The 223,420-nt window shown below is 48.0% G+C and overlaps 2 protein-coding genes, 1 non-coding gene and 1 pseudogene across 5 annotated transcripts; 1 reads left to right on the top strand and 3 right to left on the bottom strand.

Moving 5' to 3' along the window:
- Positions 1 to 1,406: 1,406 nt before the first annotated feature.
- Positions 1,407 to 5,313, top strand: LOC104662242 (annotated as a pseudogene).
- Positions 5,314 to 48,701: 43,388 nt separating this feature from the next.
- Positions 48,702 to 48,806, bottom strand: LOC115900509. The gene has a single exon (XR_004060193.1). It is a non-coding gene; the product is annotated as a U6 spliceosomal RNA (small nuclear RNA).
- Positions 48,807 to 52,094: 3,288 nt separating this feature from the next.
- Positions 52,095 to 53,720, bottom strand: LOC104662269 (inosine-5'-monophosphate dehydrogenase 1-like). Its single transcript, XM_010363278.2, is given in 3 exon segments — positions 52,095 to 53,400; positions 53,402 to 53,438; positions 53,441 to 53,720. Coding segments are annotated over 3 exon segments (1,623 nt in total).
- Positions 53,721 to 63,111: 9,391 nt separating this feature from the next.
- Positions 63,112 to 199,720, bottom strand: DLG5 (discs large MAGUK scaffold protein 5). Of its 3 annotated transcripts, none has more exons than XM_010363236.2 (32): positions 199,176 to 199,720; positions 142,421 to 142,489; positions 130,142 to 130,304; positions 127,652 to 127,795; positions 126,778 to 126,961; positions 116,554 to 116,813; positions 114,985 to 115,297; positions 108,547 to 108,731; positions 106,724 to 106,849; positions 103,575 to 103,707; positions 103,050 to 103,177; positions 102,209 to 102,384; positions 101,725 to 101,828; positions 97,190 to 97,282; positions 93,860 to 94,879; positions 92,345 to 92,468; positions 91,780 to 91,924; positions 90,293 to 90,405; positions 89,540 to 89,629; positions 89,105 to 89,255; positions 84,493 to 84,655; positions 84,203 to 84,336; positions 83,363 to 83,503; positions 81,842 to 82,025; positions 80,091 to 80,239; positions 79,055 to 79,225; positions 77,965 to 78,161; positions 68,751 to 68,894; positions 68,362 to 68,489; positions 67,156 to 67,265; positions 66,322 to 66,431; positions 63,112 to 64,866 (listed from the first exon to the last, which is right to left on the bottom strand). In XM_010363236.2, exons 1-32 carry the CDS (start codon positions 199,477 to 199,479, stop codon positions 64,763 to 64,765), a joined length of 5,760 nt encoding a protein of 1,919 aa, XP_010361538.2. In that variant the 5' UTR covers positions 199,480 to 199,720; the 3' UTR covers positions 63,112 to 64,762. The 3 variants fall into 3 exon arrangements, with proteins under 3 accessions (XP_010361538.2, XP_010361539.2, XP_030796871.1); XM_010363237.2 differs by having other exon boundaries at positions 127,652 to 127,783; positions 199,176 to 199,610; XM_030941011.1 differs by lacking the exon at positions 93,860 to 94,879 and having other exon boundaries at positions 199,176 to 199,610.
- Positions 199,721 to 223,420: the final 23,700 nt, after the last annotated feature.

Here is a 223,420-nt window from a genome sequence, read left to right as displayed (position 1 = left end):
AGGGGGCTTGCAACTTAGCTCACACCCGACCAATCAGATAGTAAAGACAGCTCACTAAAATGCTAATTAGGCAAAAACAGGAGGTAAAGAAATAACCAATCATCTGTTGCCTGTGAGCACAGTGGGAGGGACAATGGTCGGGATATAAACCCAGGCACTGGCGCCAGCAATGGCTAACCTCTTTGGGTCCCCTCCCTTTGTATGGGAGCTCTGTTTTCACTCTATTATATCTTGCAACTGCACTCTTCTGGTCCCTGTTTGTTATGGGTGGAGCTGAGCTTTCGCTCCCGCCCACCCCTGCTGTTGGCCACAGTTGCAGACCCCCACTGACTTCCATCCCTCTGGATCCAGCAGGGTGCCCGCTGTGCTCCTGATCCAGCAAGGTGCCCATCGCCAATCCCAATCGGGCTAAAGGCTTGCCATTGTTCCTTCATGGCTAAGTGCCTGGGTTCATCCTAATGGAGCTGAACACTAGTCACTGGGTTGCACGATTCTCTTCCGTGACCCACGGCTTCTAATAGAGCTATAACACTCTCCGCATGGCCCAAGATTCCATTCCTTGGAATTAGTGAGGCCAAGAACCCCAGGTCAGAGAACGTGAGGCCTGCCACCATCTTGGAAGTGGCCCACCACCATCTTGGGAGCTCTGGGTGCAAGGACCCCCGGTAACAGGAGGATCAGTTGAAAGCAGGAGGTGGAGGTTGCAGTGAGCCAAGATTGCACTACTGCACTCCAGCTGGGTGACAGAGGGAAACCCTATCGCAAAACAACAACAACAACAAAAACTCTCATTAAAGTATTAGAAAACTAAGATTTTTCAACCTAATAAAGGATATCTATTAAAAACAACAGGCCACCACCTGGGCCCACACCCCCACTGGTAGGCCCCAGCCTAGCAGGCCAGCCGCTGCCGCCACCGCGTGGCCTAGAGCGCGGTGCCCAGGGAGGTGCGGACCCGTCCAGGCTGGTCGCTCCGCAAGGCCCAGTGGCGGCAGGGGCAGCCAGACCGCTCCACCGCACACACACACACACAGACCCCGGCAGCAGGAGCGCAGATGACACGCCCATAACATGGAAATGCCGCCACCACTCCGACAGCAGCAGCAGCCGCCAGCCGCGCAGCGCTGAGCAAAGGTCATCCGGGCTGCCGCCCAGACGCCCGGACTTGACCTCCATGAAGGCCAACCCCAGGAAGAGGGTATGTCCTGTTTTGTGCTTTTTCTTTTAGAAGCTACTAAAGTGTGTTGAGGATGCTTCTGACTACTGTGAAGGCCAAAAGGCCTGTTGACTGGAGCTGTTTTTAACCCTTTCCTATTTGCTGAGAATACAGCCCTGTGACAGTAACTGAACATTGGTCTAAAGTCTTTCCAAAACGTGAAGGTTCGCAAGAACATCTGCTCAAATTCATGACCATGGGGGATATGAAGACCCCAGACTTTGATGACCTCCTGACAGCATTTGACATTCCAGATACAGTTGATCCTAAAGCAGCTATTGAGTCTGGACACGATGACCACGAAAGCCACATGAAGCAGAATGCTCAAGGAGAGGATGACTCCCACGCACCATCATCTTCCGACGTGGGTGTCAGCATTATCGTCAAGAATGTTCGGAACATCGGCTCCTCTGAGGGCAGACAGAAACACGGTCACAACCCCACCGCCGACGGCTGACATAATGGGTTTCTCACAGTGTCCTCCCTTGACAGTTACAGTAAAGATGGAGCGAAGTCCTTGAAAGGAGACATGCCTGCCTCTGAGGTGACTCTGAAAGACTCGACATTCAGCCAGTTTAGTCTGATCTCCAGTGCTGAAGAGTTTGATGACAATGAGAAGATCCCGGTGGATGACCCCCCTGACAAGGAGGACGTGCGATCAAGCTTCAGGTCGAACGTGTTGACGGGATCGGCTCCCCAGCAGGACTACAATAAGCTGAAGGCACTCGGACGAGAAAACTCCAGCAAAACTGGACTCTCTACGTCAGGCAATATGGAGAAAAACAAAGTTGTTAAGAGAGAAGCAGAAGCCAATTCTATAAACCTGAGTGTTCATGAACCTTTTAAAGTCAGAAAAGCAGAGGACACATTGTAGGAAAACTCTGACAAGGTGCTGGGAAACAGAGTCCTGGATGGGAAGCCGAGCTCCTAGAAGAATGACACCGGCCTCCCCGGCGTTGCACCATCAAAGACAAAGTCGTCCTGCAATCTCTCATCCTGCATCGCTGTCATCAGGGTTCTCAGCACTAAAAAGGCGGCTTCAGACTCCTGCAAAGAACCAGAGGCCAATTCGAGAGAATCCTCCCTGTTACCAAAAGAAGTAAACAACAGTCCGAGAGCTGCCGACAAGTCTCCTGAATCCCAGAATCTCATCCACGGGACCAAAAACCCATCCCTAAAGCAAACGGATAGTCCCAGAAGCATCTCAAGTGAGAACAGCAGCAAGGGATCCCCGTCCTCTCCCACAGAGTCCATACCAGCAATCCCTAAAGTCCTCATAAAAACCATTAAGACGTCTTCTGGGGAAATCAAGAGAACAGTGATTAGGGTATTGCCAGAAATGGATCTTGACTCTGGGAAGAAATCTTCTGAGCAAACGGCGTCCGTGATGGCCTCTGTGACATCCCCTCTGTCATCTCTAGCATCAGCCGCCGTCCTTTCCTCTCCCCGCAGGGCACCTCTCCAGTCCGCGGTCATGACCAATGCAGTTTCCCCTGCAGAGCTCACCCCCAAACAGGTCACAACCAAGCCTGTGGCTACTGCTTTCCTCCCAGTGTCTGCTGTGAAGACAACAGGATCCCAAGTCATTAATTTGAAGCTCACTAACAACACCACGGTGAAAGCCACAGTCATATCTGCTGCCTCTGTCCAGAGCGCCAGCAGCACCATCATTAAAGCCGCCAACGTCATCCAGCAGCAAACTGCTATGGTGCCAGCATCCAGCCTGGCCAACGCCAAATTTGTGCCAAAGACTGTGCACCTTGCCAACCTTAACCTTTTGCCTCAGGGTACCCAGGCCACCTCTGAACTCCGCCAAGTGCTAACCAAACCTCAGCAACAACTAAAGCAGGCGATAGTCAATGCAGCAGCCTCGCAACCCCCCAAAAAGGTGTCTTGAGTCCAGGTAGTGTTGTCCTTGCAGAGTTCTGTGGTAGAAGCTTTCAACAAGGTGCTGAGCAGTGTCAATCCAGTCCCTGTTTACATCCCAAACCTCAGTCCTCCCACCAATGCAGGGATCATGTTACCAACGTGTGAATACAAGTGCTTGGAGTGTGGGGACTCCTTTGCACTTGAAAAGAGTCTGACCCAGCACTGCGACAGATGGAGCGTGCGCATCAAAGTAACGTGCAACCGTTGTACAAAGAACCTCGTTTTTTTACAACAAATGCAGCCTCCTTTCCCATGCCTGTGGGCATAAGGAGAAAGGGGTGGTAATGCAATGCTCCCACTTAATTTTAAAGCCAGTCCCAGCAGGTCAAATGATAGTTTCTCCATCAAGCAATACTTCCACTTCAACTTCCATTCCTCAGAGCCCTGTGGGAGCCAGCACACACATTGTCACAAAAATTCAGTCTGGCATAACTGGGACAGCCGTATCAGCTCCTTCAAGTTCCTTCAAGCTCCATCACCCCAGCCATGCCCCTAGATGAAGACCCCTCCAAACTGTGTAGACATAGTCTAAAAGGTTTGGAGTGTAATGAAGTCTTCCAGGACGAGACGTCACTGGCTACACATTTCCAGCAGGCTGCAGATATGAGTGGACAAAAGACTTGCACTGTCTGCCAGATGCTGCTTCCTAACCAGTGCAGTTATGCATCATACCAAAGAATCCATCAGCACAAATCTCCCTACATCTGCCTGAGTGCAGGGCCATCTGCAGGTCAGTGGACTTCCAGACCCATGTCACCAAGAACTGTCTGCACCACACGAGGAGAGTTGGCTTTCGATGTGTGCATCGCAGTGTTGTGTACTCTGATGTGGCTGCTCTGAAGTCTCACATTCAAGGTTCTCACTGTGAAGGCTTCTACAGGTGTCCTATTTGTCCAATGGCGTTTAAGTCTGCCCCAAGCACACATTCCCACGCCTACACACAGCATCCTGGCATCAAGATAGGAGAACCAAAAATCATACAAAAGTGTTTCATGTGCGACACTGTGTTCACCCAGCAAACCTTGCTGTATCAGCACTTTGACCAACACATTGAAAACCAGAAGGTGTCTGTTTTCAAGTGTCCAGACTGTTCTCTTTTATATGCAGAGAAGCAACTTATGATGGATCACATCAAGTCTATGCGTGGAAAAGTATTGAAGGGACTCCAAACTTGGGTAATAACTTGACTTTGAGCATTAAGCCTGCAACTCAAAATTCAGCAGATCAGAACAAAGAGGACACCAAATCCATGAATGGGAAAGAGAAACTGGAAAAGAAATCTCCGTCTCCTGTGAAAAAAAATCAATGGAAACCAAGAAAGTGGCCAGTCCTGGGTGGACGTGTTGGGAGTGTGACTGCCTGTTCATGCAGAGTGATGTGTACATAGCCCACGTGAGGAAGGAGCATGAGAAGCAAATGAAGAAACACCCCTGCTACCAGTGTGACAAGTCTTTCAGCTCGTCCCACTGCCTGTGCCGGCACAACTGGATCAAGCATAAAGGCATCAGGAAAGTGTACGCCTGCTCGCACTGCCCAGACTCCAGACGTACCTTTACCAAATGACTGATGCTGGAGAAGCACGTCCAGCTGATGCACGGCATCAAGGACCCTGACCTGAAAGAAATGACAGACACCACCAACGAGGAGGAAACAGAAATAAAAGAAGACACCAAGGTCCCCAGTCCCGAGCGGAAGTTGGAAGAACCAGTTCTGGAGTTCAGGTCTCCCCGAGGAGCAATCACTCAACCACTGAAAAAGCTGAAAATCAGTGTTTTTAAGGTTCACAAGTGTGCTGTGTGTGGCTTCACCACCAAAAACCTGCTGCAGTTCCATGAACACATCCCTCAGCACAAATTGGATGGTTCTTCCTACCAGCGCCGGGAGTGTGGCCTCTGCTACACATCTCATGTCTCTCTGTCCAGCACCTCTTCATCGTACACAAGTTAAAGGAACTTCAGCCAGTTTCCAAGCAAAACAGGGCTGGGGAAGATGACCAACAGGAGAACAAACCCAGCCACAGGGATGAATCCCCTGATGGTGCCATGTAAGACAGAAAGTGCAGAGTATGCGCAAAAACTTTTGAAACTGAAGCTGCCTTAAATACTCACATGCAGACACACGGCATGGCCTTCATCAAATCCAAAAGGATGAGCTCAGCTGAGAAATAGCCACAGATGGTCCATGAGGAAAATCCCTGTCCACATTGGAATAAAAAAGACATTTTTGTTGCAAAAAGTTTGCAGTATAATAGAGTTAACAGTACTGTCCAGGCTGTTGCAATATATTCTCTTTCAACGTACCTTCTTTCACCTCGTCGTATATATCCTTGATAAGTATTAAAACAGTATTTGAGTTTAAAATAGTTTGTATATATTTAAATGAATAATTTTTTATACTCTTTGTTACACGTTTGTATCAGTATTTAGTGGAAAACGATTTGAGTTGTTTTGGGTTAGAATTTTTTTTTTGTACTGTTTCTTTAAAACAAAGTTCTTAGTGACAGGGGCCGTTCCTAAATTCAAATAAACCATTTTGTATGTTGCTAAAATAATGGCTTTTTTAGTGTTTTTAATTTTTAGAATTCACTACATAAATTGTAAGTAATTGTGGGTCTCGAAAACACTAGGAACGTTTACGTGTCTTAGCACTTCCTGGGTGTGCCTGCCCTGGGGGAGTGAGTTCACATTTGAGACAACACTCCATTGTGGGCGTGCCTTTGTCTTCAGGTCACGCCAAAGGCTGTTTAAAGCAGCCTTGCAGGTCGCTCCTTTCCCAGCATGGATAAAAAACTGAAGCCAGGAATCTAATAAGAAATGCTGATTTCCCCAATTCCATTTTGAGGAATGGGGAAGGCTACTCTAAAGAAAAAAAATGGTACTGGTTTTCTGGGCAGATCTGCAAGGCTGGCTTTAAAAGCACAAGGAGGGAAAGTAATGAAAGGGCTGGACTACTATAAAAGTTACAAATATGTAGTTAGACCAATAGATTTATGTAGTCAGGTTTTTGTCATGTAATTTGTTAACTATTACAGAAACACAACTAAGAATATCAAGTATTTCTCTGGCTCTTGACAGAAAAAAAAATCAGTTTACTTAACCTTTGCTGTCAAAAGAGTTGGTGTTTCCTGTTCTGGGTGCTACTGCCAAATGTTCTGGTACTTAGAGCCGGGATGCACAAGTTCAACCACCGACTTATCAATGCAGCCGCCTGTGTATTGCAATTGGCCGTTACCTTAAGCACTGGGCCACCCGGGTTTAGTTCAGCCATTTCAAGAAGTACATTTAACATCTGCTTTATTAAACTGCAGCAGAGGTACTCTTCTGTCCCTTCCGTTTATAGTTATCTGAGAGAGGTCTATTTTTTGGTTTTGTTTTGTGTTTTCTTTTGCATTTTATATTTTGTATTTATCCCTGAACATGTTTTGTACTTTTTCTTTCAAGAAAAGGAATTATTTTGTGTATATATAGATACTTGGATGATATACTGTAGTCGACGTTAGGTTCCTTGAGAGGCCTTGCTGCTGTCAGGTGTCATGCACTCCATCCATCATAACTGTATGGAACACATTTCATATGTAAATAAACACGGGACATTTGGCCCTTGTGCTTCTGTGAGAGAGTTATTGACAGTGGGTCTCTGATATCTTTGTGAAGTTTGGGAAGTGATTCATTGTTGCAGAATTCTTCCCACTCAGAAAAATGGCATATTCCTTCTCTTTAGTAATCAGCTATTGTGTCGCTTTCTCGTTGACTCCATCAGTACATCAGTACGATCCGAGGGTGTGAATTTCAGCTTGAAATTCCATTGCTGTTACTTGTTATGTTTGTATTGCTCTAAGTTGTATTCATAGTACCTGCATATGTTTCTGCATTTGAACCCTGCAATAAGCCTATGTGGTAGACCACATAGGTCCAAATAACCTGGTTTTACAGTTGAGGAAGCTGAGTTCAGATTCAGTTCTTTGCCAAAGCCCTCATAGCTGGTAAGTGGCTTTGCATATTAGAACCCAAATATTTTGCTCTCTAAATCTAATGCTCGCTCTACGTGGTTATGTACATATTGACAAATAGTCATTTATTCAACAAATAAAAAGTATGTACAAAACATGAAAAAATTTTTTAAAAAATTTAAAAAAACAACAAACTATAGCTTCTGCATCTGAACAGAAAATTAAGCTGATGGAGGAAAGAGAGTTTCTTAAAAATGGCAGAGGAGATTCCAAAAAAAGTAATTGTAGTCACTCAGGAGACCAAAAAACCTCATGATCACAAAGCCACTTATGATACTAAACACTCAAGGTAAGAGGCAAAATTTATAGGTAGAAGTCTTTGTAAAGATCATGAGACACACATATTACAAGCAAAGAACAACAAAGAGTCAAGTGGCAATAAGTTACTTGATACTCTTAATCCACCAGACACACAGATTGAGAAAGAGCAAATTACTGGGCAAGTTGAGAAGAATGCTACCAACCCTAAACCCCAGTTAAGTCACTCCTCTCGACTGTCCCCTGACTTAACTGGAGACACTGATGAAGCTGCTTTTGAGCCAGATTATAATGAAAGTGACAGTGGAAGTAATGTATCTGTAAAAGATGAGGAAACCAGGAAACACTTCTAAGGTCCTGAAAGATAATGGAGAAAGCAAAAGAAAGCCTGGACACAGCACCAGTTGGACAGGTAGGCATAGGAGGAGCCAGAGTCTAAGCAGAAGTCAGAGCCCTTCTGGGAGCCAAACCTAAGGCCACAGTAGTAGGGCCAGTTCTGCAGAAAGTTAGAATAGCAGAAAGAAGAAGAAAAGGTAGGGAAAGAAAAAGCACAAGAAACATTAAGAAAAAAAAAAAAACCCATACATGCAAGTACTGCGGGAGAATTGATAAAAAGCCAAAAAACACAGACATAAGAAAAGGAAGTCAAGGAAGAGCAAAAGATAAAGAAAACGAGAAAGATAACAAAAAGTAAAATCTATCACCATGTAAAAGGACAGATTTTTTAAATGGACTTAATGGCTAAGTCATCTGTATTCAATTTTGTTATTATGTAAAGAGATTCAGGTCTTGTAAATAATGACATGGAAGATTCCGTGCTGCACTTAAAATATTGCTGCTTGATTATTGGATTTTTACATGAGAGGTTGATGCAGTTTGTCCCCACCCCAATCTCATGTTGAAATAAAATCCCCAGTGTTGGAAGTCAGGCCTGGTGGGAGGTGTCTGGGTCATGGAGGTGGATCCCTCGTAGCTTGGTGCTTTCCCTGCAAAATCTAATTGTTTAAAGTGTGTGGCACCTCCCCTACTCTCTCTTGCTTCTACTCCCACCATGTGAGACACCTGCTCCAGCTTCACCTTTCACCATGATTGTAAGCTTCCTGAGACCTCCCCAGAAGCAGATGCCAGTGCTATGCTTCCTGTATAATCTGAAGAACTATGAGCCAATTAAACTGCTTTTCTTTATAAATTAACCAGTCTCAGGTACTTTTATAGAAATATAAGAATGGCTTAATACAGAAAATTGGTACCAAGGAGTGGGACATTGCTATGAGGATAACTGGAAATGTGGAAGCAGCTTTGGAGCTAGGTAATGGGCAGAGGTTGGAAAAGTTTGGAGAGCTTAGAATAAGAGAGAAAGATGAGAGAAAATTTGGAACTTTTTAGAGACTGGTTAAATATTGTAACCAAAATGATGATAGTGATATGAACAGTGAAGTCCAGGCTGATACCTCAGATGGAAATGACAAGCTTATTAGGAAATGGAACAAATGTCACCTTTGTTATGCCTTAGCAAAGAACTTAGCAGTATTGTGTCCATGCCCTAGGGATCTATGGAAGTTCGAATTTCAAAGTGATAATCTATGTTATCTGGCAGAAGAAATTTCTGAACAACAAAGTGTTTAAGGAGTGGCATGGCTGCCTCTAACAACATATGCTCAGATGTGGGAGCAAAGGAATGACTCAAAGTTGGAACTTATATTTAAAGAGGAAGCAGAGCATAATAGTTTGGAAATTTTTCAGCCTAGCCATGTGCCAAAGAAAGGAAAAGCTTTTTCAAGGGAAGAATCCAAGCAGGCTATGGAGCAACCACTTACTAGAGATATTTTCTTTTGGCAACAAGTATTTAACCAGTCTCTATGGAGCAACCACTTGCTAGAGATACTTACATAACCAAAAGGGAGACAAGTGCCAATATCCAAGGCAATGGGGAAAAAGCCTCCAAGACATTTCAGAGACCTTTGAGGCAGGTGGGAATGTAAACTAGTACAACCACTATGGAAAACACTGTGAAGATTCCTTAAAGAGCTAAAAGTAGAACTACCATTTAATTCAGCAATCCCACTACTGGCTGTCTACCCAGAGGAAAAGAAGTCATTATATGAAAAAGATACCTGTACATGTACAAAAGATATAACAGCACAATTTGCAATTGTAAAAACATGGAACCAACCCAAATGCCCATCAATCAATGAGTGGATAAAGAAACCATGGTATATATATACAATGGAATACTACTTGGCCATAAAAAGGAAAGAATTAATGGCATTCACAGTGACCTGGATGAGACTGGAGACTGTTATTCTAAGTGAAGTAACTCAGGAATGGAAAACCAAATATATATGTTCTCACTCATATGTGGAAGTTAAGCTATGAGGATGCAAAAACATAAGAAAGATACAATGTACTTTGGGGACTCAACAGGAAAGGGTGGGAAGGAGGTAAGGGATAAAAGACCACAAATTGGGTACAGTGAATACTGCTTGGGTGATGGGTGCACCAAAATCTCACAGATCACCACTAAAGAACTTATTCATGTAACCAAACACCACCTGTTCCCCAATAACCTATGGAAATAAAAAGATTTAATAAGAAAGGAAGAAAAAAGAGAGCGAGGAAGAAAGAAAGAAGAAAGGAAAAGAAAGAACTAACGAAAGAAAGGGAAGGAGAAACAAACAGATTGGAAAGCGGGAAGTAAAACTATTTTTGCAGAGGACACAATTATATTTGTGTGTAAAAATCCTAAGAAATACACAAAACTACTAAAATAGAAAACTTATAAAAATCATAAATTACAAAGTCAATATACAAAAATCAATTGTATTTTTACATATTGACAATAAACTATTGGGAAATGAAAATGTGAAATATACCATTTACACAATAGCCTCACAAACGTTAAAATAATTAGGACTGTATTTAACAAAATGTGAACAAAAGACCCATATACAAAAAGCTGTAAGCCAGGCATGGTGATATGAGCCTATAATCCCAGCTACTTGGAAGCCTGACGCAGAAGGATTGCTTGAGCAGAGTTTGAGTCCAGCCTGGCCAACATAGAAAGACCCCATCTCTATTTAAAAATTTTTAACACAAAAAACAAAATAAAATCCTGTAAAATATTGCTGAAATAAAATAAAGAAGACTTAAATAAATAGAGGGATATGCCATGTTCATGGATTGAAAGACTCAGTATTGTTAAGACACGAATTTTCTCCACATTGATCTACAGATTCAATGCAATCCCATTCGAATTTCAACAGGGTTTTTTGGTTTTTTTTTTTTTTTTTTTGGTAGAAATTCACAAGCTTATTCTAAAAGCTATATGAAAATACAAAGAATCTACAATAGCCAGAACAATGTTAAAAAGGACAAAGAAGACTTACACTATCTGATTTTAAGACTTTCTATAAAGCTATAGTAATCAAGACAGTAAGGTAGACCCAGGATTTCCATGAGCATGAACCCACTGCTGTACTTTATTTGCTGTAAAATGAATGTCTTGATCAGAAGCAAGGCAGATTGTCATACTACCATGGTGAACAAGGCATTATTTTCATATATGGATAACAGTTCTGGCAGGAGTATTGCAGGCAGAAAAAGCAAAGACTGGCTGGTTCTTCCAGGGAAGATGCCATTGAGGGCTCAGTTGGTCTCTGCTGTTCGAAAGTTGGCCACTTAGCAGTGGTGGTAGGCATTAGACTTTAGTAAGTGGACAGTCCACATCACTCTTGCCTTGGCCACTTTGAGCATGAACACTTTAGGTAGCTGAGGAAAGAGGCTAGCTGATCCAGAGGACAGATAATCTTGCCCACTTGATTATTAAAATCTTCTGCTGCTGTAATTACTCTAGGTGAGTATTCACATGGGATACAGAAATCTTTGCTTTTGTGGCCAATCTGAGAGGTCTGTCCATCCACCTCTTCCTCAGAATGCCTTGTGACCAGTTTTCCAATTGTTCCCTTCCAAACCCAGCCAGCTAAACCATTAGCCATTGCCCATAAATCAGTGTAGATCCATATCTCTGGTAACCTCTTTTTTTAGGGAAATAAACAATCAGGGGTACTGCTTGAAGTTATGCCCAGTAGGAGTATTTTCCTTCACTACTGTCCTTCAGGGCCACACCAAAAAGTCCTCCTGTTTAAATCTCAACACAAACAAACCAACCGTAAAAATTGATGAGGCTGGGCGTGTGGCTCATGCCTGTAATCCCAGCACTTTGGGAGGCCAACGCGGGTGGATCACAAGTTCAGGAGATCGAGACCATCCTGGCTAACACAGTGAAACCCCATCTCTACTAAAAATATAAAAAATTAGCTGGGCGTGGTGGTGGGTGCCTATAGTCCCAGCTACTTGGGAGACTGAGGCAGGAGAATGGCGTGAACCTGGGAGGCGGAGCTTGCAGTGAGCCGAGATCATACCACTGCACTCCAGCCTAGGCGACGGAGCGAGACTCTGTCTCAAAAAGAAAAAAAAAAAAAAAAAAGACATTGATGAGAGATTACAAATGGAATGTGTATTGATAATAGATCTTATTAAGACAACATTATTAATTTGTTGGATGTGATGATAAAGTTGTGGTCATGTAGTTTAATCCTGATTTGTTAGAAAGATATTCTGAAGTATTTGAGGGTAAAAAGATATGATGTATGGGGATTTTCTTTAACATTCTTTCAGGCAGGGGAAAGTCAGGGAATAGATTAAGCAAGAATGGAAGAATGATAATAATTGTTGAAGCTGGGAGATGGGTACATGCAAGTTCATTAAACTGTTTTGTCTATTTTTGTATCTGTTAAAAATTTCACATAACAAAAAGTCTTTTAAAAAACTGATGAAAGCTATAGGCAATCTCCTTTTATAAATCTACCTAAGAGGCCGGGCACCGTGGTTCACGCCTGTAATCCCAACACTTTGGGAGGCCGAGGTGGGTGCATCACGAGGTCAAGAGATCAAGACCATCCTGGCCAACATGGTGAAACTCCAACTCTACTAAAAATACAAAAATTAGCTGGACGTATTGGTGTGTGCCTGTAGTCCCGGCTACTCGGGAGACTGAGGCAGGAGAATCCCTTGAACCCGGGAGGCAGAGGTTGTAGTGAGCTGAGATCGTGCCACAGCACACCAGCCTGGTGACAGAACAAGGCTCCGCCTCAAAAAATAATAATAATATAAATAAATAAATAAAAATAAATCTACCTAAGAATGCATCCTAAATGTTACCTGGCCTCATCGGCTTATGATCTCAAAATACGGTCCTATTTCTATTTAGACCCAGTTTAGAATGACTGTAAGCTTTACCCCCATCTGCCACCTCCCCAAGCAGGGGCATATTCTCACCCTCTCCAGACTCCATTATTCCAAGAAGCCCACAAACGGGTTCTGCATATTAGACCACAAACTAGGCAGAAGCTGACAGCCATCCCTATCATTTTCTGTCCTCTGACTCTCTTAACCCAGCTCCCACTTGTCTACATCTACTGCCTGAGAAGCCACTTAAAGAGGCTTAATCATTGCTGCTGCTGACAAAACGAAAGACGAAGAAAGTCCTAGAAACCATTCCAAATTAAAAGACACTGAGATACAAGACAGCTAAGTGCAATGTGCAATCCTGAGTTGGATTCTTGCTATGATTGAAATGTTTGTGCCCCTGCAACTCCCATCCTTACCATCAAATGTTGAAATCCTAACCCCTAAAGTGATGATATTAGAAGGTAGGGCTTTTAGGAGGTTATTAGGTCATGGAGGTAAGTTCTCATGAACGGCATCAGTGCCCTTATAAAAGAGGCCGAGAGGCCGGGCGCAGTGGCTCAAGCCTGTAATCCCAGCACTTTGGGAGGCCGAGACGGGCGGATCATGAGGTCAGGAGATCGAGACCATCCTGGCTAACACGGTGAAACCCCGTCTCTACTAAAAAATACAAAAAACTAGCCAGGCTAGGTGGCAGGCGCCTGTAGTCCCAGTTACTCGGGAGGCTGAGGCAGGAGAATGGCCTAAACCCGGGAGGCAGAGCTTGCAGTGAGCTGAGATCCAGCCACTGCACTCCAGCCTGGGCAACAGAGCAAGACTCCATCTCAAAAAAAAAAAAAAAAAAGAGGCCGAGAGACCCCTCACCCCTTTACCATGTGAGGATACAGCAAGAAGTCACCATCTCTGAGCCAGAAAGCAAGGCCCTCGCCAGACACTGAATCTGCCAGCACCTTGCTCTTGGACTTGCCAGTGTCTAGAACTGTGAGAAATAAATCTCTGTTGTTCATAAGCCATCCAGTGTATGGTATTTTGTTATAGCAGCCTGAATGAACTGAGACAGTCTTAAACTGGGGGAAAAAATGGCTATAAAGTCATGATTGAGATAACTGAAATTTCAATATGGGCTGTAGATTATAGTATATTCATGTTAAATTTCCAAATTTGGATCATTGCATAGTGGTTATATAAGCGAATGTCCTCACACTTAGAAAATACACACTGATGTATTTAGGTGTATAAATTACCACTGAAAATTCTCCCCCTCAACACTGTTTTTCAGCCACACAATTTCCTTCCCAACAGCCAACAAATGTTATCTCCTTCTTGGATATATCCTCACAGAGGCATTTCATCCTTTTACAACCAATACATGTCCTAACGTCTCTTTTATAACAAAAGTGAAATCATTCTCTATAGTCTATTCTGCATTTGGCTATCTGTCTTTTTTTTTTGTTTTTTTTAGGCAAAGTCTCGCTCTGGCTGGAGTGCAGTGGTGTGGGTCTCAGCTCACTGCAACCTCCACCTCCCGAGTTCAAGCGATTCTCCTGCCTCAGCCTCCCGAGTAGCTGGGACTATAAGCACATGCCACCATATCCAGCTGATTTTTTGTATTTCTAGTAGAGATGGGGTTTGACTGTGTTGGCCAGGATGGTCTCGATCTCCTGACCTCATGATCCACCCGCCTTGGCCTCCCAAAGTGCTGGGATTACAGACGTGAGCCACCACGCCCAGCCTGGTTGTCTTTCTTAATACAGTCATGCATCACTTAATGACAGGGATATGGCCTTAGGCAATTTTGTCTGTTGTTCTGTGAACATCTTAAAGTACTTACACAAACCTAGATGGAACAGCTTACTACTCACCTAGGCTATGTGGTAATGCCTACTGCTCCAATGCTACAAACCTAAACAACATGTTAATTTACAGAACATTGTAGGCAATTGTAACAAAATGGAAAGTATTTATGCATCTAAACATACCTAAACATAGAAAAAGTACAGTAACAATATGGTAGAAAAGATTAAAAATGGTATACCTGTACAGGGCAGCTCTATTATAATCTTATGGGACCACCATTATATATGTGATCCATCACTGACAAAAACATTTGTGAGGCAGGGCATCACTGTAATCTTGAAGATCAATCCACATCAGAACGTGAAGTGCCTCCTCATTATTTTTTACCACTACATAGTATTCCACTGTGAGATGTACCATAATTGAAGCAGTCCCCATTCTATGGTTATTTAGCTTGTTTCCAATCTTTTGCTATCCCTTATTAAGACCTGTAGAATAGCAAACGCCAAGGGACCCAGGAAGATTAGGAACATAAACATATAGTAAAAGTATGACATTAATATGTCATTAATAATTTCATTAGGAATTACATTTTAAATGGCTACTAAGAAATGCAATGTTTTATATTATCAGTCAGGAAACTAGATGTGTGAAGGAATGATTGATGAGTATGAAAAACCAAGAATGTGCCTGTAATCCCAGCACTTTGGGAGGCCGAGGTGGGTAGATCACGAGGTCAAGAGATCGAGACCATCTTGGCCAATGTGGTAAAACCCTGTCTCTACAAAAATACAAAAATTAGCTGGGCATAGTGACATCCGCCTGTAGTCCCAGCTACTTGGGAGGCTGAGGCAGGAGAATCGCTTGAACCCAGGAGGCAGAGGTTGCAGTGAGCCGAAATCGTGCCACTACACTTCAGCCTGGCGAAAGGGCAAGACTGTCTCAAAAAAAAAAAAAAGAAGAAGAAGAAAAACCAAGAATGTGTGTGGGGACGTCAATGTTAACAGCTCTCTGTATTAACTGTTAAATAAACCTTCCTGGAAAAGCCTTTGAATACAATGAGATCTTTTCTTTTTCTTTCTTTTTTTTTTTGAAAACTATTCCAGACACGAAACCCAAATGACAATTAAGAGTACTAGTAAAACAATTGATGGTGGTGTTATTATTGTGCCATTAATGCAAGTACTGACAGGAAAAGGATAGGACTTTGGGTTCATTAATAAAAAATCTTTAAAAAACCATAATGTCCTATAATTAAAACAACAAATAAAGTTACCTTTTACTTCAATCTGCCAAATAAGGCCATTCTGAAAGAGAAAGAGGAACTATTGACCTAAGAGTGAAGACTGGAGTAGAAATGTACATATACATACCTATATATACACTGAGAATATGTATTTGGGGATTATAGGCCTCTTTTGGTTAGTAAAAATTAATTCTGTATCACTTTTATCCTCAATATTTTTCCTTAGGTTCTTGAATTTTGAAAGATAGTAACTTAATTTGACATACACTTAGACAATATCACAAGAGCCCAAAACCACATAGGCAACTTATCCTGACCTAAAGTCCTCTCTTCTTGCAGGAATCAGAGTCCAGTAACTGTCCTCTGCCAACAGACTCAGCACTTTCTCTTCTATTACAATGGCTTTTTGTGGATTTTCACTCCTCGGACTAGACAGTTGGCCCTTTGAAGGTAGAATCCATATCTTAATGATCCAGCTGACAGAATGTATTCGAGCAAGCATGGTGACAGCTCCTACTCTCCAGAAGCAGCCAGCACAGGCTCTGTCCAGTGTCCATTGTCCAGGGCCAGCAGTGATAGTGGTGCAAGTTGCAGCATCTATGCCAGCAGCGATGGCATTAATGTCTTCACCGAAGCAGTCCTAGCCTGTGATTTGAGATGCTGGGCTTGAGCATGAAGCCACCAAGCTTAATTTTCCAGTCTTAATGGCCAGAATAGGCTAGGTCATCCCATGAAACAAATAAATCCCAACATTTCAGCAGTTTTGCTTTCCAATCATACACAGGTGGATGCGGGTTGGACAGCTTGTCTGGGCAATGCATCTCCAGGCGGTGGGTGACTCATGCCCTGGGCTGTTCATAGTGTGGTTCCAGCATCGCAGTTCCTTCTTTTTCACAGGACCGTGAAAGTCAAGGATGTGGCAAGAAATTTCAGGGACAGGCCTGGAAACACTATGCATTAATTTCCCCTTATGCTCCATTGGCCTAACTGAAAGGCAGGCTGAGAAATCTCATCTTCCTATGTGCTTAGGAAGCAGAAATGGGACTGGGGAGGATCCAGCCTGGGTTAACCATCCAAGAAATTTTATTCTCCCAATTTTTATATGTGCTATATGTGAGCATTCTCTAAGAGATTTTATGAGCCACCTCTTATCCTTTCAGAGGTTCATTTTCTGATGACCCCAGCCAAGGTTGGTTTCTATTATCTGCAATTAATGTCCTTGACTGATAGAAAGATGGGAGGTCCAATAGGATGTGCTATGCAGGAGCACATACCTGCACTCAAACTCCAGGCTCTTGCTTTACCACACTTCACACTTTTGGCAAGTGACCAGGCCTCATCTTCCATAAAGTGCAGAGAATAATAGCATCTACCTGATGAAGTTGTTGTGGGGATAGAGTAAATTAATGCGAGGAAAGTGCCTAGCACAGCTGGCCTGCTATAAGTGCCCAGTAAATGGTATCCATTATTTATCCTCTCAAGGTATCCAGACTTCAGAGGCTTCCTGGAGGAGGTACTCACAAAGATTTGAATGATTGTAGAGGACTGGGCAGAAGAAGGGACCTTATAGGAAAATGAGCTTCTCTAGGCATGATAGATGTGCTATCTTTGTTTTGGGTTTTTAGAGTTTGTTTGTTTTAGAGACAGGGTCTTACTCCGTCACCCAGGCTGGAGTGCAATGGTGTGATCATAGCTCACTGCAGCCTCAGAATCTGGGGCTTAAGCGATCCTCCCACCTCAGCTTCCCAAGTAGCTAGGACTATAGGCACACAGAACCATGCCCACCCAGCTAATTTAGATGTGTTATTTTTGAATTAATGGGTGCTGAGCACTGAAGAAAGAGCCCTCCTGAGTATTCCCATCATGTGCTCAAGGGAACCTCCTTGCCTGGGTCCTGTTTATCTTCTCCTTTGAAAGTCAGATTTGGGGGAGTTTGACTCATGGACAAGGTCTGTGTGCAGGCTGCCTTCCACCTCTGGGATGGGGGTGGTGGTAGGCAAGCCCTTCCCGGGTAAGGCAGAGCCTGTGTGACCAGTGCCTGTGTGGAGACAGTAAGGACACCGGCAAGCACACACCAGGCAGGGTTCAGGCTTGAGCTAAGGGTGTCTGGAAGGGGAGTGGCTATTCTGGCACCCCAATTAAGCTGAAGACCTTCCTCAAAACCTCAGGACATCTGGCTCATGGTGGGGACAAGTACAGAGTATTTGTTTCACAGCAGCAATGAGCAGGTCTTCATTTGCTTCTGTGTTTTTCAAGTCACTTGTTGGGGTGTGAAAATCCCATCCCTAGATTCTCCACTAACTTCACCATGAATGCAGAAGCCCCAAAGGAGCCAATTTCGTGTGCCAGAGCCCAACAGGCCTGGGCTCCCATCCTCAGTGTGTTATTATGGAAGACAAGGCAATGGCAAGGAAATGGTCTTTCTTTGGGGACAGTTGTAAAGCCCCTGAGTGATAAGCCCCCTCCACTGGAACGTGGCCTTTCATGTCAAGAATAGCTCCAGGATGCCAGGCGCAGTGGCTAACACCTGTAATCCCAGCACTTTGGGAGGCCGAGGCAGGTGGATCACTTGAGGTTAGGAGTTCAAGACCAGCCTGACCAACATGGTAAAATCCCACCTTTACTAAAAATACAAAATTAGCCAGGCATGGTGGCAGGCACCTGTAATCCCAGCTACTTGGGAGGCTGAAGCAGGAGAATCGCTTGAATCCAGGAGGCAGAGGTTGCAGTGATCCGAGATCGTGCCTTTGCCCTCCAGCCTGGGCAACAAGAGCGAAACTCCGTCTCAAAAAAATAAGAACAGCTCCAGGAAATGAATATAGTGTCAGATTAAATCCTCTTTCTCTAGAGAGGGATTTTTCCAAATATGAAAGAATCAAGGTTCCTATTTTGACTATGTCTTCTCAAAGGACGACAGTCCAAGTTCACACTGAAACAACAGTAGTAGGCAGCAGAAAGACAGTGCAGAGGGAGGGGAAGAAGTAGAGGTATGGACTTAAGGACTGGATGACATGGCCAGGGAAATGGACATTAATACTCAACAGGCTAAGTCAAGGATGTTTGATGTGCCCATCCCACTGCTGGGTTTCAGGGAGCTGAAGGGAGCAATAGGCCAGCGCTGAGGTTGAGATCTGATTTTGTCCTTTACTAGCCATGGAGCCTTGGTCCATGTTAACTGTCTGAGCCTCGGTTTCTTCATTTGTCAACTATAGATAAAATTCCTTGCCCCAACTGCTTCACAGGATTCTCATGATGAACTAAAACACACAGACACACAGACACACAGACACACATACACACACACACACACACACACACACAAAACACTTTATAAAGCTTTATAAACCAGAAGGGGTTGTTTTAAAACAAAGCATCATTATTATAGTTGAAGTTAAGATAAATTCCAGCTCTCCAGGAACCTACAATCCAGTTGTAGAAACAAAATACATGAAATTAAAATACATAAGTAGCAAATAATGGCAATCTGTGCTCAGCACAAAATAGTGTTATCAAACCCACATTCAGTAAGTTTTCTGAGAGTCAGATGTAGAGTGAATCAGGTAGAACAAATTTCATAGAAGTAGTGGTAAGAACTGAAATGGGTCCTAGAAAAAAAGAAGGTTGCAGAAAAATTGCAAGAAGGAAGGAAGGCAATCATGTGTGTGTGTGCATTTTAAGCTGAAAAGTTCAACCAGGACATACACTATTCTAGGCTAGAGACACATACTCTGACTGTGAAAGGTAAGAAATAGGTCTAAAGCAGAGATAGGCAAACTACAGCCCCACGAGCCAGTTTTGGTACAAGTTGCAAGCTAAGAATAATTTTTACACTTAGAAAATGTTATAAGGAAAAAGAAAAAAAAGGAGGAGGAGTGACACAGACTTTATGTGCCCCACAAAGCCTAAAGATTTACTATCTATCCCTATACTGACCAATATGGACATGAAGATTCAATGACAATGAAAATACAATATACTCAAATTTGTGTGGTGCAGCCAAAACAGTGCTGATAGGGAAATTTATAGTACTGAGTGAAATGTTTATATTAGAAAAGAAGAAGCCACAAATTAGTATTATAAGGTCCTATATCAGGAAACTAGAAAAATAAGAACAAACTAAGCAGGGGCTGGGCATGGTGGCTCACACCTGTTTCCCAGCACTTTGGGAGGCCAAGATGGGTGGATCACTTGAGGCCAGGAGTTCAAGACCAGCCTGGCCAACATGGTGAAACCCCATCTTTGTAACCCCAGCTACTTGGAAGGCTGAAGCACAAGAATTGCTTGAGCCTGGGAGGTAGAGGTTGCAGTGAGCCAAGATCGCACTAAATCCTTGAAATCCACACATGCACTCTAGCCTGGGCCACAAAGCAAGATTCTATCTCAAAAAAAAAGAAAAGAAAAGAAACAAAAAGCAAACAGAAGGAAGAAAAAATGATAATAGCAGAAATAAATGAAATTGAAAAAATACATAGTAAATTAATGAAGTAAAAACTGGTTATTTCAAAAGATTTGTGAAATTGACAAACTTCTATCAAGGCGAGTGGATCACTTGGGGCCTGGAGTTCAAGATCAGCCTGGCCAACGTGGTGAAACCCCATCTCTACTAAAAATACAAAGATTAGCCAGGCATGGTGGTGCACGACTGTGGTACCAGCTACTCGTGAGGCTGAAGCACAATAATTGCTTGAACCCAGGAGGCGGAGATTGCAGTGAGCTGAGATCACACCACTGCACTCCAGCCTGGGCAACAGAGTGAGAGTTTGTCGGAAAAAAAAAAAGACTCACAAAGGAAAAGAGAGAAAATACAGTATCAGAAATGAAACTAGAGATATTATTACAGACCCTACAGACATCAAAAGGATAATAAAGGAATACTACAACTTTACACACATAAATCTTGACAATTTTGATAAAATGAACCAAATCCTTGAAACTCACACATGACCACAAGTCAACTAGTTTGAATAGCCATATAACTATTGAGAAAATTAAACCCCTAATTTTAAAACACCTCCCTCAACCAAATCTCCAGGCACAGATGCCTTCACCACTGAATTATGCCAAACTTTTAAAGAAGAATTAACTCCAGTGCTACACAATCTCTTCCAGAATATAGAAAATAAACACATCCCAATTTATTTTGTAAAGTTAATATTACCCTGATGCTAAAACCAGAAAAATACATTATAAAAAAGAGAAAATGACAGATCAACAGTCCTGATGAATATAGATATAATCCTTATTAAAATATAGCAAAGAATTCAATAATATCCAAAAAGAATTATACACCACTGTCAAGTAAGGGTTATTTCAGGAATGCAAAGCTAGTTCAATATTTGAAAATCAATCAAGGTAATCTACCATATTGACATGCTACAGGAAAAAAAATCACATGATTATGTCAATTGATGCAAAAGAAAATTTTACAAAATTTGACACTCATTTATAAGAAAAATTCTCAAAATACTTAAAAGTGAAACTTTCTCAAATTAATAATGAACAACTACAAAATAAATCTACAGATAACATCATGTATAATGGCAAAAGATGGAATACTTTCTTTTTTTTTTTTTTTTTTTTTTTTTTTGAGACAGAGTCTCGCTCTGTCGCCCGGGCTGGAGTGCAGTGGCCAGATCTCAGCTCACTGCAAGCTCCGTCTCCCGGGTTCACGCCATTCTCCTGCCTCAGCCTCCCAAGTAGCTGGGACTACAGGCGCCCGCCACCTCGCCCGGCTAGTTTTTTGTATTTTTTAGTAGAGACGGGGTTTCACCGTGTTAGCCAGGATGGTCTCGATCTCCTGACCTTGTGATCCGCCCGTCTCGGCCTCCCAAAGTGCTGGGATTACAGGCTTGAGCCACCGCGCCCGGCCTGGAATACTTTCTCACTAAGATTAGATACAAGACAAGGAGGTCTTTTATCACTTCTAGTACTAGAAGGGCTAGCCAGTATAACAAAAAAAAAAAAAAAAAAAAAAAAAAAAAAAAAAAAAAAAAAAAAAAAAAAAAAACAAGACTCTGTCTCAAAAAAATAAAAGGAAATAAAATACATAAAAATCAGAAAGAAAAAGTTGTCCTATTAGCAGATCATATGATCATCTATAGAAATCCTCAGGCAATATACCTAAACAAAACAAAACAAACAAAGAAACAAAATCATCCAACTCCTAGGAACTATGGTAAGACTGAAAGATACAAGTTCAACATACAAAAAACACTTGTATTACTATATATCCATGGAAACTGAAATTTAAAATACCATTTATGACTGTAATAAAAATTTCTAATACTGAGGTGTGAATATAGCAAAACCTATACAAGACTGAATGCGAAAAATGACAAAATGCTGATCAAAAAAATTAAAAGCTTAAAATAAATAAAGAGAAATAGAGACATAGCGTGTTCATGGGTTAAAACACCCACCATACTGTTAATATATACTTTTGCTACAATTTCTATAAAAATCCCAGTAAGTTTGTTACAGAGATAAACAAGATTATTTGAAAATGTATTTGGGAAAGTAAAGGAACCTAAAAAGCTAAAACAATTTTGAAAATGAAGACTAACGCAGGAGGGATAATTCAACCCAGTTTTAAGACATTGCATAGCTACAGTGATCAAGACTTTGTGATATTGGTGGAGTAATAGACGCATAGATCAATGGACTAGAGGACCTCAAAATAGCCCTGTACAGGTACCATCTACTGATTTTTTTAAGGTGTAAAAGTTATCAAATGCAGGAAGAATGGACTTTTCAACAAATGGTATTTGACCAAGTAGACGTCCATAGGCAAAAAAATGAACCTCGACCTAAACCTCACAACTTATATGAAAATCAACTTAAAATATTTGCAAGCTACTCATCTGATAGAGGATTAATATCCAAAATATACAAGGAACTCAAACATCTCAACAACAAAAAACAAACAAACGAACAATCCAATTAAAATAGGTTATAAATTTAAATGTAAAACTACAAAACTTCTAGAAGAAAACATAGGAGAAAATCTTTAGGATCTAGGGCTTGGTGAAGAGTTCCTGGTCATGGCATTAAAAACGCAATTTGTAAAAGAAAAAAAAATGGTTAAGTAGTACATCATCAAAATTTAAAACTTTAAAAGAAAGAAGGCCCTAGTAAATGAACTGAACGACAAAAAAATGAGATATCACAAAGGATAGCACAGAAATACAAAGGATCATTAGAGACTATTATGAAAACCTATACGCCAATAAATTTGAAAATCTAGATGAAATAGACAGATTCCTGAACACGTACAACCTACCAAGACTGAACCAAGAAGGAATTAAAAAAAAAAAAAACCTAAATAGAACAATAACAAGTAATGAGATTGAATCAGTAATTAAAAGTCTTCCAACAAAGAAAAGCCCAAGACCAGAGGGCTTCATCATTGAATTATACTGAACTTTTAAAGAAGAATTAGTACTAGTCCTTCTTAAACTATTCCCAAAACTTGAAGCAGAGTGTATACTTGCTAACTCATTCTACAAGGCCAACATAACTCTGATAGCAAAACCAGACAAGAACACAATGAAAAAAGAAAACTTACAGGCCAATATTACCAAAGAACATTAATGCAAAATATCTCAACAAAATACTAGCAAACTTAATTCAACAACATATCAAAAAGAAAATACACCAAGATTAAGTGGGATTTATTCCAGGAATGCAAGGATGTTTCAACATACACAAATCAATAAACTTCATACATCACATCAATAGAACAAAGGACAAAAACCATATGATCATCTCAATAGACACAGAAACAGCTTTTGATAGAATTCAACATCCATTCATGACAAAAAAAAAAAAAAAAAAAAAACTCTTAATTAGGTATAGAAGGAAAGTACCTCAATATAATAATGGCCATATATAACAAACACACAGATAACATTTAACAAAATGGGGAATAGCTGAAAGCTTTTCTTCTAAGAACTGGAACAAGACAAGGATGCCCACTCTTACTGCTCCTATTCAAGGTAATACTGGAAGTACTAACCAGAGCAATTGGACAAGACAAAAGAAATAAAGGACATCCAAATGGGAAAGGAAGTAAAATTGTCCCTGTTTGCAGATAACATGATCTTGTGTATAGAAAAACCTAACTACTCAAAAAAAAAAAACAAACAAACAAAAAACAAAACATAAAACTCTTAAACGATTTCACTAAAGCACTCAAGTCTCAGGATACAAAATTAATATACAAAATTTGTAAGTGTTTGATATATGAACAATGAACTAGCTAAAAAGTAATCAAGAGGGCAATTTCATTTACAATAGCTACCAAATAAATAAAACACATAAAATAAATTTAACCAAGGAGGTGAAAAACCTCAACAAGGAAATCTCCAAAACAGTGATGAAAAAAATTGAAAAAGATGCAAATGGAAAGACATTCCATGCTGATGGATCAGAAGAATTAATATTGTTAAAATGACAATACTACCCAAAGCAATCTGTAGATTCAATGCAATCCCTATCAAAATACAACGACATTCTTCACAGAAATAGGGAAAAGAAACCTAAAAGTTGTATGAAACTACAAAGACTCCAAATAGTCAAAGCAATACTGAGCACAAAGAATGAAGAAAAAAGCTGGAAGTATCATACTACCGGACCTCAAAATATACAACAAACCTCTAATAACCAAAACAGCATGGTACTGGAATAAAAATATGTAGACCAATGCAACAGAATTAAGAACACAGAAATGAATCCACATATCTACAGTCAACTGATTTTTTTTTTTTTTTTTTAGTTTTTTACTTTAAGTTCCAGTATACACGTGCAGTGCAGGCTTGTTGAATACGTAAACGTGTGGCATGGAAGTTTGCTGTACCTATCAACCCATTACCCAGGTATTAAGCCCAGCATGCATTACTGATGCTCTCCCTCCCCCACCCACCCCATAACAGGCTCCAGTGTGTATCAGTGTGTATTGTTCCCCTCCCTGTGTCTATGTGTTCTCATTATTCAGCTCCCACTTATAAGTGAGAACATGTGGTATTTAGTTTTCTCTTCCTGCATCAGTTTGCTGGTTTCTAGCTCCATCCATGTCCCTGCAGAGGACATGATCTCATTCCTTTTTATGGCTGCATAGTAGTCAAAGGTGTATATATACCTTTAGATACTTTCTTTATCCTTTAGTGCTGATGGCATTCGGGTTGATTCCATGTCTTTATTATTGTGAATAGTGTACAGCCAACTGATTTTTGACAAAGGTGCTAACAACACTTTTTGGGAAAAGGACAGTCTCCTCAATAAATGGTGCTAGGAAAATTGGATATCCATATGAAAAAGAATGAAGCTAGACCCTCACCTCTCACCTTTTTTTTTTTTTTTTTTTTTTGACGACATCTCACTCTGTCACCCACGCAACCTCTGCCTCCCAGGTTCAAGCAATTCTCCTGCCTCAGCCTCCTGAGTAGCTGGGACTGCAGGCTCGCGCCACCACACCTGGCTAATTTTTGTATTTTTAGTAGAGACAAGGTTTCACTATGTTGGCCAGACTGGTCTCGAACCCCTGATTTCATGATCTGCCCACCTCGGCCTCCCAAAGTGCTGGGATTACAGGCGTGAGCCACTGTGCCCAGCTACCTCTCATCCTATACAAAAATCAGTTCAAAAGGGATCAAAATCCTAAATATAAGACCAAAAGTGATAAAACTTTTAGAAGAAAACAGGGGAAACACTTCAAGACATTGGTCTGGGAAAATATTTTATGAATAAGACTGTGAGAGCACAGGAAACAAAAGTAAAAATAAAGAAATAGGAGTATATGGTAAAATAAAAATAAATAAGTTTACAAATAGTATATGGTATAAACAAATAGCATATGGTATATGGTATAAACAAATAGTATATGGTCAAGTAAAAATAAACAGGAGTATATGGAACTACAAATCTTCTGCAAAGGAAACAATCAACAAAGTGAAAAGACAACCTGGGATGGGAGAAAATATTTGCAAACTACTCATCTGATAGGAGATTAATATCCAGAATATACAAGGAACCCAAACATCTCAACAGCAAAATAATAATAATCCATTAAAAAAAGGGCAAATGATCTCAACAGATATTTCTCAAAAGAAGACATACAAATGGCCAATAAATACATTAAAAATTCTCAACATCACTAATTATCATGGAAATGCAAATCAAAACCCCCATGAGGTATCATCTCACCCCAGTTAACATGGCTATTATCAATAAATAAACAAATAAATAACAAATGCTGGCAGGGATGCAGAGAAAAGGGAACACTTACACACTACTGATGGAGATGTAAACTAGTACAGCCACTGGGGAGAATAGTATGGAGTTTCCTCAAAAAACTACAACTAGAACTACCATATGACCCAGCAATTCCACTGCTGAGAATTTATCCAAACAAAGGGAAATCATTATTTTGGACAGACATCATACCTCCATCTTTGTCACAGCCCTATTCACAACAGCTAAGATACAGAATCAACCTAGGTGTTCAACAATAACGGATGAATGAAAATGTGGTATGTATACACCATGGAATACTATTCACCCATAAAAAGGAATGAAATCCTGTCATTCATGGCAACATGGATGGAACTGGAGGACATTATGGTAACTGAAATAAGCCAGCAACAGAAAGTTAGATACTAAGTTTTCACTCATATGTGGAAGCTAAAATAATATTTTTAAAAAAGATTTCATAGGGGTAAAAAGTAGAACACAGGATACTAGAGGCTGGGAAAAGCAAGGGAAAGAGAGGGTTAAGAAGAGATCTGCTAAAAGACACAAAATTACAGTCAGTTAGGGGAAATAAGTTCTAGTGTTCTAGAAAGAGACTTCTGGTTCCAAAATGGCAGCATAGAGGCAAGCTGACTTCACTCTACCTGACAGAAAACCAGGAACAAATACACAGCACAGACATTTTCACTAGCAACAACCCCGAATTCAGGTACACAGATGAGTTTCCAGGGCCACAGAGAATTGAAAATACTCCAACCAGACAGGAGGAGAATTAAAAACTTCCCCATCTGCGACGTCCCTCCTCTCATTCTGCCCAGCACCGACCACATAAAAAATCTCCCCTAACTCACAGTTTCAACACTGAAAAAAGTAAAATTGAGGTGGTCGAGCAGGTTCCCTACCTTATTGGGTTCTCTAGTAGAGGCCTGTCCTTGCCTAATTCACGGGAAACATCGTGCTGCCTGAAAGGAGAAATATCCCTGAGGACAGGCAGAGACAAAGGAGGATTGTGGAAGTACCATCCCCAGCCTTGGAAACTGTGCTTTGTAACTTAGCCAAAGCAGGTACCAAATCAAAGAGTGGCTGTTCAGTAGCACCACACTGTAAGAGGTACATTCCACAGCACCCCCGACTCCCCAGCACAAACCCCCAGCCAGCCGTCCCACACTGGACAATTCCTTTGGGACCTCCCTCATTTGACTCTGACCATTTACTAGTGCCAACGCGAACTTGGGCTTTAGGCGCCATCTACAGCCGAAAAGGAAGCAGCGACCTACTAGCAAGGATTTGCTAAGCTGATATATTCAATAAAAAACACAAGTGAATGGAGAAAATTGGAATAAATAATCTTTCGATGCAAAGACGTAGATGGATACTCACAAGAAACAACAACAAACAGGGAACCATGACCTCCCCCAAAAGAGGTCATGAGACAGATAAGTTCTTACTTATCAATAACAGCACTGGAAGTAAATGATCTCGATTCTCTAATTAAAAGGCATAGAGTGGCTGATATAATTGAGTATTTGTCCCCTCCAAATCTCCTGTTGGAATTTGATCTCCAACACTGGATGTGGAGCCTAATGGGAAGTGTTCACATCACAGGGTGGGTCCCTCATGAATGGCTTGGTGTCATCCCCCTGGTGATGAGTGAATTCTCACTGTATTAGTTCATGCAAGAGCTGGTTGTTTAAAAATAATCTGGCACTTCCTCTTTCTCCCTCTCTTGCCATGTGACATGTCTATTCCCTCTTTGCCTTCTGCCATGAATGGAAGCAGTCTGAGGCCTTCACCAGAAGCAGAGGCTAGTGCCGTCCTTCTTGTATAGTCTGTAGAACTGTCAGCCAAATAAACTCCTTTACAAATTACCCAGTCTCAGGTATTTCTTTATATTACAGGGGTGTCCAATCTTTTGCTTCCCTGGGCCACACTGGAAGAAGAACCGTCTTCAGTCACAAATAAAATATACTAACACAAATGATAGCTGATGAACTTTTTTAAATAGCAGAAAAATCTCATAGTGTTTCAAGAAAGTTTGTGAATTTGTGTTGGGCTGCATTCAAAGCTGTCCTGGGATGCATGCTTTATAATAATGCAAAACAGACTAACACAGTGGCTGAATGGATAAAGAAACATGACCCAACTATATGCTACCTTCAAGAAACCCATTGCACCTACAAAGACACACACAGACTGACAGGGAAGGGGTGGAAAAATATATAACATGCAAGTGGAAACCAGAAAAGGCTAGGAATAGCTATAATTATATCAGATAAAATAGACTACAAATCAAAGACTGTAAAAAAAAAGACAAAGAAGGTTACTACATAATAATAAAGGGGTCAGTTCTTCAGAAGCATATCACAATTATAAATAGCTATGCATCTAACATTGAAACTCCCAAGTAAAGCAAATGTTAATAAATCTAAAGGGATAGACTGCAATACAATAATAGTAAGATACTTTAACACCCCACTCTCACTAACAGATAGGGTATCCAGACAGAAAATCAACAACAACAAAAAATAGTGGAGTTAGGGTGGGCATGATGGCTCACACCTGTAATCCCAGCACTCTGGGAGGTCCAGGTGGGCGGATCACCTGAGGTCAGGAGTTCGAGCCCAGCCTGGCCAACATGGTGAAATCCCATCTCTACTAAAAATACAAAAAAAACTTAGCCAGGCGTGGTGGCATGTGCCTGTAATCCCAGCTACTTGGGAGGCTGAGGCAGGAGAACTGCTTGAACCCGGGAGGCAGAGGTTGCAGTGAGCCGAGATCCGGCCACTACACTCCAGCCTGGGTGACAGAGCAAGACTCTATCTCAAAAAAAAAAAAAAAAAAAAAAAAAATGGGAATAGTGGAGTGAAACTACATACTAGCCAGCCTGACCAACATGGTGAAAACCAATCTCTACTATAAATACAAAAAATTAGCCAGGCATGGTTGTGGGTGCTGGTGATCCTAGCTACTTGGGAGGTTGATGCAGGAGAATCACTTGAACCTGGGAAGCAGAGGTTGCAGTGAACTGAGATTGTGCCATTGCACTCCAGCCTGGGTGACAAGAGCAAAACTCCATCTCAAAAATAAATAAAGACAGACAAACAAATAAATGAAACCACATACTAGGGCCTAGCTGACATTTATAGAACATTTCATCAGCTGTTGCAGGATACACATTCTTTTGATCAGCACATGGAATATTCTTCAGATCATATCTCAGGCCAAAAAACAAGTCTGAACAAACTCTAAAAATGGAAATCATATCAAGTATATCTTTCCTGATCACAATGGAACAAAACTAGAAATCAGTAACAAGAGGAACCTCTGAGAACACACAAACCCGTGGAAATTAAACAACATGCTCCTGAATGACCACTGGGTCAGGGAAGGAATATTAAGAAGAAAATTTAAAAACTTTTTAAACAAAGGAAAATGGAAATACAACATACCAAAATCTATGGGATACGGTAAATGCAGTACTAAGAGGAAAGTATTTAGCAATAAGTCTCTATGCCAAAAAAGTAGAAAGACTTCAAATAAACAACCTAACAATGCACCTCAAGGAACAAGAAAGGCAAGAACCACACCCAAAATAAGTAGAAGGAAAGACGTAACTAGGATCAGAGCAGAAATAAATGAAATTGAGACTACAAAATGCACATCAACAAAATGAAAAAGTTTTCTGAAAAGAGAAACAAAATTGACAAGCCTTTAGATAGACTAAGAAGAAAAGACCCAAATAAATAAAATCAGAAATGAAAAAGGAGACATAACAACTGAAATCTCAGAAATGCAAAGAATCATTAGAGGCTATCATGAAAAACTGTGCACCAACACATTAAATCAGGAAGTTAACATAGATTCAATACTATAATGAATCTATAGGCCTTATTCAAATTTCACCAATGCCTCTTTATTTAATGTTATTTTTCTGGCCTAGGATCCAATCAAGGCCCCCACATTGCATTTAGTTGTCACATGTCCCTAGTCTCTTCCAATTTGAGACAGCTCATAATTTTGACACTTTTTTGCAAAACATTATTTTGCACAATGTTTGTCAACTTGCTTATGTCTGATATTTTCTCATCATTAGGTTGTAGTTATACAATTTGGCATGAACACTACAGAAACCACGTTGTGCCCTTCTCAGTGCATCTTATCAAGAGGTACAAGATGCCAATATATCTTATGAATCATTATGTTAATTTTGAGCATTTGGTTAAGGTGATGCTTGTCACATTTATTAACTGTAAAGTTACTATTTCCCCTTTATAATTAGTATCTTCTGGAGACATATTTTGAGACCAGTCAAATCTCTTATTTTACATTCTATTTTTGTCCACTAATTTTAGCATCTATTAACCCTTTTTCTGTTTAGAAAATTAAAAAGTGCAACTCGTTGCCAGCGCTCATTTAATTTTACCTAAACACACTCTTTGAGTTTGGAGCAAATCTGACTGATTTTCAATGTAAAAATAAAATACAGCTGGGTGCCGTGGCTCACGCCTGTAATCCCAGCACTTTGAGAGGCTGAGGCAGGTGGATCACCTGAGGTCAGGAGTTCAAGACCAGCCTGGCCAACATGGTGAAACCCAGTCTCTACTAAAAATGCAAAAATTAGCCAGGCGTGGTGGCGGGCACCTGTAATCCCAGCTACTCGAGAGGCTGAGGCAGGAGAATCTCTTGAACCTGGGAGGCAAAGGTTGCAGTGAGCCGAGATGGCTCCACTGCGCTCCAGCCTAAGTGACAGAGTGAGACTCCGTATCTCAAAAAAGAAAATAGAAAATAGAAAAATTGTTCTTGGAGTTAATTCTAAACAGAACTAACATCAGAATCATCTGAATCATCAGAATCATCTATTTCAGACAAATCAAATTCACCAAATGAATCTTTGGCCAACAACTGTATGATAACAATGTTAACATCACTCATAGACGTTGTGGGGTGGGGGGCAGGCAGGGGAAGGGATAGCATTAGGAGAAACACCTAATGTAAATGATGAGTTAATGGGTGCAGCACACCAACATTGCACATGTGTACCTATGTAACAAACATGCACGTTGTGCACATGTACCCTAGAACTGAAAAGTATAATTTAAAAAAAAAAAAGAAAGAAAAAGAAATGCTACATTTGCCGGGTGCAGTGGCTCATACCTGTAATCCCGGCACTTTGGGAGGCCGAGGCGGGCAGATCGCCTGAGGTCAGGAGTTCGAGACCAGCCTGGCCAACATAGTGAAACCCCCATCTCTATTAAAAATACAAAAATCAGCTGGGCATGGTGGTGGGTGCCTGTAATCTCAGCTACTTGGGAGGTTGAGGCAGGAGAATCACTTGAACCCCGGAGGCGGAGGCTGAAGTGAGCAGAGATCACGCCATTGCACTCCCGCATGGGCAACAAGAGCAAAACTCCATCTGAAAAAAAAAAAAAAAAAAACACCTACATTTTCTAGGATTTGACATTTTTAGCAATTGAGAATTACTATATTTTGTCAATGGAAATATCACTGCTGAAAGCAGAATGCTACAGATAGGATGATGTCTTTTTTTTTTTTTTTTGAGATGGAGTCTCGCTCTGTAGACCAGGCTAGAGTGCAGTGAGGCGGGTCTCAGCTCACTGCAAGCTCCGCCTCCTGGGTTAACGCCATTCTCCTGCCTCAGCCTCCCAAGCAGCTGGGACTACAGGCGCCCGCCACCATGCCAGGCTAATCTGTTTTGTATTTTTAGTAGAGACGGGGTTTCACCGTGTTAGCAAGGATGGTCTCGATCTCCTGACCTCGTGATCCATCCGCCTCGGCCTCCCAAAGTGCTGGATTACAGGCGTGAGCCACCTCACCCAGGATGATGTCTCTGTTTCCAAAGTCGATAAACTAGAGTGATGTGAAAATAATAAGAGTGTGGTCAGAAGCCGTGGCTCACACCTGTAATCCCAGCAATTTGGGAGGCCGAGGTGGGCTGATCACTTGAGGTCAGGAGTTCAAGACCAGCCTGCCCAACATGGTGAAACCCTGTCTCTACTAAAAATACGAAATATTAGACGAGAGTGTTGGCGCATGCCTGTAATCCCAGATACTTGCGAGGCTGAGGCAGGAGAATCACTTGAACCCGGGAGGCAGGGGTTGCAGTGAGCCGAGGTCACACCATTGCACTGCAGCCTGGGCAACAGAGCGAAGACTCCGTCTCAAAAAAAAAAAAAAAAAAAAAAGAATGAAAGTGAGATATTTCATGGTAAAGTTATCTCAGGGTAAACACTGCAGCCGAAAGCGCTGCTGGTGAATATTCTTGAGCAAATGGGAAAGGGTTAAAGATTCTTGCCAGCAATAATTATTACCATGGTGTTGCCCAAATGGCAACTTTTTGGTTCCATAATTTGTTCTACCTTTGTTCATTGGACTTTTAATGAGAGGAAGAGGAATCCTTTCTCCTCTATTTATTTATATCAGTGTGGACTTGTAGATATTTATTTTATTCTATGTGTTATAATTCACTATTATCATCATATTTTCTTGTTTAAATTGTCCTGAACTTGGTCACTGAGTATTCCTTCAAGTTGGCTCTTGTCATGACACCCATCATCTACGTAATTTTTTTCTAATTAGTTTTCTCCTGGTATGCCTATTAAGTTTTCTTGCTGCCTCATATGCCTAGTAATTTTTAATTGGAGGCATAGCATTTGTATATTGTATTTTGCAGTACCATATTGCATTGCATGGCTTTAAAGAGTGTTTGAATTTGTTCTAGCAGGTATTTGAGACATTTTTAAACCTGTTTAGGGCAGGCCTAGATTATCCTGTCCTCTAGGGCTATTTCAGCCATACTATGATTACCCTTCTGGAGTTTCTGCTAAGCCCTCCATGTATTCAACAATGTCTCTCCACTCCGGCTTGTAGGAATTAAAACGATTCCCAGTTTTGTGTGAGTTCTGAGAACTGTTTGGGTTAGAGCTCCCTGGAAATTTTTCTTTCGTTGGTAGTTCTTTTCCAGTCTTCTTGAGTTTTACTCTATGATTGCACAGATTCATACTCAGCCAAAGATTCAAGCATACCCATATGCAGATTTCTTGAGCTCTTTCTTTGTATAACTTTCTTCTCTATAGTACTCTGCCTTGCAAATTCTAACTGCCTTAGACTCCCCATGTAGTGCTACCTTGTTTTGTTCTTAATTTTTATTGTTCTAATGGCTAATGACATTGAGCTTGAGAATTCTTTATGTATTCGAGAGACGAGTCCTTTGTCAGTAATTTCTACTTACTTTCTTCTAGTCTGTAGCTCGCCTTTTCATCTTTGTAAAGAGCAAAAAAGGTTTTTACAGAGCAAAGCCTTTTAATTTTCTTTTAAATTGAGACGGAGTCTTGCTCTCTCACCCAGGCTGAGTGCAGTGGCGCCATCTCTACTCACTGCAACCTCTGCCTCCCTGCCTCAGTCTCCGAGTAGATGGGATTACAGGCATGCGCCACCACACCCAGCTAATTTTTGTATTTTTAATAGACACAAGCTTTCATCATGTTGGCCAGGCTGGTCTTGAACTCCTGACCTCAAATGATCTACCTGCCTCGGCCTCCCAAATTGCTGGGATTACAGGCATGAGCCATTGGGCCCAACCTAAGCCTTTAAATTTTTAAAAAATTTTTCCAGGGTGATCATTTCCTTTCTTTTAATTTGCATTATTTTGAATGGTCATAGAAGCTTTATTCATTTCATTTTTTGATTGACTATCAAAAAATATTCAGGTGCGGTGGGTGGATGCCTGTAATCCCAGCCTCTTTGGAGGCTGAGGCAGGAGAATCACTTGAACCCAGGAGGCAGAGGTTGCAGTGAGCTGAGATAGCGCCATTGCACTCTAGCCTGGGTGACAGGAGTGAAACTCCACTGGAAAAAAAAAAATTGCCTCCAAACGCTAGAGTAACTGTACACAAAATGTAGCTCTGAGTTGCGCAGCCAAAGCAGAGAAGGGAGCAGATGAGTGACATTAGACTCTTTAACTAGTACAAAGATATGTATAAATATATGTATAAATCATAATTGTACATATTCATTGGGGTACATAGTGATGTTTTAATAGATATGTTATCATGATTAGATCAGGGTGATTAGCATATCCATCATCTTAAACACTTATCATTTCTTTGTATTGGGAATATTCACTATCCTCCCTCTAGCTATTTGAAACTATATATTGTTATTAACTATAATCTTCCCACAGTGGTATAGAAGGCTGTAACTTTTTAAAAAATTACCTTTTATTTGTGTATTTTTAATTGAGATAAAATATACATATATAATTTACCATCTGTACCATTTTTAAATGTACAGTTTAGTGGAAATGAAGACATTTATTTATTTATTCCCCCTCCTTCCTCCCCTTCCCAGCCTCTGGTAACCACCAATCTACTGTCTATGAGGTGAAGAGGAAAGGTGTAAGACAGTTTGCACATGTTTTCTTCCATTCTACAGGTTGTCTCTTCACTTTGTTGATTGTTTTCCTTGCTGTGCAGAAGATTTTTAGTTTGATGTAATCCAAAGTATCATTTTGGGGGCCAGGCATGGTGGCTCACACCTGTAATCCCAGCACTTTGGGAGGCTGAGGCGGGCAGATCACATGAGGCCAGGAGTTCAAGACCAGCCTGGCCAATATGGTGAAACCCCATCTCTACTAAAAATACAAAAATTAGCCGGCTATGGTGGTGCGCACTTGTAATCCCAGCTACTTGGAAGGCTGAGGCACGAGAATCGCTTGAACTGGGGAGGCAGAGGTTGCAGTAACCTGAGATTGCACCACTAGACTTGGGTCTGGGTGACACAGTGAGACTGTGTCTCCAAAACAAAAAACAAAAACAAAAAAAGGCCGGGTACTGTGGTTCACACCTGTAATCCCAGCACTTTGAGAGGCTGAAGTAGGCAGATCACCTGAGGTCAGGAGTTTGAGACCAGCCTGGCCAACATGGTGAAATCCCATCTCTACCAAAAATACAAAAATTAGCCAGGTATAATGACAGATGCTTGTAATCCCAGCTACTTTGGAGACTGAGGCAGGAGAATCGTTTGAACTCAGGAGGTGAAGGTTGCAGTGAGCCGAGATCATGCCATTGCACCCCAACCTGGGCAACAAGAGCGAAACTCCACTGAAAAAAAAACAATAATTTTTGCTTTGGTTGCCTCTGCTTTTTATGCCTCACAGAAAAAAAATCTTTGCTCAGGCCAATGTCCTGGAGCATTTTCCCAATGTTTTCTTCTAGTAGCTTTGTAGTTTCAGGTCTTGGATTTAAGTCTCTAATCCATTTTGATTTGATTTTTGTGTATAGTGAGAGACAGGGGCCTAGTTTCATTCTTTCCAGGCCCATCCCCAGGAGATTTGGTAAGGACTGGGGCCTGGGACTCAGCATTTAAAACAAATATCCTAAATGATTCTGATTCAGGTGTCCTGTGACCACACTTTGGAAAACTTGCCCTGGGTGAAGTTTGGCATTAGATTTCTTCCCTGGATCAGAATCAGGCCATGTTTGACCATCTGGTAGGGATCCTGAGATGCCCCCAAGCCTAGCATTTCCAATATAGGGCTGGAGGTGACATTGGAGCCATTGATGACCACAGAGTGTGATGTGGAAGATCACAAATGGATCAGAGAAAAGATACTTGGGTTTTAGTCTCAGCCTAGAAGACTCTGACCAAGCCTTGCCTTGCTTCTGTAAAATACAGTTAAACAGTCACCGCCCCGTCAACCTCAGCAAGCAAGTGAGCACCAACTGAAAGTTCCTGAATAACTGTCATGGGCAGTTGGGAGGCTCAGCCCCACCCATGTTGCCAGGGAAACCAGACCTCCTGAGCTGAGACCAGACTCTCAAACTCAGTGGCCAGTGTGACTGGATCCAGTGAAGAGAGGAAACCTGGAAAAAGATCTACCGAAGAAGCCTGCAAGGGTGCTGCTCCTGGCCCTGAGGCTGGAGAGAGGCTTGAAGATGAGGAGAAAGGGAGAAGGGTAGTCCCTTCAGGGCTTAGGGAAACAGGCCCTAACAGAAGTCCAGTAAATGCAGGTCTTTTTGAAGACCTGAAGCTGTCTTTCAGAAACTGGGTCTGAAGAAGCCTCACAGCTGTTGCCAGGCCTGGGAGAGCTGCCATCAGAGGCCGCTGCGAGGCAGAAAGTCCTTCTGCTCTGTCCTGAAGGAGAGAAGGCCATGTCACCATAGGTCTCCTGCTGAGAGGTGGGCCAGGATTCTCAGCAAGTGGGTAGAAATGACCAGGGCAATGACGAAATGGGGATTCACACTGACCTGTGTAAATATATCAAGATATAGTCGGACCAAAGCTTGTTAACACAGAATAAAACAGGGAAACTGAAAAGTAGTGGAGAGGGAATAGAGAAATACAATCCCAAAGAAACTGCCTCCAAACGCTGGAGTAACCATACACAAAATGTAGCTCTGAGCTGGGCAACCAAAACAGAGGATTCAGCATTCATAGCAAAGGGACGTCTTACCCCAGAGGGAGGCTAGTGAGGGACACCAAATCAAAGAAGACAAGAGTCTATTTAGGTCAGAAGGAAGAACAAGGCTGCAAAGCTAATGACGCTTGGCTTCAGGATTGCACAGTTGCAGGTCCTTCCCTCACATTCTCTCCCCTTTCTCCATCCACCAGGGCAAACTGGTTTTCGCTTTCGTTGACTTTACAAACTCAATTCATGGGTACAGATGGGGATTTAAAAACAAAACAAGGACCTGGAGCAGTGGCATCATATGCCTATCAGTACTTTGGGAGCTGAGGCAGGAGGATGACTGGAGGCCAGGAGTTCGAGACCAGCCTGGGCAACATAGTAAAATTTCATCTCTACAAAAATTTAAAAAATAATAATAACCAGGCATGGTGGCACATGCCTGTAGTCCCTACTCAGGAGGCTGAGGCAGGAGGAGGGTTTGAGCCAAAGAGGTTGATGTTGCAGTGTGCTATGATTGTGCCACTGCAGTCTAGTCTAAGGTGACAGAGCAAGACTTTGCTGTTAAAAAATGTTCAAACACACACAAAGTGAAAGCTGTAAGTGCTCTTCTAAAAGCATTGCATGTTAGAAAATTAGACTAGGAGGTACTTTGACACCTTTTTAGACCACAGATTTCTGAGGAAGCCAGAAAGGAGCTGGGGTGGCAAAACTAGGAGCACAAGGAATGCCTCATTAGCTGTGCTGGGGGGCCAAGGGTGTGGAGAATAAGCCAGGCACCAGGAAAAGGCAGCTGCCGTTCTCTCGCATAGCCGGCACACCTTGCTGGGATGTTGGGATACCATGGGTAAAATGCCAAACCTAGCATCATCTCTTCTTTAACCCCCTACAGTACTTTGTTTGTACTTTTCTTAGGGTACTCATGTTGCCTATCTCCCTTTATAAATGCTTGTATTTAATCCTTCCAAAAACATGTGCCCTGATGCCAAGGGCAAGATCTTTCCCGCCTCTGCATCCAGGAGCTCTGAAGTCTACACGAATGGAAATATATATTCAAAATACATATTTAACATACCCTTGGGGATTTGATCCAAATGGAAATCAAATAAATAGGAGACTCAGTGTGAGCTCTGAGCACGTTTCCAGGCTTACTCAATAAGACACTGCATGTAGCTCTAACCCTGCAGATCAGTTAAACTGCAGCTGAGAGTTGCAGATGATCAGAAGGGGGGGTACAAGTTTATGTGGGGTTGAAGTTCATAATATTGAAAGAACTTATTGAAAAAAAAGAAAAAAAATATATATATATATATAGTTACAAATATAAAACAAGGTCCAAGGCTTGGGGGTGTGAGGCCCTGAAGTTGAAACTTCAAGAACTTCAAGGATAAATAGGTTGTGGTCTTTGCAAGTGGCTGGTGAAGGTGTCAAAGAGAAGGGACTCGCCCTTGACTGAGCCTCGAAGACTGGGCAGAATTTGGAAAGACCACATAAAAAGGGCCATGTGGCAGGATAAACAAGGACATTTAATATTGCCAGAGGCCTGGTTGGGGAGCCCGTGAGCAAACCAGTCCAACTGGACAGAAACGTTGCAAAGTCCAGGTGGAAAGAGGAAGGCTGGAAAGTCAGCTGAAGTCAGTTGTGGGGTGGTGGCGGTGGGCCTTGAGTGTAGGCTGACATCTGAATTATATTTCACTAGTTATAGGAGCCATGGATGTTTATTTTTTAAACGCAGTTCATTTACTTGAAGAAAACAATGTTTTAGGAAGATTAGCCTGGTTTTATTGTATTGTTCAAGGCAATGAAGAAGGATGCACTTACAAAAGTCCAGGCTTGGGTGGTAAGGGCCTAAACTTAGGCTGTTGATGAAACCCAGGTTGTAGCTATGCGAACGAAAAGGAAATACCTAATTCAATGGATTTTGGTGATTTTTAGGGACCAAGAAGAGAAGGATTCCAAGATGATTGAGGTTTCTGCTGAGTATTAGAGAATAATAACTGTATCATTAAGAGATATGAGAAGGTTGAGAGGGTCAGATTTGAAGCAGAAAATAGTGGAGGATTTTAGATATTTCAGACTAGAGATGATAGGAGAACTATGAATTTTGAGATGGTCATAGGGAATTGAGGGCTGGAGACTGATTTGGTAATCAGAAGTACCCATTTATTCATTCATGCCATAAGAATTTGGCTGGTAACCTCTGGAAAAAACCAGCCCTGTGTTGCATGTCAAAAGGGATGTAAAAGATGAAGTGGTCCCTCCCTTCAGTGAATTAAATTTAGGATCTCAAGAGGGCAGAGATGGAGGTGAGATGAGTGAAGCAAGGCAGGGTCTGTTGTGTACAAGAATGAGCGACCTAAATGTGGGGAAAGAGTTGACTGTGGCATCCATCACCTACTGGTTTCCAAAGAGTATTAGACTCAGCTGACTCACCATGTGGTATCCCCCATCCACTGTGTCCCTCCCCAAATGACAGGCTTGTCTGAAGAGAACAATGTCCATAGAGGTTACAACTGTCCTCTGCTCCCTGAGTAAAATGAGTTGTGCAGACAATAAATATGATGCCGTTCATGAAATGGAGAGACAGTTGGAGGAAAACTCCTAGATCCTGGAGGAGGGAGAACTGGATGTGAAGCCGAGATGACTGAGCAGTTTGCATGAGTAAGTGGAGCGGGGTAGAGGCAGCTGCCTTCCAAAAATGGCAGCTACAGAAAAATAGGGAGGATGTTTCCTAGGAGGTGGAGGAGATGTAATCCCATGGGAAACCCAACTGACTTTTCTCATGCTGTTCCCTCTGTTGAGAATGACTGAAGCCAAGAAGCCAGTGTCAGAAACTAAAGGAAGGGAAACAACAAGAGGCGAGGTGGAGGATAAGGGTACAGGATTGAGAGAGGAATGGGTGACAACTCCACGATTTTCAAGTGAAGCTGAACCCCCAACTTCCAACTTCTTGTTTACATAGCAGTGAACTGCCTAGAGCTGTTTTTTTGCAGAATCTTATAGAGTTGACCTCATGTATGTTTGTTTAACTTCAATCACTGAAGTGTGTTTCAATTTCTTTGTTTCATGATACTCTTTCTTAAGCTTACATGAATATGCGTAATACATTTTTAAATGTGACATATGTTAATTTTAGGCATATCAGAGTAAAACAGTCATTATCAAGGGAAATCTGAAATCTGCAGGGTTTGATTTTCCTCTCAATGCTTTGACATCAAACAGTATGTCCCATACTTTTAAGAAAAAACTGTGGTATACCCGCAAACCATGGGAGATCATACGTGTTCCAAAGTTGCTGTTTCTGAAACTACATTACTCTCAAACTCCTTGGCTGTCTTTTTTTGTTTGCTTGTTTTGCCTTTAATAGGAGTTTTCTTTACTTACCTGAATAAAGTGAAGACAGGGAGGACCAGAATAAAGAAAGCAGTCACAGTCAAATTAATTTTGTTACTTATTCCTACTTGGCCACCAAGATACAAAAGATGTTGAGGCTGTGAGTAGGATGAGGGTTTGTAATCATTCCCATAGGTGGTCACACTCCATATTAAAGGACAGATGGTCCATGTGGCAAGAGAGCTGGTTGGTCAATGGAAAAGGACTTGCTGTGCCCAGTGCTGAATAAGCTCACCAGCATCCAGCCCAAGATGTGTGGGGGAAGTCCGGGAGGCTTTGTCTGTCACTTGCAATTACCCAAGATCAACCAAGGTAAGCTTCTTGTCCTGACTGCTGAAACCTCACCCCAAAGAATCCTAGCTTCCCCGATGCAAGATGGAAACTTGCTCAAACACTTAAAGCTATTCTCAATGAGAAACAAAAACAAGGACCATAGATACAAAGTAGGATCCTTTTGTTTATTAGAAACTATTTCCACAAACTGAACAATCTGGAGACTGAGAACCCATACACTGTATATGAAGCTCTAGCAAATCCTATTTTACTCTCCTAGCTCAGATTCCTTTGTAAAAAGTCAGATGCTGCTGATGTTCACGAGGCTTCTCCTCTGGCACCACGGTAGACAAGATAACCTGAAGGGCTTATCTGCAACAAAATGCCTAGAAAATGTTGGGTTACAATTTACAAAACATAATTTTAATATGTAGCTGAGCTTGCAGGAAGGTAATGGAAACCCCCAGGAGTCAGAACGCCAAGGGGACAGAACTCTGGAGAATGAAGCATAAGTGACTGCCGTAGCTGCCTTGAAGGTGGAAGGGTATGGATGGATGGGGCTGTTTTAGGAAACATGGCTTTGAATGCCCACACAGGGAAAAAGTGGCAGAAACCTTTGGCCTTGCCTACGGGTTGTTGGAACTAAGAAACCCCTCACACAGATACATAAATTGGGGATTATCTAGGAGCAACATAGCACCTTGGGAGATTGAGGTGGGAGGACTGCTTGAGGCCAGGAGCTTAAGACCAGCCTGGGCAACATAGCAAAACCCTATCTCTACAAAAGTTTTTTAAAAAAATTAGCCAGGCATGGTGTCACATGATACTTGAGTAGTTCCAGTTACTCAAGAGGTTGAGCTGGGAGGATTAACCAATGTCTAGGACTCACAGGGGTTTTGAAGTTTAAATATACACTACCCTTCTGTTTTGGAAACTCAGAAAATTGTCTCTAAGCCTATACTATCCCTACGGGACCTTGCATAAGCAAATCACAAATGTCTACAGGACCCATCCACAAGCCAGGCCTCACAGGAGTCCCACAGATATAGCCCTGCTAAAGCTTGAGCGCACAGTCCAAGAATTAATCCATTTAAACAATCTACCCCTTGGCCTACGTTTTCTCCCCGCTCTTTCCAGTTACAAGTTACCCTGCCCTGTGATACAAACTGTTCCTCTCATGCAGCAGAATTAGACCTGAAGTACTGTTTTCCCTTCCTGTATCCTATTCCTTGCCTCCTTGACAGCAGTTCCTAAGTTCCTTATAGCTCCCCTGCATTGTTTATACTTAAAATATACTGTGTGCTCCCACAAATAATACATGCTGGTTTGCAACCTCAAGCTCACAGGTGATGGGAATAATGCCCACAATGAAAGCCTGTGAGCCAGCTCACGTCAGAATCAAGATGAGGGTACAAGTCCTCGGGCTCCTGGCTCCTGCTCTTTCCACTTCACTATTTTGCTTCTCTCTATCTTGCAGCCAGTATTGGCAATAGTAAAATGAGTCTCACTTCTCCAGTAACTCACCAACCACGTAGGAGAGAAAGTATCTGAGAAGTCAGTTGAAACAACCACCACAACAAAAACTAATTCCCAAGACAGATGATCCTTGAATGGATAATTGCCACTTGATTGTTTATTAGAGCCATGGCTCTTGAACGGGACTGGTGAGGGCGGGTGTCGGGATTACCTTTCAAAGGGCCATTCAGAGAGGAAAAGCTCCCTGTGCTCAAAAACAACCAATGAGTGTCTCTTGAATCACCAGGAAGCTGAAAAGCCCAGAGAGGGTGGGCACGGTGAAAGGTTGGGGCAGTGGGGCCAATGACATAAATAAAGGACTCTGTGTTTTAGGACTCTAGGAGCTCATCACCTAACAAAGTGCATACTCCACACTCCCTGTAGAGGCTGTGTTGCCGTCTGCTGTGTGCATGAAGGTGACAGCCCATCCTGCTAGCATCAGCACCACCAGATTGCTGTCAGCATCTCGAGGGCAAGGCCCATGTCTGATTCAATAACCTGTATTCTGAGCACTCAGAAGAGAGCTTGGCACACTGTCAGTGCTCCCTAAAGAAGTTAAATGGATGCTGCGTAACCAGGGCAGCCCAGCAGTGTCGGTCCAGAGACAAGGGAGTGACACCTGCTCCCCGACGCAGTATATCCCATACACCACAGCTCTGAATGTCCATGTTCAACTCATGCAGTGGTGAGGAGGAGACGAGAGACACCTGAGACGGGGCGCCTCTGAATGATCCCCCCACAGCCCCCTAGGAGACCCTGGAATGGACTCGCTAACAGCAGCCACCTATCTCATGGCTCACACATCCCTGCCCTTCAGCTTATGTTGCCTCCCTGCTCTTTCCTGCTAAAGTGGCCCCGGCTGAATGCCGCCAGCCACAGGGTCAGGGTCATGCAGCTTCCCTCCTGAGCCTGATCCACTGAGGTTTCCACATGCATAGTCATGGGTTTTGCTATGACTGAGTTGCGGATGCCTTCTTCCCTTTGAGGCCAGAAAGAGCCCACTGGAGCCAACGTGCAGATGGGCAGTGCTGGCTCTTCCCTGTCAATGTGCGGATGGCAGAGGCACAGTCCTGGCTGGTACCTGCTGGCCCTGGGGGGTCACCACAGACCTGTGTCTTCTGTGGTTATCGTGCTTGGCCTGCCACTGAGTCTCTCTGAGGTGATGCACCTGCTGTCGTTGGCTTGGCCCTCCAACCCAGACCGAATACTGTGGCCTCTCAAAGCAATGTCTCCTGATACTCAGGCCAGAAAGAGAAGGGAGGAGAGTGGGGAGGAGACGGGTGGAGGTGATAGCAGAACTTCATTCCAGAGTCTCTATATTCTTCTGTGTTGTTTGAACACAACAATCGTATACCATCTCTGTGATTTAAATTCAAATTTCAATGAGAATTAAAAGTTGAAGCTCAGGCCACACTGCTGTGCGTTTTTTAGCGAGATATGTTTGACTCAAAGTATATCAAGGGGCAGGAAGAATTTTTTGCTGGGCAGTATAACCTAGGGAGAGAAAGGTTTTTGTTTCTAAAAAAAGGCCAGGAGTCGAAACTAGACCCTCCTTCAGCCCCATGGACCTAGCCAGTTAGTTGAGCAGGGGTCCCAGCCCTTCATGCCATGAGGTGCTGGGGAGAGGCAAGGGAGCACTGGTGCTGCTGCCATGCTCCCCAGCTGAATGCAGGACCCAGGAGGAAGGAAGGCCCAGTCCCAGTCGGGGTGAAGCAGCTGCAGACAGACCCTACTCTTCATGGTCAGACCACACTCTGAGACACAGCTCAACCTCTGGACAACTTTCCCTATGAGCCCAACTCAACCCATCCCAGTCCGGCCCAAGAGGTGTCATCATCATCACACTGAGGGCCAGCTGCCCCATCACAGGACAAGCAGCCCCGACCCAGGAGGTAACCAGAAGCAGCTTTGCTCCTCTAGAAACAGACTCCACGCGAGGCTCATTGCCCTCCTAAGGGGTCTCCATGTGTTCCCTTCCCCCATCCCAAGGGAAAGTCTCCAAGCCTTGTCTTTACAGAAGGGAATATTGAGACCCAAAGAACCGGGCTGACTCTGTCCAGGTCACAGAGGCACAGCCAGAACCCTTTCAACACCAACCCCTTTGAAAAGACATTTCTGGCACCTAGAAGGGATTTCTGTGCTCAGAGCCATAACTTCACTCTTCATACAAGAAAGAAATTTCAGTTTACTCAGTACGCACACCCGAAGTGAGGTCAGAATTCCCCCTGATTTCATACCAGTAGTTTATAAAGGAAGCCAGGCCACCAGCTGTCGTTCTGAGGCTCTCAAGAAGGCAGCCTCAGGTAGAAATGCCCCAATCCTTTTCACTGATGTTTCTCCTGCTTTTCAGTAGCCTCATTAAGAAATGAAAATTAATTAGGACCTTATTAAGAAGTCCTTTTAGTTGTCGTGGTTAAGAAGAAGGTGCTCATCAGCTATCCTAGGTGGAGTCCTCAGCCTCCTCCCAGAAGAACTTGTCTTCATGGACCCAAACATACATTCCCAGCAGCCAATGAAGAGAACTTGAACTCTGCCTTCTCCTGGGTTCCCTTCCCAGGAAGGAGTCTTGCCCTGGGGTGGGGCAGGGGTGGGGGCAGCTGGACTGCAAGGCAAAAAAGAGTAGGGGAAGGACCTCACATCCAGGGTGAGGGGCTATCTACCTCGAAAGAGCCAGCAAGGAACATCTGGGGAAGGAGAACAGAGGCTCTTTGTGACTCTCCCAGATTATTTCTGTGTGTAGGTGGAGCTCCAACCTGAAAACCCAGTAAGGAATTGGACTGGGATCAGGGAGGCAGTGGCAGGGAACTGTGACCCAGCCAATTCATGGACCAGCCTTACCCAGCCTGGGGTCTGCTTGCACCACGGAATGTGTGCAGTGGCAGGGAAGCTGTTCTCCATACTGATCAGAAATCTGCCTCCTGGAATGTCTTTCCTTGGGCCTGCTTCTGAAGGCCGTCCAGATATGTAGGGTCCAGCCCTACAGGGCTTAGCAGATATTCTCCCCGTGTGCGGAGATGAGAGATTGTAATAAATATAGGCACATGACAAAGAGATAAAGAGAAAGCAGCTGGGCCTGGGGGACCACTACCATCAAGACGCAGAGATCGTAGTGGCCCAGAACATCTGGGCTCACCGATATTTATTGCATACAAGACAAGGGGGCAGGGTAAGGAGGGTGAATCTTCTAAGTGATTGACAAGGTGATGCAAGTCACGTGATTACAGGATAGTGGGCCCTTCCCTTTTAAGTAGCCGAAGCAGAGAAGTCAGCATACGACAGCATTTTCTTTTCTGCACTTACAAGAAAGATCAAAGACTTTAAGACTTTCACTATTTCTTCCACCGCTATCTACTACAAACTTCAAAGAGGAACCAGGAGTATGGGAGGAGCATGAAAGTGGACAAGGAGTGTGACCACTGAAGCACAGCACCACAGGGAGGGGTTTAGGCCTCCAGATGACTGCGGGCAGGCCTGGATAATATCCAGTCTTCCACGAGAAGCTGGTGGAGCAGAGCATTCCCTGACTCCTCCAAGGAAAGGAGACTGTCTTTCACAGTCTGCTAAGTAACAGACACCGGCATTACCGCTTGACCAAGAAGCCCTCAAGCGGCCCTTATGTGGGTGTGACAGAAGGCTCACCCCTCTTGCCTTCTAGGTCACTTTTCACAATGTCCCTTCAGCACCTGACCCTATACCCACCGGTTATTCCTAGGTTATATTAGTAATGCAACAAAGAGTAATATTAAAAGCTAATTATTAATAATGTTTATAATAGTGATTGATAATTTTTTATGATCATCTCTATATCTAATTTGTATTATGACTATTCTTATTCTAACAATTTTCTTTATTATACTGAAACAGTTTGTGCCTTCAGTCTCTTGCCTCAGCACCTAGGTAATCCTCCACCCACACAGATATTTGAAGCCAGTGACACTGTCCCCCTAAAATATCTCTGGATTTGCCATCAGGGTTTGCCGTAGTCTGAGTTTTGTAACTTAACCTGTGATCTGTCCTCCAAAGGACAGCCTCAGGAACATGGGGAATCTGATCGCCTGTATCCTACCTCTGTGAGCAGAGGAGCTACTTTTTGTGGTCAGGGTGATAATGCATTTTCTATTTCATTTAAATTGACTCTCGGCCTTCTTTCCAGATTAGTAGCAGGCCCAGTGTCTCTCCTGGGAACACCCTAGTCCCCTTGGGTTGTCCCAAGAATCGCTAGAAGTGGCTCAGTCCTGTTTCCCCTGGGGAAAGTCCAAACCTCTCCATTCTCTTGGTGAGAGTTAAGAACCAGCCACAATTGTAAGCTGCCATTGCTTCTGCTGCTTCCATAGGGTGTTGCTGCCAACCCACTGATCCCAAACAAGAACAGACATTCTTGCCCACAAATAGGATGATGTTCTTGATGGTTCATATCCCCACTAAGGTCATGGACACACACCGAGCTGCTCTAATCTCATCTTTTAGGCTCATCTATGGGGCCAGCCAGAGCCCTCGCGGTCATGTCATCTCCCTGGATAACCTTTCTTTGCAGTGGCCCTCGGCTGCAAAAGCCTAAGAACAAATCCAGAGGAAGCTGGCCTCCCAGGAGGAATGCACATGGAACCACCCTGTATCCTGGGAGCTTGGAGTTTTAGTTTTGTCCAAGCTCGCAGGGTAAGGTTGCCCACTCATCTTGCAGAGGGACACAGCTAAGAGGGGCTTCTCTGGAGGTTCTCCTCCAAGCAAAGATCCTGGTTTGGGCGCCGATCTACACACATAAGTAGCAGGACCCTGCAGCTTTGTTGATAAAACATTTGAAAAATGCACCCATGTCACCAGGCCACCTGTCTGTTTCTAGCAATCACTTCTGGTTGAATTCTTTAAAAAAAAAAAAAAAATTCTTGAAAATAAGCCCTTAAAAGGATGTTTAAGAAGTCTACCTCTCTCACAGTCAACAGTACCCACTTAGGAAATGGATCATCTCCCCTTCCTAACTGCCCTGGGAGATGAGGGTAAGGGATGATAGGGCCCCTTGTGAGATGGTATTTGAAATATTTGTGTCATTGTCCTAACAGAACAGATGCCTCTCTGTCTGCAGGACACTTACTGGGCCATAGTCACTCATGCATGCATTCACAGTATGGTTCATGCACACACCCTGTCTGGCCCTTCCCTAATGGCTGCTGCAACCCTGCCAGCCTGCTGGAAGTGGCATTGGCCAGGCTGGCTATCTCAGGCCTCTAGCCATGGCATTAGCCAGTCAGCACAGACACAACCCCCAGGGTCCACATGTCCAGGCAGACACAAGGGGGCTGGAAAGGCAGCTGCCCCTGCCTTGAGAACTGTTAGTCCAAACTGCACCATTCTGTAAACACATCCACCGTATCCCTGCATTTCACAGATCTTGGTTAAAGTAAAACATTCCATGGGAGTTTGGACCATGAGAAACAGCCTGATCAACCACCCGACCTTCTTACATTCTGCCGTAAAAAAGTATAAAGAACATCACATTCGGCCAGAACAAGGGCCAAACCACCTCAACGTGGGAACACATTATCAACATTTTCCCAGGTAACATGCCCCCCAAGATCCCTCCCACCCAGGGCTATAATTGCCCCAGCCTGTAAGCAGCAGTGAACACTGGCATTAAGCTGGTCCCTCACCTCTGCAGGTCTTATGCTGAACGTAGAACCTGCATTTCTGTAGAGCCGCCAACTCACCCTCTTTCTTTAACCCTTGCCTTCCCTTGAAAAAACCTAATGAGGATGTCTCACAGCTAAACCTTAGAAACCACGACCTTCACTGAAACTGGCTGAGTTTAAGCAGAGGCTCTTAGTCATGGTCAGTCTCCCCTCTATTTTCTTTATTATACTGAAACATTTAATAAAACTGTTTCACCTTCCTTGGCCATGCTATGTCCTTTGGGGGATAAGCACACCTGGCTGCTTCTCCAGACACTAGTCCCCTCCCATTACCAGCTCTGGGGTGGGCTGACCACCTTCTTAACCCTCCTGGTCAGCATCCTAGGTTCTATCTCTTACAGCAAGCAACCAGCCTATTTCCTTGAATGTCTCCTTCACTGTTTCTTTGAGGCTAGAGTAATATAATGTTTTTAACAGTAGAAAGACTATAAAAAATGAAGTTATCAATACTCAATAAGTGAGTACATTCTCCCAAATAAATACTATGTGTGTTGCCATAAAAAAGAATGTGGCAGATCCACACATTCTGATGTAGGAAAATTTCCATGGCATTGGGTAGGGAAAAAATCTAGTAAGTGGATTATAATTATGTTTAGGAAAAAATATGAAAGGGGAATATAAGACTATTTTTTGCTCATACAGACATTAAACTGCAACAGTGGTTAATAAGTAGAATTTAAGATAGAGCACAAAAGACCCTTCTCTAAACATGATTATAAAAAGTACAAACATAGACTAGTCTGTTTTTCTGTCATGAAAACCCATGTACTCACCACTTCCATCTAAAACTACATTTTGCCATACTGTATTATACATTTTTTTTTACTGAACCATTTCGGAGGAAATTACTTCAGATGCTGCATCTTTAAAATGTTGAGTTTGCATTGCCTCAACATATTCCCCTACAAGATGCCATTAACACCCTAACACAGTAAGTGATTCCCCAATACTATATAATTGAGTCCATATAAAAATCTCAATTGTTTCCCAAATGTTGTTGCTGATCACCAGGGGCTTGGTCTAGGTCCTGTTGCTCACCACACAGAAAGCCAATCACTGTGGCAACAAGTATTGCCAGGGAAGAAGATTTTATTTGAGTGATGTCAGCTGAAGAAAAGGGAGACCAGCCTCAAATATGTCCCTTCCCACCAACTAAAGTTAAGGGTTTATATAGTAGGGAGGGAAAACAAGAGGGGCAGGGACGAGGAGTTGGTCAATAAGGCAGCAGGTGGTAGTATAAGGGGGTCCAGCATCTCATTGTAACCACATGTAGGAAAACAGGAATGAGGCAGGGATAAGAAGTTGGTCAAGAAGCAGCAGGTGCACCTCATTGTCCAGTGGCAGTGATCTGGAAAATCAGTTCCTGGTATCATTCACGAGGCCCAATGATTGGTTTCCCAAGAAAGGAACTCAGATAAGACAAATGTTAAGTTTTCCAAGCTTCAAGGTTTTTGTTTCTGTTTTTTTTAAATACGGAACACTTCACCAATTTGCATGTCATCCTTACAGGGGCCATGCTAATCTTTTCTGTATTGCTCCAATTTTAGCATGTGTGCTGCTGAAGCGAGCACTTTTCTTTTTCTTTTTCTTTTCTTTTCTTTTTTTTTTTTTTTTTGTGAGACAAGAGTGTCACTCTTTAACCCAGGCTGGAGTGAAGTGGCGCCATCTTGGCTCACTGCACACTTCACCTCCTGGGTTCAAGCGATTCTCCTGCCTCAGCCTCCCAAGCAGCTGGGATTACAGGCGTATGCCACCATGCCTAGCTAATTTTTGTATTTTTAGTAGAGACGGGGTTTTGCCATGTGGGCCAGGCTGGTCTCGAACTCCTGACCTCAGGTGATCCACCCACCTTGGCCTGTAAGTGCTAGAATTACAGGCGTGAGCCACTGCTCCCAGCCCAAGCTTCAGTTTTATGAGAAAATTGGGCCAGTTTCAATGTTTATTTTATTTGGTTATTCAAGTCTCTTAACATTCTTTTAATCTAAAACAGTCCTCCCACCAGCCCTCCTTCCCCAGCCCTTTTTAAACTCATAGCACTGAAGAGACCAGGTCATTGTCTTACAGAATATCCTTCATTTTAGATTTGCCTGATTGTGGCTTCATTCCCTAAGCTTCCTATAAACCAGTAGTTGGATTTAAAGCCTTGATAAGACCCAGGTGGAGGATTTTTGGCAAGAACACATTCCAGTTGACACTGTGTACTTACTTACTTCATGCTGTAACTCATATCTGGTGGTTTCATTATGGGATCTACTAGAATATACAGACAATGGGAAGATCATATACAAAAACAGAACTCTGACCCACAGTCTGCAGCAACCAGTCCAGGAAGCCAAACAACCCCTGTAGCTTTTGGTCCCAAATGGCCAGGACTTGATCAATACCTGCCAGCTTCCCTAATTCTTGCCTCTGCTTTGAAAATCCTTTAGTAGGACCAACCAGAGAAGGCCAAATATGCTTCCCTAACCAATCACATAGGATACCCTGCTTCTAGTTAGCTCACCCACAGCCTCCAGATGCCAACAGCCTTTGATCAGGGCTCACCCGAAGCCTCCCTTTTCCAACCATAAAGCTTTCTCACTCCCCTGACTGCCTTTGAGTGTCTGCAATGGCAAATGACCATGGCTGACTCTCTGGGGATATACCAAGCTGAAAATAAGTAGCTGTTGCTCATTCCCATTTGGGTGGTCTACAATTATTACAGAAGTGAAGCGTGATCACAGTTAAGGTAGTAATAGACCGTTTACACTGTCAATGAACTTCAGACTTTTTACTTCATGCCCCGCTTATACTGCTTGGATGTTTTCCATGTGCCTATATTAATATTTACAATAAAAGCAGGATTTAGATTTTCATGTAGAATTTATCTTAAATAAAGGCATCAAATATGCAATTTTAAGTCAAGTTTTGCATATTTGGCTCAATATATCAAAATAATGTTCTGTGGTTTTAAAATAACAAGGTTTGTTGCTCTTTATATTAGACATGTAGTTAATTACATTGATCTCATAAAAATAAGTTTAATTTTAATTTGAATAAAAGAATGCCACAATGAAATACCATTAAAAAAAAAAAAAAGAATAAAGGACCTTAACCCTGGGCAAACATATAAAAGCATATGAAAGTCACCCAGTATAATGTCTGACACATAGCAGGTATTCTGCAAATACTAGAGCCCTTTCCCACGGTGGTGCACACTGCACAAGACCACAGAGGTCCAGATCTTTTATCTTTCTGGTCCCATCCAGTCATCACGCATAGTGAATCCCAAAGGCAGCATCTCCACCCACAGTGCTGGAGGACCACCGACTCCTCCTAGTCCTCAGGGGAAACCTCCCTGCCATCTTCTTCTTGGTGGCAGCCAATATACATTTCTTTCTTCACTTCCCAGGACGTTTGAAGTACTTGGTGTCCCTTCCTCCAAGCTCCTCCCTTCCTTTCAGGTCTCAAGGTCTCATCCAACACTTCAAGCTCAAAATATTACATAAGCATCAAGGGGGTGAGCCCAGACAGGCACTCTTCCTTGTCCACTTTTGGGAGAAGATCTCTATTCCTTGTGACCCCAGGATATACAATGGCTGTTTTACACTCAGGAATCACTACATGTGATTCCCAGGGCAGGGGCTGCAACTCTTCTGCTAAGAGCCCACATAGCCCCAGGGCTCCCCCACCCCCACCCCATACACACACAGTCTTCTCTTTTTCGAGGGCTCGTTAGCGTTTTGGTAGTACCTTTGCCAGTGAAGCAGGCTCCCCGGGATGCACTTTGAACCTTACCCTACTGACATGGACTTGCGTTCTCCTATCTTTAGGCTCCTCGCCTGGCAGTTCTGCATTTTCAGACTCCCCTCCTCTGACGAGTCCATTTGCCACCACAGCAGTGACTGCAATAGGGTCACGACACCTGTTTTCTGTGTTATGTGGAAAAAAATTATAAGATACTGAACATTTATGTATGCTACCTTCTGGGTGTGAAGGAGGGAGCAGGAATTCACATTTGATTTAGCTGGTATCTGCAGAAAGCAGCAGTAGGGATTAAGAAATGGATAAAAATAGTGTTACTGTTTGGGATGAAGAGTGGCATGAGACTGATATCTATATATCTATATATCTATATATATATATCTATACATAGATATAGATATTTGGAGGTGTTGAAACCTACTTGATTTATTCTGATTATTTAATACACACTGATGCAACTGTGATCCCAAAGTGTGCAAAGTTAAAGCCTTCAACTGCAGCTGAGGAGAGGGCAGGAACTGTACACTTGGGGATGGTGGTGAGTCAGGAATGACAGGCAGGTGGTCATGACCAGGGCAGCCTCCTCCCCAGGGCCAGTGACAGGGGAGTGGCCCGAGGAGCAGGACCCAAGGGTAGCCCAGCGTACTTGGTCTAGGTCAGGAGCTCAGAAGTGCCACATGGCTGAGGGGGCAGTGGCCCTGGAAGGGCCAGAGGCAGGGCCAGGAGAGCACCATTTCCTGGGGGGCTAGGGGCACAGAGGTGTCCTATAGGAGAAGCCAGGAGGGGCTGCCTGCCCCTGGGGTGGGGGCCAGGCTGGAGGAGGCTGCAGCAGGCTGCAGCAAGAAAGACCTGGGGCAGGTGCAGGGCCTGAGAGTCCAGCTGGCCGGGCTGGGGGAGCTCCCAGGGCAGCCTGGCCCAGGGAGCAGTCCTGACTCTGCAGGGGATGCCGAGCAAGAGGCCGCAGACCCCTCAGGACCTCCCCTCCTCTCTCCCTAGAAAGGAGCTGGGGAACCTGTAGTGCAAATCTGTGGATCATTCAGTGATGGAGGGAGACTGTGCCCGAAGGTGGACACTGGGGTGCACCCCCTCCACCACTTCAGCTTCCACTGCTGTCCTCAGTATAGCTGCTTCTCGTAAGAGTGCAGACCATGGACACCACCCTCAATCTGGAATGACATGGTCCGCTTCTCAAACTTGAGGTGTCCTGAGTACATCAGGCTGTGGGCCCTGATATCCTGGCAGCCATGCTGGATGCCCACTATGAGACAGGGCTCGAACTTCTGAATGGACCCTTTGTCCTTGATGGAGCCCAAGACACTCTGTGCGATCTTTACCTTATCCCCCTTGCTGAAGTATTGTTTCTGGCTGCTGCTGCTCTTCTCCATAGCATCCAGTGAGCCCATGCCCTGGTACTTCTTGAGCTGCACCCCGTCTGAGAAGTACTCGCCGGGTGCCTCCATGGTGGTGGCCAGCAGGGAGCCCATGATAACTGCGGAGGCTCCAAGGGCCAGGGCTTTGACCACATGCCCCATGGTCAAGATGCCACCATCGGCTATGATGGGCACACCAAAGCACTGGGCATACTCGGCCACCTTGTACATAGCAGTGCCCTGGGGCCAACTGCAGGCCATCACTTCCTGGGTGATGCAGATGGAGCCGTAGCCCATGCCCAGGCACAGCCCGTCCATACCAGCATCAATCAGGTTCTTGGCCTGGGCTGCTGTCACCACGTTCCCCCTAATCACCTGGAAGTGGGGGTACTTCTGCTTGATGTAATGCACCATGGTGATCTGATACACTGAGTTCCCTTGGGACGAGTCCAAGACTATGACGTTGACGCCCGCTTGGGTGAGCAGGTCCAGGCAGTATTTGTCATCCTCACGGGTGTCCACAGCTGCCCCCCACAGCAGCAGCTTGTGGGAATCCTTGGAGGTCAGAGGGTAGTCTCGATTCTTCTTCAGGTCGGTGCGGGCAATGATGGCCACCAGCTCATCACGATCACTGACGATAGGCAGCTTCCCTTTCTTGCTACACTGCAGGATCTCATTTGCCTCTTTCAACATCATGCCTGCTGGAGCCACCACCAGTTTCATCCTTGGCGTCATTACCTCACTGAGGAAGGTGGTGTGGTCCCTCTCAGCAAGATGTCCCTCGACATCTCGGGAGGTGACGATGCCCACCAGCTTGCTGCCCATGGTGCCCGTCTCAGTGAGGATACCAGAGAAGCCATGCCGCATCTTGGCCTCCAGCACATAACTCACGGTGTGCAAGGGGCTCAGCATCACGGGGTCTGCGATGAAGCCCTGTTCAAACTTCTTGACCTTCCGCACCTCATTGGCCTGGAACTCTGGGGTGCAGTTGTGGTGAATGATACCAATACCTTCCATTAGAGCCATCCTGACTGCCATGTCAGCCTCTGTCAGTGTCCACAGGGAAGGAGATCAGCGGCATCTTCAGCCCTTGTGGGTCAGGGCTGAGGTCAGGTCCACCTCATCAGCTATGAAGTCTATGACTCCTAGGAGAATCAGGAAGTCGTTGTAGGTGAGGCCGTTGGCGTTGGTGAAGAGCTGCTGCACGGTGAGCCTGTCCTTGGACATGCAGCCGGTGCCGCTGCTGATCAGGCAGTCTGCCAGGCTGCCGCGAGACCGGCAACGGACATAAACACCCAAGTAGCCACTTGCACAGCCATGCTGCCACCGCAGGCCAGGCAGGCCAGGCGGGCCGAGGGCAAGGGCTCTCATGTATATCTTTTTTATATCCCTTCTATTTTTGGAAAAAAAAAAAATGCCCCAGGAAGGTCTGATCACCAAATCCTTCCAGAGAGCGGTCTTCCAAGCCAAGGAGGTTTTCAGTCCTACCCACTGAAATCATCCAGTCCTTCATTCACCTATGTCAACCCAGCTCGGAGGTGTGGCCTGCGAGATCCTTCATACAATCAAGAAGTCAGGCCTCCACCTGGTCCTGGGGGTCATCTGAGGCCTGCAGTTTTGGAAGAGGAACTGGCTCCCCACTGTGGGGACATGTACCATGCCCACTGTGGGCCTCTGTTTTTCATCCCTGAATTCACCCACCACAGAATGGTTCAGTTGTCCTATCTAGCTATCTAATAAGCTTGAGGGCACTGTGTCCCCTACGGGATGTCCCCATGTCACAGCCCACATGCTTGACCATGCAGGCTGATGCAGTGACAAGCACAAAGTATTGTGATTATAGTTCCTGCCCTCCTTTCCAGGGCTTTGAGCCCAGCACATGATGTTGTGTGTTTCTTGTTCCACCAACTGGCTGCTGTGGAATGACTAGGAAACCTCTTGGATGAGGGTGGCATCTGGGCACAGGTCAAACTTTCTGTGAGTCTTTTTAACCTCTTTCACTGCAGCCAGGAATGGCTGGATCTCTGCTGCTGCTTGCAGGGACTGTCCCATCCATACACAGGTCTGTGTTGGCTTTTGTCACCTGGGCATGTACGGCCACCATCTTGACTGCTCAGCTAGTTCCATCCCTGGGTTCTAGAATGATGTCATAATGATGCCCATGATGACAGATCAGCCCAAGGCCGCACACTGACCTAATCAATAAACAGGTGGGGCAGAGCTGTGATTAAGAAACTGAGTCAGTCAATTCCCACTTGTGAATAGACAGCATGAAGGCTTTAACCCTCTCTGAACCTGATCAGCATTGGCAATGACCTTCTGCAGATCCAACAACAGCACAGAAGAACGTATCATCAGGAACACATTTGGATATTGACACAACCTCATCCGCAGTCGGCTTGTCATCCTGAGCTCCCTTCCCAGGCAGCGTGGATATTGCACTGGATTTTGCTGACCAGGGAGTTGGGTTATAAGTGGTAACTCTAACCTCTTAATACTAGCAACATTGACAGTACCATATAATCCATCTATTACACCACACAGGAAAATCAAGCCCAGCGGTACAGGACAGAAGAACTGACTCCAGCCAGGATCAAGCATTGCTTTGGCATTGTTCTCCAATACCTGGGCCTTTCTTCTCCAATTGTTGGGGTAACTGGAGTGAGGAGGCTGAGGGGACCCAAAGATGTTCTCCTGGTAGGATTCCCCGCCATAGTCTTCCACATTTGTAGACATTTTGATTGGTTCCATTTCTAAAAGCCAATTACCTGTGCTTTAACGTGAAATAAGGAACCTGCCTTCTGATCTTCAGGAATATGTACATGGACACACACGTTTCAGATTCAACTCTGAGATTTTTGGTTTTAAACAAACAATTGTGTTAATCACAAACGAAGATTCCCTCAGCAGCAGCCTCCTGGAATCACCTGCTGAGTCCAAATCTTGTAACCCTTAAAAATACATTTTTACTAAGTAATAAGTATTTAGGGTGTTATGAAAAATGCAATTCGAAAAAAGTACATTGGTTTTTAAGAACAAGAGGAACTATTTAGAAATTATACAATATATTAACAAAAGTAAATATTTAATATATCTCAAACACAAAAATGTAAAAACCGGTTACCAAACATCAAGAAAAACTTAAACTTGTAAAATGCAAAGGTTAAATGTATTTTATCTTCATTCTATTATTAGCAGATACTCTTAATAAAAATGAGCTGTTATTTACAGCAAAATATCATGTAATTTTAGATTTATCACGTTTTATTTCTATGGAAAAGCGACACCAGCATGCATTGTTGCTGAAAGTGAAGCAGTTTTTTTATTCTGTTCTGTTCCATTCTGTGTTCTGAGATGTGTATCAGACACTGGCTACACACCCTAGATGTGCTCGGGGCAGAGCCTGGCCCCACATAGCACTCTAGTCTGCAGGTGGGCACTTAAGGCCCTGCCATTCCCACTTCTTATTGTCATATTTACTTATTTATCAGCACCTCTATCCATCTTTAAATGACTTAAGTGAGAGTACACTAAAGTAGCTTAGATGTTCCTAAGCTTCCATAGAGCACGTCGTATCTGTGACAGCAATTCAGAAAAAGAACAAACTTTCTTTTATTCTTAATGGTACACAGCATAAGAGAACAGCTTAGGCAGTTTACTGTAACTGATGGTCCTGATGTCCTTATCTATAAACTAAAAACTCCCCACAGAAGCTTCTGTAAGTATAATGTTAAATAAGTCTGTAAACACAAATAAGAATGTAATCCAAATGCTCAGTTATGAGAAACTGGTGAAGAAAGTTACTGGTAAACCCACTGTGATGATGATGATGATGTGTGTGTGTGTACGTGTCAACTTGACTCAGTGACAGTCCTTAGTTATTTAAGCTAGGTGCTGCTGTGAAGGTATTTTGCAGATGTGATGGATATTAAGAGAGTATCCTAGGCTGGGCGTGGTGGCTCACGCCTGTAATCCCAGCACTTTGGGGGACCGAGGCGGGTGGATCACGAGGTCAGGAGATCGAGACTATCCTGGCTAACACGGTGAAACCCTGTCTCTACTGAAAAATACAAAAAATTAGCCGGGCGTGGTGACGGGCACCTGTAGGCCCAGCTACTTGGGAGGCTGAGGCAGGAGAATGGCGTGAACCCAGGAGGCGGAGCTTGCAGTGAGCCGAGATTGCGCCTTTGCACTCCACCCTGGGTGACACAGCGAGACTAGGTCTCAAAAAAAAAAAAAAAAAAAAAGTATCCTGAAAGATCTGGCTGAACCAGATGTAATCAGTTGAAAAGTTTTAAAAGCAGAAGCCTAAAAAGCCCTTAAAAGCTGAAGCTTCCAAAAGAAAAGAAATTCCACCCATGGACAGTGGCGTCTGCCGTACTTGTGCCTGCGGTGTTCCATTCTGCTCATTCTCTTCCCTCTTGACTGACCATAGACAATAGCTGTGGTCTGTGCCCATGACCTCCCTGATTCTGGACTTGCTTAGCCAGCACCCACAATCTTATAAGCCAATTCCTTTAACAAATTTGTGTATATATGAAAAATACTGGTTCTTCCTCTCTAATTAAAGCCTGGCCAACACACCCTAAAATTAGGATGCTGCTGTTAGAAGGAATAAGGTATACATTTTAGGCCTTTCAAGACTCCAATAAATGATAGTAAAATAATAGCAAAGAAAAACCTTACTTTGGGGTTAAAAAATCACAGATTGATACATAAACTTAATTTTGCTCCCCTATTAAAATCCTATTATAAAACAGTAAAAAGAATTTCTTTTAAAAGGACACTAATTTAAGAAATACAGAGAGGCCGGGTGCGGTGGCTCAAACCTGTAATCCCAGCACTTTGGGAGGCCGAGACGGGCGGATCACAAGGTCAGGAGATCGAGACCATCCTGGCTAACACGGTGAAACCCTGTCTCTACTAAAAAATACAAAAAGCTAGCCGGGTGAGGTGGCGGCGCCTGTAGTCCCAGTTACTCGGGAGGCTGAGGCAGGAGAATGGTGGGAACCCGGGAGGCGGAGCTTGCAGTGAGCTGAGATGCAGCCACTGCACTCCAGCCCGGGGGACAGAGCGAGACTCCGTCTCAAAAAAAAAAAAAAAAAAGAAATAGAGAAAACAGAGGGGCAACAACCACAAAATCATTTTAGAAGTTGAAAAGCAGAGACCAGTGGCAAATTCCTTAACAGACCTGATAGTACCACATCCAAAACCAGCAGAAGAAAACGCTAAGAATCTTTAAATACACAGAACTGTGGCATTGTTACCCCACAGAAGTTGGGGTGGAGAGGAGGCTTAAGTACGGAATGGGTAAAAGCTGGGTGAGAAACCGATTCCTAGTTTCCAAGCCACAGAGCTACAGCCTTTTCCTCGACATGGCCGAAGCTAGGTTTATTCTCTAGAGAGTATAAGAGAGGTGGCCGGGCATGGTGGCTCAAGCCTGTAATCCCAGCACCTTGGGAGGCCGAGACGGGCGGATCACGAGGTCAGGAGATCGAGACCATCCTGGCTAACATGGTGAAACCCCACCTCCACTAAAAAAAAAAAATACAAAAAACTAGCCAGGTGAAGCGGCAGGCGTCTGTAGTTCCAGCTACTTGGGAGGCTGAGGCAGGAGAATGGCGTAAAACCCGGGAGGCGGAGCTTGCAGTGAGCCGAGATAGTGCCACTGCATTCCAGCCTGGGCGACAGAGCGAGACTCCGTCTCAAAAAAAAAAAAAAAGAGAGAGTGTAAGAGAGGTTTGCAACTAGGGGATGCCAGCACGGATCCAGAGAATGGCCGCCACACTGAAAACAAAAGGATGAAGTGACCACATGCTGTCATGCTGAATGCTGAGTGTGAGGAGTCCCAGCCTTCTTCCCCTACTGGGCTCAAAGATGCGGCCAGGCCGATCCTTCCTGTCACATAGGAAGGGGCCCCTTGGGGTAATCTGGCAAATCTCTGAAGACCTAAAGAGACCACTGCTGCGCTTTCCCAGTGAATAGCCCAGCTAGACCATCCGACAGTGGAACTCAAAAGACTCAAAAGACCGCACTCTCACCCATTTGATCTAGACTTTTACATTTCCCAGGCTTCATCATTAGTCAACACCCAGTGATTACCTGACACCTGAGGTTAAAGCCTCTCATGTGCAAAACCAAGACCAAGGCAAAAAACAAAACAAAACAAAACAAAAACTTAGAGGAATTGGAATTATGTGGGATGAAGAAAAAAAATACTATCCTCAGATAAGATATTGTATTCATGAAACAAGTACAGGAAGATATAAAAGAGTTCTTGGAAATTAAAAACATGTCAGCAAAACTGAAAAACTCAATAGAAGGGACTGAAGGATGAAAGTTGAGTGCATCTCCACAAAATAAGAGTAAAATGACAAAACGACACTGGAGCAACCAAAAAATGAGGGAGCTGGCCAGACCCAGGGGCTCACACCTGTAATCCCAACACTTTGGGAGGCCAAGGTGGGAGAATCATGAGGCCAGGAGTTTGAGACCAGCCTGGACAACACAGTGAGACCCGTTTCTACAAAAAATTTAAAAACTGGCTGGGCGTGGTGGCATGTACCTGTAGTCCTAGTTCCTTGGGAGGCTGAGGCGGGAGACTCACTTGAGCCCAGGAGTTGCAGGCTACAGTGCGCTATGATCGCACCACTGCACTTCAGCCTGGGTGACAGAATAAGATCCTGTCTTAAAAAAAAAAAAAAAGAAAAGAAAATGAGGGAACTGTCCCGGATCCCCAGGACATAAATAACTGAAGCTCCAGAAAGAAGAGGGAAGCGGTCCGTGGCAGATGCCCACAGCTCTTGCTGTTTTGGCTTTCAGGGTCTGCATGGCCACCCCAGCCTCTGGCCTCCCAACCCAGACATACCAATCCACACACCAGGATGAATAGACTTTGCTAGTTTTTTGTTTGTTTGCTTTTTTGAGATGGAGTCTTGCTCTGTCACCCAGGCTGGAGTGCAGTAGCACCATCTCAGCTCACTGCAAGCTCTGCCTCCTGGGTTCACTCCATTCTCCTGCGTCAGCCTCCTGAGTAGCTGGAACTACAGGCGCCTGCCACCACACCCAGCTAATTTTTTGTATTTTTAGTAGAGACAGGCTTTCATCGTGTTAGCCAGGACAGTCTCGATCTCCTGACCTCGTGATCTGCCTGCCTCGGCCCCTCAAAGTGCTGGGATTACAGGCGTGAGCCACCGCGCCCAGCCACACTTCACTAGTTTTTACTTCGTCCAGCCCTGTTCAAGAAGAAGATGCACAGGAGAAGATAAACCCAGGGACCCTCCTGTGGAGAAAGAATTCAGATCCGTGGCTAAGCCTTTCTCCTCAAGTGTTTCCTCACAGGAAACAGGTTCATCGAAGGAGAGGAGGACGGGAAAATCAAAAGAAGTAGTCAACATTCCCAGGAGATTCTCAGCAAAATAGAGAAGAGGTGTCAAGATGAGAGCTGGCACCAGACCCCGAGGCCAGTGATTCTGGTCTGGAGCAAGGATTCAGGACAGACACGTCAGGAGCCACCGGCACCAAGATCCCTGCGGGCTTCCCGCAACTCAGCTGAAGACAGGTTGCCCAGGTGATCCCATCCACATTCTTTCTACTTGGCTTATCTTGACATGATGGAAAAGCTTCCCGCCCTCCAGATCAGCTGCAGTCCTCAATCCATCCCACAGCAGTGCTCGGCTTTGACTTCCTCCTGAAATCGAAAGGTCAGCTGTAGGGACTGCAAAAACAGAACTCAGCAGCCAGCAACCTCCATCCATGTTCTTGCCAGATGATCAGGATCTGGTCCATGGATAGGGCGGCCCTGACGGTGGCAGCCCTGCTACACCCAGGACTCATTCAAGCCTTGCTGCTCCCTGGCTTCCCCAGAAGGGCCCCTTGTAAATTCTTGGAGAAGCTGAGGTCCACTCTGACCTTGAGATCACATTACGTTCTCCAGCGGACTTCATTCAACTTTGGAAACACTGTTCTTTCCCCACACAGCTAATCTGTGCTTCATGCTCAATGTTTTTAAAACTGAACAATATGTGAAGAGCAAGGAAATTATTAACTACAGGTCAGGCTAGTGCTTACTTCGGTGGAGAGCGTGGGGCATTCAACTGGGTGAAGGCATACGAGTGCTTCTAAGGTAGTGGTAGTGTTCTGCTCCTTAAAGATGGAAACACTATCCATTTTTCTCTTTAAACTATACATTTATGGCCAGGCACAGTGGCTCATGCCTGTAATCCCAGCACTTGGGGAGGCTAAGGTGGGAGAATTGCTTGAGCCCAGGAGTTCAAGACCAGCCTGGGCAACATAGCAAGATCCCATCTCTACTTAAAAGCAAAACTATACACTTAAATATTGGATATGCTCTTCTCTAGGTATGACATCTTTCACAGTTGGGGGGGGGGGAAATATAAAAACACATAGTAATAGGGAGAACTAAAGGGGAACCATCAGGACTCCAGAGACTATATTCTACAAAGGGAGAGCAAATGAAAGAGTATGGACAGACAAGAGAAGGCTGAGGGATCCCACAGGCCAGAAAAGTAGCAGAAGGGGGCAGGACAGAAGGCCCACCTGCCCTGGAGCCCCCATCCGCTGAGAGGTTCACCATTCACACACCAGCATGTGCGCCCTTGTCTGCAGTTTATGTTCACTCTGCATCCCTTCCTGTACTTCACGTTTCTCTTCATCCTTGACATCATGACTCTTGTGCCCCTGTGTCTCATCAACTCCACAGGAGGCGGCAGCTCAGCTTCCTGGAGCAAGGCTCTGGTTAGTCCACTGCTGTTGGGCCTGAAAGCTTTGTCTCTGCTGGAAAGAAAGGCCCGAGGCTTCTGGCTGGTGCTCGACTTCTCCTCCAGAGCCGCTCAGGGTCCACACCTAAGCATGAGGTCTCCTCCTGCCTTGAAGCTGGGGTTTCCCATAACCTCTGCTAGGCCAGGAGCAAAGTCAAGCTCCATTTGATTCCTGTTGCCCACCCGTATCACAGAATCATAGCTGTTAGCATGGGAAGGGGCCGCAGAGGTCATCTCATATTCAATTTCTTGGCCTTATGGCTGGAGTTGAAAATCTGCTCTGCTTTTTCAGAATAATCTGAGCCAGTGTGAGACAGACACCACCTCCAGGAGGCCCATTTGGCTGTGCCCACAATCCTGCCCCCGAGCATGGTCTCCATGTGGTGTAAATAAGCCTCTAACCCACCAGGGTACAAATCCTCTCAGGGCTGCTTGACAGCATGTCTTGGGCTGCCCTGCAAGGCCCGTGTGTCCAGAAAGAGCAATCTTAACTGTTGCTTAAGAGTTAAGAGTTAATCTTAAGAGTGACTTAACTGCCTTCCATTTGAAAAAGACAAAGGATTCCCCCCCACCCTTGTAATTATAAAAGAAAACTAATGTGCCTGTAGAAAATCTGGAAATTACAGAAAAATCTGAAGAAAATAAAACCACAGTGGCAGAAGTGCAACTGTGAAGGTTTGGCGTCACATCTGAGCTAGAAACCAGCCCTAAAACCACTAGCCACTGCCCCAACCCCCACAACCCCATCTGCCCAGCCAGTGATGGTGGTGGCAGTCCACCATCGATGGTGTTAGTTAAAATCGATGGTGTTAGTCCAGGAGCGGTGGCTCACACCTGTAATCCCAGCACTTTGGGAGGCCAAGGCAGGCAGATCACCTGAGGTCAGGAGTTCAAGACCAGCCTGACCAACATGGAGAAACCCTGTCTCTACTAAAAATACAAAATTAGCCGGGCGTGGTGGCACATGCCTGCATTCCCAGCTACTCGGGAGGCTAAGGCAAGAGAATCACTTGAACCCGGGAGGCAGAGGCTGCGGTGAGCCAAGAGCACGCCATTGCACTCCAGCCTGGGCAACAAGAGCGAAACTCCGTCTCAAAAAAGATAAAAAAAAGATCGATGGCGCTGCTGCCCACTCTGAGGATGGCGCTGGGTGTGGGCTGTCAAGGAGGCACAGGCAGGCCTTGTCCCTACAGACACAAGGGCCCACTCCAACTACCAGAGCCCTGCACAGCTCTGTGACACCCCGTACCCACAGGTGAGATCAAGACTACAGGGCCATGGTGGAACTTTACCCAGCAGGAAATGATGAGGGAGGCATCCATACCAGTCTGCCCCCACCAGCCTGGCCACCAGTGCAGTGTGAGTGAGGCTTCTGGAGAACATTCTGCCCCCAAGTCCCTCCAAGAAAAAGGATCAGAGAAGGAGGGCTCTGCTCTGCCCCAGACCTCAGACCTGGCTTCCTGCAGCTAAAGGCCCAGGCTGCAACACGGAGTTCAGGCCCACGTGGCCTGTTTTGGGAGTCTGGCAATGTTGGGTGATCTCCCAGTGTGATGCTGTCAGGTGCCACAAAGCAGCCGCCATGCAGGTGGGGCCGTTCCCAGCCAGGGGCCCCAGATAAGGCCCTGACTGAGAATGCTGCCCAGAGCACTCAGCTCACTCCCTTTTTGCTTTTCCCAAGTCTGCAGAATTGAATGTGAGGGCCAGAGGGCAGGCTCTGAGTCTCACACAGATGGGCAGCCTGGCTGCAGTCACCAGCTCATGCCACACTGGACTGATGGGCGGCAGGGAAGGGGAGGAAGGAGTGTGAGAGAGGCTGACGCAGCAGGTAGCAGGGACCATGGATTGTCATGTGAGCCAAAAAGAAACTACACATCAGCCAACTCCAGCTACGTGCTGCAGAGGAGAGCAGCTGTCTCAAGTTTAGAAATACAGGAAAGCTGACCGACTAGGAAGATTAAAAACTCGCATCTTCAAACACAACCTTACAGAAATTGACCTTTATTTGTTGTACTAAAGCCTGTTTAACTTTTGATACAAAGTAACATTTTAGTACAGAAAATCCCAGTCTGGCAGCTCAGTACCTGTCTGTGCACACTGTACCATCTCAGTCCCACTCTGCCTGCAACTTGGAAAACAGCCCCTACCCCCAGAGGGTCTGTGAGTTAATACCTTGAGAATAGTCTACAGTTTTTCATAGTTTGTCTGAGCTAGAAAACTTGTACCTGTAAAACAAAGGACAGTATTGAGGACTGAAACTTGTCTCTTTTTTGAACAACTGTGCAAGAAAATATATCCCTTTTTAAAAAACATCAGTTATGGCTAAACTACAAGCTAGTGTCTAGAATTATAAAGAATAAAATGAAATCAAAGATTTCTCACTAGTAAAATGAAATGTTAGGAACAGTATTAAAATATAGGTCCCACCCCAATGACACTTACACAGAGCCCAGTACAGTACCTATTATTAACAGGACGCACAGCTTAAGGAGGAACCACATCAAATCTTCAGCCAGACATATCCAGCTTCAGAAGTGCAAAAAAAAAAAAAAAAAAAGCCCAAACGAAGACACCCACATTGAGTAAGGTGCATGCCGTGAGTGCTGTAACCAAGATTAAAAAGACCTCAGTTTTTCTTTTTAGACTGTTGATAGTGACAACAATAACCATTATGCTTCCCCTAAAAGCTCTCAATTCAATGTCTGAAACATGAATGCTTTCATATTAAAAGGAACTGATGTACCTGCCACCCTCTAAAAGGTTTAAGAATTACCCTGCAAACATTGCACTGATGAAGGCTGTCACGACTTACAGAGCCTAAGGAGGACCCAATGGCAGGCATCAGCACAGCTGAACACCACCTGGACCCCACCACGGCCCTGCCCACGCAGCTCTCACAGAGCAGACACAGTGCTCAAGTAATAAGCACAGATGGAGGAGAAACGAGAGGCTGTGGAAGGCAGGAGAGAAAGGCCGAGAGATGAGTTTGTAAGAATACCAAAGTCACCTTCCCCAGTGTGGGAGGAAAATGCCAAAGGCACTGGTTCTGCTGCCACAGGCAGTCTGAGCACCTGCAGTTGTGATGTCCTTCCAGGAGAGGTGCCACCAAGGAGCAGGAGCTTTGTTAAAGCTCTGGTCCCACCAAGAAACTCCCAAAGCAAAGCAGCCCCCATTGAGGTTCCAAGGTCGTTTTGCTGAAGACGGGAACGAAACCAACACCAAAGCGACAGGGGTTGACAGAGGGGGCGGGGCTGGGCACCAGGAACATGGAGCCGTTCAAGTAAACATAAACCACCAAATACTTAGAAAAGGTTTGTAAACGAGTGATCCAAAAGGTTCTCTTTGCAGCATCTCTGATCAGCTGGCTAAAGAAAGGTGGGTGCTGAACCCGTCTTTAGTGTTATCTGTTTTGTGTTAAAGAACACGTGTGACAGGAGCAGAGGGCGCGGGCCTGGGCCTGGATCGCACGCAGCTGTGGCCCTCTGTCTACAAAGGAGGTGCTTCTGGGTCCTGGTTCCGGATCCTTCCCCTGCATGTTCATAGACAGACAGACTTCTACTTTCAGTCGCTAGAAAAGAGCTGAGCCTGGCGTCCCCTCAGGCGGCCAGCTGCAGTCATCCACAGCACAGCATTCTCCTAGAGCGGGCAGGCTGGAATCCACAGGACTTTATTTTGTTCTTGATTGACCATTGCCAAGATCTGAGTGCAAATGCTTGACAGGGCTCCTCCCTGGATGACCCCTGCAAAAGAGACCCCCAGACACATGTCATTCAGCTCAGAGTAAGACCCCAGGTTTGAGGCAAGGCAGTACAGTTTGCACTCTTTCTACTGTGTGGCTGTCTGCTTTGAGCTACTTGGCACTCTGCTCCATCCCCACCTGACTCTCCTTCACCAACAAGAAACTGGGAAAGAAAACTGCCCCTCGTGAATTGATCACTCACATGTAAACTGCCCACCCCAATGCAGTAATACCCTGGGTTGGGTTTGTGATGGTTGGGGGAATCCCAGGACATCAGAAAGAAGTTTGGAGGACATGTAGCGGTGGTCTAATCGTTAGCAGGATTCTGCAGGAAACGACCAGTTTAAGGAGCCAGACAGCTCATGGCCAAGAGGAGAGTCACAGCACGATGATGACTCCAACTCGGGCCAGCTCTGTACTATAGGAGTTTGACGCCGGGGTCTATAGACAGCAGGCCGGGGAACTCCAGTGTGCTCCACAGAACAGCACCTGGACACAAACCAAGCCCCGACTGCAACAAGCCACACTCAGAAATTGACAGTGAGTGTTTAGAAATGGGACGTTTCTAACGGAGTGCTATGGAAACAGGACGTCGTAATTTTGTCTGTTGAATCTAACAAGAAAAAAATGGAGCTTACCTTTTCCAAGTTTTAGAGTTGTAAAATTTTCATATCTCTAGGAATTGTCAGTGTATTTGGCTAAATACCAGTCTGTGAGGAATTGGAAATGAAAGTACACATATGCACACACACACACACACACACAGGCATGCACACCTGCACATGCACATACCTACACACACACGGGCACCAAGTCCAGGTCCCTGGACTAGATCATAACACTCTCCACAATGCAATTAGAATCCCTGTCCCATCCTCTGTGACTGCAAATGCTAATGCCCTGCAAATGACAGACTTTCCTCAAGAGGCTGAAGGCCGGAAGGTGAAATAGAACCACACTTCATTGAGTTTGTTTCACTTTGAAGACCAGAGATGGTAAGGGGGCAGCATTGTTTTTTGTTTTTTTTTTTTTTTTTTTTTGCCAAATCCCATTGCAAAACTGGCCTGGCCTGGAGGGTGCTAGGGACAGATGGGCCCCCTAGCCACTGCTGGCACACCGGGGGCTGCTGCAGTCCCCGCCATGCCTGGGGACACTGTGGCTGCACTAAACGGCACCTGTGCTGTGAGACAGACCCACCACTGCACATGTGAAAATGAGTGGGCAAGCCAGGCAGGACCTGAGGCCAAGATCAGTGAGCTTGACATTCAACCCGTGAGAATCCTGACACTGACCAGGGACTGCCATCTGAACACCTGACTTGTCAGCAACATGTTCATGACAGCACTTGGGAGCATGTAGGCAGCGTGGGCTTCTCCACCGCTAAGAAAACTGTCTTGAGAAGCCTCTGCTTCCTTCCCTGCTGCCTGCTCCCCGCTCCAGGCCCACGCACACCTACCTGTGAAGTACCTGCTGTACTCCTGCTCAACCTTCTGCGCCGCCTCAAACTGCTCTTTGGAATGCCTCTGAGTCACCTTGTCCCTCAGGTAGATGGGGTCTCTCTGCTCCCTGTGGGAACAGCCCGACACCAGGCTGAGCACTGAGCCTCCTCCAGGCCCTCTTTCCTTCCTCTGTCCAGGCTAACAGGGGCCCCATCGAGGCAGGGGTAGGCTGTGGGGGGAGGCCCCACGTGCTCCCCACATAAAGCACAGCAACAGTCTGCAGGCTGCGGGGGAGCTCTGGGCAGAGGGCGGAAGGAGGGCACCCCAGTGCATGCACTTGGAGCAGACGCACCAGCATCCCCAGCACAGGTCCCAGAAGCTCAGCAGCACAGAAAGCCAAAATGGAGCAGGGTCTTGGTGAGCCCTTGGCCCAAGCAGCAAAGGAGCCGAAGCTCAGCGAAGGCAACAGCTGAGTCATGAGCCAGCTCGGGGCTGAGTGGGACTCTGCCCAGGCCACCAGTTCCCCTGCTCCTAAGCAGCACGTAGAGAGGAAAGGGGGCTGGGGCAGGAGGGGAGCTGCACAGACCAAGCTGGCCATGCCCAAGGAACAGTGGCAGCACCCAAATGGCAGACGGGCATGGGGAAGGGGCTGCGCTTGGCTGACACCACCTCTGAGTGGGGGACAGGGCCAAGAGGGAAGGGTCATTTTCTACATGTGCTACCTATTTCAAGACCCATAGGCCCATCTCTCATTCCTCAATGACCCCACCCCAACACACCCTGCTCCCCACTTGGGCTCCCAGCCATAGCTGTGACAAGGCCCCAGTAGAGCCCAGGGGCCAGTCACCTACTTGACGTGCTTGGCGCTCTTGTAGTGGATGAAGATGACAATGGGGTAGATGTGCATGTGGTGCAGCCGCTCGATGGCGTGGGGAGCGATGTCCAGGAGGCAGTGTCGGTTCTGGGGGTAGGGGGTGCAGAGTGAGCCCTGGGGGGCAGGGAGGGGCAGCCAGCTCCCTGTCCTGCCACCAGCAGGACCCACCTCACCTCACAGAGCTCTACCCACAAACAAGGCAGTAAAGCCACAGGGTGCACTGTGGGGAAACCATACCCAGGAAACTCCCAACAAACCCCTTGCTGTGATGAAGGCCGAGGATGGCAGCCAGGGCCGGGGGGGCCCGGTGGGGCGTGGCCAGCCCAACTCCAAACTTCCTTTCCCGCCTTTGCCCAGATACAGGGACCTTCTGAAAGCCCTGCCCCACCCTGGCCTCTGAAGCATTGTTTTTGCCAGACTGAGCGAATGAAGAGCCAGAGTCTGGTGAGCCTTTATGTGGCTGGGACTGAAGTACGTCTGTCGTCCCAGGCCTCCAGGTGGAGTGCAGGCCTGTGCATTCCCCACCCCCAGATGCTCCACCAGGGCGTTCCCCCAACTAGAGCTCGCCCACTTTCAGCAGTGAGAAGTCAACACCTTCATCTCACAGAAAAGGAAAGCAAAGCCCAGTGAGCAAGCTGAGCAGCCTGGAGAAATGCAGCCCAAGGAGCGGCCATGTCCTTGGACTCTGAGTGTTTGCCCCGCCAGCACTCCCCACAGATGTCCCCGCCCTCATGCTGCCTAGGATGTTCGAAGGCAACAAGAGACATAGCCCTTTTAGGGGCAGGGACCCTGAGGGAAGGTACGTTCCTGTCCCCAGAGGGTGCATGTGAAATTGTTCGGCACATGCATTTGGGGACCCCGTTCTGGAATGCCCTGCAAGAGGCCTTTCTGCAGAGCTCAATACTCTCATCAGAGATGAGACTCCCCACCACCCGCCAGAGAGGGAGACAGGCAGCACGCACCCAGGGCAGCTCCTCCACCCCCGCCAAGGGATGTGCCTGCAGAAACACACAGCAGCCATGAGGGCAAGCCCAGGTGCAGGTGAACTCAGACTAACACAACACGGTGGGCTTACTTAAGGTCTGAGAGCCGCTGGGGCAGAGGATCACGGACCAGGGGCCCAGACCTGTGCACAGGGGGTCTAACACTGGATGCCCAACCCTCAGACTGAAGCCCTGGGTACCTTTTCTGTGATCTCCTTTATTGACGCCACAGTGGTCACATCAAAATGGCCGCTTCTCCGCTTATAGTCGACAAACAGGCAATCTTTGACACCCCGCTCAATGGCCTGCTGGGAGGCCTTCATCACCTCTGCAAAACACAGACACAGGAATCAGGGAGTCCCAGGCCCTGCTGAGCCCCAGCAGAGGGAGCAGGGGAAGAATACTGCTCAGCAGCTGTCAGTACCCAGTCCTGCCGTGCATGAATCTGACCCACGTCAGGAGGCTTCTGAAATACTGCGAAATCCGCCACCCAGTGCTGCCGCCCGCTGTGCACAGCTGGGCAGGCAGGCAGACAGGGACGTAGAGACCAAGAACCCAGTAGGCATAAAGGGTGCCCCGTGTCCCTTACCAAGGGGACATCTGCAGAACTTGCCAGGCGCCTCATTCACCAGCATCTCCTTCACCACGTCCAGCAAAGGCCCCAGAATCAGGACAGGCCTCAGAGCGGCAGAGTCCACCTTCTGGACCCGCTGATAGGCCAGGCTCACCGAATCTGAGGGAGAGAGAGCAGCAGCGTCACAGACCCAGCTTGGGGTGGAGGACCTGAGTGGGGCTGGGGTACCCCGCTCCCTGACCTTGCCCACTCTGGTTTGCCTGGGACTCCCCCAGCTTCAGCACTGAAAATCTCATGTCCCAGGTACACCTGGGCATCATCACCTGTGGAGTCCAGCATGAGCACCCCCAGCGCCCTCTGTGAACACCAGAGGCAGCTGGTCTCAACCACTCGTCCCAGAGCTTCCTTCTGCTCTGATTTTTCCTCGTGGGTCCACGCCTGCTTCCCCTGCCCCATCTCCATTCTCCTCTGCTCTCTGGCAAGGCAGCCTCTGGGGTTTGGCAGGAGAGCTCCCACTCCCCAGGAAGGTGTGGACAGTGTAACCCAGACCTGCCCAGTGACAGAGGTGAGGCCTCCCCCATCTGCACGGCTAGAACGGGTAAGTGCTGTGAGCCAGCTCTGGCCATGCAGTTGAGGATAACCCTTAAGAAATGGAAAAGTCACAAGATGGGACCTGGGTCCTGGATGATTCTCAGAACACAACTGCCTCTCCCACATCACCCACAGCTCAGGCTTGTACATGACAGAGAAATAAACTGCCCATCATGCTTAAGCCACTGTTATTTGGTTTCAGTTAAAGCAGTCAAACTAATATCCTAGTTGATATATGCAGTAAACCTCCCCTTGCACCAAATGAATAAAGTCCTTGCAGGGAGAACACGGTCTAAAACCCAGCAAGCATCTTCCTGGCATCTCCCTGGTATAAGTCACTGTGCTGGCATGTCAGAAACATAATAAAGAATAGAACACAGAGTTCCTGCCCTTAAAAAGGGCACACTTTAACTAGAGTCACAACAGAGAAACACATGAACAGCAAGACAGCACGCAAGAGCTGCCTGGCAATTCCAGGAGTGACAGGCTTCAGTAGACACTGTGGCTGGATGACAGGGTGAAGAGACCACTTGGGCAGGCCCAGGAGGCAAGTGGGATGAGAGCGGTGTCTCCAGAAAGAGCAGGGCAAGAGGGTAAGTATGGAGGTGACGGGAAGGGCAGAGCACAAGATGGCAGCAGGCTTGGGAGGAAGGGTCCATGAGAGGCTCGGCCTGGAGGGATCTGTATGCATATGCAGAGCAAGGAGCAACTGCAGAGCAGGCACAGGGACCAGGAGGCAGAAGTCTCAGGAGAACGCAAGCACAGTGCCAGCTGCAGCAGCAGGCTCCATGAAGACCAACCTGTGGGCAAACTCAGGGGGAGTAAGTCAAGTCTCTCCTCTTCCCTTGCCCTGTCCCCGCATGTGTTTTTAGAAGTGATCTCTGCTGGGAGTGGTGGCTCACGTCGGTAATCCCAGCACTTTGGGAGGCTGAGGCATGTGGATGGCTTAAGGTCAGGAGTTTGAGACCAGCCTGGTCAATATGGCAAGACCCCATCTCTACTAAAAATACAAAAATTAGCTAGGTATGGTGGCATGCAGCTGTAGTCCCAGCCACTTGGGAGGCTGAAGCACAACAATCACTTGAACCCAGGAGGCGGAGGTTGCAGCGAGCTGAGACTGTACCACTGTACTCCAGCCTGGGCAACAGAGCAAGACTAGAGCTCAATAAAAATAAATAAATAAATAAATAAATAATAAATTAAAAAACTGATCATTATCCACATACATCCATACAGTCTTTTACACAGCCTTGCCTAACCTGGTGACCAGCAGCTCTGTTGTCTAAAACTGGAGGGTTTGGTGGTCACATTCACCACCTTGGAACCCCATGTGGTTCTGAGTGAAGGCTCCGAGGAGGAGTCAGGGGACAAAGAACTTCCTCCGAGAGGAGTTTACATAAACAAATCCTTTCTGTAACTAATCCGAACCTCATGGATAAGGCCAGCAACTCCTCTCCGATACCCCTTCCCCAACCCCAGTCCCCACCGGCCCCCTTGAAGGTAACCACTATTATAAGCTGGAAGTGTACCCTAGTTCTCATAAACTGACTTTTATATGCTAAAGGAAACCTGAAATATACATTGTTTAAGTGTGTCTGTGGATATTTTGTAACTCGCTCCTTGTCTAGGGCTGTGTTTCTGGGAGGCATCCCTGGTGATTCATGGTGGGCCTCTCTACTTCTTTTGGGCATGCCATGAACACTTTCTCTGCATCGACTTATCCACTTCCTTGCTGATGTACACTATGTCACCGTTCCCTCCATTTACTGGTATAAGAATCATATTCTCAAATTATGGCACAGTCGCTGTAGGGCAGAATTCAATATAGTGCTTAAAATAATGGTTTGGAAGAACATTACTGATATGGGAAGATGCTAACAATATGATAGTGGAAATATCTGGATGAAAATGGTATAATGCAGTGTAATCTCAGTTTTGTGTATTAAGTAAAAAACTGGAAAGAAATACATTAAAATGTTAATGGTTAAAAAAATCATATTCTCCCTTAATGACTATTAACATTCCACATTGTGGGGTACCAATTTAGGAGATTCCTGTTCCTCCCTGACAATCTTCTTTGCCAGAGGTCCTCACAATTGCAGAATCATAAGACTAGACAGCATCTTATGAGTCACTGACTCCAACTGGAGAAGAAAACCAGCGTATCCAAGGTTACAGCTGATCAGGGCACAGCAAAGGCATGGTCTTAGGGGTTCCAACCTTAGACCATACTGCAATGGCTTTCTTCAAAAGGTGCTGTGGACTGAACTGTGTCCCCTCAACATTTATATGCTGAAGCCCTAAGTCCCAAAGTGACTACATTTGGAGGCGGAGTCTTCAGGAGGTAAGTTAAATGAGGTCAGAAGAGTAGGGCCCTAATCTGATGGAACTGTGGCTTTTTAAGAGGAAGAGACACCAGAGATCAATCTCTCTGTCTCCAACATGTGAGGGGACAGCAAGGAGGCAGCCGCGTACAAGGCGGGACGACAGCCCTCACCAGAACCAACCACACTGGCACCCAGGTCTCGGATTTCCCACCTTGAGAACTGGGAGAAAATGAATTCTTGTGATTTAAGTCACCTAGTCTGTGGTATTGGTTTTTTGGGTGTTTTTTTTTTTTGTTTTTGAGATATGATCTTGCTTTGTTGCCAGGCTGAAGTGGGTGGCACAATCACAGCTCATTGTAGCACTGAACTCCTGGGCTTAGGTCATCCTCCAGCCCCAGCCTCCTCAGCAGCTGGGACTACAGGCACACGCCACCACACTTGATTAGTTTTTTAAAGTTTTTGTAGAGATAGGAGTCTTGCCATGTTGCCCAGGCTGGTCTCGAACTCCTGGCCTCAAACAATCCTCTTGCCTCAACCTCCCAAATTGCTGGGATTACAGGTGTGAGCCATCATGCCCGGCCTGTGGTATTTGGTTATGGCAGCCCTAGCAGACTAAGATAAAAGGAAAACCAGTCCTCCATATATTCCTGAGACACTCCCGCACAAGCCCCTAAAGGGGCAAGCATAAAGACACGCAGTGTCCTCTGGGTGGTAGACAGTTGAGTCCACTCAGGAGACCATTGTGGGTGGGTGCACAATCAGCGGGGTGGGGGGTACCAGGGATGCTATGTGGCAGTTGGAAGCAATAAACTACAGCAGGAATTCAAAACCCACTGTGCATTAGAATTACCTGGGGTAACTTTTAAACTACTACATAGGTATTACTACTCCCAGGTATAATGGAACAGCTTGCATCATCCCTTGGAGAACAACTAGAAAATCTGGGTAAAAAATGAGAAATATCTTTCTGAAGGCATCGTAGAGTGGCAGAGACAGACAGGATTTGAGACGCCAAGATCCTAGAGAGAAGGAAATTGGAGTAGTAGAAGCTGACATTCTGCAGGCCTTTCCCCCTTCAGAGCAACTAGAGACTTCTGAAGTGAAAGTGAGGGGGAGAGAACCCAGGCAGAGGGCCGCTGCTGAGGGCTGAGAACCCGGGCAGAGGGCCGCTGCTGACGGCGGAGAACCCGGGCAGAGGACCGCTAAGGACTGAGAACCCACGAAAAGTTTCTGAAAATCTCCAAAGCAGGTGAGATCAAAACGGAGTTCAAGGCTGCCAGGACCTGATGGGTCATGATTCCAGAGGAAGGGAAGGGCAAAGAACTAAGTCTGATATCAGAGGTTTTCCCTTAAAACCATTTGCCAAATTCTTAAGCTGTGAAAAGCAAGAAGCTAAGCATCTAAGAAAGTCACTAAGACACTGAGCAGAGTAAAGTGTTCCATGGCCTCCCAGTGCTGAAGAGCGAGAAACTGGAAGTCAAGGCTCCCTAGCGAGGAGTGGCACTAGAGAACACCCCAGGCTGGGACCACCAGTGGGCCGCCCCCTAGGGTCAGGGTGAACCACCAGCTACACAAAAGCTGCAACCCATCCTGAGGTCAGCTGAGCCTGTGGCTGGATTGAGGTGATCTGCGAGCAGCGGCTATCTCCAGAGCAGAGGGCAGACCCTCTCTGGAGGCCAGCAACATCACTCAGAGCCCCGAAAATCCCCTAAACATCACTTCTGACATCTCAATAAACAATAACCAGGCATATCATGGGGCAGGACCAAGAAAAACAAAGACCACAGAAAGAGACTCAGGGATGACCACACATGACAGTTACCAAACATGGTCTTTAAAAAAATATGACTAAAATATTTAAGAGGACAGATGACAAGAGGGAAAGTCTCAGCAGAGAATTAAAGCCTGGTAAAAAAGAACCAAGTAGAAACTCTAGAGTGAAAAATAAAATACAATTTCTGAAAGTAAGAGCATAATGGATGCAACAGAAGATTGGAATAATGAACATGAAAAAAGGTGACTAGAAAACAACCAGGCTGGCTGAATCATGGAGAGAAAGAAAGAAGTGGAAAATACAGGAGAAAAAGAGCCCAGAAGATAGGAGACAGACATGGTATGGTCGAAGACTGAAAACCCCGAGGAGAGGCGAGGTCAGCACAGAAGCAGTATGAAAGAAACTGCAGCCAGGAATCTCCAAAACCGACCACACCACCAAGCTATAGAGGTAAAAATCGCTAAGAACCTCCTGAGCAGGATAAACACAAAGAAAACCACACGGGGGAAGCATGGTATGGTAAGAAATTAAGAAATTTCTTTCTGAGAAAGAAAGGCAGAGAAAACCCTACCCACACATGGTGGTGGATGGGTGGTGGATGGGTGGTGGCACTGCCTTCAGCACTGAGCCTGCAAGGATGACTTCTCACCTGCAATGAGCATGGCAGGCTGACAAGTGTCCCCCAAAGACTGATTCATGTCCTAAGCCCCAGATCCCATGAGCATTACCTTATGCAACAAAAGAAGCGATGATTCAGTTAAAGGCCTTGGGAGGAGGGGCTTTTCCTGGAGTATTTGGGTAGGTGGGTCCTAAATAAAACCCCATGGGTCCTCTGAGAGGCAGAGGGAGTTGAGAGAGAGACCCACGTGGAACAGGAGGTGACATGAAGACGGAGCAGACGAAATTTGAAGGTGACAGTGATGTGGCCACAGCAAAGGCTTGGTGGCAGCCACCAGAAGCTGGCAGGGGCAAGGAACAGGCTCTCTCCTCAAGCCCCAAGGGAGCAAAGGCTGGCCAACAATTTGACTGACCCAGTGGTCCTGAGTGTGGACTTCTGGCCTCCGGAACTGGGAGGATAAACCCGTGTGTCTGAAGCCACACACAGTCTGCGGTAATTGGGTACAGCAGCCACGGGAAACTACTACACAAAGAGAGCCAGGGACCAGGAAGGGTATCTTTAAAGCACCCAAGTAAAACATCCACCAATCTAAAATTCTATATCCAGTGAAAATCTCCAAAAATGATATTAAAATGGACATTTTCAGATACAAACACTGACAGCATGTGTCACTAACAAACCTGCATTATAAGAAAAACATTTCTGCAAGTTGTTTAGCAGAAAGAAAACAAAATAAGAAAGAAGCACAAAACTGCAGGAAGGAATGAGGAGCAACGGAAATGTGAAAGGCAAAAACTGATGAATAACTGATGTGCAAATGGATAGACTGAGTCGGAGTTAAAGTAGCTGTAGAATTAAAATGAGAAAAGTATGGTCGGGCACAGTGCCTTGTGCCTATAATCCCAGCACTTTGGGAGGCTGAGGTGGGCGGCTCACTGAGGTCAGGAGTTTCAAGACCAGCCTGTCAACATGGTGAAACCCCATCTTTACTAAAAATACAAAAATTAACCACATGTGGTGACAGGTGCCTGTAATCCCAGCCACTTGGCAGGCTGAGGCAGGAAAACTGCTTGAGCCTGGGAGGCAGAGGTTACAGTGAGCCGAGATCTCACCACTGCACTCCAGCCTGGGTGACAGAGCGAGATTCTGCCTCAAAAACTAAAATAAAACTAAAATAAAATGAGAATAGTATCAAAGTTAGAAAAGAGACAAATGGAGTTAGTGGTTTGCTGTTTTACAATTATCAGGGAAGTGGTCAAAGCAACGATTTCTCCTAGCAGTAAGTCAAAAGTACATGCTGTGACATCTAGTTTAACCCCCAAAAGAATAAAATAGAAACAACACTAGTAGATGTGAGAGGATAACAGTAGATGGTATAGGGGCAGAATGAAACAAACACATGATTCATTTTTAAAAAGCAAGAAGGAAGGGACAAACATAAATGAGGTAGAATGAATAGAAAACAGTAAGATGGCAAATGTCTACTTTATGTAATAGGGTAAATACTCTTGATGAAACAATCAAGACTGTCACAAGGGTGTTCAGATTGTGGAAATTCCTCACGCTGCTCACTTTTCTGTAAATGAATGTGCGCATTGCTGTATGTATGTTACACTGGGATAAAATTTTTAAAAAGACAGATTGCCACAGTGGATTTAAAAAGTCCCACATGCTGCTTACAAGGGATATTTAAATAGAAAGTGACAGAAAAGTTTGAAGTAAAAGAAAAAGATAAACTGTGCCAAAGATAACCAAAAGAAAACTGGTAATGTCAATAAAAATATCACATAAAATAGACTTTCAGCAAGAAACATTCCTGGAGATCAAGAAGGGCATTTTATAATGATAAAAAGGTCAATTTACCAAGAAGGTATAACAACGCAAAACGTGTATGTACCTCACGACAACTTCAAGTATGTACTGAAAAAGACCTGAAGAGCTAAAAGGAAGGATAGACAAAGGGCTATTTTTCAAAGACGCTAACACCACTGGACAAATGCCAAATATACCGGAAATGGCGCCTGCAGAGAAAGGAGCAGAGGGCACAAGAGTGGAGACCAGAGAGTGAAGGAAAACCAAAAAGCAAAATAAGAGAGAAATCTTGCCTTGATTAGCAGGTTGGCAATTTTTATTTATTTATTTATTATTTTTATTACTTTATTTTATTTTATTTTTGAGACAGGGTCTCATTCTATTGCCTGGGCTAGAGTGCAGTAGCGTGATCACAGCTCACTGCAGCTTTGACCTCCCAGGCTGAAGCAATCTTCCTGCCTCAGCCTCTTCAGTAGCTGGAACTACAGGCATGAGCCACCACACCAGGCTAATTTTTTTCTCTACTAAGAGATGGGGTTTCACCATGTTGGCTAGGCTGGTCTTGAACTCCCTGCCTCAAGTGATCCACCCACCTCGGCCTCCCAAAGTGCTGGGATAACAGGTGTGTGCCACCATGCCTGGCCTAAACTTTTTCTATAAGGGGCAAGATAGTAAATACTTTAGGCTTTGAAGGCAAAACAGCAAAATTAAGCAACTGTTATCAGCAAAGGGCTAACAGATTTTTTACATCTTACATTTTAAAAAGTGTAAAAACCCATGTTTAGCTCACAGACCATTTAAAAATAGGCAGTGTTCCAGACTCAGTCCATGGCCGATAGTTTGCCAACCCTTGTCCCAGCTGATAGTGACAGTGGGCCATGAACTACAGTGTGATCCACTCAACTCCCTAGGCCTAAGGTCTTCATTGTGAAAAGGGAAGGGAGGGAGGGAGGCAGACAGCTGCCCTACACTCTGCAGCTCACTGCCACCCCCATGGACCTGATTGCCAGGAAGGGTATGTTCTAGGACAGTAGACACACAGCAGGGCCCTGGGTGCCACGTTCCTAAGGACCTCTTGCTTTAAAGGACAAATGCATCCTTGCCACAAGGACCGTTTACCAGGGGATGTCTGATATCTGTTACTCAACTCCAGCCTAGGACTAGCATCTTGCCCCAGAAGTATCATATAAGAGTTGTTAATGAACAGAGGTCTGAGGCCAGAAATGCGGACGTTCTGCAGAAACCGATGGCTCTTGGTCACTACCAAGCAGCTGTAATAACCTAAAAACAAATGGCAAGCAAGGCACTCAGCAGAGATTGCTTTTTGCCTACCCAATAGCCATTCCTCCATTCTTCCTTAGTAACTGAACCTCGTACTGAGGCCAGCAATGCACCCAACTAAAACATGCCTTTTCTTTTTGTTTTAATTATTATTTTTTGAGACAGGATCTTGCTCTGTCACCCAGGCTGAAGTACAATGGAGCGATCTTGGCTCACTGCAACCTCCGCATCCTGGGTTCAGGCGATTTTCCTGCCTCAGCCTCCCAAGTAGCTGGGATTACAGGCACATGTCACCACACCTGGCTAATTTTTGTATTTTTAGTAGAGATGGGGTTTCACCATGTTGGCCAGGCTGGTCTCGAACTCCTGACCTCAGGTGATCCACCCACCTCGGCCTCCCGAAGTGCTGGGATTAAAGGTGTGAGTTACTGCGCCTGGCTAAAACATGCCTTTTTGACCTCTCTTGCACATTCAAGTGGACAATGAGATGTAAGTCGAAGTCACAGGTTAGGGCTTCCAGATAGCTGCTGAAAGAGGCACGCTCAGCTGAGGCACACTTCTGCCTTACCCCTTCCTTCCTCCTGCTTCCTGAAACAGGGATATGCTGGTTGCACTGACAGGCGGTGACCGGGAGGATGGAAGCCACACCCCATAGATGTGGCTCTGAAGATGGCAGCACCCCCCGACCAAGCCGGACACACACCTTCAGACTTGTGCACAAAGCAAAGTAAGCCTCTCTTTTCTTTAAGTCCCAGTTGTGGAGCTCCTGGATCCACAGCAAACCCCATCTGGAGAGCCCACTGGAAAATGAGCTCGGCCACTTGCCTTCAAAGAGTGGAATGGAGTCATTGGAAAAGGCATCCAAGGAGAGCAGGTCTTTCCCATCCTTGGATCCGCTGCGTTTGTGCTTGTGTTTCCTCCGAAAAAAGGACCGGCGTGCAGCCGCCGACAGTGTCTTTGTGGCGCTATTGTCATCTTTGACTTCAGACATGCTGAGCCTCCTGGAGAATTCTTGGTCCATCCTGTGGCACAGGGGACAATGCTGGGCAGGGCTATCGAGACCCTGCTGCCCTACCCTACCCGACCTTCCTGGTGAGAAAAGCAAGGGTAGGCCAGGCACCGGGCTGCCCCCACACTCCTTGGCAGGTCTCAAGGCTACAGCTCCTCCCACGCCCCTGGGACCCCTTGGTACATGCTGTGGGGTGACACGAACACCAGCATCAGGGCAAGCTCTCAGAGCAGGTGATTTTTTCTACTACAGCATATTCAGCTCAGTGTCAAAAGGAACTGCTAGGACAGCCTGCACTTGGTGACGAGTTACACTTCCTGCCATAGAAGGGAAATGATGCAGGGATACAGGCTGCCTTGAAAACATGCTCAGTGACAGGAGCCAGACGAAAGGCCACACTATGCAATCCCATCCACACAGGAGTCCAGACAGGGAGACCTGTGGGTATCAGGAAGTGAAGTAGTGGCTGCCTAGGGCTGAGGACTGGGTGGGAGGACAGTAGGATAAGGGGCTGACAGCTAATGGGTCTGGGGTTTGTTTGAGGTGATGGAAATGCTCTAAAATTAACTGTGGTGGCGGCTGCACACACCTATGAATATGCTGAAAACCACTGAATGGTACACTTTGAGGGAGCGGCAAGGCGTTAAGTATCTCCATAAATCCATTTTTCTAAAACAAGTAATGCCTCCTGACCCACGACTGTGCTCTATGCAGCACTGACTCACACTAGAAGCAGCTTTTTAGACCAGCACTTTTGTCAAAACGTAGAGAGCAGAAGCTAAGATGAGAAGCAGAATCCCTCCTCCTGCAGCCCAGGCCCCAGCCCCCTCCCATGGGACAGCTCCATGGCTGGTGGCCCTCGGTGACCCCTGCCCCACCCCGCCCCAGGGCCCAGAGAACACTTACACATATTTGCTGGGAATCTGCCCACGCTGGATCTTCTGGGCATTCTCGTCCAGCTGCCAAGCCATCCAGGACCCGAACGTGCCCTGGGGCAAGGTGTCATCCACGTAGAGGATGTCGTCCTTCTTAAAGCTCAGCTCATGCTCCACATCTGCCAGCCGGTCGTATAGGGCCCTGGACCACAGCACAGAGGGAACATGATCAGGCAGCTCTGGCCACCGAGGACAAACAAGGTGCCTTCTGTGGCCAGGCCCCTAAGGCTGATATTCTGCTTTGAGCTATCTCCAAACTCGATCAGGAACCGCCGAGGGTGGTGATTCTCAAAGCGGGGAGCCCGGTGTTTTACATAAAGGGACAAAGACTGCCTTTGCTCCCCTAACACTGAGGGCGCATCCCCATCAGAGAAAGAACTCGCCAAGATCTGAGGCCATAACTTCCCTTTCCAGGTGGCCTTTTCCCAGTTGCCTCCCTCCTCGAAGCCCATGCCCCTGGTTCCTACAGACTGGAATCTCTCTAGGATGGAAACATGCCATCTCCTACCCTAGAGACAGGGAGTTGTACCGCATCAGTGTTCTCACGCTTTCTGTGGTCTCGGATCTTAGGAAATGAGAAGAAAGCTCTGAGCTCCTCCTAGAAAGCCTGCTGCCATCCCTAAATGCCCACAGCATTTCATACAGTAGTAAGGGCACTGAAGATGCCTGGGAAGTCCACACACACTGCAGAGGGATCTGCAAACCTGGCTTGGGGGACACCAGAAAAAGAGGAGCACAGCAAACAGGAAAATGGGGCTTGACTGCCTCCAAATTCTCCAGGCCTTAAGCCCTAAAGGAGCCCACCTGGTTCTTTAAGCCCTAAAGGCTGTTCTAAGTCACAATCATCTCACCATAAATAAGTGTGCAGATTTGAGTGTCAAGGAATGATGATCATGGCCCCAGCCTTGGGGGGTAAGAAACAGACAGCCATTCACCAGGAAGACAATCTCCAATGAAAGCCTCTCCTCTGGCCCCAAATCTCCCACTGATTCCCCAGCCACTGGTACCTGATGTAGAAGCTGTCACCAGGCAGGCCCTTGGCCTTCGTGAACTCCTCGGGGCGGTACTGCACCTTCAGGCGGACACCATCCTTGGGCTTCAGCATTTCCACATAGACCTCCTCCACTGTCTTATTCCGCACGTCCAGGCTGCCATACTACCAGGGATGCGGGTGGATATGTCAGAAGGCAGAAGCCAGGGGACAGCATGGGCACTCGAAAGGGGCCAGTGCTGACCATATGGCAGAAATCCAACATCCCTCCTTAACTGAGACTCTGCCTGCCTCCCCTCTGGAGGAAGGGCTGAGTCTTCACGGTCTCCCCAGCCTCCAGCTCCCACGCCTGCTCCCTGGACACCAGGTCCTCTGACAAGTGGCTGCTCTCCCCTTGTCAGCTTATCCAGGAAAAACCCTGTTCTGGTGAGCAGCAAGTCTGGGCTTTTCAGAATAGGGCCCTTCCTCTTGCTGACGCTACCTGTGCTTTTATTTATTTATTTTTTGAAACAGGGTCTCCCCTCTGTCACATAGACTGAGTGCAGTAGTGCAATCATAGCTCACTGTAGCCTAGACCTTCTAAGCTCAAGTGATCCTCCCACCTCAGCCTCCAGAGTAGCTGGGACTATAGGGATACTCCACCACGCCTGGCTAAATTTTGTTTTGTTTTCTGTGAAGATAGGGTCTCACTATGTTGCCCAGGCTGGTCTTGAACTCCTGGGCTCAAGCAATTCTCCCACCTTGGCCTCCTAAAGTTCTGGGATTACAGGTGTGAGTCACCAAGCCCAGCTCAACTTGTGCCTTTATATTCTCACAAACCATCTCCCCCATGAGGCAGGAGACCACAGAGAAAAACCATCCTCTCTCATCAGAACAGAGTCCTGCGGCTACACCACCTGAGGGCAAGCACCTCCTGATGCCCAGGGCCTGAGCCAAGGCTCTGCCCTCAGGTTCCCTCGATGGCCTGCCTGGCTTCACAGGGACCTGCTCAAAGGGGCTTGGCGGGATTCTGGGTTTACAGGGGTTAAAAATCAACCCTGGCCAGGCACAGTGGCTCACGCCTGTAATCCCCATACTTTGGGAGGCCGAGGCAGATGGATCACCTGAGGTCAGGAGTTTGAGACCAGCCTGTCCAATGTGATGAAACCCCATCTCTACTAAAAATACAAAACAAAATTAGCTGGGCGTGTTGGCGTGCACCTGTAATCTCAGCTACTCAGGTGGGTGAGGCAGGAGAATCGCTTGAACCTGGGAGGCAGAAGTTGCAGTGAACCGAGATTGTGCCACTGTACTCCAGCCTGGGCAACAAGAGCAAAACTCTGTCTCAAAAAAATAAAAATCAACCCTGAGGCTGGGCACGGTAGCTCATGCCTGTCATCATAGCACTTTGGAAGGCCAAGGCGGGCAGATCACTTGAGGTCAGGAGTTTGAGATCAGCCTGGGCAACATGGTGAAATCTGGTCTCTACTAAAAATATAAAAATTAGCTTGGTATCGTGGCAGACGCCTGTAGTCCCAGCTACTCGGAAGGCTGAGGCAGAAGAATTGCTTGAACCTGGGAAGCGAAGGTTGCAGTGAGCCGAGATTATGCCAGTGCACTCCAGCCTGAGCAACAGAGCAAGACTCTGCCTCAACAACAGAAGTCAGCCCTGACTGGCTCACCAGATGAGAGGCTGTACTCCTCTGTCTTTGGTGCCACCTGAGATGGCAGCAAGCCACCTGTGGCAGGTAGATGGAGGCCTGGCCTACTCAGCAGCTCAGAACTCACCTCCAGGATGAGGTCCCCTGGCACGAGGCCGTCAGGACCCTTGGCAGGACTGTCATCCTCCACTTCAGCCACAAACACCCCATGCAGGTTCCCACCACACAAGTGCACCCCAAGCTCCAGCTGGGACTTTTTGATGAAGACAACGCGTGGCTCCAGGGTCTTCTTGTTGGTATCTCCCGCAATCCTTTCAGGAAACAAAACAAAGTTCCTCAACTGTGCACAAGGAGGGAGGAGGCACAAAAAGACAAAGCAGTGGCCAGTGTCTTAATCGCTTTCTGCCTGCTTCCTGGGTTCTCAGAACCACAGGGAGCTGAGAGGTGGCCGCCAGTTCTACTGGCTCGGCGTTCAGGGCAGGATACTGAGGTGCACTGGAGATGAAGGCAAGACCCCAGGTCCAAAGTCAGTTGAGTGGGGAGTCAAAACCCAGGCTCCCGGGCCCGGCTATCAATCTCATGCCTTAGAGATCAGGATGGCCTCCCTCTCATGGGGATCACACCCATTTTCCTTAGTTCTTCCTAAGGAAAGGTAAAGTTGGCCTCACTGTCCAGAGCACAGCAACGCATTCAGCAAATGTCTACCAAGCAACTTCTATAGACCAGGAACTGCTAACTCATGAAGAGGGGCCCCTTGCCATCAAGGCACTTACAATCAAGGGAGGGAAGTTCAAAGTAAGCTGCTGAACACATGGAGGGAGAGAGATGGGACAGCGATGGAAACAGATAAAGAGGGCTTCAGGGGAGATGCCAGCCTGGGAGGAAAACCTTGCAGCAGGTAAGTTCCAATGTGACAAACTCTGGTATAGAGAATGCAGAGCTGGCCTCATTCTGTGAGATGCTGCCCAGGGCTTAGTGAAGGCCTCTCAGTGCTGGAGACACAGCTACTCCAGGACTGCAGAGTGATCATGTTGCACCCTGGCCTGGATGGCCCTCCCCACAGCCCCAGGCCAGGCTGGACGCTGTGCAACTCCCACGGGGCTCCTTCCTCCTCCTGAACTCTGCTGCTCCCTCGGCCTGGACTTCCCTTTATGCCCACCCCTGGCTCTTGCCTGTCCTGAACATTTCAATCCAGCTGCCGCCTCCCCTGTCACACTCCAGTGATCTTCCTGCCTGCTCTGCAGTGGCCAGCAGTTTTGACTGTGTTGCACACGCCCGGCACTGGTCTGCCACCTGGTTGAGGGAAGCACTGCTGTGGGTGGCCAGAGCCCAGGGCCTGGCTGGGTGACGACTGTGGGAATGTGTCCAAAGACAGACTCAGAAAGCGAGTGAATGAGAAAAGGAGAAGAGAAAGAGAAGATGCAGGGGAAAGAACAAGTCAACTAGAAAACAGGAGAAAAAGAGAAAGGAAAAGAGAGCAGGGAGGGAAAAAAGGAATGCTGTGCTCCCAGCCCAAGTCCTGAAGACCTGGTGTGTGGCCTGCAGCATATGAGGCCAGCTGCCCAGTGCCCACGCCACTTGGAGAATGTGCTCAGCCCCACCCAGCCGAAGTGGACACAGGGAAGGCTCACAGCACACATCTGCTGACCTGGAGCTGCTCTGCTTGGCTGGGGGGGTGCTAGGCCCCTCGTCCTGCTCCATCAGTGGGTCAATGACAGAGGGATGCTCCGGGGTGGTGGTGCCGCTGCCCTGGAGAGTGGAGTGGGTACCGGCAGGGTCCAGGTGTGAGCTGGAGACGGACAGGAGGGATAAGGAGCAGTATGAAGACACCCAGAGCCACCCCTGCTCCTGTGGCAACTAGGTCTGAGCTATAAATGGGGACTGGGTCACACAGCCCCGCACCCTGTGCCCTGAGCAGAGCAGACACATTAGAAGCCTGGACCCATGACATCCACCCCAAAGGATCCACCTGTCCTCTCCCCTCCACCTGTCCTCAGCTCAGGGGCCCTCTCCAAAGGCATCTGGCCTCGGGGAGCTGTGTGCGTCCTGTCCCTTTTCCTCTGCCTGTGCATCCCACCTCTCCTGCTGAGCTTGTGGCGCAGCACTGCCGGGTGTGCCTCCCCTTCTTTTCTGCCCTTCCACCCACAGATCAGGGGCAGATACAGGCAGGTGTACAGCGTCTGCTCCTGGACAGGGAGCCAAACACTTTGAGTGAGAATCCACCCCCAGGGCCACAGCTCCTGGCTACCACAGGCCCCTGCTGTTCAGGCGACCATAGCCATCTGTTTTCACACCCCATTGCAGGAGAAGACAGCCTCTCTCTATACGCCCCTTTTCCAAAATCCAGGGCTGGTCAACTCTCTCTTTAGCAGCAGTAGGATCCTCAGAACTTGTGGCTGTCACCCTGAGTCTCCCTGCAATGAGCGGAGTGCTGCCGCACCCACCTCTCCACCCCCAGCCCAGACAGCCTGGGGAGGCCCGCGCTCACCTGGACCGGGAGTGGGTGCTGAGCTGGTGCACGTGGGGGTTGTACTGGGCCAGGATGGTGATGGTATCACACTGCTGCCCGATGATGAGCCGCGCCTGCTGCTCCGTGGCGCTCCGCAGGTTTATGCCATTGAACTGGGGAAACATTAGGAGGGGCTCAGTGATGGGGTCGGGGCTGTGGACAGGGAGGTGGCCCCAGGGACTTGGGAGCACTGCAGTTCCCTAGGAGGAGGAGGGGGGAAGAAGGGCAGGTTTCCATGGGCGCCATGCAGGAAGGCAGCTCCCTCTCACCTCCAGTAACTGATCCCCGTACTCCAGGCCAGCCTGGTGAGCGATGCTCCCCACGGTCACCTTGGAGACATAGATGCCACCCTTCTCTCCACTCACGATGGAGATGCCCAGTGGCTCTGAACCCTTCTGCACCTTCACGTGGCGTGGCTCCTCCACATAAGGCCTAAGGAAAAGTCAAAAGTTTCGGGGACTCAGGGTCAAACAAAAGGGTTGGGGAGAGCCTGAGTTCTCCAATCAGGCAGTGCAGAAAGGGCCCCAAGCCTGGATGCTCCCATTGTGACATAGCTACATAGGGACACAGTGGGCCCACTCCTGTGTGACAAAGGACCACATTCCCACAGCCTCACGCAACACGAGCCAGCACACCCAGACACGCAACCACCCAGACCAAAGACACAGAGAACGATCCGTGTCAATTATCAACACTGATACACGCGAATTTTCATTACAGGAGAGGAGCTGCCCCACAATATGCAATTACAAACTCCGGGGGGCTCGAGATGCCCTCTGAGGAAAAGAGATAGCTCCTGGGATGACATTCCATCCTGAGGGGGCAACAGAAAATAGTCCGTTTTTATGTTTACTGGCTACACAGAGTGATGCAAACTGGTCATGGAAATTAAGCCGCTGCAGACTCAAGCCTTTGTAAAAGGAGGAGGCGGCTAGAAGCAAGGCTGCAGTCATGCAATTGCTGTCCTGGGGCTGTCCAGTGTACCCAAGGGCACTGGGGCAGGGGCTCGGTGAGGAACCTCTGGGCAAGCCAACCGCATGGTGGAAGGCCTGGGCCTGGTGGCCACGGGCAACCTCAGAAGAGATCTGTGGTGGCAGAGACATCTGGAAGGTGACAAAGGTTAGAAAGAAGGGACGCTCAGAGGAGAAAGACAATCAGAGACACCTGGAATATAACGGAAAAGACAGTCGAGTGATGCAGAGCCTCCCGTCGGGACTTCACGCCGCCCAGGGCCTCATTCCTCCAGGGTGTGGACACCTGAGCTTTTCCTCACAGGATAAAACCATATAGCCAAAGGCTGAGGGGGCCAGTCCAGGTCCCCTCTACAGCACATGGTTGGGATAGATTCTAGCAGGGAGGCACCTAAACCACCCCACCCCAGCCACCTGGAGGCAGAGCAGCTTCCCGATTGGCACTCTCAGCCTGCGGCCCTGTGGCCCAGCCCTCTTGGGAAGAGGAGATTAAAATTATTCTTGAGTTGTCCCTGCTCTCTCCCACCCTCCAAAGTGTTCCCACTTCCCAAACTTGCCCACTCTAGAAGTCCTCCCTTGACCCTCCAGCTCAGACAGATCCACCCCAGCCTACACCCACAGTGCCTTTCGATGCAACACGGATTAGAGCCCTGTGCTGTGGACAGCTGCAGAGCCCTCAGCACACAGCCACCCCCAGATCACCCTCTTGCTCCAGCCTTAGATGATGAAACAGAGACCCAGAGCAGAAAGAGGTCCACCTCCATACAACAGGTGTATCACAATAAAGGAGCAAGCGACTAAGTCACAGCAATAGCCACACGACAGAACGACGATCTGAAGCAGGTTCTCAGGTTCCAGCGACATGCAAAGATGTAAGGGACGCACCATGGGGTGGGGAGGCCCGATCGGCATCATTTCACTCATATTTATCTGCATCTCCACACACAAGTATGCGTGGATTTATGCACAAGGAGGCTTCTTACGCAGGACATTACCAAGTGTTAACAATGGTGTCTCCAGGTGAGGGGATCCGAGATAATCTTTTTTTATTTTCTTTTTTTTTTTGGAGACGGATTCTCGCTCTGTCACCCAGGGTGGAGTGCAGTGGCATGATCTCAGCTCACTGCAACCTCCACCTCCCAGATTCCAACAATTCGCCTGCCTCAGCCTCCCAAGTAGCTGGGATTACAGGTGTGCACCATCATGCCCAGCTAATTTTTGTTTTCAGTAGAGACGGGGTTTCACCATGTTGGCCAGGCTGGTCTCAAACTCCTGACCTCAGGTGATACGCCCATCTCAACCACCCAAAATGTTGGGATTACAGGCATAAGCTATCTCGCCCAGCCAGAGATAATCTTTACTTTTTAGTCTTCTGAATGATTTGAATTGTTTATAATATGCAAAGTTTTCTCTAAACAATAGCTGCTTCTCAAAAGAAGTTTATAAAGTATACTTAAACTATTATAAATAGCTAAAAACATAACATTAAGGGAGATGTAATTATGTACATAAATACATATACATATATATTTCCAAAGGGTAAAGGCAATTGAATCTCTTGTTGAAGAGATTATCTGTGACATTTTTCTTCTCTCTACTTGTCTGTTTTTTATTTTTTGAGACGGAGTCTTACTCTGTCACTCAGGCTGGAGTGCAGTGGCGCGATCTCAGCTCACTACAACCTCCGCCTCCCGGGTTCAAGCAATTCTCCTGCCTCAGCCTCCCGAGTAGCTGGGACTACAGGCGCCCGCCACCATGCCTGGCTAATTTTTGTATTTTTAGTAGAGACGGGGTTTCACCATGTTGGCCAGGCTGGTCTCGAATTCCTGACCTCAGGTGATCCACCTGCCTCAGCCTCCCAAAGTGCTGGGATTACAGGCTTGAGCCACCGCACTCGGCCTTCTTCCTACTTTTCTGTGTCCCCGATTTTCCATAACAAGCATAAAATACTACACTTCAGAATCTGGGAAACGGGGCTATTTTTAAAAGAAAGCTGTTGCTCAGTCAGGTCACACATGTCAAATTTCATCTCCAATTGGATCCTAACCACCATGAAGGCAGGAGTCACTCACATTTTTCTCCCTTCTGGAGCAGGTCCTGGCTCTCCATGCCCTGCAAGGAGCTAAGGGAATGCCTGACGGTGGGTGGCAAGGCCCTTTCCACAACTGAAGAACCCACTTCACTTGGGGAAAGTCCTGTCCTCTCCGTGGCCAGGGCTGGGGCTGAGTAAAACAGGCCAGCATGCTCCTGCACGTGCCACATGGTAAGAGTTCTGTCAGCACTTCCTATGAGCTACACCCAATTCCCCTATTGGGGCCAGGCCTCTGTGTTTTGGTGTCCTTCCGTTACCCCTCAGGTTCTCTGGTTTGTTGCCTTTTAAGTTCAGATTTTCAAGTCAAATAAAAGATTTTCTCTGGCTGGGCGCGGCGGCTCACGTCTGTAATCCCAACATCTTGGGAGGCCAAGGCCCACGGATCACCTGAGGTCAGGAGTTCAAGACCAGCTTGACCAACATGGTGAAACCCTGTCTCCATCAAAAATACAAAAATTAGCCAGGCGTGGTGGTGGGCGCCTGTAATCCCAGCCAATCGGGAGGCTGAGGCAAGAGAATCACTTGAACTGGGGAGGCGGAGATTGCAGTGAGCCAAGATTGCACCACTGCACTCCAGCCTGGGGGACAAGAGCAAAACTGTCTCAACAACAACAACAACAAAAAGATTTTCTTAATATAGGGCCCACCCATGCTGAGGCTCCTAGCTACAGAGGCCTCAGCTTTCTTCTTTTTTTTTTTTTTGAGATGGAGTCTCGCTCTGTTGCCCGGGCTGGAGTGCAGTGGCCGGATCTCAGCTCACTGCAAGCTCCGCCTCCCGGGTTCACGTCATTCTCCTGCCTCAGCCTCCCGAGTAGCTGGGACTACAGGCGCCCGCCACCTCGCCCGGCTAGTTTTTTGTATTTTTTAGTAGAGACGGGGTTTCACTGTGTTAGCCAGGATGGTCTCGATCTCCTGACCTCGTGATTTGCCCGTCTCGGCCTCCCAAAGTGCTGGGATTACAGGCTTGAGCCACCGCGCCCGGCCGGCCTCAGCTTTCTGGATTCAAATGAACGAGAGTAGCTGTGTTTCTTTTGGTGATTAAATAAAGTTTAATTTTAATCAGAGCTCTTTAAGATCTACAATCTGGACAGAAGCTGTTAAATATAAACACAATCTAGTAAGTTCCATCTAGGGGAACAACAGAGAGGGATGTGTGTGCATAGTACGCAGTGGGGACGGACTCCACAGAGGAGGTGCCTCTGGACAGACAGCAAGCCTACAGTCAACCTGAAACCTAAGATGCACCTGCACTCTAAAATGAACCAGTAAAAAGCTAGGCTGCACATTTATGCTTTATACACTTTCTTCCTGTGTATATTTTATTTCATAACAGAAAGCTTCGAGTGAGAGGGAAAAGCAAAGGGTAAGAATGAGTCCCGGTGCCAGCCGCTAACCACGTGGCCACAGGTCTGTCACTCCAACGTCTGGATCCAGTTTCCTCAACTGTGAAACAGGGATAACAATAATAATGACACTGACAGGGTCCCTGGAAGAATCTCGTCACTTAGCCACATGTAAAGTGCTTGAACAATGGCCCAGGACGGTGTAAACGGTGCCACGATGGCACAATCACCGTTAGGTCGTTTCCAGCATAATCTACTGTGAGCCCACTTGGCTCCCTGCCTTGCCATCCACACATGCCCCACCTCCCTGCATCCAGTGCCCCATGGCATTTACTGGTGATACCGGCAAATGCTGGGACACCCAAGCTACTCCTGCTGCTTCTACTAAGCCCCTTCCCTGCAGAGCCCGTGCCCGCCGCAAGGGTGCACACTGTCCACTGGTTTACCCACGTCACCGATGACTGGCCACACTCACCTGTCCTTTCTCCGCTCCCCGAGGGAGGCGGGGTTGACAGCGATTCTGGGCAATGTGGAGGCTGAGGTCTGGGACTGGCTACAAGAGGACAGGGTGTCGATGTTCAGGGGTGACTGCGGAGGAGTGCTGCATTCAGAATGTGACACTGAACCTGCAGAGAGGAGCAGGTAATGCCGTTGTGAACTCCCATCTCACTTCCCCAACAGCCAAGATCAAGGGGCAGCCTATCCCCACTGCATTGCATAGTCTGGAGTTCGATGCTGGGCTCTGCGTTGCCCCCTACCTCCCACATCACCAAGCCTACTGCTGGGTTCAGTGAATTTTTACTGACTGACTGAGATGACTATGAAGTTCTCAGCTAAGCCCAGAGACTCCACCAAGAGGAATCAGATCACAGGAAAAGCAGGACAGATGGGAGTGTCCAGAAATCCTTACCTCTGTCAGAGCCCACGACAGACCGCGGATATCTTGGTGTCGATGGGATTTTAATGCGTTCTGCCTTGAATTGCAAGTTACTCGAAGAACCTATTGTTCCATATGGGAACAAAACTTCAGGCCTTGTGGTCAAACACCACCCTGTCCTCCCTCTCCACCAGCCTACCAGTCAGGATGATAAACGCAAAGCTGGGCCCTGCTGTTTACTCCCAAGGGAGCCTTGATGTGGAACAGTCAGGAAAAGCAGACATTTAACATTTATCTCAATAAACTGTGCAGGCACAGACTGCTCCACAACAGAGGCACACAAGTCTCACTTTCAGCCACGGAACAGCAGCCTAAGTGACACGGCGGCGGCTCCATCTGCTCCCCCAAGATCGCCAAGGGCTACCTCTGTCTGACTCTCCTCTGGGGTTCACTTTCCATACAAAAATGTATGAAGAGCCATATAAAACAGTCCAGAATGAGGCCAACAACCTCAGGGACAGGGAGCAAGGCTCCTAGCTGAGCGGTCACCTAAATGACCATAAGGGCCCCACAGAAAGCAGAAGGCAAAAACAACGGCTCTGACAGCAGCATGGGCACCGCTGGCCCGTGAAGGAAGCAGCCCTTCCCAGTAGGGAAATGAGCTCAGTCCCAGGAGGTGACAGCAGCTCGTGTGGGGAGCCCACCCGCAGATCTGGACATTAGGATGCAGGCAGAGATGAAAAGCTTGACACCCGCAGCAGCACAAAGTCCAAGTGGTGCAGTTACCGAGGCGGGCGCTGGAGGGCAGTGAGTTGGACCCGTGGGTGGCTCTCATCTCGGAGTAGTCGCTGCAGGCCCTGTGGCTCAGGTCCAGGCTTAGGCGTCCCTGGTGCTGGACACTGCGTAAAAACAAGAGGTGAGGAGTTCCAGAGGAGAAACAGCAACAGATGTGGCCACTGGGGAGAAACACACAGGCCAGCCAAGGCTTCCCAAGCGGGCAGAAGGGAGGCCCAGGAGCCACTGATGATCGGCCGAGGATAGCCTTTAAGCAGTGGAAAAGGCCACACACATGGGGCGGCCAGTGTCATACCCACTCCAGCCATAGGGTCAGGATAAGGCTCACTAGGAGGAAGCAATAAAAAACAGAGGCTCTGGAACCTGGGTGGGCCCGGGGAGGGGGAACCTATTCTCCCAGGAAGTGGGTAAGGAGGGACAAGATGGGCACAGAGGACTTTGGGGAGGGGACCTATGTGCCTCACTTGGGACAGTGTGCCTAGGAAACTGGAGGGCAGAGCAGGGATCGCCCACGTCAGGCTGCCCTGAGGCCAGGCCTCAATGGCGTCTTTTTCGGGCTATGCAATGAGACGACATCTCTTTCCTGCTTAAACTCTCCAGTGGTCTCCACTGTCCTTAGAATAAAATCCAAACTTTTTATCACGGCTGCAGGTCCCTGTGACCTCAAACCTCTTCCTGACTCGCTGTCCCTTTGCCAAGCTCCCACCACTGTGCCCGGGTACCCTGGCCTTGGCACTGATGGCCCGTCTCCCTGGAGGCTCCAGTCCAGGTCTTGTGCAGCTGGCCTCTTTCCTCATTCGGGTCACAGCAGCATCCCCTCTGCCCATAGGGCCCTTTCTGACCACCCACTCTAACTTGCCACCCTCTTCCAAGTCACAGCCCAGCCCGTCACCCTGTTTGACCACCTTCATAGCCTCTCGGCACCATCTGATATCACTTCGTTCATTTTTTTTCTGTCTGCCTCCCACATCTGTAAAACCACACCACATGAGCTGGAAGCTAATCTGGTTAGTTCAGCATTATATTCTCTTATAATTAGGATAGACCAAGGCATGCAGTAGGTGCTCCAAAAAAATCTGTCAAATGAATGAGTAACAGTGGCCTGGAGCCAGCCCACCCTCTTCTGAAGTGTCAGTTTCCTCATCTTGAAGACAGAGACAGTAACAGGACTTAGCCCATGAGGTTGCTGTTGATTTGGTGAAATGATATTCATAAAGGTCTGGGCACAGTGGCTGGGACATAAGCACTCAAATATCAGTTGCTATCACTATCGTGTCCTTCCGGTACCTTTTGAAACCTTGTGCTGATTAATTCAGAAAGCAGCCCTAAGGCTCCTTTCCCTGTGCTGCTCTAGCCAGCCCCTCCCAGCCAGGCAAGGACGTTTCTCCACCAGTGAGCCTCTTTATGCACCAGTGGTTCCATGTCCAGGCGGGCTTGGGCAGCTGGGGTACAGAGAAGCGTAGTGTGCCTTCACATACCTGGGATGCAAACCCTGGGGGCCAGCATCTCGGGCCGCAGGTGGAGAGCTGCAGGGGCCGACTCTGTGGCTACGCACAGTGTAGATGGGGTTCCGCAGGATGGAGCTCACGGTGGTGCTGGGGGTCAAACTCCGGGGAACAGTGCCTAGAAATGCGCTTGGTGAGAAGAGTCGCCCCAAAGGACCCAGCCAGCCCTGGACTTAAACAAGCCTTTTCCCTGTATCCCAGGACGCAGCCACAGTCTTTTGGGAAAAGGACTTGGGAGATGAGTTTTAACCACCAATTCACAATGTGGCTGTGGCTCCTGGCCTGTCTCCATCTGTAAAAAGTGGGGAAGTCTCTTTCATGCTTCCTATTTCCCAGGGGAGAAAGCATTTTGACAAGCTTAGACATGTCATGGCTACAAGACAAACCATCCCAGACAGGGCAGCATTTCCCAGTTCTCTGGACCTCAGGGCTGAAAAGTCATGGTAGCTCTCTGAAATGCTGCCTCCCCTCTCCCTGGAGACTAGGCATCCCGAGTTTACACCGACCCTTAGCCCCAGCCCCTGGCTGGCTGACTCACCCATAGACGGCCTGCTAGGGTATAGCGGGGGGTTGCTATGCCGGCTGGAATGCCCAGGTGAGTAAGGTGCCCACTCCTGGAGCTCCGGGGAGAGTTCTCCACTGGCTGGGACACACTTCTGTTCCTGCGGATTCAAGGGCAAGAGTGTCTGCTAGAAAGAGTGGAGCGTGGCTGGGCACTGTGGCTCACACCTGTAATCCCAGCACTTTGGGAGGCCGAGGCAGGCGGATCACCTGAGGTCAGGAGTTTGAGACCACCCTGGCCAACATGGCGAAACCCCATCTTTACTAAAAATACAAAAATTACCTGGGCATGGTAGTGGGTGCCTGTAATCCCAGCTACTTGGGAGGCTGAGGCAGGAGAATCGCTTGAACTCGGGGGGCAGAAGTTGCAGTGAGCCAGGACTGCACCACTGCACTCAGGCCTGGGTGACAGAGCGAGACTCCATTTTGGGGAAAAACACGAAAACACTGGCCGGGCGCGGTGGCTCAAGCCTGTAATCCCAGCACTTTGGGAGGCCGAGGCGGGCGGATCACGAGGTCAGGAGATCGAGACCATCCTGGCTAACACGGTGAAACCCCGTCTCTACTAAAAAAATACAAAAAACTAGCCGGGCGAGGTGGCGGCGCCTGTAGTCCCAGCTACTCGGGAGGCTGAGGCAGGAGAATGGCGTAAACCCGGGAGGCGGAGCTTGCAGTGAGCTGAGATCCGGCCACTGCACTCCAGCCTGGGCGACAGAGCGAGACTCCGTCTCAAAAAAAACAAACAAACAAACAAAAAAAAAAAAACAAAAAAAAACACGAAAACAGTGGAGCGCTTGGGCAGCTCTGCAAGCCAGTTTCTGTCCCCAGGAACCAGCTCCTCCCACTGGGGCACAGGAGGGGACAGCTGGAGAGAAGTGTTGCCCATTCATGTTGCCTTACACATCTGCAAGGTAGCAGCTTTACTTCAGAAGAAAACCACAGAGAATGAATCTTTCACATAGAGATCATGTAAAAGGTGAGAATGCACACGTGTATCAGGCATGTACAACTCTGATGTGCAGGGCTGTGGGAAGAAGCTCTCTGTCCCCAGTGAGCAGTGTGGACTGGTGCCTGAGATACTTTCCACAGTCCCTAGCAATCTCACCCTCTGGAAACTATGACAGCACACATGATCAGGCCGTCCTGCTGCCCACTCAGCCTCACACGTGCCACCTCATCTCCCTAGCCCTTCAAGACAAGTCCATGCCCTAGGTTTTATTGTTTAAGTTCAAAAGCTTCTTATTAAAAAAGCAAACCAAATGCTATGCCCAAGAAGGTGTTCCCCTCTTGTGTCACACTCCCACTACCACGCATTTCCACTCCACTTACCTACCTCCTAGCTGGGCCACTTCCCACTTGAGTCCAACAGCAAAGGCAAAGGTACCAGGCTAAACAGGTGCCTGGAACACTGGTGTAGGGCCACTCAGCAGCCCTCCTTTGGCCAATTGCCCCCCCGGGCCTCCCCTCCCTGCACCCTGGGGCTCAGCACTACCTCCAGGAACTGAGCAGGAATCACTACTGGAGCAAGCTTAGGCCGAAAACTGGGAGCAGATTTTGGCCGGCGACGCTTCTGCCCCAGCTCGTCCACCTTCTGGGAGGTAAGGTCCTCATCACAGGATTTCTTGGCCGGCAGGTAGGAGGAGTCCCCATCTCCTTCAGGGTAGTAGCTGGAAGCGATGCGGACCCTGGCCTTGCGAGGGGGTGATGCATGCATGGGCTCCCCGGGGTCCACATCGGGGGGCAGGGCACTTGGGGGACTAGTGGATGGGGAGCTGCCCACCAGAGTGGCCTCTGACTCGGAGCTAGTCTCCAGCCTGTGCTGGAACTTAATGGAGTCGCTCCTTCTGGGAGGTTTTGGGGGTGTCAGAGGCCCCGCCCTCTTGGAGGGCTGGGGAGAGTGAGCAGGCCCAGGACCTGGCAGCAGGTAATCTATTTTGGGGGGTGTCTGGGGGCGTTTGAAAGTGTTAGGGTCAAAGATGGACTTTCTTTGCTTTGGCTTCTTATAAACGGAGAGCTTCTCAGGCGCTGCCGTGGAGCTGAGCACGGCCTTGGGCCAGGTCCCGCCGCTGTTGGAGCCTTCAGAGTCCACCTTGTCCAGGGGGGCCTCCCCAACCCCACAGGTGCCCACCTCCGTCTCAAAGGGCAGCAGTGGCCGCCGGCTACGCACGTCCACCAGCCCAAAGCCACGGTCCCCAGAGGCATCTGAGCGGAAGGAGCTCAGGCTACGCTCAGAGGCACTGGGACAGGCCTGGGGGCAGACCTGCAAGGGTCCCCCAGGGAACGGCTTGTGCAGAAAGGAGCTGCTGCCTCCTGGGGGGCCTGGCTCCTTCCTGTCTTCCAGCCTGTCCGTGTAGAAGATATCTGTCTGCGTGGAGTTATTGTGCTGTATCAAATTCCGTTTGTTATGAGCCTGGACCTCTGGGCCATGGGCTCGAAAACTCAGCATCTTATCAGAGTCTTTGATATTTTCAAAAATGTTCTGGCCACTCCACGAGGAGCTCTGAGGGAACACCTAGGCAGGGATTGCAGAGGAGTGAGAGAGAAAGTGAGATGGCAGGACTTGGAGCTGCCACTGAAAACCGTCCCCACAGGTAAAGCAATGGTCAGGAATGGGCCACCTGCCCCTTAAAAAAGAGACAGACAGAGACGCACATACACACAAACACATATGCTTCTTCCTAATAGAGAAGTTTTCTCATGGCCCTGGTCACTCTGAACTCAAAGAAGAGTCAAAGTTTTATTAACTTTGAACACTTTCTCAAATCACCTGGGCTGGGCACAGTGGCTCATGCGGGTAATCCCAGCACTTTGGGAGGCCGAGGCAGGCAGGTCATGAGGTCAGGAGTTCAAGACCAGCCTGACCAATATGGTGAAACTCCGTCTCTACTAAAATTACAAAAATAAGCCAGGCACAGTGGCATGCACCAGTAGTCCCAGCTACTTGGGAGGCTGAGGCAGGAGAATCACTTGAACCCAGGAGATGGAGATTGCAGTGAAGTGAGATCACACCACTGCACTCCAGCCTGGGTGACAGAGCAAGGCTCTGTCTCAAAAAAAAAAAAAAAAAAAAAGGGAATCACCTGCATAATGTCTTGAGTATTTTTTTTTAATATTAAACATAAAAGTAAAAATTCATTGTTAAAAATGTATCTCTTGTGGTACACCCAGACAACAGAATATTAATTAGCACTAAAAAGAACTGAAACGACGTGGAGGAACCTTAAGTGTATATTAGCAAGTGAAGAAGCCATTCTATACACTCTGTGATTCCAACTCTATGGCATTCTGGAAAACACACAAGCATGGAGGCAGTAAAAGGATCAGTTGTTGCCAGGGGCTTAGATAAATATGGGGAGCATAGGGAATTTTTAGAGCAGTGAAACTACTGTGCATGATATTATAATGGTGGTACATGTCATTACCTGCATCAAAACTCACAGAAAATACACCACCAAGACTGAACCTTAATGTAAACTATGCATTATAGTTAATACTAATGCATCCACATTGGCTCGCTAATTGTAACACATGTACTAACTACACTAATGCAAAATGCCAAAATTGGGGAAACTTAGGGACAGGAGTGGGGATGGTCGTGGTGGGGTGGTTGAGAGAGTACTAAGAATTCTGTATCTGCCCAACTTTTCCGTAAACATAAAACTGTTTCCAAAAACAAGTCAATTAATTTGAAAATAGTTAATTTAGAAAACATCTCTTAACAGAAAGTTAGAAAAAAATAGGCCCAGCCATTGCATTAAGAGATGTTTTCTAAATTGGGCCTATTTTTTCTAACTTTCTATTATTAAACTTTTCAAATATGTAGAAAAGTATAATAAATGTCCATAAATGTACCATGTAGATTCAACAATATTTCACTAAATTGTCTTTTTGTCTGTATCTATAATGATACTACAGAACATTGGAAAGCAAGTTACGAATATCATGACATGTCACTTCCCTTCCTTTTTCTCCCTTTTTTTTTTTTTGAGATGGAGTTTTGCTCTTGTTACCCAGGCTGGAGTGCAAAGGCATGATCTCAGCTCACTGCAACCTCTACCTCCTGGGTTCAAGCGATTCTCTTGCCCCAGGCTCCTGAGTAGCTGAGATTACAGGAATGTACCACCACGTCCGGCTATTTTTGTATTTTTAGTAGAGATGGGGTTTCTCCATGTTGGTCAGGCTGGTCTTGAACTCCCGACCTCAGGTGATCCACCCGCCTCCCAAAGTGTTGGGATTACAGGCAGTGAGCCATCACGCCCAGTCCCTTCCTTTCATTTTTGAGACAGGGTCTCACTTTGTCACCCAGGCTGGAGTGCAGTGGCACAATCACGGCTCACTGCCACCTCGACCTCCTGGGCCTTTTGTATCTTCTGTAGAGGCAAGGTCTTGCTGTGTTGCTGGGCTCAAGTGATTCGACTGCCTTGGCCTCCCAAAGTGTTGGGATTACAGGCATGAGCCACCATGCCCGGCCACGACATATCACTTCTAACAACTTTAGTTTGTACCTCCCCCACATAAGGCCATTCTCCTGTATAACAACCCCAGTGTCATCATCAGACCTAGGAAAATTGGCAACAATTCCTTATGGTCATCTAATTATCAGGCCCAGATTCAAATGTACCCAACTGTGCCCAACATGGCCTTGACTGCAGTTTTTTGATTGCAGGCCAGCATCCAGTCAGGGTTCCTGCCCCCACTGCACTTGGTAAATCCCCACCCTGTTCTCAAGGATCCTGTGAGCCTGAGGAGTAGCGTGGCTGTGTGGAGTCAGGGCTTTGCCCATACTCCTGACCATGAGAGCAGAGCCACGTCCAGCCCTTACCTTCAGGAGGGACAGGGTCAGGGAGTCCTGGCAGCTCCGCAGCAGAGATTCACATTCATTCAGAGACTTGTTGTCCAGTGCAATGCCATTGATCTAGAGCAGGACAGAGAGCACGTCAGGCCACAGGCAGAGCGGCCTCAGGCCCACCAAGTTGGGGTCTCTGCCCACCTAACCTCCTGTGCTAGACAGTCACCAAATGCAAGGTGCCAAAGTCAGGAGTTGGCAAAGGATAGAGGTCCTCCTGATGAGGCTCAAGGAGTCCAGCTAAGGGGTTTCTGAGGTAGAGAAACACAAAAGCCTTCACAGCAGGCTGGGGGAGGAACGTGTCCTTCTGGGATCAGAACACCAAGGACCTGGAGGGAACATCTTGGCATGGCTGTGCCCTGCCACGTGGCACGGGACCTCGGCTCAGAACTTCCCAGCCTCTTGCCTCCACAGAGGAAATGGAAGATAAATGCATGCATGTGGCTCGGGAAAGCAGAGGGACTAAAAACACGACCATGGATAGGAAAGGTCTTGTAGAGAAAGTACCACATGAAATGGGGCCCTGTGAGTGTTCACAAAGAACCTCTCAACCCTGCTCCCGGAATCTCTGCCCACATCCCTCACAGCTATGTGCAGACCTTCTTAAGAAGTGTATGTGCAACAGGTGAATGACTAAACTGTGATACACCCACATTGCAGAGCACTGCTCAGCAATGATAAGGAACAAGCGGCCAGCACACGTAGCCTCTTGGGTGGATCTTGCCGGCATGGTGTGGAATGCAAACAGCCCAGCTCCAAAGGTCACATACTATATGATTCCATGTCTGTAACATTCTCAAAAGGACATCACAGAGATGGAGAACAAATCAGCTGCCAGGGGGCAGGGATGGGAGGGAGCAGGGGGTGTTACTACAAATGGGCAGTTGGAGGGAGACCTCAGTGCTGATGGAACAGCTATGCATCTTCATTATGGTGGTAGTTACACAGAACAACATGTGTTAAACCACACACAACCACACACACACACACAGTACCAATGTCAATATGCTAGCTTTGATATTATACTCATGCAATGTGCAACCATGAGGGGAAGCAGGGAGAAGAGTACATAGGACCCCCCTGTACTATCTCTGCAGCTTCCTTTGAATCTATAATCATTTCAAAGTCAAGTTTTTTTTTTGTTTTTTTTGTTTTTTTGTTTTTTTGTTTTTTTTGAGATGGAGTCTCGCTCTGTCCCTCAGGCTGAAGTGCAGAGGCATGATCTCGGCTCGCTGCAACCTCTGCCTCCCAGGTTCAAGCAATTCTCCTATCTCAGCCTCCCGAGTAACTGGGATTGCAGACGCATGCCTCCATGCCCGGCTAATTTTTTTGTATTTTAGTAGAGACAGGGTTTCACTGTGTTGCCCAGGCTGGTCTTGAACTCCTGAACTCAGGCAATCCACCCACCTCGGCCTCCCAAAGTGCTAGGATTACAGGCGTGAGCCACCATGCCTGGCCAAAGTCAAGTTTTCTTTTTAAAATATATGCAGAATGATTATCTTGAAGTAGTAAATTAATTTGTGGTTTTTTTCCTTATAACATATCCACATTTAAAACTTTTTCATAATGGCCGTATAGCTTTTATACTCTGGCTCCCCCAAAAATCTGAAAAACATTGGCAAAGATGTGAGGCAATGAGTTCCCCCACACACTGCAGGGAGGACTGAAAAAGTCATGACCTTTATGGAGCAAAGGGGGAAGATCTCACTGGATGTTAAACATTCATGCCCTCTGACCCAGCAAACCCTCACCCCAGGAATGTACCCCAGGGCACACTCCTGAGTCCCTATGAAGTGGCACGCCAGCGGCCATGCAGCACGATACAGATGTAAGTAAAGGCAGACCAGACTATCCCTTGGGAGGGACTGATCAACAGCTTAGGCTGCTGTCACTAAGGAATGACACGCAGTTACGGAAATAACCAAGGCAGATCTAAAGACGTGACTATGGGCTGGGCATGGTGGTTCACACCTGTAACCCCAGCACTTTGGGAGGCTAAGGGCAGATCATTTGAGGTCAGGAGTTCAAGACCAGCCTGGGCAACATGATGAAACCCCCATCTCTACCAAAAATACAAAAAAATTAGCAGGGCTTGGTGGCACAGGTCTGTAATCCCAGCTGCTTAGGTGGCTGAGGCAGGAGAATCACTTGGACCTGGGAGGCAGAGGTTGCAGTGAGCCAAGATCATGCCACTGCACTCCAGTCTGGGCAATAGAGTGAGACTATCTCAAACAAAAATAAAAATAAAAAGATATGAATATGGAGGGACCTCCAAGACATGCTGCTAAAATCTGGCTGGGTGTGGTGGCTCACATCTGTAATCCCAGCACTTGGAAAGGCCAAGGCAGGAGGATCACCTGAGGTCAGGAGTTCGAGACCAGCCTGGCCAACATGGCGAAACCCTGTCTTTACTAAAAATACAAAAATTAGCTGGGTGTGGTGGCATGTGCCTGTAATCCCAGTTACTCGGGAGGCTGAAGCAGGATAATCACTTGAACCTGGGAGGCGGAGGCTACAGTCAGCCAAGATCACACCATTGTACTCCAGCCTGGGCAACAGAGTGACACTCCATCTTAAAAAATAATAAAAATAATAAAAATAAAAACAAAAAGCAAGATGAGCAATTGAGTATATTATAATCCCATCCAGGTTACCCTAACCCCCCAAAAATGTGTGAGATGTACATGTTTTGAAAGTTTCTGGGACATAATATAATAAATGGTTAACAGTGATTGCCATCGGGGTGGGAAGTAGTACACAAGAGGTCTAGCCAGAGAAAGAGTTGTTGTCACTATTTGCCTTTTGTACTATTGGAATTTTGTATGTATGCCATGAAAAAGTGTATGGCATTTTCAGTTTTTATTTTTTATTTATTAGAGATAGGAGTCTTGCTCTGTCACCCAGGCTAGAGGGCAGTGGTGTGATCTCGGCTCACTGCAACCTCTGCCTCCCAGGTTCAAGTGATTCTCCTGCCTCAGCCTCCCTAGTAGCTGGGATGACAGGCACCCACCACCAAGCCCGGCTAATTTTTGTATTTTTAGTAAAGACAGGGTTTCACCATGTTGCCCAGGCTGGTCCCGAACTCCCGACCTCAGGTGATCCACCCGCCTCAGCCTCCCAAAGTGCTGGGATTACAGGAGTGAGCCACTGCGCCCTGCTGGCATTTTCAATTTTAAAAGGTTAGTTAGAAGTATTAAATTTGCATGTCCTATGACTCAGCAATCTCATTTGTAGCTCAGTCTCAGAGATACCATTAGGTGTCTCCAGAGGGTCTGTGCACACAGGTAAAGTTAAATGCAGGACTGTTTGCAATTGCAGACCCTGCAAACAACTTCTATGTCCATCAGGAGGGGGATAATTTATACTACATATAATCAAACAACAGAATACCATAAGGTGGGTAACATTAGCCAGGCTAGACTTGGAAAGATATCCAAGGTAGGATGCAAATTGCAGATCCCATTATTGTACATAAATAGCAAAACCAAACCAAGAAATCTATCTAGCTATATATAGATTTATAGGGGCACTTATGTGGGCTGGGTACTTATCTTCCAAATGGTGGCAGGGACAATCTCTAGGAGCAGGATTAAAGGGGGAAGGGACTGCCACTTTTCATTTTACATATTTTTGTATTGCTTGGCTGTTTTACAACAAATAGGACTTACTTTGATAACAAAAAATTTAAAAATAGGTTTTACATTTAGTTTTTTTTAAAAAGGGTGGTGTTTAAAAGTCACAACACAATGATGTCAATTTTTTAAACTGTCCTTGATAAACATTCATGAGAATGTTAAATGTAGAGAATTACATTTAAAATGTTAATAAAGCTAGGCGCTGTGGCCCATACCTGTAATCCCAGCACTTTGGGAAGCCAAAGCGGGCAGATCACCTGAGGTCAGAAATTCAAGACCAGCCTGGCCATCATAGTGAAACCCCATCTCTATAAAAGTACAAAAATTAGCCAGGCACGGTGGCACACGCCTGTAATCCCAGCTACTCAGGAGGCTGAGGGCAGGAGAATCACTTGAACACAAGAGTCGGAGGTTGCAGTGAGCCAGGATTGCGCCACTGCACTCCAACCTGGGCGACAGAGCAAGACTCCATATCAAAAAAAAAAAAAAGAAAAGAAAAAAAGTTAATAAAGGTTATCTACAGGTGGTACGAAAGCAAGTGGTTCTTATTTCCCTCTTAGGTCTTTGGAGGTTGCAGTGAGCTGCGACTGTATCTATCACTGCACTCCAGCCTGAGTGACAAAGAGAGATGGAGAAAGGTTATCTACACATGGTAGCAACGCAATTGATTCTTATTTCCCTCCTAGACCTTTTATTTCCTAATTTTCTACAGTAAATAGAAATATACCATCAAGAAACCTATGTTTAAATGTTCACATAGTACAATGCCCAGAACAAGGAAAATATAAAATCTTTGCTCATTACTTCTTGCTCAAACCTCCCAATGTAATCTGTCTATGCACGGCAGATGACCCTGGCTCCAGCCTTGAGACTTACCGCAACAATCCTGTCTCCCACAGCAAGGGACCCTTCTTTGGCGGCAGGGCTTCCAGGCAGCACGGCGGCAGCATACACTCCATTCTCCAGACTGATGCCGCTGTCTGCAAGCCACAGGAGGTCACTGGGTAGCCCCTGGCCTCGCTGCCCAGCCCCGGTCACCCCACCTCATCTTTGTTACCATCTTCCTACAAAAGAGGATGTCAGCAGGCTGCACCCTCTCTACCCCTGCACCCTGCCCCAGTCTCACCAATTGGGGGCTCAGTTACATCTGCCCTTACATCTGCCCGGGTAAATCAAACGCTCAGAAAGCAAGACTCAGGGCCCAGACAACCTCCTGCCAGGAAAGCACATGCGCTACATTTAAATGGCATCGGCCCCTCATCCCTGTGAATGAGGTACTCTAAGGGGCACCCCTGGCACCTGTCCACAAAAAAGGGCCCCAGCCACCTGAGGCACTCTGCCATGTCCACAGGCCTGCTACCTTTCTGTCCACTGAGGTTGATGTGCAGCGGCGTAACCACCTTCCCACCCAGGGACTTCCTCCGCCGCACGACCATGTTGATGGCCCCCTCCCCATTGAGGAGCGCCTTGATGGCCTGCTTCTTGTCCTTGTTGATGAGGTCCACATCGTTGATTCTCAGCAGCCAGTCGTTGACCCTGAGAAGGTGCACAGCCAGTTCAGCACCCACACAGGCTGTGGGACCAGCAGTTAGCCACCCACCACTACCATTCAGGGGGCTGACTGCCAAGGAGTGGGTGCCTCACATACACGTTCAGAAAATCTCCTCTTGCAGGAGTGCACATTGGTGAAATTTGCAGATGCTGAGGTTAGACAGCCTGGGTTTAAATCCTGGCCCTACCACTAACTAGTTGTATGACCCAGCCCCTCCAGGTCTCAGTGTCCTCATATGTAAAATGGGGGCAATAATCACGCCTACCTTGTAGGGTTGTAAAGACTAATCAATTAATTTCTATAAAGTATTTAAACCAGTACTCAGCAAACAGTCAGCACTGTAATAGTGTTAGCTATTTTATCATCATGACTATTTCCCTGAATGAGCATGCCATGTACGTCCTGGGCTCTCACACATACCCCCTGAGCACTTTCCCACCCAAAGGAGCAAAGACAGCACCTGGTAACTAAAGAATAATCAGATTCAGAGGCAACTGAGAAGCACTGTTTCTTTTTGGAGCAGTATCAGGCCTTGGACAGATCTCAGGCTGGGAAATGTTCACCTAAGTGCTACCTGGCTCTCTTCGGGTCCTCCGCACTGGGGAGAAGGGCCCCAACTTGCCTCCAGGTCCTGGGCCTCAACTCTTACCTTAAGCGCCCATCAGCAATGCTTCCTTTGTCCACTTTAGTGACAAATATGCCACAGTCCCCCGGGAAACAAGGCTCATTCACACCTTCTGCCATATCAAACCCCAGTGCCTTCAAGTCAATATCCTCCTGCAAAAACAGCAGCAACAGCAACGCATTTCACAAAGCAGTGACAGAAACATTTGGCTCTTAAGCCCCCAAGCTGCTCACTCCAATGTGGGGGACTGTCCCTTCACCTCATCTGATGAGACACTCCATCCCCAGGATGGAAACCTATGAGTACCTGCAACCTGCCCCTTCTGGCCACTGCAGACAGACATCCCTGTCAGCGTCCCCCCAGGACCCTGCCCTTCCCCAGCTGCAACCCAGCCTGGACAGCTGCTGGGAAAGGATGCTGTCACACTCCTGGGAGGAAAAGGAGAACCTCCAAACTTGGAGTGGTGAAACTGGGAGATACTACAAGAGGGTCACCTTCTCCTCCCTCATCCATCAGAGAAGGAGAGAAGAACCATCAGAAGCAGCTTACCGTCTCCCTCTCAAACTCTACAACTTCCGTTTCCCACTCCATGGAATCCGTGTCAATGGCCGAGTCGTGGGAGCTGTGGGCCATCAGCTGCCGGAACCGGGCCTCCTTTTCCAACTGGGATTCCATCTGTTCCCTATGAAGAGAGAGGGCCATGGTGAAAGCCCCTTGGGAGGTGAAACATCCCACCGCATAACGGCTCTGAACCTCATGAGGCAGGCAGTTCATGAGAGCTAAAATGGGCTCCTTTCCCCCTTGTTTCCCAATAACTCGGAGAGTCAGGTCAAGGCTTCTGGGGTATCTGTGAGTTTTCACAGTGGTTTTTTTAAAAAAGACAAATTCTCCCCAAATTTATCTAGAGGTTTAACACAATTAAAATCAAAATGCCAGCTGGGCACGGTGGTCCATACCTGTAATCCCAGCACTTTGGGAGGCCGAGATGGGCAGATCACCTGAAGTCAGGAGTTCGAGACCAGCCTGACTGACATGGTGAAACCTCGTCTCCACTAAAAACACAAAAGTTAGCCGGGCATGGTGGCATGTGCCTGTAATCTCAGCTACTCGGGAGGCAGGAGAATTACTTGAATCAGGGAGGTAGAGGCTGCAGGGAGTAGAGATCACACCACTGCACTCCAGCCTGGCGACAGAGTGAGACTCCATCTCAAAAAAAATAAAATTTAATTTAAAAAATAAAATCAAAATGCCAACAAGATTTTTTGTAGATACAGACGGCTATTCTAAAATGTATACAACAAGGCATCAGAATTGCTAAAACTATTTTGAAAATGACTAAGTGGGAGGAAACTCTACTCAATTTAAGATTTAGTATACAGCTACAGCAATCAAGACTGTGCTACTGTCAGCGAGACAGACACACAGGTCTGCAGAACAGAATAAGGAACCTAGGAATGCCCCAAGTTACCAAAGGTGCATACATTAACAGAGGAAGGACAGCCTCCAATTAATGATGCTGGAGTGACTACACATCCATGGCCAAAGAAATGAATCTCAACCTAAATCCCTTAACCTCGGATAAAAGTTAACACCAATATATCACAAATTGAAATGAAAACTGACAGAAGAAGCAACAGAAATACCACTTAAATAGTTATATTAGGATGAAGACGTAGTTCTTAACATTTCCTTTAATGCCATTGTTACACTTTTAAAAAATGTTCACTGATGGCCAGGCATGGTGGCTCATGCCTGTAATCCCAACACTTCAGGATGCCGAGGTGGGTGGGTCACTTGAGGCCAGGAGTTCAAGACTAGCCTGGCCAACATGGTGAAATCCCGTCTCTACTAAAAACACAGAAGTTAGGCAGGTGTGGTGACGTGCACCTGTAATCCCAGCTACTCGAGAGGCTGAGGCACAAGAATCACTTGAATCCAGGAAGCAGAGGTTGCAGTGAGCAAAGACTATACCACTGCACTCCAGCCTGGGCAACAGAGTGAAACTGCATCTTAAAAAAAAAAAAAGATAGGTTTGACTTAATCAAAATTTAAAATATTAGTTCTGAGAAAGACCCAGTAACGAGGATGTGAAAGAGAGACTCAGAAGCCTCGTTATATCCTCAGGTGACTGGCCTGTGACACCCTCCCTGAAATCTGGGTCCAGGCTGCCTTGCCAGCTCATGAAAGCTGCCCACTGGGCTCCTGACCTACTTGTGTTTCCTGCTCCAGCAGACAAGCTCCAGGGCCGCACCTCTGCCTAGGCTGTGCTCTCACCAGCCAGCTCTAGAATGCAACTCAGCCTCCAGGACAGAGCTCCAATGCCTTCCAATGCTGCCCCAACCCCTCCCTAGGCCAATGCAGCTGAGCTCAGCATTCAATGCTCACTATACCTGTCTCATCTAGAATTACCAGGGAGTACCTGAGGCTTCCCAGGCAGCAACACAGACCCCCTCACCCACATCCTGCCAGTTAGAGAACTTAGCAGACAGGAAGCACAAACGCAAACATGCTGAATGAACACACAAGCTGAATGCACAAGCTTCAGGCAACTCTGGCCCAAAAGAGAGGCAAAACATCCCATGTTCATGCCCCAGAGGTTCTCGGCTTTCCCTTCAAAGAGAACTCCCTGATTCCATCACATTGCTAGACCCAAGATGGTCCCTGTGAAGAGTCCTGCCTTGCCTCTTAACTCCTAAAATATTCCTGAGAGCACCCAAGCTCCAGAGAGTCTGGGTTTTTACAGAATAAATGGAGCTCTTTGTCTCATTAGGAGTTTTACTGAATGGAAAAGAAGAGAAGCTGTCACTCCCTTCTGAAGGGCATCGCTTGAGTGTGCAAGGTTTGCACACTTGTACTCACACATGAGCTTCTCACTGCCCCCTCACCACACTAACAGCTAGGGAAATGTCACATAATGGATGGAGAGCCACTGCTTTCAAACTAGATTTGGGTTTTAGACCATGGCCTATTGGGCTCTGCCAATTTCTATGCTTAAACCCTGATCTTTGTATTTCAATGCACTACTAAAGGCCACTGAGTGTTTAAATGACACCCTGGGAGGCTGCTGTAACCAAGGGGAAGATGTCTGACACCCCAAACAGTCTTCCAAATGGGCATCCAAATAACACAGGCAGAACAGACTGCTGGATGGGGATTGCAATTGCCTTTAAAACTCTAAATCACAATCTGTCATCATTTTACTCGTTGATGTACTTGTCTCTTTGATGGACCCCATCTTGGTCTGTGTCTCCTCCTGTGCACTGTGAGCCCATGAGGAAAGGGACTTGATATGCTTGTCAGTGCCATTTCTCCAGTGCCTCTAATGGAGGCTGGCCCATACAGAGCAGGTACTTGAAAAATCTCAGCGAGTGAGTGAGTAGGGGAATGAACGAATGGATAACACATGCATGCCTGCCCCAAATGGACTGCTTGGGAACAGGGCCCCCCCTTCCTAGTGCCTCGGCACATGGTGCCTGCACTGTGTCTAAGAATTTCTGGCCTAGGAATTTCTAATTAACCCAACATGGAGATAACATTCAAACCCATTCTACAGACTGACAGAGCAAGACAGAGTGAAGTGAAGGGACAAACAGCCAGGTCGACACAGAAGGACGAGGCCCTGGCCAATGCACTCAGCATTGCCTTGCCCGGAAGGAAGAGGGGCCCCGGGCTCCCAGATGTGAGCCCGGCCAGCCTACTTGAGCTCCTTCAGCTCGCGGCTGACATCATTCTTCTGCTTGCGGGTGTCATCCAGGCTGCGCAGGGCCTCGGCCAGCTCACTCACCGCACGGTCCCGCTCCCGCCTCAGGTTGTCACACAGTGTCCTGGTGGAAGGAACAGCAGACAAGGTCACCTGAAGGGGCACGGGGAAGGGGGCTCCCAGTCTGCAGCAGATGGCCTGGCTGCCTCACTCCAAATACCTGCCGGCACGTGCCCCATCCCCAGATGCACAGGAGTGCTTGGGAATGTGGGGGTAAGACCACCTAGGCCAGCCCCAGTGCATGACAGAGGGAACGTGAAGGACCTGTGCAGGGAAGATATACCCACCCAGTCACCCCGCAACAAGTGTCAGGTTCCCAATGCCCCGTTTCACTTTCAATGTGCCTGGGGTTAAGGACCACCCTCTGCACACACTCACTGTTCTAAGGTCAACTTGGGGGACCGGGAGTGGCTCTTCTCTATATGAAGCACCCCCACCTGCTTGGCAGGCCTGTGCTCCAGCACTACCCCATGTCTCATATCTACCCACAGGCAGAGCTTTCTAGAGCTATCCCTGTACCCTGCAACTGGGATGGGAGACCCTTCGGATAGCAGCCAGTCCTCACGTATCTCTGTCTCTCTTAGCTCTGTACAGGTGCAAAGTACAAGCTTGGCGAGACTCTACGAAAGAGGACCCTAAGGAGGTAGAGACAGATGACCTGGCTGTGGAGGGGCCTGGGCTCTGTGCAACCTCCATAAATGGATATACCCAGAGGACTGTGGTTCCTACCTCTCCACAGCCTCAAATCTCCCCGAACCTCAGTCAGAGCCTGGCTGAGGACCACCCCCTAGAGACACCCGTGGAAGGGGTCCAGGCAGAAGCAGACAGGGAGCAGCCCCTGGGCCTCCCTCCCCTTGCACTGGGCACCTAGCTGTGCTCTCCACTGGCAGGGCCTCACCACCTAGCCATCCTCATCTCCTGACCAGCCCCTAGAGACACTGGTCTCTCCCCTGACCAACCACAAAGAATCTTTTGGAAACCTCCCAAATACCAAGACATTATCTCTCCCCACCCCAAACATCATCACGACCACAGCCTCTCCTGGATCCTCCCCAGCCAGGATCAAGTCCACACTGCTTGGCTTCCCTTTCAAGGCCTCTACACCTGCCCCTGGGAATCTCGCCAGCCTGCCCTCCCCATGACTCACTCATGTCCCTGCCCTGAGCACACTCCACAGGTCCCCTCCGTCTGCAATGCCCTTCCCCCTTTTCTACCTGGAAAAACCCCACTCATGCTTCCAGTTCTAGCTCGAATGCCATGCTCTCTGGGGAGACTTCCCCACACCCCAGAGAGCCCTGCATGCCCCCCACAGCCCTGGAGCTCAGTCACGCATCTTCCTCCCTCACTGCCCTGCCCAACCAAGCCTCTCCCGAAGTCTCTTTGCTCCAGGGATCTAAGACCCTGGCACATAGTAGGCGCCTGGGGAATACTGCTGAAAGGACACATTTCGGATGTGCTCTTCTCATCAGAAGCCCTCAAATAAAAGAGGTCGGCCTCATGTCCCTTCACAGGTGTCTCATGTGGACGTAGTACATACTCAGGACATATAGGGCTGAGTGACACGGGAGGGAGAAACAATGGAAAATTCTAAAACTAAGAGGCAAGGCTGGGGCATCAACTAGGGGTGAGAAAGGAGGAGCCCAGGTCCCTCCCACCTTACCTGGACACACAGCAAACGATTCAGACCCTCCCAACAGACCCTAGCAGGTCCCCGCATCCTGGGGAGATGTGAGCCCACACCAGCTCGAAGGCACCCCGTACCGGATGCTGTCACGCTCTGCTACGATCTTGTCTCGCTCCTGGAAGGCCCAGTCCCGCCGGCACTTGGCCACATCCGCCTCCTGAAGGGCTTCCTTCAGCTCCTGGCACAGAGCCTTGCACTGCTTTCGAAGGATTTCAACCTCCTTGTTGGCTCTCCCAGCGTCCATTGTCACCGTGTCTTTGATCTGGTGGGAGTAAGGGGCAGGGAGAGGGAGAGGTTGCTGAGCCTCATGGACCAGGAGCGCCTCCCACCAGTGCAGGGGTTAAGGCTGAGGCTCTAGGGAGCTGCATGGAAGCACGGAGCCCATCGCAGCACACCCCCTCCACTCATATCCCCACTGACTACACCCCACAGCCACTGTCCTATTAACCAGCCCCCGCCCCCAGCCCCCACCGTGTCTGTGATCCTGGTTTTTATAATCTGGCAAGCTGAGTTATTTTTAAAGACAAAAATACACCGGTATTCCTGCTGGTGAAGTGCTGTGTGTCTCAGTTCGTCTAAAAAGCTGAAATCCGAAGCATTTGTATCTTGGCACATCCCTAGAGAGTTATATGCTCCACTAAAATTTCAAGTCAAACTCTTAGAAGTACTCATATGAAAAGCCCCCTCCACACCTCTATAATCCTTAGAAAACACAGGGTAATGATGGATGACAAAGTGAGTGTTTACTGCAAGAATAACTCCTCCCCTGGCTCAAAGGCTTTCCAAACACGCAAAACAGAAGCATGACAACAGAGGCAGTGATGACACTGGTGTCCCCGCCCCGAGACTCTCCACCCTCAAGTGCTAGGACACAGGAAGACACACACGCACAGGAAGAAAGCTTCCGTTCCCTCTACAGATCATTCTCCAGAGAACAGGAGATGGCAGCCTCTGCAAAAACATGTTCAGAAAGATCTCAGATATAGAAAACAAGAGAAGAGAATGAAGTTGACAAGAAAACACCTAGAGTCAGTTGATAAATCCCCCCATCTCTCAAAACAGAGGCAGAGGAGCTGAAAAACAATTTGCACAAAAAGGACCATCAAAACTCGAGGGTGCCAGTGCAGTGGCTGGCTTTGCTCAGACCTCACAGTTCCTGGGAGTCATTCAAATCATTTCAGTTTTGATTATTTTTTCAGCTTTACATGGTATGCCGTGTTTGTTTAGTTTGCTATTTTCAAAAAAAAAATCCTCCTTAAATTTTCATTTTAAAAAGAATTATTTGGGGGCAGGGTACAGTGGCTCACACCTGTAATCCCAGCACTTTGGGAGGCCAAGGCAGGCAGATCACATGAGATCAGGAGTTCGAGACCAGCCTGGCCAACATGGTGAAACCCCATTTCTACTAAAACTACAAAAATTAGCCAGACGTGGTGGCATGTGCCTGTGGTCCCAGCTCCACGGGAGACTGAGGCAGGAGAATCGCTTGAACTTGGGAGACAGAGGTTGCAGTGAGCCCAGATGGCGCCAACTCACTCCAGCCTGGACAACAGAGCGAGACTCAGTCTAAAAAAAAAAAAAAAAAAAGAAAAAAGTGTATTATTTTAGTCAAGAATTTACGATAAACAATACTTTTCAAAATTTACATTATACTCACTGTTTTACAATATATTTATGGATAGTTTTAGAGCTGACACATGTTACCACGTGGATTCCCTGAAAGGTTTCTCCATGGTGCTCTGGATGAGCATCTAGGGAGGTCCCAGGTGCAGACAGGACGAGAGGCAGCGTAGGAGGTGGGCAGCATCCCCAGCCCACAGCTCCCTTCCTTCCCCTGGGCCCCACGCCATTGCAGGTCTCCAAAATGAATTCATCCCCAAATACTGCTTCCTTATAAGGAATACAAGAAGTACTATACTTAGTTTTAGTGAAGGGGGAAGAGGGGAAAGAGGTACCTTTAAAAAAATGGTTTGGAAGCCCAGCAGACCCCAGTGACCGACTGATTCTGATCACACTGGTGAGGAACCACAGGATCTAGAGGTGACTCGCCAGGGCTCCCCCATCCTGCAGAGCTGACTCATGATCAGTACCGGCTCCTCTACCCCAGGCAGACTCGGCATCAGATGTCAGTCTGAGTCTGCTCTAAAAGCGCCACCTGCAGTCTCTTTCTTCCAGTGCTGGGTGAGCAAAGGCGTGGGAAGAGATGGGCCAGTCTTCACAAGACACTTGCCAGACCCAGGCATGAGGCTGGTGAGAAAGGCCCATGGGCTGCAACCCAGCACCAGAGAGCCAGAGCCCACTCGAGGGTTCCAGGGGAGGATAGGGCCCAAGTGTGGAGTAGTGCCCCCTGAACAGACAGCTCTCAGGTAAGGGCACCTCCCTCTGCTTCCTGGGCAGCTTCTCTTGCTACAACAGCCCTCTGCATCTAAGTTCCGGAAAGGCCAGTGCTGCCTCATCTTGTCCCCTGGCACTGTCCAGTCTGTCCACCACAGCTGAGCTCAGCTCCTCAAGCAGGATCTGTAGCTGGACATGAAACTGCATTCAGGGCAGCAGATGGCAGGAGCGTGGGGGGCTGCCCTTCTACAGACAGGGTTCGGTGAGCAGGGCCCGTCTGGGAAAGTGCGTTGGAACCTGGGAGATCTCTGCAATAGGCAGCAGTGACCTACGGCTTCCAGTGGTGCCAACCTCAACTCCCCAGGCAGTTCCTCCCTCCTCCTGGGAGCAATGAGCCTTCGCTGGACAAGGTCAACTACTGGCCTGAGGCAGGAGGTGGCCTTGGGGGAGCTCCTGAGGATATCTCCCCTCTGGGAGCTGGTAAGGAGGTGAGGGCATAGCCAACCTGTCAAAGACCCTGACAGGCCCCTGGCCTCCCAGTGCTCTTTGCCTCAGCCCACTCAGAAGAACACAGAAGGGAGAGAGGGCATGGAGAAGGAAAAGGGAAAATGGAGCAAGAGGTGCAGATAGAAGACAGGGGCATGCAAGCATGACACCAGAAACTGAAGCCCAGCCCTCGGGCTGAGCAGGATGAAGACGGCTCTGCGGTGAGGGAGCTAGACCTGCCAGAAGGCCCCCCACAGCTGACCCCTGACAGGCAGCAGCCAGTGGGGTGGCGGGGCCAATCCCCCGGGGGCCTCACTGCCCACCCCTCCTGGCCTGCTCTTGCCGGTGGAGAGTGCTCTTATTCATGAAGCCAGACCAACTTGAGAAGGAGCTCTTAGAGCTGATGGGGCAGCAGCGGGGGCTATCTCCTGCCTGCTGACTCGGAACAGGGCCTGGAAAAGATCCCTGTCTCAGCTGACAGCTGCACTTGATGCCCAGCCAATACCCCCTGTGGAGGCTGGAGGCGGGCTCCAGGCTGAAGGGCTCGCCTGAGTGCTGGGAAGGCGACGGCTGCCCCAAGGACATCAGGCCTGGTGGTCTCATTGCTGGATGCCAGCACCGCGGGGAACTCAGGTGTTCTCTGTACATCTCTGTGCTTTCTACATTTCTACAGAGTCTTCACCATTAACTTCGAAGATCTCAAAATTTGGCCAAGCGCAGTGACTCAGGCCTGTAATCCTAGCATGCTGGGAGGCCAAGGTGGGTGGATCACCTGAGGTCAGGAGTTCGAGACCAGCCTGGCCAACATGGCGAAACCCCGTCTCTACTAAAAATACAAAAATTAGCTGGGCGTACTGGCAGGTGTCTATAATCCCAGCTACTCAGGAGGCTGAGACAGGAGGATCGCTGGAACCCAGCAGGTGGAGGTTATAGTGAGTTGAGATCATGCCACTTCACTCCAGCCTGGGCAAAAGAGGGAAACTACGTCAGAAAGGGAAAGGGAAAGGGAAGGGGAAGGGGAAGGGGAAGGGGAAGGGGAAGGGAAGGAAAGGAAAGTAAAGGAAAGAAAAGAAAGGAAAGAAGAAAGACAGAGAGAAAGAAAAAGGAAAGAAGGAAAGGAGGAGGAAAGGAAAGGAAAGGAAAAGGAAAGGAAAAGGAAAGGAAAAGGAAAGGAAAAGGAAAGGAAAAGGAAAGGAAAAGGAAAGGAAAAGGAAAGGAAAGGAAAGGAAAAGGAAAGGAAAAGGAAAGGAAAAGGAAAGGAAAGGAAAGGAAGAAAGAAAAGAAAGAAAGAAAAGAAAGAAAGAAAGAAAATCTCAAAACTCCATCCGCACAGGCTCACTGTCATTCCCCAGGCATGTGTCTGACATTCTGTGACATTTCACACAGCAGTTACTGACTTGGTCATTTTCCAAGTTTCCATCTTCATCATTTTGTTTTCCTTATTTGATATTGACATTTTCCCCCAACAATTATGTGCTCAGATACCAGGATGTGAACATGAGTTCATGGTTTTTCTAGGATGATTACCAAGTTCTAATGCATTATCTTCACTTATTAAAAATGTATTCTAATAGACTTTTCAAAAATTTCATTGCAGTAAATATTCATCTTCACACTGGCTTTTGCCTCAAGGGTCAGCAGAAGTCTTGGTGGTTCCTTGTACGAAATTCCCATTACTTGGTTGGCCCATTTTTACCCAAAGGAACAGTTTAATGAGGTTCACCCTAATCCTAACAGAGTAGTAAGATTCAGATGGGCATAATAATGAATGCCCATCTCAACTCACTGTTGCTTTGTGCAGGCACGATGATGTATTTTCTATATTGAATCATTTGTTCATCACAACCACCATTCCATTGTGCAGATGAAGGAACTGAGGCTGGCTGGGTGCAGGGGCTCACGCCTGTAATCCCAGCACTTTGGGAGGCCGAGGCAGGAGGATCGCTTGAGCCCAGGAGTTTGAGACCAGCCTGGGCAACATAGTGAGACCGCATCACTACAAAAAAATTAAGAATTAGCTGGGTGTGGTGGTCCTTGCCTATAGTCCCAGCTACTTGGGGGGCTGAGGTGGGAGGATCACTTGAGCCCAAGAGGTCGAGATTACAGTGAGCTATGATTGTGCCACCGCACTCCAGCCTGGGGAACAGACAGGCTGTCTCAATAAAAAAGTAAATTAAAAATAGAAACTGAGGCCCAGAGGCCAGGCACAGTGGCTCACTGGGTGGTGAAATTACGCTTGTAATCCCAGTACTTTGGGAGGCTGAGGCGGAAGGATTGCTTGAGTCCAGGAGTTCAAGACCAGCCTGGCCAACATGGCAAAGCCACATCTCTACTAAAAATACAAAAAATTAGCCAGGCGTGGTGGCGCACGCCTGTAACCCCAGCTACTTGGGAAGCTGAGGCATGAGAATTGCTTGAACCCGGGAGGTAGAGGTTGCAGTGAGCCAAGATTGTGCCACTGCACTTCAGCTTGGGCAACAGAACAAGACTCGGTCTCATAAAAAAAAAAAGAAACTGAGGCCTAGAGAGGTTTGAGACCACATGACTGAGGAGGGCCATCTCTCAGCAAGGGGCCTGTGTCTCACGCATTCCCCACATCCCCTACCACTGCCCAGGCATGAAGAGGAGTTGTGTCAGTTGAAAGACATGCTGGTCACCCATCAGGCATCACCTGCCTCACACTTGGTATGGCAGGACTGGGTAGTAATGATCCAATGCAAACCACCCCTGCCAATCTGCCTGACCTTTAACATCTTGCTTTTTGCTTCTCATAAACCACCTTTGAAAGCTGCATTCTAACTGACCTGCACAGAAAGGCAGAAGAATAGAGGGACGTGAATATCTGAGAACTATTCTGATACAAAAAAAAATCTGCTGTGATCAAGTCTAGAAGTTCTAATCAGAGCCACACACAACACAGACTGAAGGGAATTTCCATGGGCCCATCCAGGCCCCAGCAGGGCTCAGCTAGACCTAGGGCAAGGAGCTCCGCGATGAGGAGAGGTTGACAGGTAGGAAGGAGGCAGAAAATCCACACTGGCCACCCAGGAGTTGAGCCAGGTGGCCCAATCCAATGCTATCAAACATCCCAGCCCCCCAACCCTGGAGGTGTGGCCCCCAGACAGCAAGGCTTCAGGAGAAGAACTAGTAGGCTCAGCCTACTAGCACATCTTCCCAGCAGGAGCCTGAAATACTTTTTCAAGAGCAGACTCAATCAGATGCACACTGCTGGTAGAGAAGGGCCCCTGAGGGTACTCTTCCAGATGCAAGAGGCCTATGGCTTTGGGAACTTGGCCTTGGTATCTTGCTTCATAATAAGCAAGTCCTTGAGATATCACTGACTTTCAGCATGAGACTGATCTGCAATTACGTAGCAATGGGTTTGGGTGTGAGAGGATCGGTGCGCATCATCTGACTCTTCCTGGTGTGTAAGCTCCAGGTATCCACGACTATGTCTGGGCCTCCCTCCCCACTTGTCCCCTGTAATCCAGACTAGAGCTGGGCATTGAGCATGAGCTCAGGAGTTACCTGGGTGGTGTCTGATAACCCAGCTTGCACTTAGGCCTCCTATCAGAAGCCCTTTACTCCAATGGGAAGGAGGCTTCTAACCCAGACACCATGCACTCTGCAGCCCCTCTTCCTGGGACGCTGTAGGAGAGGCTGAAAGCCAGCCGCCGGCCCACCCACCTACCTACCTGCCGCAGAGCCTCCATCTCCTCACTGGCCGCCTTCTTCTCAGATGTGCTGCTCTTGAGCTTGGACTCGGCCAGTTCCACCTCGGTCTGCAGCTTGTCCAGCTCAGAGATGACCTGGTCGCGCTCACTCATGATGAGCTTGTACTCGCTGTACACAGCATCCCGCTCCTCCCTGTATTTCTCCGACTCCTTCGCTGTCTTCACCTGCGTGGTTCTCAGCTCGGTCAGCTCTGACTGCAGCAGCTCCATCTCCCACTGCAGGTCCTTGTTCTGCGCTGTGGCCTTGTTCAGCTCATGGTGGATCGCCTCAAACCTGGGGAGAGAGGCGGCGAGACGTGGGAGGGGCGGGGGCCCTGCCCGGTCAGTGGCCGGCTGCGCTGCTGCCTCCCGCCAGCTCTGCTGTGCTGGACAGTCAAGCGTGAAGTTTCAAGTGAAGTCACTCTCTCCACCCCCAAGAGAGAAAAGGCATGGAGTACCAGTGCCCCCAGACCTGGAATTTTTCTCAGCCCTTTATAAATGCCAGGAGTTGAACTGAGGACATCATGCCCTCCGCTCCACTAGAAACAACAGCGTATCTCTCCCACAGTCAAGCCACATTAATTTTAAAAAACAATAAAAACAAAACAATGCCAGGATAACAGCATAAAGAGGCCTTAACGATCATTTAGTCAAACCGCCTCATTTCACAGATACGAACAGTACAGCCCTGTGACAAGGTCATCAAGTTCGCTCGAAGAGCACAGCTCAGTCCTTCCAGGCCGGGGGACATCTTCCACACAGGCAGCCTGCAAATCAGAGCCCATGGCTACAGACCAGCAATTCTCAGTATGGTCCATAGACGCCGGGTCTGCATGGAGCTCCATTACCCAAAAAAAAGTATATTATCTGATGATTTATGTTTGGGAAACTCTGCATCTTGGCTGCCTCTTGGAGAGTCTATCTACTGCACACCACCACACTGAAGGCTCTGAGAAGTCCTGCCGCAGAGACATCTGTCTGGGTTCAACCTGGCAATGCTCAAACCTATTTATCGCCAGAGAGCACTTTTCATGTGAAACTGATAAATGCTCCAGAGAACTGGTGATTCACAGGCACATACTCTACAAAACACTGTTTGAGGGCATATATCACATCTCTAAAGATAACAGAAGACACACGCCCCAGATAATTAACTTTCCTATTTGCTAGGTGGGTGACTGCCACAGAGGGGAGAGGCACATGGCAGGGACCAAAGAAACAGGACGCTTAGAACACACCAGTATTTATTAAGCATTGTGTAGCGCAGTTAATACAGCAGACCTGAAATTTCTACATCCTCAGAAAGGCCCGCTTGCAAGGCTAACCACTGAATGGTGTCTGTGAACCTGAAGGTAAACAGGGATGTTCAGATGGGAGGAGGGAGCCATGATTCCCAAGACAGATACGGTGTCAAAAAAAAAAAAAGTTTCCTGGTCAGAAGCATTTTTTGATTGAAAAAGCACAGTAACTCATGCTTTTCTTATCACCTGGAGGTGGCTGGGAATCTTACAAGACCCATTTGCCCCCAGCCCCCCGTGGCCCGAGCCCTACCTCCTCAGGGAGAGGGCACACTGGTGCTGTAGCTGGATGGCCGTGTCCCTCTGCTGGGTCAGCATCTCCGTCTGCTTCAGCAGCCGCTGGTTCTCCTCCCCAAGCTGCTCCAGGCGGCTCAGGTCTGCATTGTGGATGGCGACTTTCTCACTGTACCTCTTCCGCAGGGCGTCATAGTCCTTCTTGACCACCTCCAACTTGTCCATGGCCGTGTCATACAGCTTGTTGAGAATCTCAGATGACCCGTTGTGCTTCAATACCTGGAGACCAGAGAGTCCCACTTACCAAAGGTCTGGGGGAGGTGGTGGAGGAGACCTCCCACTCTCACTTTTGTCTGTCTGAGGGTGGGACTGATGACAAGGGGGGGTCACCCTAGGGCTTTTGAGAGTCTTGAGGTCCAATTCTCCAGGCCTTGCAGTCACACTGGGCTGATTCATTTAGATTCACTCAGTCACAAGTATTTACTAAGTATTGTGTAGAACAGTTAACACAGCTAACCTGAGATTTCTATATCCTTAGAAAGACCTGCTTGCAAGGTTGACCCTACTGAATGGCGTCTAGGAACCCAAACAGTAAACAGTTCTCTAGGCTGATGTAAAACTTTCTTCCAGTGATATAAGCAGCTCTGGTACTGAGCCTGTACAAACAAAGTGGCTTATGCTGAACACCTGCTTTCTTCTGGGAGTACAGAATCTGCGTACATGCTAGGCAGAGGTACCCACATGACCAGCCCCCAGTAAGACACTTGGGCACTGAGTGTCTAACAGGCCTCTGTGGAGGCCAGCACTTCTCGTGTGTTGTTGGGATTCCATTCTGGAGGAATTCAGTGCATCTGGTGAAACTCCACCAGGAGAGGACTCCTGGAAACTCGAGCCCAGTTTCCTTTGGACTTTGCCTCACGCGCCTTTCCCCTTTGCCAACTTTGCTCTGTGTATGTTTGTTGTAATAAATGTCAGCCATTGAGTATAATTACATACTGAATCTTGTGAGTCCTCCCAGAAAGTCACATAGCCCAGAATCAGGTTTTGTAAATCGGACCTAAAGACTCTCAAAAGCCCTAGGGTGACCCTCCATGGTGTGGGTGACCCTCCATGGTGTGGGTGACCCTCCATGGTGTAGGGTACCCTCGCATCCCATGCAAATACCTAATATGTCTAGCACTGTTCTAGGTGCTGGTGATGCCAGACAGGACAGAAAGAGGCTGTGACCTGTGGGCCTTTTATCCTAATTTGGAGGGTGTGGACACACAGGCCAAATAAAGTAACTTCAGAGCAAGGTAAGAACTATCAAGAAAATAAAAAATAAAACAGTATAATGGGCTGGAGAGAGCCATCTGAGTAGCAGAGCGGAGGACTGTGAGGGAGGCTAAGGCTGAAGAGGCTTCTTGAAGAAGGTGACTTCAGAATTCCGAGGCAAATGAAGAAGAGCACACCGGGCAGAGGGGAGGGCAGGGGCAAAGGCCCAGAGGCAGGGCCTGCAGGCGTGTTCCAGAGATAAAGAGAGGGGAGGGGCAGGGCGGAGTAGCAAGAGCCCAGTGCACAGCAGCAGGTGGATTCAAAGGGGACCTGGAGAAATGGGCATGGGCATGGGGGTGGCCATGGCTGCAGGGCTCACAGTGAAGACGGTCTCCTGAGTGAGACAGGAAGCTGTGGAGGGTTTTAAGCTAGACAGCATTCTACTCTGAATGACAGGCACTAAAGTTCATTTGCGGTGCTGTTATAGAGAAAAAAACAAACCAAGAAGATGAGTTAAGAGGTTGCCAGGGGGCTGCTGGCTTCGGCTAAGCACCTCATGGGATCTGAGCCCTGGGGTGACTCACTCCACCTCTCTGGGTTTCAGCTTCCGGATTCCTCAAATGCCAAGGCTAGACCAGGTAAGTTTGTCTGGCCCTTCCAGCTCCAACAGCCGAGGAATTCCCTGGTTCATTCAGTGGGGGCCTGGGTTATCAAGTGTTTGCAGCCTAGAGAACCAGAACCTGGGACGATGGAATATTCCCTTTGGAGTTAGGGTCAGCCCTCAAAAAACATGAAAAACACAAAAAGCAAAAGAGGGCTTAATTTATAAGTCAGAACCATAGCAACAAGAAAGTAAGCTCCTTCCTCTAAGGCCTAAGCATTAGATCCTAGGACTGTTGACTCTTAAAGAGGAAATCAAGGAAGAGGGAGAAATGGAGGGATGGAGGGAGGGATGGAGGGAGGGATGGAGGGAGGGAGGGAGGGAGGGAGGGAAGAGGGGAAGGAAGGAAGGGGAGGAGAAAGAGAGAAACAGAGGGAAGGAAAGAAGGAAGGGAGGAAGGGAGGAAGGGAGGAAGGAAGGGAGGAAGGGAGGGAGGGAAGGAGGGAGGGAGGGAAGGAGGAAGGGAGGGAGGGAGGGAGGATTGGTTCGTTTCAGGTTCATTCTTTTTCCTTTATTTATTTTTAAAGCGGAGCATTTTCTTTCAAGGTAAATCTCACTAGGACACCAAAATATAGAATTTATTTTAAAAAGCAGTACACAGGTGTTTCAGGTGGTCAAAATCTTCACTGCTTTGTAAAATGGCATCACTGTTGCAAAACAGGAATGCACACTGAGAACCAGAACCTCACTGACAGTGCCCGCTCTACATCTAAAATCTTTAAAAAAAAAAAAAAAAAAAAAAAAGCCGGGCCAGGCACAGTGGCTCATGCCTATAATCCCAGAACTTTGAGAGGCCGAGGTGGGCGGATCACCTGAGATCAGGAGGTTCAGACCAGCCCGACCAACGTGGTGAAACCTTGTCTCTACTAAACATACAAAAATTAGCTGGATGTGGTGGCAGGCACCTGCAATCCTAGCTACTCGGGAGGCTGAGGCAGGAGAATCACTTGAACCCAGGAGGCGGGGATTGCAGTGAGTCGAGATCGCACCACTGCACTCCAGCCTGGGTGACGAGCGCGAGACTTCATCTCAAAAAAAAAAAAAAAAGGAATGGGCTCAACCCATGACCATAATCCGGTCAATAAACTCCTGAAATCTGGTCAACCAACGCCTTCCACCCACGTCTGGAAAGGTCCAGCATTTAAACTGGATTGCCCTGATTGGTGAGCAATACCTCAAAAATGCCAATTAAAAATTACTTCAGGCCGGGCGCAGTGGCTCACGCCTGTAATCCTAGCACTTTGGGAGGCCAAGGTGGGCAGATCACAAGGTTGGGAGTTCGAGACCAGCCTGGCTAACATGGTGAAACCCTCTCTACGAAAAATACAAAAATTAGCTAGGCGTGGTGGTGGGCACCTGGAATCCCTGCTACTCAGGAGGCTGAGGCAGGAAAATTGCTTGAACCCAGGAGGCGTAGGTTGCACTGAGCCAAGATTGTGCCACTGTACCCCAGCCTGGGTGACAGAGCAATACTGTCTCAAAAAAAAAAAAAAAAAAATTACCTCAAATGTTTTACTCTCTAAATATCCCCTAAGCCAAGTGAGAACCCCATTGGCTCCAAATGAGTCTGGTTTGCTGGGGAACAAAGGTGGCTGCCATTGCCTGAGTCCCCCCACAAGGTGGCAGCCGCGCGGAGACGAGCCAATGCTCTCCTGCAGCGGCTTTCCGCCTTCCCAGCTCAGAAACAAACTCGTTCCAAAGGCAGCCTTGAAATGATACAAAGCCGGGTTCTGGGCAGTAGCCCAGCAGAGCCCACCTCCACCAGTGCATGGCAGAATCAGGAGTCTATACCATGGTTCGCCCTCTTTGCAGTCCCCTGAACGGCTATCCTCGAGGGGCCTGGATCCAGGCCTGTGTGACAATCCAAGGACGATTCGGGACCGTGGGAATCAGGCTGCCAGAAAGGGCCATGAGAGTGGGCCACGAATTCCCAGTGCGACAGGGTGGGTCAGGGAAATCCCAGCGCAGACCTCGAGGTCCTTTCTGCTGCTCCCCCCAGCCTTCATAACATGATAGGATAATCGGGTCAGAAGACCGAGAAAGAGCGCGATCAGGCCCCATACTGCTTCCACCACGATAACCGCCACCCTTGGCCTGTTCCACAGGTGAAAGCTCCTTGGGAAAGGGTCGTGCTCACCACCAGCTACTCCGCCTCCCTGCAACTCCTAACCTCCGGTTCTCACTCTAGCCTTGGAGTCAAACAGAATAACCTGTTCCCACAGGGCAGCAACCAGATACTCAAAGAGGCTCTCAGGCCTCCAAACACTTCTCACCCTTTCTCTACAAGCAGGACTCAGTGCCAGGCCTGTGCTACGTAACCAACAGGCTCTGAACAAAGCTGAGGAACCAGGTCACGGTTAACTCAGGAGAATCCGAAAAACTAAATCTATTGGTCTAGAATATTTCCCTCTCAACATTAGAGGATTATGTGCTTGGCAGGTATTTCCACATGTACGTGCACACACACGCGCGTGCGCGCACACACACACACACCTCGAACTACAGTCAAATGTTTAGCTTCCCAGCAAAGGCTAATGAAAGAGAAAACATTTAAATTTGGCCCAGAATTCTAAAATTAAAGTGATCACAGTTCACTGCAACCTCAACCTCCCAGGCTCAAGTGAGCCTCCTGCCTCAGCCTCCCAAGTAGCTGGGATCACAGGCACGCCCCACCACACCTGGCTAATTTTTTATTTTTTGTAGAGATGGAGGTGGGGGGTCTCACCATGTTGCCCAGGCTGGTCTTGAGCTCCTAGACTCAAGTGATGCACCGGCTTCGGCCTCCCAAAGTGCTAAGATTACAGGTGTGAGCCCCTGAGCCTGGCCTGAGAGTCAACTTCTCCCCTCAGGCAGGCAGCAGTCTTTAGAGATGATGCCCCACGGGCCTGAGCACAGGATAGTTGGCCTGTGAGTTTAAGGAGAAGGGGGTGGAAGTTACACTGGGGAGGCACAAAGACAGCCATAGTCTGGGCTGCTCCCTGCAGGGAGGCCAGGAAGAGACCAACCCTCCTACCTGTACCCCACACTGGTCAGAACACTCCTCTGCGGGCTTCTCTGTAAGGGATGCCCTTCAGCAACCAGGAAACCCCTCTCCTCCCTTCTTTCAGGCCCATCAAAGGGCATTCATTCAGGATACCTGGGACAAGAAAATCGACTTTCATGAATTACAAGAGAAAGTATATTTTAAAGACAGGGGAAAGGGCAAGGAGGAGGAGACAGAAGACTCTTGGGGCCTGAGAGGTTTCCCAAATAGATTGGCAGGACCTAGGAGAACATGTGCACTGCCCTGGTCTCAGGAATTCTACCTGTAAGGCTCAAACTTCACAACGTGTGTCCACTGAAACACGGTTTGTAACATGGGAAGATGCTGACCACCAAGACGCTCCACACAGAATGTGATTAACACCTGACAGACAACAAAACAAGCAAGGACCTTTTTGGATGTGCAAATTCACAGAAAATGTAAGGAAATCCATGATATATTGTAGGATATTTGTTTTGAAAGCAGGTTTCAGGGAACAAAAAACAAAACTATATGAGTATTAAATGTGACATTAAAAAAAAAAATCTACAAGGATCCACATCCATCCCAATGGTTTACACAGAGGATGGTCATTTCCACAAAGCTAGGCTGGGTCTGAGGAGGTGGGTGGCTGACTTCCACATTGGTTGAAGACTCTTTTCTATTTTAACCAAAGAATATGCACTATTTTAGTAAAGAAAAAAGATGCAAAAACACCCTCTACTTAGATTCCCCAACCAAGCCTTGTCAGGGTCTCCTGGGCATTCTTGACACAGCCTAGAAGAATGCCCAAACCCAGAGATGGGGATGCCAGGCAGAGGCCCTCCCCAGCAAAACACACATACGGACAAAACACCTGTCTGCTGCTCTCAACCACGGCACCCCCTCCCCCAGGGCTGCCTCATTTCCTCTGAGATAAATCATGCAGAGGGCTGGGAAGCCCCACAAATCCCTCAAGCAAACACGCAAGTCAAACAGCACCATTTACCCTGCAAGGGCCTCTTCAAGTTTACAAGGCGTGGGAGGAACCCAGCAACAAAACTGCCCTTGTCCAGCGAGGTTGACCTTTGCCCTCGGGCCCAGCAGGGAGCAAGCCTGTGGCCATCCCCGTGTCCTCGCTTCCTCTGCTGCTGGCCTACTGCCACCTGGGCATCCACCCCGCGCCTGACAAAGGCAAGAGGGCCCGGGATGCCGGGATAGGGGGCTGGCCGCCCAGCAGCTCTCAGATGCTCCCAGCCCTGCTCCCTGTGGCAGCCAGGCCTCTTCTCCTGGTGGGGTCTGGAGGTGGTGTTTGCTGAGAGGCACTGGTCCAGCTGAACTGACCTGCGGGACCCCAATGACCAGGATGCATCCCCACCCCCACCCCTACTGCCAAGGACCACAGCGGTAGGAAAAGGAGAGCAGGGAATGGGCTGCGGGGTTGGGAAGGAAGACCCTCCCCTGTTAGGCAGATAGGAAAGGGAGAGGGGGATGGGGGTGGGAGGGATGTCTCAGTCTGAATGTCTGTAAAGCTGAGCAGGTGCTCAAGAAAGTCAGAGAACAGGAGACAAGTAAACTTTACGGTTCTTGAGGGCAGAGTGCTCTTTCTAAAAAATAATTTTTTTAATTAAACAATGTTTTGTACAGATAGAGTCTCTCTATGTTGCCCAGGCTGATCTCGGACTCCTCGACCCAAGGGATCCTCCTGCTCCTTCCAAAGTGCTGGGATTACAGGCGTGAGCCACTGTAGCCAGCCTGGATTTCTCTACTTACGACAAGGTGAAATTCTGAGTCTTTTTTTTTCCTCTCTGAGTTATAATTTACATACCACACAAAGTGTGCAATTCAGTGTTTAATATATTCACGAGGTTATGAATCCACAAAGTTGTGAAGCCACTACCACTATCTAATTCCAGAACATTTTTATCACCCCCAAAATAAACCAGTAGCCATCAGCAGTCACTTCCCAAACCCCAAGCCCAAGACAACCACAAATCTGCTTTGTGTCCACAGATTTCCCTGTTGTGGACATTTCATGTACGTGGAATCATAGTTTGTGGTCTTTTGTGGCTGGTTTCTTTCATTGGCTGTCATGTTTTTAAAGTTCATCCATATTATAGCATGGATCAGTACTGCATTCCTTGTTATGCTGAATAATATTCCATTGTACGGATAGATCACATTTTATTTATCTATTCATCAGTCAGTGGACCTTTGGGTTGTTACCAGTTTTGGGCTGCTATGAATATTCACACCTCAAGTTTCTGTGCGGACATATATTTTCAGTTCTCCTGGGTGCACACCTAGGCGTGTCACTGGGAGGTCACCTGTTAGCTCTGTTTAGTTTTTCGAGGAATCACTAGGCTGCCTTTCACAGTGGCTGTATCATTTCTTCCCACCCACAATGTATGCAGGTTCCAATTTCTACACATCCTGGATGAGGCAGATTTAAACCCAGACTTGACAGGATTAGAATAATATCATTAATGACCACAACACTGACTGAGCACCTCATACACATGGGCACACGGCGCCAGTGCCTTTCACGCAGTGTCTTCGTGACAGCCATATAAGACAATTCTGCTACACTGAGATGCTCCAACCTCACACTTTCTAGCAAGGCTGTGGGGCTTCCCGTGGACCGACGTGGAGTCACATACACTTCTGAAATGATGACTCTCTCAAGGAAGAACAGAATCCAAACTAAACCCCAAGGCAAAAGGTTACCTTAGCCAAGTGTAGACCAAGAAGAACAAACTGCTGGCAAAAGAGCAAGAAAACAAAGCACACAGCAGGGTGCAGGTGAAGGCTGGGAGGGGCCGCCTGCCCTCAGGTGGGGGAAGTTACCACACACCCCAGGGCAGAGAAGGGGCTCAAACCCTTAGAGGGCCATCCCCTCAGGCAGCTTCCATCCCCTCGGGCAGCTTCCCGGGAGCTTTGTTTCGACACAGCACCGCCATCCTTACCTGCTTCGCACGCAAGTTTTCTCCAAAGGATTTCTTTTGAGGTTAAAAATACTTTTGCCTTTTTAGAAACTGAAAACCGGGAGGGGGGAGGAGGGAGGGATTGCATTGGGGAGTTATACATGATATAAATGATGAATTGATGGGTGCTGACGAGTTGATGGGTGCAGCACACCAACATGGCATAAGTTTACATATGTAACAAACCTGCACGTTATGCACATGTACCCTAGAACTTAAAGTATAATAAAAAAAAAAAAAAAAAAAAAAAAAAGAAACTGAAAACCTACAGTCTTTAAATCTGTTTGCTCTAGGAAGCTCCACTGACATGCACAAGGAAGGGTCCCTGCAGGGGGAATGGGTTGTGGGCAGTACTAACCAGAGCTAGCAAGGCACCTTCTACTCTCATTTCATCCTCAGAGAAATGCTCCAAGAGCACCACCCCCAACTCCTGAACCTACAAAGGGTGGAAAGGGTGTTGTCGCAGCTTCTCTGAGCCATGCAGCAGGTGCGAGAAGGACAATCTTCCTGTTGCCGGCTTTCCATTACCAAGGCTCAGTCAAGACCTATGGGCTAAACACCAACCTCTGCCCCAGCCACTGGGCCTGACCTCACACAACCAATTCCCCTAATCAGAGGGTACACAAAAAATACTCTAATAGCTCCAAGTATATCCATCTTAGGGTCCCTTGCTGAGCCTGCCCTGGTTACTCCACATAAAACCTCAATCAATACCGGAGAAAGGAAAATAAACAGCAAGTTTTTCAATGGAATACAGTCTCATTGGAATATGGAATATTCCTTTTTTCTAAACAATTAAACCTTAAAGCCATTAGGCAAAGTAGAGCAAGACAGGGACCTACCCTGGGGCAGGTCGCCCCAGAGGGGATATCACAGCTGGCACGGAATGAGGAGGGGGTCCTGGCATCGCATGAGGAGACCAGGCCTAGCAGAGAGAAGGCATGGGGTGGGAGAGCCCACAAAGGGTCAGGAGGGGATGGGAACGGGATGGGGGACTGCAGAGGGCATGGGAGGCAGCTACACATGGGGGATTGACCAAGTAAACAAATTAAGAATAACAGGAATCGGCAGGGCGTGGTGGCTCACGCCTGCAATCCCAGCACTTTGGGAGGCCAAGGTGGGTGGATCATGAGGTCAGGAGATCAAGACCATCCTGGCCAACATGGTGAACCCCGTCTCTACTAAAAACACAAAAATTAGCCAGGTGTGGTGGCAGGCGCCTGTAGTCCCAGCTACTCAGGAGATTGAGGCAGAATAATTGCTTGAACCCAGGAGGCAGAGGTTGCAGTGAGCCAAAATCATACCACTGCACTCCAGCCTGGGCGACAGAGCAAGACTTCGTCTCAAAAACAAAAAAACAAAAACAAAAACACAGGAATTACGTTTGTCACTGTTTGTTTTTTGTTTGATTTTTTTTTTTTTGAGGTGGAGTCTCGCTCTGTCACCCAGACTGGAATGCAGTGGTGCAATCTTGGCTCACTGCACGCTCTGCCTCCCAGGTTCACACCATTCTCCTGCCTCAGCCTCCCGAGTAGCTGGGACTACAGGCGCCCGCCACCACGCCCGGCTAATTTTTTGTATTTTTACTAGAGAAGGGGTTTCACCGTGTTAGTCAGGATGGTCTCGATCTCCTGACCTCATGATCTGCCCACCTCGGCCTCCCAAAGTGCTGGGATTACAGGTGTGAGCCACTGCACCCAGCCTTGTCACTGATGTTTTTAAAGGAAGTTACACAAACAAAAAAGGTAGAAACCACAATGAACCTGTGGTCTTGGATTAGAATTGAAAGTGTCAATGTGAACTCATAGCTTTCAATCTACATGTCTGATACAGAAATACAGATATACATATGTGTATGTATGTATGTGTATGGCCTTTGTGTATGTGTACACTTAGCTACTTCCTACTTCTTTCCACTGAGAGGGCTGGGAAACAGTGCTAACCCAAGCTACAAGCACATCCAGCACTTGGTTGGCTATGTTTTTTTTTTTTAGAGACAGGGTCTCACTCCATCGCCCAGACTGGGGTGCAGTGGCATGATCATAGCTCACTATAACCTCAGACTCCTAGGTTCCAACAATCCTCCTGCCTCAACCTCCTGAGTAGCTAGGACTACAGGTGTGCCACCATGTCCAGCTAATTTTTCTTTTTTTGTAGAGATGGGGTCTTGCCATGTTGCCCAGGTTCATCTCAAGCAATCTCTCACTTTGGTCTCCCAAAGCGCTGCGATCACAGATGTGGGCCAATGTGCCTGACCTGGCATTTACTTCTCAATATTATTCTCCATTAAAAGGAATGAGGACTACTTGGGAGAAATGGCCAGTCTGCAGGGGCTGGACCTACCTGCTGCTGCTGGGCACGGAGGTCACCGATCTCCTTCTGGTCCTCCTCGTGGAGCCGCTTCATGTCCTCCCACGACTGCTGCAGCAGGTTTCGCTCCCGCAGCAGCTGCCCATTCTCCCGCCTCAGCATGTCCACATCATCCTTCAGCCGAGTCTGGTCACTCAGGAGCCGGCTGTGGAGTGTGCTGAAACACCCAGTACATGCTCAGTGAGCCCCAGCCAGCCCCTCACACCCTGCTCCACCCCAGGCCATCACCAGCCTCAGGTCCCAACACTTCCCGTAGATACAGCGGACAGGAGCCAATGGCAGCTAGGTCTGCAGCACTCAGAGGCAAGCCAAAACCTGCTAACAGCCCAATTCCAGAAACATCCAAATCACCACTTACAAACCTGACACCAAAAAGGGCACATGTATCTCCAGGGAAGGGAGACAGGCCCCTCTGGTACAGACCTAGTGCCTCCAAATACTGGGGCCTGGGCAGATATCAGCAGGTGGGCAGGCAAAGACTCTCAGAGGGGTACTGGGAGACCAAAGGGAAACACCCCTTGGGCCTATCCTACAGGAAGAAGCTGCAGTACAGCCCCTGGACAGAGACCCAGAGACCTGCCTGACTCCTGCTGCATGTTCTGAATCACTTTCCTGCCCGCCAGGTCTCTGAAGCTGGCAATAAGATATGAGGGATTAACAGCCTTGTTTTACACTTAGGAAAACTGGGGGCCAAAGGCACAAATACAACTGCTGTAGGCAGACTGCTTGCTGCTTGCACAGGGACAGGACTAGAACCAGAACCCCTGGCTACCAAGTCCACAGAAAAGAAGGGCAAAAGCAGCTATCTGTGGGTGTTGGGGGCCCTGGCCAAGCAGGCCTCACTCACTGGTAGAAGTCAGTCTCCTTGGCCACCTCCTCACACCTCTTCAAGGCGTTGGTGTGCTGGTTCTGCAGGCTCTGCAGGTCCGACATGGCTCGCACGCACTGGATCTTTAGCCTCTCATAGTCAGGATTCAGCCTGTGGTAGGGCCTGGCCCAGAGAGCAAACGGCCCCATGAACACAGGCCCCAGGATTCACACGGACAGGGGAGCCAGGTCCTGGATTAGGCCAGCCCAGTGGTTCCCAAATACTGGTCCCCTATGCACCACACACACCTAAGTGTTTGTTAAACTCAGGTATCCTGGCCTCACTCAGATCCACAGAATCAGAATCCCCAGGATGGAGGGAGCCGTGGTTGCCTGAGCTCCCTGCATGGGCCTGGAGAGCTGAGACGGTGCCAACTTGTTCTGTAGGAGCTCCCAGGAGTCTGTACAACAGTTCTGAGTCCAAAAGAAACCTGTGATGAAATGTCTCTTCTCTGTAGGCTGGGTGTGGTGGCTCACACCTGTAATCCCAGCACTTTGGGAGGCCGAGGCGGGTGGATCACTTGAAGCCAGGGGTTTGAGACCAGCCTGAGCAACATGGTGAAACCCCGCCTCTACAAAAAAATAAAAAAAATTAGCCTGGTGTGGTGGCATGTGCCGGTAGTCCCAGCTATTCAGGAGGCTAAGGTGGGAGGATCACTTGAGCCCAGAAGGTTGAAGATGCAGTGAGTCAAGATCACACCACTGCATTCCAGCCTGGGCAACAGAGAGGATCCTGTCTCAAAAATAATTTAAAAATAAAATAAAATAAAATATTAAATAAAAGAAATCTCTCCTCTCTTTAGAACAGTGACTGTCAATCTTGGGTACACATTAAAATACCAATGCCCAGATCAATTACATTAGCATCTCTGAGGATAAGACCCAAACATGAGAATTTTTAAAAACTCCCCAGGGATTCCAATGTGCAACCAAGGTTAAGAACACTGGGCACCAGCAATGATCTCAGAGTAGGGTTCCCAGACTTGCAGCACAGTATCACCTGGGAACTTGTCACAAATAGACATTCTCAGGCCTAGCCCCAGTCCCAGTCCTCCTGAGTCAGGTGTTCTGAAGGGAGGGAAAGAGAGGCAATGATCTGTGCATTAACAAGCTCTGTGGGTGATTCTGGTGCATGCTCAAGTTTGAGGACCCTTTTTCTAGAGCAGAGGTCAGCAAACTTTTTTTGCGAAAGGCCACATAGTAAATACGTAAGGCTTTGCACACTACATGGTTTCTGTTGCAACCACTCAACTCTGTCTTTGTAGCAGGAAAGCAGTCATAGACACTTTGTAACCAATGAGCATGGCTGTGTTCCAATAAAACTTCATTTATAAAACAGGCAGTGGGCCCGTGGGCCACAGTGAGCCAACTCTCTTGTGCTAGCACATACACGTATTCACTCATCCTGCCTTTGAGCCAAATGACTGAGGGGCAGATCCTCACGAATATAAGCTCAAGGATCAGGCTCTGCAACCCTGGCATAATCCCAGAGGCACAGAGTGCAGAGGCATAGACCCTTGCTCCTGAAGGAAAGAGGTGAAATTGAAGTGTTTACACCAAGCCCTCTTCCCTCCAGACCTCTACCAGCATGGGAGCTAAAGGATAAACCACTCTCTGGCCCTCCTCCTTCCCAGAAAGTCCTCTTAGATCATGCAGGTAGATAAAGACTCTCTCTCTGCCCCACCCTATGGGCCACCCTTCCCTGGTATCTACCTCTAAATCACAATAAAAGAAGCAAAAATTTTCTTCAAAGCAACAAAGACACCAGGTAGAATGTGGTCTGTTTAAAACACATCATGTGGGGCCAGACGCTGTGGTTCACGCCTGTAATTCCAGCACTCTGGGAGGCCAAGGCAGGAGGATCACTGGAGCCTAGAAGCTCAAAACCAGCCTGGGCAACAACAAAAGACCCTGCTGTAGCAAAAAAAATTAAATAAAAAAAAAATAGTTGGGCGTAGTGGCACACACCTATAGTCCCAGCTACTCGGAAGGCTAAGGTGAGAGGTTCACTTGAGCTGGGGAGGTTAAAACAGCTTTGAACCATGATTGTGCCACTGCATTCTAGCCCAGGCAACAAAGCAAGACCCCGTCTCAAAAAACAAAACACGTATGTGGCAGGGAACAATTAATATGTTTACCAAGCACATAAAGCTTCACTCAACTTAGGCAGGTCTAGGAGACATTGGTAGGAACACACACACACACACACACACACACACAGGAGCCGACTTTGCACACAAGCACACCACTACTAAGGGGCCTCGCCACATGTGGGATGGAGACCTGCCCCAGAAGCCTGCGGGTCCTGCCCCTGGGAAGCATTTCTGGACGTGAAGTGGGGAAAAGGGGACACTCAGGCAGTGCAGCCTGGACCCTCAGGTGCTAGGGGTGTCTGGGGGTGACAGCACCAGCATCGGGGTAGTAACCCCAACCATGGGGCCTGGGGAAGGGGAGACAGCACGATTACTACCTCTTGTCGAAGGCCGTGCCATGAGTGGCAAAGGCCAGGCGCTTGCGGAGCTCGTTCCTCTCCCTGGTCATCAGCCGCAGCTGGATGGAGAGGTTCTCCACCTTCTCGTTCACTTGCCGGTCAGTGAGGAGGGGTGGTGGGGACGGCGCCTTCCCGGTAGTGCCTGTGGAAGGGGAATAATAAAGTGAACTTGCATTCATCTGGCATTCACAAGGAGTCCGGTGCTGTTCGGAGCTGTTGTCTTGTGTTAGCTGTTGTCTTGTGTTAGCTGTTGTCTTGTGTTAGCTGTTCATGACACCCCAACAAGTGGGTCCTCTTACCATTCCCCTTTCACAGATAAGAACACTGAGCCAGAGAGGGTAGCAGGTAGAACTGAAAGTGAGTGCAGGGCATCTGGCTCCAGCATCCAAGCACTCAACAATCCCAGTAACCACCCCAGCAAGGCACATGGAACAGGACAGACCAAACTGTGCCCTGAGGAGAGTGAAAGGCACAGCTCGAGGAGGAAAGCACACCTGAAATCCAGTGACGCTACTAAGGACCAGGGCAGCTGGGGCCCAAGGGCCATGTCCCCGCCCTCTTCGACCAGGGCTGGACACTGCACGGCTCCCTTTTTGCAAGCCGTCCACCCGCCTGACAGACCTGCCCAACCAGCCCAGGCGTGCAGGCTAAGAGGAGGGCTGCTGGCTCCCAGCTTAGGTCAGTGTGACGCCATTCAAGTTGGTCCTGATGCCTCCAGGCTACTTAACCCTCACCAGCCCTCATCACCCACCCTAGGACTGAGTGTCCTGCAGGGAGCCCCACACCTTATGCTCCTAGCAGGCAACAGCCACCGCTGCCACCACCACCTCTGACAAGATCCAAATCCATTTCTAGGAAGAAAGCACCTCATCCCAGGAGAAGAGACTAATCCATGGCGCTTTTATATTGAACCCTGTCAATATGTCTACCTGATATCTCAACCAACCCTAGAGACCCTTGGTGAGGTCAGAGGAGCTCACAGCAAACATCCAATTTGTGGATGGGATCTGGCAGGCTGACTCGTGTCAGGGGACACAGTGTTTGTTCTGCAGTGGACCCACAACACACAAAGGGCATAGGACATGACAGGCCTTCTGACTCTCTGTGCCGTCCTGACCACCCATGTCCCACTGATCCTTGTTGGCCAAATGTTCATGCAAACCAAGAGTCCCCCAAGACAAAAGCAGTAGCTTAGGGCCTTCCAGAAGGGCCAGGGAGGACAGGGAGCTCAGCGCCAGGCATGACAAGCCAGACCACTGTGGGAGGGGGAGCCTCAACTCCCAGCGCTGCACTTGTCAGTGTTTTTTGGTTGTAGAACCCCAACCACCTGACTCCACCATCCCCTGAAATGCAGGACAGTCATGTGCCAAATAACGACGTTTCAGTCAATGATGGACCACATGTAGGACAGTGGTCCCATAAGATTATAATAGAGTTAGACACAAAAGAAATAAGTATTTAAAAAAAAAAAAAAAAAAGATTAAACCACATCTCTACAAAAAATACAAAAATCTTAGCCAAGAGTGGTGGCTCACGCCTGTAATCCAAGCACTTTGAGAGGCCGAGGCAGGTGGATCCCTTGAGCTCAGGAGTTTGAGACTAGCCTGGGCAACACGGCGAAACCCCGTCTCTAACAAAAAATACAAAAAAATTAGCTGGGTGTGGTGGCACGTGCCTAGAGTCACAGCTACTTGGGAGGCTGAGGTGGGAGAATCGCCTGAGCCCAGGAGGTCAAGGCTGCAGTGAGCCGAGATCACTCTACTGCATTCCAGCCTGGGTGACAGAGCAAGAACTTGTCTCTAAAAAAAATAAATTAAAAGATTACGATAGAGGTGAAAAATTCCTGTCACCTAATGACGTCTTGCTGATTCTGATCCTCTGTAGCCCTAGGCTAATATATTAATGTATTTGTGTCTTAGTTTTTAACAAAAAAAGTTTTAAAAGTACAAAAATAATTAAAAATTTTTAAAATAGAAAAAGCCTATAAAATAAGGATATAAAGAAAGAAAATATTCAGCTGTACAATGTGTTTGTGTGTATTCTTTTTTTTTTTTGAGACAGGGTCTTGTCGTCACCCAGGCTGGAATACAGTGGCACAATCTCGGCTTACTGCAACCTCTGCCTCCTGGGCTCAAGCAATCCTCCCACTTCAGCCTCCCAAGTAGTCGGGACTACAGGCATGTGCCACCATGCCCAGCTAATTTTTTTGTACAGACAGGGTTTTGCCATGTTGCCCAGGCTGGTCTCAAACTTCTGAGCTCAAGGGATCCGCCTGCCTCAGGCTCCCAAAGTGCTCGGATTACAGGCGTGAGCCACCACACCTGGCCCAATGTGTTTGTGTTTTAAGCTAAGTGTTATTACAAAACAGTCAAAAAGTTAAAAATATATATATAAAGTTTATAAAGTAAAAAAGTTACAGTAAGTTATAATTTACTATTGAAGAAGGAAAAATATTTTCTGTAAGTCGAATATAGCCTAAGTGTACAGTGTTTACAAAGCTTATAGCAGTGTACAGTCATGTCCTATGCCCTCACATTCTCTCCCCACTCACTCACTGACTCACCCAGAACAACTTCAGGTCCTGCAAGCTCCATTCATGTAAGTGCCCTGTACAGCTGGACCATTTTTTATCTTTTATTCTGTACTTTTGCTACACCTTTTCTTTTCTATGTATAGACACACAAATACTTACCATTGTGTTACAACTGCCTACCGTAGCCAGTACAGTACCATGCTGCACAGGTTTGCAGCCTAGGAACAACAGGCCATATCATGTAACCTAGGTATGGGGTAGATACCATCTAAGTTTGTGTAGGCACACTCATGTTTACACAATGACTAAATTACCAAATGACAACACATTTCTCAGAATGTGTCCCTGTCATTAAGCAACACAGACTGTGTTTAAAAGCCACCAGTACCATGACAACCAGGATTTCTGTGCCCCAGGCCACACCTTTGTGGTCAAAATATTCTTTGGAGGTGAGGCCAGGGGTCAGCATCTCCTCTCCCCAAAGGGGTCTCCTCTACAGCTTCAGAAGCCTTCCCACACCTTTCCGCCAAGAGACCCTCAGCTTCACTGCTGCCCCCAGCAGTTTTGAGGGTCAGGTGGGTGATGGTGCTGAGTCACCTGACTGACCATAACCTACCTGACTCTCCAACAAGTGGAGCTTCCTTTCAACGTGCCTGCTACTCAACCTCTAACCAAGCCCAGGGGGAGGTTATGTTCCAAGCATTGATTTCACTGTCGCAACAACCTCACAGGTGTGTACTGATAACATCATCCCCATTTCACAGGTGAGAAACTGAGGCCCAGCAAGGTTAGGTCGTTGACTCAAGTGCCCAGGCAGTCTGGATTCGAAGCACAGGTGCTTCACCCACATGCCTTTCTGCCTCCCAAATAACAACCATCAGCAACATGCACTTCAAGCCTGGCAGGTTTTGTTTTTTGTTGTTGTTGTTGTTGTTGTTTTGTTTTTGTTGTTTTGAGACAGAGTTTCACTCCTGTTGCCCAGGCTGGAGTGCAGTGGTACAATCTCGGCTCACTGCAACCTCCACCTCCTGGGTTCAAGCGATTCTCCTGCCTCAGCCTCCAGAGTAGCTGGGATTACAGGCGTGTGCCACCACGCCCGGCTGATTTTTTGTATTTAGTAGAGATGGAGTTTCACCATGTTGGCCAGGCTGGTCTCAAACTCCTGACTTCAGGTGATCCACCCACCTCAGCCTCCCAAAGTGCTGGGATTACAGTGAGGCACCGCACCTGGCCATGCCTGGCAGTTTTTGAAATGCTTTTCATACATTATCCCGTTCAATCCTCATAAGGTAGATACCACTGTTATCCTCATTTTGCACATCGGGAAACACAGCCTTACCAAGGTTAAACAGTGTGTCCAGGTCACAGAGGTATGGAATATGGACCTCTAAATGATCCTAGAAACCAAGGTATTAACCTCAAAGCTTGCACATTTTTGGATCTTAGGACCGCTATACTTATCTGACACTCCAAAGAGCTTTTGTTCATAGACGTTATGTCTAATAAAATTTACAAGATTAGAAATTAAAACCAAGAAGAATTTTTAAATATTTACTTATTTTTTAAAAAGTCAAAACTCCATTGTATATTCACATAAGATTTTTTATGGGACATTAACCACCCTTTCCATTACAAAACAAAACAATGCGGCAGGAAGAGTGTCATTGCTTTGCATTTTGTTACACAGGCTGTTTAACATCCAGCTTCACAGAGACAGCTGGAGTCTCATCTCTGTGTAATGTCATACACTCAGGATGGAACCTTTTGAAAACTGGACTCTACACTCACGTGAGGATGAGAACATAAAAGACCAGTGATATCCTAGTATCATTATGAAAACAGTCTCACCTCACGAGCCCTCTGAAAGGACCTCAGGGACATTAGGCCACACTTTCAGAATGGCTATTATATGCTATAATCAAGTTCAAGAAATAGTAGAGAAACATCAAATGTCCAGTTTCACAACAGAAAAGCACCATCAGGCCCAGTAACCTGCCTTTGGGAAGAGAAATTTTGAATTTCATCCCGATTTTGTAAATGAGGCAACAGAAAGACGCAGCCCTGACTTTCGAGGAAGCTGGAGAGAGGAGAGGAGGCGGCAGGACAGAAGGAAGGGCTCAGAATCATCCCAATGCTTCCCATCTCTGTCTCCAGACGTCTCAGTCTACAGCCATGATGACCTGGGGGTGGCTGGCCACACAGATAAAGTAGCAATGACATGTGCCAAGCACTGCCCAAGCACTGGGTTCTGTGCTAAAGACACTCCACTTTCAACTCATTAATCTCCGCAGCTCCCTACTGGTGTTGTGCTAGGATCGCTCCTTGAGAATCACGTCCAGAAAGACTACATGGCTAGGAAAATGGGATTCCCATGCAGACTCAGATCTGACATCAGAGCCAACACCTCAACCACCCCCACAATACTGCCTCCTAATAGGAAAGGATTTCTGTTCCATTTCTCCTGGCCCAAAGGCTTGAGCATACAGGACACATACAGAAAGTAAGGTCAACCAGACCCGAGATCCATCACACAGCAGGCTCTCTGACCCAGCAGAAAGTGTAGCCCACGCCTCTGGCCTTTTGTAGTTGGGAGCTGGGGAGGGCCAAGGAGGGCCACAGGGGACCTCATGACCAATCTCAAGACGTGCTATACCCAGAAGTTCCAAAAGAACAGCAAGGGTTGCAGAAAATCCTCTCAATCTCCATTCAACCGAAGTTTTTGTCTTTTTACTTGCATCTAGGGGTTGACAGATATTCTGAAAATGATGCAGCCCTACCATACAAATGGTTGTCAGGATCCCTCAAATGGCCACTAAGACCAAATTCCACAGTGAAGGAGCTCACTACTTCCCAGCAGCACCCATCTTATCTCTCCCCCTAAAATTATGCCCTCTACTGAGTTAATCTGTCTCTGGATATTCCCTCCACTGACCCTTGATCTAACCCCTAAGGGCCACAGGGAACAACTGGATTTCTTGTATGCAATAGACCTGTAAGCATTTGAAGACAACCATGAAGTTCCTTTACCACCATATGCCCATCAGAATGGCTAAAATAAAAAGCAATGCCACCAAATGCTGGCAAGGATACAGCTGGATTCTCAAAACTGGAATTCTCAAACACTGCTGATGGGAATACAAAGTCATGCAGCCACTTCAGAAAACAGTTTGACAGTTTCTTATAAAGCTAAACATGCAATTGCCGTACCACCCAGCAATCCCATGCTTAGATATTTTACCCAGGAGAAATGAGAATTTGTGTGCATACAAAAACCAGCACACAGCTGTTTAGAGCAGCTAGGGAATGAATAAACAACTGTGTTATGTCCTTATGATGGAGTATTACTCAGCAATGAAAAGGGATGAATGATACAACTGCGGATGCACACAGGGTGTGGGGGAAGCTGGAGTGCCCTGCGTTAAGCAAAAGAAGCCCAACTCTAAAAGGTACAGACTACACGACCACTGATATGACATTCTGGGGAGGGCAACACTACAGGGACAGAAAAGAGATGAGTGGCTGCCAGGGACTGAGGGTGGGGAAAAGGGCAGACTGCAAAGGTGCAGAGGGAATTTTTAAGATACAGAAGGAAGTGTTCTGCATCTTAAAAGTAGCAATGGTTGCATGACTACTTGTCAAAACTTGAACTGTATACTTTAAAAAAACACACTTTAGTGTATGTAAATTGTATCTCAATGAACATAACCTTAGCAAAAAAAAATTTTTTTTGAGACAGGGTCTTGCTCTGTCACCCAGGTTGGAGTGCAGTGGCACAATCATGACTCACTGCAACCTTGACCTCCTGGGCTCAAGCAATCCTCCCACCTCAGCCTCCCAAGCAGCTGGAACTACAGGGGTGTGCTACCATGCCTGGCTAATTTTTTTTTTTTTTTTTTTTACTTTTTGTAGCAACAGGGCCCCACTATGTTGCCCAGGCTGGTCCCAAACTCCTGGGCTCAAGCCATCCTCCTACCTTGGCCTCCTGAAGTGCTGGGACTATAGCTGTGAGCAACCACACCTAGCCTCACAACATTTTTTTTTTAAGAAAACCAAACTGTGATGCCCTGAATGAAGCCATCATCCCACGAGTGATGTTGACAGGTAAAGAGATGAGGACCAATCTCCTCTGCTGTCACTATGGTTATTTACAGTAAACTTTTTAAAAACAGGCAAAACAAAAACTAACATCAAGCTGGGTTGTCAACAAAAGCCTCCAAAGTAGCTGTCAACAAAAGCTTCCAATGCAGTTCTAACCTTGTGCAGTTGTTCTTCTGGACTCAAAAGCAAAGCTGTCAACTCTCCCATGACCTCAGGCTTTCCTTACCCAAGTCTGGCAACCACTGGAGAAGGAGGCAGATTTTCCTTTTCCTTTTGTGTTCAGGATCAGATTTCAGAGGTAAAGGATTTGGTTTGGACTAAAATGGCCCAAAACAGGAAGACACCAGACCAGGAGCAGGCTCTGGATGGTGGACAAAGAGCAGCCACCCCTGGGCTACTCTTTTCACCCCCATTTTATAAAGGAGGCAACAGCAAGACGCAGCCCTGGCTCAGGAGGAAGCTGGAGAGAGGAGAGAAGGAAACAGGACAGAAGGAAGGGGCTCAGAGCCATGCCAACACAACCCATCACAGTCTCCAGCCATGAAGACCTCGGGACAGCCAGCCTCCTTCTGACCTGGGTGTAAGGAGGAGGACAGAAGGGAGTGTTCCCATCACAGGAATCCTCAGCTCCTTGTGTCAGTTGCCCTGGCTGCTACTGTCACTACCACCGAGGCTCAGCAAATGGACTGGCGGCTAGGTGGATTTCTCAGCCACCACCATTTGTCCTGGGCTCCCTCACTGTCATGCTCCCACTGACCCTGGAGGCACCTCCTTGGTCTTACAGCTGGGCAGGTCTCATCTTTGCTTCTAGGCCCTGTAGGCCTGTGCTTCCAGGAGCCAGAGAGATGTCCAGGTAAACTTCCTAGCCACTTCCAGGCCCTGGCTACCAGGGAGAGGCAAAGCAGTGGCAGAGCACAGTCATCAGAGCACCAAGTCATCCTCACCTACAACTCAGGACACCCACAGCCGTCCAGGAAAGACCCAGGCCCTGTCTGGGGTGAACGAGTGCTTCTTAAAGCACCTAAGCTTCACTAGAGAACCTGCTAGGCAAAATTTCAGGTCCCACCTGGACCCACTGAATCAGAAACCCTGGCAGTAAGTCCCTGCAGCACTCCGTGTTGTAAAAGCCCTCCGGGAGATTCTGATGCCTGGTACAGTTTGAGAACCTCTGTTCCCAACGAAAGTTGCATTTGCTGGCCAGAATGGACTTATTTCTCCCTTGTTTTACTGGCTATCCAGCAGCCACTGCCTTTAAAGGAATCCCCCGTTGATGTCATCAACAATCAAGGCCAAAGGGAGACACCCCGCCTTAGTCAATGAGTATGTGACTCCAGATCAGTGTTTCCCCAGCCTGGAGTGAAAGGAGCTTAGATTCCAATGCTGCAAGTCCAGGCCCCAGATCTCCAGCCAGATCCAAGACTTGCTTTCGAACCCTTGACTCAGGGTCTGCTTTTCAGAACCCAAACCACCATAAGCAGCCATGGCCAACTACTTCCCAGCTGCGTCTGAGTCCAGAGCACCTTTCCTAGAAGGCCCAATTCAAGGGCCACTTCCTCCAGGAAACTTTCTCTGATTCACCTCATCAGAACTAACTGCTTCTTCCCCTGAGTTACTTCTTTCTTTCTGCTCTACACAGAGCAGAATAGCCAGTTGTGCCAGACAGTACCTGTCTCCCTGGCAGTGTGATAACATTAGGGGCCATGCTCACTGCGATCCCTATGAGTATCAAACACCTGCCCCACGAGGAGGAGGCATTCCCATCTCTGATAAATTGGCTTTGCAAACGGTTATCCCTGATCCAAAAGTCTGGGTCAGGAATGAAGGATCAGAGGTCACAGGGTGTCAGTGGGCAGCCCCCACTTCCCTGATGGCTCACCCCACCTTCCCCTGTCAACCAGAAGAAGCACTTTCAAGGAATCTTCCCTGGGATACGAGGGAAGCCCTCCAGCTCTCTGTCCTGCCAATAAGCCTGGAGACCTCTCCATTTAATAAGAAATCTCCTGCTATTTCAATCTTCATGGAATTTAAAGCTCGCTTTACAAGAGATGCCCAAGAATGTCTCTTCTCCTCCTTAAAACCTCCCCAGTTTTCCAAGATGAGAAATAAAAGGCTACTGAGAAATTAGGTCAGGATGAATGGGGAGGAAAAAAGTATTGATTGCCTGAAACTAGTGCGCAGTCCCCGGCAGATCCACAGGGTAGGGTCGGGGGTAGGTCACAACAGGCGCAGGAGGCAGGGGAGGAGGGCCTCAGGGAAGCTGTGTGTGCTTAGCTGATGAAAACCCATGAAAACTGCCCGAGGAGGCCTTGGCACAAAGACCTGCCGCCCTTAAGGCTGTTGGCAAAGGTGAGTTGAGCAGGGCCAGGATGGAGATCTGAGACCGGACAGACTGCCTGAGAGAATGCTGTCTACACGCCCAAGGCTTCAGCCTCCGATTTCCTCTCATGCTGAATACAACCTGCCATTCTTTTCCCAGCCATTTCCATTTAGGGAGATGTAAATGGGAAAGTGGAGGTGATTTTTTTAATAAAGATCTTGCTCTTGCCTTTCCTCAGGTTCCTAAGATCACCATGTGACCTTACCAGTGGCCCCTCCTGCCAGGGCAATGTATGCTTGTAGACTTCTGCGTCTCATCAGGTGTGGCTGAGCCAGCAGGAACTCCCTGGCAGGTGCTGGAGTGCTCCCAGGGCCAGCCCCACCAGGCATTCCACCCCGAGGGACTGGTGCAAGCCTGGTACAGACATTCTGGTTCCCTTCCCAGGGATGAGGTTGGGCCAGTCCATCTCAAACTGGAGGGTTAGTAAGCTGTAGAAACCCTCAGAGTTTCTGATGCAGCAGGGATGGGAGGAAGCTCAAACCTGCATCTCTAATGCGTGTCCCCGTGGTCCAGGGACCAGGCTTTGTGAGCCACTGGTTTCGGCACGAACAAGCAGCCAACTGTGGTCACTGAGAGGAGGCCATACTGAGGGACTCTGGAACAGGTTCCTTTGCTCATAAAAACCCCACCTTCTTCTGCCACTCACCGCAGATGGCTACAGAGCACTTGGAATGTGGTGGATTTGCCTGAGAAACTAGAAATTTAAATTTCATTTTAATTCATTTAAATTTAAGTAGCCACTTGTGGTTAGTGGCGCCCATACTGGACACCGCAGACCTGGACACTGTCAGGTCTGGATGTGATGGCTGGAGTTGCTGCTACAGACACCCCGCCATGTCTGTGGGAAGACAATGTACAGAGGAGGACAGAGTTGCATCCCCCGGTACTGGCTGACCTCAGCACAGCCTCATATGAGAGCTCATACATTTCCTGATTGGTTAAGGTGGTATGAGTGGGTGTTCCCTGATGCCTGCACCCAAAGGACAACAGCAACCTCAAGCAGAAAAGCAAGAGAAGCAAAACTCGGTACCCTGTGAATTCAAGAGGCTCTGCCCAGAAGGGATGCAACCACTTATTTCAGCATTAAATATCCAGACACAGACAATACAGACCCAGCCTGCTCCAAGAAACACATCAGAGCACTGCCCTCTGCCTGCCTGTGATGCCCAGAAAGAGCATGGGCATACTGTTGACTGCTCCATCGCAAGGACTGAGCCAGCTTCAGGTGAGTGCAGAACCAACTGGTGGGTCACGGCAATGACGCTTCTTCCAGAGTATGCTGGGGTCCAGCTGCCCAAGAAATATCTTCCTACTCAGGCTGGGAATTCCGCCATCAGCAGGAATTGCTATGGGTTAGGCAATACCCCTCTCTAGAATTCCCTTTTAGAATGCACATGTGCCTAGGAAAGGTAACGATTTAACCCTTGAAATACCGATGGGAATGAGTTTGCTGATCGCAATCTGTCAGACAGATACTGGTGAAGGGTGAAAAACTAGACAGGTCAGAGGAGTATGCTCAGGGCTTACCCAGTCCACCTTAAAAAGCCTCGCCTTCCCCATCTACTGATCCTGACTGTCCCACTCCATGCACTTCCTGAAGGGTGAGTCCTACCTTCCAAATTCCAACAATCTCATCATTCCGTTGATGTGTCTCCGGGCACCAAAAGCAGGCAGAACAAAGTAATAGGATACCGTTAGGAGCTTTGAATTGCAGTCTCAGAAGGGCCTGCGCTGAGTCCTAAACAGGATGAGGGTTATGGGGGGAACTGTGTTTTTATGGGTGGAATTGTGGCCCCCCAAAAGATGCTAAAGTCCCAATCCAGTAAATGTGAATGTGAACCTTATTTGGAAAGGTCAAAGCATTACCTTTCCGAGGCACATCTGCATTCTAAAAGGGGAGTCCTGAGAGGCATGCTGCTCAGCCCACGGCAGTTATTGCTGATGGTGAAACAGTCTTTACAGATTATCAATTTAAGATGAGGTCTTGCTGCCGGTAAGGCAGGCTCCTAGGCCAATCTGACCAGTATCCTTATTAAAATGGGAAATTTGGAGACAGACACACACGGAGGGAGAATATCATGTGAACACAAAGGCAGAGATCAGTGTGATGTTGGCAAACCAAGGAGCACCAAGGATTACCAGCAAGCCACACAAAGGGAGGAGAGAGGCCCAGGACAGATCCCTCCCTAGCACCTTCAGCCCACGTGGCCTCACTAACACTTTGATCTTGGGCTTCTGTCCTCCAAAACTGTGAGACAATCAATTTCTGCTGTGTAAGCCACCTGGTCTGTGGCACTTTATTACAGCAGTCCTAGAAAACTAAGATGGAACTCCCCCGCTGGTCACTGTCTTCCCTCTCTTCACACTGCCTTCCCTTACTGTGGCTACTTATTTAACAGTTTCCCACCAAAAGACCCTAACATCCAGGAGTGTGGGGCCCACATCTGCCTAATTTGCCACTACAGCCCAAGCCCACCTCTGGCACACTGGAGGTGTTCAGGATGTGAACTGACATATGAAAGAACCATCCTGACTAGTCCTAGAATCTCAGGCATGTGACTTCCCCTCCCAGAATGTCAGTTTCCCCATCTCTCTGCAGGGGGAAAAGAAAATAGTCAGAGTAGATGACTTCTGTGAGTACTTCAGGCTCAAAAGACGCTGGAACTCCCCACTGAAGGTGTCTGCATCCATCATGGTCAGATCAGGCAATGAGAAACCCCACTACAGGTGCTAAAACAGAGGGAATGGGTCACAGAGGTGTGGGAAGGCTGAGACTACTGCGGCCTTCCTGCTGGACTTCAGTGAACTCAGAAAAGGGCTGGCCTCATTTTATGGGCTTTCTGGAACCCATGTTCAGAGAAACATACCCAATTCAGCGTGGACTGGCAATGCCTATCCCCAAGGAAACTCCAAAACGGGTGAGTCTCCTGGGCAGTGGTCACTGAGTTACTACGAGGCCTTTAGGGTGGAGGTGGAGATAGTGGGACAACAGGCTCCCCTAGAAGCTCTGTGCCCAGACAAAGTGAACAATGGCAAAACATGTGCCTCCCAGCACTCACCTCCCCACCTCCCTTCTAACATCAGAAATGGGTTTTTGCTGATGGAGAAAATGTAAATGAAATCAACAGAAGATGATCCTGTGAGTAATCTGACAAGGGAGAACCAGCTTCCTCTCCCATGAACCCGGCTGTCCCGGCTTCCACCCAGACCCCTGGCCTACCCGGTGTCCTCCCCAGAAGGCAGTACTCACCCACACTGCTGAGGGAGCTGCTGCTTTCTGAGTCTGAAGGCATGGTGGACAGGACGCTGTAGGTAGAACCTGGGGAAAGAGGGGAGACCGTGTTACTAATCCCAAGGGGTCACTCGTCTTCACCCCAAGCCACTGTCAGACCAGTTGATCATCAGTCAATGCCCGGCCATGAGAGTCACATGCACCAGGCACTAGAAATACACATCCAGGGGCCAAGCAGAGGAGGCACGCTCAGCAGATCTGGACTTCGGTGTTTCTGCCAGGCCTCCCACCTCACTTTATACGCCCCTCCTGCTCTGGGCAGGCGGGCAGAGAGGAACTTGGAGTCAGTCAGCTGGCTTCTTGTTGGGACATCTGGGGAAAGGTTTAGCAAGGTAGTGACATGCCCCAGGTAAACATGAGGTGTGAGGGTTTCCTACAGATCTCTATCAATATGATTCTGGCTTCATGCAGGGGGTAACAGAGCAGAAATTACACAACTGAACTATCTGTTCTTTCTCTGACTGCTCTGCTCTTAGGTTCTAACTGTATTCAAGCTCAGTTCTTAAGAAGTCAGTTAGCATCTGCCCCCTTATTAAAAGTTACTCCTAAAATGATAAGCAATTATACCATCACCAAAGTCAGAGGGTAGCACTTTTTTTGTCCACACTTAATTCCTGGTTGTGGACACACAACCACTCTGGTTTGGTTTGAATTCAAATATTTTCAAAACCAGATGTTACCCTCCCAGCACCAGGAAGCCCAGTTTCTGAACCTATCTCTATGTAGGTGCCCATAGCTGGGTCGTGCTGAGCAAGTAGCTTTTGTTTTCTGGAACTCTGTTTCCTGGTCTGCAAAATGAAGGAGTTCAACCAGATGGCTTATAAGGTCCCTCTCCCATCCCATTTCAGCAATTACGTTTCCATGATTAACAGAAACAGAAGGTACGCTTTGCTCATCAAGACTATGGATGACATAAAATTAAAAGGGAGGGCAAACTGACTCAGAGACTAAATTGGGAGTGGACAAAGCATAACACACAGAGATGGCAGGTCAAATAAAACAAGGACGAATCCAGTGTTTTGTTCTTGGAGCCAAAAGAACTATACAATGAAGAGCAGTATGTACCAGGCCAAGTGGGTGAGTTGGAGACGGAATTTTTGCAATAAGGGCTTTGAACAAGCCTTAGGGCACTAGTGTCAGAAAGCTGCCAAGAACTAATGAGATCCTGGGCTCCACAGCCAGAAATGTGGGGACCAAATTTAAGGGCTCCCAGTCGGGCGCAGTGGCTCACGCCTATAATCCCAGTGCTTTGGAAGGCCAAGGTAGGCAGATTGCTTCAGCTCAGGAGTTTGAGACCAGCCTGGGCAACATGGTGAAACTCCATCTCTACAAAAAATACAAAAAATTAGCTGGGCGTGGCAGCACTCACCTCTAGTCCCAGCTACCTGGGAGTCTGAGGTGGGAGGATCACCTGAGCCCAGGGAGGTCAAGGCTGCAGTGGGCCATGATCATGCCACTCACTTCAGCCTGGGCAACGAAGTGAGATCCCATCTCAAAAAAAAAAAAAAAAAAAAAAACACTCTTCCACTGCAATTCTTGACTACCCACCCTACACGCTTCTTTGAACGGGAAAGAGGAGAAATGAAGAAATGGGGGTAAACAGGAGCAGGGGGAGGGAGATGCACAGTAGGTGGGAGGCCCCTGGGGACAGGAGAGACCTTGAGGGGAAAGCAGGGAGACTTTGCTGGGGAGGTGAGGACCATGCAGGAGGGCAGAGAGACAGACTGCAGGCAGGTGAGCTAGCAGGTGTGTCCATCAGAAAAGGAAATGAAGTGGGAGAGAAAAAAGAGACAACCAAGCAAAAAGCAACTTTGGTAATGGCAAGCACTAGGACAGGCGTGACTCGCAATGACCAGTAGCCTCATTATCACATTTTCAGAGACTCTCTGAAGAATCTGAAGGCGTTGAGCATGGGCTGAAGAGGATGACTGGGGAGTGGGTAGATGTCTTGTCCCTCAATACAACTGTCAGAAGGGATTAAATTTGTTCTTGATGGCCTCCTGCAGCCAAACCAGGAGCAGCAGGTGGATGCTGGAGAAAGCTGCATCTCCACACAGGTCTGGATGGCCACAGTCAGCACTGCCAGGTATGAAAAGCCTGGGGGTGAAGGGGTGAGGGAGTGAGGGAGACCCAGCACTCAAGTGGCATGGATGTCATGGGGAAGTCTGCACATCTGAAGGGAGATGAAACCAGAAAACCCAGTTCAGTCTTGAAATTCTATGATCCTGCTAAAAAATGAATAACCCATGCTCCACCTCCCATATTTGAAGTCCAACCCGCACTATTAGTTTTGCTGTACAATCAACATCTCTGCATTTTTGTCTCAACAAAACAATAAGCATCACACCCCCTTTTTTTTTTTTTTTTTTTTTTTTGAGACGGAGTCTTGCACTGTCGCCCGGGCTGGAGTACAATGGCGTGATCTCAGCTCACTGCAACCTCCACCTCCTGGGTTCAAGCAATTCTCCTGCCCCAGCCTCCTGAGTAGCTGGGATTACAGGCGCCCACCACCACGCCCGCCCAATTTCTTCTATTTTTAGTAGAGTGGGGTTTTGCTATGTTGGCCAGGCTGATCTCGAACTCCTGATCTCGGGATCCACCAGGCCTCAGACTCCCAAAGTGCTAGGATTTACAGGCATGAGCCACCACATCTGGCCTGCGTCACACGTTTGTTTAACCCATCACTCTTTCTGTATCATACACTTTACACATTGCTTCAATATCTGTGAAATAAAGTCAAATGCAATTTGGGCAATCCATTGATATCTTGAAAGAACAAGAACCCAACACAATGTCTATTTTCTAAACTCAACTGCCATTTTTTAAATAGTATTTTTTCTTTATGGGGGCAAGGAAGGCTAACCACTGGCAGGTTGGTAGGTTGTTTCTGGAAGACGTCTACTCAGGAAAGCAGGCACAAATAAATTCCCCCACTCTCACCTCCAGAAATCTCTATGCTCAACCCATCCCGGCTTACGACACTGGCAGCCTGCACTCCGGATGCCGCTGCTGGAATGCTCCCCTTTCTTACTGTTGGCATCGGCAGCGCCCCATCTTCCAGTAAACTGCCCCTCCTCTTCAAATCGTCTCTCTCCTCCCCCGTGGCGAGTTTCCACTGTTAATTAAGCTTGGCAGACACCCTTCCCTCTCTCCGCCCACCTACCTCCCTGGCTGGGGGAGTCCGCGGGCCAAGCAACACGTTCTGTTCCTCTTCCCTGTCCCTGCAGCCCTGACTGGCCTCTGGGGCCTAACCAGGGCAGCGTGACATCTTTATGTGCATCTCTGGGCATCACTCCCACCCCCATCCCAGGGAGCTGGCAGGGCTCCTAGGAGCTGGTGGGGGGAGTGGTTAAAATTGGACAGGACCCAGTTTTTACAATGTTCCCAGAGCCTTGGACGTCATTAAGGGGGAAAAAAGGCCCAAAGACGACATTGTCTCAGTTATGCTTTGTCTCTGCGGTTATTGTTGTCCTAAAGGCCTGCGTGGTCAGAACTGTCAGGAAAAGGCAAAAGAAGCCACTATCCCCCAAAGTCACACAGTGTCCTTTCAAGGCCAGTTGCTTCCACGGGGCTGAGGGGCAGGTGTCGGCATCATCTACCTCTGGGGTTTCGCCATCAAATTTGGAGTCAACAGGAGTCCCATCTAGGCCAAGCATACTTTGGTGCTCCTCATCTTCTGCCACAGCCCAATCCAGGAGGAGACAATTTCCCCAGGTTCTCCTGAAGGCACCTCCACCCAACCTGCTCTGAAACCTAGGATGGGCTGCTGTGGCAGGAGAAACAGTGTGGAGGGACATTCTCTACCTCGCAGAGTGCCCAGAGCTAAGGGGAACTGTAGGATCAGCCTCCTGTTGTGTGTGTATGTGTACACGTGCACGTACGCACACACACACGAGAGGAGGGCACCGACCACAAACTCATGCAAGCTACCAAGTACCGTGCAGAGGTGCTGATGAGACCCAGGGAGAGTTGGATGATATGGAAACATTTCCAGAAAAGCGGAGCTTGAGGCCAAGTTTAGATGTGGACATGTGGACCAGAGCATGATATAAGGAGATTCTTTACTATCAAAGGAACTATCTGGGCAATGTAAGCACTTATTCAGCAGACGAGGGTGGGGTTTCAGAATGCATTTCTCACAAGCCCCTAGGGCACATGCTCTACACACTGGCCCAGAGCTGGAGTCCACAGGTGGGATGCACATGGAAGCTGCAGCCAAAACCCTGGGAGAGGTGGAAGAAAGCCACTGGGAGGAAGCCAGCCCGGTGACCCTCTGGGATTGGCCCACAGGCACTGTCTGTGGCCTTTCCAAGAGCCCGGCCCCTGCTAATTCTGTTTACCCTGTGACTCAGCACCACTGGGTCACAAAGACCACTTCAAAAGAACTTCCAGTAAAAATCACCCGAACAATAATGGAATGCATCAGCCCTCCCAGGCCCCCTCCCACAGCCCATGGGGCCCAAGAGAGATGGAAGCACACCCCCAACACACCCCTTCCATTCACCTGGAGCTTGTAAAGGCCCTGGTGACTCACGCTTCCTCTTCGTGAAGCTCACAGTGGCTGAAGGAACTTGTTCCAGCCTTGAACCAGCACACAGAGTTCTCCCTGTCCTCCAGAAGGGCCCAGGCAGGAAGGCAGAGAGCTGACAGCTCGCGGTCACGGGGAGGCCAGCACCCCCTACCTCAATCCCCAGGGAAAGGGGAGGGAGAAAGCAAGCTGCTACTCTCTGGACTCTGGGGTCCCTGAAGACAGAGCAGGAAGTGCTGACTGGGCCCCAGGAGGACAGTCACTTTCAGGGCACCTGCCACATCCTGCCACCCTCCTCCAGTTCACACTGAGGAACCACAGCCTACAGCAGAATGACCGAAGGTGCCCAATCGCTCCCAGACTCGCATGTGTCAGCCAGGTTTCTAACACGTGCCCCCAGCCTAGCATGGCACTGGGCCAGGTTCGGGAGAAAGAATGGCAAGCCAGAGGCTCAAGAGCGTGGAGGCTACTCATCTGCTGTAAGTAACCTTCAGAAGAAGGCCCTTCTCTCTGAGCCAAACAGTAATGACTGCAACACAGCTGGGGCCAACCTGCCTGGAGTCAGCTCCCAGCCCAGCCCCTTATTAGCTGTGTGCCATTAGGGAAGTCACTCTGCCTCTCTGTGCTTCCACATACTTATCAGTAAAATGGGATGATAGAAGTGCTTATCTCTTAGAGCTGTTTGAGGATAAACTGATTTAATGCAGGCTGAGTATCCCTAATCCAAAAATCTGAAATCCAAAAATCTCCAAAATCTGAAACTTTTGGAGTACTAACATGACACCATTGCAGAAAATTCCACACCTGACCTCATGTGATGGGCCAGTCAAAATGCAGGCACAGGATACAGTTTATTCTGCTTCCTCAAAGGAAAAACAAAATTATCTTCACACTGTGTGTATATAAGGTGTATACGAAACGCGAATACATTTCCCATCTCGACTTGGGTCCCACTCCCAAGATATCTCATTATGTATATGCAAATATTCCAAAATCTGGAGAAATCCAAGACCCAAAAACACTTCTGGTTCCAAGGATTTCAGATAAGGGATATTCTACCTGTTTGTGAAAAGTGATTGAAACAGCACCTCAAATAGCTGGTACTCTTAAGTGTTAGCTGCTGTTATTATGCTCAGTCCAGACCTGCAGAGGGCCCTTCCAATCCTGCTGTTCAATTCCTCAATTACCTACATAGAAAGCTGTACTAGAGTGACAAGTCACACAATCCACAAGCAAACCACTGCACTGTATATGGCACTCTCAAGAAAAATAATAGCAGCTAATAGGTACTAAGCACTACTAAATGCTGGGACTGTGCTAAGCACTTTGCATGTATTGCCTCCACTAATTTCCATAACAACCCAGAGGTTGTCATTAGTCCCATTTCACAGAAGAAGAAACTAAGAGTTAGAAAAATTAATTTGCTTGAGGTCGTGCTAGGACTACTAAGAGCGCAAACAGGATACAAACCCAGGCAGTCTACTCCAGCGCCTGTGCTCTCAAATCCTACACACAATACTGCTGCCTGGCTCCACAGGGAAGAGCAGTCAGAGAGGACTTCATGGAGGCAGGGGCCTGGAGCTGGCCCTGGAAGGTGGTGGCCTTGGATAAGCACATGAGAAGCCGGATTGGCTTGCAGGAGACAAGAGGCAGAACCCATTTCTCTGGAAGGGTAAGAAGTCTCAGAGCAGGGCTGGCTTGGGCCACGGCTTCCCAGCCTCTGTTCCCTGGGAATGGGCTCATCTCCTCCCTGCCTACCTCCCCACACCGAGACAGCACTCAACAGGCATTCTGAGCTGAGCCACCTCCACCCAAGTGGGAAGAAAGAGAAGGAGCTGTGGCTTCATAGACCCCATTCCATACCCATGCCTGTGCTGGCTGCAGAGGGAAGTCGGAGGGTGTGGGCAAGCCTGCACTCGAGAGCCACTCAATTCTGTGAACTGCAGAGATGAGGAAGGAGGTGACAGCATGAAAGTTGCAGAGTGCTATCACCTTTGGCAGAGCCCACCTTCTCTGTTTTAAAGACCTCCTGGGATGCTGGGGGAACAGAGGGCTCAGATCCTACTAGTGGGCTACTAGGAAGCCCGCTTACAGAACCATGCTCAGTTCTCAGGTGGGAAGAAAGGTGGCAGAAAACAAAAAACAAAAAACTACATTCAGGGCAGCCCTAGCCCTCCCTAGGGGCTCAGCCTCCTACGCTTTAAAAGCATGGCCCAAGGCTACAGACACTGAAACCCAAACTTGGAAGCAGACAAGGCCCAGTATTTCAGGGAGCTATAGGGTGACCATGGTCCTGGAATGGAGCAGCCACAGACACTGGCATGTCATCAAGGAAGTCCTGCTCATGTGTCTTATATGCCACCTGAGGGTGGGAAAACCCCACTCTCGGTTTGGAAGTTAAGATTTAATATTTGTTTTCCTCAACTGAGATAATGCTACAGTATTCTCCACCAAGTTTTAGAACAAGCAGCATCACTGTGCTAAAAAAAAAAAAAAAAAAATTATACTAATGATGTGGATTCCCCCTATTTCTGTTCATTATAAGAACTGCTCATCCATCTTTAAAACATAAAGATGGCCAGGTGAGGTGGCTCTTTGACTGTAATCCCAGCACTTTGGGAGCTGAAGTGGAAGGATCACTTAGGTCAGGAGTTCAAGACCACCCTGGGCAATATAGCAAGACCCCCATCTTTTTTTTTTTTTTTTTTTTTTTAAACAGAGTCTTGCTCTGTCGCCCAGGCTGGAGTGGAGTGGCGCAATCTCAGCTCACTGTAACCTCTACCTCCCAGGTTCAAGCTATTCTCGAGCCTCAGCCTCCTGAGTAGCTGGGACTACAGGCACGCACCACCTTGCCTGGCTATTTTGTATTTTTTAGTAGAGACGAGGTTTCACCATGTTGGCCAGGCTGGTCTCGAACTCCTGACCTCAACTGATCCACCTGAAAATGTTGGAATTATAGGCATGAGCCACCACACCAGCCGACCCCATATTTTTTTTTCAGAAAGAGGGAGGGAGGGAGGGAGGGAGGGAGGGAGGAAGGAAGGAAGGAAGGAAGCAAGAAAGGAAGGAAAGAAGGAAGGAAGGAAGGAAGGAAAATAGAGAAAAAAAAAGGTAAAGGGGAGGGGGCATTGCCCAGACAATTGGAGATTTAACCTCAGGTATGCAGTGAGATCTGTGTGGAGTGGCAGGAAGGAAGATGATGCTTGCCGAGCTCTCTGTCCATTCTTTTTTTTTTTTTTTTCCAACTTTATATTTTAAAATAAATAGAGGGTCTCTCTTTGTTGCCCAGGCTGGTCTTGAACTTCTGGGCTCAAGCAATCTGCTCACCTCAGCCTCCCAAAGTGCTGGGATTAAGGTTTGCGCCACTGCACCTGGCTTTTGTGTCTATTCCTTAACACGTTCCCTAACCCCTTCCCACTGGACTTTTGAGGCCATTTATAAAATAATGAACTAAATTGCCTGAATCTGAGAAAACTCACACATCAATTTTGCCATCTGTGACTCCCCTCCCTTCCCCACCCAAAATGCCCCAAGGCAAAAATATGAAAAGAGGAAAAACAAAACATGTGCACCCAGAATTAATCATTCAGTACCATGCAAGACCCCTCGGTCGCTAACTACTGGACTGGTTTTGGTCTTTTTCCATACTTTTTTTTTTTTTCCTAAGTGGCAAGTGACAGGGATTTAAAAAAAAAAAAAAAAAAAAAAAAACTGGCACATGAAGGAAAGTTTGTTAAATTTCGAGGGATGAAAAGAGTCCACAGTCGGATAGCCTGCTTGTCCTCATCAGCAAAGCAAAGGCTCCTAGAGGCTTTGGGATGAGCACAAAGCCTGTGTCTGATGAAAGCCACCCTCTTTGTTCTGCCTCCCTTCAGAGCTGCCGGGCTGCAGGCTGGGGATGGGAGCAGGTAGGGAGGGAAAGCAGTGGGGAGACCTAAGACCATCAAACCTGACACCAGGTGGGAACACCTCTCGGTTCTTCCTTTCCATCACCAAAACCAAGCCCTGCTCCCTGCTGTCACTCCTGGCCAGGCTGAGACAGTTCTGCACCAAAAAGGCACAGGAGGAGGCCCAAAGAGGGTCTGATGAACTCGGCAGGAGGAGGACGGGGCCATCATGCTATGCCCTGGAAGGTGTGGGTGGAGGGGAGACAATGAACATAGCCAAGCCTGACAGCACCCGCAAGGCGAGGAGCACAGCTGAAGGAGTGGAGCAGGGCCGGTCGCAGTGCCTCTGCCCCACCACCCTGACAGCACATGCCACACCAAACCCAGACACGAAATCTGAGCAGCACGGGCACCCAAGGGGCAGCCAAGCCTCCATTATGCTCCAGCCGGACATCCCCCGGGGGCCATGTCTGCCCTGGAATAAACTTCCAATAAGCTCCAGAAGTCACGACAGGCAGGAAGCAGCTCTCTGAAAGGCACCAGGCACCCCCGGCTCCCTCCTGCTCTGGCCCGGCACTCAGTTTCCAGTAGTCAGTAAATGGAGAAGAGGCTGCCTCCCTCCCACACTGGATGGAGTGCATACCTTGCAGAATACACTGCCCTCCACCCTCTCAGGGCAACTGTACCAAGGCAGGCTCTGCGTCGGACCGGCTGGCTCAGGCCTGCCACTCACCAGTTATGTGACCTCAAATAAGTTGTTTCTACTTTCTGTGCATCTCCTCATTTACAAACACAGGAAGAATAATAGGTGATGAGAACAGAATGAGCAAAGAGAGGGAAAGCCCTTAGAACAGAGCCAGGTTGGCTGGGCGCGGTGGCTCAAGCCTGTAATCCCAGCACTTTGGGAGGCCGAGGCGGGCGGATCACGAGGTCAGGAGATCAAGACCATCCTGGCTAACACGGTGAAACCCCGTCTCTACTAAAAAAATACAAAAAACTAGCCGGGCGAGGTGGCGGGCGCCTATAGTCCCAGCTACTCGGGAGGCTGAGGCAGGAGAATGGCGTAAACCCGGGAGGCGGAGTTTGCAGTGAGCTGAGATCTGGCCACTGCACTCCAGCCTGGGTGACAGAGCGAGACTCCTTCTCAAAAAAAAAAAAAAAAAAAAAAAAAGAACAGAGCCAGGCACACAGCAAGCGATCCACAAACACCAGCTCTCATTACTGTTATCCTCTCGCAGGCTCCTAAGGAAGGCAGGGCATAGGGTGGCCTCTGCAATGTACACAGACGGCAGATGCTATGGATGGGACCTGGAGGATAGTCACCCAGCCTTCCCTTGACAGAGCCAGGTGCGCAGCAAGCAATCCACAAACACCAGCTCTCGTTACTGTTATCCTCTCGCAGGCTCCTAAGGAAGGCAGGGCATAGGGTGGCCTCTGCAGTGTACACAGATGGCAGATGCTATGGACGGGTCCTGGAGGACAATCACCCAGCCTTCCCCTGACTTCTGGAATGTTTTGCTCGTAGAAGCTCTGCACTGAGTACTCTGTGTACCTCCCATAACCATCTCCCTCAAGAGCTAATACCGCCCCCTCTCGCCAGCCATGAGTGTCACCTCTCAATACCTGAATACAGCCCTATCTATGCCTGTGGATAAGGAGGCTTCCTCTCCCCTCCCACCATTCCACGTGGCCATGGCAATTTCAAGCCACCCCCAGTATGCCTTGTGATTTCCGGTTCTCGGGTTCACAAAGAAGAAACCAGAATGCTCACAGTGTGCCTGGAATCACACCAGGCTTGTACCTCCACTCATCCAGTCCTGGCTCCCACCACCCACACACAGACATCAGTCAGTGCCCTGTAAAAGATGCTACTCATTGGTGGGCATGTCTGTCCCCGGAAACACAAGGCCCATTCATTCACCAAACGCTGGGTGAATGCTGGGCGAAGTACTGGGATGCAGCAGGAAGCCAGATGGACAAATCCCTGCCCTCATGGAGCTCACATGAACAGCGTGACAGGGGTGGGGGAGAAATAAACAAATATAAACTGTATTGGGTAGTAAGCGCTATGAAGAAAAATGTGGCAGAGTTAAATGGTAGGTGGTGGGGGTGGAGAGGAGATGTGGCTATTGTACAGTGATGGCAGGGGTCTCTCTGGGCAGGTCATCTTTCCCCAGAGACCTAGAGGAAGTGTAGAGTGCTAGAGGAAGGAATAGCAAGTGCAAAGGCCCTGGGGCCACCCATGCGGGGAGACCTGTCTGCTGCAGGTGGAGGGACCTGCAGGAAGATGCAGATGAGGTCAGAGGGGCAACGGGACAGCTGCAGGCAGGACCTTATGGGCCACAGAGAGGAAGCAGGGCTTTACTCAGAGTAAGATGGGAAACCTCTGGAAGATTCTGAGTAGAGGAAAGCCATGATCTGACTTACATCTACCTAGGCTCATTAGATGCTTTGTTGAATGTTGTCCGTAAGCAGGGAAGCATAGAAACAACTCAGACAGCAACTCACAAGTCCAGGGGAGCAATGCTGGGGGCTTGGACCAGGGTGACAAGAATGGTGTTGGTGACAAGTAGCTGGATTTGAGGGATATTGTGGAGCTTTTCTTTCTTTCCTACTCCACATTTGGCTTGGAGCAGAGCTGAAAGGATCTGCTCACAGGCCCAATGTGGAATCGGAAAGAAAGAAAAGTCAAGGATGACTCCAGGATTCTTGGCCTGGAAACTGGAAGAATGAAGTTGGTCCTTGCTGAAAGGGGGAAGCCTGCAAGAGGAATGATGGGGAGGGAGTTGGGGAATCACGAGTTCCCGCCGGGCCTGGTCACGCATGAGGTGCCTACAGACACACAAGGGAGGCGTCAGGAAGGCAGATGGATGTACAGGCCTCAAGTTCAGTGACAAGGTCATGACTAGAGATATAATCTGAGAATTGTCAGCATATGCTTAGTATTTCAAGTGATGGGCCTTGATAAAATCACCCAAGGAAGAAGTAGGGACAGAAAGGGCAGTGGAGAGGTCCAAGGAATGAACCTGAGCATCCAGGGGCTAAGCGATGAGAAGAGAAATCAACCAAGAAGACAGAGGAGAAGTGGGTAGTAGTGAGGTGGGAGAGTCGACCACACAAGTAAAGAAACTCAACGCATCCGGGTGCAGTGGCTCACGCCTGTAATCCCAGCACTTTGGGAGGCCAAGGCGGGCGGATCACCCGCGGTCAGGGTTTCAGGACCAGCCTGGTCAACATGGTAAAACTCCGCCTCTACTAAAAATACGAAAATTAGCCGGGCATGGTGGTGCATGCCTGTAATCCCAGCTACTCGGGAGGCTGGAGCAGGAGAACTGCTTGAACCCAGGAGGCGGAGGTTGCAGTAAGCCGAGATTGCACCACTGCACTCCAACGTGGGTGACAGAACGAGACTCCATCTCAAAAAATAAAAATAAATAAACAAACAAACTGAACACAACTGCATGTGGTCAGGGCTCAGAGAGGTGCTCAGATATGCCCACGTTGCTTAATGGTGAAGGTAAGAGAGAGACACAATCCTCCCGACTCCTGATCAAGCTGAATCTGCACTCCACCTACCCCCTGAACTTCCCCAGTTATCAAGGAGGCTGATGGAAATGAGGCAGAGCATTATGGAGAGCCTTCAATGTGTACCAGGCATTCTACATGTCACAGCCCATGTTTTTGTTGAATGTACCAGTACACTCTACTCAAATCAGGTAACGTTCATTGAGCACTTGTTGCAGGAAAGGCACTCTTTGTATGGATTATTTCATTTAATTCTCCTAGCAATCCTACAAGATGGGCCACTATCAACTCACCTTCTAGATGAAATGTAGGCTCAGAGAAGCCAAGTAACTTGCCCAAGGCCACAAAGCTAGTAAGCAGAGGGTCCCAACTCAAGCAGACTCTCATCCACCAACCCTAGACCTCCTTTTTTGTTGTTGTTTTTTGTTTTTTGAGACAGGGTCTCGCTCTGTCACCCAGGCTGGAGTGCATGATTTCGGCTCACTGCAACCTTCATCTCCCGGGTTCAAGTGATTCTCCTGCCTCAGCCTCCTGAGTAGCTGGCGTTACAGGCATGTGCCTCTGTGCCTGGCTAATTTTTGTATTTTAGTAGAGATGGGATTTCACCATGTTGGTCAGGCTAGTCTTGAACTCCTGACCAGACCTCCTCCTTTCTGACAAGATCAGAAAAAATGATACTCACTAGTTCCTTGTCCCACTGGATAGAAAAAGATGCAAGCAGGCACCCCTCGCCCAGTGTCAACACTCAGGGAACAGGAGGTACCTAGTAATCGCTACTGGCAGGTCAGTAACTCTTCTCCAAGCAGGCGTGCTATCTCATGGCCAGCATTCAGCACTGTGGCCAAGGCCATCTTTCCAACAGAAGGAAAAAAGGGAAGCATGAGAAAGAAGGGTTCCAGTCGCCTCTGTCACAGCTCAGCTGCCAGCCTTGTCCTCTGGTCCTGGCTTCAACCTCTCTGGTCTTGTCACTCCTCTGGCTATGGACTTCTCTGATCCCCTCAGAAGAGACCAGTACTGCCTCTGAAACAAGCTAGGTAAGTATCTCCATCCTGGGTCTTTAGAAGGCAGCAGGAAATGGAGTGGGCCAATGGAGTTTCAGGAAGCTGTTTATGATTCTGATGCTTAGACTAAATGCAAAAGAACTGTAAAGGTGTCCCTCCCCCACTGTCCCTTAGTGCCACACCATCCCACAATGGCATGTTCCATTAATCTCAGTTCAAGGTAAGCTGAGTCATCAGCCAGAGAAAATGATGGCTCTGGGAACTGCCCAAGTCTCACGGCATGAACTGGGCATTAGGCAAGGACATGGCATCCCAGGCTTCACAGGTCAGGGACACTCTGTCCACAAAGGCCAAAGAGGGCAACTACAAAGGAAAGGTCTTACCTAAGACATCAGCAAACGGGTGCTGTTTCTGCCCCCTCTTTCTTCAATGCCATCTACACTGCCCTCCTCATCTACTTTGTGGGCTGCTTTGAGAATCACTGACCACCAAGGCAACTCAGCCTGGATCTGTAGTAGCAGCAACTAGGGCTCTGAGGTCATGGAGAACCCCTTGCCCACCACAATATTCCTGCTGAGTTTGAACTCGTCAAGACCTCTGGCATAGCGTGGGAGGCACAAAGCGACCCCATACTGTGGAAAGAACACAGGATCAGGAGCTGGATGGACATAGGCTCCCTCTGCTTTGGCCACCTCCTAATCAGTGACCAGGAGCAAATACTTTTTCTGAGCCTCGGTGTCATTTGTACACTGAGGCTAAAAGTCTTTATATAGTCAGTATTTCATAGGCTGTTTTGCAGAGCAAATGAAGTACTGGATGCTGAAAGCACTTTGTAACTATAAAGGAAATGCTAATAAATGATCCGTTTTTCGCCGCCTCAGGAGGCTCAGGTCTATCTCTGTCCCCAACTCCACTGCAAATCTTTCCCAGTCTTCCTTCATGCTTCTCTCTACTCTCTGCTGTCAACCTCTTCTCTTCCAGAAACTCCTTCTTCCTTCTACTCTTATTCAAAACACAAACAACAAAAACAACAAACATGCATACAAAAGGAAAAGGAATTAAAAAGCAAGAAGGCCAGGTGCAGTGGCTCACGCCTGTAATCCCAGCACTCTGGGAGGCTGAGGCAGGTGGATCACTTGAGGCCAGGAGTTGAAGACCAGCCTGGCCAACATGGTGAAACCTCCTATTAAAAAAAAAAAAAAAAAAAAAAAAATCAGCCAGGTGTGGTGGTACACACCTGTAATCCCAGCTACTCGGGAGGGTGATGAGAACCTGGGATGCAGAGATTGCAGTGAGCCAAGATCAGGAGATCACGCCATTACACTCCAGCCTGGGTGCATTCCAGTGAAACAATGCGTCAAAAAAAAAAAAAAAACAACAAAAAAAACACACACACACCCAAGAGCTTCACCTCCATTTCTCTCCATTAGAGGTGTCCAAAATCTCTGGGCCCTCAGGGTGGACCACATCTCACCTAGTTTCACACAATTTCTACTCTGACTTTCATTACTATGGGTGAAAGCTCCAGCTTCTGGGCCTTGGAGTATAAGAATGCCCAGGGTTTTTGAACACAGGAATCAGCAAGCAGGTATGAGCTTCAGGAACCTATCTCCAGCAACTGTGAACTGGAAGAATGGAAGCAGGGAGAGCCTGGAAGCAGAGAGAACAGTTACAATGTTCCCACAAGAGCTGCCCTTAACTACTGGTCATGGGGTATGGGTGGGGAGAGGGCCCAAGATCACGGGTAGGGAAGAATGGAGGATGGTACTGAGGTTTGTGGTTGGGGCATCCTAGAAGGTAACACAGTTAACAGAGGCAAAGGATTGAAGAAAGAGGAATGAGATCGTTGAAATCCATCAGGTGGAACGCACGAAAGAAAATACCTGTGAAGACAGCCTGCTGACACTCAGAAACTGGAATGTGGCACCACGGAGAAAGTTTCAGGCTAACACAGTCCACTCCAGAGTCACACCACTGAGCCTGCAGGATGTGAGTGACAAGCCCAGAGTCACTAATTGGTAATGGGAAGCCCTTGGGTTAGAAAAAACGTAAGACTCAATTTGAACAACGTCACTGGGAAAGAAAAAGAAAAAACAGAGGAGAGGCCTGGATCTATGGACCTCCTAAACGGTGACTATGAAGTAACATTGTTCTTTTTTTTTTTCTTTGAGAAGAGAGTCTCCCTCTGTTGCCGAGGCTTGAGTGCAGTGGTGCAATCTCAGCTCACTGCAACCTCCGCCTTCTGGGTTCAAGCGGTTCTCCTGACTCAGCCTCTCAAGTAACTGAGATTACAGGTGCCTGCCACCAGGAGCAGCTAATTTTTTGTATTTTTAGGAGAGACAGTGTTTTGCCATGTAGGCCAGGCTGGTCTCAAATTCCTGACCTCAGGGGATCCACCCACCTCAGCCTCCCAAAGTTCAGGGATTACAGGCATAAGCCACCACGCCTGACCTGAAGTTACATTGTTCTAAGTGTATACAGTTCAGAATCTGGGGAAATACTTCCTGTGAAGACAGGAGAAAAAAATGAGTTTCTGGAAGAGACACAGAAAGATCACTCGGAGCAGGGGTAGGAGGAGCAAGAGAATGATGCATCCTAGAAGGCAATGGGGTGGAGAGAGCCTGGAGGGGCTGGTCTGCCACACCAAATGCTAGGGAGGACTCGGAAGCAAAGAAACATCTGATCTGGTCATTTGGAGGTCAAAGATGCTATGCATGGAGTCAGCTAAGTAGGCAACTGATTGGCCCTGTTTCTCCATCTGAGAATTGAAGGGCTTGGATAAGACCAGAAAAGGCATAAGGTGCATCTTGAAAGAGCAGCCATGCATCGCACCCCCTGCCTGAGTACTGTGCCTAAAGCCATACCTCAGCTCATTGGGAAAGGACCCACAATGGATTAGCAACTTCTGCGTTGGGCAAGTCAGGCAAGAGTACCTCATCCCTGGAGCGCAAGGTTTCTACAGGCCGGTCCACCTCCAGAGACATGGTTCACAGTGGTCGGCGCTTAGCAGGCTTCCTGTAATTAATTACTGATTGGAATTAAACTCTGCAATCTAACCTGTGTCTCTGACATCCTTTAAATGACTGTGATTCAAAGAGCACTCGGGGAAAAATAAAAGGGCAATTATCTTTTTTCCATCGACTTCTTTTGAGGCCCCGAGAAACAGAAAGTCTTAGAGTTTGGCTATCAGAGGTTCTCTGGGAGGCCCTGCCTGAAGCAGATGATCCTCCAATCCAAGATGGGCCCTCAGATGTTCCAAACATGCTTCCTCACCGATAAAGAAACACCGTCCAGGAGGGTTCACCCTCATTTTCACAGTACTTGGTGTGGATTTTGGAAACGGTGGCCTTCAGAAGTCCATTGCTGAAACTGCTAGGACTCTTTACAATGTTTTACAGAAAGGACGCTGCACACACTTACGTGCAGACATCCACTGAGGTATCCAAGGTTCACCTTTGTCACACCCAGAGCAGGAATGAGGAGCTTTTAAATAAGACTCTGGGTACTAATACACTCAGGCTGTCACCTCCTATCCCCCCGCAAATAAAGATAAAACAGCACAAGCATTCTTCACCCTAAAACCCCACAGCAAAGCTTTCATCACGACCCATTCCACACCTGTCATCTCAGTACATTCAAGTGCTCACATGGGCCTTCAGCTTGAGCACGAACCCATTCTTAGCTACCTGTGCTCAGAAAACAGGCCCATGCTACTCTTTGTTTAAATGCAGAAACAAGAGCTCCCCCTAAAACACTCCAAGCAAAATCTGGACACACAACGCCTTCAAATTGCCCCAAGTCAACCACAGAAAAGGGAAGAGGAGATCACAGAAGCATTTCAAATGCACAAAAGGATGTAGATTATCTTTCACACATGGGTAACCCTCAGAAAAGTTGATCTTGAGTCACAAGGGAAAATATTTCATTCACCATCTTGTGCAAAGAGAAAAAAACCAAAATCCACATCCATGACTCCGGAGTACAGCATATGGAATCAAAGTGTGCCAGCCCCCAAAGATTTCAGCCTCCTGCAGCTCCTGACCCTCTGGCCATTTGCAGGGAGCTCTGCAGGCAGTCTCATCTCAATGGACTGGGACCCTCCAGCCTGCACCACTATGCCTGCTCTGCTCTACCTACCCGCTGAGCAAGGCAAATGCTTAGTGAAAGCGTGAAGAGTAAGAGTTGAATCTGCATTTTCTAGTCAGACTTCAGCCCTCTCATAGTTTAAGAGGCATCCCCTCTACTGTCCAGCCCTGACATCCTACAGGTGTTCAGAGGGGGCCTGAGTCAGGTCACACAGCAAGCTGATGCCAGTGCCAGGAGTGAAACAAGCTGACAACTCTGATGAGCAGGATGAGAGGAGGAAGCAGATGAAGGAAGTGCCCTCCAGCGAAGGCAAGAGCGCTGGAATCCCCAGGTAAAGAAAGGTCCCCCCAAAACAAGCACCTGGACACCCTGTGCGGGCTGTGAGAGCCACAGGGAGGGACAGTTGGTCAACGGAGCTTCTGGCCAATGGCTCCCAGTCTGGCTGTTCATCAGAATGATCCAAGCTGCTCTTTAAAAATGCTGGAAAAAATAAAAATAAAAACTACAAATGTCTCAGGACCCCTTCCTACCCCCAAGAATCAGCACCTCCAGCATTCCAGGCTTTTAAGATGCTGCTCAGAGTCTCTGATGAGTGGCTCAGTTGGGGAATACCACCAGGGTCTGCACACGCACCCTGGGCATCCTGCCCTCTGAGCTTCCTGAACCCTGCACTCACCCTCAGCCAGAAATGGGCACCGTCGTCACTAGAGAACAGTGTAAGAGTAGTAATGTTGCCTTTTTTTTTTTTTGAGATGGAGTCTCGCTGTGTCACCCAGGCTAGATCTCAGCTCACTGTAACCTCCACCTCCCAGGTTCACCTCAACCTCCCGAGTAGCTGGGATTACAGGTGCATGCCACCAGGCCTGGATAATTTTTTGTAATTTTAGTAGAGATGGGGTTTCACTATGTTGGTCAGTCTGGTCTTGAACTCCCTCAAGTGACCTCAAGTGATCTGCTTGCTTCGGCCTCCCAAAGTGCTGGGATTACAGGCATGAGCCACTGCACCCTGACAGTAATGTTGCTCTTATGGGCTGAAGTGTATTCCCCCAAGATCCATATGTTGAAGCCCTAACCCCTTCTGCAGTTCCTCAACATATGACTGTATTGGAAGATAAAGTCTTTAAAGATGTAATGAAGTCAAAATGAGGCCATGAGGGTGGGTTAATCCAAAATGATTGGCATCCTTATAACAAGAGATCAGGACACAGACATGCACAGAAGGAGAACTGCATGAAGAACTGCATGGAGAACATGGCCATCTGCAAGCTAAGGAAAGAAGCTTCAGAAGAAACCTGCCCATCTGACGCCTTGACCTTGGACTTCCAGCCTCTAGAACTGTGAGATAATCCATGTCTGTTGTTTAAGCCACCTGGTCTGTGATACTCTGTATGGCAGCCTTAGCAAACTAAGACAGTTGCAACCATTTACCCATGCTCTGTGCAGCCCCTTCCAGTACAGACATCACCCACATACACTATCTCACTTAAAACTTCAGCACCCCGGACAAATGTATTGCTGTTAGCCCCATTTTACAGACAAGAACCCTGAGGATCTCCAAGACCAAGGAACTAACCTAAGATCATTCAGCTAGAAAGTAAATGACCAGATGCACCCACCTCCCAGCCCTGTGCCTGTAACTGCTCCTGAGCTGCCTGAGTCCTCAGTCCTCTCTGCCATCCGTCCTGGGTCCACTCAGCAGCTGCAGGCCTACCCCACCCTGGATGAACACTGTCTGAGCCCACTGTGCCTTCTTTCCCAGCCTCAAGCCCCCAGCAGACACTTCAGGGGAACACTGGCTTGCTATCATCTGTAGTTTTTGAAACTTTTTCTTTCTTTTATTTTTTAAATAAGCACTGTTGCTTGGGTAGTCAGAAAATAAAATTAATATTAAGGAGAAAAAAGCTAACATGGTTAAGAGATTCTATTGAATCTGTAGCCTGTGTAGAAAGAAAGAAGTGATCAAAAGGAATATATTTGGAAAGACTACTAAGAATAAAAAGGAAAAATAATACAAGCTGCCCTTGCCAATGTCCCATCAGTTGAGATGAGATAAGAGACTCATGGGGCAGAAGTAAGGCTGCTGAGGCCAGAGATCCCAGCCAGGCCATCTCCAGAAAATATCTATTTTTAAAGTCACGTTCCATTTCATCACATTTCAGAAAAACAAGAGGAGACCTTGAGGGACAGACAAACAGGCTCCAGAGCCACACGCCGTTGAGTGTGCTCATGGCAGCAGCAGTCATGCCTACAGCCAGCCGGCGATTTTCAGCTGAAAAACTCAGATCTCTCATGGCAGACAGAGTTCCACCCCAAGCTGCCATCATTATGCAGCCCAACAAAGCGGCAATTTTCATATTTCCTAGGGCCTGCTGGGCTCCCAACTTCTTAGTTTAAATGGAAACTGTCAGATAGGATTTTGTGCAAACATGCGTTTTCCTCGGGGGCAAACATTCTGAGCCTACAACTTGTTCTTTCATTTTGAGAGCTTTTTGTCCATGGTGACTACATCAAAGATGAGAGAGGCGGGTGGGGAGGGCTGTCAGGGAGCACCAGAGAACAGAGCAAATGCAAAGTGCAGGGAGAGCAGAATGAGTAAGGAGGCAAAGTACAGCAGGAACCTATGTGCCTCGCCTCCTCCTTGGGCAGCAACCTCAGAAGAAAGACCTTGGCAGGTTCCACTCCGCACCTCTCCTGCAGCCCCTGCATAGACAGCCCAGTCTGTGTCAGCACTTCTTCCCTTGGGTGACCTGCAAGGTCCTGGGAAGGAAAATGGTAGCAAAGAATGTGCAAAAAACCATGACGACAGAGGACAGCAGAATTCTCATATGAATAGGATTAGGTAAGAAGGGGTTAAATGTATTAGTATTCATCAGGGGGAGCTTTGCGACATAATTTTAGGTAATGGTACTGACTCTTCTGGAATCATTTTAAAGGGCCACTCGCTTTTTCATTCTAAGTCCATTCACTGGAGCCTCTTAAGATAGTCTCAAAAGACAGATAGGAATGCGCCCAAATCCACCTGCACACCAACACTGTGTGCCAAGCAAATGGAATTCTCAGGCAAGGACACCCGTAAGGACCATCCCAGCCCCCGTTAATAAGTACATGTTCCTCTCAAGCTTTATACATTAAACCTCATTAAACCAAGTCAACTAACATTTTCCAAGCTCTTTTAAGACATGTGGTCCTTTATATGTGGGGTGTGTGTGTGTTTGAAGGGGAGTGACGAAGATACCCCCATCAAGAAAACTGAAGAAGAACTGCCCAAACTGAAACATTCAAATCTCCAAATATCTCCATTCCCCTTAGGTGTTTGCATTTCAGTGGATAAGATGAACACCTGGCCGTGAAGCCCACAGGTAACCTCCCAGGCCTGTGCCAAGCAGAACCAGCGGAGTCTGTCGACACAAGTCACTAAAAAAAAAGTCTCTGCAACTCTGTGCTCCCCATTATCAGAGAAAATGAGGTGTGTTCCGGGCCTCCCGGCTCTGAGCTGGCTGCCCTGGGTGCAGCCTACCCCAGAAACTCTGGGTATCCAGCCCTCACCCATGCTGACAGCGCACTCTGTCCACCAGCTCACCACAAAGGCCACTTGTTTCCCATGAGTGTCCAGAACAGTGGCTGAACCAGTCAGCCCAGTCGGGGACTGTGGTCCTGCTGGATGGGCGGTGACAAGAGCTCACTGTGACCTCAGCAGACAATTACCAAGGCGGTGTCGAGTTACTGAGTTCCAGCAGGTCACTTGCTAGGCTGGGAGAATGGACAGAATGTGGGTTCTAGACCCAAAAAGGGGTTAAGCAGGGATCACAGGCTACTTCATCCGCCTCTGTATCTTTATGCTAAACACTGCACCCTCTGCCAATGGAGGACAAGAAAAGAAAAGGAGTTACAAGGAGGAGGCTAGAACCTGTCCCAGGAGTAACCTGAGAATTCAGCCAGTGGTTGACAACCATCCTAGGGAGTTTTTGGAAATGTGTGGAGACATGATGCGGTGCACACAATGATAGGCAGGGGCACTATGGGTGGGAGCCAGAGATGGTGAGCATCCCCAAAGTGCAGAAGATCCCAAAGCCAAGAGCATCCACTGACATATACTGAAGTCAGTTGCATCTATCCCAGCTGCTCTGACCATACCTGAACCACTGTACTCAGCACAAAGCCACAACAAATGTGGAAGGCAGGGAAGACACCCCCATCAAGATAACTGAAGAAGAACTGCCCAAACTGAAACATTCAAATCTCCAAATATCTCCATTCCCCTTAGGTGTTTGCATTTCAGTGGATAAGATGAACACCTGGCCGTGAAGCCCACAGGTAACCTCCCAGGCCTGTGCCAAGCAGAACCAATGGAGTCTGTTGACACAAGTCAACTGACTGGTTCAGCCACTGTTCTGGACACTCATGGGAAACAAGTGGCCTTCGTGGTGAGCTGGTGGACGGAGTGAGCTGTCAGCATGGGTGAGGGCTGGATACTCAGAGTTGCAAGAAGAAAAAAAATACAACATGCCCAAAGGGTGGTGATGAGGAAAAGGGGGAACTTAGGGGCAGATTGGGGCAAAAACCTATAGACAACAGCTAGCAGGATTTACCAATGAGAATGGCAAGCAGCTTCTCAAAGAGGGATGTCCCTGCCAGCACTAATGCTGAGCTGCAGCAGGAGTCTTCAGCTGGAGGGAGCTCTTGAGCCCATCAGCAGCCAAGGTCTACCTGTCCTACTGCCAAGCCTCTTGTGCTGGTCACTTCCTCTCCACTGCCACGATGTGGCCACACCTCTCACAGCTCAACTATCTCATCCACCCCACGATTCACCTTGGGTTTCTAGGGTCCCAGCTTTGCCATTTAGCACCACGGGCAAGGTACATAATACCTCTCTGCACCTCTGCTTCCTCCTCTATAATGGCACACAGAGGATGAGGTCAATAATTACACTTTATGGCCAGGCGTGATAGTTCACGCCTGTAATCCCAACACTCTGGAAGGCCGAGGCATGTGGACCACCTGAGGTTGGGAGTTCGAGACCAGCCTGACCAACATGGAGAAACCCCGTCTCTACTAAAAAGACAAAATTAGCCAGACATAGTGGCACATACCTGTAAATAATTATGCTTTACACTTGGGCATCTCAAGGTAGCTCTGGAGTAGTTATTCTGAGCTACTGGAATATCAGTATCCAAAGAGAGCTTCTCAGAGCCCGTCCTGCACAATCTCTGAGCTTCTAGGAGTCCTCAGCTCTTCTCTGTAGCCTCAGAATAAAACCTGCCCAGAAGCTGGCACTGGAGGGTCTCCATGGGCCCAGCCTAACCTGTCCATGCCCTCCCAGGGCTCCCCCTTCTACCACCCATACCTCTGGCCAGACTATAGTGCCACGTGCTCATCACACCCAGCCCATTCCCCGGTATTCCCATTCGGTTTTCTGATTCCACCATCACTACTGCCTCTACCAACATCCCAGCCGACCCTTGAAGCCTAGCTCAAATGAGACCTCTCCAAGGAGTTTCCCAGATCCCCCTACTCAGGAATGACCTGCTCCCCTATCTCCCTATGCATGCCCCTCTATGGTTCTAGCTGATGTCTACTAGACCTGGCTTCACCTATGAGGCTGGGACCAGGGTGGTTTCATGGATGTGTGACCTTGTGCAGTCTCACAAGGCCCACAATTGGCTTCACACTCTGCTGCTGCCATCGTGAAATCCTCAATGATTTATGTGGAGAAAGGAGCTCCCAATTTTCATTTTGCGCTGGGCCTGCAAACTGCAGATGCGGTCCTCCTGAGGACTTCTCAAGGATGAGGCTTTGGTTTATCTCTGCATCTCACAGCCTGCAACAGTGATTGGGGCACAGTAAGGACTTAACAAAGGAGGGAAGGTGGTGAGTCTCCATGTTTCTTTGTTCTGTGAGCAGCTGTCACCTCACACAGCTCATTATTCATAGGCTAGTGAGCTCACCTCTGTCCAACACACACACACACACACACACACACACACACGAGAAGAAAGCAACAATTCAGCTCAGCTCATTCCCAAAAGCCACATTCCCTCCCACCCCACTACACATCATTCCATAGGACATCACAAAAAAGGTCCCTGGATCAGATCCTACTGAAAATGCAGCCCCTCGGCATTTCATCTCAAACACTTTCTCCCAGGGCAGGTGGCTGAGGGCTGGTGTGCTGAAAAGCTCACGTCCTGCACGCGGGAACACTAACTCTGGAGTCATCCGGCTCTGCTGCTTGCTGGCTGTATAATCTTGAATGAGTCCCCTAGCACGAGGCCCAGAAAGGGGGAACCTTCAGGGATCTGGCTGTCCCCAGCCCTGCCCCCTCTCAGACTCAACCCTGCCTCTTTCTGCAGGTTGGCTCGGAGACACCTGCCCTCATCATCTGCATTTATGGTCCCCAAAAGTCCCAGACTCAGGAGGACGGACACACCTACAGGCCAAACGAGGCATTAGGAACCAGGGATAGCACAGCTTCCTGGGATACCCCAGCTAATGGAATCGCAGCCAGTCTGGCTCTGATTGCAGTAGCACATCTGACACGTGCCCTCAATCCCTCCCTACCTCGTGAGCCATAAGCAGCCCGCTGGCATGGGCACACGGCCATTAGCCAAGCAACCTGTGAGAAAAACACTGCCTGGTCGTGCAAAACAAATGTAGGTGGCCCATCAGAAAGTGAGGACTTGTTTGTGAAAAGGGAAATGTATGGAATGCAACAGGCTCCTCCCTCTGCATCTGACTTGGGAGCACTTTCATCATAAAATTTTGGTTGACACTAGATGTGTTCTTACTTGTACGAGAGCACTGTTATCAGGTAGAGTCACAGAATGTCAACAGAAGGGACCCCAAAGATAAAGTAGTCCAGTGCCCCATTTGACAGATGGGTAAACTGAGGCCTCTGTGTTCCCAGAGCCCCAGCCTGCTCCCCTTGGACACTGCACCTGTACATATATTGCCACTGACTGTTGACAAGCCACCTCGCACACCAGACGGTGAGTTCCTGGAGGCCACGGTGGTACCTTCATCTCTGCTGCCCTAGCCTCTCTCACAGAGCCAGGCAGCCAGGAGGCACCCAATAAAGGATTGCTGAATTTCAAAACAATACGTGCACATGATAAATATATACAGTATTTGTCCATTTTAAAGGGTAATCAAGTTTTTAAAATGAAAAGAAAGGATTGCTGAATAAATGAACAACCAGAGAGGCGGCCACGCAGCCAAGGACAAACAAAACTGAACCTGGAACACTGGCTTCCTGCTGTCCTCTCAGACTAAATGCAGTAGGTACTGGGTCACTGGGAGAACGGCAAGGCCAGTATGCTGTGTGTGCAGGGACAGGGCACCCCCAGGCTGGGGGCCAAGCCTGGTCCCAGCCCTGCCTCTGGCACTGGCGTTGGTGTACTAGCCATGTGACCACCAGAGCAGCCCCTCTCTGAAACTCAGTTTCCTCTATTCTTGATTGCAGGATAAATAAACCTCGCCTTGCCTACCTGCCAGTGTCTCAGCAAGGAAGGAGAGAGAGGAAGAGGTGAAAGTGCACTGAAGACCTAACACACAATGCATACTTAAGCGGGACTGTCAGAGGACAAAGGTATTCACTGGGGAACCCGAAGTAATGCCGCTGCATTTTCCTTATCCACTAGCTCATTTATTCTTCCATAACCCTGTTAGTTAATGAGAACAGACATCTCAGTCCCACTTTACTGAAGAGAAAACAAGGTTGAAGGAGGCCATTGGCAGCGTCTGTCCTCCAGTGGCCCTGCCAGGCCAAGGGGTTGGGGGCATGGCAAAGGGCTCCAGGAGTCCCTGCCCCCCAACAGACAGACTCGCCAATCTTGTGTCTCAATGGGCAGCAATGCTGGGCTGTGACTTGCCAAGTCCACAGTCAGTCCCTGAATGCCACAGGGAAGCATCTGCTGTGGACTGTCCCGTGCTTGGGGGCAGAATGACAGAAGCTCAAAGAGTTCAAGCTCAAGTAGTTCAGAGACCAGCAAAAAGTAACCAAAACATAGCCACAGCCTGTGGACTAGAAGTCATTGCAGACACCATTACCTGGTTTTCGAATTCTCCCTGGAAGAAACTGCATCAGTGGGAGATGGGGGAAGGGACAGCAGTTTTTGACCCCCTGCTCCCTGCACCTGAACCCTTCCCAGAGCTGAGACCTCTTCTCCACTCCCTACTGTCTCCCTGCCCTGCGTGCAGCCCGTGCGGGGCCGTCCCACCGATGGGCTGATCTTTCTGTCCCTCAGGCAACCAGAGCCAGTGGACAAAACCTCCGTTCCCAAACTCTAAGCCACCAATGGAAGGCCTCGTGTAGGAAGCTGTGGGCAGAAGATGGTGCGTGTCTACTGCCTGGTGGTTTTGGATCTCTATCGCCTACTCAGAATCTGAATCCTAGCCTGTGTGTGTGAAAGGCTGCGTGTGCACATACAAAAACAGCAAGGTATCTACAAGGGGGGTCAGGATTGCAGAGGGGCTACCTGTGTAAGCTCTGGAGCCCAACTGCCTGCCTGGGAATCTCAGCTCACCCACTGACTAGCTGTGTGACTCAGGGCAAGTTCCTTAACCACTCTGTGCCTCTGTCTGCGCCTCACTTTCCTTGCCCCTAAAACAGGGATAAGCAAGGTACCCACCTCCCAGGATTTCTGTGAGGCTAAAATGAGATAACACCTAGCACACTTGCCAGACAAGAGAAGTTCTATTGTTCCCCAGCACAATGTTAACAGGGTTGCCTCTGGGATTTTGTGTGCTTTTCTTTTTCTTCTTAATTAAATTTTCTACATGAATGTGCACGCTTTATTGTCAGCAAAGAATAAAGCTTTTTTTTTTTTTTTTTTTTTTTTTTTTTTTTTTTTAATGGGGTAGGAAGAACAGCTCAGAATCCCAAGTAACCCTTTCCTTTAAACACAGAGGACGGAAGCAGCCCTCTTTCTGCTGGTCTATTTTAGGATCTTCTGGATGGGCAAGGAGTTCTACTGCCCAAAGCAGCCCACCCAACCTTTTCTACTCCCTGATTGCCAACGTACCCCCTTCTCTACCTCTGCCCATCCAGAAAAACTCAAATCTCACCTCCTCCAAGAAGCCCTTGCTGCTGGCTCAGCACCTCTCTTCCTCCTGGGGAACAAGGCCTTTCCTCACCCTGCCCTCCCCTCGCTGGCTCTATCCACTCCAGAGGTCTTGCACCAGCCTCTGACTGTTCCAGGGGCAAGGGGTTTGCCAAGACCCCAGCACAGCGGTCTTGAGACCAGGGCCACCTTCCTTCCTATGTCCTTTCAAAGCACTTGCTCTGCTTTTCTTCTTGGAACTTCGATACAACCTTTGAGAGCTGGACATGGGTTCAAGGAAGAAAAGTGATGAGCAGGTCACACCACTGGACTTCACCCTAGTCTGACCAAGTCCATCAGTGCTCACTCTGCAGCCCCAGACTGCTTCCCATGGGAGGTCCACAGCAGGCACTCAGCTGACAGACCCTCACCCGCAGGGCAGCACTGCCCTGGCCTGTCAACCATCTCTTCTTCCACCCTGTCCCCACCAACGCCGTTTCACTACTCACGCCTTTTCCTTCCTCCCCAGAATTTCCCTTTTCCCCTGGCTGTGCTTTGGTCTGCAGTGGCCCTGGCTGCTGTTCTGAAGGTGTCCAGAGCTAAGGAGGCCAGTGACCCCACACCAAAAGGGGAAAGGAGAGAAAAAGTTTCTGAGCTTTGTAAAAGATGCTACTGGGTTTTCTTTGTTTTATGTCAAATAACCTGTAACACTCCTGGCAATGGTACATTTGAGCCCTGGGTATAGAAAAGAATTTGGCAGGACAGTTTAAAATGTCCAGACTTGAAGGTGTCAGATTTCATAAGTGAAGAAATTCAGAACACAGAAGCAAACCTCAACTCAGAGACGCTGGAAAAGTCCCTCAGCTGTTCAGACCACGGATTCTGTAAAAAGAGGATAGCAGATCTCCCCAGATCTCCCAGTCCCCTCTCAAGTTTCAAGAATTCTAAGGCTATCCTGGGGATATCAGTAGTCAGTGTAGGCCGGGCGCAGTAGCTCACGCCTGTAATCCCAACACTTTGGGAGGTTGAAGCAGGAGGATCACCTGAGGTCAGGAGTTCAAGACCAGCCTGGCCAACACAGTGAAACTCCATCTCTACTAAAAATTCAAAAATTAGCCAGGCGTGGTGATGCACGCCTGTAATCCCAGCTACTAAGGAGGCTGAGGCACAAGAATCGTTTAAACCTGAGAGGCGAAATTTGCAGTGAGCCAAGATCCCACCACAGCACTCCAGCCTGGGCGAAGGAGACTCTGTCTCAAAAAAAGAAAAAAAAAAAAAAGGGTAGTAAGTGTAAATGTCTATATCATAACAATATGTTCTAACAAACATCTGTCAACCATGGATAATCCAGATTATATTTGGCTAGTATAACATTAGCCTAACAACCAGCTGCAACATGTTTCTTCAGAGCCTAGATTTTTAAAATATCTATAAAAAGCAGGTATAGGCACTTTGGGAGGCCGAGGCGGGCGGATCACGAGGTCAGGAGATCGAGACCATCCTGGCTAACACGGTGAAACCCCGTCTCTACCAAAAAAATACAAAAAACTAGCCGGGCGAGGTGGCGGGCGCCTGTAGTCCCAGCTACTCGGGAGGCTGAGGCAGGAGAATGGCGTAAACCCGGGAGGCGGAGTTTGCAGTGAGCTGAGATCTGGCCACTGCACTCCAGCCTGGGTGACAGAGTGAGACTCCTTCTCCAAAAAAAAAAAAAAAAAAAAAAAAGCAGGTATAGGACAATTAGAGAGATTTATGAAGAAATATAGACTAGAGGATATAATTGCATCAGTGTTGAGGTTCTTCGTTCTAATAATGGTGGTATGTCATGTATGAATATGTCCTGGTTTGTGCATGCTTCCACGTTTAGGGGTAAACTGTCCTGATGTCCACAACTTTTTTCCAAATGGATCCGGAAAACAAGTTTTATGTGGATACATCTGCAGAGTGAGAAAGTAAAAAAGCAAATATGGGAGGGCATGGTAGCTCACGCCTGTAATCCCAGCACTTTGGGAGGCCGAGGCAGGTGGATCACTGAGGTCAGGAGTTAGAGACCAGCCTGGCTAATATGGTGAAACCCCATTTCTACTAAAAACACAAAAAAATTAGCCGGGCATGGTGGCACACGCCTGTAATCCCAGCTACTAGGGAGGCTGAGGCAGGAGAATTGCTTGAACCCGGGAGGCAGAGGTTGCAGTGAGCCCAGATCACGCCATTGCACTCCAGTTTGGGCAACAAGAGTGAAATTCCCTCTCAAAAAAAAAAAAAAAAAAAAAATATGGTAAGCTGTTAACCACTGGTGAGTCTAGGTGAACACTAAACAAGTGTTTATTGTACTTTCCCTTCCATTCTTTGGTGGATCTGAACATTTTCAAAACAAAATGTCAGAGAAGAAAAGAGAGTATCATTAAAATGTTCAAAACAAAATTTGAAGAAAAATAATCCCACTGCCCAAATAATTCTATAAAATATTTGTTGCTTACTGCAGGGAAAAAAAAAAAAATAGGCATCAAAAACTTAAAAAGCCAGGCATGGTGGCTTACACCTGTAATCCCAACACTTTGGGAGGCCAAGGCAGGTAGATCACCTGAGGTCAGGAGTTCAAGACAAGCCTGGCCAACATGGCAAAACCCCATCTCTACTAAAAATACAAAAATTAGCTGAACGCGGTGGTGCATGCCTGTAATCCCAGCTACTCGGGAGGCTGAGGCGGGAGAATAACTTGAACCTGGGAGGCGAAGGTCGCGGTGAGTGGAGACTGCGCCACTGCACTCCAGCCTGGGCAACAGAGAGAGACCCCATCTCCAAAAAAAAAAAAAATTAAAACATTTTTGCAATTTAACAATTGAGTTAAAAACAAGTGAGTAATGTTGTGCTACTGCTGCCATGTTTTATATACCCCAAAAGGGAAAATATCCTAAGAGAATCTTTTCTCTTAATAAACTAATATTTAGGCAAACAGATAAAAATAGTACTTAAAGAAAAAATCTGATTGGCTCATGCCTGTAATCCCAGCACTTTGGGAGCCTGAGGTGGGTCAATTACCTAAGCCCAGGAGCTCGAGACCAGCCTGGGCAACATAGTGAGACCCTGTTTCTACAAAGAGAGAAAGACAGGGAGATGGGGAGAGGGGGAAAGGCGGAGAAGGGAAGAGGGGGAGAGAGGAAAGAGACAAAAGAAAGAGAGGAAAAAGGAAAAAAATCTATTGTATCATTTCTTAGTGGTAGAATTAAAGAAAAAAAAAAAAAGGATGAGATTCCCAAAATGGGGGCCTATGCAAACATAGGAGACATGGTGAAGAAGTTTAAAAATATTCTATCCAAATATTCTGGTCCCTTTGCCTCTGTGTCACTGGAGAGTGGTGGAATTTCTAGGCAGGGTCTATCTCCTTTCCCATAGACAACACAGTCCCTGAGGCTCCCCAGAGACCCTCCGAAGTCCTGTGATTGCCCATTCAGGAGTGCAGGACCACCAAAGACTACTCAAGACGAACATGGCTTCAAGGAAGCTTTGGCCTCAGGGTAGCTCCTGCTACAAGCACCTTCCTCCCAGGAGCCAGAACAGCCTTCTCCACCAGCGCAGGTGACCAAGTGGCACATGGCTCACCCGACCACCATGCTGAGGCCAAAGCAGCCCTGCATGTCCCCCATCAACCTGGCCTCCCCAAAGACCTGGATCCTGTTTCCACATCTCCACCCTCTACCACACATGGACTCTGCAGTTCCCTGGGACTTTGCTTGTCTTGGAGAAGAGAGAAAAAGGGAAGCAAATCCTGAATTGCTCGTTAGGATTTAAAAACCTCTCCACAGAGGGGAGCTGGGGACAAGCTAGGGGAGACAGTGGTGGCAGCACAAGCTAAGGATGGGTCCCCTGCCAGCCTCCCGGGCACGCGGGGAGCAAAAGGAGAGGCCCATGGGAGCAGGGCCTGGGAGATGCTGCCTGGCGCAGGCTGTGGGCTTGGCTATTAAAGCCAGAAAAGGCCTGCCTCCTCCTGCCAATAGAGTTATCTTTTAATCCGAACCCCGGATGACACCACCTGGCACCAGTGCAGGAGCAGCTCCTGAGGGCACACGAGTCACGCGGCTGGGCCCCACGTCTATCCCTTCAGGTCAGGGCTTGCCCTGAGTGCTCCTGAGGAAGTGGGCCCCTGCCCCCTCCACAGCCTGGCTCCTGACAGGCCTGTGCATGTCTGAGAGGGGCAGGCAGGCGGTGAGGAAGTGGAGGAAGCTCCGTGCTGTGCAAGGTCATCAAATGCTAGATGCAAAGACCAGAAAGGGAGGGCACTCACCCCAAGTCAGCCACGCCGGGATGGGGCAGCAATCCCAGGATTTTCCTCCTAACCAGATGTAGCAAAGAGATTTGCAGCCCAGGACAGCTGTCTTCAACTAGCCAGTGCTGGAAAACAGCACGTAGCACCCCAGACCTGCCACTCTCCACGTACTTGGACAACTCACAGCCCAGTCTGAAGATAGCTTTCCTCTGAATTCTCCCAGATCTGTGCCCCCCTGCAGGGCTTGGTTTCTGAGGTCCCATCAGCCTTGAGGTTGGCAAGGGTTAGGATACCATGTAACCTGTCTCCCTAGCAAGGATGGCACTGACTCTGCTATGGCAGCACCCAGGCCAGGCAGCCATCCAGGCCCTCCCAGACTGGGGGAGCTCAGCACCTCCAGAGGCAGCCACCTCACCACAGACCAACACTCCTTGCTGTAGCTTTCTGCCTTGTGGGCAATGGAAATCTGCCAGCAGGAACTGGTAGCAGAAAACTCCCCAAAGCCTGCTCCAATTCCCCACCCCAGCACAGTGGGTGTGCCCTCAGGATTCCAACAGCCAAGGGCAAAATCCCGACTCACTGGCTTGGGACTCTGGGCAAGTGACTTACTCTCTCTGTGCTTCATTTCCCTCATCTGTAAAATGGGGAGAGTAGTGGCCTTCATCTTAGAGTTGCTGGGATGAGGGTGGGATGAGATGATCCTTGCAACCTCCCAGGCACACCCAAGTGGTCAACAAATGCTTTCTATGGCTACACTATAACACACAGTTCCGCAGGCTCAGGCCCAGCTTTCTGCCCCTCTGCTAACACTCATCCCACTTTCTCATGACCAGACTTGTGCTCAGCAAGTGTCCAATCCCATAGTTTTGCTCAGGGGTAGCTGGCTCACTGGGGACACATTTTAAACCCTGGTCTCTTCCTCCAAAACTTCATCTCAGAGGCCTGGCAAGCCATCCCCACAGCCCACTGGAGATGACTGACGAGAAATCCAGCAAGAGACCATGAAAGAGGAAGGCTCTTCTCACTCCTTACTCATCCTCGTCTTGGCCCAGTATCCTCCACACAACACCAGCACCCAAGCATAACAGCAAATAGATATAATCTTACCAATTTCGTGCTCCACCACCTTCTCTGGCTCCCTCTGGCCTAAAGTCAGAAAGCCTTACCCCAGCCTTTAAAGGGAGGAGATAAACACTTCGTGAACATCTGACTATGTGTCGAGTTCTCTGCTCTACACTGTATATGTATTATATCATTTAATAACTCCCTCTTAAGTTCGTCTTATTACTTGCATCTTACAGGTGAGGAAGCTGAGGCTCCAAGAGACTAGGCAACTTACCTAAGCCTCACAGCTCAAAAGAAGAAGCAGATTTGGAGGCCAGATCCGGGAGGCCACAAGGCTGGGTCCTCGGCACAGCCTCCGCCTCCTCTCCAGCTCATCTCCTGCACCTCCTCCCTGACCCAGTCACTGTCCAGTCACCATGGTGCCCGTGGTCACCTGGCACACCTGGCTGTGTCCTACATTACTGCATATCCTCACGCTTCTGCTCCTCGTGCCTGGAATGCACCCACCCATCACCTAACGGACTTCTACTAAGCCCAGAAAGCTCCATTCTCAAGTTATCTCCTTCAGGAGATGGACCTTCACCCCAGAGCCCCCTTCCACAAGAGAAAAACAACCCCCTTCACTGGGCATGGTGGCTCACGCCTGTAATCCTAACAGTTTGGGAGGCCAAGGCGGGCAGATGACTTGAGGTCAGGAGTTCAAGACCAGCCTGGCCAACACGGTGAAACCCCGTCTCTACTAAAAATACAAGAATAAAGCCCAGGCGCAGTGGCTTACACCTGTAATCCTAGCACTTCGGGATGCCAAGGCGGGCAGATCACAAGGTCAGGAGTTTGAGACCAGCCTGACCAACATGGTGAAACCCCATCTCTACTAAAAATATAAAAATTAGCCAGGTGTGGTGGCATGTGCCTGTAATCCCAGCTACTCAGGAGGCTGAGGCAGGGGGATCGGTTGAACCTGGGAGGCAGAGGTTGCAGTGAGCCAAGATCGTGCCACTACACTCCAGCCTGGGTGACAGAGTGAAACTTCATCTCAAATAAATAAATAAGCAAGCCGGGCGTGGTAGTGCACGCCTGTAATCCTAGCTGCTTGGGAGGCTGAGGCAGGAGAATGGCTTGAACCTGGGAGGCGAAGGTTGCAGTGAGCCAAGATCACGCCATCGCACTCTAGCCTGGGTGACAGAGCAAGACTCCATCTCAAAAAAAAAAAAAAAGAAAAAGAAAAACAATCCCCTTCCTTGGATGTGTTTCTAAAGCGCCCATAGCAGGGCACAACTTACCAGTCCCCAAGTCAGCTATGCTGCCATCTGCTCCCTAACGTGGATCATTCATCCTGACTCCACCACAGCACCGTACGTTTACTTGAAGAAGTGAATGAATGATGTTCCTTCTGACTTACAGACCAAGAAGCAGGGCCATCAGAGCAGACATGACCTTCACAGGGACAACTAGTAAACAGCCCATCTACAGTAGCATCCTGGAGGTTACACCTGGCAAAGAGTTACCCCTTGGCTGGGTGCACCTGAGCAAACCCATCTGGACTAACTCCGGCATCAGGAAATAGCACATCCACACAGTGCAGCTATGGCCCTCCGAGGAAAGACTGATGCATCGCATCAGAAAGGCAGCATGTGCGACTTCTGTGGCCCATGCTTATGGGTGGGGAGGCACCTTGGGGCCTCCCCTCTGCACTGCGGACATTGGCTGGGAAGCCCACACCCCAGCTTCCTGGCACTCTCACATCTAGGCACAGGATGCAGCAACCAAGGGCAGAAGCAGCTCCTCTTTGCTGACCTGGACATAAGGATACCAGGGCCCACCGTGGGCCTGAGCCAACAGCACCCCGCTCCAAAGGTGGAGCAACCCAAGGTCCCCCTGGGGAAGGGCTGGAAAGACGAGCTCTGTCCTGACCCACTTCTCCCTGCACACTCTTCCCAGATCTGGCCTGGCCCAGCCAGAAAGCCAACCATGAGATCCTTCTCCTTTTATGACATTACTAAGAGAAATACTCACTTGTATGCTGGTATTAGCACATTAGACTCCCCAAGGCCACTCTCACTCTACAGAGGAGCAAAGTGGCACCCAGAGCCAAGTCCCTAAACTGAGCTCCTCTCACTCACTGCCGCCAAGCTGCACTCACACCACAGCTGTCCCTTAGAAGGAACAGACAGGTGTGGTCTCTCTGTCTCCCTTCCAGGGCAGGCTTGGACACTGAGGAGATGCCATGCCTATTTCCCAAAGACCACTGAGTAAAAGGACCCCCTGGGGACCAGCCCACACCCAGGTTCTGATTCACAGACCTAGGGTGAGGCTGAGAGGTTTAATCCTTCACAAGTTTCCCCAGTGGCTCTGAAAAAGCTAATCCGAAGACTGCACCTGGGGAACCCCAAGCGTGAACCCAGGACTGCTGTTTCAGCCTAGCACTTTGTATCGATAGCCATTCGAAGTTCATACCCTTTGACCCAACAGCACCACTTCCAGGAATTCATCCTGAGAAAATAAAGAAGCACACAGAGATCTACGGCATGAGGAGATGCACCGCAGCATTGCGAGTACGGAAAAAAACGGGAAATCTCTGCATCTCCAATCAAGGGGAGCTGGTGACATAAATCCCATAGGGCAAGACTGTGCTCCCATTAAAAATGAGCCATTGAGCATCCCTCATTCAAAAATCCAAAATGCTCCAGAATCCAAAACGCTCCAGAATCCAAAACTTTTACAGCATCAACATGGGATAGTAATACCTTTGCATTCTGATGGCTCAATGTACATACACTTTGTTTCATACACACAGTTCTTTAAAATATTGTATAAAATCACCATTAAGCAGCAAGGCGCAGTGGCTCACGCCTGTAATCCCAGCACTCTGGGAGGCCGAGGCAGGCGGATCACCTGAGGTCAGGAGTTTGAGGCCAGGCTGGCCAACATGGAGAAACCCCGTCTCCACTAAAAATACAAAAATTAGCCGGGCGTTGTGGCATGCGCCTGTAGTCCCAGCTACTCGGGAGGCTGAGGCAGGAGGAGTGCTTGAACCCAGGAGGCGGAGGTTGCAGTGAACTGAGATTGTGCCACTGTACTCCAGCCTGGGTGATAGAGTGAGACTCTCTCTCAAAAAAATAAATAATAAATAAAATTAAAAATACAAATATTAGCAGGGCATGGTGCTGGGCACCTGCAATCCCAACTACTCAGGAAGCTGAGGCAGGAGAACTACTTGATCCTCGGAGGCAGAGATTGCAGTGAGACAAGATCGTGGCACTGCACTTTAGCCTAGGCAAAAGAGTGAGACTCTGTTTTGAAACTCCATCTCAAAAAAATAAATAAATAATAACTTTTAAGCTATGTGTAAAAGGTATATATGAAACATAAATGAATTTCATGTTTAGACTTCAGTCCCATCCCCAAGGTATCTCATTATGTATATGGGAATATTCCAAAATCCAAAATCTGAAATATTTCTGGTCCTAAGCATTTTGGATAAGGGATATCCTGCCAGTTATAGCACCAGACCTAAAACTTGAAGCCCACTTCAATTAGTGCAGGAAGGACTGCAGATGGCATCTACCTCAACCATGAAGATGACAGAACTCCTTCCCTGACATGGCTGAGGTTCTACTTGAATATTCCCAGAAAACAAGAGCTCTCGCAATTCCTTAACAGTGGTTTCTGGCAATTAAAAGGTTGCCCTAAGTCAAGTGTGGTGGTGTGTATCCCAGCTACTCAGGAGGCTGCAGTGAGAGGATAACTTGAGTTCAGGAGTTTGAGGCTGTAGTGCACAATGATCACGCCTATGAATGGCCACTGCCCTTCAGCCTGGGCAATATGGCAAAACCCCCATCTCAACAAAAAGAAAAAGAACATGTTGCTCCTGATCCTCAGCAGAGTTTTACTTTCCTGAAGGTAAAATCTCCTGGCTGCGGCCGGGCACGGTGGCTCACGCCTGTAATCCCAGCTTTGGGAGGCTGAGGCGGGTAGATTGCCTAAGGTCAGAGTTCGAGACCAGCCTGACCAACATGGTGAAACCCCATCTCTACTAAAAACACAAAAATTAGCTGGATGTGGTGGCAGGTGCCTGTAATCCCAGCTACTCAGGAGGCTGAGGAAGGAGAATCACTTGAACCCGGGAGGCACAGGTTGCAGTGAGCCGAGATCGCACCATTGCACTCCAGCAGCCTGGGCGACAAGAGCCAAGACTTTGTCTCAAAAAAAAAAAAAAAAAAAAATCTGCTGGCTCCTTGTCATTTTTTAAAATATTTTCATAGAGATGAGTTCTCACTGTATTGCCCAGGCTGGTCTCAAACTCCTGGGCTCAATCGATCCTCCCACCTCAGCCTCCCAAACTGCTAGGATTACAGACATGAGCCATCTCACCCAGCCCATCTTCCTGTCTTATGTGGTATGTGGTATCATAAGCTCAATAAACACAAGGAATGGAGTGGTTGTTTTTCTAGACCATTCATACTTTTTTCACTATGGACAAGATGAAAACATGGGTTTTTGCAAGCACTGCTGATGCATATTCCCAATGCCATCTTTAAATCAAGTGTTTGCGCACCTCTTCCTTCCACAATCACCTAATCATCCTTGTCCCTACATTAAAAACACCCTTGTCCCTACTGTGTCAACTGTCACATGACCCGAAGTTGTCCCTCCCCACCTGGTGACTTTAACAGCTACATAACAGAATGGTTAACTCTTTACCAAGACCATTTCTGGGTGAACGACCTGCCTGAGGGTGCCAGCTCAGCCAAGGCACAAGGTGCCACAGAACTGAGTGATGGAGCACAGCCGAGGCCCTCCCCTCAAAGACAGCTCCAGGATGGGAAAGAGATGCATTTCTTTCCTCTTCCCTCTCTCATCTTATTTATTTCCTTTTATTCCCATTTCCCTTCCCTCGCCTACAGTCAACCATTCTCTTGTGTTTATCTTTTCGTGTTCTTGCAAGATGGGTATTGTTCTATATCAGCAATCTACATAATAGCACTGCACCATCTATGCTCTATTTCTTACGTTTTCACTGAGCACTGTGCATTTAAATCCATCACACTGCCTGCCACGTGTGCTTCTCACTATCACTGGGAATTGCTGCGAGGAACTATGGACTCATACCCACCCATTATACCCATTTGCTCTGCAGGAATGGACATCCAGCTCTACCTCACCACCACAAGCAACACTGCAGTGAATACCCTGGACCTTCCCCTTAGGACCTGCATGAGAACCTGGGGAATTGACACCCACAAGAGGGGCTTCTGGGTCGGGGCTTTGCTGGTAACCTGCCAGAGGCTCCAGGACAGCTGCATCTGCAAAGGCAAGAGTTCCTGCATCCCCACACCCACTGCTGATAGACAGCATCCAGCTTTCTAGTTCTCACCAGTCTAAGAGGTGAAAAAGGATGAGCTCAAGGTTGTGTTCCAGTATGGATTCTTACCAAACCTGGCTGAACCATACCTGCTAAGGGAATGGTAGGAAAAGCATTTACACAGTAAGCATCACTGGTGTGAAATGGAAACAACTGCTCATTGATAAGTCTCCACTGTGAGGCCTCACTTTCTTGAATCATCAGGGACTGCTGGAACACAAATGTCATGCACTGGCCTGCAAAATGCCATCAATCCCACCTTCTCCCACTGGCTGAGGTTTCTCCCAAGGAAGTCGACTGTTCGGGGTGGGCAGCAACAGTGCTGCACTCCACTTTGTTTTTGTTTTTGTTTTTTGTCTTGAGATGGCGTCTCCCTTGGTTGCTCAGGCTGGAGTGCAGTGGCGCGATCTTGGCTCACTCCAACATCCACAGTCCCAGCTCAAGCGACTCTCCTGTCTCAGCCTCCCGAGTAGCTGGGAGTACAGGCACATACCACCACGCCCAGCTAATTTTTATATTTTTTAGTAGACATGGGGTTTCACTACGTTGGCCTGGTTGGCCTTGAACTCCTGACCTCAGGTGATCCACCCGACTCGGGCTCCTAGAGTGCTGGGATTACAGGCATGAGCCACCGCACCTGACCCAGAGCTCCACTTTTTTATTTGCCATCACATCATCCTTCGATTGATGACTTACCTGCAGCTCACACTACACACCACTCACCAAGTGATCTGACAACACTGAAGCAGTCTATACCTGTTCAATGAGTACCAACAAGGTCAAGCTGCTCTAAAGGTTGCTAAACACTCAATTTCTGTGCATACTTCATCACAGACCAGGAACCAGGAGATTGCAAACCAGCACTGGTCTGCAGACCACACCCTGAGTTGGGAGTAGAGTAGGGAGAAACAAACCAACCAACCCGCCCTGGATGTCATGGCTGGGCTCCTGCCTCCCACGCCACTTAAACAGCCATGGGACTGGGACAGTCATAAGAATAAAAATAACCGGGCCGGTGCGGTGACTCATGCCTTTAATCTCAGCACTTTGGGAGGCCAAGGCAGGCAGATCACTTGAGCCCAGAAGTTCAAGACCAGCCTGGGCAACATGGTGAAACCTCATCTGTATAAAAAATATAAACAGTAGCCAGGCATAGTGGCATGGACCCATAGTTGCAGCTGCTCAGGAGGCTAAGGTAGGATAATCAATTGAGCCTGTGAGGTGGAGGTGGCAATGAGCTGAGATCATGCCACTGCACTCCAGCCTGGGCAACAGAGTGATACCCTGTCTCAAATACACACACAAATATAGGAGCTTATGCTTACACAGTACTTACCATGTGCCACACACTGCTCTCAACACTTAGTAACTTCTTTAATCCTCACAATACAAGGTCCTATTATTATCCCCATTCCATAGATGAGGAAACTAAGGCACAGAGAGAGAAAGTAATTTGGCCAGGGTCACAGCAAGTGGCAGATTCAGGATTTAAATCCAGTATCTTGGCTCAGGTACAGGTTCTTAATTACTCTCCTAAACTGACTCCTGAGTAACCCAGGCTTCCCCACCTGCTTCCTCACTTGTAAGGTCAAGTAAGGACCCCTAAAGGGTTGCTGGTGAGATCAAATGAGAAAATAAATATAAAAATAATAAACAAAGTATCCTATGCAACACAACGCCTACCACCTACACAGCATACAACCACCCATGTGTGGCCATGAACCTGCAGCAGCCATCTACCTTTCACACCAGCCACGTGAGGGCAGTGTAGTCACGGATCCCATCGGAGAGTTAAGGACACGAGGCCTGGAAAGCAGCAGTACCCTCAGCCCCCTCTCTCCTTAGCCATGCTCTTCTCCTCCCCAAAGAGACAGCCACAACACAGGAGCATGTCCCACACTCCCCAGAGGACACATGAACTCGATTTCCAAACATCCCCACTGTAACTCTCAGACTTGAAACTGGGAAGAACGTTGGCTTTCCAATCCTCCTAGCAACTCATAGAAAGCCAGTCAGACACCTCAGGGGATCCTGGGAAGGCCAGCTGGTCTACACCCTCACCTACCCACCTGCGGCCACCGGGTCCTCCTTCACACATCACAGACCACCCATCAGCCTCCCACCCCATGCCAACTCAACCCATTCCTGTCTCCAGCCCCAGCAGCCTCACAAGAGAACCAGCCCAGAGAGAATGACTGGAAGGACAGCAGAGGCTGGTTGGCCTGGCCTCATTGTTCCAGCACCTGCTGAGCGAAGGCTCCAATCAGAAGCCCCGAATTACCGACAGACCCGCCAGTTATAGAATGGATTCTCTCCCAAGTCCTGCTCTGTGCTCTCTCCTCACAAGGCCTGCCTCCCTCCTTCCAGCCGCCTGCCTATGCCCAGCTCACCGTACACCCTCCTTCCTTAGGCACTGAAACTTCAAGCAGCCTCATCTGTCTAGCACAATCTGTACCGCCAGACATAAATTTTCCAAAGAGACAATAAACTCCTGGGGGGAAGGGGGGCAGAAGCCATCTTCTTTGTTGCCCTTCTGAGAATCTGACTGATTTTTAGACACAAAAACACTAGCCATGCTATAAAGCACAAAATGGAAGGTGAGAAGGAGGAAGTCAGTAAGCTAGACTGATATTTTCTAAAAGCTCCACGATAGAGCAATTAAAAAGGAAAACTTCTGAAACACAACAGCAGGATATATATGTTCCAGCTAAAAGAACAAATCCAGGTTGGGATATTGTTCATGGTAGGTATCTTTTCATCTTTGCATGCTCGGCGCTTAGCCAAGCCTGGTAAAGAGCAGTGACCGGGTAGTTGCTGGAGAGATGAACAGATAAACTCTTGTTGGAATCTGGGCTCCACCCTAAAGCTTGTGTTATCTCATGCAAGGAGATGACACTGTGACCAGTTCCACTGAGTTCTCATGAGAAGACTTAAGATGAGGGAGGTCACACAAAACCAAACACCGCATGTTCTCACTCCTAAGTGGGAGCTGAACAATGAGAGCACAAGGACACAGGGAGGGGAACATCACACACCAGGGCCGGTCAGGGGTGGGGGTCCAGGAGAGGAATAGCAATAGGAAAAATACCTAATGTAGATGACAGGTTGATGGGTGCAGCAAACCACCATGGCACGTGTATACCTATATAACAAGCCTGCGTGTTCTGCATATGTACCCCAGAACTTAAAGTATTAAAAAAAAAAAAAATGAGGGAGGCTGAGGACAAAAGATCAAGATTACATGAAATTTCACAACTTCCCACAGAAACAAGGACAGCTGGTCACTGTTTTGTTCTCTCTCCCTGGGCTCACAAAATTGGGGGGAATACGACAAAATACAGAAAGGTGGTTTGCCATTTTCTAGCAAAAATGAGTGGGGGAATACATAGGCATATATATATTCACACCCACAGCCCCTAAACTCTAAACCGCCACGGGTTTAGCTCTGTTTTATTCAGGAGAAGGACTCAAAACGAGCACATTTTGGTTTTGTTTACTTTCCTGTTTTTTCTTGGATCCAGCTCCCACTGAGGTTGGCTCTCAGGGTGGGTCCCAACTCAGTGTCCATGGGGCTTTATTGTCTTATCTTTATAAAAGGCTTTTCTCCCTGGGACAAGAGGCCCAGTGGCCTCATTTTCCTGCCTGAACTCTGCCCTGTGACTAAGCAAGAAGAAGCCACAGCAGTCAGCACCCAGAGTTTCCACTGTGTCATAAAAAGGAGACATGGGTCTCCTGCCAGCATCAGACCCATTCCCTGACTCAGCACTCAATTTAGATATCACGTCCTACGTCTGCATCCAGAAAGCCCCCAGTGTGACAGATGCTCAGAACACGTCTGCTGAATGAATGGACGAATGCTGTGATGATGAGAGGAGAGGTAGGCAAGGCTCAGACCACAGAAATGATCACAGGGTGGCCTGCAGTACTGAGTAAATGCAGTCATTATCAAGAAACTGACAAGGACTCCAGGGCTTGCCTAGCCTCTCAGCAGCGGATGGCCCTGAGCAGGCTGCCAAACTCTACTGGCCAAGTGTGCCCATCTGTAAAAGATAAATATCAATTGCAGAGGCTGAAAAAGACTTTTTTCATTGTTAGGAATGAAAGGCTGTAGCCCAAGTCCAGAAATTGGGATGCTGTGTCACTTGCTCACCCTCACTGTAAAGGCTGGTGCCCATAAAGCCAGGAAAAGGTCAGGAAAAACCAGCCACGGATCTGAGACTTCCTACCCAGCCTGCTCCTGGCAAAGAAGTCTTGGAAGGAACCCCAATCTGGGAAGAGACCTGGATCCTGGATCCAGCTCTGCCAGTGGCATGCGCATGAAATCATGGTCAATTCACTGTGTCTCAGGACTGCTGTTTCTCATTCGTAAAATAAGGAGTTTGGGCAAAGTGGTTTCTAAGATCCCTTCCAGCCATGGCACCCAACAATCGTAGGCTGCTTAAGAAATGTAGGCCGGGCGTGGTGCCTCAGGCCTGTAATCCCAGCACTTTGGGGGGCCAAGGTGGGTGGATCACCTGAAGTCAGGAGTTTGAGATCAGCCTGACTAACATGATGAAACCCCGTCTCTACTAAAAATACCAAAAATGACCTGGGTGTGATGGTACACGCCTGTAATCCCAGCTCCTGAGGAGGCTGAGACACAAGAATCTCTTGAACCCTGAAGGCAGAGGTTGAAGTGAGCCGAGACTGCGCTGCTGCACTCCAGCCTGGAGTGCAGCCTGGGTGACAGAGCGAGATTCTGTCTGAAGGAAAAAAAAAAAAACATAAACAGGAAAAGAAGTTCTGGCCAGATGAGAAGAAAGGTTACTTGGAGTGAGAATAGAGGTTACCATGAATACTGAAAAGGCCACTATATTTTTTTTTTAAAGAATTATTTTATTGAGTGATCGATTGACTGATAGAGACGGGGTCTTACTGTCCACCCAGGTTGGAGGGCAGTGGCCTGATCTCAGTTCATGCAACCTATACCTCCCAGGTTCAAGGGAACCTCCCACCTCAGCCTCCCAAGTAACTGGGACCACAGGCATGCACCACCACGCCCAGCTAATTTTTGAATTTTTTGTAGAGATGGGGTCTCCCTATGTGGCTCAGGCAGGTCTCGAACTCCTGGGCTCAAGCAATTCGCCTGCCTCCCAAAGTGCTGGGATTATAGGTGTGAGCTACCATGCCCAGCCAGAATTAAAGTATTTTAAATTATTACTTCTTACGTTAAAATACGTAAATAGAACTAGATTTTGTTTCCTTTGTTTTGCTCTCACCTTCCTCAATATTGGCTGGAAAGATCTTTACTACATTTCGATAGCAGATTGGCAATGGTCAAATGATGTGCGGATTTAATCTGGGGACTCAGGGGCCATCTTAGAGCCCGGGAGGTACCATTCAGACAAGCAAACTGGCGTGGACTCTGAGGAAGAGGTCTGAGAACTGTCTGAGAGGCATGCCACATCTATAAAAATCCTGTGGGCGGGGAAAACACACCCTGGCTTGAGGCAGCCACCAGGGCAGCAGCTCTGAGTCAGAGGGGGCCATCTCTAATGGCACCACTTTCCACCCAGGCAGCCTTGCAGCTCCCACGGTAGGTTGCATGTTAGCAGGAGCTTGTTTACGCATAAAAACGAATACTTCTCTTATGCAATAGAGGGGTAAGGCAAACTAGTGATAACATTTTCTTTAAAAAAATAAATAAATAAACAGGTTGGGTGTGGCAGCTCATGCCTGTGATCCCAATACTTTAGGAGGCTGAGGAGGGAGGATCACTTAAGGCCAGGAGTTCAAGACCAGCCTGGGCAACACAGCAAGACCCCATCTCCATGAAAAAAATTTTTTAATTAGCTAATCATGATGGTGGGTACCTGTTGTCCTAGCTACTCAGAGAGGCTAAGGCAGGAGGATCACCTGAGCCCAGGAGTTTGAGATTACAATGAGCTAGGATCATGCCATCGATCATGACAGCATGGGCAACAGAGTAAGACCCTGTCTCTTAAAAAAAAAAAAAAAAAAAGATACTTTTTCTATCTATTTATATCTATCTACCTATCAATTTATTTATAGAGATGGGGTGGGGTCTCACTATGTTGCCCAGGCTGGAGTACAGTAGCTATTCAAAGGCATGACCCCACCACTGATCAGCATGAGAGTTTTGACCTGCTCCATTTCTGATCTGCTCCATTTCTGACTTCCTTAGGCAACCTGGTGGTCCCCCGCTCCCAGGAGGTCACCATACTGATGCCGAACCGGCCACCTGATTAGCATAGCAGCATAGCGCACTACAGCCCAGAACTCCTGGGCTCAAGCAATCCTCCCGCCTCAGCCTCCCAAGTAGCTAGGACTACAGGAACATGCCAGCACGCCCACAAGAATAATTTTTCAAAAAAAAAAAGTAACCACTTCTCACTGCAATTGACTTTCTGATGGGATTTTCACTCTGCTCCTCCCCACATCACTGTCCAGAGTAACAGAGAGTGGTTTTTGCTCGCCACAAAGTGGCTATTTGTCTTTTTTAAAAGCACAGTTCATCCCAAGAGGAAACCTACAAAGGAAGCAGGTGAAGACAAGAGTACCCAGTGAAAACACCATTGGCAGCCTCTGGCTCCAGCGGTGGCTCACCACCTCAGCTCAGCTCACACAAAGCAAGGTGAGGCTTTCAGGTGGTGCTTCCCTCTCCCACGTGGGGAGTATCTTAAATCAAAAGCAAGCAGACCAGTGGTTTTCAAACTGTGTTCTGTGGAACTGTGAAGAACCTGAGGGAACCCTGTGAAGGAACCTCAAGAAGGCCACAAGCTCAAGAGACAAGCTCCAAGCCTATACTCCCTCCCCATCAGTGCCTCTCTCATCTGTTTTACAGATCTGGCTTTCTAAGAGTCCAGTTAACAAAAAAGATCTCATGGCTAAAAAAAATAAAATAAAAAACTTAGGTCATAAAGGACATTTACACTTTATATGTGCTATTTCATTTAATTGTTTGCAACAGCCCTGTGAGGAAACCATGGCTAAACAGTTTTAGGATTGCAAGTGGCCACCTAGAACAGTCCATTCCAGAGCTGGATAGCACCAATCATTTTTCAAAGTTCTTCCTGAAACAACCGGCCTGGGCAAGGGAAGCAGCCAGGGATTTTAAAACAGACTTCAAAGACAACATCAACTATATGCAGTGGGAGGCCCTTGCTAAAATCCTGATTTTAACAAGCCACCAATAAAATGAATCTTTGAGACAAGCAAAACTGAGCATCACTCAGGCAACTTGATAACATTAAGAAATTATTATTAATGCCTCATCTTTTAGAGACACATTTTTAAGTATTTATAAGAAAAATGACATGCTGCCTGGGATTTTGTTGGAAGAGATGGGTGATCATTACATTATCCTCTCTGTTCTTCCACATGTGTGAAAGCCTTTTTCATTTTTTACTTTTTTAGAGCTGGGGTCTGGTTCTGTCTCCCAGGCTGGAATGCAGTGGTACACTCATAGCTCACTGCAACCTCAAACTCTTGGGCTCAACCAATCCTCCTGCCTCAGCCTCCCGAATAGCTGGGGCTACAGGTAGTGTCCCCTTGCCCAACTAATTTTTTTTTTAATTTTTGTAGACATGTGGTTTTGCCGTGTTGCCCAGGCTGGTCTCGAACTCCTGGGCTCAAGGGGTCCTCCTGCCTCGGCCTCCTAAAGAGCTGGGATTACAGGTATAAGCCACCTACGCCTAGCTCTTGAAAGTCTTTAATAGAATTTTAAAAGGAAGAAAGACAGGGAGGCAGAATGGTTCTTCCTTAAAATGAACTCAATTCTACCTCCGAGTAACTTCTGGCAATCAGCCCATGTTCAGCTTTCTGGGATCAAAAAGAATCAGGTCTTATCACATGCCCTGCACCATCTGAAAATGGGCAACAACTAAGTCCCTCTAAGTCTCCTTTCCTCAAAAACAAACTCTTCAAGGTCCTTTTGGAACTGAACTCCTCACAGGTCACAGCAATGCCCTCCTTAAAAATGTGGGCTCCAGGACAAAAGGATTGTGAAGGTGCGTTTTGAGCAGCCCAGAGAAGCATGGGCCTCCTCGTCCACTGCAGGCCTCTGCCTTGGGCATCTCTCACTTGAACTCCAAGTATGGCCTATGCCCTGGGATGCCTCCTGATTCCATGCACAGGCTGGGAGTTTGTTCTCTACTCAGGGACAAGCTACCCCCAATTGCTCCAAAGGCGGCAGCAGCGGCTTGCTCCTGTCTCACCTAAATCATCTCCATCCTCACCAAAGCCCTGGGAGAATACTATTAGCCACTCTTCTACAGATGGGGAAGAGAAATCAGGCCCAGGAGGTTAAGCGACTTAAAGTCACACAGCTTAGGAGTAAAGAGCAAAGATTTAAATCCCAGTCTGTGGGGGTCCCCAAGAATACACTCATGACATTCAGATGTCTCTAGTCCTGCAGCCTTGCTCCCTGGCTCCAAACCCACCAATGCCCCCTGGGTCACTCATCCATGTCCTTCTCCTCCCAGGAGTAACATAACACTCTGAAAGCAGAGATCACCTTCCCTGCCTCCCAGCCCAGCACCTTCCAGGGGCTCAGCAAAGACTTGCCCAAAACTTAACCAGTCCCAGACCTGCAGCCGCCAAACCACCAGGATGGCTCTCCACACATCCTTCCAAGGCTCTCCCAGAAACCCCAACTGTGGCCCAAAGCCCAGTTCTCTTCACTCATTTCTAGTCTCTAGAGCAACTCAAAGAACAATAATCACAAAACCAGACTTCGTTATTGGCAAACCCCATAGGGGAAACAGGACCAGAGAAGACACACATCTATAAAACAATGACTACTGGCCCCAGAATCACATGTGACTATTTCAGCTGGTATCAGAATTCAAAAGGCTAGGGGCTGGGCACAGTGGCTCACATCTGTAAACGCAGCACTTTGGGAGGCTGAAGCAGGTGGATCCCAAGGTCAGGAGTTCAAGACCAGCCTGGCCAAGATAGTGAAACCCCATCTCTACTAAAAATACAAAAATTAGCCGGGTGCAGTGGCAGGCACCTGTAATCCCAGCTACTCGGGAGGCTGAGGCAGGAGAATTGCTTGAACCCGGGGAACGAAGGTTGCAGTGAACCGAGATTACACCACTACGCTCCAGCCTGAGCAACGGAGTGAGATGCTGTCTCAAAAAAAAAAAAGGAAAGTTTAGGGTTTTGGTGCTCTGAATGAGAGGGCTAGGGGAAACGTAAAAAAAAAAAAAAAAGATGGTATATGTTGATGTTCCAGTTTCATACATTAATGTTTTAATTTCCCAAAAATGCATTCCTCAGAACACTGATGTCACAAGATGCTCCATGATAAAGGACTCTGTGGTTAAATCAGTTTGGGAAACACTGCCTAATAAAGCCACTCTAGTAGAGCCCCAAAGCACACTGGCTTAGCCCTCTCAAGGGGCCTGCAGAAAAGAACCTAGCACCACCTGGATGCATTTGACCACAGAACCCTTTTAGGACATAGCAGCACCAACATCCCAGCAAACTAGCAGTTAGAAGATGTTTCTTTGGGAAATGCTGATCTAGGCCTTTTGAAAGAAAGTCTCAATAGCCTTGTTATCCCGGATTTGAGACTGAAAAACCAAACCAATTCTGAATGGGATAAGGAGGAAGTATCCACAGAGCAGAAATAACGAACATACTTCAAGGCCTTTAGGGATGAAGATGTAAGTACTGAAAACACAAAGAAAATGTGTGAACATTCCTTGGCTGCCAGATATGAATACCACTAGGATTGTTTGGTTAACGTCCGGCCTTCAAAGAGTCACATGTAGGACAGGTGCGGTAGCTCATGTCAATAATGGATTGTTTGAGGCCAGGAGTTCGAGACCAGCCTGGGCAATATAGTGAGATCTTGTCTCTACTAAAAATAAAAAAAAAATTAGCTGGGCATGGTGGCACATGCCTGTAGTACCAACTACTCAGGAGGCTGAGGCAGGAGGATTGCTTGAGCCCAGGAGGTTGAGGCTGCAGTAAGCCATGATCACGCCACTGCACTCAGCCCAAACAACAAAGCAAGACCCTGTCTCAAAAAGTCAGAGAGTCACAGATAACTACTGAACTGTCCTAAGACTTCCCAAACCATATCTGAAGGAAGAAAAAAACACTTTTTTTTTTTTTTTTTTTGTGAGACAGAGTTTCGCTCTTGCTGCCCAGGCTAGAGTGCAATGGCGCAATCTCAGCTAACTGCAGCCTCTGCCTCATGGATTCAAGCAATTCTCCTGCCTCAGTCTCCCAAGTAGCTGGGATTACAGGCACACACCACCACACCCAGCTATTTTTTGTATTTTTAGTGGAGATAGGGTTTCGTCATGTTGGCCAGGCTGGTCTCAAACTCCTGGCCCCAGGTGATCCACCCGCCTCAGCCTCCCAAAGTGCTGGGATTACAGGCATGAGCCACCGCGCCTGGTCAAAAACAATTTTCAGAAGAAAAAAAGGAAAGAAAATGCTATCCACCCCCATGTCAGGGTGCTGTGAACAATGTGGATTTCCTTAATTAAAACTCAAAGTAAGCAGTACGGTACCTTCTCAAAAAATTGAACATAGAATTACCATATGACCCAGCAAGTTCACTTCTGGGTATAAACCCAAAAGAGAAAGCAGGAACTCAAAGAGATATTTGTACACCCATGGTGTCACAGGCAGCATTATTCACAATGGCCAAAAGGTGAAGACAACTCAAGTATGTCCATCAACAGGTAAAGAAAGAAATAAAATATAGAATATATATATATAGGAATATTATTTGGCCTAAAAAAGGAATTTTGACACACACTACAACATGGATGAACCTTGAGGACTTTATGCTTAGAGAAGTAAGCCAGTCACAAAAAGACAAATCTGTATTGACGTCACTCATAAAAGATATCTAAAGTAGTCAAATTCTTAGAAACAGACAACTTGTGAGGCCAAGGCGGCCAGATCGCTTGAACCCAGGAGTTCAAGACTAGCCTGGGCAACCTGGCAAAGCCCCATCTCTGAAAAGAAAAATACAAAAAATACAAAAACAAAAAATTAGCCGGGCATGGTGGCGGGCGCCTGTAGTCCCAGCTACTCGGAAGGCTGAGGCTGGAGAATGGCGTGAACCCGGGAGGCAGAGCTTGCAGTGAGCCGAGATCGCCCCACTGCACTGCAGCCTGGATAACAGAGCGAGACTCCATCTCAAAAAATAAAAAATAAATACAAAAAGGAGCGGGGTGTGGTGACATGTGCCTGTAGTCCCTGCTACTCAGGAGGCTGAGGTGGGAAGACTGATTGAGCATGTGAGGTTGAGGCTACAGTGAACCATGACTGTACCACTGCACTCCACACACTCCAGCCTGAGCAACAGAGACCCCGTCTCCAAAAAAAAAAAAGGAGAGAGAGAGAGACAGAAAGAAAGAAAGAGAGAGAGAGAGAGACAGAAAGAAAGAAAGAAAAGAAAGAAAGAAAGGGAGAGAAAGAACGAAAGAATGAATATAATGGTGACTGTCAAGGCCTAGGAGGCCATGTAGAGTTATTATTCAAAAGGTAGAGTTTTGATTTTTTTTTTTTTTTTTTTTTTTTTGAGACGGACTCTTGCTCTGTCGCCCGGGCTGGAGTGCAGTGGCTGGATCTCAGCTCACTGCAAGCTCTGCCTCCTGGGTTTACACCATTCTCCCGCCTCAGCCTCCGGAGTAGCTGGGACTACAGGCGCCTAACCACCTCGCCCGGCTAGCTTTTTGTATTCTTTAGTAGAGACGGGGTTTCACTGTGTTAGCCAGGATGGTCTCGATCTCCTGACTTTGTGATCCGCCCGTCTCGGCCTCCCAAAGTGCTGGGATTACAGGCTTGAGCCACCGAGTCCGGCCGAGTTTCGATTTTGCAAGATGAAAAACTTCTAGAGGTGGATGGTGTTGATGTTTGCACAACAGTGTAAAAATACTTAATGCTGGCTGGGCGCAGTGGCTCACACCTGTAATCCCAGCACTTTGGGAGGCCAAGGCAGGCAGATCATTTGAGGTGAAGAGTTCAAGATCAGCCTGGCCAACATGGGGAAACCTTGTCTCTACTAAAAATACAAAAAAATTAGCCAGGCGTGGTGGCGCATGCCTGTAGTCCCAGCCACTCGGGAGGCTGAGGCAGGAGAATTGCTGAAACTGGGGAGGCAAAGGTTGCAGTGAGCCGAGATCACGTCACTGTACTCCAGCCTGGGCGACAGAGCAAGACTCCGTATCAAAAAAAAAAAAAAAAAAAAAAAAAAAGGCTTAAATGGTAAATTTCATGTTATGTAAATTATTATCACAATTTTGTTTAAATCCTCAAAGCAAATGGGTTATGAGTCTTAGTGTGAAATGAACGTCAAGATCAACAGTCAACTAGGAATTGTCCACCAAAGGTTTAGAGGGATAGACTGCCAACATGGGACACTCCAACCATCTCTGTTTGGTTTAAAATGCTTCTGTAGCACTTTTGTGGAATGCAGTCTCAAAAAGATCAATAGAGATATACAGTTCAGAGGTATGCAATCTATCCCAGGTAAAAGGCGAAAAAAAATCCAATTTCCCCCCAGCACAATCCCATTTAAGATTCTTCCCTGCTGAACACACATAGCATCCCTACTGCCCAGGCCAACACGCAGCTCGGCCCTCTTTCTCTACGTCTGCTACTTCTGTGGCTCACATCTTCCCAGGGGTTCAGGAAATAACTGTAGAGCCCCCTCGCATAAGGCAGAACATACAGGTGGTTGGAATGAAGTGGGACCAAAAAAACTGAGACAATGGCCAGGAGCGGTGGCTCATGCCTATAATCCCAGCATTCTGGGAGGCTGAGGCAGGTGGATCATCTGAGGTCAGGAGTTCCAGACGAGCCTGGCCAAGATGGCAAAACCCCGTCTCTACTAAAAATACAAAAATTAGCTGGGGGTGGTGGTGCGCACCTGTAATCCCAGCTACTCAGGAAGCTGAGACAAGAGAATCACTTGAACCTGGGAGGCAGAGGTTTCAGTGAGCTGAGATTGCACCACTGCACTCCCAGCCTGGGTGACAGAGTAAGGCTCCATCTCAAAAAAAAAAAAAAAAAAAAAAAACTGAGACAAAATATTTATCCTACTCTGCTTACTTTTCCAGGAAATGGAAAGCCAGAGTATCAAAAACCACTCAACACTAACATTAAATCAGATTAACAGCAATCCTTATGTAGAGCTGGAAGGGCCCCCAAAATCAAGTCCAACCCAATCACCCAACCTCCTTGGACCAAATGGCACCTGAGAAGTGCTCAAAACTCCACAGGAGTAAGCAAGTCCCCCATCAATGCTCAACCTCTTCTGTTTTGACTGTTGAACTGGGGGAAAAAAAAAAAAAAAAAAAAAAAAAAAACAAGCACCAGGAAGCTAAAAGGCTCTGCCAAGGTCAAGATTTTGCAGTTACGAGCAGATCTCCAGTTCAGGGCTTTTTTTTTTTTTTTAAAGAAAAGTTCCTCAGTATTCTTTTGAGGACATCAAGTTGACATTCAAATTCTATGTGTAGAAAGGGAATGACTCTCTACTCTTACAACAGCCAGGGTGGGTGCGCCACATGGCTCCTGGCAGCCAGCCCCACACCGCCAGTACTTGATGGGCAACCTTGGGGACTTCAGACATCAATGTCACACCACCTGCTTCCATCACAGATATACCGTGGGCGGTGATATCCATGTGTACATCTGGGGCTTGCTCAAGCCTTCCTCCTCTCCCACAGCCTCTGCCACCATGAGGTCACCACTTAGGAATCTGCATGTATATTTGAAGAGGATCTGGACAAGGATACATCATTTACTTTACACACAGCTGACTATTCATTCGTTCAACAAAAAGTTATTGCACACCCATCTGGTACCAGGCTCTATTCTGGGAATGAGGACTATAATAGCAAATTTGGTTCAGGGAGGACAGCTCTGACATCTGCTTGGCATAGTATATAAGGAGCTCCCACAGAACCGAACCCTCAGAAACACCAGGAGATTCCCAGTTTTCTGGCTCTAAGGCTAGTTGCTGTCTACTATTGTCACTGTTGTGCTATATTGCTCAGGGTAACAAAATGCTCTTCCATTTTTCTTACCATGGATTGTCAAACAGCACAGTGAAGGAGTTAGTGTTTTAATTACTTTGTAGAGGAGATAAGCTCAGAAGGATTAAAAACCTTGCTCAAGGTCTAAAACCTTGTAAAGTCTGATCATCACTACCTAGACCCACCATCCCACTCCAGCAATGACCGCTTGTGCTAACTGTATTATCGCACAAAGGTGGCATGCTTGGAGTGAACATTCATCTGCTCTTTTACCTGCGCAACATCGCTCCTGCTTGTCTTCCTTTAGACAACTGCTCTGCCTCACTAAAAAACCCACATAGTATTGGAATGAGCTGCCAATCACAGTAGCCCATCATCTTACCCTGTGGTTCCACTGCTGGGCACAGGGCCAAAGCTGAGCCAGTTTTAGTCCTCTAGCCCTGGCCATAGTCACCGGGCCTCATGCAGACACATAACGCTGGCCAGACCAATCAGAATCCTCCCATGAGGTTTTCCTGGGCTGATTGGATAGAGCTCCCTTTCTTCCCTGGTCAGGTGCTGTGAACACGAACAGAGGGGCCTGAAGTCATGTTCAGACCCGTGGGAAAAGCCCATAGCATCGATCCAAGAGGTCAAATGTACCAAAGGCCAGTTTCCACCATCCATCCAAAGGTTGTGGAATATTCTAAGTCAATACATTTCTCTTTTTCTACCTAAGATGGTCTGAGCTAAGTTTCTGTCATTTTGCAATAAAGGTACCCTGAAATGATACAGATAAAATCTGCCCTTCACTTAGAAACCTCTTCTCAACCATTAATTTCAAATGCCTCTGCCACTTCCTCTCAAATAACACAATTAAAACAACCTAAATTAGCCACGCAGGGTGGCATGCACCTGTAATCTCAGCTACTAAGGAGGCTGAGGCAGGAGGATGGCTTGAGCCCAGGAGTTTGAGGCTGCAGTGAGCTATGATTGCACCATTGCACTCCACTGTGTCTAAAAAAATAAGTAAATAAACAAACAAAAGAACCAAAAGAAAAACTACAACAGCTGGAGCTTTTACGTATGTCCCTTGCCCTGCTGACCCTCCAGGGCAGAGGGGATGAAGAAAAGGTGGCTGGTACCTGAAGGAAGTAGAGAGAGAACAAAAGCCCCAGGCAACCTCTACTGAATAAATAACCCCCACCTGACAATCAGCACCCAACTGCACAAGTCCCACTGGAAAAGCCTGGCAGGGTTATTTCCTTGGGGGGGGGGGGGCGGGGAACTTCCAGTTCTAACTTCTGACAGTGTACAATGCCTAAATTCAAACCCCTCACTCAGCCTAGCCATCAAGGTCCTCCAGATTACCTCTGCATCCCCATCTCCCTTCCACCCAGAGCCAAGGCCAATCCCCTGCTGTGCTCAGGCTGGGTAAACACACAGCTCCTCTCTACAGCTCAGCCTCTGCTGCCCAAACGTCCTCCCTCCATCCCTCCAGGCATTCAGAGCTTCGCTTCAATACCAAGTCCCAGCACATTCGCGAAGCTCTCCTTGGCTTCTCCAGCAGACGCTGCGGGCTCCATTCTCTTAAGTTTGATGAAGCAAGTGAGCCAGTTCACTAAGAAAGTAAAGAGGAGGCACGGGAGGTGTGGGGAGTGGGAACGAGAAGGAAACATTAGGCACTGAGCACGCGAGAGGTCCAGCGGGCACTCACCGAGTTCTGCCATTTCTGCCTCCCAAGAGAGGCCGGGTGGGAATGACTTGAGGAGCCCCACATTTAGACGGTAATGAAAGCCACTAGAGGTGAATGAGAGTATCTGGGGAAAGTATGTAGCATACTGAGTTTTTAATACAAGAAAAAGCCTGTTTGTGCATCTGTATCAGTTGATCCATCTCATAATGTCACTCTCATGAGTGTCCCATTCCCCCAACAAGGTGGCAAGCTACGGGCTAGAATTACATCCTGTGTACCCCCGCCCCTATCTACACCCCAGCCCCACCTGGTGACAGAGGCAGGCAGTGTAGCACCATTAGCCCATCTTACAGATGAAGATACTGAGGCTCACTCCAGGGACATGGAGTTGAGAATCCTCAAGGGAAAAAACCCAGGTGTTTCCCTGAATCAAAGAGAAAAAACAAAGGACTGCATGGGGCTCCAAGTGACCACGCTAGACTCGGTTACTGGGAAAAACAAGAGACCCAACTGGGCCACTCAGAAGTAAACAACAATTCTGTCCTCTCCCTACCACCAGCTGGGGCGAAGGTGTTCACTTGTTCCCTACAGATCTATGTATCAAATCCAGGACAAGAGAAAGCTACATAATTTTAGAGTCCCCCAGTGACTGGAAATGTCCTGAAGTTATAATGGGAAGGCCTAACCAGGGAACAGGAAAAACCACCCCGAGACAAGGAATCAGGAGCACTGGGCTTGGCCTTGACTCCGGCACCTTTCTGCACTGTGACTTCTTGCTTACAGACAGGGCCCTGGAACCAAATGACATGAAGATCGTAAGACACCACTCATCTCCCTGGGGCTGCCACGGAGTCAATGAGATATGAAGATAGGACACAAAATCCTGACCACAACACTGTGTGTCTCCTAGTCGCTCCACACCCCCAGGCCTGAGCATGGTGGGTTATAAATGTCTGGGGATCTAACTCAGCAAGAGTTGCCCCGATGGGTTGGGTTTGCTCACCTGCCCACCAGCACCCAGGCATGTGTCCTCTCCAGTTTCCTTCCAGTTCTAGGCCCCACGTGGTAGGCTGCTGCCAATGCTCACTCCCTCAGCACCCAAGTGCCAGTGGGGGATGGGCACTCTGGACCAGGAGCCCACACAAGGTGTCCATCAAGGAAGCTCCTAGGTGGGTGATGGCATCACCTCCAACAGAGAGACGGTGCCAAAGCAGCACCCCTTGATGCTAAGGATCCTAGGGAGCCAGCTGGTTCCTCTCTCAGGCTCCGCAATGGCCTCGAACTGGGGCCAATTTACACCCAGAGCTGCTGCCCAGAGCACAGAGTGGAAATCACTCAGGAGTGGAAGGAGGCAGGACCAAGTGCTGGGTTTTCCTGACTATGACTTCTCAAGGAAGAAGACTTCCATTCCTTCAGCCAGAGCCACTCTCATGCACTGAGCTTTGACCATAAGAAACACTTCCTGGCTAAAAGAAAAAAAGCGAAAAACTGGAGACCTATAACATAGCAATTCACCCTTCACAAGGGAGCCCCCCCAACCCCCACCCCAGGGGCAGTGGCTCACTCCTGTAATTCCAACACTTTTGGGAGGCAGAGGCAAGCAGATCGCTTGAACTCAGGAGTTCGAGACCATCCTGGACAACATGGAGAAACCCCATCTCTACAAAATATACAAAAATTAGCCAGTATGGTGGCATGTTCCTGTGGTCCCAGCTACTTGGGGGGGCTGAGGCAGGAGGATGGCTTGAGACTGGGAGGCGGAGGCTGCAGTGAGCCGAGACTGTCCCACTGCACTCCAGCCTGGGTGACACAGTGAGACCCTGTTTCAAAAAAAAAAAGCCCCCAACACACCACTATTTGCTGACACACCATGTCACCCTCTCCCCCAGGGGCTTCAGGTGGCATCTTGCCATACCAAATGCTGTCCTAACTTTTTTCTTTCTTTTTCTTGATACAGAGTCTTGCTCTTTTGCCCAGGCTGAAATGCAGTGGCACCATGTCAGCTCACTGCAACCTCCACTTTCCAGAGTCAAGCGATTCTCCTGCTTCAGCCTCCCAAGTAGCTGGGACTACAGGCGCCTGCCACCACGCCCAGCTAATTTTTGTATTTTTAGTAGAAACGGGGTTTCACCATGTTGGCCAGGCTGGTCTCGAACACCTGGCCTTAAGTGATCTGTGCTGGGATTACAGGCATGAGCCACCACATCCAGCCAACTTTTTTCTAATGTATTAAATAAAATGAACTTAACTTCTCCTTGAAAATTATATTTCTAAGGATTTCATGACCCTCTCCAAAGTCACAGAACTCTGCATTGTGGTAAAACTGGGGTCTCAAATCAATGCCTGAGGGGATAAAATCCAAACCCTAATCTCTGCCTTCCTTAGAGGTCACGACTAGCTCCTAGAACTTCAGCCCCATGAGGCCCCACGTTCTCCACCAGGCACGGAAAGGATGAGACCTAATTAATGGCAATTGATCCATCAATCAATCTATTCTCAGAGATTAAGGTGAGCATTGATTCACATGCTTCCCAATGCAGACTTCTCCTCTGTACTCTTAACTTCTGTGCTTCCTAGGAAAGACTTCCAGAAACAGATCTTAACTTCTTCCTTCAGAGATAGATTAGATACATAGATACAATTAAAAAGAAAAAAAATTACTTTGTTGAGATCCCCTCTGTCCTTGTCCTCATGGCCACACCTGACAGTCCCTTCCTAGCATCTCCCAAAACACTATCCCAGGAAAGGATTAGGTTTGCCCAGCAACTCTGACATGACCACAACTGTGGAGAAAGAATGCAGGTTTGACGGACAGAGATGCAAGTCAGAAGCTCAAAGTGGAGACAGGAGGGCCACCAATGAAATGACCTGCTGTGTGGCCAGCAGTTTAGTCTCTCTGCCAGTTTCCTGCAGCTATAAAAAGTGAGGTTAAGATGGCCAATATAAGAGAGCTGTTACCAGGAACGGCTTATAAAATCATTCCCTTAATAAGTGGAGCTTTTAACAGCCAAATAAATGGGTCCCATCAGCCTTTGACCTTCAAGTTGCTAAGGGCAGTTTCTCAGCCCTCTCGGTTCACTTGTTTTTCTTTTACACATATATCTTTATTTATTTTTACTGTACCTATCGATTCACTGTTAAAACAAGGACAAGACCTAGAAAGATGGCACTTTGTTTCCTGGCTCTGAACAAGTTCAAACAATAGGTTATAATTCAAAATTCCTGGTGCCCAATACTTTCTGGGCATTTTAACCACTCCAAGTCAGAGTTTTCTCTCTGGCAAAGCATAACAGAAAGCTCACATAGTGGCAACGACAACTGAACGTGACAAGGCAGAGTGCCTGCCACAATAGTAGATGCCCAATAAACGCTTGTTCTCTTCCTCCCTCAGTGCCATGTCTTCTTCCTCCAGCTGCCTTGTCTGAAAGACTGGTTTCCACACTCCGCGGCCAGATCAGGACAAGCCTACCACTTGTCAGAAACTCCCGCCAGTATCCGTTCTTGCCTCCAAACACACACTTACAAATCAGTCATCCCCAAGACCAAGGACACAGGGGTTCCAAAAGGCACCCCCAAGGGAACCAGTCACCAGCCTTCCTCCTTAAGCAGCTCGGTGCTCTCAGGGAGCGAACTTAGCCCCAGCAACCACTACTAGGATTTTCCCATGGTGCAATGCAACTTCCCCAACTTTTCAGGGCCCACAGTTTCCAAAGAAACCCAGGCAGGCATTGTGCACAATCAGCCACAAGTCCGGGCGAGACTGGGCTCTGAGCAGAGGAAAGGGAGCTGGGACAGCCAGAAAATGAAAAGGCAGCGGTGGCCCCGGCACAGGATGGCAGGGACCAAAATTTAAGAGTATGGCTCCTGGCCCAGGTCCCATTCTTCTAGACGGTATCCTTGGTTAAAGGCTAGCACAGGGTCCCAAAAGACTAGCGGATGGTTAGGAGCCTCAGAAAAGGGACTGATGAACATCCTTCGAGGTACCCCCTACCCGCTACTGGACCTGGTGGCCCCCGGGGACCCTGCCGCCAAGGCACCTGAGGGTGAAGGCCTTCAGCGGGGGGCATTGTTCACAGCGAACGGCGGGACTGGGGAAGGCGGCGGGACTTTGGGGTCCGCGCACCGCCGCCTCCCCAGCTGGGTTAGAGGAACGAGTCCACCAAGGCCATCGCCAGGTGGAGCGGCGGCCCCGGCGAGGTCCCCCTCGGCCAGCAGGAGGGAGAAGCGGAGGGCGCGTTCCAGAGGCGGGGGCCGAGGGTCTGCCACTCACCCGCGCCTTCCGCGGGCTGCGGCGGCCCGACGACGCCGTTCAGGTAGAGAATGGGCAGCAGGTGAGGCTGCGTCTTCTCCAGCGCCGCCCGCAGGTCCTGGAAGTGGTCCCGCTCCTTGGCCAGGAGCAGCTTGAGCAGCAGCTCCGCCTTGGCGCCTCCCGCCTCCTCGTCCAGCTGCCGCCGCTCGCCGGGACTGAGCGCTCCCGCGGCCTCGAGCAGCCCGAGCACGGCTTCCACCTCCGTCATGGCCTGGGCCAGGCTCTGCTGACACTGGGCGAGCAGCTCCCGGCGCTGGGGCTCCATGGTGGCGGGCCGCGCCGCCCCGCCCCGCCGGACGCCTCCCGGGCCCCCCGAGGCCGGCGGGCGGGCGGGCGAGCGCCTCGGCAGCAGCCCTAGCGCGCCGGGAGCCGCGAGGCGGCGGGAGCCATGGGCCGGGGCCGGGGCCTGGGCGGGCTGGGGGCCCGGGGCGGCGGGCGGCGCTCAGCAGCGGCCGCCTCCCGGGCTCCGGAGCGCAGCCATGTTGGCTGCCGCGGCGGCGGGACTGGAAGAGGAGGAGGAGGAGACGCAGGAGGAGAAGGAGGAGGCGGAGGTGGGGACGGCGGCCGGGGCGCGCCCCGAGGCCGGGCTCCAGCCGGGCATGCTCCCCCTCCCCCTCAGCCTCCGCGCGCGCCGCCCGCCCCGCGAGAAAACTCGCCCCGAAAGCCGGGCAGCGCGCCGCCCCCCGAGAGAGACTACAACTCCCGGGAGAAAGTCGCCTGGGCCGTGTTCCCCGGGACCCCGACGGCTCCGACCTGGCTCGGAGGCTGCCTCGGCCCCCGTGCACCCCGGTCCGGCTCACCGGGGCCCCGCAGCCGCCGTCCGCTCCGCCATAGCCCCAGCCCCGCCGCCTCCGGCCGGTCCCTCCTCTCTCCCCTCCCCAGGCCGTCCCTCCGGGAGGTGGCAGCAGCGGAGGAGGGGACGGGCGGAGGGGAGGGGTCCCCGCCCCCGGCCCGCCCGCTAGGCGGGGACGCGGCTCCGGCTGGTTCCCGGTCCCCCGAGGCCCAGGCGCAGCCAGAGGTGGGGGACGCGGAGTCTGGCCAGGCACGTGGCCAGCCCACCAGCTGCTAGAGACCCCCTCATACAAATCTTGCCCCCGATCCAGTGGGTCTTAATCTGAGAACTCCAAAATAAAGCCTGGAGACAAATGGTGGGGAAGGTTTCCCCTAAATTTGGACATCTCCAGATTTACGACCTCCGCCGAATCCATGAGGCTTTTCCTCTCCAAGGAGCTCCTAAGTGGAGAATTTCCCAATAAAATCGCCTAAACTGCGGTAAATAGGCTGTTCCCCGCGCCAGCATTTGAGAAGAGCTGCTCCCAGAATCTAAAGAAGTTGGGATGTTGGCAGGAGGATGTGTCGCTGGATGAGGAAGAGAAAGGTGGGCATCTGCCGTGCAGTCCTTGGTCTTTCTGGCAAGTGAGGCGCTCTCCCCCTAAATATCTCAGAGGGAGACAAATCAGCGGACTACCTTGCTTCCTTTGATGACCTGGAAAGGGTCTGCAGTCCCCCTTAAAGCCCAAGAATGTCTCCTCTTCCACGACAGCCCAGCCGTTTGTGGACACATACTGCTTACCTACCTGACTGCAGGAAAAGGTCCTTCAAAGCTAGAACCCTGACTGCGCTCAGTGACCCCGCAGTGCTCCTCTGTCCATTTCAAACATCTGCGATGGAATGAGTGGATCTCGCTGGGGGTGGGGGCCACTTTGTCTACCCACACTGCCTCCTCTCTTCCCTCAAAAAGCAACGTCTTCTTAGTCTGCTTCTTCAAGGGGAGAAGTCGTTTTTATTTATGGAAACGAACTCACTATATGGTAGAAAGAACAAGAGTATCAGAATTTGCACTTTGGATTTAGACTCCCCTCTGAGCAGCTACACAAGGTGGAACAAAGCAATAACCCTTGCCGATCTGTTTTGTCCTCAGCAGAAATAGTGGAGGGAGAATGTATTAGATGAGGGGTTCTTAGCCTTGGCTTCATGAATAAGCTTAAGGATGTCAATGAAGCTTTTGACATGATCTCAACTTTTTTGTGAACATTTATGTATTTTACTGGGATGGGGTCCATAGAGTTATCAAGTTCTTTAAGGCCTCCAGATGGACCCCAATATGGCAGAACTGAACTATTTAAAGATACCTTCCTGCTCCAGTAGTCTAACCCTCTATGGCTAAGCAAGGTTTTAAGGGAGTGGAAGGCTGGCCATTGCACAGTATCAGGGTTCCAGACAGGCTCCCTGACTCTTCCCTCCCACTCCTGCTCCTGAGATACAGTTCTTCCTTCTGGCTGCCAGTTCCCTTTGGGCAACCCCAGAGCTTAAATCATCTGCAAGGCAGTCACCTTTCAGGCACCTTTCACCTGGCACTTGTATTCTTAGCTGGATGAACCAGAAAGCTAGGCGAAGGAAGGAAGGCGAAAGTGGAGGAAGGGGAAAAGAGGAAAAGTTGGGGACTAATTTGGCTTATGATTAGAAGCATATTTTTTAGCCAGGTGAAGTGGCTCACACCTGTAATCCCAGCACTTTAGGAGGCTGAGGTAGGCTGATTGCCTGCACTCAGGAGTTGGAGACCAGCCTGGCCAACATGGTAAAACCCCGTCTCTACCAAAAATATAAAAATTTAGCCAGGCATGATGGTGCATGCCTGTAATCCCAGCTATTCGGGAGGCTGAGGCATGAGAATTGCTTGAACTCGAGACGTGGAGGTTGCAGTGAGCTGAGACTGCACCACTGCACTCCAGCCTGGGTGACAGAGCAAGACTCCGTCTCAAAAAAAACAAAAACAAAACAACAACAACAAAAAAAAACGTATTTTTTAAGACAGAGTCTCTCTCTTTCGCCCAGGCTGGATTGCAATGAGGCAAACACAGCTCACTTCACTGCAGCCTCAATTTCTTGGGCTCAGGCAACTATCCTGCCTCAGCCTCCCAAGTAGCTGGGACCATAGGTGCTTGACACCACACCTGGCTAATTTTTCTAATATTTTGTAGACACAGGGTCTTGCCACATTGTCCAGGCTGGTCTTGAACTCCTGGGCTCAAGTTATCCTCCCACCTTGGTCCCCCAAAGTTCTGGGATTACAGATGTTAGTCGCCACCTGGACCAATTTTAGGATTCCTTAGCCAATGACCTTGGTGTGACCTTGTACTTCTGCAGCATTTTATACCTTCTGGGGCACACCCTTGTAGTGGGTTGAATTGTGTTCCCCCAAAAGATACATTCAAGTCCTAACTCCCAGTACCTGTGAATGTGACTTATTTAGAAATAGGGTCTTTGCAGATGTAATCAAGTTCGCATAAGGTCATACTGGATTAGGGCAGGTCCTCATCCAGTGATTGGTGTTCTTATTAGAATAGGGAAATTTGGATGCAGAGACACAGAGAAAATGCCATGTGAAGATAGATCAGAGACTGAAATGATGCGGCCGCAAGCCGAGGAATGTGAAGAATGGCCGGCCACCACCAGAAGCTAGGGGAGACGCCAGTACAGATTCTCCCTGAGAGCCTCCAGAAGAAACCAACCTTCCAACACCTGGATTTCAGACTTCTGACCTCCAGAAGTGTGAGCCAATAAAACAACTCAGTGGAGTCAGTGGTTCTTGTTTTAAGCCACCCAGTTTGTGGTCGTTGGTTATGGCAGTCCTAAGAAACTCAAACTCGAATCAGCACAGTGGGGAGGTGAGAAGGACAAAGACTGGGGTCTTTATTTTACAAATCACCCTATCACTTCACTCTTCTGCTGCCTAAGGACATCTCTGTAGATTTACCCACCTTTCCTACTTTCTTCCAGTCTTAGAAAAAGAGAGCTGCTCGTCTTTGAGGAGAGCCCTTCCATGCTCTGGATATAATCTGTGTATCCCTCTCCTCCCCGCAACACATGTGCTCACACACAGTCGGCTTCTGCTTTGGTTTGGGCCCCTTCTCATTTGTCAAAAACAAGTTTGAGTCTCCTCATTCTCAAGGGTCCTCCCTTTCCTCTCATGTCTCCTGCAGAAACAATCATTGCTTGACATTGGGACCTCCACATCTCATAGACTGCTCACTGCTTGGTTGGTGCTTTACAATCAGCTTCTTTTTATTTTATTTTTAATTCTTGCATTTGTTTGCTTTTTTTAAAATTTATTTCATTTGTTTTTCTGGAGACAGAGTCTCACTTTGTCACCCAGGCTGGAGTGCAGTGGCGTGATTTCAGCTCACTGCAACCTCCACCTCCTGGGTTCAAGCGATTCTCCTGCCTCAGCCTCCTGAGTAGCTGGGACTACAGGTGCACGCCACCATGCCCGGCTAATTTTTGTATTTTTAGTAGAGACGGGGTTTCGCCATGTTGGCCAGGCTGGTCTCGAACTCCTGACCTCAGGTGATCCACCCACCTTGGCCTCCCAAAGTGCTGGGATTACAGGCATGAGCCACCGTACCCAGCCTATTTATTTATTTTATTTATTTATTGGAGACAGGGTCTTGCTCTGTCACCCAGGCTGGAGTGCAGTGGGCTCACTGCAACCTCTGCCTCCCAGGCTCAAGTGATTCTCCTGCCTCAGCCTCCTGAGTAGCTGGGATTACAGGTGCGTACGACCACACCTGGCTACTTTTTTTTTTTTTTTTGAGACGGAGTTTCACTCTTGTTGCCCAGGTTGGAGTGCAACGGCATGATCTTGGCTCACTACAACTTCCACCTCCCAGGTTCAAGCAGTTCTCCTGCTTCAGCCTCCTGAGTAGCTGGGATTACAGGCATGAGCCACCACACCCAGCTAATTTTGTAATTTTAGTAGAGACGAGGTTTCTCCATGTTGGTCAGGCTGGTCTTGAACTCCCAACCTCAGGTGATCTGCCCTCCTTAGTCTCCCAAAGTGCTGGGATTATAGGTGTGAGCCACCACTCCCGGCCTTAATTTTTGTATTTTTAGTAGAAACGTGGTTTCACCATGTTGGCCAAGCTGGTCTTGAACTCCTAGCCTCAAGAGATCCACCTCTTGGGCCTCCCACAGTGCTGGATTACAGGCATAAGCCACTGTGCCCCGCCCTATTTATTTATTTTTAGAGATAGATTCTTACTGTGTCTCCCAGGCTGGAATGCAGTGGCACCATCATACCTCTCACTACAGCCTCCAGCTCCTCAAGTGATCGTCCCACCTCAGCCTCCCAAGTAGCTGAGACTGCAGACACCATCATCATACCTAGGTATTTTTTAATTTTTATTTTTATTTATTTATTTATTTATTTATTTATTTATTTATTTTGAGACAGCGTCTCGCTCTGTCGCCCAGGCTGGAGTGCAGTGGCGCAATCTCAGCTCACTGCAAGTTCCATCTCCTGGGTTCACACCATTCTCCTGCCTCAGCCTCCCAAGTAGCTAGGACAACAGGCGCCTGCCACCACGCCCGGCTAATTTTTTGTATTTTTAGTAGAGACGGGGTTTCACCATGTTAGCCAGGATGGTCTCGATCTCCTGACCTCGTGATCCACCTGCCTCGGCCTCCCAAAGTGCTGGGATTACAGGCGTGAGCCACTGTGCTCGGCCTATTTTATTTTTGTAGAGACAGAGTCTTGTTATGTTGCCCAGGCTAGGCTCAAACTCCTGGCCTCAAGCTACCCTCCTGCCTTGGCCTCCCAAAGTGCTGGGATTACAGACATGAGCCACCATGTCCCACCTATAATCAGACTTCTGAGCACAACTCCCCATAGAAAACTGTTGTCTCTCATCTTGATGCCACCTCCAGGCCTTTCCTTCACACCTCCTCTACTGTCAACTCTGCTGGGCTTCATCCACTGGGGACATCTTGTTCCCCCACCTTCCTCTCCCTCCCCGCTGGCTCCTTTCTCTCTAAGGTTGACTCTTCAATCCTCTTCTGTCCCCATGCTCCTTCCCTCCTGCAGGGGAGCTGGACAGAAATGAGCTCAGTGCCCAGCTCTGACACTCACTGGCTATGTGTCCTGGAGCTAGGTACTATACTTCCTGGAGCCTCAATTTCTGCATCTCTAAAGTGGCAATAAATATCACCCTTTGGTAGGGTTATTAGGAGAATTAAATGATAGGACTTATACAAAGCCCTCCACAATGCCTGGTGTCGGGCCGGCATATAAACTCCCTAATGTTAGAGCAGGCAACTCCTGTAGGTCAGAATGCCGATTGAAATGCTGGCTTGGCAACTTACGAGCTGAGTAATGATGGGTAAACCTCCAATTGCCTCGCTTTCCTCCTGTGTGAAATAGGGATGTCAATAATAGTATCAAAGGAACTAGTGCTCAATCCATGGTAAGTACCACTGTTCTTTTGGCTTCCCTCTGAGAAGAAAGGCTCCACAGCATGTAGCAACAGGTTTTGAACAGATGTTTTTAGTTTCATGAATGAATGGTTGTGGACTCTAGCTGAAAGATTTCCATTTAGCATGTCTTCAGATATCGAGGGCAGGGGCCCCCAGGACCTTGTTCTCTGCCGTGTCTCCATAGCACTGTACCAGGCATGTGGTAGGTGCTCAATAGATAGTCTTTTTAATTAACAGGTGAACGCATGAATGAATGAACAAACTAAAGAGCTTTACATTGAGGCCCTACTTCAAAATAATATCAACTAAAAATGGGAAAATGGGGAAGGAAAGTGCCTCAAACAGGAGAAGCGGCTGGGCGCCATGGCTCACACCTGTAATCCCAGCACTTTGGAAGGCTGAGGCGGGATTGCTTGAGCCCAGAAGTTTGACACCAGCCTGAGCAACATAGTGAGACCAGTGTCTACAAAAAAAAATTTAAAAAGAGAAGCATCAGAAGCCAAATGAGAGAAGGTCACAAATTCTCCCTGGTGCCATAGGAAAGGGGTGGCAGGTTGAGAACTTCATGCATGGACCATGAACTCTGCCCACTGCAGAGTGGCCACTGCTGGGATGCTAAGCACCAGGAGCTCCACCCTGTCCTGCTTTGACCTGCTGACAAACTTGGCCTACCAGGCCCCACTGCTCTTCCCAGCTGCTCAGGTGACTGAGGAGGATTACTTGAACCCAAGTTTGAGGCCAAATGGGGTAACACAGTGAGACTCTGCCTCTAAAATATTTTCTTTGGGTAATGAAAAAGAAAAAAGATACCCCTGCTCAGAAATTCAGACCTAAACTGATGGCACCAAGGCAAATATAGCCCTGAGGTCACAGCCCCTCAACCTTCTGCAAGCACAGTGCTGTCTGGGAGCATTAACTCTTTGAGCCCATTCTTCACATTTCAGCTTAGATGTTAACCTGCTTTAGGAAGCCATACGTGCCTTACCAATCTCCTTGAAAAGGGTTTGGTATCTCTGCTACATGCTTTCATTGCAACTTTTTACTCTCTTTATTATTATTATTATTATTATTTTTTTTTTTTTTTTTGAGACGTAGTCTTGCTCTGTCGCCCAGGCTGGAGTGCAGTGGCCGGATCTCAGCTCACTGCAAGCTCCGCCTCCCGGGTTCACGCCATTCTCCTGCCTCAGCCTCCCAAGTAGCTGGAACTACAGGCGCCTGCCACCTCGCCCGGCTAGTTTTTTTTGTATTTTTTTTTAGTAGAGACGGGGTTTCACTGTGTTAGCTAGGATGGTCTCGATCTCCTGACCTCGTGATCCGCCCGTCTCGGCCTCCCAAAGTGCTGGGATTACAGGCTTGAGCCACCGCGCCCGGCCCTACTCTCTTTATTAAGGTTTATCAGCGTGTATTTTTTTTTTTTTAATTTTTGGTTTTTTTTTTTTTTTTTGAAATGGAGTCTCGCTCTTGTTCTGCAGGCTAGAGTGCAATGGCGCCATCTCGGCTCACTGCAACCTCCGCCTCCTGGGTTCAAGCGATTCTCCTGCTTCCTGCCTCAACCTTCCAAGTACCTGGGATTACAGGTGCCCGCCACCACACTCAGCTAATTTTTGTTTTTTTTAGTACAGATGGGGTTTCACCCTGTTAGCCAGGCTAGTCTCAAACTCCTGACCTCAGGTGATCCAGCCACCTCAGCCTCCCAAAAGTGCTGGGATTACAGGTGTGAGCCACTGCGCCCAGCTTATCAGCGTAATCCCAGCTACTCGGGAGGCTGAGGCAGGAGAATCACTTGAACCTGAGAGGAGGAGGTTGCAGTGAGGAGAGATCATATCACTGCACTCCAGCCCGGGCGACAGAGTGAGACTCTGTCTTAAAAGAAAAAAAAAAAATTGTTTGTTTTCTATATTCCTGTGATAAACAGAATATCTCCCCTTCCAAGCTCCCAAAAGACAACCATGCTCCAGTCCCTGGAACCTGTGAAGATGTTTTGTTATATGGCTACAGGGACTTAACAGATGTTATTAAAGTTCTGGACTTTAAAATAGGGAGAGTAGGTCGGGCTCGGTGGCTCACGCCTGTAATCCCAGGCATGAGCCTGGGAGGCTGAAGTAGGTGGATCACCTGACGTCAGGAGTTTAAGACCAGCCTGGCCAACGTGGTGAAACCCCATCTCTACTAAAAATACAAAAATTAGCTGGGCATGGTGGCATGTGCCTGTAATCCCAGCTACTTGGGAGGCTGAGGCAGGAGAATTGCTTGAACCTGGGAGGCAGAGGCTGCAGTGAGCTGAGATCGTACCACTGCACTCCAGCCTGGGTGACAGAGCGAGACTCTGTCTCCAAGGAAAATAAAAATAAAAATAAAATAAAAAAGGGCAAATAGGCTGGGCATGGTGGCTCACACCTGTAATCCTAGCACTTTGGGAGGCTGAGGTGGGTGGATCTCCTGAGGTCAGGAGTTTGAGACCAGCCTGGCCAACATGGAGAAACCCCCGTCTCTACTAAAAATACAAAATTATCCGAGTATGGTGGTGCATGCCAGTAATCCCAACTACTTGGGAGGCTGAGGCAGGAGAATCGCTTGAACCTGGGAGGCGGAGGTTGCAGTGAGCCAAGATCACGCCATTGTTCTCCAGCCTGGTCAATAAAAGTGAAACTCCATCTCAAAAAAAAAAAAAAAAAGAAAGAAAAAAAAGGAAAAAATAAAATAAAATAAAATAGAGAGAGTATCCTCAAGTATCCAGGCAGTCACAATCTAATCTGATCATGTGAGCTCTTAAAAGCAGAGAATTTCCTCCACCTGGAGGCAGTAGAAAGGGAAGTGAGAGAGATTCCAAGCATGAGAAGGATCTGACTGGTCACTCCTGGCTCTGAGATGGAGGGGCCCACGTGCAAGGAGCTAAGAGTGGTCCCCAGCTGACAGCCAGCAAGGAGCCAGGAACCTCACTCTTACAATCACAAGAAACTGGACTCTGGCAACAACTGAATGAGCTTGGAAGTGGATTCTTCCCAGAGCCCTGGGTAAGATCCCAGTGGCTACTACCTTGATATCAGCCCTATGAAAGCCTGAGCAGAGAAACCTGCCAAGCTGACCTGGACCTGTGATCTACAGAGCTGTGAAATACTAAATGTTCTGTTTTTTTGTTTGTTTTTTGAGACGGAGTCTCGCTCTGTCACCCAGGCTGGAGTGCAGTGGCCTGATCTAGGCTCACTGCAAGCTCTGCCTCCCAGGTTCATGCCATTCTCCTGCCTCAGGCTTCCAAGTAGCTAGGAGTATAGGCGCCCACTACCATGCCTGGCTAATTTTTTGTATTTTTTAGTAGAGACAGGGTTTCACCGTGTTAGCCAGGATGGTCTTGATCTCCTGACCTCGTGATCCACCGGCCTCGGCCTCCCAAAGTGTTGGGATTACAGGCATGAGCCACCACACCTGGCCTTAAATGGGTGCTGTTCTAAGGCTCTAAGTTGGTGGGATTTTGTTATGGCATTAGAAGACCAACAATCCCCAATGAGCTAAGCTCTGTGGGAGCAGAAGGGACATTGACTTGTTTATTATGGTACCCTCTGTACCTACCTGCATAGATACTGCCTAGGACACTGCCCTAGGCACTCAAAAACACCCTGTGATAGGAAGAATGGAAATCTACCCTTCCACCAGGCTTTGCTTTTGGAGAAGTTATCTATGTCAGAATCCATTATTCCACTAGTGATTGGAGGGAACATTTTCAAATAAAGACACTGGATACAGGGCTTTCTCTGCAGGCTAAGTGAGCAGAGGTCCCAGGGGCCTGTGGCCTTGGATTTTATGTTCTAATGGATAAGCGACAGCTGTTCCCTGGAGAAACAGATCCTGGCGCTCTGCTCTGAGTGTGCAGCTCCTTTGGAAGTACACAAGGCTGCCAACAAGCACATGTGTACATGTGTGTGCATGTTGGTGCATGCGTGTGCACACCTGAGTGTCCATGCACTCACATTGACAAGAGTGTGAGGGCACTGTGAGCAGGAGAGGAACCATTTCCAGGTGCCTGTGAGTGTCTGTGAGTGCAAACTGCACAAGTATGAGTCTAAACACATGGATGTGTGTGAGCAGAGGAGCAGTACTTTCTAGGACGGTTTCCTGTCCCACGTGGGAAATTGCACGTGGCCCAACATCCGAGATGCAACATTTAAAAGGATTTCCTTGCAGAGTTTCTTAAAAGAACGAACTCCTCCAGGTTGCTGAAAATGGAATTCTATTTAGGAAAATGCCATATTGTACACACCTTTTTAGGAATGCTGTGTCTATGAAATGAACTATGCCTGTTTGTTAAAAATTACCTTCAACTTGGCTCTTGGTAGCTTCTCAAATCAGGAAGACATTTTTCTTCCAGACTGCTTTTGTTCTTAATTCAGTAATGGCCCAGAGGCAAATATCCTAGGATTTTAAAACAGGGAATCTGACCGGGCATGGTGGCTCACGCCTGTAATCCTAGCACTTTGGGAGTCCGAGGCGGTAGGATCACGAGGTCAGGAGATCGAGACCACCCTGGCCAACATAGTGAAACCCCATCTCTACTAAAAATACAAAAATTAGCCGGGCGTGGTGGCGCATGCCTATAATCCCAGCTACTCGGGAGGCTGAGGCAGGAGAATCATTTGAATCAGTAAGTTGGAGGTTGCCGTGAGCCAAGATCGTGCCACAGCACTCTAGCCTGGAGACAGAGCAAGACTCTGTCTCAAAAAAACAGAACAAAACAGGGAATCTGAGTGAGGCCCAGACCTAGTCATGAATCTTGCCCAGATACTGAGGACAAGGCAAGATTCTGAGATGAGAGATTCAAAGCATTTGAGAACCTCAGATTAATCCTTAGAAAGGACTAATGAATTATTAATGATGAAATAAATAAAAATACTATTTATTAATTGCTTACTGTGTGCCAAGTTCTTGGCTAAGCCCTAGGGCTACCTAACCTCACTTTGCAAATGAAGAGCTAAGAAGTTGCTTGCCCAAAACCACACATCATTTATTGTCAAAACTGGAGTGGGAATTCAAGTTTATCACCTAAATTCTTTGTAGCAACCCTGCGAGGCCTATGCCCTAGCTCCTCAGCCGTCATCCTCCTTCCCTGTTAAAACACTCCTACGGTGTGTCTCTTTTACAGGAACCAGTTTGAAGTCACAGCTGGAAAGGATCTGACACTCTGTGATAACATCATCCTGGTTACTTCTCCCAAAGGATTGACAATTTAACCTGAGGCCTGAACAGCCTTCTCGGTGAACGTCAGTGGGCCAAGCAGATTATCTCCTGGTCAGCCTAGTCTTCCAATGCACAATGCCTCATGCGTTGTGGGAGTCACCTCTTCAGAACAACATACCACTCCCTCAACTCCTCAAAAGCCTTCACTAGCTCCCCATTGCCTGCAGGGCATCCAAAACTTGCTGTCTTCTAACTCATCTCCTATTACTTCGCTCAATACTCCAGCTACTGACCCTCTCTGTCCTCCACCAATACAATGTGCACCTTCTCCCCCAGGGCCCACTTCTGCCTCCTCTTTGCCTGTCCAAACTCCTCTCATTCTCTAGGGCCAGGAATCTCCTGCTGACCTTGCCTTTCCCTCCCAGAAGTCCTGATGCCTCTTCCTCTTTGCCATTATCTATTGCCTTGCATCGTTCATAAGTTTGGCCTGGGATGTCTTTGCCTCCCAAACATACTAGGGACAGGGACCTTATGCTGTTATTTTTCTCATATCCCTCACAGTGCATATGACAGAGGAAGGCCTGGAGTAGATGCTTCAGAAATACCTGAAAATTGAAAAAACCAAGGCAAGGGAAAGTGTGCCAAGGGGAGCTCACATCTTTCTGTCCTTTAGGTCTCAGTTTAAAGGTTATTTCTGCATATCCCCACTTTGTTCCCACCTCCCCCACAAATGACCAAAATTGGATTCTATGAGCAGTCATTTTCCTTCCTGGCATTCATCACATTTTATACCTTTTTTTTTTTTTTTCGAGACGGACTTTCGCTCTTGTTGCCCAGGCTGGAGTGCAATGGCATGATCTTGGCTCACTGCAACCTCTGCCTCCTGGGTTCAGGAGATTCTCCTGCCTCAGCCTCCTGAGTAGCTGGGATTACAGGTGCACCCAGCTAATTTTTTTGTATTTTTTTTTAGTAGAGATAGGGTTTCACCATGTTGGCCAGGCTGGTCTCAAACTCCTGACCTCAGGTGATCTGCCTGCCTCAGCCTCCTGAAGTCCTGGGATTATAGGTGTGAGCCATGGTGCCTGGCCACATTTTATACTACTTTTATGTGACTCTGTGTTTGCTGACTGCTTCCTACTAGACTCTAAGCTCCACAGAACACCTGTTCAGTTCACCTCTATATCCCCAGTATCTAGCTTGATACACAATAGGGGCTCAAAACTATTGGTAGAGGCAGGGCATGGTGGCTCACGCCTGTAATCGCAACACTTTGGGAGGCCAAGGAGTGACGGTCACTTGATCCCAGGAGTTTGAGACCAGCCTGGGCAACATAGGGAGACCCTGTCTCTACAAAAAGTAAAAAGAAATTTTGCTGGGCGTGGTCCCAGCTACTTGGGAGGCTGAGATCGGAGAATCACTTGAGCCTGGGAGGTCGAGGTTGCAGCGAACTATGATTGTGCCACTGCACTCCAGCCTGGGTGACAGAGCAAGACCCTGTCTCAAAAAATAAAAACAAACAAACAAAAACTTCACCTACTTGTTGAAAGAATGAATTAGGGAGAGAGAGGAGATTATTTGTTTTGGGTACTTGTAATTGTCCTCAGGAACTCTCCATAAGAACACTTCCATTTTTCAGTCTAGACCAGGGACTCAGGTCTGAGAGGACCAGTATCTCTAGAGTAAATACAACCCCAGCCACAAAGCAAATTGAAGCAGCCCCCTTTCCTGAGCACTAAGTATGTTCCAGGCACTGTACTGAGTGCTTTGCCCACAGGCCCCAGTTAATCTTCACCACATCCATAGGCAGTAAGCATCAGCTCCATCATACGGGTGAGGGATCTGAAGCTGTGCATTGCCACCCCTCCCAGCCCTTCTAGTTGTGTGTGGTTCCCATCTTGCAAGGGAAGAAAATCTCAGGAGTGGCTGAGAAGTCCCAGAACTTTTTGTACATGCATGAAAACTGCTCCTGCCAGGTCGGGTGCAGTGTCTCACACCTGTAATCCCAGCACTTTGGGAGGGGGGGCAGATCACCTGAGGTCAGGAGTTCCAGACCAGCCTGACCAACATGGTAAAACCCCGTCCCTACTAAAAATACAAAATTAGCCAGGCGTAGTGGTGCATGCCTGTAATCCCAGCTACTCGGGAGGCTGAGACAGGATAATCACTTGAACACGGGAGGCGGAGGTTGCAGTGAGCCGAGATCGTGCCATTGTACTCCAGCCTGGGCAACAAGAGTGAAACTCCATCTCAAAACAAAACAAAAAAACAAAAACTGCCCCTGCCTTCCAAGAAAGGAAAACCAGCTCCTGGGGAATAAGCCAGAAATCAACAGTGGCCCTGCCTGCCCTGCCGGTGGGTGCAGGCACGTGGAAACCAGATGCAAAGGGGGCCCATGAGCCCAGTCGGATTCTTGGAGGTGATGAGAATGCCCCAAAGCATTCCACGGCATTCAGAGTCCCTTTCACCCACACCTTCTCTATTGTTCCTCCTCTTCTCTATGTAGCCATAGCAGTACCACCATTCCACAGTGAGGCTCAGAGAAGCAAGTCAGCCTGCTCAGGATCATGAAGCTGGAAAGTGATGAAATCAACCACCTTAAAACAACTCCCCACAGGTGTGGGCAAGGCTGACCCCCTTTAAGCAAACCTCCTTTGTGTCGAAGCAGCAGCTGGAGAAACAACTGCCAGATGGAACACTGGCCTTCAGTTTCCAGCTGGGAGCCATCCAGCTCTATGCAGCTTTACTGGAGGAGTTACTTGGAGGAAAAGTTCCTCCATGGGAGGCCTCGTTTAAGCAAACATGGTCACACGAGGTGTTGCAGCAGCAGCAGCAGGCCACCGCAGAGATAGCTGCTTGGGTGCAGGGCCATGAAGACCTCTGAGACTGAACATACAAATAGGCAATGGCCAGACTATATTTAAAAATAGAACTCCAACCCACAACCTGTAGCAACCAATTCAGAAAGCCAACCCACCACTGGCAACCAAGTCCAGGAAGCCAAACAACCCCTGCAGTAATCAGCCCAAAAAGGCCAGAACCTGACCAACAACATCCTAATTTTTGCCCCAGTGTGCAACTTAGGACCAACTGAAGGAAGCCAGATATGCTCCCCTAACCAGTCACATAGGATGTCCTGCTTCCAATAAGCCCACTGACAGCTCCCCGATGTCAACAGCCTCCAATCAGGGCACACCCAAAGCCTCCCCTTTTCCCACCATAAAGCTTCCCCACTCCCTTGCCCGCCTTTGAGTCCTCTGACAAAGGCAAGTGATGGTAGCTGACTCCCTTGCTATAGCAAGCTCTGAATAAATAGCCTTTGCTCATTTTCATTTGAGTGGGCTTTGTTCATTTCCATACCTCCCAGTTGCCTGTTTTATGACTTGATTTTCTTATCTGTGAAATGGGATGATAATTTTGGACATAAGTCTTTTGGGAGGAAAATGCCTTGAATTGCAGGGGAGCCCCCAATACATCCCCACTCCCTGGGTCACTTCTGATCTCAGTTCAGCTGCCACATAACCCACCTCCCTCTTGTTCTGAGCATAACTGGGCACATCTACATGTCCAGTTCCTTCATTTTTTCAGGGGAGGGCCCTGAATCCAAGCAGGAAAATGCTGACTTACCCGAGGTCTTCTCCTCCAGAGGTTTTTAATGACCCAGTCTTGCTCTCTGGTTTCCTCCCTCCTGACTGCCCAGGAAAGCAAGCACATGAGCCTTTTCAGCAACTCCGCAGGGTCTGACTTCAATCTATGGTAAAACTGAAGAGGCTAAAGGAGGAAAAATGCACACAGGAGTGAGTTACTAGGCACCACAGAAGCTTCCCAACCAGGAAAGGCCAGCTGTGGCCTGCATACGGAGCTCTGCCCTCCATAGGCAGGTTTTTCTTCCTTGGTTTCAGGGAGCATAAGCCCCACCCAGGTTTTCTGAGCCTCTTTTATTCAGGGAGGCTGACTGGCTCTAGAAGAGTCCCTTCTCCCTTCCTGGGGTTGTCTCCACCCAAGCCTGGCTCCACCTTCTCGCTGCAAGACAAAAGCAAAGGGGATCACAAATCACAGTACTCACCATTCTAGTAGTAGTGTGCCATACACGATATTAACTACTTTTCATATATAGACTCTTTCAGTCCTCAGAACAGCCCTCTGATACATATAGGTACCATTATTAGCATGTCCATTTAACAATGGGGAAACTGAGTCAAGGGGGCATCAGATGATGTGCCCAAAGTCACACAAATAGCAAGTCGAAGAACAGGGATTAAAACCCACGTCCAGAGATGAACTCTCAAACACCTTACAGTACCACTTCAGAATGTTTTCAAATGAACACAAATATGAATAATAGGACATGGTCAAGCATAGTGGCTCATGCTTATAATCCCAGCACTTTGGGAGGCCGAGGCAGGAGGATCACTTGAAGCCAGGAGTTGGAGACAAGGCTGGGCAACATAGTGAGACCCTGTCTCTTGAAAAAAATAAAATAAAATAAAATTAGCTAGGCATGGCGGCACACACCTGTAATCCTACAGAGAGGCTGAGGCGCAAGGATCACTTGAGCCTGGGAGTTTGAGGCTGCAGTGTGCTATGATTGTGCCACTGCACTCCAGCCTGGGTGACACAGCCAGGTCCTGTCTCTAAACAATATCAAAAAATCAAATACTAATAGAACAGTATTTTGCATGTTCCAGAGTTGGCAGCAGGATTCATTTACATTTCAGAGAAATGTTAGGTTCTTTCTCATTTATTCTTAGTTCATTTGACTTCCACAAACATTCATTGACCCCCAAGAGAGATATTGAGAGATATGAATAAGGCCTTCTCCACCTCAGACCTAGCACTTTCCTGGGAATAAGGAGACCACTCTGCTAACCCCCAACCCAGTCACTCCAGGGCTTCCCAGATGGTGAAATACAGTTTACACTCAGAAAACAGGAGGACATACATATCACCAGACAACACACACAACACTGTAAGGGCTAGTTTCACATCCAGATTCCTGGGCTTCAACCTAGGACAAGAGTCTGAGACACTTTTTTTTTTTTTTCTGTCACTCAGGCTGGAGTGCAGTGGTGCAGTAATGGCTCACTGCAGCCTCGAATGCCTGGGTTCAAGGGATCCTCCCACGTTACCCTCCTGAGTAGCTAGGACTACAGGCACGCACCACCAAATAGGGCTCATTTTAAAAAAATGTTTGTAGAGGCAGGATCTCGCTTTGCTTTCCAGGTTGGTCTCAAACCCCTGGGCTCAAGTGATCCTCTTGTCTCAGCCTCCCAAAATGCCGGGATTACACATGTGAGCCACTGCACCAGGTCAAACCTAATTTTTTTTTTTTTTGAAACAGAGTTTCGCTCTTGTCCAGACTGGAGTGCAATGGCAAGATCTCGACTCACTGCGACCTCTGCCCCACCCATCCCCACCCCAGGTTCAAGCAATTCTCCTGTCTCAGCCTCCTGAGTAGCTGGGATTACAGGCAGCTGCCACCACGCCCAGCTAATTTTTGTATTTTTTAAATTTATTTTTAGTTTTTTGAGATGGAGTTTTTTGAGGCTGGAGTGCAGTGGTGCAAACTCAGCTCACTGCAACCTCTGTCTCCCAAGTTCAAGCAATTCTCCCGCTTTGGCCTTCCAAGTAGCTGGGATTACAGGCACATGCCACCACACTGGCTAATTTTTATATTTTTAGTAGAGATGGGGTTTCGCCATGTTGGCCAGACTGGTCTGGAACTCCTAACCTCGTGATCTGCTTGCCTTGGCCTCCCAAAGTGCTGGGATTATAGGCATGAAGCCAAACTCTGTCTCCAAAAAAAAAAAATTAGGTTTAGGTTTGGCCTGGTGCAGTGGCTCACACCGTGCCCGGCCATAATTTTTGTGTTTTCAGTAGAGATGAGGTTTCACCATGTTGGCCAGGCTGGTCTTGAACTCCTGACCTCAGGTGATCCACCCACCTCGGCCTCCCAAAGTGCTGGGATTACAGGCGTGAGCCACCGTGCTTGGCAAAACCTGAATTTTTAACTAGCACCCTAGGTGAATTTTATCAGGACAGTGAACCAGGACTCTGAAATCCCTTTCCAGGATAGTCAACTAGGCTTTAGATTTAAACTTGCATTTGAAGCTTGAAGAGACTCACACTGACTTACCCAGGCCCTAACACACACCAGCTGTCTCCATGGTTGTGCCAGGTGGTGAAGGATACAGGGCAGCAGGAAACCAGGCCCGGTTCTCAGGTGGATCCCGCACTTGCACCTCTGTTAGAGCCCAGGCCCTGAGGGCACAGGGCCAAATTGCCACAGAGCTCCAGAGGAATCTGTCTCTCCCATCCCCCACCCCAAGACTGAGCTGCTGGAGGAGAGAGGCCAGGTTTTTTCGCTTTTATTGATTAACTCTCTTCAGTCGCCCCTTTTTCCTGCAGACACCTTGGGGACTTTCAGTAATTGTCAGCTGAATGAATAAATTAATGACAGGGAGACAGACGTGTTAACGGCTAACAGTAATTCAAGCAGCATGGAGTAAGTGCTAAATAGTGGTGGAATGAGTCATGAATGCTGACAGGGAAGGAAGAGGGAAAAAGGCATTCATTCTCTCCCCCTCCACTGTTAAAACAGTGTCTTCACTTTTCCTCCCTCCTTCTCTCTTACAGGCACAAGAGAGCAGAAAATGTATGTGTATAGTTTCAAGAACAGTTTCAAAGCAAACACCCATATAGTCACCCCCATGTGCTGGCCCCCAGTATAAGAAATAGAACCTTACCAGAACCTCAGAAGCCTTTCCTCCTTTCCTGGCCCCCTCCATGACATTATTATTCCCTGCCTCTTGCCTTCATCTAACTTCTAATCTGATTCTGAGGAGAATCATTTTCTTACTTTTTTTTTTCTTTTTTTTTTTTTGAGACAGAGTCTCTCACTCTGTCGCCCAGGCTGGAGTGCAATGGCACGATCTCGGCTCCCCACAACCTCTGCCTCCCGGGTTCAAGGGATTCTCCTGCCTCAGCCTCCCGAGTAGCTGGGATTACAGGCATGCGCCACTATGCTCGGCTAATTTTGTATTTTTTTTTTTCTTTTTTTTTTTTTTGAGACGGAGTCTCACTCTGTCGCCCGGGCTGGAGTGCAGTGGCCGGATCTCAGCTCACTGCAAGCTCCGCCTCCCGGGTTTACACCATTCTCCTGTCTCAGCCTCCCAAGTAGCTGGGACTACAGGCGCCAGCCACCTCGCCCGGCTAGCTTTTTGTATTTTTTAGTAGAGACGGGGTTTCACCATGTTAGCCAGGATGGTCTCGAACTCCTGACCTCGTGATCCGCCCATCTCGGCCTCCCAAAGTGCTGGGATTACGGGCTTGAGCCACCGCACCCGGCCTAATTTTGTATTTTTAGTAGAGATGGGGTTTCTCCATGTTGGTCAGGCTGGTCTTGAACTCTTGACCTCAGGTGATCTGCCCACCTCGGCCTCCCAAAGTGCTGGGATTACAGGAGTGAGCCACCATGCCTGGTTCATTTTTTTACTTTTCTTAATTTTTTTTTTTTTTTTTTTTGAGACAGAGGCTCACTCTGTTGCCCAGGCTGGAGTACAGTGGCATAATCTCGGCTCACTGCAACCTCCACCGCCTGGGCTCAAGCGATCCTCCTGCTTCAGCCTCTCGAGTAGCTGGGATTATAGGCACCCACCACCACACCCAGCTAATTTTTGTCTTTTTTGTAGAGATGGAGTTTCACCATGTTGGCCAGACTGCCTCTGGTCTCGAACTCCTGACCTCAAGTGATCTGCCTACCTTGGCCTCCCAAAGTGTTGGGATTACAGGCGTTACCACTGCATCTGGCCATTTTCTTACCTTTCTTTATAGTTTGACTGTGAATGTCTATGTTACAAGACAAGACGTTGCCTTGTTTTGAATTTATGACCACACGTTTTCTTCTGTGGCTTGCTTCTTTATGCAACATTTTTTGGACTTTTGCCTGTGTCGATGCTTGTGGCTATAGCTATACATTCTCACTGCTGCATAGCCGATTCTATTGTATAAACATACCACAATTTACTTAGCCATTCTTCTGTTGATGGTCATTTGGATTGTGTCCAGTCTTTGGCAATTACTAACAATGCTGCTGTATGTGACTCCTAATGCACACATCTATTTAATACATTTAAGAGGAAGTGCTGGGTCATGGGGTATGTGATTTTCAACTTTCCCAGGTAATGCCTAACTGTTTTCTGAAATGCGTCTGCTTCTAGACTGTCTCATCTGCAGTTCAACTTACTCAGTAATACTAGGGTAGTCTCTCCTCACAGGTAACACCAATTGAGCTCTCTTGGTTTCATCAGGGTAAGAGTTTGGGGAAAGGGGAGAAAAAAACGGTCAGGTGTGGCTGGGTGCGGTAGCTCATGCCTGTAATCCCAGCACTTTGGGAGGCCAAGGCGGGTGGATCACAAGGTCAGGAGATTGAGACCATCCTGGCTAACATGGTGAAACCCCGTCTCTACTAAAACTACAAAAAAATTAGCCAGATGTGGTGGCGGGCGCCTGTAGTCCCAGCTACTCAGGAGGTTGAGGCAGGAGAATGGCGTGAACCCAGGAGGCGGAGCTTACAGTGAGCCGAGATCACGCCATTGCACTGCACTCCAGCCTGGGTGACAGAGCGAGACTCCATTTCAAAAAAAAAAAAAGAAAAAAAAAAAAAGTCAGGTGTGGTGGCTCACACACTAGCACTTTGGGAGGCTAAGGAAGGAGGATCACTTGAGTCCAGGAATTAGAGACTGTAGTGAGCTATGATCATACCCCTGTACGCCAGCCTGTGGGTAACAGAGTGAGTCCCTATCTCAAAAAAAAAAAAAAAAGAAAAGAAAAGGAAAGAAAAATGGTGCATAGACCCCCGATGGGAGTAAGCCCAAGGTTTATTGGCTACTGTGAAAGTCAGTTAAAATTATTTTTTTCTGGCTGGCTACAGTGGCTCATGCCTGTAATCCTGCCTGTAATCCCAAGGTGGGCAGATCACCTGAGTTCAGGAGTTCGAGACAAGCGTGACCAACATTGCAAAATCCCGTCTCTACAAAAATACAAAAATTAGCTAGGCGTGGTGGCAGGCACCTGTAATCCCAAGTACTAGGGAGACTGAGGCAGGAGAATCACTTGAACCCAGGATGCGGAGGTTGCAGTGAGCCAAGGTCACACCACTGCACTTTAGCCTGGGTGACAGAGCAAGACTCCATCTCAAAAAAACAAAAACAAGCAAACAAAACAAACAAAACAAAACCCCAAAACAAAAAAATTATTTTTTTCTGTGAGTAACAGAAATCCCCAAATAACAGCAGATTAAACAAAACAGAAATACATTTCTGTCCCACATAAATGAAGGTCTGAAGTCAGCTATCCAGACTGATATAGTGCTCCATAAGGTAGGTTCCTTTGCTCTTGTTCCACTGTCTCTGCAAATGGCTTGAGCTGCTTGAGCTCCAGCCATCACGTCTATATCCTAGCCAACAAGAAGGAGGAAAGACAAAAAGAATTTTTTGTCCCTTTCCTTTGAATACACTTTCAGAAAGTCATACAGGCACTGCATATATTCCAGTGGCCAGAGCTTAATATCTCAGAAAGAAAGAACTGAAAGTGATACTGGGAAATGTAGTCCTTTGTTCTTGGTGGCTGTGTGCCCAGCTAAAAGCTGGGAATTTCATGATTAAGGAAGGAGGGAGAATGGATTTGCAGGACAACGAACAATCTCTGCTATGGATATCCTTGCTCAGGAAAGCACTTCTGGGTAGGTCTGCCTAATGCCCTTACTACACATACTTACAGATACACATCTCACAAGTCAAAATGGAGAGTAAAATAGGTATTTAGCAATGTCACGTCTTTATTTTATTTTATTTTTTGAACAGAGTTTTGCTCTTGTTGCCCAGGCTGGAGTGTAATGGCGCGATCTCGGCTCACTGCAACCTCTGCTTCTCAGTTCAAGCAATTCTCCTGCTTCAGCCTCCCAAGTAGCTGGAATTACAGGCATGTGTCACCATGCCCAGATAATTTTGTATTACTGGTAGAGACAGGGTTTCACCAGGTTGGCCAGGCTGGTCTCAAACTTCTGACCTCAGGTGATCCGCCCGCCTCAGCCTCCCAAAGTGCTAGAATTACAGGCGTGAGCCACCACACCTGGCAATGCCTTGTCTTTAAATATTACAAGATATACTCTCTGTTCATCTAGGAAACTATGGTGCCCAAATGGTGAGTATTAAAGTAAGTTTCAGCTGGGCGCAGTGGCTCATGCCTGTAATCCTAGCACTTTGGGAGGCGGAGGCAGGTGGATCATGAGGTCAGGAGATTGAGACCACCCTGGCCAACATGGTGAAACCCCGTCTTTTAAAATACAAAAAATTAGCTGGGCGTGGTGGCACGCGCCTGTAGTCCCAGCTATTTGGGAGGCTGAGGCAGGGGAATTGCTTGAACCCAGGAGGCAGAGGTTGAAATGAGCTGTGATCACGCCACTGCACTTCAGCCTGGCAACAGAGCAAGACTCCGTCTCAAAAAAAAAAAAAAAAAGATAAAAAAACCCACCATCACCAACAAAACAGTAAGTTTCTTCCCCTCTTGTTGTAGGCTTGTCATCTTCTTCTCTGAGTCCCCTACTTCTCATTTGTTAAGGCTACAGCCTTTCTCCTGGGCCTTTCCTAAGGAACTGGTACTTATATCCCCTTTGATACATAAACACTGCCCTGAAACCCAGGCGAGATGACCTGGGAACCACATGTCAAGCCCAGTATATATGTAAACTGAACTGCAAGGAAACCCATTTACTTTATTTTAGTTTTTTAATTTTAATTTTTTTTTTTTTTTTTTTTTTGAGATGGAGTCTCTCTCTGTCACCCAGGCTAGAGTGCAATGGCACAATCTTGGCTCACTGCAAACTCCGCCTCCTGGGTTCAAGCTATTCTGCCTCAGCCTCCTGAGTAACTGAGATTACAGGTGCCCACCACTATACCCGGCTAATGTTTGTATTTTTAGTAGAGATGGGTTTTCACCATGTGGGCCAGGCTGGTCTTGAACTCCTGACCTCAAGCGACCCACCTGCCTAGGTCTCCCAAAGTGCTGAGATTACAGACGTGAGCCACTGTGCTCACGTGGCACATGTGTCTAATTCCAGCTACTCAGGAGGCTGAGGCAGGAGAATCACCTGAAGCCTGGAGGTGGAGGTTGCAGTGAGCCTAGATGGTGCCATTGCACTCCAGCCTGGGTGACAAGAGCAAAACTCTGTCTCAAAAAAAAAAAAAAAAAAAAAAGGCCGGGCGCGGTGGCTCAAGCCTGTAATCCCAGCACTTTGGGAGGCCGAGACGGACGGATCACGAGGTCAGGAGATCGAGACCATCCTGGCTAACACGGTGAAACCCCATCTCTACTATAAAAAAATACAAAAAAACTAGCTGGGCGAGGTGGCGGGCGCCTGTAGTCCCAGTTACTCGGGAGGCTGAGGCAGGAGAATGGCGTAAACCTGGGAGGCGGAGCTTGCAGTGAGCTGAGATCCGGGCACTGCACTCCAGCCCGGGCGACAGAGCGAGACTCCGTCTCAAAAAAAAAAAAAAAAAAAAAAAAAAAAAAGAATTAAAAGCAGGGTATCATAGAGTTATTTGGACACCCACCTTCACAGCAGGATTGTTCACAAAAGTCAAAAAGTGGAAGCAACCCAAATGTCCATTGACAGATGAATGGAGCAACAAAATGTGATATGTGCATGCAGTAAGATATTCATTTCAGCCTCAACAAGAAAGGAAATTCTTACATTCTACAATGGATAAACCTTGAGGACATCATGCTAAGTGGAATATGCCAGTCACAAAAAGACAAATACTATGCGATTCCATTTACTTGTGGTACCTAGAATAGTCCAAATCCCAGAGAGAGAAAATAGAAGACGGGTTGCCAGGGGCTGGGAGAGGGGAGAACGGGGAATTGTTGCTTAACAGGTAGGGTACAGAGTTTCAGTTTTGCAACATGAAAAGAGTTCTGGAAATTGGTTGCACAGCAATGTGAATGTAATTAATACTAGTGAACTGTGCCCTTGAAATGATTAAGATGGTTAATTTTATGTTATGTCTATTTTACCATAATTAAAATAATAACACTTTTTAAACTTCTTTTTTTCTTTTTGTTTGAGATGGAGTCTTGCTCTGTCACCCAGGCTAGAGTGTAATGGTGGCATGATCTCAGCTCACTGCAACCTCCGTCTCCTGGGTTCAAGCAATTTTCCTGCCTCAGCCTCCCGAGTAGCTGGGATTACAGGCACCCGTCACTGCGAGTGCCTCATTTTTTTGTATTTTTAGTAGAGACGAGGATTCATCATCTTGGCCACACTGGTCTCGAGCTCCTAACCTCGTGATCCACCCGTCTCAACCTCCCAAAGTGCTGGGATTACAGGCGTGAGCCACCACGCCCGGCCTAAATTTCTTTTAAAAAGACACCAGGCCGGGCGTGGTGGCTCACGTTTGTAATCCCAGTACTTTGAGAGGCTGAGGCTGGTGGATATTATTATCAAAATAATTAGTTATTTTAGGCAAATACTCTGCTGAATCATATGGCAATTTTTTTTTTTTTTTTTTAATTTTTTTTTTTGAGATAGAGTCTCACTCTGTCACCCAGGGTGGAGTGAAGTGGTGCCATCTCAGTTCACTGCAACCTCCGCCTCCTGGGTTCAAGCAATTCTGCATCAGCCTCCCGAGTATCTGGGACTACAGGCACGCACCACCACACTTGGCTAATTTTTGTATTTTTAGTAGAGACAGGGTTTCACCATGCTGAAAGGTTCAAGGCCAGACTGG

Source organism: Rhinopithecus roxellana, chromosome 11, assembly GCF_007565055.1.
Source record: "Rhinopithecus roxellana isolate Shanxi Qingling chromosome 11, ASM756505v1, whole genome shotgun sequence".
Classification (NCBI taxonomy): Eukaryota; Metazoa; Chordata; class Mammalia; order Primates; family Cercopithecidae; genus Rhinopithecus; species Rhinopithecus roxellana.
Note: the sequence above shows the minus strand (reverse complement) of the source record. Positions and strands in the feature narration are given on the sequence as shown.

Coding starts and splice junctions, on each gene's coding strand:
- DLG5 (XM_010363236.2), bottom strand. CDS start 199,479: ATGGAGCCCCAGCGCCGGGAGCTGCTCGCCCAGTGTCAGCAGAGCCTG. Junction 82,026..83,362: donor GCCAAGCAGAGCAGCTCCAG/GTCAGCAGATGT, acceptor GTTTCCTGAAAG/GATTGCGGGAGATACCAACA. Junction 78,162..79,054: donor CAGATTCCCAGCAAATATGT/GTAAGTGTTCTC, acceptor CCTGTGCCACAG/GATGGACCAAGAATTCTCCA.